General features: G+C 35.3%; 20 protein-coding genes across 26 annotated transcripts; 11 read left to right on the plus strand and 9 right to left on the minus strand.

Moving 5' to 3' along the window:
• The first annotated feature begins 3,497 nt into the window (after window positions 1-3,497).
• Window positions 3,498-46,737, plus strand: LOC142983814 (uncharacterized). 2 transcript variants are annotated; one of them, XM_076130914.1, is made up of 3 exons: window positions 3,498-3,727; window positions 44,313-45,060; window positions 45,463-46,737. In XM_076130914.1, the coding sequence occupies exons 2-3, from the start codon at window positions 44,313-44,315 to the stop codon at window positions 45,672-45,674; spliced, it is 960 nt and encodes a 319-aa protein (XP_075987029.1). In that variant the 5' UTR covers window positions 3,498-3,727; the 3' UTR covers window positions 45,675-46,737. The 2 variants fall into 2 exon arrangements, with proteins under 2 accessions (XP_075987029.1, XP_075987020.1); XM_076130905.1 differs by lacking the exon at window positions 3,498-3,727 and adding an exon at window positions 36,921-37,075.
• Window positions 46,738-46,863: 126 nt separating this feature from the next.
• Window positions 46,864-58,907, plus strand: LOC142983804 (putative maleylacetoacetate isomerase 1). Its single transcript, XM_076130880.1, has 5 exons — window positions 46,864-47,103; window positions 48,943-49,129; window positions 55,282-55,400; window positions 57,993-58,210; window positions 58,735-58,907. Exons 1-5 carry the CDS (start codon window positions 47,098-47,100, stop codon window positions 58,844-58,846), a joined length of 642 nt encoding a protein of 213 aa, XP_075986995.1. The 5' UTR covers window positions 46,864-47,097; the 3' UTR covers window positions 58,847-58,907.
• A 5,811-nt stretch (window positions 58,908-64,718) lies between these two features.
• Window positions 64,719-77,285, plus strand: LOC142983807 (uncharacterized). The gene is made up of 32 exons (XM_076130893.1): window positions 64,719-64,957; window positions 65,349-65,573; window positions 66,455-66,614; window positions 67,467-67,629; window positions 67,819-68,182; window positions 68,255-68,367; window positions 68,495-68,635; window positions 68,954-69,151; window positions 69,239-69,313; window positions 69,417-69,527; window positions 69,610-69,870; window positions 69,955-70,152; window positions 70,447-70,563; window positions 70,668-70,758; window positions 70,853-70,950; window positions 71,035-71,196; window positions 71,319-71,363; window positions 71,452-71,658; window positions 72,061-72,312; window positions 72,458-72,638; window positions 72,745-72,887; window positions 72,971-73,187; window positions 73,311-73,471; window positions 73,589-73,858; window positions 73,935-74,096; window positions 74,240-74,455; window positions 74,536-74,800; window positions 75,156-75,305; window positions 75,520-75,677; window positions 76,117-76,232; window positions 76,442-76,544; window positions 77,044-77,285. Exons 1-32 carry the CDS (start codon window positions 64,888-64,890, stop codon window positions 77,179-77,181), a joined length of 5,331 nt encoding a protein of 1,776 aa, XP_075987008.1. The 5' UTR covers window positions 64,719-64,887; the 3' UTR covers window positions 77,182-77,285.
• A 210-nt stretch (window positions 77,286-77,495) lies between these two features.
• On the minus strand, window positions 77,496-84,532 carry LOC142983824 (uncharacterized). Its single transcript, XM_076130927.1, has 6 exons — window positions 84,272-84,532; window positions 82,533-83,865; window positions 82,086-82,254; window positions 81,453-81,715; window positions 80,930-81,113; window positions 77,496-80,484 (listed from the first exon to the last, which is right to left on the minus strand). The coding sequence occupies exons 1-6, from the start codon at window positions 84,335-84,337 to the stop codon at window positions 79,275-79,277; spliced, it is 3,225 nt and encodes a 1,074-aa protein (XP_075987042.1). The 5' UTR covers window positions 84,338-84,532; the 3' UTR covers window positions 77,496-79,274.
• An 809-nt stretch (window positions 84,533-85,341) lies between these two features.
• Window positions 85,342-89,673, plus strand: UbcE2M (NEDD8-conjugating enzyme UbcE2M). The gene is made up of 4 exons (XM_076130957.1): window positions 85,342-85,656; window positions 85,936-86,069; window positions 87,382-87,549; window positions 89,469-89,673. Exons 1-4 carry the CDS (start codon window positions 85,548-85,550, stop codon window positions 89,607-89,609), a joined length of 552 nt encoding a protein of 183 aa, XP_075987072.1. The 5' UTR covers window positions 85,342-85,547; the 3' UTR covers window positions 89,610-89,673.
• Window positions 89,674-90,295: 622 nt separating this feature from the next.
• On the plus strand, window positions 90,296-125,229 carry LOC142983829 (uncharacterized). Its single transcript, XM_076130941.1, has 7 exons — window positions 90,296-91,106; window positions 118,361-118,476; window positions 119,872-120,006; window positions 120,568-120,721; window positions 121,588-121,805; window positions 122,721-122,834; window positions 123,036-125,229. The coding sequence occupies exons 1-7, from the start codon at window positions 91,037-91,039 to the stop codon at window positions 123,264-123,266; spliced, it is 1,038 nt and encodes a 345-aa protein (XP_075987056.1). The 5' UTR covers window positions 90,296-91,036; the 3' UTR covers window positions 123,267-125,229.
• Window positions 125,230-138,583: 13,354 nt separating this feature from the next.
• On the plus strand, window positions 138,584-140,271 carry LOC142983859 (uncharacterized). Its single transcript, XM_076131014.1, has 4 exons — window positions 138,584-138,800; window positions 138,934-139,160; window positions 139,270-139,417; window positions 139,523-140,271. The coding sequence occupies exons 1-4, from the start codon at window positions 138,672-138,674 to the stop codon at window positions 140,237-140,239; spliced, it is 1,221 nt and encodes a 406-aa protein (XP_075987129.1). The 5' UTR covers window positions 138,584-138,671; the 3' UTR covers window positions 140,240-140,271.
• Window positions 140,272-140,480: 209 nt separating this feature from the next.
• On the minus strand, window positions 140,481-153,907 carry LOC142983836 (putative nucleoporin Nup54). Its single transcript, XM_076130971.1, has 13 exons — window positions 153,692-153,907; window positions 153,507-153,605; window positions 153,295-153,393; window positions 152,893-153,158; window positions 152,463-152,607; window positions 150,013-150,169; window positions 149,638-149,746; window positions 149,134-149,317; window positions 148,779-148,867; window positions 147,450-147,617; window positions 146,828-146,947; window positions 141,570-141,657; window positions 140,481-141,042 (listed from the first exon to the last, which is right to left on the minus strand). Exons 1-13 carry the CDS (start codon window positions 153,753-153,755, stop codon window positions 140,909-140,911), a joined length of 1,722 nt encoding a protein of 573 aa, XP_075987086.1. The 5' UTR covers window positions 153,756-153,907; the 3' UTR covers window positions 140,481-140,908.
• A 1,434-nt stretch (window positions 153,908-155,341) lies between these two features.
• mbf1 (multiprotein bridging factor 1) lies at window positions 155,342-156,155 on the minus strand. The gene has a single exon (XM_076131059.1). The coding sequence runs from the start codon at window positions 156,043-156,045 to the stop codon at window positions 155,605-155,607; it is 441 nt and encodes a 146-aa protein (XP_075987174.1). The 5' UTR covers window positions 156,046-156,155; the 3' UTR covers window positions 155,342-155,604.
• Window positions 156,156-156,692: 537 nt separating this feature from the next.
• On the plus strand, window positions 156,693-161,321 carry LOC142983868 (cyclic GMP-AMP synthase-like receptor). 3 transcript variants are annotated; one of them, XM_076131047.1, is made up of 4 exons: window positions 156,693-156,999; window positions 157,194-157,358; window positions 157,479-157,613; window positions 160,129-160,267. In XM_076131047.1, the coding sequence occupies exons 1-3, from the start codon at window positions 156,849-156,851 to the stop codon at window positions 157,607-157,609; spliced, it is 447 nt and encodes a 148-aa protein (XP_075987162.1). In that variant the 5' UTR covers window positions 156,693-156,848; the 3' UTR covers window positions 157,610-157,613; window positions 160,129-160,267. The 3 variants fall into 3 exon arrangements, with proteins under 3 accessions (XP_075987162.1, XP_075987152.1, XP_075987142.1); XM_076131037.1 differs by lacking the exon at window positions 160,129-160,267 and adding an exon at window positions 157,883-158,179; XM_076131027.1 differs by lacking the exons at window positions 156,693-156,999; window positions 157,194-157,358 and having other exon boundaries at window positions 157,480-157,613; window positions 160,129-161,321.
• Window positions 161,322-162,073: 752 nt separating this feature from the next.
• On the plus strand, window positions 162,074-168,461 carry LOC142983844 (transcription factor Clamp-like). Of its 3 annotated transcripts, none has more exons than XM_076130984.1 (11): window positions 162,074-162,227; window positions 162,564-162,774; window positions 163,242-163,554; window positions 163,899-164,024; window positions 164,716-164,862; window positions 165,179-165,313; window positions 165,663-165,966; window positions 166,103-166,193; window positions 166,616-166,692; window positions 167,215-167,372; window positions 167,492-168,461. In XM_076130984.1, exons 2-11 carry the CDS (start codon window positions 162,625-162,627, stop codon window positions 167,632-167,634), a joined length of 1,644 nt encoding a protein of 547 aa, XP_075987099.1. In that variant the 5' UTR covers window positions 162,074-162,227; window positions 162,564-162,624; the 3' UTR covers window positions 167,635-168,461. The 3 variants fall into 3 exon arrangements, with proteins under 3 accessions (XP_075987099.1, XP_075987117.1, XP_075987108.1); XM_076131002.1 differs by lacking the exon at window positions 162,074-162,227 and adding an exon at window positions 162,240-162,337; XM_076130993.1 differs by lacking the exon at window positions 162,074-162,227 and having other exon boundaries at window positions 162,344-162,774.
• Window positions 168,462-169,410: 949 nt separating this feature from the next.
• awd (nucleoside diphosphate kinase) lies at window positions 169,411-170,089 on the minus strand. Its single transcript, XM_076131069.1, has one exon. The coding sequence runs from the start codon at window positions 170,058-170,060 to the stop codon at window positions 169,530-169,532; it is 531 nt and encodes a 176-aa protein (XP_075987184.1). The 5' UTR covers window positions 170,061-170,089; the 3' UTR covers window positions 169,411-169,529.
• A 1,181-nt stretch (window positions 170,090-171,270) lies between these two features.
• Window positions 171,271-172,258, minus strand: LOC142983896 (DNA-3-methyladenine glycosylase 1-like). The gene has a single exon (XM_076131082.1). The coding sequence runs from the start codon at window positions 171,911-171,913 to the stop codon at window positions 171,335-171,337; it is 579 nt and encodes a 192-aa protein (XP_075987197.1). The 5' UTR covers window positions 171,914-172,258; the 3' UTR covers window positions 171,271-171,334.
• Window positions 172,259-172,584: 326 nt separating this feature from the next.
• LOC142983914 (uncharacterized) lies at window positions 172,585-174,552 on the minus strand. The gene is made up of 4 exons (XM_076131118.1): window positions 174,340-174,552; window positions 173,865-174,018; window positions 173,058-173,779; window positions 172,585-172,952 (listed from the first exon to the last, which is right to left on the minus strand). The coding sequence occupies exons 1-4, from the start codon at window positions 174,385-174,387 to the stop codon at window positions 172,704-172,706; spliced, it is 1,173 nt and encodes a 390-aa protein (XP_075987233.1). The 5' UTR covers window positions 174,388-174,552; the 3' UTR covers window positions 172,585-172,703.
• Window positions 174,553-177,480: 2,928 nt separating this feature from the next.
• On the plus strand, window positions 177,481-179,007 carry LOC142983921 (anaphase-promoting complex subunit 15B-like). Its single transcript, XM_076131131.1, has 3 exons — window positions 177,481-177,691; window positions 177,834-177,930; window positions 178,307-179,007. Exons 1-3 carry the CDS (start codon window positions 177,572-177,574, stop codon window positions 178,480-178,482), a joined length of 393 nt encoding a protein of 130 aa, XP_075987246.1. The 5' UTR covers window positions 177,481-177,571; the 3' UTR covers window positions 178,483-179,007.
• On the minus strand, window positions 178,999-183,904 carry LOC142983904 (uncharacterized). Of its 2 annotated transcripts, none has more exons than XM_076131095.1 (7): window positions 183,696-183,904; window positions 183,346-183,509; window positions 182,765-182,860; window positions 180,532-180,992; window positions 180,311-180,445; window positions 179,812-180,063; window positions 178,999-179,221 (listed from the first exon to the last, which is right to left on the minus strand). In XM_076131095.1, exons 1-7 carry the CDS (start codon window positions 183,717-183,719, stop codon window positions 179,088-179,090), a joined length of 1,266 nt encoding a protein of 421 aa, XP_075987210.1. In that variant the 5' UTR covers window positions 183,720-183,904; the 3' UTR covers window positions 178,999-179,087. The 2 variants fall into 2 exon arrangements, with proteins under 2 accessions (XP_075987210.1, XP_075987219.1); XM_076131104.1 differs by having other exon boundaries at window positions 180,532-180,938; window positions 183,696-183,902.
• A 656-nt stretch (window positions 183,905-184,560) lies between these two features.
• On the minus strand, window positions 184,561-185,592 carry LOC142986356 (kallikrein-8-like). The gene has a single exon (XM_076134818.1). It carries the CDS (start codon window positions 185,590-185,592, stop codon window positions 184,561-184,563), a length of 1,032 nt encoding a protein of 343 aa, XP_075990933.1.
• Window positions 185,593-186,618: 1,026 nt separating this feature from the next.
• On the plus strand, window positions 186,619-196,780 carry LOC142983927 (ATP-binding cassette sub-family F member 1). Its single transcript, XM_076131137.1, has 17 exons — window positions 186,619-186,980; window positions 187,139-187,252; window positions 187,331-187,432; window positions 187,560-187,685; window positions 187,809-187,913; window positions 188,164-188,273; window positions 188,464-188,541; window positions 188,877-189,063; window positions 189,398-189,685; window positions 190,293-190,518; window positions 190,949-191,032; window positions 191,393-191,630; window positions 192,043-192,220; window positions 192,686-192,864; window positions 193,217-193,450; window positions 193,819-193,977; window positions 194,421-196,780. Exons 1-17 carry the CDS (start codon window positions 186,740-186,742, stop codon window positions 194,520-194,522), a joined length of 2,751 nt encoding a protein of 916 aa, XP_075987252.1. The 5' UTR covers window positions 186,619-186,739; the 3' UTR covers window positions 194,523-196,780.
• A 10,258-nt stretch (window positions 196,781-207,038) lies between these two features.
• LOC142983939 (dynein axonemal light chain 1-like) lies at window positions 207,039-209,399 on the minus strand. The gene is made up of 4 exons (XM_076131159.1): window positions 209,029-209,399; window positions 208,436-208,547; window positions 207,677-207,823; window positions 207,039-207,212 (listed from the first exon to the last, which is right to left on the minus strand). Exons 1-4 carry the CDS (start codon window positions 209,181-209,183, stop codon window positions 207,069-207,071), a joined length of 558 nt encoding a protein of 185 aa, XP_075987274.1. The 5' UTR covers window positions 209,184-209,399; the 3' UTR covers window positions 207,039-207,068.
• A 1,723-nt stretch (window positions 209,400-211,122) lies between these two features.
• On the plus strand, window positions 211,123-218,368 carry LOC142983930 (ATP-dependent DNA helicase DDX31). The gene is made up of 13 exons (XM_076131146.1): window positions 211,123-211,258; window positions 211,329-211,861; window positions 212,216-212,384; window positions 212,664-212,821; window positions 212,991-213,273; window positions 213,476-213,719; window positions 213,819-214,366; window positions 214,437-214,619; window positions 215,885-215,973; window positions 216,337-216,438; window positions 216,911-217,062; window positions 217,599-217,818; window positions 218,170-218,368. The coding sequence occupies exons 1-13, from the start codon at window positions 211,217-211,219 to the stop codon at window positions 218,303-218,305; spliced, it is 2,859 nt and encodes a 952-aa protein (XP_075987261.1). The 5' UTR covers window positions 211,123-211,216; the 3' UTR covers window positions 218,306-218,368.
• The last annotated feature ends 37,115 nt before the right edge of the window (window positions 218,369-255,483 follow it).

Here is a 255,483-nt window from a genome sequence, read left to right on the forward strand (position 1 = left end):
ATAAATGGACTATCTAACACTGAAAGAATTTTTCAAATCGGACCAGTAGTTCCTGAGATTAGCGCGTTCAAACAAACAAGCAAACAAACAAACTCTTCAGCTTTATAATATTAGTATAGATTTACTGTTGAGAAAAACCAAACATTACAAAATATAAATAATGAAAATGACTAGATTTAAAGAACTAATAGGTTGACACAGTTAATCATCCTAATCAAATTGTTAAGAAGTTTCAGAGCTCTATCAAAGACGTCGAACAAACGATATGCAAACAAGTGCTAATGATATTATACCTTTAAGAGATACGCCTCTTTCTTTTCTTTTACATTTCATTGACTGTGTATTTATTTAAAAGGTTTGAATAAATGCGAATGTATCGCAATAACCTTCAATACTATAATCAACGCACGACGCAGTTTGGTGACTATTTTACATTTTCAGTAAATGAATTTTGTTCTCCATTGGTGAAGGAAAACATCGCGATGAAATCTTGTATATCTAGAAAATGTTTAACACATTTGTTAAGGGGATGGTATGTCCCCACTCGCACTTAACCAGTATCGTGGACTCAAAGCCTAACCTCTGCCTTGATCGGGGGAAGAGCCTTGTACAGTAATTGTGGGACAGTAATTAAGTTAATGACTAAAAAAAGTTAAAGTAAGTAGGTAAGTAACTTGCGGGCCAAGCGAGAACTATAATGATCATTGATTCACCTTAAAGTATGTCTTATCTAGTTATAAAGTTATTGCAATTATGGCTTTACCAATTGCCTCACTAGCAAAAACCTCACTAAGTTTAATATCACCTCGAAGCACTGTGTACAAAACACTCAATATTGTCTTTTATAATACGTCTGTTCTTTTCATACTGAAGTCCGTTATTACAATACATATTGCTAAACAGTCGTTTCTTTTGAGTCTACTCATTTATTCCGTAAGACATTTTTTGTTTGCCTTCGGACCCCTATCTCGCCATTGTGAGAAAAAATGAGAAATTTATTTCAATAGGCCTTGATCGCTTAATAAGATGTATCTTCCTGCGAACCTATTATGTGATAAAGGAAAAAACCGAAAGAAAGAACAAAGATAATATCCACGTAAATTAAATAGGTATTTATAACATAAATTTGTAATTTGTTTATGTTCTTAAACTGTGAAACTTGACTGATTGTCTATCTATTTCTGATAAACTCACGACAGGAATAATCTTATGCCACACTATTTTATCCGTGCATCAAATAACCAAAACACCGAAAGCCAAGTGTCCAATAGTTCCTTAAGACATTTTTAAAAAATATTATTAATTTTGTCAATTTCAAGTTCAGCGTCATACATAGAAAGACATGAATAAAAGAAAACGATACATTTATTTTGAGAAAATTGCTGTTCTATTGCTAGCTGTTCACTATTACAAGAAAAGTGGTAACAGACAGTCACAACGTCGCGCGTCGTGAATAAATAAGACCATTGACACGAGAGAGAACAAGAAGTTATTTATTTGTAAGATTGCTTATTCTCGTACTGTCTCAGATATTATTCGATTTGAATAAATCAAAGCGGTTGTTATATGAAAACGCTTACGGTTCTATATTTCGAGAGACTCTCGCTTGAATGATTTCCGATGTATCATTGGTGAACATCAGAGCGCTCACTACTGCGGCGTAATCGAAGCAGCTGCGCGGAAAATTACACCTTCACTCGTTAAACAAGTTAATGCGAAGGCTTCGACGATGTGGGAAGCCTCATTGATAAAGTCAAACAATGTAATTGAATGTTTGTTCTGGAAAGTTTAGGACAATTCGTTCCGATGTGTAACAATGTTACCAAGTTGTGTTGCAGTTACTCAACTTCGCCACGAGTTACAACTTTTAAACAAATTAATGTAGCCACTTTTATAATACTTGTAAGTACTGTTGTACACACGCTATTCGCTGGTCATTTATATGAAACGTACAAATAAACATTATAACATTTATAACTACCATATTTATAGTCGCCATAGAGTTAATATCGCACAATAAAGGAGAAATAAATTACCCTTATATTGCGGAATCGTCCCTAATTTATTAGTGCAGAGTACCGCAAAGCCAAAACTGCGAGAAAATATACAAGTTTGTTTATCGTTGTATAAACAAAACAATATTTACTGCGTGTTCTGCAAATAAGTTTCCGAACATAATAATATTAGCAGGCTAAAGCAGTTGTTATGTTTCATCCATAGAAAAGCACAGTAAAAGAAGTTTCCTAAGTATACCTATTTCCAAGTAAAAAATTGCAAGTGCATTACAATACTTTGCTGTGATACCAAGATAATACTTGTGTTTGTTACAATACATTTTTCGTTGAATATTATTGCAAATGGAACCTCTCTCAAATTCGACTGTGGAATATCTTCACACATGTTATTAACTATTATCCCAGCTCCGAAATCTGTTGTAAGTTACAAGAATAAACTTCACTTTTTAAAGAAAAAGTAGAAATACTTTTATATATTTATATTTTTGTTCGCTACACTTCATAAACTACGCAAGGTAATGGTTATGTGTTGTTTTTTTCTAGAATAAAAAGTAACAGCTTTTACAACGAAAAAATTAACAGTACATTTGAGGTATAAAGAGAAAAGTAAGAGACGCCGTGGGGAGTTCCCGTGGCGCAAAGCCTTAAAATAATTAAGTACTTAACTCTTTTATATTTGCGAATTGCGAATTATTTTTTTTGAGAAAAGAAGTCCTTCGAGTTTTATCATAAGCCTTCTTTCCGCGAAGTGCCATCTAAGAGGTAGTAGGCCTCAATTATCATCATTATAAGTGATTGACAGTACTCCGCAGACACCTACACCAGTGGAAAATCTCTACACTTTCTAAAGATAAATATTTGTTTCCAAAATATGACACGTGAAAGTTGAAAGGTAGCGCCGCTGTGACCGACCCTTCGAATTATATTTAGCGCGTCGATAAATTACGATCTTAACTTAGAATTATTAATACTCATCATGTTCTTTACAAGTTTCTAGGGAACGCTTACACACTACATTACTACATTCGGTAAACACCTACACGTAATGCGTAGGCACGAAGCGCTACGTAAAAATAAACTACACACTTAATGTTACTTAGTCATGAATTATGTGTGATCATTTCTTAAAGTAGCGTTGTTATCAGCCGTTCAAAATATTACTAAATGGTATAACAACATTTGCTTGATTTTTTATTCAAAAGAGATAAATTTGTAACTGGCACTTTGTAGGGGAACGAAAAAATACCATTAAGTTGCATGTGTAATTACTACTTTATTGCCGCCGTCCTTTTCATTTAATATATTTTACCCAAAATAAATTACTTAATTAAAACTTACATTAAACTATACTCAAACTATCAAACAATAGCGTTAATCGGTAGCAAGTTGTCGAAAACTGCGTACAAAGTTTTGGTGCAAGTTGTATGGGCGGGCGGCAGCGCTGCGAGGCGCACTGGGCGGGCGGCAGAGAGTCGCGCGCCGCCGCCGGGGCCGCACACAGCGTCACCACCACCATGCGATCGCACAAATGTACAACTAACCGAAAAACTTATTAAAACAACCTACTATTGTTCTAGCAACTATCGTGAGCCTGCGAAGCAATAACATCTTATTCCACTCTTAGAATAAAAAGTTTATACTAGTTTAAAAGTATTAACAACAGTATTTATGTGTTAGTTGTCGATAGATGTTGTGCTTATAACTGCTTAAAGGTAAGTGTTTTATTCAGTTTTAACTTTTTTTTAAGTGATTTAATTTATTATACAGTACTACGGAAAAATAAGTAGCTACACGTATGTCTAAAAAATTTTGGCGGATTCAAGCGCACTTGTAGTTGTCTAAACATTTTGCTTATAAAATATAATTATTTTTTAATAATAAATACCTTAAAAATAAGTTTCAAAAATATATTAAAATACGTGAAAAATATTGCAACGAGAAAAAAAAGCTTTACTACAAATTATTGCAACTTGTCATTAAATAATTTAAACTAAAAGCTTGAAAAAGTATGGTTAAAAAATCCTTATTAAAATATTCTAATGTTATTTTTTATACCCAACTTCACTCTAAGAACAACTGGGCTTAAAAATACTGCGCATACCCGTAGGCTGTATGAAATGAACCCAAAGAGTTAATCCACCCCGAAACCTGATGAGATAACGTTTCACAATATTTTCATGCGACACAGACAAGAAAAATAACTTTAACAATAATTAATTCCGCTTTTTTTATGCTTCTGTTTCTACATTTTTAACTCCAAGCCTGATTTTTATGTTATTATTTATATAAATAAAAATTTTATCACCGAATGTTCGCACATAACTTTTGAACAACTAAACTAATTGGATACTTAATTTTATTTTAATATAATTACTTTTAACGGTCGGGACAAGGTTTGTATGATATCGATGTGATCAAAATTCCCACGGGAAAGAAATTAATGGGATATAATTGTACAATACCCGGACGAAGTCTAGCCAGTCGGCTTGTATAGTTATATACTTGTATAAACTCATACAAAAGGTTGTTATTGTTAGTTATTTTATCTATATTAATCAGTGGTTCCCAACCAGTGGTCCGCGGACCAACTCTTGCGAAATTAAGTGGTCCGTGGAAGCAAAAATTTGGTCCGTGAATGATTTAAAAATTTTAAATTTTTAGGATGAGTGTTGCTCTTTATTTTTTATATACTTACATACTGGTCCCTGCTAACAAGAATAATAGAATAGTGGTCCCGGACTAAGAAAAGGTTGGGAACCGCTGATATAAATGATGCGACTACACGCCTACACGTCACATATGCACCCTTTACCCATGTTTAATCGGTAAACGTTAACTTTTTGACATTCGATACATCATTCCCGCGCTAATGGTCCTACGTCGATTTCACTCAATGGATGTACTTACAATAAATCTTACCACTTTTTTCGAACATTCTTCTTTAATAGACTCTAATAATATATGTGCATATGTTTGACAATATTTTCTAGGACTAGAAGAAAATTGATAACTTTCTAACTTACTACTTAAACTTCTTCTTAAACTAAATAGAAGGCTTCTTAAAACTTTTCTTCGCGGATCGAAAACTTTTTTCGTGTATTTTGTATGAGGTTCAATTGGTTGTGGAGATTACAAACATTTTAAGTATCGTGTGAGTGAAGTAGCACTTACAGAAAGTTATTAACATATTTATTTAATTTAGCGAACCCATTCGGATTCGCGCTTCTTCTCATTTATACATGGTTTACATAAATTTACTTACCTGAGTAAATACAGTAATAATAATTTGCAATTAGTTAGACGTTAGCGTCAACGGTCAAGCTTGCTACTTGGTTATTAGTTTGCCTTTTCCTCATTAGCACTTCGAAGTTTGGTATGTTTCGAACCAATGCTATATAGTCGCTACTTTATATAATAGTACCTACAGATTATACCAAAAATAAAAAACAAACTTAGTATGTGGCCGAAAACAAAATTGGTAGGTAAATATCATAAATCAAAATTAATTGCCTAATTTTTTTATTATTACACTTCTTATAACAATACTGAACCTACTGAAAGATAGAGATAGTTTACTGGTGGAATGTCATGTGCAGCATCTTTCAAAAATCCTGAGCATCCAAAATGCATAACATAAACCAAAATTCATAATTCTATAATTGTACTTTATTGTTGCGTTAAAGATTAGACAAATCTTGCATTGATTTTTGTAAACATTACGTAAATTCTAGACTACTACTAAATTATAAATTGTCAAAAAGTCATAATTTATTACGTTTCATTCAAACAATACTTGAGTCATTAGATTAATAACAACATTTTATGTGAAAATTAACTCCACCGCAATTTAAATGGAAACACCTACCTGAAATTAGTTTTTCAACTATTTCATAGATTTATTTAACAAGCGTAGCCTAGTTGACATAAATAAACCAACTATCTATTCACTCCATGATATAAAACATGCAGAACTTAGTCCTTGAACGACATTTTTATAGGACACCGAAATTAGTTCAATTTCGGAAAGCGCCAGGCGAGGATAATCATAATAAAACATAGTTGCGCGTAAATACTAAGTTGCAAGTTGTTACCTATTTACCGAAAGAACCGTTCCAGTTGAGGCTTGATCCGTATAATAATTAAATGGTGTCAAGGCTCACGACAACATTCAGCTGGCGCCGATCAGACCGCTCCACATTTATTGGTTTGGAAAATGACACTCCTTACGAGAAACTTTCTGTAATCAAACTAAAGAGATTCCAGTAAACCGTAGCAATTTTTCTATATCACTGTTAAAATGAGTCAATCTAAAATAAAATGAAAAGTTATTTACAAAACACTTACATTTCGAATTCACCCCTCGATCGGTAAACGGTCTGTTAAAATAAACAATTTTCTCTGCGTTTATCTTATGTCCAAAAGATAAATTCGAGTTAAGCGTGTATCCGTCGCGGATATTGAATTTTCAGGTAACTTGAACTTTATCACTGAAAATAAACACATTTGTACACTACTTAGTCTCACTGTGATAAATAAAAGTAAACTTTAAAGTACTTTTACATGTAGGTAGATATCTTGGGGTTTGACCTTTGCGAAGAGTATCTCACTGACTCCAGAAAACACTGTCCCAAAAAGCATAAATTTCCCTCTAAGAATATTCAATCTCCGAAGTAAAAAATAAATCAAAGATGAAATTTGACTGAAGCAAATACCTGCGTATGTTACTTATATGTTTGACGCTCGAAATTCTCAAAGTATTTTTACCTGATCTCGGTTAAGGCGATAAAATGGAATGTCACCTGTGAGCCGTTATGATCTCAGTCGAAGATATTGAAGAGTAAACACCGAACCTTGAACTAAGTCACTACAAAGTTGTGTAATCTTTTATATTTGACTGAGCATAACAGAGTTTTGTTGTCTTGATGTAGTGTATAATGAGCTCAAAATTAAAAAGATATATATATTTTTAGCTCCACGTAAAGTAATGATGGATATTGTCAGCATATGACCTCGCTCGATACAATTCGATCGAAACGTCGGGTAAACAAATAAGGTATCGTAACCTTTAATTTTTCGACTGCGTTTAATACCCGTTACATTATAATAATAGGATGGATATACTTCCGTGTAAATAAGGGTGTAAAATCAATAATTAAAAGTACATTTTGATAATTTCATAGAAAGGATAGTTATCTAAATTTGGCCTGATTACTTGAACTTTAAGCTCTGAAGTTATCCGTATACGTGTGAGCTCATTAAGTCAACATTCATTTATTGACGTTGCCGAACTTTGCCAGTCGTTTATTTATGTGTCTTTCAAATGAAACTAACAAACTAAGTAAAACATAATGCACAAATATAGAACGATTCAATAGTCAATAAAACTAAATAGTTCAACAGAATCGAAATATGATTTAAATATAATAAATTCTCGTAATTCATTTGTATGTTTACACACCTAAGTGCTCACAAAATAAAATACAATTTATAAATTTCGGCTCCATGTTTGCTGGTACGAATATTAAAGGAATGAGAGATGGGGGAGTTAATATTAATCATTCTTTGAAGTCACATGCAAGCGTACAAACATACCTATCTTTATATATTTCACGGCATCGTCGGCATCCTTAGTATTTCAAAGGTAAAGACGGACGAAAATCTTTACAGCGTTCGTCTTATGGGGCAGAAATCACGATATAATATGATCTATTATACCTCCGCAATATTTCATTGTGTATTTCATTAATCTTAGTAACATACGTTGTAAATAGGTAGGGTTCATAAATGGGGTCAGTATCGGTGCAAGTTTTGTGGGAATACCGCTGCCATGCCGTTTATCATTTAGGAAAACATTAATCAAAGTCTTATGAAATATGAAAACAAGAATGTTTGCCTGCGTAGTTCCCCGTGGCCGTGCCTACTTCCTGAAATAATGTTACATTAAGTTTATTATCAAACTAATGCATCCACAAAAGACTACTAGACTACAAACGTCTCACGATTGTTAACTAAATATCAGTAGAAATGAGTAAATTTCATCGCGTTACGGAATTAAATATTTTCCTCCGAAAATTATAAATTTTTATGAAGATAAGTAGTGAGGCGCCGGGTCATTTAATTTTCATAACCAATCAGCTAATCAAGTTAAGCCGCGTGTCGTCTCCGTGAACACCTGTTAATTGAACCGAATTGCTCCATCTCTTCTACTTTGAAACGGAAACTTTTTCAGTAACATTTCTAAAGAACGAGAAGAACAGTTGCAACTTTTACTGTCTCGAATTACCTTCGACGACTTTATTTGTTGATGCGCGGACTTACTTCCTGATCTTATCGTGAAGAAATCCATCTCACGATTTTCTACTACTATCGACTATCGAGAATCGGCGACCTTACGAAAAGTTTTGCATTAAAATCTGATCAGCGCCTCTTGCGGGAGCCGTAGAAACTATTTTTGTAGTACATTAATAAAATTTTTAATGGTAAACTGTCGAACCTTAATATAATAGTACCGACTGTAGGAAATCGCGCTGCAGCACTTTGTTTAGAAGAGTTTATTAACATGAAACCAATGTTCAAAGCAACATTTTGGTAAATATACCGCAATGTGAAAATATTTTCCGAACAGTTGAATTTAATTAAACGTAAAAAACTTCTGTCCAATGGGTAAGGTGTCTGGTTGTCTGTCACTGTGAGTGCTCCGTTATTCCGGCACTCTTCTGAACCGACGTCTGATTGGCACAAAGGTTAATCGTTTGACCTAAACCACATCGACATTGGTGTGTTTTAGAAATATTCAAACGACTCTTTGAAAAAATTATAACCCTGGAAAACTTCTAGGTACTTCTAACTAATATAAAATACATTAGATTTATGTAAGTAATTCTATTTAAACAAATAGACTTTGGGAAAGTAATCCTAAACTAAATCTGATAAAACAAAAACATATTCGCAACAAGATTTACATCAAGGAAAATATTTTACCATATATTTAATAGTTGTTGTTTGTTGTTATTTGTTTGCAAACAAGTTTTTCTCTGAAAACTTCTACCTAAACGGTTTTTAACCGCACCTGTAAAATACAATTTCGTCGAATCCAATATTCAAACTCTGAACAATTCTGAGTCAATTAATCGAAGAGTAAACCCGTTTACCGTTTTTAGGTAGAGATGTTCTATAATACCGAAAATACCTGCGCTGACACGAAATCTGTGGAAGCTCGTCGCCGCATACTTGACCACAAATTTATTGACGAGTTTTCAAGGATGATTGGCGCAGCCATTCAATTCGATATGCTCTTAAACTTTGGTCGCACAGTCACGGATCTGCGTGTGCCATATATGAGTGCCGGTACGCAGCACCCTGCTCTCAAAATGAAATTGGGAATCGCAAACTGAATGTCGTATTCGCAGCATTGAAATTGAGTTAGATATGAAATTTAATTTGTCAAGTTAGAGTGGATTTATCACGTATGTTTATCGTACGTAGAATAAGTTTAATCGTGTTTTTAGATTAGTTGTTAAATTGACGATTAACGAAACTGTTGGCACCGCGGGGCGGGAATTAACAAACTTTCAAACTGTTTAATTTTGTGCGTATGGATTTCATTTAATAAAGTTTTACTGCTAATGTTTATTTTCTAGTATGTAAGTATGTATTGTATGTACGTAGTGCGTAATGTTTAACGATTAAAGACCGGTCATTGGACTTTTGATATTCGTATTTTTAGATATCGGTAAAATTAACAAACCTTCAACCTACATGGCTCTATACTAACTCAAAAATAAATCAGTAATTGAGCAGCATTCGGGATTGGCAGGTCCGTTACTTTATTTTAGTGATATAATTCTAATTTATGAATAAAAAAGTAAAATATCTTGGGATTTCGATACTAAAAACAACCTGTGGCAGTCGGAATAATATCTAACCGCACAAACTTGGGGCCAAGCAATTGTGTGCGCAGTTGCGTTTTGGTATCCCAATTAGACTAAAAATTTCAATGACCTCCTTGAGACTAATTATTTTTTTTATTCTGCCTAGAGGTAGGTTGCAAATTTTGTAATTTTTTTATGCCTAATTTAATACGTTCGTAGTTTCTGAAAATATTCGACGATACAGGAATTACAATCGGGATTACCTACATTACCTTCATTACCACCATATAATTGGCTCCAAATGGATTTCTTTGCCAAAGCTTAAGTCTAAGCTATTAAACCACTTTTCCGTTCGAACAACACAAAATAAAAATACGCAGCGAAAAGCCCTGATAAATTAAAAGATAAGTTAGGAATTCCCTCTCTATAAAGACAGTCGGGCATCGACAAAAAATGCATTAACCTTTCATCCAAATACCACAGAGTATAAATATATGTATAAAGACAAAGGCTAATGAATAAAAGTGAGATCAATTTGTAGACGGTCATTAGTGTTCAACCCTCTCTAATAACTGGTGTTGGAATTTCCGGAGGATTCCTTAGGCTGGATCTCATTTAGCGAGTGACGCCGAAGGGGGCCGTGGCATTTGCTTGACGCTTCATTTTACAGCTCGAGGCAATTTCACGCACCTAACGAGGTGTTACAACAAATTCTAACTTGCGCCATTACAACGTTATTTCAGTTATTAAAGTTTTGTTTTTAGTATTTTTCTGGTGTTTACGAGATGGTGTTTTGTGTTTTTGTATCGTTTGTCGTTCTATTGAGATATAAAACTTAGACAATTCAAATATAGTGATATGTAGCAGCTAAAATTTACCACGCTATTTTATATCGTCAATTAAAACATTTGGGAAACAGTTATTTTCAATTTGTTCTAAGTTTACAAAAACTGCATCACAAAAGTTTAGTCTGATTTTTTATCAATATGGCTCAGTCAATGTACTTTTAAAACCAGCTACATATTATTTCTAAAGAACGATACCAGTTCTTAACAGCAGCCTTTATAAAAAGGCGCGAGTGTACCAAATTATCCCAATATAACTGGAGTGCGGAGTGAGGAAAGACAATTGTAATTCCCACGTAAAATACCCAAGTCGTGTGACTAGGCTGAACCCTTCAAACGTCTTCGACATAAAAGACAACACAGTGGCCTTTATCCGCGCAAATTGTGCCTTCTTTATGAAACCATTAACTTACATCATTCAAAGCTTTTATGTTTTGTCATACAAGTTTTTTGCTCAATAATGATGCTCATATTTTTGGGTGTTGGATAAAATTGAGAAACGATATTAAATTCGTTTAATACCTACTCTTGTCAGGTGTGATAGTCCACTACCTTTTTTATTTTATAATAGAAAATTCTTAGAGATTCCTTTTAGTGGTTTCTTGTCTGTAGACTGTGCTTGTAATTATTGCAGAAATACGTTAGGGGATGCTACCTCTGGAGCTACATTCCATCCCATCATTCCTTTCCAAATGAAACTCCAGCTAATCCTCATATTTGTTATAAAGAAGGCACCTTCGTATTATTGCATACATTCCACGCTCGCACTAAAATCTTAAAAATTTAATTTCGACACAAAATGTTGATGTGACGAAGTTTTCACATTTTTAAGTTAATAGCTGAATTCTTACGCAAATGAAAAATGTGTCATAGGTAAATTATGTTATAGATATAAGTTGGTACCTCCCACGCAAGTGGTCGCAGATTCGAACCCGAGGCAACACACCAATGACTTTTCGAAGTTATGTGTGTATTACACATAATTATCACTTGTTCCAACGGTGAAGAAAAACATCGTGATGCAACCTTGCATGCCTGAAAGTTCTTTAGAACAGTTCTTGAAGGTATGCAAAGTCCCCAACCCGCAATTCGCCAGCGTGGTGGACTCAAGGCCTAACCCCTCCCTCTTTACGAGAGGAGACCCTTGCCCAGCAGTGGGACATTAATGGGTTAATTTTTTTATATTTTACATTAGTGTGTTTTTAAATTACCTAGTTTTATTTATAGGCAGTAAATGACAAGCTAAAACGATCTGTATCTCTTTAACAGGCACATGCAACTATTATATCGATTCTATTATTGCGGCATTCGTTTCATACAATATTGATTACTATTGAAATTGTAGGCCATGGCTGACCATAATATTAGGATAGTTGCAGAACTAGACAGCTGGTCAAATTAAAGTAAATAAATAAACTACCTTCTGATAATGTTATTGCCAACATTATTGGATTAATACGAACTTTATATTATGCTTCTTGCGTCTTATCTAACTCATCAATCAAACATTATTTAATTAATTATTTATAATCATTCTATACCAGTCCTTTTTATCCGTAGGTACTTTGACGAAATGAAATCCCAGCTTTTGATTTATTTATTACAACCCGTCTCTTTACGTGTAAGTACAGCTTATAACACGAAATAAACATACATATTTATGCAACGGAAAACATCAGCGCTATAAGAATAAATGGGAACAGAAACAATTAACCCAGATATCTTTAGATACCCCACAGATATCCCAAGACCTTGCCAACTTCCACCACAAACACCTAGTACTTACGAACAAGCTGAACACATGACCTCGGCCCATTTGACACCATTACAACATAATGAAAACAACAACATATTAAGACGGCTACTTCATGTTTATCTTACGTCACCCTGTAGTATCATTTAGTAAATTATAAAAAAACTATTGACAACAAATTATAATATACTAGCTTCTGAAAACATATCCGGGGTAAAAGTATATCTATACTAATATTATAAAGCTGAACTGTTACAAAACGGGGAAAAATTTCGCCCATTCTCTCTTATGTGACGCAAGCGAAGTTGCGCGAGTCAGATAGTCAGAAATAAGCTTATCGGTAAACAAAATGTTACTAAAATCCGTTTAGTAGTTTTTTTCCGTGAAACAAATATTATCTATCCTCACAAATTTTCACATTTATATTATAAGCAGGATTGACTCTACGACGGAGTCGCTTAAAAAATCGTTTATATGAGTCATATTCTATTTAATATGAACTGAAGTCAGAAAGTAAATTTATTTTACATTATGTTTACCTTAGTATTGTATTCAATAATAGTTTGAATACGAATCGTCAAATACATTTTATGTAAACTAGAAAGTACTACTAGAGTTTAATTAATGAATTTGGCAATTTATTCTCAGATGAATACAACAGGCGTTCTTAATCATACAGATTATTAAATTTAGATTTATTCGCACGCTTAGGACATTTCAATTAAATAATAAATAACATTTGGCACGGCACTATAAGTAAACATTATTGAAAATGGCTTTCGAACGTAGAAATAGAAAGCGAGAGTAAATTGTACAAGGGAATATTCATGAATTGTCAGGTCACTGAATAAACATAGGTTAGCTGTCGTCACATGTGGTAGCATATGCTGGGGATGTTGTTGGGTTCCTTCATGACATCTCACGCAATTTATGGTGAACCCTTTACTTCACATTCATTTGTACGAGTCACACGCAGGCGTGCTTTGATTACTGTTTGTACCCGCCCACCTGGACATGCCATAACTTGTTTTACGACGCTTCATTCATTGTTATTAAACTTTGTTCTAACTTTACTACACTGAAGACCGGTATTTCCTTTATGAAGTCACTTCATCTGTGCAATTGTTACATATTCTTTTATATAATCTGTTGAAATGCCATTTATTTATTATTGACACAAGAATATTTATAAGTTAAAAAGATATTTAAACTAAATGATACTTACAAAATATTAATTAAAAAGAAAGGGAGAGTGGGCTATGCGCCGATGTACTTCTTAGCATCGCTGTCTACTGGGAACATTCCTAGAATGCTGGCAGCATTGCCACATTGTATGAAACGCCATAGATTTTTGTCAAATTAAGTTACCTGGAGAAACAATCTGGTTATATCTATCTAAATATTTTAAATAAAAAATGAAAGGCAGTCCTTTCAATGTTAGGATAACGTAGACCCAGCGTTATTGTCCTAAAACCCTTTAAATTGCTTGCATACCAACCCGCGGAACTGGTAATGTTTCTCTAAAGTGGCTATAAGCTGGCCCTCTAACTCATTAGGACCGCAACCCTTATTGTCAATTTGGGGGTAGGTTTATCTTGCAAGGTTTAGAAATGGATTTTAGAGTGAAAAGCTTAACTTAATGTTAACAGTCATTATCTAGTGAGGTTCAATGAGAAATATGATGTGAGTTAAAGGTAGCAATTATATATAAGATCGTCATGCTATATAGGGTAGTTGACTAGATAGATTCACGGAAAAATATTTAACTTTTAATTTACCCGTAAAAGATTTCAGAAACGCTTATGCCTAGCTAGGCCTATTTAAAAATACAACATTGTGATGTCATTATGTCGTATTTTTTATACTTAAGTGTGTTTTTAACATTTCATAAATAGCAGCTGATTGATAGTCTAATAGGTACCCACTGCGTATCTCGTTGCTAAAAGTGTTTATCAAAACATAAATTAGTGTAAGTAATTAATATTATTATGTGTTATATATGCAGCGATGACAAATAGCTATACCTTCGTAAGTTTCATCTTTCATCACTTGTTTCATGTTCATACTAAAACCATACGATGTAGTTATTCGATATGAATTCATTTTAAGTTGTAATAAATAAGAGCGAACGGCAGGAACACCCACGCAGAGAGATACAAGGATTCCTTTACAATGTTATTGTGGTAATAGAGTCGTAACGAACCATTTTCCAATATCATCTCAGATGGTAGTTTAGTTAGTATTTCTTCTTAGAACTCGATAGATAAATATTATAAATATTTATTATATTTTTTTTATAAATATTATTGGACAACTCACACACGGTCATTTGATTCCAAACTAAGCAGAGCTTGTACTATGGTAACCAAATAACTGATAAACATACTTATATACTTCTAAATACATACTTATATAGATACATTAACATCCAGGCTCAGAACAAATACTCGTGCTCATCACACAAAGATTTTGTCCTGGGTGGGATTCGAACCCACCACACGCGGCGCTACGGTTGTTGCGGTGAGGCGACCGCTTAAACCACTACGTACGCGCCAAACGTGCAGTGGTTTAAGCTTATATGTTAAACATTCAGAAAATTCTCTACAGTCAGTACTAACAATGATTGAAAATTTGACATTTAAAATGTATTGATCAATTAGTTCCTACGTCACTCGCTAGGAGCGCTGATTTCATACTTTTCTTGTTAGCTAGCCGGGACTCCTCTGACATAGAAACAATGCATTTAAATAATGACATAGAAAATATAGAACACTCTTTTCGTACATCTGTGGTTAAGTAAGTATAATATTTTCGACTGACGGCTGAATGCTGTAACGTCAGTCAACTTGAAGAGGCGCTTAGCAATATTTTTGTTAGAAAAATACACGGTAAAATTATGTGATAATGATTTTAGTGTTACCTTTGAGATGCGAATCTGCATTTAGCCCTTACTCCGTGTGTTCGTTCGTTGATAGCAAAAAGAATGTATTAAGTAATAAGACACAAATGACATAAACTCAAATGGGCCAAAAAGATTTATTGATTGCAATAAAAAGTATTTATAAAGTCCAATTGAATACTTTGTTTCTTCAATGCAATCAACCGATCTGAAAGCTGAGTGCAGCCCACAGATAATGCGGCTATTTATCGTCAAGTAAAGGGAACGGTCATAGTTGTTGAACAGGCAACCGATTCATAATGAAACAATGTCTTACTTTTAATCAAAATATGCGGTAATAGAGTTATTATGGAATTTAATTTACAGTAGCTATAAGCTATAATTAATTGAAATATTTTTTGTCAACATTAATTTTATTAAATTGGCGTACCATCGATGTCAAAAAGTTTTTATTTTCTAGAATAGATGAAAATATATTGACTTCATATTGTACTTAACTCAATACGTAGTAGACTAATCCATAATACTGTGGCAAGCGTGTGATTAGCTAATGATTAGTAAAATTTAGGTTTTAATACAAAATTTAAAGTCAGTATTTAAAAGTAACTCTTTAACCAACTCTCTTTGAAGTCGTAAAATGAATAGATACATTTAGTAAACAGCCGTAAAATAAATCCTTTAGCAGATTACACTCTCACTAGTTACTCCAAATGTGTCTTTAATACAAACTGAACAAACTGACTCAGATTACATCTAATCTCCTTGTTTAATGCAGATTAATTGCATTTGCCAACAGTCCTTGTTTTCTCATCAAAAGCCTTAAAGTTTTCATTTAAATGTACATCAATTTTGTGAGTTTAATAGAAATTCTCGAATGTCTTGTACATATTTCTTTTTAAAGAATTAAAAAGTAATTAAGTTCAACACCTGTGCTCTCAGCAACAATTATTATTAGCCCTTAAATGTAAAATGACAGAGACAAAGAAAAATCGTATGATTCAATTATTACCTAAGTTGGCTCTCTGTTCACGACTATAATGAAATCTTAGTCGACACGAGACTTTTACGCGATTGCTCTTTGATTTATTCTTATTAAATTATTTTAATTGATACAATTCCAAGATTTTTATTCTCGAATCAGCTTAATTAATTAACTCGCAAGCTGTCTTTGCGTGTCTGCAACTTATTGATTTACGATAACAATTCAATTAACGTCAAATACTTTACAATTTACTCGAGTGCTTGATTACATTTTAAATACGACTTTCGGCAAGTAGTTATAGTTCGGCTTGACTAGGCTTAGTTTCTTTAGGAGTTGAGTCGAAATCCATGCCAGTTAAAGGCAATCACATATAGTAGTATTCTACTGAAATAAAAATCTGCTACATACGAACGCTTTCTGTAACACTATTAGTCTATTACTCTACTAGTTTCAGTTCCGAAATCTGCGCGCTATGCTTTTGGTAGAGGGAACAGAGCAATCTAATTACGATTAGTTGCTCATCAAAGAGAATGAGGTATCTCTCGAGCCCCGCTTTTATCGTACGACATATTCCTCTATTTACCTAGAGGTGAATGCTATCGTGTATACTAATGCGTCATTTATTCGCGTCACCACTATTCACGCGCCACTTTCTCACTTCATTAGGGGCGGTCTATCATTCCTCGGACATTGTCTGATGTGCGATCAAAAGAACGATATTTCCGAATAATGCATTGTCCTCGTATCGACTAACCTTATAATAGTCTCCGTGATATGTCAGAAATACGTAGAAACATAGGTATGTGATACGAATAGTTTTTGTCATTTCTATCGAAAAGCATAATTGCTTTGTTTGGTGCTTTTTTTTCTATCATACTTAGCGGCCACATAACAATAATGAAAACAATCGTACAGAACAAACCATTTTTGATACACATTTTTGTTTATTCCCAGCTCAGCGTCAGTTGCGTTTGTCGAGATAGTAATATCTATAGCTATCTATGCTTTAGAATTCTTCGAGCAAAATTGAACTGGAACAAAGTAATTTTGCATTGTCATGCCAATCTTATAGAACAAGAGAAATACCTCTTTGTTATGCGAAAGCAATAAAATAAATGTAGTTGCATTTAAACTAGTGTTTCAGAAATAAGAGCTACGATATTGCTGAGTGAAAGATATGATTGTTTTAAAGAGAGCACAGTGCGACGGTCGGGAGAAGGCTCGACGCGCCCACAAATAGGTTAGATTGTGCGATGAGATTTGCAAAGCTGATTTAGTGCAAGATTGCGCCTAACTGCATTTGTAGAGATGATGCTCTGATGTCGCGCGGCTATTTATATTTTTATATTATGAAATGTTTTATGACGACATCGAAATATTGGTTTCCGATGGCCAGGTTTTTATTGAGTTGACTTAACAAAGTGCACCTTTTACTGGACAAAGGACTTGTTTATTTTATTTAACAATAATTTATAGATGCACATTTTTATTGGCGCAGCGTACATTATTACTAACTCCTTGGTAGTTCGGTAAAAAATGATTGTGACACACCAACCGATACGCAAGTAAATCAATTCTACAACATAACAAACGTAACATTTGGACCACAATAGCTGAAGGTTATCGACTGAACAAGAATGGTTTCATTCAATAATAGATTACCACCGGCATTACCCTCCCGACACTTCGATTACATGTTTTGTGTAAAAGCCAAGTGATTTTCGACGTCCTACTGGCACACATCGGACCACATCACATACGATTCTTTGGGAAATTATCTGAGAACCGGGTCGAGTCGATCGGACCCGATAACCTATCAAGTCGAAGCCCTTTATGTTGAATTTCGACATTCGAACCCATTTTGAAGGATTTATGGTGATGAATTTTAGCGATCAAAAGGTTATGTAGCATCAGTGGGCTATCATAATACTTTTTACGGTTATGTCGTATGTGAGAGAAAAATCTACCAACATATTTACAAAAGAATTGTTGCCCAACAAACTACATGTCTATACCTAGCAGCACGCTTGGGTATGAACTTATGAATTTTATTGCGGAACTACAATATGAAACACCTGTTGAATACTTCACGAAATGCTGTCGCGTGCACTATAGTGGTACATAAAATTCCATTGGTTAAACGTACGGAAATTCAACCAATAACTTGTTCGAAAACTTTTGGCGCTACCTGAAAAGATTTCAAACAATTTAAACAGAACTATTTAGTAGGAGTTCGTGTTAATAGCCGAGACAAGTATTTGACATACAATGTCCATGAATGTTAACTAGTGTAGCATGCACAAAGTGTAAAATTCCCCTACACTCAATCGATAACTTGCCGGGGCATTAAATTTTTACAGTTGGCCGCGTCGCTGCCCATCGGCACCCGAGTTTTATTGATTTGACATTAGATACCCCATGAATGAACTATTTCATAAGATACTCTTAATTATGTTCTTACATATCATCAATTTATGATTATAGTTAGAATACTTAGCAGTCACATCATTCCGCCCGTGTCCACGGTCGATGTAATTCGATGGAAACATCGGGTAATCAAATAAGGTATCCTAACCTTTAATTTTCAATCGCGCTTAAGACCCGCTACATTCTAATATTAGATCATTATATTTTCTGCAATTTCGCTATATTTTAATAAAGGTAAATGTATATATTTTATTGTAATGCGGGTTTTTCGTAATATTGTGGTGTATAAAGACGCAACGTGATATTATCAGGTTTTCCCCTTAGATCCCGCTAAGAATAGATCACCCTTTTATGGATATTATAAGAAGACGTAGGCGACCATTGACATATTTTATCGTCAAGTAATATTTTTGTAATATGCATGATTTATTTAAGATCTAAGATAATAATATGTTTTTAAGACAGTTACGGAAGCTACAATAGTGAACCAAATAGGAGGTTACTACTGCTTTAGTTTACTTTCATAACAAATATTAGTTGTAATTTTATTCAATGTTGGCTTATATTTCATTTCGCTGTACTGGAGCTCTTAGCAATACTTTGTGTGTAAATGACGTCAATTTCGTCATGTACTCAAGTGGAGCGACTGCCTCTGAGAGCCGAAAATGGTCCTATATATTATGTTCAGGAAATGTACGCTACTTCATAAGCTCATTGCTTTACTGTAAAGTGTAAACCGATTATGCAGTTTGTGAAAGAATATAAAATCACGCCTTGTTCCCTCAGGAGTAGGCAGAAATCGCCACTTGGCACGATCTTTACAAACTTCTCTTGCATCATTCACGTCATAAAGGATTTTTATACACATTTAAATCTACATAATTAATAACTTCCTGATTCTAACAACTTAGGGGAGAGTATTGTGTGCGAGGTGGATGTATACTTTAGAATTTAGAACATCAGTGATTCAGACTTATAGAGCTGACGGTGGCCTGTTTAATATGGCTACTTTATTTTAGAAATACACAGTTTATTCATTATTGTCTAGACAAATTGTTCATATCAAGGCTCTACTAAGTTGTAGAAATAAATACTAATCTAAGATCACCACCCTCCAATTCCACGTAAATCCTATAATATTGAGTAAAGAAAGTCGGTAACGAAAGATTACAATTTAGCTTAACAGTGATTTGTAGATCACGTTGATTTGATAGGTTTATGTATTTAATACTGGTTGATTTCGATAATTCAATCATTTCGTTTAAATTGAAGATTATAAAATGCTGATCTGCTATAACGTTACATAGGCTCTCGTTATTTGATTACGATATCTTTTTACCGTTTGAAGAAGAATGAATAAAATTAATCATTATTTAAAAATCAAGCCGATTGACGTTATAGTATAATAGGTTTTGCCGGCGACTTCATCCGCGTGAATAGACTTCACCTGGTCAAAAGTATCGTATTCAAATTATAAGCTGTCAGTGTAGCAAGTTTTAATAAAATCCGCCCAGCAGTTTTGCTTGAAAGAGTAACAAACATTCGACAAACTTACAAACTTTCGCATTTATAATAGTAGTAGTACTTATATGTTACATCATGTAAAAATATGTGTTTACAATATTAAGAATCTACATATTTATTAACACTATATGAAATGGTAAATATGTCAATTTGCATAGTACAGTGAACATTTTCATATGATTTGGTGCCACCCCGCGTCAACGTCAAGGCAGCTTTCACTCCGACCTCACAACATTGTTTCATAAATTAAAGTAATTATTCAAAAACCTTCCCACATATCTGAATAATTAAAACCGTATGTCAACCGAAGACAAACAATAACAGAACAATCCCTATAATGCTACGTTTTAGATTACATTTTATAAAATCATTTCGGGACCTTCATGTAAAGTGATGTATAGAAACAATATTAAATATTTAAGTTTACTTATTTGGAATAAAGCTCATACGTATTTAATAATATACAATAGGACATTTAATTTGTATTGGTTTTAGCCTTGCATCCTGGAGCGCAATTTTCTTTAAACGATTTCCTACCACTACTGTCAATCGACAACATACTAGCCAGCGAGATAGTTTTAATGAAAAATAATTAATTAGCGCCTCTAACGGACGCCGTAAAAACTACTGTCAAACGCTCGATAGTACCGAAGAAAGGAAATTGCGCTATAGAAGCAAAAGTTATAAAAAACAATTTTAAATAAACCTTTAAAAAATTAAGATTACTGGATATACAAATTAAAGTACAATATACTCGTACTTAGTATAAGTTATAATGTGACTTTGTACTTAATTATCCTACTGCTAAATGTTTCTGATAATAACAAAAGTGTAGGCGTAAAGCAAGTGCTCGGAATGTGGGGAATAGAACGTGAAATGTCGTATTGAGTAATTGCGTGTATGTTTATTTAATCTCATCACAGCCGATGTCAGATAAGATGGCTAGTAGAGATAAACCTCGAGACACGTTAGCCATGTTAATCAATGATAATACATAGAAATCAGTTGAAATTTTGTTCTAATACACGAGTTTTGGCCATTTTCCATAAAATTAATGTAGTAATAGCGAAAAACCTACTAAACTACTAACGAGTAAATAGTCTAAAGTATCAACGCCAATCAAAATAGGGCTTAAGTAAAGCATAAAGTTGTTTATCTTTGAAAGCAATACGAAAGGTGACGCTTTATGTATCAGCCACTGTTGCCTATATTAAATCGACGAAATATCTACAAACATAATAATAAATAAAGTAAAATGTTCTCTGATTTCATCTCAAAACATGCCTTATCTTTACTTGTCAAACGTTTTGCTTCAGTTATGGAGGCGTTTAATTTAATACCCCGTGGAATTGAGTTACGCAGTTAAAATACGTCGACGAACTGCGAACTCTCCACTCTGTAACAGAGATGTAATATTCCAAATTATCTAAGACGCTTTACGATTGTAAAAATGTATATTACGTAGTTACATACGAACTCACACGTATTGTATAATTATAATTTCTAACCGTGGTCATAAACCAACAACCATACGAAAATAGGATTCGTTTATTTACAAATGCTAACGTATTTTCCGTAAATCCGAGACAATATAATTATAGTATCACGATTTATTATCACGACCTACGTCAACAGAGGGGTGATTTCCTACTACAATCAACTTACTACGACGACTACGATTTTTTGCAATAACTATCGCAAAAAAATGTATGAAATCTAGCGCGATTCTTTACCACTATCTCATATCTCAGATATCAGCGCCTCTAGCGGGCTCCGTCGGAACTATTTTGGCAGTACATTTCAAATGTCAAACTCTTGTTACGATAGTGCCTACCTAATATAGAGAATAACGCAAGTACTCCGTGTAACACTAGCGATCACAGTTCGCGTCACAATCGTGCACTTCGTTAAATTATCTCGATCGCTGACTCGCCGCTCACTCGGTCTCAATTCGCGAAGTAATCTGTTACTTCCACGCGACGAACACGATTTATTTAACGCCATATTTACGATGCCTGACTTCTTACGTTCAGTAATGAATTTCGTTGATTAAGTACCGGTTTCACCACATCTAAATCTACCAGTCAGCTTATCAGACGGAGTTTTATAAGTTGTATTCATACAGTTGCTGTAACTTTATTTAGCAGATAGGTTATGTGACTCTAAATATAAACTGTTAAACTGGCCTTAGGACTCTAGAATATCAACATAATCGATTATTTTTTTCCATCTTGATTGTAAACCGCTTTAACTCTACCTCCATAATCGAATTCAAAGTGTTATGTTGACAATCATCTGCTAACTGATTAGTGCAGTCACTAACTTCTAGTTCGCTCGTGTAATAAAAAATAAGAAATTAAATACGACATATACTTCTAATTAATTTCATATTTTGTACGTTACATGTGTGCAATTTACTATTCAAATGAACCAATTTAATGCAAAATCTCTACATCACGTGAACTCCACACGAATGTCAGAAGTAAATTCTCCTGCAATCTTGCTTAAATCCCGTGTGTCAAATAACTCTACAGGCGAAATGACTACTGAAACTAAATCTCCTTGTTAATAAGTTGAAGAGATACGAGTCTTAAAGTATTACGAAGTGTTACACAAGTTGAAACAAGATGGTCTTCGTCTGTCTCGTCCGAGGAAGGGTGGTTTAAGACATTCGACTCGAGTTCATTGACATGCATAGAATAATATCCAAGTTGTGCATTCGACCGAAACTTTTGATGCCTTCGTATTGAATATTATTTGAAGATCTGAATCATGAAGCCGAAAGTTTGGGTTCAAAACAGTTGTTTTCGTAATTTATCCTTCTTAGGGCGTATAAAACTATTTCAAAAGCTGATTTATCATATATCTCGCTTCACCTATTCCTACACATAAAGAAGAATGCCTAAAAAAACCCAGGCCCGGTGCAAACTGAGACAAGAAATAAATGAGAGAAACAAATAAATAAGTAATGAAATGCCACCACCATCGGAAACGGTGGCTAAATGTAGGAAATTGTTATTTGTCTTTGGCAGGAACTATAGTAAAAGTGACTCATAATCATCCGTGGTCATCCCTGTTTAGTGCCTTGTCCAGGACATTAACATTATCCTCTAATTCTCACTCCGAAATGCTGATATATGATATTTATGTAAGTACATCGTCTTATCAAATTTCTGGTAACCGCTATTGCATTCCGTTTGGGCAGTCTCAGCATTTAGTCGTCCATACTTGCGGTTTGTTATATTAATAACCACATTCTAAGATACCTAGTATGACCATATAATTCATTAGTTTGAATTCCACGAAGCACCTTACGCGGGAGATAAATGGATACATTTTCCAAACTGAAATGATATTCCTTAAGAACTGAGAAATAAATATCTTGAACGTACAGAATACAAAGTATATTTTAAAATTGAAATATATCGTTGAATTATTGAACTTGCTATGAACTACTGAAATATTATTTTAAGTGAAATTTATTAGTAAAAGACTTAAAAACCTTAGTAATAATAATTTCGTTCTTATATTTGGCATCATGATCTAAAAATATCAACTTCAAACATGCTTTATCCAGCATGATCAAAACAGACCTATTATAATATTTCACGTTTCATCAAATCTAGAGAAATTGGGTACGTTAACAACCTGCATATTTGTATACAAGATTACATCCCTGTTAAAAGCATAAAGATAACCTTCCGTGACCCTCCTATTGAGACGGTACTCGGTAGATGCCGGTCCGAAACATTTAACTTCAACGGCGACTACGAAGGCTAAAAAGTTTTTGAAACGGTTTCGTCGAGTGGGGAAATATAATCTGTGTGAACGTTTTCATTTGAAACTAACATAAAAGCACACGTTTAATGTATATTGGAATACTATAGTGTAGTAATATAGTGGTCGCAGGCTGACTTCGCTACTACTAACTAACTTCGCTTGCATCACATAAGAGAGAATGGGTCAAAATTTTCCCCATATTTGTAACTTTTTTTAACGGTACTCAGTTCCTATTAGTGGTAGCGTGATGTTATGAGCCTATAGCCTTCTTCAATAAATGGGCTATCTAACACTGAAAGAATTTTTCAAATCGGCCTAGTACTTCCTGAGATTAGCGCGTTCAAACAAACAAGCTAACAAACTTTTCAGTTTTATAATATTAGTATAGATTAAACATGCAATGCGAGAGTCTAAATGTTATAAAAGCACACGTAGCGCTTTGTGCCTAAATGTGCTAACATACGGTTATGAAGTAGATACTAGGTACTACAAGGTAAGTAGGTCATTCCAAACATATGTCGTGAACACAATGCAGCCTGAAGCCAGTCAGTCAGCCGTAATGAATGGGAGGATCTATCTCTACAGTAACAAATGACTTGATTAGCCCATAAATAATGAACGTAATTAGCACTCTAGCAGGCCTGCCAGAAATTGTAATTTACTACCTGCTTATTTAATTTGAAGGTATTCTGTTTTTCTATTTTATGAATCTTTGTTTTGTTTGCGAAAATTTGTAGGCTTATAACAAAAATGTTTTATTATGGGTTGAATCCTGCAGTTCACAGGTTTTTAGCAAAATGTTGAATTTTAACACAATTTTTATTGTAAGATTTATAATTATATACCTAGTCCGTAGTGTTGTCAGTTAGGTACTGAGTTAACTGACTAAAATGAAATTATCAAAGGTTCCACATTCATGCCAAACTTACCTTCAAATCATAACTTTGAGCACACTAGCTCCACTTGCTAGTTATGTTATATATTTATTACTTTTAATTTCGACCCCTCATAACCTCTATGGCTCTATATAGGTACAATTGTTATCAGTTATGCATTAAGGACAGAGTAGCGATCGACCTTTTTGTCCAAATACATCGATAACGAATTCATTACAATTATTTACCCACGTATCATTGGCCATGTTTACCCAAATAAAAAGTCCGTAGGTACTCAATATTCGCGTGAACGGACAACTCTATAGTCCATATCACTTGTTTACTTTTATCTGAAACGTTACTCGAGGGCTAATGACCCGTAACCTGACCCTTTTGTCCAAGGACGCAGGTTTTTACAATGTTACACTCAACATTGGTTCACCTCCGTTTCACGACAGTTACAAAGCCTTCCACGGTTTCCTCTTTCAATAAAATGCATGTGCTATTTCGTTGCCAACTCTTATGAGTTTTCTCTTACACGTGTATTTTTCCGTCGTGTTACTTAATAAACATACTTGTACAAAACTAACTTGCTACTTCCGTCGACCTATAAATAAATGTTTTCATTTCACTCCTCGGTATGTAGGTACTGCTTATTTTGTACATTAACGTCACATTTCATTTAAATATATTGAAGTTATCAGGAGCGCGGATAAGTAATTGAATTTCATCGTATCACGTATTGGTCGGCCCCTCCAATAATGTTAATTAGGCTACTTAATAACTTTTGCGTTTCAATTATGTATTTTAATTCGTTGGGGGCTTTTCAAATAAATTCAATATTTTCTGCCACGAAATTCGTAACCACCCCTGGGATGCTTTATCGCAAAGTTTTTTTATTGAATCGGATACAAGGATCTATTTTTAGATATGCTAAACCAAGTTATAAAGTTAAATATAACTTACAAAACTTCAACAGACATAAAACTATTACTGAACTTTTTGTACCCTCGTCGTGTGGCCAGACGACGAAGACCCCTGACATTTGAAACGTTTCAAAGCTCTACAAACAATATCACATCTCATACGAGCCTTATATCGAATGGTCTTGATTGAATAATGTTTTCTAAGTAAGTAGATTTTAAACACTATTGAGTTACTTCGCCTAAAAGGATTCCGGCCCGTGCGACCTTTTGGTGATACCGTAGACGGGTACATCACACCAAGTAATTACTTATAGACACGGCTACTTGGGCATAAAAGGGTCTGCATGATGCGTCTAGATTTTCTTACATTACTGCTCATTGTCTACTGAGAACTATCTGCAATTGTTTTGCCTAACACGTGAATTGATAGTAACCTAGTACAAAGACATTTGGGACTATTATTCTCCTAAATTTTATTATTTGATTGCTGATTACGCTAATGTGGTTTATTTCTGCAGAACAATTTTCAATGCGAAGATTATAAACTTACTTTTTGCAACGGGACAGTTTCTTAGAACTGGCTCGTCAACACATTTTTTCCAAAATATAATTGTAACACAAAAACCCAAATTACACAAAAGAAAAATACAATTGGATAAACGTTTTATGAAAAGGATGAGGAAAATCGGGGATTACAAATTCCATTGTGGAGATAAAAAAGAATTAATCTATTGAGGGGATTCGATAGATTATGATAATAGGAATTACGAACATCAAAATGGACTTGACGTAAAAATGCGAATCAAGTCGATTATGGCGGATTGGCTCAAATCTTTAAATTAAGTTGATCCAGACTCAAGCAAGCGTACGAAGTGGGGATCACGGGTCTTTGCTTACATAATCCACATGCTTATACGATTCACTTTGTAGTCAAACATGAGTTATGATAAGTTATGCTCGACTTCATTGATGTCTAAATCTTGTGCCGCAAATATTATAGTACGAATGACTGGCACAAAGAAATTTTGGATATAATGAAAATGACGAAACAATAATCTTAAAAAAAATCCTATTGCAAAAAAAAAATATCTAGGTTTGTAATAAGACAAACCACTTCTAAGTTTCGTTGGTATTTCTTAGAAAATAACAATCATCACAGACACAAAAATAAAAACAGATTGCGATTCAAATCTGCAATCGCACGGACTCAAGTTAAAGTTGTAATCAACATCGAACGTAAGCTGCAGCTTTCAGTGAGCTTGCTACAATTGTTTCACTACTGAATATTACTGTGCACCTAATAACAAAGGAATTATATTATTTATTATACACTGGTGTGAGATACCAGTAATATAGTGTACTACATGTTATTACTGCAACGAATTTCTTTGTGTGACAAGCTTGTTGCTAAAATTAAGTATTAAAAAATAGACACTTTAAAGGTGAGTATAGACTACAACATTTTCTGGAGCATTTCTGTGTAATGTAACGTTCTTACGAATGATACAATACAGGCAAAAGCTCAGTTTGCAAAGCATTTCCATGTAATGTAACGTTCCTGCAAATGCTCGGCGTTATGTTACGGGTAAATGCTCACAGTGTCCCTCTCCCTCCGCGTCACCCCGCAACCGCGCATCGCCCGCACTCGTGGCTCGACGAAATGTTACACCGATACGCTCGACGAAATGTTACACCAATATGCTCGTTGGTTTGTAACAAGAGGCCTGCGTGCTCGACGTTTAGTTCGTAGTCTATACTCACCTTTAGGTACAGTCGAGTCTTAAACACAAAAAAATTAATAAAAGTTGAAATTGAAATATAGTGTTAACTGCGACTGTCAAGTTACGAGTATAACATGAAATCGGGCTAAACATTACCAAAGCTACCTTTAACAATAAAGAGACATATCCATCCAACAAAAGAAAAATAAATAAACTCGAACAAACTCCGCAATCGTAGTTCACAACGAAAAACATCAAAGCTTGGGGATGATTGATGAAAGTGCGAAGATAACGTCACGCGAAACATAAGTAGGGTGGTAGGAGCAGTGGAGGACTGTATCCCATCTGGCCCGGTGACTTGGCCCGGCACCGGGCCACATGGGAAAAAAAAGTTTTAACTGGCCCGGTGCTATGTATACCGGGCCAGTTGACACAAATCGAGTGCCATCGTCCCCGGTAAGGGGAGAATAGAGGATACGCCTCGTAATTTGTGAAATACTAACTACATGCATCTATGAAAGGGATTGAACTTATAAATCAAACTGTTTAGAATAAAATAATCAGATTTTATTGTGAATGACCCGATATCAACTTGTGTCATAAATCTCAACCTAAAATAGACTATTATAAGTAGTTTTTTTTTTAATTTAAACATAATAACAATATTTTTATAATACCTAATATTAAACAACGAAGTCAAAAGTAGATGTTTTTAAATTTGAACATAATAACAATGTTTTTATAATAATACTAATCAACGAAGCCAAAAGTAGATCTTTTTGAATTTGAATATAATAACAATATTTTGACTTCGTTGATTAATATTAGGAGGCATTAAAAAAATATTGTTATTATATTCAAATTCAAATAGATCTACATTTGGCTTCGTTAATTGATATTATTATAAAAATATTGTTATTATGTTTATATTAAAAAAAAAACTACTTATAATAGTCTATTTTAGGTTGAGATTTATGACACAAGTTGATATCGCGTCATTCACAATAAAATCTGATTATTTTATTCTAAACAGTTTGATTTATAAGTTCAATCCCTTTCATAGATGCATGTAGTTAGTATTTCACAAATTACGAGGCGTATCCTCTATTCTCCCCTTACCGGGGACGATGGCACTCGATTTGTGTCAACTGGCCCGGTATACATAGCACCGGGCCAGTTAAAACTTTTTTTTCCCATGTGGCCCGGTGCCGGGCCAAGTCACCGGGCCAGATGGGATACAGTCCAGTGGAGCACACTCGGGACCGCGACTCCGCGACACGTATGTAGATTGAACGGAAATCGTTTTAGTATAATCTCGAATTTCCATCACAATACCCAGTAAAACCTTCCCCTCGAATACCAAGGATTTTATGACACGAATCCCACAACTGCGTAGTTGTACCGCAAAATTTAAGTAGGTTAATAAGTTTCAGCAGATTTGCTTACGACGACGTCACCTTGGGAAGCTACGTGAAGGTGATTTTCCTTTCGAGATTATGGGCTTGATCGTCTGCAGGATTTTAGGCATCACTTTTCCAATGTTTAATACTGATATGACGAGAACCATTTTGGTTTTTCGCTACCGTTGTATCATTTGCGTCAATCGCAAGTACTGTGAAATCGCAACTTCTTTAAGGAACTAACGTACACTTCAAATGCGCATCTTAGTATAATATTACCACAATTTCCTACACCCTCACTCAGTTAAATCCGTCAAACCCCGACTTTCCGTTCGGGTTTGGGTATCTTCTGAAGATTTCCCCTTTCATCGCGAAAGGGTAATAAGTTCATTGAGATGCAATGCCTTTCACGTATTATGATATTTTTTCTTCTAGAAAATGAGACTGAAATACAAATATTTCTATTGAAATGTATTGTATGTATTTAAAATAAGATATCGGCCGTGCAATAACATAGCATGGCAGGTTTTAATGGACAAATGTATTTCATAAAATGTATTTTGGGCACGTTTCTCGTCAACAGCGGTGCGGGCGAATTCTACGATATCCAGTAGAATTATTTTTTGTGTATTTTTAATTGTAAATAATTTGTTTTACTTTTATTCTTATATAGATAAATTTCTTGCATAAAGTTTCAAAAAATAAATAGCATTTGGTACAATTATCACCTCATAACTGCAATTTACAATTATAATATATTATTACAGGGAAGTCATACTATTGGTTATAATAACATCAATATTAATTAAGAGCCCGAGTATAAAATCTATGCTTACAAACGAAAAATTATTACTTGCAATAACTTCCCAGTATCCAAAATGAACTTAATCATAGTGTAGGTACCAACATAATAAAAATGTTTTAAATGTTCTATATTACGCACAGTCACGCGTTTACAAAGCAGACCACAGACTACTATCGTATCTGTACCAGACAGCCTGCTTTATGTGAACATGTACGACACAAACTTTCACAAAAGCTGTCTTTCCAATGATGTTTTTATACGCAAAATAGTTTATTGAAAAAAGTTGAAATCCTCGAACCTAATTTGACCCAACCTAAACTAATATTAGGGTGCAATTGTGTGACTCTCCAACCTTTAATAACTTGGGTCCCAAAGTTATTGTTGTAATAAATTCAAATCCTATGTGCCTACCTACAAAAAGTTTTGGACAAAATACATATTTGTGATATTACATAAATACTTTCAAGATATGATGATGCTCTTCGACCGATTTTGGCCATAGCTACCACTTCAACTCCTAATATTGCTTAAGCTTATGCGCCCTAAGATAACTCATATAGCCGATTAACTATTATTATTCTTATTTCGAGATACACTGCTTACCCATACATACATGTTTTTAATGATACCTACTTAATAGCAAATCATTAACAGAATGTTCTGTAAATACATCAATGACATTAATATAAAGGCAGGATTTAAATCAGATACTGAATCAAATACAGCTGAAACTTTAATAAAAAGTATTTGAAACTGACCGCAAGACAGGCCACATCGTCTTGGGTATTTTTTGTTATTAAGCTATTATCAGAAATAGCACATAATAGCTCCTGCCCGAGACTTCGCCCATGTGCATATACATAAACTACACGATAAACTCCAATGCGTTAATTCAAGTCAACTCAAACGACTTTTGTAAAATACTAAATAACAGCAACTGATCCAAGGCCTCGCTGTTTTTAATAATATTCAAGCGATAAAATATTTTGTTCAGAAAAAGTGAGACGTATTACAAGTAATAACAAACTGCAGACGCGTGGCTCTGAATGAATGAAGTTTATTTTATCGCCGCCGCGTCGGTAAAACTACAACACAATACTGAGTGGTCTCTATTGACATTATTACTACTTTTTGCGTTTTAATTGCTGCAGCTATAATGTTTCAGTGCAATGAAATTGCCGTGAGAAATCTACATTCGATTTCGAAATGTTTAAGTAGAATTTTTGGGTATTTTTTCGCTCGACATGCATAAATAAGATCACGCCTTGTTCTCATAGGGGTAGACAGAGACCAAATAACACCACTTGGTACGATCCTTACAAACTTCTCACGAAGCAATCATTATTATCCAGGAACGCCGGTAACGAGTACTACTCATCTTTATGCAAGACATCGATATGATCTGTGTATGTCTTTTTAGTTAATCTTTATATTTTTTAATTACTTATTGTCTAATTCACGCTGTCAAAATCCGCCAAATAATTAGTGAATTACAAAACTTGCTGCACTGTAAAACATTCTTACAAACTTCCTTAGCTTCATTTTCATCCATACATCTTGTTATACCGCCGATAATAAACCACATAGAGGAAACAATACCATATTTACCGTAGATTTGTTGACTCACGGAAGCAGGGGTCAAGACCGTTCAGGAATAGTTGGCCTAGTTCCTGAAATATATTATACATATTACCTACTATTGATAGTTAATTAATAACCATAGTTAGTGAAGCATAATTATTAGTTGTGAGTATACTGCATAAACGGTTCTAATAAACAATACGATATCGAGACTAATATTGCCATTGTGATACTATCTTACGAATAAAACGGTCTTCTTCTTATCGAATGGTTAGTGGTCAACCTAGTGCCAAAGTTGTTTAAGCGGTCCGAAGGCCTTTGACTCTTAATTGGCAATCGGGACCGACTTTTTACGTGCTATCCGAAGCACGAAGACGCCCAGTTCAAATACCACTATGCGGTCACCCATCTCTGGAATGACTGCACCAATGTGTGCTTAAGCCACAGCTCGTTTAACGACCGGAGAGTGCAACCGGCTATGGGCGCCTTAAAACGGTACAAATATTATAACATCAATGCAAAGGACCATGCAAAAAAATGTATGGGCAGTGTCCCATCCCATCAACAGACATGGGACAAGTTTCAATATCATTATTACGTCCCATGAAAAGTCAACTGTACCAATTTTTAGTTCGGAATTCGACGGGGGTTTTTTCTTTAAAAAGACTTTTGACAAAAATAAAGTATTTTTATTTTAAAATAAAAAATTACATTTTAGTCGATAATTACAAAAAGCAATTGTTCAACTAGACATTTTAAGTATTAATAACACAAAAACAATGGAGAATGTTACCTAATTTTGATTTTTAGCACTTCATATTCTCGTTTAAAAATAAAAAATACTGGTGAAAGAATTACTTCGATACGTCAATTAGTTTTCGATTTATAAGTAAAACAAGTTGTAACCGCACGACGCTAGCTCTCAGTGACGGTGTGACGTCACTCTACACTTGCTCAGTCTGGCTCACACAGTCCGCTTGCGGTCGCGCGCTCGGTGCGTTGAAATTATTCCTAAATACTTTTAAAAATGTTCAATTCAAATACTAGCAAATCATATGTTGTGTCTAAATAAATTTAATATTATGTAGGTAAGTACAATGTACATAAGTAATAATAAATAACTTCATCTCATAATGAAACAATTTCTAACCGGATTGATCGCGAGTTTATTGATTTTACTGTGGGAGGAAAAATGTAAAATCGATAAGTATGCGATTATTTCGGTTAAAAACTGTTTCATTATAATATGCAGTGATCGTAAATATCTAACATTATTACTTATTATACCTATGTATAATATACTAGAAGCCGCCCACGACTTCGTCCGCATGGAAACCCTTCCCGCGTAAATCCCGATACTTCGGGAACTCGAGGATAAAAAGTAGTCTATGTGTTATTCTGGGTCTTCAGCTATATATCAAATTTCATCGTAATCGGTTCAGTCAAATTTGCGTGAAAGAGTAACAAACATCCATACATACTTACATACCTACATACGTACATACATACATACGTACATACATACATACATATACAAACATACGTACATACATACATACATACGTACGTACGTACACACATACGTACATAAATACATACTTTGTGTATGTATTACTTATGTACTTATGTATGTACATATGTACATTCTCACAAACTTTCAAATTTATAATATTAAGTAGGATTTCGGAAGCAACAAAACCTCTATTTGTTTCACAAATAATTCGCAACCATTATTCCATTTATTTTAGGTAGATTATCCGATTGCCCTTTTTAAAATCCTTTATCCATTTTATTAATCGAATAGTATTAACTATTATTATAAGTTATTTTATACATAAGCGGACGAAAACACAACAAAATACTACGCAAGCTATTACATCTACAACAACGATTGGCGACTTAATACTAAGCGGGACGCGGCCAACGCGGCGCGGTAATGTAGTATGACGTCACAGCCGCTCACGCGGCTGTTAGCGGGACTCGATATTTTTCGAAACTTTGAATGCTTATAAAATCAAAACTATTCGGTATTTTTGACTGAAACAAAAACTAGTTTATATGTATACATACAGGCTATACTGTGTCAAAATTTCAAGCGATTTGGCATACCTAGTAACATTCTCCATTGTGCAAGTAGATACTAAGGGCTCTTTCAATTTAGCCGTATCGTGTCGGACCGCAGCAGTGCCGAAACGGTGCGTTTGTCGTACGGTGCACGGACGGTCATTTGTTTTCATACAAATCGCACGGTGCCGCAACAGTGCGGTGTCGGTACCGAGAACGCACGACGACAGGACGGCAACGTCGCAAGCTCCACGTGTTCATTTCGCTGTTGAATAGTGCGGTGACTAAACGTGACAGCTAATTTCATTGAATTTTCATGTTTATTATTTGCTTAAAATGGATGGAATTATAAATGAAATTGAATTATTGAGTAATTCGTAGAAACATTCTCTTGACATTCTTAAGTAATTTAAAAATTTGCTTGGGTCTTGTTTTAACCTAGGATAAAGAATATGGAAATCACCAACATTACATGTTAATGAAAACATCGGTAGTGTTCTTTTACGGGCGCGGCGTTTTTGTTTCTGTTTGATATTTTTTAACAGGAGCACCAACAGTAATGTTTCTTCGTCAGAGTCCATGGCTACACTGCTGTCACATGAATTTAAAACAACACTAACATACAAACGCACGGCAGTCAGATACGCTTTCAATTTAGGCGTTTGGTGTCGGACGGCTAACGTACCGCAGCGGTACGGCATCGGGCTATAACCAGCGGCACGGTTAACGTGCGGCAGCCGTACGACACGAAACGTCTAAATTGAAAGAGCCCTTAATAACAACAGAACTATTATCCAGACAAAAATAACGTTATATTATTCATCTATTATTATAGTCGATAACATTGCCGCTGGTAGATTAAAGTCGATATGTCGACCTTTGCCCATATGCCATATAATTGATATTATATGGGCACATCTTCCAACCGTACGCGCCCCTGTTAGGCATGTGCAATACCACTGTTCAATAGCACGTCTGCCAGTTTCACTTCGGTTTATTAATATGTAACAATAATAAACGCGCGATCTAATTAAGGAGACATTATCTTCTCGAATATTATACCTTGGCAAATCAGTTAGCTGGTTTTCTCGAAATAATTCAATATAAAAAATTCCATTCCGAATATGTTCCGCACAGTAGGATGGTAAAGTACGTCTTACGGCTGTTCGTCTCGAGTTTTTTTTAGTTAAATAGTACATTTTTAATTCAGTTCTTAATACTTAATAAAACTGTATAAGTATAACATATTTTTTTTTATCGCACGATAACCCCATATCCTACAGTGATATCGCCATAGTAAAAAATAATCATAATGTCGAGATGTATTTAATGAGATATGTTTGGCATCTGTTGATGATATGGGACGATTTTTTGCATAGTCCTTTGAACAATAAAATCACACCTTCATTTCAGTTTGCTGAAAATAAACAACAAAAATCCTTCGATGAAAGTTTAATTAAACCACTTTGGACCATTACTCCCAACACTGCAGTTCTAATATGAAGTCGACGTATAATTATAGACAAAAGTCATTTGAAACCTGCCGTAGAGCAGACGAATACGAAGCAAATTGTTCCAACAGAATAAAATAAACCCGACTGCAACACGAAACACAAAGGTTTTAAACAATTAACCCAACAAAAAGTCACACTTTATTTTAAATCTACGCTGGTGTAAAATGTCATTGAATTAACCTCGCCTACCTGAGGCGTTGAACTGCACCGATATATGATAGATGTGCCTCCATTATTAATAGATATCTAATTTATAGAAATCTTTTACACCTTCGTTAAATATTAATTTATTGTATTTGTGATGACCCCTAACACACACATTTCTAGAACTAAACTAGGTTTAAGAATAAGTGAAAGTATTTATTAATATTTAAGTTTATTGTTTTCTAAATGAATAGTGTCATTATCATGGTTTCTTTGGGGCAAGACCTTGAGTCCACCACGCTGGCCAAATGGTGGTTAAGGACGTTGCATGCCCTCAAAAAATATATTAAACAAATTTAAGGCATACAAGGTTTTATTAGGATGTTTTCAATATGCATCCAGTGAGACTGGAAGCCGACTCCAGGATAGTTGAAAAAAAAAAGTTGAAAATGGCTGGGCTGATAAATAATTTCCGCAAAAAAATACAAAATTTTCAAACACTTATTCAATTTGCTCAATCCAAGATCTTGTCCTTAATAGTGGCATTCACAGTTGTCTTGATTGACAGCAACCCTCAACGTTCTACGTGTCTTTTAAAATAAGCAATTAGCTGAAATACCGCTAAACGTCCACTCAGTGGGACACTTATCATGATCGTAAACTGACCGGTGAGTGCACTGTCTATACAGCTTTCATTTCTTCCTCTCTTGTGAAGAGTGTATCAGACAGACACAGCTTTGGTGCAATCCCCTTATAAAACTAGTGATCTGTCATCAAAGGAGACCACGTAAAGCCAACAATTCATCGTAATACTAAATACAATTAATCGTTAACGAGAGCAGATAGTGTAGGACTATTGAAAACTCAGAATAGATAAACTTCTATGAAATAGTATTCAACTTACAAACTTTACTTTATAATAGCCTTCAATAGAGCTGCTAATACCTACTTACTCGTGATTGGTGAAAAGTTCTACACCAGAGAAGTAATTAAGCCGTGAGAGGAAAATCCCACCCCTGCTTAAAGACATACGTCGAAGCGAACAGTTATTACAAATTTTCGTATTAAATGCTAAAAACTCCCGGAATTTTGTAACAGTTGGCAAATTGAGACGTCTCTCACTTAGTAGGTAAAACTTTTTACGATTGTTCTCCAATCAAAGCAAAGAGGCTAAGAAGTCCGAAGTCCAACCAATTTGTGTTGAAACTGTATTTATTGCTACTTACCGTGACATTTGAAAGTAAGCATCAAAGTTGGCTTATTCCGGATTAACCAAATTGTTATAATTCACAAGATCTATTTAACTTGATCTTTACAATTTGCCCTCGTTCCTTTCATTCCGCATATTTAAAATTGTATTGTTGTATTCATTCAGATCAATTATTGTTAGAACCAACATTTTGACTCTATGCTCGTAAGTACATAGGAGTGTTCCATAAAGAAAACATGGTCATAGTTATGCTTTACAATAAGCAGTAGACACATATAAAGATGTCTACCAAATAATACACATATATTTTTCTATAGCGCATTCAAGAAACTATTTCTTACCGATATTGTTTTCTATCAAACGTAAGTCTTGCACAGCTGACTGTTAGTTTTTGCCGTTTCAAATGAGAAAGCAATAAAATACGAAGTATTTACGATCGCTCACAAGCTTTTAAGTACAGTCTCGAGTCCCTACCGCCACCGCCGTCGTATCGAAGTGTGCATTTATTGTCGAGTCCTCTAGATATGGATTGTTATACTCTGTAAAAGGATAGGGAAAACCGACGAAGGGAAAATTGTCGCCACATCAAACATTTTCTGTTTAAAAAGCTTTCACATCGTATCAAGTTTAATGGTATATTATATTTAAGTCTACGCACGTATTTTTCGTTACCACACTCTGAACATACTTGTTGATGTTTTCATACGTTTTCTGTGACTGTTCTTAAGATAGTTTACACGTAAGCTATAGAACCTTTTTTCAAAAATTCAGCTTTAACATATATTTTTAAATAAATTAAAATTAAATTATTACATTTTTATAAATAACTCCTCCTTTTTATGTAAATTCTTGTCGCATAAAACAACCTTCTAACCTTTTCGTATGATATGCAAAAATATTTAAAAACGCTTTTGGATCAGTACATTTTCTTCTCATATAGTCGCTATCTAACCCAGTCTGACAGTATTTAAACCAAAGTTAAAAGCAACATTACATCTATCGGTGGACACTTGGACAGTACAGGACAATGACTGGGGTTATATGATTAATGATAATCTGTTGATTGCTCTCTGTCTCTCACTCGTACAAAGGCGTGATTTATTAGGCCAACGAAAATATTACATGCTTTGATTGATTTGTCTCGACTTTAAAATCCATTAACTTAATAAAATACAGTGTCAAAACAACGCATAATGCAGTAAAACTGCGCAAAATAACTCGATACGTGTCATAAAAACGTGATTTCTTATATTCTATACTATCCTATCGTTAGCATACTGAGTAAATTAATTGATTAAGAAAATGTTTTATGCACATAAGGTCGACATAAGCCCAGGGCAATAGTGAATTTCCCCAAAAATAATGTGTCAGTGGCGACTCGATACTTTCGAAATATGTTTAACAAAAACACCCACTTTTGAGCTACGGCGTCCTTAAAAGGCTGTCCCGTAAATTATTCCACGTATTAAAATGCAGCGGAAAATCGTTTCTGGCTGAATAAACACACGTTTAAGCGCAATGATCACTCAAGCGAGCAGGCTTTGCGGGTAAACCTTAAACGTTACGTACGCGAACATATTGTTTAATTATATCGGATTTTAATCACGTAGTTTTGATTTTAAGTATCTTTGTGATTCTATTCCCTTCTAAATATAATGGAAGACATTTTTCACTTCTACTACGCCATATAAAAAATATTTCCGGATAAGAATTTAAAGAGTTGAAGTGTCTACTTTGTGAAAACAACTGTAATTCGAAGTACTTACATACATTCGTTTAACAGTTTTTAATTACAAAATGACTAAAATTATCATTAATTTCTTCTTTAATTTATTTTTACTTATATAAAATGATACCTTTTTCCCATAGGGGTAGACAGAGACCAAAGAACGCCACTTGGTACGATCCTTACAATCTTCCCTTGCCCCATTTATATCCAAACATTTTGAAAAGACCCGATAACTACGCGTCTTACCCTTTCACAAAACATCGACATTGATCTTTTTATTTTTTTAATTACACAAAATCCGCCAAATAATTTTAGTGAATTCGAAACTTGCTTCAAAGTATAACATGTCTAATAGATGTCTTATTTCATTAACACATTCTCCGGATTAGGGTGTTAAAATTAGAATTCCTGAATCGAGAAGACCTTTGAACCATAACACGTTGGTTTAAATCATTTTTACATGTTAAGGGAAATATGATATGAACGGGCTTTTACCATTAGTGCGCTTGAAAAATATAATTTAAAACATTAGTTATATTTGTTACAGATAAATAACAAAATGTTTATTTGTTTTGCACGACTGCTGCAGAGAGCAGTAGCTCGATTTATAATAAAGTATGTCAAGTTATACTTACTGCGGATGTCCAAATGTTCGTTACTCTTTCAATGAAAAACGATCATTTTTTTTATGAAATTTGACTACTAGGATACTTTTTAATGTAAATACCCAATGAATCCTAAACCTCTACACTCAAGTAACCATTTGAAATATTTACATAATTTCACATATTCTTAGTTGATACAAACATTGATTTTAGACTAGAAATATAATTATCATTACTAAGAACGAACTACCCAAACGATATATTCTACCTAATACAGTACTGCTACTATATCGAGAAAGTCAAAGCCTTCTTGTTCTAGATGTTTTTCCTTACCAATCTGAACCCTTTCAGGGCTTGTAACATAATAAACCCTTCATAATACAATAATTATGCTTCAATGGCTTTTCAAAATCGATTCAACATTAGTCATATGTACGATGTATACCTGTAGATTACATTATCCCTTTCACCTAACGGGTTCAGTCCAGAACGGATTGCGTTGGAAAAATGAAGGGAAATAGACGTGAATGCCAGTAATTATCTGTTCTGTACCGTTATTAGTGGTCTTGAAGGTAACGCTTAGAATTGACCAAATGACCGGTGTTAGTTTCGAAAGATTGTAAAGACCTGTGATTCTTTCAATCGGTGAAGTTGCCGTAGCATTTATGTTGTTTCGTATTTACTGTCGTTCTTTGGGGAGCCTTCCGATTTCGGTCCACTATCAATAACCGGCTAGTTTTCGGCATATTCTGTTTGAAAATCTGATCAGTGCTTCTTATAGGTGGTGTAGGAATGACTTTGCTGTGCATTTTAAAGGTCAAACTCTCGATACTCCATAGTAGGGACTGTAATCGCGCTACTTCAATTTGTCTTGTTTATGCAGGGTATACCGACTTGTTAAAAGTTACTACGATTTTTTGGGACACAATTACTAACGCTTAAAAATAGACAAAAGCTACATATCAGTCATCGAGTAACTTCAGAAGAAAGAACATTATAAGAAGAAATAATTCGCAAACAACTATTCTATTCAAATGTTCTAAATAAATTGCTAGACATTTAAGATAAATCAAACAACGATTCAATCGTTCATTACAAATTGCATTCGATTTATATTTATAGCAAAAATCAATGAACACTTTAATGATTCATTTAATTTTGATAGTATTTTAGAACCTATTGAGTTGTTTGATCAAAGGGTGCTAAATTTACAGTAACAGATAGAGTGAACTGTAGCATTAATGATTGTGCTATGAATGGACGAGGATCAGACGCTACAGGCGATACAGATTATGAGAGGAAACAATATTATGTTCGCACGAGAGCGTCTTGTATTGAACCTAAAGGTTTAGAAAGGATTACAGGTGCTTTGGTGTTTGTACACATTGTTAGCCTGAGATCGGTGACCACTCTGTTAGTTCAAATACTAAGTCTACATCTTAAGTCATAAGATACTTTGACTCTGTTCTAAATACTATAGCAGGTACCTCGTGACTTTGTTAACAAGTAGATAGATGGACCATGGATTTTAATCAACGTTTAATTATAATTTCCTCGTGAGCATTGACATCAGTCAAAGATTTAAAATGAAGTATACTTAAGACTCGCGTCGATGTAGCGCCATTATAAGGAAACTTCGTAACCACTAAGCTTGCTGTTTATTGTCTAGGGCTTTTATTTAACACATAAAATGATCTACACCCCATTAAATCCAATCAAATCTGTTCCCTTAACAGTTTCTTTGATTACACTAAATTAGAAAACATCATCAAAATCTAGTTCAATAGAATAACGAATAAATATTTATAAGATGGAATGCAAACTATTGAGCCTAAGCATTGTGAGATTCAGCCGAGGTATTTACATAAAGACAAATAGAATTAATTTAGTTTGAATAGGAGTTCGGAATGAAGTCAGTCTGTCGCGCCTTGCATTCCATATCTAAGCAATTCAGACGTCTTCTTACATTCCTGTCACAGGTACAAATAAATATGATTAATTTATTTCATCAACACCTTGAAATAATTTTCTACCTTTTCAATGAATGGAACTTTCTTAAAGACTCGACGGCAAACTTAAATCTAGCTCTAGAAATTAACCTATGTTTTGATACTATTAGCATCGATCTACAAAGGGGCGTTTAGATCAACAAAAATATTGAAATAAATGATAATTAGTGTCGAAAGCAAAATTCTAAACTGAAATAGGGCGATTTTTGTCCCAAAACGGTAGGTAATAGAATAATACCTAGGTACTAGTAGTGCTTAGAGATGTCGCAGTAGCTTCATAGCATATACATACTATATGAATTTGTGTGATGAAATAAGTCAGTTTTATATAAGACCACTCACAACGGCAGGTGTTTGTGACTTACTAGCACACAGCTACTGCAAAATCTTTGTGATATTTTTATTGTATACGAAAAAGAAGCTTCCAAATACAGAACAGATCTCTAAAAATAAGAAAATAAAGTCGGGACACACATACCAAAGTACTTTAAACTTTTAACGCAAAGATTTCAATGTTCAAAATGTCTCCAAAGAATTCTTTAAAGGGTTTCACTTTATTTCGTGCCTAACGCGAAATCGGTAATATAAGATATGTAAAGCGTATTGAGAAGGGTAAGAAATCTTATCACATGATAGTGCGATAGGCCTGAGGATTGAATCCCTTGAGGCCAACCTTTAGATAAAAGCGCGCAAAAAAATTGCAACTGCCAATATCTATTTTATTTTAAATCGTGACATAGTGTAGAGGACTTTTTATAACATGGTATAAAAATGATTACACTGTATTGCTACTGCAAAAATTATATGTTCATACACTGTATAAATTATTAGTTCTGTGTAATAATTATATGAGTTAACAAAAGAGTGACGAATTGTTGACATCATTATCGATTACCTAGCAACGTATCAATAAAAAGTACCCACGACTTTCCTAGAATTACGTTTATTTTTCCTCAAAAATAATAACGCCATATTGAATTACTAATTCATGTTTTGTTCAAAACACCATACTACAGAGAAAGTTGAATCATAGAAGGTCGTGAGTGCCATAAAAATTTAATTCATGTGGACAATAAAGGTACCGATATAACGAAATGTAGTCGATTAATAATTCCTCGTAAAAAAATTGAGTCGTAACGCCTGAACTTTTGTAGATAATGTATTTTAAATGATTACGTTGTTACGGATAAATGAATGAATCATAGTATGGGGTGAAATACAATGGTTTTGTTTCCAGTAACTTTCAAGTAAATTATAGGCTTTTGTGTTACGATTCACTTAGGTACATGTGTACAAACACGAAACGACAGTGCCAGGTGGCAGCCGGTACGATGTGCCGAGGTAAATTAATTTTTAAACCAGATTCTGACTCATGCACACTTTGAATTTGAAGCCATTAAACTTTTATGAAACACCTCGCGAAACGAAGCACCTTAGCTATTACTTTATTTTGTTTAAAAATACATTATCTTTTCGGATATCAGTCGTTTCATTTTTGAAGGGACGTCAGACATGTTTTATGTGTTGTTAAAGGTACTGTATTATTTTCAAACTCTTCATATTTAACCCACGACTGTTCTGACTTTTTTTTTTAAATTATGTTTTCCCTATAAACATGAAGCATTTTGTGTTAGACGTTGATGCCCCGATTCATCAGACTAATAGTCGTCATTGGCGATCAGTAGGTATTTTGTGAATGCAGAAATTTACAATAATAAATATAGGTACATATAAGATATATGTTACTGTAAAAGCCCGAACTGTGGTAAATCCTAAGATTTTCCGGTAAAACCTAAGATGTACCAACTCGCAATGGTAAAAGTCCGAACAATTCTTTTATTTCGTATGGTAAAACCTTTGAGAGTTGGTAAATCTTAGGTTTTACCGGAAAATCTTCGGATTTACCACAGTTCGGTATTTTACAGTAACATATACTTATATATTAAAATTAGACGGGAAATCTGTTAAATGGTGGTAAAAAATCAACCTAACTCATAGTTTTTTAGCCTTAGCGTAAAAAGTAAATTGAACGAGCTTGGTTCAAGTTACATTAATTTTTTAAGGCTGTTTCAGCAAACTCAACACTTTAGTCATCCACAGATGCATTTTATGAATATAACCTTTAAATGTTATGAGGCTGAATCAGCTCGACGTTTTTGAGTAAAATGTCTAAATCCATAACAAATCATCTTCAGCTTTAGAAGAAAATGTCACTCGATTTAAAAATGAAGGAATACTTTTGAAGAAAAGTTAATTGAAATACATTATTAAATTTACTGCTTAAGGAAATCGTTTAAGCGCAAAATCTGTTTACTTAAATGAGTACGCATTCCATTTTAATCCCGTGGCTTTATTAGGCTGACTGCGGGTAAAAGTAAACAGAAGGAAAAATACTATAATATGAGTAAAAATTCATGCAATTTTTTTTTTCTAAAATAGTCGTTTCACAGACATGTACTAATTCGTTCCTTTTTCAATATTTTTTCCGGATGAATTACTTCGTAATAAATACGTTGTCATATAAACTGTTCTACATCAAAGTGAATTTGGGAAATTTTTGTTCTACAAACAAATATAGAACAGTGAATCTGGAAAAGCCTTTCTATGTTATAAAGATCTATCTTGTTAGAGCAAGCGAAAAAGTTATATTCACTTCCAAATTCGATCTGACAAAAACTTTCCTCTTATTTTCTATACTTGACTGTTGAACACGATTATTTACATTGAACTATCCATTAATATCGTTAACAACATTTAGAGCTGAATATTTAGTCGGTCCAATAGTCGATACTATTAATACTTTCCTTAACGTCTCCCCAAGGTTAAGTGACTGAAGTATGGCCGTTAATTACGAGCGGTTCCACCGGTCATTAATAACCTTTATTGCTTCTTTATACCGACGCCAACTGTCTGCGTGAAAGATCCCCATGTAAATGGCATTCGGTAACTCGTGACTTCCAAGTATCTTATTTGCTAAGACATCTACCCACGTTTAAAGACGTTACCACGCTCCATTGGTATCCATTCGTTTCTAATTAAATTTTGTTCAGTGTTAAGTTGTGTAGGCGGAGGATATAATGAGCAGTTTTAGTGTAACTTAGCAATGTGTAAAGGTTTTAGCAGTATTTTAGATAGTGCTGTTATAAGTATGTTGTAAATAGGTTTTGTAATAGGCATTTTAAGGTAAAATGCGTGTTCGCGTTAATTCCCGTATCCCATTATATATTGGGTTTTGTAATAGTTTTTTTTAAATAATATCCAATTCCTTTCTACCAACTAGTAGAGACAAAGCTACATAAATTAATATCTCGCATACGACTAGTAAATTAAACCTCATTGAATCTTGAACTTTTCAGACTATGACGTTTGTATGTATGACATATTGTCTAGGGAATGCGAACAAAGATATGCAAATCACGACTCTTGTGAATGTTTGTCCCAGCGCGCTTCGAAGGAGTGTCTTGTTTGAAATCTTTGAATATTCTCGATTAGTCAGATGAAAAGGATTGATATTAGAAAATTAATTAATAAATGCAGAGTGACGGTGACATCATAAGAATTTAACTTATAATTTGTTCGTTAACTCTCGACTGCATATTAGACATGACATAATACGATGATCTTTTGTTACAGATGGGCCAATCTCTCATCCCCGTGCTGCTCCTCGCGACAGTGGCGCTCTCCTCGAGCAATGTACTTCCAATGTCCGTGAACCAACTCAACAGAGAAACACTCGGCTTAGACAGCCAATATAATGACAATATATTTAGTAATAGATACCAAACAAGAAATGTTCTCGACGAAATATACAAATTGTACGTCGGACGAGATAACAAACCGGCATTGAGTAAATTACAAGCGATGTACGCGGATCCGGACAATAATCGAGACGATGATATTTTGAGTATATTTAATAAGAACGACAATTATAACGGCGAAGGTTTTCGAAAAGAGCAATGGCATAACTATCCAAGACAATTAGACCGTCTTCACCAGTCATACGAACAGAATAATGAAAAGAGGAACTTTGAGCCCGACCCTAGCAAAGAACGATACCCCGATGAAGTCGCACCTGATGACAATGATATAAATGACGTAACCAACGAATTCCACGAAGACGCCAACACTGGTACTAACAACGTTTACGACGCAGTCATATCTGCTAACCCCTTACTAATACTTAAAATACGTTTAGCGTGCTTGAATAAAGATTTTGAGAATGCAAATGCCAACTACGCTAATCTTTTGACTTCCGAACTAGATTCTAATAACCTGAGAGAAGATGAAAAGAATGATCGATTCAGGAACGATAACCCCGCCGTGAATGTTATAAAAGTGAAAAGGGAAGGCATTTCAAGTACGCAAGATAATCAACTACCAGGTTGGTTTTAAACATTTTAAAAGTTGAATATTCAATTTTTTTTAACACTTAATTTTTTAAATAATATTTCCTCGAAAACTCAGTCGCTAGAGTGTTAGAATAAGGATTAAGGTCATAGATCTTATGTAAAAAAAAACATTTAAATATTATAAATATTACACACTACACTTTATTGAGCCGCATTCTGTCACGTCCAAAGGTTCTATACCTCCATTGTAAGGTAAAATTCCTTGTACACAATAGTGTTTTGTCAATTCGTCTCCCGCATCGTGCACCGACACAAAAAGTCACACATATCATGAAGAAGATTCTTTATTAGACGTTCCACTATTGTGAGTAAACCGAAGAATCTGGCGCTTCACTGAATAAAAAGTTTATTGATTGTATGTTTCATATTTGCAGAGAATTCTTCTGAAAACAAGGCGGTGAGCAAACGGATCTTTTCATTGTGGAGTCGCCTGCAGAGTCTGAACCACAAAGGTCACGAGCTGCAACACCGGCGACATCTACACGCGTTCTACGGTCTTCCTGACTCAGACGGTGGCGGGACTCTCACCGCGGAGACCAGAGCGACCCTCATGCGACCACCCGGCTCACCGTTACGATGGGGATGAATATACTAGAAATGTTTAAAAGCTTTTTAATTTACATTTATTTGCATCGTTACGTGTTAAAATAATAAATGAAGACATGATATAAAATATAATTTTGGGAAGGGTTTTGGAATTAGTCTAAAGTGTCTGATGATCATCGCAGTAGCAAACGCTTATGAGAAAGTACTTAAATATGTATTATGTATCTGGAGCTTACGTTTGTGTTGGCTCCAAATCAATCATCTACGAATTCCTTATAAAATGTTCGGTCCATTTGTTTCAACGTGCTCATAGTCTAGCTATTACCATTAGTAAGACTTAGCGCTGAATGTCTTAACATAAAACGTTAACATCACATGGTGAATTGTAAATCTTGGGCTTTCTGCAAGTTTGGAAATGTACTCTGGCACAATAAATGCCACAATATTTTATCATTAAATTCGTTTCCAAAGAAACGATCTCATGATTTATAATTCACTCTGTATAATATTATTATAGTGTTATGACAAGTGGTGTGTATTAAAGCAATAACTTTGAGTATACTCAGTTTTTCAATGTTACGAAATAAAAGTATTACGAAATGATTTTTAAGTAGATCTAGAGATAAAATATAGCTCGCAAAACAAATATTATAATTTTATGAAAAATTCAATGATACTGTTTTTCTATCAGAACGATAAGTAGGTATTATTTAATTGTAAAGGATGCTGAATAGTACAATAAAATGACCAACACATTGCTATCATTTTAGATGGTTGTCTGGTATTTACAACAAATATTTGTATTGACTGTTTTACATTATAAAACAAGTATTACAATAAGTGTTTTAATGTAATGGATATTATTATATTAAGTAATTGACTGTGGACAAATACTTTATTGTCAAATGCTTGATTTCAATGCTTAATGTCTTCTGAAATATACTTATTTGTTAATAATCCATAGAATATATTATATTACTTCCACGTCTAATGTGTCTATAAGGTTTTAAAACAAAAAGTATTTGAATAATATTATAATAGTGATAATGAAATAATTACGTATATTGCCATTATATATGTAAATAAATAAAATGTATATCAGCTTTCATTTTTTATTTCAGCCCAGTGTTATCTTGAATTTCCCGCCAAGTAATTACATATACAAATAGCGACATCTTGTTGATAAAATGTGAACTATGTTATGTTGAATCGAAAGATCAAGAATGATAACAACATTCTACAAGTTACCGAAAGCGAAGACTTAAAGAAGAATAAAAGAGTCTTTACCTAAACAAATTAATACTAAATATCTAGTTACAACAAAAAATAAGTCGTAATAGGTTCCTAAAGTTGTGCGATTTTATACACTGTGCAATAACCGGCTGTCAAAAAAACTACCTACTTGACATTTGATAAATCTTATCAATGGAAAGTTTGTAAATAACGTGATCAAAACACTCGTCATGGTGGTAAGTAAACTATTTAATCGTCATATTACTATAATCCGATCTCCTTGGTTATTTGTTTATATTGTCTTTGAATAGGTCTCCTTCTTAAATGAATAACTAAGGTTACGTTCTAAATTCTAAAATACAGTCTTAATCTATCCAAATGGAAGAACCGGTTACCTGAATGATATTGGTATAAACTATATTTACATAATAATATAGGTATTTATTCCAACAATATCGATGTTTTCTTAGTACCTACTTAACCTCAAAATATTTAGAAGAGTCTTAAATTTCTCAAATTAAATAATTATCTACTCAAAGCCACAGAATACTTACTATAATCATAAAATCATTAACTAAAAAAATCTAATTTAACAACAAAATAGGAAAAAACATGGATCTAAATAAGCTACTTCAGCAAAAACGCTTACCAAGAATCATGAGTAAAATTTAACCATTTCTCGTGTTTCCCCATGCGATGTGATGGTCTCATTCTCAAACTAAAAGACCATGAATCTACCGTAACCGGCCGTTTACTTTTCAATTATACATCCTTAATGGGCTCTTTTTTTGTAATTCTATGGGTTACATTTCAGTCAAGTCAACACTAAATTATTGAAGGATGTTAGTGGTAGATATAATATAGTAAACGTCTCATAAAACCTTTTTTTACCTATACGTATTTTACAACGAAAAGTTTGTATATGAGATAAAGGAATGCTGTTGGCTGAAAATACAAATACGAATACGTTAGGTGTTCTCTTTTCAAACGCAAATAAGAATGTACAAAAAAATAAACAAGTGATTTCCAAACGGAGATTATTTAGTCCCACATCTCAGTTTAGTTATAAAACGTTCATTGTTTTCAATTGTTTTACGAAATAAAGGATTGAAACAATATCCTTTAACAAGTTATTCAGAAATCTTGTTTGAGTTTTATAAATTCCGAAATGTTGGAGTCTGTATTTTGATTTTCAGTTTCAATGAAATTGATTGAGAGTTGATTGTAAGGTACGCTAACAAAATTATTATATCGATTTTTGTAAAATTTAAAAACACACTTTTAACCAAGTTTAGGAATTAAAGAATTAAAAATATATTGCAACTCTTGGTCCTTTTCTTTAAACCTTTGGACATTATTATCAAATAGAATCGAAAAAGGCCGGCCTTAGAATATAGTGTCTAAACACATAATAGACATTCAATCTAGTCTAGATCGCGATTGGAGATGAAAATCAATGTTTGCGATCCAAAATGATTGTGTATCAAGTTGATGGACAGACTGATACAGATCACAAAATAACTAGATATTTTCAAGTCTCAAATCAAAATTGTGAATCGATTGTTTTCTTATACATTTGTAGTAAGTACTCCACAAAACAATTTTAGTCTATTTTGTCGTAGATTAGAAGTAAATCGTTAAAGAAAGAAGTATGATAAAACCTTTCTTCTAATTGGTAATAATCTCCAGGCAGTGAATATAGCTGTTAGGTCTCTTACTTCTATAAAAGATGTTCCAAGCAGGCACAACATTGCATTGGCACGTTTCTTCGTAAATAGCATTGACTAAACAAACGCTCCGTGCCAAAAAACTTCTCACTGTAAAATCACCAGTAAGTAGGTATACTTAGTCTGATAACTTATAAGAGAGCCTCGGCGGGCACGATTTATCTAGATTATATTATTATGAATAATTTTGTGTGTTGACAAAATAAGGTAGCTGTATCCAACATGCCACCGTCAAAGCTGCAACTGATGGTCATTGATGTTCTAAATTTACCATATCTTCGTCAGCCGCAATCCTTGCATACAGGTACTAAATTGTTGTATTATAGATCTGTCTGAATATGCTCTAAGGTAGAAAAAGGTGCGGTCCTCTATGCCTACTGGATGTCATCGTGCTCCTGGCGCGTACGTGCAGCCCTGACTTTGAAGAAGATCCCATTCGAAGAACGTTCCGTTGATATAGTGAAGGCAAGGAACCAGTTGACTGAAGAGTACCGCTCCATCAACCCTGCACAGAAAGTTCCCGCGCTTTGCATAGGTAAGTTTTTGCGTAATGGATAATAGAACTTGTTTAAGCCTGTGGCCTTTTAATTTACTTACAGTTAAAAAACCATAAAGAAACTCACATCCAATTGATTTGTTATGCTATGCTTGTTTTCAAAATTGTACTTCAATATTGTACCAGAATAAGACTTCTTTTCTCTCCTACTTTCTGACTAAAGTATACTTAATTATAGATCCTTTTAGTGATAAATATACTTTTCAAATTATCACGTAACTGGTCCTCTATGCACTGACTAGGGTTAACTAGAGTATGTAAATAATAATCACGCAACATCATAGAACAATCATTCCTCAATGCTAGCACAATTCGTGGGGACAATGCTCGCTAATGACGTCAACATCAATTCATCGTGTCAAGCACCTAATAATGACTCTCGTACACTCGAACATCGCTTAACTATAACATATGATATACACAATTAGATACTGTGCTTATGTAACTCTTAAGATTGTTTAGTCCATACACAATAGTGTATTAAATTGCACACGTAACCTACCTATCTAGGATAGTTTATCAGTCATTTAAAAGGTTTAGAGCTAACAGTATACTTGATCAACATCATAGACGAAAAATAAATCGTTGTATTATACAAGGTGATATTTCAACAGATGATTATAAAATTGACAGAATTCCTAACCGAACCTACATACACAGTATTAAACCGGCCGTTAAGCTGATTATAACATGACTATCGACTAGCTATCTGAAGTAAATCGACGTCGACTTCCCGTCTAGTCTAATACAAGTTCATCTGTATCGAGATTATCATCATTTCCAGACGTTCGCGTTAATCGATTTATAAACACCTATAAAGTAAACAAGAATATTCCTTGCAATAACAATCCAAGTTCTAAAAAGTACTTGTTTGAAACAGCAAATAGTTCGGTTTGATGCTAATCGACTATGAAAAACATCGATTGACAATCGATTGTAACAAATCAATTAGCGACTATTTACACTAAAACAAAGTACGTTTCTATTGATTCGTTAAAAATTAACCGCTACAAATGAAGCTTTGATTTCGTGCGAGCTAGTTCTTATAAAATGAAAGCACAATACAACCATATAAACAACAAGGAGTTGATTTCAAAGTTTACTTTCATAAGGACAGTATTCAAATGTACAAGTTTCACTGAGAGTTTGTGTACGCTACGAGCCTTTAGAAAATCAACATTGTGTACTGCAACTATTCTTCTTAACTTAAAATATCTTCAAGCAAACTGTAAGAATTTCAAAGTTGGGTTATACTGCATTTCTTTTTAATATAAAGATATGTATTATTTTTAAAGAAATGTTCATCTTTCTAGTTTCCTACATTATTATGCCATGTCTTTGATTAGGGTAAAAAACTCTCAGCTGTTTGTCACACGAACAGCATACTTATGTCAGTCGTTTTCGTAAATATATCTGTGGGTTGATTGTGCCCACAATATCCCAAAAGGACCAAAAGGTAATTTCCCTTAGGCCAAAGAAATAATAAGTCATTTCTGCGAAAAGATTCCTCCATAGCATTTGATTAAATACTGACCTTGATGTATTGGTGTAAGTTATTTACATATTTAGTGACGTTTAGCATGCTTAAATGCTTGAAATTTTTAAATAAAAACTAAGGAAATAAATAATCACATCAAAACGCGCCACTGGGGCTTGTCATTCACATCCAAGCGTTATTTTCCCGTAATTTAATTTAATTTGTTGTCGCTTTTTTGCTTCATTACTTGTGCAAGTATACAAAGAAGAGGCAATGATATGAGGTTATTATGCCAACACGTCATATATGTTCACGCGTCGATAAAAGCCCCTAATACACCAATATCCGTCTGCCAAAAAGGAAATGGGAGGGAAATATTCGGCTTTTTGATGCTTCCATACGTGATGGTGGATTTAAATTTTACAAATTGTTCTTTCGGGAATAATCTTAAATACTTTATATGAAATCTCGGTAATACGGAAATAAAAACGTTTTACGAGGCCTGTGTTATTTTTACATTGTCGCTTTGAAGGTGAACGCACCCTCGGTACTTACAGGGAATTATACGTATTTGGTAAATATTTACAAGGGCATTTACCAGTATGGTAAGCTATGTGCTATTTATAAAAAAGAAATAGATTTGAAGACCTTAACTATCCCCATCCATGTATTTTATTATGTGCCTGATATACCCACCTAACTAGTGATTAAAATACGCAACTCGTAACATCGTATAAGCTGTTTGACAATCTTGTTATACAAGTTCAGCCATGTTAACCCCACGTGCTAGTAAGTCGAGATAGGGTTCGATTACCATTTTCTAATAGCTTCTGAATTAAGGTATAATCCGAAGATATAATGCCCAAGTTAATATTCCATGGAACTTTCATAGAACCTAGTTCGAAAGTTCTAACAACTGACTTCGTAGTAATCGCTTCAGCAACACATTAAAGTTTCAATAAGAAGTTTGCATAGGCATCAAACAATTTGGATACCAACATATGCAGGTACCAATTTAAAGGTTCTATAGATAATTCGTCTACTACGTGTACCTATAACGTATAACAAAAAATGTTAATTTGGATTTACCCAAAAGACTACTTTTTTCAGTGCTCATCAAATCAATTGAATCGATGACAGATCGAATTTTGTCATCTTACAAACACGTGTAACAGCGAAACTGAAATCTTACAACGACTTCTAGCAACACGTACCTACATTATGACCTCAACTCAAATAGTCAACAAAGATATTAACGGCACTAAATATTCGTGCGTCCGCGACTCAACGCCTACCAATAAATCAATCCAATCAAACGTGTCCAAACTATCAAGGAGGTTATTTATCAAACATTAGGTCGACGAGTGTTCCTCATCTGTTTGAGTATCGTGCATATTTAGTTCAATATTCGCTGATGTCACCGTCGAAGCGCGACAATAGCCCCTCGGCCCGCTCGAGTGCACTCCGGCTGCGCTAATAACCATGTCATTAACACGCTTTATTACCCACACTCGATCAACCAAATCAGTACTCGGGCTTGTCGATTTCCATTTTAGAAATGAAGTTGCTGTTTAGAATTCCAAGTGTCCTATATCTACGTACTTAATAATACACCTAGCATAAACTTGTTTATTTAACCCAATGGTTAGTCAACCACTAAGTCCGCCTATGCACCACTAAATAGAGTATACTTAAGATTACTACGTGAAAAGTGGAACAGGTGTATCTATTTGCACTTACAGTTTTGGACTGTATTACAATATGCTTTACCGAATAAAACTTTTCAACCTGGACCCTGCTGTGCCCTGATACATTCAAAAAATAATTTAAAAATAAAAATTTATAAATACGTACGTATTGTATAAAAAAAAGTGCGTACATAGGCCATAGGAACGATAATAAGGAAATAAAAACCAAAACAGTCGTTAAAAATATCGAAGACCACAAACAGTTAAGAACTGAAATCCATGTCTAAATTACATTGAAACTGAAGGACTTACGTTGAACTTAAAACTAATTGAGACAATAAGACTACGGGCGCCTGTCTCGCGGATAATTTGCTAAGTCACAGTTATTAATAGAATTGGACGGATTACTAGGACTCTCACAACTATAACAAAAGTACTATTGCGAACTATATGCTTTATTAAAAACTTTTTTCTTTGAAGACTTTTATTTAATCGCCGCGGCGTCGTTCAGCAGATACCAGCTTAAAGTAATAAACTAGAATTTTACAACTCGCCTGATAGCTAAATCTATGAAGACATAAAAAGCTTCTTACTTTCAATATTCCTCCCGCCACTGGACATAAAACCATAAAGCTAATATTGATAAATGCAGTATCAAGTTAATGTTCTTAACCCGGACCCATAACAGAACATTAGCAGTTAATGTACACAACCCTATAATTTGCTATCTCGGGTATAAAAGATCCGTTAGTGCGCATAAAACCGTTTAGCAAAGATCACAGACTAAGATAGTGGGTTACGTTTACATCTATCTGTAATATTCAGGCTTTGTTAACTTTTGTGATTATGATCAATGGATTAGTAATTACATTTGGAGTACGAATGTTAAAGGCTATGTGTGAATATCATTTTGAATTAACGAAGCGATCATTATTCTGCTACAATTTATGTTATGTATGTTACGGTTCTCTGTTTTTATTAATGTGTATCTTTGCCTACATGTTCTGTTTATTTTTTGTATTCTTCATCGTAGTATAAATTATCGAGATCATTTAAAAAGGCGCTCTTAAAGTGGTTAATAGTAACATCAAATGGTAAGGAGGACTTACAAAATATTATTGAATACCTATCAACCTACAGTACCTAATTGAACAAAATAATATATAAAGGTAATTATGATGATGAAAAAAACAAAAACCAGGTTATGTTACGCTTTACACAAACTTTTTCAAAGCGAAGAAAAACATATCGTAGAGCGTCGTAGCGGCTGCGGTCTACGAGTCAGAGGTGGTGATACCAAAGGCGGGTGTGTCAAAATCGTATAAAAAATTAAGATTATTATTTCAAATTGCAAATTAGAGTTTCAAATAAATTATAGGTTTCATTAATGCGATTAAGAGATGACATGTTTAAACAAAAAGCGTGTGTTAGTCAAACTGAATAAAATTATTATATAATACGTAGTTTTTGTTTTGGAAGACTTACATTTCGCGACGTTGAACGTTCAACAGTGATATTAAAAATTCAACTAGAGTAGTCTGAGTAGCGTCGTGGCAGTTCGTGCTACAATCAAACATCATTTGCCTAGCTCCGCTCACTCGACCGTTTGTTCAAGTGGACCGGTCAATAACTCCGCAAATAGCTATTTAATGAATGTGTCGCCATTTAATGACATCGCACACAGAAAAAGTGTCACTGAATTGGTAACTATTTGGGTCATTGTATCTTGCACAGAACATCTACTAAATACTTATAATAGGCGCGTATGAACAATGTCATCAACCATTGAGTATAACAACATAAATTGCACGAGATTGCAAAATATTTTCATGATCAAAGCAATTATTTTAACAGTTTTATTAACTGGAATAAATTGGGAGCAATTCGTAGTTGATTAAATTTAGTACCTTTGTGTTATTGAGTGTTTTGCATGTGAATAATTCGCAATAAGATTTGAATAGATGCTGTTTACAGCGCGGTGGTAATGCAAATGAAGATATCTACGAAATCCAATCCACTCCGCATAATATTCCATTAGCAATATTTGGTATAAATAAAATATAATAGCAGTACATATTGGTTCATCAAAAAAACTTACGTAAAGAAAGACATACGAAGTATTACTTATAGATATCTATGAGTAGTAATCTATAAGTAAATAATATATAGCGACCCCAAAAAGTCAGCATCGTGTGATAAGTCCCAGTTTATAAACTAGCGTGGGCACTAATATTGACAGTGACTATAAACAGGTGCTTTCGGTACGATGATCAAAGCATTCACTATAGAAAACAAAAGCCCAAAGTCACCGGAAAAAAGTTATTAACACTACACGTTAAGGTTCAAATTTTGATACGTAAATAATTTACCATTTGACAAGCTTATTTGCTGAAACTTTCCGCCTCGAGAAATTTGTGTAGTTCGCTTAATTTACCTGCAAATCAAATACGAGATGAATTAAGTGAATTATTTGTGACTATTCAAGGGATAGTTTCGTTAGAAAAGGATCATTGATTTGTAAAAGTTGTTAACAAATTAAAATGACTGTATTCTCACAACGGAATCAATCAATTGGTCCTTGAATCAAATCAAATTGAAACAGAGTGTATAATTATCGTGATTGGCTGTTTTTGTCTAAACTTGGTGTAATTGTATTGTACTAGCTACTTGAGTCCATCAATTGATTTAAATGTCTTACACAATTTGTCACAATCGATTGATGAACAATCGATCTCAATCCTACGTGACAGTTGGTATCGATATTTTGTTAGTATACTATTTAAGAATTATTGCCTGTTTGGTCGATTCAATACTAGCAAGCTTTGCAACAAACAATAGGAGTACTGTCTATGAAAAGGCACTAAACAGGTTAAGAGTTCGTGGTTATTAATTTATTAAGGACATATAGTACGTTGCAAGGTAATTAATAGTGTCTGTTAATGACTTATGATATGAATTGTGTGCAGATGATGCGGTGCTCGTGGAGTCGATGGCCATCATCCAGTACTTGGAGGAGACCCGCCCCGCGCCGTCCCTGACACCAAACACTCCACTGTTGAGAGCTCGTATGAGGGAAATATGCGAGGTACTACTGAATATTATAATAATATTTGAAAAACTTATGGACAGGTGAAAGGAAATCATATCCTTTTTTGTTTCTTTTTCTTTTATATATACACCCGCTCTAGTAATGGGTTTTGTGACTCGGGGACTTTTACGAAACAACTATTTATGGATCGCACAAATAATTGTCCCGGGTGGAAATCGAACCCACGACCTCCCGACGCAATGTTGATGGCGTGGCGACTACCTTAACCACTGTGTCACGAAGGCGGTCAATAACAATAGTAATATTAATCTATAAACTACGAATTAGTTGATAAATTGAGCTGTTACTTATTAGAACTAAGGTACCCGCGGGTATTAAGGCCTAGCTAAGGGAGATTTGTAATAAAATGAAGAATATCCAATATAATCAACCAGTTTTTATAATAATCAGTCATGTACTTATATTACTACCGACTTTAAACAAAAAATAGCTTCTAAAGCTTAAAACTAAAACATTATACCACTTTTAAAAAAACGCTGTCTTTAGGCCTTATTATAATAGGGTAGGGTAAAAAGGCCTATACTATAAACTATTCAAAAATCAAATTAAACTAAGTAAATTAGTATTCTTGACATCAATAATCATTAACATACGGCAATAGAAAGCATAGTAGTCTTAATAAATTAAATAAATTGTCCTTATTCGCATCCATCAGGACATTGAAAATCATCAGTATATCCTGCAGTCAAACCGACACATTCTTCGTGGTACCACTTGGAGCATCGCGAACATTGCCTCATTGCATCATCCATTCTATCTTCTTTGCAGGCATGACCGTACCGATATTTTTTTTTTGTGATTTATTTTTGTCAGATCGCCTTCTGACCACAATGCTCGTTTGGGAGGCATCGTGACTGTAAGCACTGAAAACAATAATAAATAAATTGAAAATATAAACTACGTATATACTACCCACTAACAAACATTTTAAAAACACGCTTTTACTTATATAGCAGTTAAAAAAATAGGAGTATAATAAGGCCTATAGTAAAATTTTATAGGCCTTAATATCCGCCAACTACCTATTTACAGAAAAAGAATAATAATATTATTTTTATAACTACAAGTCTCTTAAAACGGTAATCTAAGGACAAGCATACGTTAATTAATAAGCGAACAGTCAATACAGGTTTGTAAATATGATATTTTCTAAACAACTTACGTTTTACTGGAGTAATTTTTTATAATTCGTGCTGCTGAACCGCACTTCTGAATGATTTCGACGATATTTGCGGGGGGAGAAGTGCAAGAGTGTGTCCGCCACTTTGCAGCGACTCGTATACGCTCTGAGCTTGTGTGACTGTAATCTTGATCGTCTACTACTGTATTTCGTACGTTTTTTGTTATTTAGGCCTTATTACCCGACAGGCCTTAATACCCGCAGGTACCTTACTTACGATAAGTAAGTTAAAAGAAAAATGACGATAGTTCTCAGAAGTCAGAGGCAAGAACAAAAACGATACAACTACGAACCTGTTATAAATAAATGGTGCGCCTAACACATTCTTTGAAAATTAATCGCATTTAATATTGTTTTACGTCAATCATTTCAACTAAACGCCTACATGAGATATTTTCCTAGAAAATATAGTCCGTAAACCGAGGGGAACAGAACAGCATCAATTTGTACCAACTTGCATCTTTGTTGATGTCACTTGACATTTTAATGCAGCTGACGTCATAGTTTTCGGAAAATGTAGATGCACCACATACTTTCGTAACATTAAGATTAGTATCTTTACTAATCTCTGATTCACTCAATTCTCCAGTAGATTTATCAGTAGCTCGATTCTCTACCACTATCGACTACCGGCAACCAGCTATAGAGACATTTTGCTCGAAAATCTGATCAGCGCCTCTAGCGGGCGTCGTAGAAACTATTTTTGCAGTACATTTTAAATGTCAAACTCTCGATACTCGAAAGTACCGACTGTACAGAATCGCGCTACAGTTGTTTTGCATTTATTTACATTTCGCCTTGCATTTGAACATTACATGTTATGAACATACACCTACAGGCTGAGGCATGGCAAAGATCATAAATCTTAACTTTACTTGGGTCCTGTCAAAACATAACCTAATAATAAAAAGGGCTAACGACTAAACTTTCGCAATTTGTCGTGAGCATTTGAAAATTAAAACGAACGTTTTATTTACAGCTGTGTCACTACTCAACGTTTATCTTACCTCTAAAAATTAATGTGTGGATTTTATTACAAACATGCTACGTTATGAAATATGAGTACACAATTTACTTGATTTAATATACTTTATCAGTTATCACAAAATATTTATACCAAAATGTATTAATGCAGATATATGTATAACTCTGTAACATATTATATTTACACTACTATACTGTTTTAAATTTACAATATGATGTATTGAAGAAAATTAATAGCGTAGTTTATTTTGAAATAAATAACAATAATTAATTTTATGCGTTTTCTTTATATGAGTTTAAACACTATTAAATAGATTAACTACCGCTAAATGTACCTCAGAAACCAAAGGTAAGTGAATTAATAATAATGAGCCTATAATTACTTATTTTTCTTTTTCTCACAGACTGTGGTGGCCGGCATCCAGCCTTTACAGAACGTTGGTCTGAAATCACACTTTGAAACAGAGGATCAGTTTCAAAAGTTTACCAGATACTGGTCTGAACGTGGACTAAAGACTTTAGACGATTTGCTTCGAAAGTCTGCTGGTAAATACTGTGTTGGCGATCAGATTACAATTGCAGACATCTGTCTTGTGCCCCAAGTGTTCAACGCCATTTCGAGGTAAGTACATAATATGATATGTATGTATCAGAATATTATTTTGTACCTGCTACAATTTATTGCAGTGGAGCTTATTTTAACGATTACCTACTTAAATCATGAAAACAAATTACCTACACGCAAATCTTTGAATAGGAGAAGTTCATTAAACTTCAAGATATGAAGATGCATATCGTACATCCAGTCAGATTAATAAGTCTAATGTTCATCTAAATAAATGTTTTACGTGTAAAATAGGTACTCCTTTCAAATAGAGTTAAGAATGTGGATAAAATGCAAAACTATGACTCATATTGATTATCAACTGAACCCAAAATGTAGCCTCAATAAAAAATTAAAATATTTTACTATGATGTAAAGTTATGAAGGCTTGACAAATCTGTTTGTATTTCATTTCTTTTCTTGACACAAAGTTTAATCTAGCAACACATGGCGTTTAACTTTTGAACATTTAATTTAAGTCTTCGATAAAACTTGAAAACATAATTTTAAAGATTGCATTCTAAATTTTTATTGTTTTTCAGATACTCCTTGGATGTCACAAAGTTCCCGACTGTGTCAAAATTATACGAGACTTTGTTAACAGAGAGAGTTTTCCAGGAAACTCACCCTAAAAGTGTAAGGGCGAAAAAGTGAAGAAAATGAATTTGTAAACATGCATACTTTGTTATTTAATATTACACATTTTATAACTCAATCTAAAAGTTTTTTATTTCTTCATTCTTACCCTCGTCTAAGCGCACCATCACCGTCACTTCATGTCACGTCGTTTTCATGGTTCGAACATTATAGCTATAATATTTGATGTTTAATCGTTTCTATTGAATAGCGCCCAATATTAAATAAGTAGAATTTTTAAAGAGGCCCGTTTTGTGCCCCAAAGTTTTATACATAAATAATCAATTAAACTTGATAATATTACACACAGAGCTCTTACAGACATGTTTTACTACAACATAAAATTATTTCAGCTAGGTATATAGTTTTATCTATAATCTTTAAGTATGTCAAGGTTGCCCTAGTTAGAGCTTGAACACAGGGCAAAGTCGGCCCTAAAATGTTTGATGATATAATTGAATCGAACGCGTTCATTGTAACGGCCGAATGCGAGAAACATTGTTGTAAGTTATTGGTACTAAACATAAATTTGTATCATACCAAATTAATTCTGAATGTTAAGATAGGTCTAACCACTATTGAAATAATATAAACCAAGAGATGATCTTAAACTTCTTGGGAGTATCCTAAGATTATAAATTGAAATCCTAGTCTACGATATTACATTTTCTTTTTCTAAAACTGTTGACTCAAGAACCTACATACTCAAGCCTATGTTGAATACAGTTGTAAGCTGATAACGCAAACACAAAAGCTATCTCACCGATGTTAATCCTACTTAACAACTAAGTTTACTTTGCTTAGAAAAATAAGGTAAACCGAGACCTGTAAATAACATCAGTGCACTCAACAAACATGATCGAGAACGTCGTAACAGTACTAATTTGATTCTTACAGATTCTACAGTTAAGAAGACATTATGTTTTGTGATTCTCTACTACTATCGACTATCGACAACCGGCTAGCTATCGAGAAATTTGGTATGATAATCTGAACAGCGCCTGTAGTGCGGGTCGTAGGAACTATTTTTGCAGGAAATTTTAAGTGTCAAACTTTCGATACTCGACAATCCTGACTATAGAGAATCACGCCTCTGTACAACTATCGAGTATCGACAACCGGCTAGCTATCGAGAAATGTTGTATGAAATTCGGGAACAATTTTTCCAATAGATTTTAAATGTGAAACACTCGTTACTCGATAGTACCGACTGTAGAGAATCGCGCTACTCTATGCGCCGTACTATCACAAATACTCGAATTAAGACTACTTCTGCATATTTAGGTCACAGCTGCATAGACATAAAATATATAGACTAATGGTATATAATACTCGCGCGAAATTTGCAATTTTAAGAAGACGTTTTACAATGTTATTATGTATGGGACTAGTATTATGTCATAACAACTAATGTGCACAGTTTTATGATGCACTAAATATATGCCTATATCTATGTACCTACCAGTCTTAAATTATAAATACGTTTCACATACTCTATTGTATAAATACTACCTTAGGTACTATCAATTTCCCAGCACCTAAAGAAACACATAAATTGGATTTCAATTAATATTTGTCCTCTAAAGGACTCATCCCGTCGTAACATTAGCAACAGCTTTTAATTAGCATAAAGGGATCAGATTATGTTCATTCATCTTTTATCAAAAACAACATTTGAGGTCTCATGAAAATAATAATGTACTTTTTTGTGCACAAATAAAAAAAAATCGTGTTTTTTGCTTTGGAGCAATTGATCCAAGGACATAATTTAATAGGTACAGGTAAACAATATCAATAACCTAATAATTGTAACTTTTACAGTTATGTTTGTTTTCTTTGTAGATATATCTAGAAACATGAGCATATTTTATAAGAATGATGTTTCGTTTTTTATAGTGTTTATCTAGGATTTTTTCTTCATCAAAATTTTATTTTAATAACTTAAATATAAAAAAGTATTTGTTTAATAATGCACTTTATATTATTGAATACAAGTGCATGAACTGGAAAGCTATTGAATAGAAAAACAAATCCATATTTCTACTTACGAAAATTGTTCATATTAAAATTCAATTCGTGTTGTAAGTGGTAATGTATTGGAATAAATAATAGACATATTGATATAATAGGTATTAGTGAGTGGTCACGCACGATGGTCAGCTGTATTCGGAGGTCCTCGCTCCGGCAACCCTGCGATCCTCAATGATACTTAGGCCCTTTACTACGCGATTATTGCGAAGCTAGTCACATTCCTGCATTGATTTGAGTACATTCGATCTAAAAGCATACAAATAATTAATGCGATTTTAAATTTGCACTTTGAATGTGTGATTTAAAGAATCGACATTAATGAAATATGAAACTGGCAGATGATAAGTTTGGTATAGAAATTGAAACATATTTTAGTTCAACTAAACAAAACCAAGGATGTGTCAAGAAACAAAAGTTAAGTAAACAAAAAACAAATTACAAAACAGGACTGTGTCTGCATACCATATTCTTCTAAACCTAAAGTTACTCTTTACTATTGTAAACAAGCTCAATACATAAACAGGCACAAGGTAGACGCGTAATTCTAAAAAAACGAACATGAAACATGCCTGACGATGTAGAGCTCGTTATAGACCGGAAGGCTTTTCTCCGCACTGCCTGGGACACTATGTACTGATAAAATATTCTAAAAGCAAAAATGCCTGTATGTAGGAGCCTGTACTTATATGCCAGAGCTGTAAGCATTATATTTTAGTAAGAAAAGTTTAGAAAAAACAAACTACTTGTCTTCGAATTGTACATACATGAAATCACGCCTGCTTTACGTCACTTGGTATGATCCTCACACACTTTTTTTGCTTCAGTCATACAGGACCGCTGGTTACGAGTACTACGCACCTGATCTTGTTGCAAGACATCACCCATATGATCTGTGTATGTATTGTCTTTCTAGGACGTCCCCTCCCGGCGTTTCCATTTACGTCCACATAGTATTTTTTTCGTTATTCTACATTTATTCATTCATAGGCGTTCAATAGATACAATTTTATTAATGGGGCTGTCAAAAACCACGTAAACATATAGTGATATAGGAACGTTCTACATCAAACACTGGCAGGCCTTACAAATATAATCGCTCCACACGCTTTGCCAAAGCAAAACTACACTGAACATGATACAAAGCTATCTGTCAATAAAAAGCTTTCCCAATGGGAAATGTTCCGCTAATCGCATAAACCTTGCCACGTGGGACTAACACAAAAAAGAACTGCTAAAATTGAATGTATTTTTATAATCGTGCACACTTACCTGCTTTGTGTATTTGCTGGCTATTAATCTAATATTCAACCATATTTAAATACAAAATTAAACAGTTGGACAATATCTTTTCCTATTTAGATATAATTTATTTAACTTACATATTATTCTCATCACACCTCTTTTTCATGAAGGTAGACTAAAGAATGCCATTTTCTACGATCCCACAAACTTATTTTGCTTCTTTCAAAGGAGAATGCTCAAAATGTATGGGAAAAAAACCCAGGCCGTACACAAACGGTGTGTAACTCAGAATTTTAGTGATACTGAGTGATTCAATTCCAGATATTCGCCTCTATCAAATTCGATGGCTAAATACTATTTTTTGCTATTTAAAAGGTGAATTTAAAAAATAAATATTTTTCAAACATTCATCACAATGATTATTTTTTGAATAATATAATTGTATCGAAACCGCACTACGGGCGCCAGCTAGTAGTGTGGGCGGGTATGTCTTTTTTATATTCATGATAAAAAATATTGAAAATACATTAAAAACCCCTACTGAAAAGTAATAGCAATATAATATGTTTAGCCATTGAATTTGATAAAGGTAAATATCTGGAATTAATTACACAGAATCACTCATTTCTCCCATTGCTCCCATGCTAGATTGAGAGCGAAAAAAAAACATAGAAGGTGCCAGCTGCATTTCTTCCCGTGCATACTGCAAAAGTCAGTAGAGGGGTGGAAGGGTTTGGTGCTTCATAGGCTATAGGCTAGCAATCTACCACCATGACAACACTTTTCTACCTTATAATAGCCCTCCAATTATTGTCTGCCAACCCGCATTAGACCAGTGTGGTGGACTAAGGCCTGATCCCCCTCTTTGTTAAGAGGGGAGGCTCGTGCCCCTCGGTGGGGACATATATGACCTGGTGATGATGACTCATTTTTCAAAAATATATTTTTTAATATTTTTAATTTGTAACTCAGTTACATACCTATATTAAAAATGTGTGACTCAAAAAAGATTAAACATTTATATAGGTAACTTATTTAGTAGTAGTAGTAGTAGTTTTGTACTACTCAGTTACATACCTATATTAGAAAATATAAAAATATATTGAAAACCCCTACTGAAAAGTTATAGTAATAGTATGTTCAGCCATCGAATTTGATAGAGGTAAACATTGGGAATTCAATTACACAGTATAACTAATTTTTTGAGTTACATAACTTTTGTGTACAGCCTGGGTTTTTTTTGAGCATTCTCCTTTCATGTAACATCCTGTAGTATACCTAATGTATTCTCACAAAAAAGTTTCTGTGCTTCATAAAGTATCTATGTTAAAATTTTTTACCGTGCCTCGGAGAGCACGTAAAGCCGTCGGTCCTGCGCCTGACCTCTCACTGGTCGTGTCGGTTATCCGTCCCACCAAACTATGAGAGTGATGGAATAGAGAGTGTACCTGTGTATTGTGCACACACTTGGACACTATAAACAAAGTCCTGCACAGATGGCCAGTTTCAATGAAACTGACCGCCGTAGCCGTATATCGGCTAGGAGGACATTATTATGTTAAAATAATATAACGATAAATTGTTACACCTACTGGGATTCAAACTTATTGCCGAGAAGAGACAGAAGTTTGTTAGAAGTTTCTTGACAAAATAATGACGACATAAGTATCTAATACACCAACGCATAGATGCGTCGTAATGAGATAAACTTTGTATATTTTCGCCGTAGTCCCAGAAACAACGTTATTTTACATTGCTAAAAAAACATTATTTTGTAGTAACAGCGATAAAAATGAATATTTAAAATAATGTTTTATATAAGTAATGGAAAATCTAGTACGTTTGAACTATGTGATATATTATGTCGAATATAAATTAAGTATTTGTTCGTAAAATTTATATCAATGTATCGATAAAACGCTTTGTATAAAAAGGCAATTTCAATAAATTTATTGCCGTAGACACAACAATAGGCAACGTAATATAAGCTGTGATGGCTTAGCGACATCATTTGGCTTGTACGCAAGGGTTTCAGTTCGAATTCTGTGTGAGGACTCAGGAGCTGTTTTTCATTGGAATTTACTGCTCGTGTTCACACATTTAAAAAGTATTATTTACATCTGTAAGTACTATGAAACACCGTACCAAATGTTACTAAATAAAGACCGTTTGAACAGACTAGAAACTATGGTTTATAATAACGAATAAGTATAATGAATTGTTTGATTTAAAAAGTTGAACAACCCGTGAAATATTTCTAGAGACAATAAAAATGAATCTCTATTAGATGCTAGACCGCTACAAAACGACGAATTGAATTTAATCGATGGTAGCAGAAGACACCAACATTTTAAAACTACAAATAACAAAAAAGTTTATCTCAAAAATGTTTAATTTCAATAAATAATGCCCACATTTCTAAATGTCGTACACTGGAAATAGAAAAAATCTAGTATCAATTTACATAAATTGACTGTTAAAATGAATCATGAACGATTACGCACTCGTTCCAAATAAATAACTAGGAATCAAGTTGACGATCTCTGGCGCTTCATTGATGTTCATTATTTTGACACCAATGCAATAAAGATGGCAAGCGATGTGATATGGTGTTGCGATGTGAAGTGGCAGTATCTTTCCTGCCGTCGCTGGCACGCCGGCTTGTCATGCCTGTCCCACGAGGACGGCCAGAGGCTGCCCATCAGCCGCTTACATACCCTTAACGCGCCCACCGGGATGGGACCGAATGTAAATAAAAACCACCTAACATATTTATTCGGGCCGCAATGGCTCCACAGACAAAAGGACTATTTCTCCTTTTATTGTTTTGCGCACTCAGCGGGGGCAATGGGGACGGTGAGTAAATATTATTCGTTTAAATACTTTTTGTTTTATGCGATGGCTGATAATGCATGTTCTACATCTACGCAATTCTGAGCTAGAAATTAAGAAGAAAATAAGAAAACGCGCTGAAAAACAGTCGTACGGGGACCTTTAAAAGAACTATTTGCAAGCTGGTAGAATTAAGTGTGAAATAGAACATATCGATTTTATGCGACTGCGGGGTATCGTTGATTCTCTGAAATAATGGCCAACCGAGTTGTGGAAAATACTTTTTTACGTCTTTTGTTTACTACTCTCATCTCAAATTTTACATTTCAACTATCACGGCTTATACTCATTTATATTTTAAAGTCTTTGTACCTACATTCAAAAACTGTGGTGTAAGTATATGTTATTATTTCAGACAAAACCGAATTTTTCGACGTTCTATCGGTGGTGCGCGACGTGGTGGACCTCCCTGACGGTGTGACGCGGAGTCCAGGGCGGTGTCAGTCGCCACTGCTGGCTGAAGAGCAGTACACCGGCTATACCCTCAATGAAAATGCCACGCTCCATCAACTGGCCGCTGGAATGTTCTACAACACCTTTCCAGAAGACTTCTCTATTATGGCCGTAGTGCGACTACCAGGTATTTTTTTAACAATTTTCTTTAATCAATCATCCCCATTATTATACCTCGTTTTAAGATATTTCGTATATTTTCAGATTTTTATGTTGTTAGTTGTATATGTTACTGTAAAAGCCCGGACTGTGGTAAATCCTAAGATTTTCCGGTAAAACCTAAGATTTACCAACTCTCAATGGTAAAAGTCCGAACAATTATTTTATTTCGAACTTTTATTAACCCCTATTCACTTGGTAATTCTTAGGATATACCTCAAGAGCAGGTAAATGTAGCTAATATAAAATAATTAAATAGTTATAAAGAAAGGAGTTTTCGGCAAACCGACATGGATAGGTTAGGTTAGAAGGCTGAGGTGGGAGCGAGCGAAGCGAAGCTCCCACCTCAGCCTTCGTGGTTATTTTTTTTTAAACCACCCAGAAGGAGGAGCCCCGCGAAGCGGGGCTCCGGCGGCATCTTCAAACTCTCATTATAACTATGTTACGGGATATAATTATATCCCTAGCAATATCATTATGCTACGGCTCAGACACATTATAATATGACTTTATCAACTTTTACCGTGTCATCATGTAAATCCTAAGATTTGCCAATTAAATGGTGGTAAAAGTTCGAAATAAAAGAACGTTCGGACTTTTACCATTGAGAGTTGGTAAATCTTAGGTTTTACCGGAAAATCTTAGGATTTACCACAGTTCGGGCTTTTACAGTAACATATATAAACATTTTAAGTGATCCTCAAGTTTACTTAAGTTGCTTATAATTCAGTTGCAAAAAAGGCACACATTTTTTAATTTAAGTTTACTATCATTGATGGTAAGAATTTAAACCTATTTATCACAAGTAAAGAAATAGACAAATATGCACATACGCAATTATTTCTCCAGGGACAGAACAAAACCCTCTATTCATCTTATACTCGGATGCTGGCGACGAACAGCTGCAGCTGGTGGTGGGCAACTTGATAGAGTTGTACTACGAAGACACCCGCGGCGACCCGTCAGATCATGAGCTACTGACATACCGGGTCGATATCGCTGACGGAAGGTAAGAAAAAATTGTCGAATAAAGTAATTATATAACACACATTAAGCAAAGTACTACTTCATCAGTAAACTTCATAATTGTTTGAATGTCATCATCATATTATTACGTGTATCAGTGAAAGACAAAAAATATTGAAATTCTCTTGATACGTTATTCTTTAGTACTTTACGAAAAAGGTTCTACATTTTTTCTGTGTGTCTCAAATGCGGCAGAACCAAACAAAAAAAATGTTCATATATTTCTCAATTAAATAAACGGTCAAATAACAGTACGGTTTATAAAGACAATAAATAATAAATACTCTTTAACATTTATTATCTTTCGAGTCGTAAAAAAATGTCATGTGTGAAAAGAAAGGCGTATTAACTTTTTCAGATACCTAATTAGCAGCAAAAACGTCTTTGTGTTCTGTAATGTAAAAACTTTGCCGTTCTGATGGACCTCAGTGCAATTACTCACTGTTGTGTCTAGCGAACCTAGTTGAGCTAGGCAGCATTAAATAGATAATGGTTGTAGAAAACATTTACTTCTATTATAAGTACTTTTGTATAGGCGCATTTCCAATGTCACAATTACAAATACAAAAACCCGTTTGTTTAATATGCTGAAAATTTAAAATAGCTGAAGGAAGAGACAATCCAATAAGACATCTAGTCGCTTATATTTGGACGGGTTTTACTTAAGAAAATCAGTTCAATTGCCATGAGACTATACATAATATTGATGCATTTTGAAATTTATTATACCCACTATCAAACTAAGTATTTATAGGTATATTTTTTTTCTTTTTTTTTTCAGCCTTTGTATATAAAGCAAAATATTCCCTAGAGTCATTGATTCTTTCGCCAACAGGTGGCATCGTATAGCAATCAGCATAAAAGGCGATTCAGCAACGCTCTTAGTGGACTGTGAAATACAAGAGACACTGCCTTTGGACCGCAAGCCGGGAAGTACATTCAACCTGGCAGGAGCTATCGTCGTAGGCTCCCAAGTTACACCTGATCAGTATTACGAAGTAAGTATGGGACGCGCTACCAAAATGAAATTCTTTTTCTACTTTATTATAAGCCGCCTACCCTTAAGGTAGTATTAAAAGTAAAGTTTAAAGAATTTAGAACTGCACCGTTTTATATAATTACTAAAAGCAATCTAAAATGTATGAGTGGAGATATGAGCGAATATATAAAATCGAATATGTTTTCAGGGCGAAATTGAGCTTCTCCAATTCTCGAACAGACCAGACACTGCTTACGACATGTGCAACTCCATCGCACCTGATTGTCCTCCCGGAGTACCCTACGACATACCTGCCTTACGACGTGAACCAGAGATCCAGCCTATCATTTACACAGAGCACATTGAAACCACCCAACATCCAAACTTAGGCACATTAACTGAAGAAGAAATGCGAAGAAGATACGGAAGCTTTAGCAGAAATAGATTTTTCAATGTAAATGATTCTGATAGTCTTTGGCCTAGGCCTGTGCTCACTACAGCCGCTCCAACTTGGCAGGTGGCTCCTAATTCGTTCCCTGTTGCTAATCAATTCGCACCCTCCACCGACTCTGGTAAGTAACACATGCAGTTTCAATACTCAAATCAATAAAGGAATAAGTTTCAAAAGCCATCCATTTTTCCAGATGAGAACAGCATTTTCGGAGCATTCACGGATGTTAATGAATTCATACCTGAATCACCAGCTCCAGCTCTTGCAGAGAACAATCCAGTTGAACCTGATCAGACAACACCAAGAGTGAGTCAATCATTTTTTGATATTTTTTTCATAATCTTAATTAGAGGGCTCTTAATACCGAGATAGACTTTTAAACCCTTTCTTTTTTTATATTTTTTTTATAAAATGTCCTTTTGTTATGGTGCAGTCTAAGCGAGGGGATGATGAGGTTCCGGATGCGCCGACCACGGTGCTAACCGTTACAGAGACACCATTCACAACAATTGGCGTTATGACGGTCACTGAGGACGAGTCAGATTGGCTCACCCACCCACCGGACGTTGGTCAAGTAAGATACCATTTTAAATACTTTTTATAATATTTTCTTTTGTTTTCGGGAAAGCTTTTATTTCACAGCCTTTTAGAAAAGAAATAAGCATTGCGGTATATTTTCTTTTTTGCTTGATTTTGGTTCGAGTGCAATTTAAAGCTTCATGTGCCAAATTCGCTTTTACTGCTTTTCTGATTGAGACGATCTCATTACTCTTTTAAGTACTAATAAAAATAAAATGTTCGATCAACTTTATACGTTGGTGAATCAATTTAAAAGATTAAAGCCGAGTATATTTTTTTATTAGGTTTATTGAACTGTTTACTCGTTTTTTAGGGCAACTCATCATCTGAGTACGATCCAGAGAAGGAATACTACGACTATGGGAATCCTGGAAGTTATTTTGGCCCTCGTGGTTACCCTGGGCCTCCAGGACCTCAGGGACCTAGAGGACCTAAAGGAGAGCCAGGGAAACATGGTGCAGAAGGTTTACAAGGATTCCCGGGAGCACCAGGAAACGTTTTCGTGATTCCTGTAAGCATTTTTAGTTATTTTCAAACAAACTTGTCGAACAAAATACTTTGTTGATTTTATTATACATTCATGTTTTGAAATTTGCAGCTACATCAATCAGGGAACGATAAAGGCCCCGACGCTCAATCCGAAGCTCTGCGACAAATGTTCACCCAACACATGGTATGACCCGAAAAATTTTATTTGAATAATACACTATTTGTTTCTAGGAACTGAACTTTGGTAAAATAACGAGTGTCCAATAATAACCAAAAAATATTTACAGGCTGCCATGCGTGGAGCAGAAGGTCCAATGGGTTTAACAGGACCACCTGGCCCTGAAGGCGAAGTTGGGCCCGAGGGATCAAAAGGAGAACAGGGAGACCAGGGAGAACCGGTAAGTGTAGACGACATCACATTCTAGAAAATACATTTACTTCGTTAATATAGTTGTTAATAAATGTTTTGTATTTATGTAGGGTCCTCCAGGCCCAAGAGGAATACAAGGGCCACCAGGCAGATTAGGACGCAGAGGACATGCAGGGAGAGATGGAGAACGAGGGTCAACCGGTGCCGCTGGACCAAAAGGAGAGCAAGGCTATCCCGGTTTAATGGGAATACCTGGTGACAAAGGTGAAAGAGGAAGCCCAGGTCTTCAGGGTGAGCCGGGAGCGCCTGGACAAGATGGACCGCCCGGTGACGATGGCCCAAGCGGACCACCAGGAATTCCCGGGGAACTGGTAATTTTAACTATATAAGTTATTCGAATAGATTCGTAATAAACAAATAATACGGATTAAAAACGATTTTTGTTTGTTCTTTAGGGTCCTAGAGGTTTTATGGGGCCACGAGGTTTCCCAGGACTTATTGGTTATCCCGGAATACCGGGACTTGAAGGACCACAGGGAGCAAAAGGTGCATCTGGTCAACCGGGAGTACCGGGCCCACCGGGACAGCCTGGAAGTATGGGCTCTCCTGGATCGACAGGACCACAAGGGCCTATAGGAGCGCCGGGAATACAGGTAGAACATAATTTAGTAGAAGCCTTATTTTTGTTTTGAGTATTTTAGTGCTATACTCAGGCTGCTACAAACATGTGAACTACGTGATATTTAAAAGAATCATAGGAATGTGACAAAATGTGTAAGTTCGAGCTATAGACTCCGATAGAATGACATGACTTAGTTCGCACGTTTAAAAAGGCCCGAGTATAGTCTATACTTTACAATGGAAATAAAAAAATAAACCTGAAAATAGATGGTATTAGTTGTAGATAGAGAAGAAACGATTTATTAAATACGCTGTCCTTTTCTCAGGGTCCTCAAGGAAAACCAGGAATATCAGGACTACCCGGGCCGGAGGGTTCCCCAGGAACACCCGGCAATCCTGGTCAACAGGGCTCACCGGGAGACGTTGGCCCGCAAGGCCCGCAGGTAACTATTTATTGACCAACATTTGATCAATATTTACATTTCGTATATCATTTCTGTAAAGTTATTAAATGTTATTTTTATACTACGAAATGTCTCTATTGCAGGGCATGTTAGGGTTTCCTGGAAGCAGAGGTTTGAAGGGAGACGAAGGACCTAGAGGACTCCCTGGCGACAAAGGCGATAAAGGAATAAGAGGTACATATATTTTTACACAATAGGTTATCTATCCTAAAATATGTAGTTCATGTAATTTTCTTGTATTTTAACTAACACTTAATTTTTAACACAGGCATCGAAGGAGAAAAAGGTGAAATGGGACCAAAAGGCGAAAGAGGACTATCGGGAGAGCCAGGACCACCCGGAATAGAAGGGCCTGAAGGACCAAAGGTAAAACATGAAACACTTTGTTAGAAACAACCATTGATATAATTATACTGCTATGTGAATATTAATGGTATCTTCTTTTTTAAGGGAGTGGAAGGGCCTAGAGGAGAAACTGGTCCTGGAGGTCCAGCTGGTGAAAAGGGGGCTACTGGACCCCAAGGACCGCAGGGGTACCCAGGCAGTCAAGGTGATAAGGGCGACAAAGGTGCCTCTGGCAGACGTGGACGGCGAGGCGCAAAGGGCACAATGGTAAAGATAATTCAGTTGCTATTGAACATTTGAATAAACCTATATGAGTTTTAAATTAATTTATGTAACAGGGCAGAGTATATTCTTGCATATACCTAAATAAAAATCTTTTAATTTTATAGGGGTTAGCTGGTTCAGCTGGAGATAGAGGTGAAACAGGACCGAGGGTAAGCATTACCAAAAATTCAAATATATTATTAATACTTATCAAACTTATTGACAAAAAGTACATTATAATTTCTATTAATCATTCAGGGATACAGAGGACCTCGTGGTCGTCGTGGTTCAGATGGTCCACCAGGACCCAAAGGTGATACAGGTCAGCCCGGACCACCAGGGTCTGTAGGAGAAAGGGGGCCACAAGGCTTGGAAGGTGTCCGTGGATTCCCAGGCGCTATGGGACCTCCAGGATCTGATGGAAAACCAGGACTGCCAGGCCCTCCTGGCGAACGAGGACCTACCGTAAGACATACTGATGACTTATTTAATTGTGAATGAGAAACTTTTAAGTGAGACAAATAGTATAAGAAATTACCTATATACCAGACTAGCTGACCCGCGCAACTTCGCTTGCGACACATAAGAGAGAATGGGTCATAATTTTCTCCGCTTTCGTTACATTTTTCGTTGCTTCTCCGCTCCTAATGGCCGTAGCGTGATGTTATATAGCCTAAAGCCTTCCACGATAAATGGTCTTTTCAACAAAATAATATTTTTTCAATTCGAACCAGCAGTTCCTGAGATTAGCGCGTTCAAACAAACAAACTATTCAGTTTTATAATATTGGTATAGATAATTGGATAATACCGATTTTGTTTTAAGAAATAATAATCATGATATATTGTCCCATTCTTTATTATTCAGGGAGGACCTGGGACGCCTGGACAAGTCGGGCCATCGGGCCAAATGGGACCTCAAGGTGCAACTGGCGAGCCTGGTCCGCCTGGGCCGCCAGGAGCGTCTGGAATACCTGGGACCCCAGGCGAAGTCGGCACACCGGGAGAGGTCGGGAAAGAAGGCCCACCAGGACCACCAGGCCCTGAGGGAAAACCAGGGCCCGTGGGATCTGCAGGCCCTCCAGGTCATAATGGAGAACCTGGGCTACCAGGACCAGCTGTAAGTTATCCTCGAAATTTCACTTAAATATATTTTTATTGATGCCTTCAAGGGGTAGTTCTTCCTTTCGTCAATTACGGCACATATCTAATAATATATGAAATCAATAGATTGGAGGTTAAACTAAGATAATATTCCTTGACAGGGAATACCTGGATCTAAAGGAGACATGGGTCCACCTGGACCGGCTGGTATAAGAGGAGACAAAGGTGAACAAGGCGAATCAGGCAACGAAGGACCACAAGGGCCACAAGGTCGGGAAGGTCCTCGAGGAGGTCCAGGACCTGGAGGTCAGAAGGGTGAAATTGGTGAACCGGGGCCAGTAGGTAAGCAACGTATTAAGGACTTATTAGTTCGGAATAAAAAAGCATTAATTAACATCATCGAGTAACTAAATAAGCAATGGTGATTCAAACCATACCATGTTTTAAGGTCCCATCGGTCGTGACGGTCTGCCTGGACCGAGAGGACTGGCGGGTGCTCCTGGTCCCGTTGGACCTCCTGGTGAAGACGGAGACAAGGGAGAAGCTGGGCCACCTGGAGAAAAGGGCTTTAAAGGTGCTATGGGAGAACAGGTAAGTTCATAATGATGGCGTAGTCTACAAAAGATGCCTTAGGACGTAATTTGATTCTACATTAAAAATCCTCTTTCTTTTAGGGTCCACCGGGATCCCCTGGTATCCAAGGACTGCGAGGCGAAGCGGGACCAATAGGTTTAACCGGTGACAAAGGACCTCAGGGTGAAATAGGACCTCCTGGCTCGCCAGGCGCTGATGGAGTTCGAGGCCCAGCTGGACCCCCAGGTCCCACTGGCCCTCAAGGTCAAAAAGGAGAACATGGGCCAAAAGGAGACATGGGCGATAATGGACCTATGGGTATGTATATGATAACCAAGGTTTTTAGTAGTATCTGCAATACATCGAACAAGTTACAGATATAAAACTTAACGATGTTTGAGTAAAGTATTATCAGTGAGCTCATAAAATTTGTGTTTGTAGGAGCTATGGGGCCAGCTGGTCCAAGTGGACCGCCAGGACGGCGAGGACCCAAAGGTGTTCAAGGTGAGCCCGGACCTCGAGGTGCAGAAGGAGAACAAGGCGATGTAGGAAGCCCTGGAGCGCCAGGCCCTCCGGGAACTCAAGGCCCCGAAGGAAAATTGGTAAATACAAAATAATATCTATAAACTCTTCAATGGAAATGTTCACAAACACAAAGATTGGTGTTTTTTGTTAAAATGTGGTATCACTTTGTAACGATCTTTATTGTTACTTTTCAGGGTCCCAGAGGTCCAGTTGGGCCGAAGGGCGACGATGGACCGCCAGGTTTGCAAGGCGAAACTGGAGCGAAAGGTCCACCTGGTCCAGAAGGTCCTAAAGGAGATGCGGGGCCTGCAGGCTTTCCTGGTGAACGAGGAGAAACTGGCCCACAAGGCATTAAGGGTGAACCGGGAGCTGACGGTCCTGAAGGAAGCGTTGGACCACCAGGACCTACCGGACCAGTCGGACCTCCTGGCAAACCTGGTGAAACTGGAATGCCTGGCAATCCTGTAAGAAACTAAAGATTACAAATTAAATTATTTAATTAACATTACAATAACGTTAACGTACGTTTAAAATTTTCAGGGTTCGGAAGGAGCAGCAGGTCTACAAGGTAGCCCTGGTATCACTGGGGATAAAGGTGACGTTGGTCCCAAGGGACCCCCCGGGGAACCGGGAGCTAATGGACCAGCGGGCCCTCCGGGACCGGAGGGACAGCGAGGAATACGAGGCGCACCCGGACCTATAGTTAGTATTTGCACTTTGTACCTACTCTTTAAACTTTGTTGACAATATAACATTCTTATCTTCAAAATAAAAAGGCCTTCCTAAACTATTTTAGACAGTAAAAAAGTAAAAGACATTAATCAGAGAACATTTTCTACTTTTAGGGTGAAGTCGGAGCACCTGGTATAATAGGTCCATCTGGACCCCCTGGAAAACCAGGACCAACTGGTTCTCAAGGTATCAAAGGTGAAAAAGGCAACCAAGGACCTAAAGGACATATCGGAGACACTGGCACTATGGGTTTGAAGGGTGATCAAGGTGAAGTAGGCAAACAAGGTTCTCCGGGGCCTGGAGGACCACCGGGGCCTAAAGGAGACATGGTAATTGTTACTACTTAGAAAATGAACTATCTCTTAATGAAAGGTATTGTGTGTTAATATCAAAAATGTCAACTTTACAGGGTCCTAACGGTCCGATAGGGCTAAAAGGTGACACAGGCCCAGCTGGTATCGCTGGACCGGAAGGACAACTTGGCCCCAAAGGGTCTCCTGGACCAGAAGGTAGACCAGGTCTCCCAGGCCCACCTGGTGCTCCTGGTCCGCCTGGACCTCCGGCGCCGGCGCCACAAATACCTCCAGAATTGTTTACATCTTACACACGTCGACGTCGTAGTGCAGACGTGCAATCCATGACAGAATCTGTGACAGAAGATAACTTTGAAGAAGGTACTACCTTGTGACCTACTATAAGCTTTCTCTCAACTACTTAGTAGACAGACAAAAAATTTATTAAAAAACCTATAATTATTTTGATAAATCTGACACTGTACTAATTCGTTGGACCATAAGGGCATTGGTACACAATGCTACGCATATCTACAAAACTTAGTGACTTTAGAAGCCATGAACTTTGTACATTCGTCCCGCCACAGGATTTGTATGGCAACAGCCGGTTAAAGCCTAAAATAATTGAGTATCGGAGACTTGCGTAGCCCTGTAAACGAACGACCTAACTCTAATACACCTATTCTCTTCATCTTTCTTGAATGACATTGTAGTACATTTGCTATTTTTCTTACAGAGGAAGAAATTGAATGGGTGAAAGAAATCATGACGGGTGTGCTTCAAGCACGAGCCACTTTAGAAGCAGCTAAAAGACCACGCGGCTCAAGATCTAACCCAGCCCTTTCATGTCGAGATCTCAGAACTACGCATGTGAATCTGACTGACGGTAACTACCACTTACCTATTGATGCAACTCAGAAGTTAAGAAAAACAGAATCAACAAACCTTTGTTTATTTAGGTATTGATGTATCATGAGCCTGATGTTTTAAATACATCTACGCACAAATATATTAATTAATTAAGGGAGAGAATTCACTTTTAAGTATACATATAGAATAATACGTAGCATAGGTATACTTCATATTAATCTTTTTTCCAGGATACTATTGGATAGACGCACGAGGTGGTGTGGGCGGCGGGCGACCTATAAGAGTGTACTGCAAAGGGCAGAGCACCTGCGTGTATCCTGATGATAGAGAGCCCGCTGTGTTCACCGCCAGCGCACATAAGTTCTCACAACTTGACGACGGCTATAAGGTAACGTGGTGGTACCTACCATAAGCTTCACATCAATAATATAATGAAAGCTTAAGTAACAGTACTTTAATAAAAATTTATTCCTTTCACTGCCTCTGTGGGTTATGTACTTATGCGTAAATGGTTGTTTACATTTACGCATAAGTACATAACCCACAGAGGATGTTGATAAAAAATTCTCGGTTTCGATTCCGGCTCAGGCAAACTCCTATTGGGCTTTCCTAATTATATTATAATAATCTTAATAGTAGCCCAAAGTATGGTTACATTCCTGGCATATGGCAGTTGACTCTCCCCTCCCGGACATGAGAGCATTGTAAAATGCTCAATCTTGGTGTATATCGTATGCCTACATAACAAGCATGATGTGTGATGAATAAAAAAATATTTTACTCTACCTACTTGCGATGCAATACAATCAACTAACATACAATTTTAGCTAACATACGACGGTGAAGGAAATGGCGCCATACAGCTAAGATTCCTCAGGCTGCTGTCAAATGGAGCGAGGCAGAACTTCACATACTCATGTGTCAACACTAAAGTTCTTCAGAGGTAAACTAATTTAGTTCCTTTAAATTAGGCAGACATTTTAATATTATAACTTTTAAACTTTCACATTGGATGTGGGGAAAACGGGAATTAACGTCAGGCATTCCGAGGTTAAATGCGTGATTGCGTTAATTCCCGTATCCATTGTATTATAGACTTGATAATAGATTTTTTTATTAAAATCAAAATTACAAAATTACATATTTTTTCAGGTCGGACATACCAGCAGATTTGACCAGGCTGAACCATATAAAACTATTTGGTTACAATTCTGCTGAATTCAGGGAGCCACAAATAGTTCTGGATGAATGCAAGGTACATATTACAAGACAAACACACTTCACTATCTCAATCCACTCACCAACTTTCTATTTACGTTCTGTCTTAACTCTCAACTAGGAATTGACTAGAGAAAGATACATTCCCGATTTAATAGTGAATCTAATTTGAGAAGAGTTTTGGGCTTTTCAATTTGGTCTACCAATAGCTTTTTGCTCTATCTACGATTATTGTCATTGTAATTTAAACTGCCTCTCTGCCGCGGTCGGTAGTGTATACGACTGATCTTGAAGTCTCGGGCTCGATTCCCGGGTCGGACCAAGTGCTATTGATCTTTTGTAATTAATATTAGAATCAATCTTCAATAAACCCGGAGTTTGGTAAATTGCCCAATATTGGCTGGCCCTCGCTATATCGGACTAACATTATTAACCGCGAAATGTGGATTGATTTCGTACACCTACACCTAAGCTTTCTGGTATAACAGACATGATATTGTTATTATGTATGTTTATATGTAATTTTTAAATTACAGGAAGGAACAGGCAAAATAGTGTTGGAAATAAAGACATCGCGAACAGAACGTCTACCAATAAGCGACTTCCAGCCTTTATCATTCGCGGATGGCGAGCATGAGTTCTCCTTCGCCCCCGGCCCCGTCTGCTTTACATGACATTTCATATAAATAATACCATATCTGTAAATAAGGACACATTTAACATTATGTACTTAAGTAAGGACCATTGTAAATATTGTAAATATATGTTGTGACGACTTTGTTGCTTTTATTTATCTTCGTAAAAAGTTTCTACCTCTTTTTTCCTTGAGCAGCTTAGATTGGGTAGCTACATCCTCCAACTGAATATTGATATTAAGGTTTCAATAGCAGCTAAATAAATACAGTGAGAGAACGATGCAATCGGTTAAGACATAATGTAGCAAGATCCAGATAATACTTTTGGAAAATAAATTCTAAATAATGTAGGACATCGGAGTAATACTTACTAGAAAAGGTACAAAAAAGTCATAAAACATATTGACAGCTATTTATTATTATTATCATGTTGTGTAATTTATAGTTGTTACCATAAAACGATCGATTTCAATAACCAATCGTCGGCAAGAGATTAGATACAGCAGTACGCAAACTTCTTTACAAGAGTTAATTGTATACCTGTATCCATATAATTTAACTGCAGCTATTGTTTATCGACGATATGTTATAGAAACCTGTCGTTATGCAATAAAAACCTAAGGCGGCGGTTCGTGCCAAGGCAGAGACGAGAGACCGGGACATGTGACCGCGACTGGAGACTGTGACTGTAATTGTAGGTATTTAGGTTTCTTTTGTATTTTTTTTATTAAAAAAGACAACTTCCAAACTAAGAATTGCTCTTGTGTCGCGGGGACTTTCACAAACATACAAACAACGCACACAAAGTACAACCAGACCCGAAGCAATTATTTTTGGAACGCATAAATAATTATTCCGTGTGGGAATCGAACCCGGTCGTGGGTATTTCCCGTCGAAATAATAGGGGCGTGGCGACCTAATCCACTCCGCGAGGTAACGTCTCGGTCTGTCTCCCGTCTTTGTCTCCCTTGCAAACAGTTTCATATACATTACCTAAAAGCAATTAACGGTCGCTGTCTCATGTCTTGGTTTCCTGTCTCTATATCAGCGCGAACCGCTTCCTTTAATCACGAGATCTAACTTATATATAAATTACAAGACTAAAATAATAACGAATCAATACAATCTTTGTATAACGTTGTACGTCACATAAGAAGGATATAGGTACAACTGCTTTGAAGCGAATGCAAAATGATCCATATTACTTGTATAACTTACAACGGTCTATTTATTGGATAAAGCTATTGTGGCCTATATTGTACAAGCGTCAACGTATACGACCTCATTGGCGATGAAACGACTAATTTAATAAAAAAATATGACATGAATATTTTAATTATAGAAATAACTAGCGTCCCGCGCCGAGTTTGCTTAACATACATACTATTATAATGTCCATATATTTATAATTTTATTCGATTCAAATAGTCTTTTTCAAAAAAGTAAACGGCTATGTAGACTATCTACTACACATAAACACACACATTTCTCGCTTTTTTTGTAAATTAATAGTTAAGATAGTACAAATTATAATTATCTAACAACATAATATAATATTTGACATCCGTCCTACGCACACTGCCGCAAATTAAACACGCGGTTAGACATTAAAGTTTGAAATTGGGTCTTGAGTAAAGAAAACAAAGACCCATAGTATTTTAAATCCCTCATCATTGAGTCAATATAAATCATGGAACTATTTACTAAATTAGTAGTTCTCATTACCAATTTTGTCGTACCCTTTGACTCTTCATACAATAATCTTGCGATTATACCCTTAAACAAGATATTACTTCGATGACTTGTATGTATAAGATCTTAACAAGATAGACACCTCTGATACATAGTACACTTCGTATACATAGTAGCCATCAAATATTTATAAAAAACTATATAACTATATGCTTTAAATTATAATGTTTATCTATTATATACAGGTCTACATAAAATAAACTTACATATTTAAAACATACTATTACAAATAATATTTTACTTAAATAATGAGCTCCATCACAAGTAATCAAAGGCGACAATTCTATAGATAAGAATTACATATTATCTTTGAGAGCTATTCACACAAGTATAAAATAGAGTCACAAACTTCAGTCCTTTACAAATCTATTGTAATTAAGTTACGATTTAATGGAAATTGATGATTCTGAATCATTACCTGTTGGCGAGAATAATCTCTCTAATTGTTCTTCAACATCATCATGTTCCACGTCCATTGTTTCAACAGATTTATTTGATTTCTCACTACAAACTTCACCATTGCTTTTAGTTGAACTTTCGTTACATTCGGTACTTTTCGAACTATCCAAGTTTTCTTTTGCTTGATTTTCTATTACAGGCACTTCATCAGTATTGACTTTTGTTGTAATTGTTTCGTCCGAAGTTGCCGATTTCGGCTGTTCCTGTGTTCGGATATCGGTACTACTTGTGCCTCCGATACAAGTCTCATCAATAGAAATAAGATCGTCTCTCAAATTAACACACGGGGCATCTTGACTATCGCCGTCATCCTCCTCTGATGATGCTAGCAGTATATTCTCTACAGCTTCATTGTATTCATCATTATTTGTATGAGTAGCCTGCACTGAGCCTGCCTTACTAGATTCTGCTGTAATGGCACTTTCATCAACAGGGACAGCTGATTCATTCAATGTATTGTCCTCACTTATCAGCTGCACACTATCTGTATTTGACACTTGCGTATTAATCATGATTTCATCTTCATTTTCTGAATAACTCGAATTTTCTATACTAATAACATCGCTTAACTCTTTGCTTTGCTCTTTATTGTCGCCAGATTCTAAGGAGTCAGAAATATCTATTGCACTTTCGGAATCAGATGTATCAACAGTGGATGAATGTTCCTCGTTTTCAGAGTGCAATTTTTGTAATAAGTGGAGTTCGTCAATATCTGATCGTAGTTCATTGCTGTCGTCACTGAGTATGTATGTTTCTGTCTCATTAGGGATTGTTTTATCATCATTGGGAGATTCATCAACATTCATTTTATTGTCTTCTTCTGTCTTATTCTCCGAGTCTTTATTTTCTGTATTTTCTTTATTTACATCTTCAGCTTGTACTTCTTCAGGGGTCTGAGTGATACTTTCAATAGCCTCGTCTTTATTTGATGGTTGGTTTTCTTTTTCATCTGTCTTTTTGGCTTTTTCTTGTATCAATCTCTTGAGTCTCTCTTTTCTTTTCTCAGTATTCTCTAAAGATCCACTTTCTTCATTAACATCTTCTTCTTCACTTTCAATAGGTGACTCTTCTGCTTCCTTGTCGCCTATTTCCTCCGCTTCTAATTTTAATTGATTTTGTCTATCTGCAAATCTGAAAAAAACACATAAGAATCAATACTTTTAATAATGAATTATATTGTACTAGAGGCTGCCCGCGACTTCGTCCGTGTGGAACCCCTTCCCGTGTAAATCCCAAAGCCTCGGGAACGCCGGGATAAAAAGTAGCTTATGTGTTATTCTGGATCTTCAGCTACCTACATACCAAATTTCATCGTAATCGATTCAATAGTATTTGCGTGAAAGAGTAACAAACATTCATACATACACACTCACAAACTTTCGCATTTATAGTATTAGTAGGATAGTAGGATTGTTTCAGTTTTATTATTTCAGGTATAACAATGTCTCACTCATATAGATGCCTTGTCCGTGATAAGTAGACCAAGAGATATACGTAATTTTAAGTTCAGTCTTAAAATTCACTACTCTTATTTTCGATATATTTTTGTAAAACTAAATAAAAAACATATGCATACTTATTAAAGATTTCAGTCTCTTTTTGTGCTGCAATTCTTTGATTTTCCATGAGTTTTTTCTTCAAGTCATCGTTATTCTCAGCGGGATCGACGTCCACAGCTATTCTTGAGGCTGCCAGCCTCCACTCGTTCTCTTGTCGTCGGCGTTGTAATTTCTTACCACATCTAGTGAACAGATCGCGAGCTGCAGACATAAAATACATATTAAAATTAACACTCATTTATGACTATTTTATTCACAGATTTTCAGCTTTTAATAAACTGTTATTGTCATATTGTCACTGTATCATCATATATGCGTAACAGCATGCTTGTTTTACGCGAAAGTATAGGCAGAGAAGTATGACATACTGGTTTGTAACATTTACAATGCTAGTCCCTTAAATAGAGTCACGCCTATTAACGTATTCTAGGTATGTAACAAAATGACAGGTTACTGTTGAATATATTCTAATATAAATAAAACAATTTTTTTTTTTTTAATTCCGTAAAAGCATGGAAAACAAACTTATCTATTACTAACCTTCTTCCATAATATCAGCCTCATTAAAACCCAGCTTGTCTTCGTCATTCGCTTGTCTCACGCATCTGAGAACATCGTGAAAGTCTGGGAAAGGTAGTGGTGTGCCAATCGGAACCTTCTTATTGATCCATTTTTCTAATCGTTTCGCAGGTCCCGACGGTCGACCCGGTCGGGCGTCCAAGAGGATACGGGGCTCTGATGGCATCTTTGTATTGGACATTTGGCAAAACTTTGCATAAACGCGTACCATACGTTCTTTGTACCTGAAATCATTTATGGAATAATGCTTTAGTTTAACTGAAATGAGAAATATAATCATGTGAAATGTAGAATACTAAATACATATAACTGGTCAAAATAACGCTCAGGCTACATGGAACAAAACAAATGATTATCCTTTGAATCAATAGGTGTAAGGTCCTCCCAACACAAATTCGCTGTTGACACCCAGTTTCATATTAAACACCTAACTGTGCAGGACGTAGTTTAGTGACTTATCATGGAACAAACGATAATACTTTTCTAAACAATACAATTTCAAGCAGCTGAGGTCTTAGGATTGGAGCACATCATTTGCAAAGTTTGTAAATGCCATTAATATTATTACACTGTTCAATATAATTTTGTAGTTACCTTTCAGTCAATAAATATACGGAGTCATCGTCATCATCAAAGTCAACTTCCTGTTCTTCAAGCTTCTGGATGGCTCTGTGCAGTTTCTTTATTGTCTTCTCTAGCTTACGGATCTGTCTTTGGCGTTTTGAATCATATTCACTCTCCTCGTCATATATTTGCATGGGTTCTAAAAATCATTTGAATCTATATAAATAAAAATGAATCAACAAATTGTATACATGCACATAACTTTTCAACAATTAAACCAAATTGGATATTTTTTTTAATATGATTGTAACTGTTGGGACAAGGTTTGTATGGGATCAAAGGGATCAAAATTCTTATGGGAATGGAATCAACAGGATACAATTGTGCTATACCCAGACAAAGATGGGCCAGTCCACTAGAAACCATACATAATAATAATACATACATTTTGTTAAAACATAAAGATTAATATCTCACCTTCATTTTTAATCTCCTTGACTACAGGTTGTGCTTTGCATAACTTCCGCTGTAAGTTCAGTTCATCAACAATATCTTTTATGTACAAATACATCTTTTCAGGACTTGCCTTCATTGAAAGTATTTTACTTGACACCATGTCAGTGAACTCTTCAGATTCTGTATATTCCTTCGGTACTTGTCTATAATATCCCTTAATTTTCTTTTCAACAATCTTCTTCATATCATCAGAATTTTCTAACTGGAAACACAGATCTATAAAACTTTGATATACAGGATGAAACTCACTCGGACTACTTTGAACTTCAATTGTGTTTTCTTTGGAGGGTGTAGTATTACATTTTTCTTGAATATTTGTCTGTGTCATTCCACTTTCTGAACTTATACTTTCATCATCAATGTTCACTACAGTATCACCAGCTGTGTGACAAATATCATTACTGATACCAATTTGAAGAGGGTCTATTTCTATTTCAACAGTTTTTCTGTTATCAAATTCCTTAGGATACTTTAATTTCTTTTTACTGTGTGGGACACTACCAGCACCCCTTTTCTTCTCATTATCGCTAAAACTTCCTTTCCTCTTCTTGCTAGTCTGAGATTTGGCAGGACTGTCATCTATTGTGATAGCTAGTTCGGCACCCACCTCATGGGTGCTTTTACTTGATACTGGTTTGACAGGACTATCCTCAATAGTAATTTCAATAAATTTAGGTGCTTCAGGCTCTTTATTGTTTTCTTCTTCAGGAGTAGGAGTGTCTGTCTGCTCTTCAGGTCGTAAGTACCACTGAGGGCCAGATTTATGTGGAGGAGCATCATCATCATCTAACTGTACTGTTAAGACTTCACCTACAGGATTATTTCTTTGGTTTATTTGTTGTTTACTCTTTACATTCAATAAAACTACTGGTCTGTTTGATACAGTTTTCTTTACTGTGATGCTCGGTGGTAAATTAAGTGCTGCTGCGTTTTGTATCCTTATGGGGTTTTTTAAAAGACCCGGAGGAGCTTTGTTTGTAATTATATTTCTAGGAGACACTACTTTGAAGTATTTAATGTTACTGTTAGAAGGTTTATTCTGAATTAACACAGGTTTTTGTTGGCCACTAAATGGATTTACACCCAATCTTGGTTTTGATACAAGATCAGAGGGTTTGCCATTAAGCTTTTTTATGCTTCCCATTAGTTGTTTTGTGTTGGATACTGTTTTTACAGTAATTGGTTTCATTTCTAATCCTTTAGGAAATGAAGATGGTTTTACTTTAGTGGGTTTTATTGTAACATCATGATATTTTCTTGGAATGCAGACCATTGCATTAGGTAGTGGTTTACTCTGGAAAAGAAATGCAAAACATTAATAGACGAGAATCAAACAAATATTCTGATAGCAACGAAACACATATAAAAAGTCTCTACAAAAATAAAATTATCTGTTAAGCCATGATCAAACAAGATAATGTTATAACAACATGAATGGAAAAAAGCTCAATTTTATAATAATATTAACACTGAATTATGATTATTTTGTACCAACTGTTTGATTGATTTGCACATTTTATTGATTAATTACAAGTTACAATAAGTAACAAGTGTAGTTAAAAATAATTTAGTAAAATCAGATCTAGGTAAGCAAATAACACTGATATTTAAAATCTAAAAAGATCATTGAATCATGTCGATCATTTTGTAAAACAATATTATGATATATCGATAGTTGGCGTTCTTTTAAATCTGGATACCTTTTTGGGCGCCGGTTCTGTCTCCTCGTCCGAAGACCCCAATTCAATAACATCCTCACTTGACATCTTGTAGATTATTGTTAGCACATACGGCAGGTGAATGATTTATGTTTCACATCAAGAACCAGTGGCATCTCATTTTCGGCTCGATTTGTAGTAATAATGAAACCAATAAGTTTGATTATTGGTACATATTTGATTACAAAAAGCAAGCCACGGCCAAGACAACACGAAAAGCACAAAATCTGTCTGTTTGACCAATGTTTGGTTGACTTTGACAGTTCAGTTCAGAATATTCAGATTAGATCTAGACAAGTGTTGTTACTTAAAAATTACAAAAAATAATATTCTCGATAATATTAACGATTCCAAGTACGATAATAGATAGGTAGGTACCTGGCGGGCATAATTATATGAATTATAAACATATGCTACCCAGCAAATGGTTACTAGCAATATTCTAAGGTTTAAATCCACCAACAAATTATCAAACTTGCTCGATCTCTATCGAACATTCTTCTGATTTACACGTAGGTGCTTAGTTTTTTAAAAAGGAAAGGAGCTTTTCAGAGTACCTATGCAACCATAGATTTCTAATAAAGGCTAACGTGATGCGGCAATTGAACTCCAAGAAATTTAATTTAAAATCAATCACAGTTAGAATTTTTTTATTTTGGGTAATATGACTAACATTATTTATTTTGTTGAATATCAATCCACTAAATGCTTAGCTTACACAATAATTGAAACCACATTGAAATTATTATTGACCATTGCGGGATTAGACTGTTGGAGATAAATAATTAAATGTAGAATGTACAAACAAACAACAAGTTTGGCAACAAGTCATCCATCAAAACATTAAAGATTAAGATTTTTTGGTTAGAGACATAAATAAAATATTAATCTCCAACATTCAAAGGTATTATTGCACTTTTAACAATTTTATTTCGTAATTGTGAAGAAGTATATCTTTAAATTAAAATTTTCTGAAAGTATAGCAGTATTTTAGTCCTGTCATTACAACTGGAAGCAAAAATGATTGTTGTCTACGTATTGGAAATGTCACTGATGTAGGTGCATCGCGGGCCGTGATTGGTTAAAATCTACAGAATTTATTTATTTTATTTAAGTTTGCCAATAAAATAATAGGGGTTATCAATTTATTTACAAATTGCAATAAAGCTAGATTGAAGTTTCGTACAAAAAATTAAGCTGTCAAAATAGATCGTGGTTTTATTTCTAATAATTTCTATTTTATCGATTAGTTAGGACAATGATTAAACTTTTTTCATTAAAACAACAAAAGAAAGATGAGGAAGGCTCAGCAAGAGCAGGAGGTTCACAGAAAAAGGCATCAGCCGCTCAATTGCGGATTACAAAAGGTAAAGTATTGAAAATAGAACAATAATTTACGCGTTGTGTATTCACTGTTATTGTAATTGTGTGGTTAAGAATCAGGGAACTCTTCAAGTCATCTTTGAGAAGCACTCGGGAGACTTGACATTGCGATAAATTGCTGTGGGTAGGTAACTACGTGTACGCTCAGGGAGATAAAATACAGATTCCACTATCTCATTCTCCCACGAAATTGTAACTATATTTAGTTTACTTAGTATGTCTTACATTATTTGCTAGTCATCACTTGGTATGTGTTATTTCAGATTTGAATGAACTGAATTTGCCCAAGACTTGCAGTACAGAATTTCCAGATCCAGATGATTTACTTAATTTCAAACTAATCATATGCCCTGATGAAGGATTCTATAGAGGAGGCAGATTTGTATTTAGTTTTAAGGTAAATATGCAAACAATTAAATTAGAACACTTGTTTAACATTAGGCACTATTTATGTTCAGATTCATACCATTTGGTGAAATTGGAATGAATAAACAAACACACCATTTGCAATATTGATATGAATCAGAATGGTTCTTTCCAATTCTATCTTATTACTTGTTATTGCAAATGCACATGACAAGTTTGAAGATGTAGTCTTCTGATGATTTAGAGTAAGCCATGTTAAACTCTCCTGAACCAATTTCCAAGGGAACAATTAATGAAAATGTAGGTTGAAATCAAAGTATTAGTAATATTAACTAATCTTGGGACGAATTGTTGCATAGATCACCTTCTAGAATGAAAGTTTTAGGCCCTACATCCACCAAATGGTTTAAGTGCCAGTTGAAAATGCAATAAGATGCATAATATGCATATTGAACCACTTTACCTATATTATATAGTAAATATATCCAGTCTTTGATAGAAACCGTGATATTCATTTACAATAGTGGGGTTAGAGTTTTGCAGCCACTATGCATAAACATCTATTGTACTTACTACTTACAAAAGCACTCATTAGGATGAGTCATAATGACATATTTAGTTATCATATCTCATCTACTCTATCACTGTTATAAACCAGTTATGAAAGGTGCTTGTTGATCATATATTATACAAGTATTTTATATGTATAGATCACTTAATATGATAATTGATTAGTTGAAAATCATCAGTCTTGATAATATACCATAACTATAAGATATACTTTTTAACACCCTAATGTCAGGAACTACTGGTTTGATAAAAAAATATCTCTTTTCTTTCTAAAAACTATAGGTAGTAATGCTGATAACTATGGTTCATGTAAGCAAAATTTCATGCAGCTGCTTGGCATTTATATTGCAAGAAATTCCATACAACCTTTAAAGAACTAAGTAAACCTGATTAATCAGTTATCAATCAACAATAATGTAAACCAGCAAGCATTTTTAGGGTATATTCTGGGAATATACCATTTATAGTTTGTTATAAACAAGTCAGCCCACTTCCACTTAGTGCTTAACTGTTGACGTACCACACACAATATTTGCTTTTCATACCAATATTTGGCATTATTAAAGCATATACTATAGTCTATGGCAACTAATACATAAAAGGGCAGGTTAATCATTAAAAAATATCTAACATATTTCGTCTTTCTATATGTATATTCATCTGCTATAAGGTGATCAATTAAGCAGGTATTGTTTTCCCATACAAAATTAGTGATTTACAAAAATGTGTTTGTTGTATAGTGATCATTGTAACAAAATGTGCTTGGTTTTTAGGTAGGACCAAACTATCCCCATGAGCCGCCCAAGGTGAAGTGTGAAACAGCCGTATACCATCCTAACATAGACCTGGAAGGCAATGTGTGCCTCAACATTCTGAGGGAAGACTGGAAACCTGTGCTCACCGTCAACTCTATAGTTTATGGACTACAGTATTTATTCTTGGTAAGAAAACGTGATTGTGTTATATTGTATACTGTTGGTACATTGTATACAAACAAGGTCCTGGGTTTGATTCCCAGACTGGACAAAGGGCTATTGAAAAAAAAATCTGCTATTGGTCTTGGTAAAAGTAGTCTAGATTTTGATAACATGTATGGTACGTAGCAGGTAAGGCTAGCACCCCCATTCCATGAGACTTACATTGTTAATTTCAAAACATGTGTGTATTTCATACATCTCTGCCTGCACTTTTGGGTCTAACAAGTGTGTTGTTATGTATGTATTGTGTAGTAAATTTATCAAAATAGGTATGTATTTAGGAGTATGTTTATCACCTGGTTACCATAGTACAAGTTCTGCTTTGCTTGGAATCAGGTGACTGTGTGAAAGATGTCCAATGATATTAATTTATTTATTAAATGTCATTCAATTTGCAGTACTAAAGGTTTCATACCTTATTAGTCTCTGGTCTGAGTGCTAGAGTAATTGATTGCTTTTCACAAAGTTCAATTACCAAAGTTTAATTAACTTTAGGAATTTTTGTATTAAAATATTCTCAATAGTAGCCATTTGCAAACCTTACCACCAAACTCTAAACTTGGAAATTGGGGATGTGCTTTGCAAATGGCAACTGTTCAGTTCAACTTGTAGTATATTATTTTGGTTATAGAAATACTGTTCTTACTTAGGTATTCTTATTACAATCTATTTATGAGCTATGAGTAATAAATCATTAAGGTAAACATAATGAACATCAGTATTCTTGTGAGTCATATGAAATAACTTGTCTTAAATAATGATCTGAACAACTAATTAAGTCACCATAATCTTTACATAACACATGATGTCTTATGTAGAAACTATTTTATGTAGTTAAAACAATAGTTTAATTATTAACAAACAAATAAAATAAATTATTTCGTCAGTAAGCATGATTTAAGTGGCTATTGTGAAATCAATTACAACGTATATTTAGCTGGTGACTCATCAAATAAGTGTTTACACAATGGTTGTATAAAACTGACAAAGTATTAGCTAATTAAGTACCTGATATAACTTAATTTATTTTCTTATCTATTGTTCTAATGGTAGAGAAAATGAAATCTTGCTATTTTCTTACTCTGACGTTGGTGTACGTCGGTTGAGCGTACGAACGACGCTACAACACTGTTGCGTCAACGCATCGTAAAAATGACGTCACACAGCAATTCAAAGCAAGATTCATAGCGTCGTAGATGTTAGCGGTCGTAGGAGGCAGGGAAAACTAATACGTGATTCTGTGACCTATGGGAATCTTACTTTCCATCCATTATATAATTTCTTTATTTAGTGCTGATAATGTTTTGCCTAACCAAGGCTTGATAGTAGTACATACATGATATCACGCCTTTTCCCGTTGGGAGGTAGGACAAAAGAACACCACTTAGTACTCTTACAAACTTCCCTTGTCGTAATGTAGCACATAATATTTATTTGTTATCAGGCTTACTTTTGTCAAGGCATTATAAAGGAATACGATCCCCAGGATTGTTCTTATACAGTACCTACCTTAATTACGGTTCATAGATATAATTATAGATATAATATAATATAAATAATCAATTTACATGAAATTATGTTATTAATCTGGTTAGGCTACTTGATGACCACTATTTTTTGTTATACAGTTTTGGCACCCTGTATAAACTGTGTGATTGCCCTATATTTTTCGTAAGAAATGCAGAGCGATTACAATTGAATAATTTAAACTAATTTATGGCCGCGTGGTTTGTTGTGGTTGTGGTGAAAATGTATTCAGTGGACTAGTTCTGAAAGCGAAACAGACACCAGACAGACATTCATTGCCGTACTTACAAATAAGTATGGCTTGGATGTCGTATTTACCCTTTATGTGCTTAAGTAATAAATCGTTTGTGTTATAGGAACCAAATCCCGAGGACCCTCTAAACAAAGAGGCAGCAGACGAGCTCCAGAGCAACAGGCGGTTGTTCGAACAACACGTGCAGAGGGCGATGCGGGGCGGCTACGTCGGCTCCTCCTACTTCGAGAGATGCCTCAAATGAACGCCACACCACACTGTAAATTAATGCTACGAACCCTATATAAATAAAACAATCTCACTTTAAATGCATTTCCTTATTTATTACGATTAAATATATTATTATAACGTGTTCATTGTTCATAGCTCGGTACGGTGGTCAATGTTATTTATAAGTGTAGCATTCAATATTTTTTTATATATTTTTTTAAGCTTTCCTATTTTGTTGTAGGCTGAAGAATAGCATACTAGTTTAAAAAAATACGGCGCCATAGGATCAAAGATAAAATAAAATAATGTTTTGAAAGTCCTATTATTTAGTTTAATACTCACGTAAAGCGGTAGATGGCGCTAACTGTATAATTTGTGCTCACGGTTAACGGCGTTGTGCTGATAGAGAGATGCATGTTTTTTCTATTTTAGTTATTTTAGAATTCTACCTATGATTTCTTATGATTTTTCGTTTATTAGCTATACACAAATATTATGCGTCACCAATGTGAATGACTGTACCAACATGAAATAAAGTATGTTTGTATAATTTAGTATGTTATTTGTGAACCTTATGTTTCATAGCATAACGTCGGGTTTAGTGTAAACCGGCTGCAAGACAAATGGTCGACCCGCGTTTACTAGCAGACGAGTGAATGGCACATGGGACGAGGTTAGAGTCGGTCGGTACAACGGCGCCAACACAGGGCAACGGCGCCGAGCGGTGGCACAAGCGAAGTGACGCGAAGTGAGCCACGATCAAGGGCCGGCCGCGTGAGTCAGTGTAGTGAGCAGTGCTCGAGCGCCGCCAGTGCTACTCTGAACGCCGAGCGGTTCGCGCACAACCATCGCCACAATACGCTTTCTCCACACGGCAGCGTGCTCAAGGCAGAGCTGTTTCGACACGCCACTCGGTTGCGAAAGTCTGCGCGATGATATACAAGTGAGAGCCGACATCGGACGCCAGGGTAACGCTCATCGCACACGGTGAGCCAGTTTATTCGACGAGAGACATTCGAAACTCGCCAGCTGTGAGGGACGGGGGGCGCGCGACGCCGTCGGTTCGTACACGCGGGAGCAACCTTTACACATAGTGACTTACTGTGAGAGAAGCAACGGAAACCAATTTTTAATGTGTCAAGTCAGTATAGCTTATTGCTGCTACGTCAGATCGCTGAACGCCTCGAGCAAGAACTACAAGGTTATGCAAATGAGTTCTGAACGCTTCTATACCAGGGGTAATCAAAAGACCATTCATAACTTCAATAAACTTTAACGTTTAGGTTTCTACCTTACGGTGTACTAAGTGCTTATCTATCGTTTCTCTACCTTAAATTATCTTTCGGTGTCGCGTTCGCTAATTGCTAATTACTGCGGGAGTCGAGTGATAAGAAGTCGTGAGTGTTGTCTGAACGAGCGACCGTCGTGTGGTAATCAGAGCGGCTGCATCAAGCAACGACAATGGCGGCCCCTCAGGAGGAGAGCCTGCTCTCGCGCTGCGAAATCCCCATCATCGACCTGGCGCATATAGGTAAGCAACAGAACCACTTGACCGCTCATAACATCTTTACATAAACACCGCTCCACTGATCAGCGAAAGTCCTGTACGCGACTGTACATTCACTTGACAAACTTTGCGCAGTTATCGCTTGTCGTTGTTGCATAATTACAGTAATCATTCTGTGATAGGTAGGTAATAGGTATCATTATAATTTCAATGAGTTTGTCATTCTTTTTATTCTATATTAGTATAGATATCGACTTTGAATCGTGAGTAAAGATCAAAGTTTTTGTTAATAACACCACATCCAGGTAGAATGACAGTTGGGCTGAAAGTTTTTAATAAAAGTTGTTCCGTCAGACTAAAACGAAAAGTATAAAGCGACTACCTGGCCCTTCGCTATAATAGAGAACCCTCCGGAGATCGCGTGTCTGCCGACAGCCGACCGACAGCTGTGCATCGATGTTTTATTTGTTGTCATTAAACAATCTCGGCATCCCGCTCTCATGTGGGTTCAAAGACCGGACTCCCTGAACCGTTCATCGCAGTTCATCCGTCTAATTTTGAAATAAATAAAAACTTTCATCATTTATGTTTATATAGGTAGGCTACATTGTTTAAACAACAGGTAATACGATCCTACCTGTTACGATATGATTAACATATACCTAAATGTTAAGCAAAACAAAGGAAGCACTTACCGAAATGATGAATAAGAGGGAAGGTGCCCTACATTGATTTGTATATGAGGCACGCTACAGCGTGAATCAACTGAAAGAATCGAATCATAAAGTAACTATATTAAAGTAAAACCCAAATGTTTGACTCAGACTTATATTGAAACCTTATACTAAACTTGTTCCAACGCAAAATGCACTTATCACTAAGATTAGGATAAAGATTAATTTGTCTTTAAGTCCAGTATAATATGCAACGAAGTACTTTCACGCAAGCAAGTTATGCCATCAATAATACTGAAATATGTACAGAAAGATATGAACTAGTCAATCAATTAGTTCCTAGCCAACTAATTGTGCTATAAAACATAATGCATGGAATCCCCGGTTGTTATATTGAAACACGAACACGTCGGAAACTAAGTCTAAACGGGGCAGACATAAAAAAAGGAACCTTTGCAATGTGGGGGCAACGGCCGATCGGCCCTTTGTAGCTTCAACCGAGCCGTGCCACCACACTCTATCAATGTGTACTCCAGTACACGCACGCATCATTTACCTAACTACTCAAATAATTATTTTAGATTTGCATGCAGCTGGAATATATAAGTTCAGTTACATGGGCAGCTTATTTTTCATGTAATTGATAGAGCAAAGCTATATATAGTCTTGAAGAGATTTGAAAGTAGGCAGAATAGATAGACAAGACTATGTACCTAATTCTTTTGTGCAAAATTTAAGTGTAATGTAAATTAAAAACATCCAGCCTGTGACTCTATATGGTGATATATTAATCTTGTCAAATCTGAATGTGAATAAACCAATAAAATCAGCCAGCACTCTTCATTGTTGAGGTAACAATGACTTACTCACAACATAGGACGTTATAAGTAGAATACTTATTTATGTTTGTTATATCTTAAAGTACATAGGTACAACTTAAATGGGCTCACAACTTTTACGTTACAAAGAATATGATCCTTTGTAACATAAAAGATTCTCGATTTTCTATTGGTTTTTGTTAAAGACTATGAAGCTAAGTAACAAAAATCAACGAATGTATCACTGTCGTCATTTATGAAGGTTGGAACTAAACGATAAGATAATAATATATGACCACAGTCGTATTGCAAAATATGTACTAGTATCAAAAATCCAAACTTATTGATAAGATAGTCAAGCAACTAAATAACTTTTGTGTGTGCGTAAAAGAATTGCGATATAATTCATATTTTATCTAAATTGTTTACGCGTTTTTATCAAAGTCAAAAATATTAGTCTTTAAACAATAATAAATTACGTATTGATACACGTATAACAATAAAAGTAGCAGGGGTAGATAACATGGAATCTAATCTGCCCTTTCCGCTATTATAGGCATATCTCATATAAGTATAAAAGATTTTCATCATACCTAGTGTATACTTGTGTACGTCATCAAATTTTATATTCAATTGCATTATTGCCACGTTCTAAATAGTATTTCAGTGGGTTAATACATGCAAATTATTATTTACATCGCGTTCTAGTCGTAGTCATTGTAGTGTTAATTGGATTGTCACATTTGATCCTAGCTCTCGACCACTGACCTACATTTGAGTTCATTCATCACTTGCTCATTTGACGGCTCGTTTCACAAAAAATATACATGTTTGTTTTTTTCAGTACGTTGTACTGGGGTGACTATATCGGGCGGGAAACGATGACTAATGTTTGTGATGTATCAGACAGACAGCTCGTAAATCTCTAGTACATTCCGAAGTAAATAAACTACGTTTATCCTGATGGTAGTATAACATACATTCCTACACATGAAATGTATTGGCCAATGTATCAGTGCATTTGCAAAGCCTTTCTGAAGTATTTTACTAATAAAACAACATGATGTCGACTAGACAACTGTTGAAGGTTTCCAAAGGGTGATGCGACAATGCACTCTATAAAAAATAAATGACTAACATTTCCTACGTTTATTAATATTTTCCTGTCGTGTTAATTGCTATGAATTAAAGATTTTCCATCCGCATTGTGTGTACAAGATAATAGTTTATTGCATTCATCTCAGGTGTTTTTCACGTGGGACTTGTGAGCTTCATATACAAGATTGTTGCGTATAATAAGGTTTATTATACAGTTAGCTACGAACAAAGTCCAGTTATAAAATAATGCGACACTGTACCTCTGTTACTAACGTATAATGTGAGTATAATTCTTACTGCATTAATTAATGTTTTAATACTGCGCACTATCTGCTATACATTTAATCACATGTGATTAAAAAGCTTTCTCTATTTTATCGGCAACTCTACTCTCTCCGCCCGTTCGTATCAGAAATCCCTTAAATGTTCCTATTCTTTACATTATCTGTTGCTCTTTAACGCACAACTGCATCCTACGTATACCAAATTTTAATGCATCCATCGTCTCTAGTTTTCAAAATACTGGCCTATTGTTCGAGGTTGAGTTGCCTAACATGATGTAGATTGCCAATTTAAAGCATTCTGTGTCAAGCTTTTTTATCTCACAGTTAATTTGACCCGACGTTATTTTAGAACTTAGAGACACGTGGCTCCTTTTGTACCTACTTCTACACAGACTGACATGTGCTTATTCTTTGTGATTTCTGTATGATTATTGTGGTATTTCTACGTTTTATTGCTCAGCACATAGGGCCAACATGATTTAAGATAACATTTAACAAATATAATTGTCGTTTTTCATTTAGCAATCGCTTAGATTTCTCAAATAAATGGCATTGAGAGTTTCCCTACCCGCGTGTACCGTGTCTCACACGATTTCCTAGACGATATTACGTCAGGGCTTACTGTTTTACTATTTATACAACACTTGAAATGATACGTCAAACGAGCTAAATCTGTTTGTCTAGCCCTCCATACTAAAATAATGCGATTTCGCAGAAACAGTAGAAAGTGCCCTCATACGAAGTGAAATTGTATCAATGATTTATCACTTGTGAAACTGCAATTTGGTACTGCAATAAGTGATAAACTGTTTTTAAAGCCGCAATTGGTATACAGTAGGTATCGATATGGTTGCTGTGTGGAAAATGATGAATAAATGCAAGTAATTATTACAATAACCGAGTACCAGAGATAAGTGTAATGACGAAGAAGCAACGAGAGATGCTATCTGACAGCTGTGTGAACGTGCAGCTGTGCGCTGAGCATGAGACACACGAGTGCACGACGAGGCGACGAAGCGACATCACTATCACGCGCAACATGCGCAACACGTAGCACGCTTAGCACGTCTGACGTTATCCTGAACCGGGTGCGACGCGCCTCCGTCACTCGAAAACCGTAATAATGTGCCGCTACTTCCTCGAATTTGTTGAACTCGTTTATATTTCTTTTTATCTTTTGGTAACATGTTGCAAATGTTCCAACTCGGTTACTCGGCCATCGCTGTTCACTTGATGCCGACGTGTTTGCAACCTAAACACTTTTTAATAACATATAGGTATGAAAACCAATTCATTGTCAATCAAATTACCCGGCTAACTAGTTATTAACGAACATAATTTATAAACTATTAATAGGTAGGTACCTCTCGGAAACTAAATGGTACCTATACTTAGTACCTATACCTAGTATAGTATAAACAAGTAAGTACCAATGTATCCATTTACTTGTCTGACGTGATACAATTTTCATGGCTATTATTGACTGACTCTTTGTAACTAATTGCGCTATAATAACGACAATATAATAGGTGTAGCCTAGCCATGTATCCATATTCACAATATGCCAGCACTTATTATAAAATGTTTAACAATATAATTTTCCTGTTATCAGTATAATGTTGTTAGTTTGTTAGATACGAGGAAGTAAAAACTAATAGCACTTGACATGGTTATAATCTCGCCATACAATTTTATGCATAATTTAAAGTTGATGATGGAAAATTCACTCAGGTAATACCATAGGAGGAAGCGGAAAATAAGAGGTGTTAGTGTCCCTCACAATCTCCATCATTCAATATGATTTATAAAGAGTAAAATTTTGTAGACTCTAGAATCTTATCAATTTTCCTAAAAATCGTTAAGAGTACTGCCTACCTACCTATATTGTTTATCTGTAAGTGCGTACCAAATTTCATCTAAATATTTCCGATTGAATAACTCAGATAAAGTAGCTGATAACAAACCGAATGCAGAAACCCGTAAAACACAATAACTGATTACTTTTCAAATTCATTCTAACAAAGTATTCATTCGAATGTAACTGAATATTTCTTACTCAACCTTTGTTTATGGCGTGTCGAAAGCATCCCAAAACAAAAGAACATGCTTAAAATAAATTGTGAAAAGTATTTAATAAACAGTTACGTGTTAAATACTTTATCACGAAGCTGTATCATTTCAACTTGAGATATATAAATAAACAAATCTTTGCGTAGGTTTTTGAACCACAAAATATAGATCACCTTCACGGTTAGAATACAACATCAACGACGTGCATAACATAACATATTTTGTGCTTTGTTACAAGCATTAAAAATAATCCTTTAGTAAAGTAAACAATATACCTAACAACTCTTAATAAAATATAATCCTTTATTTACATTGAGGACTTTCTGTCCGTGACGCGACATTGAGACTTCATTGAATTAAACAAACTAGTTTTGTTAAACATGTCCGATTCTAGTTTGGAAAAATTGCGTTAAAATTCTCTGTAATCAAATTCGAATCCATAATTTATCAGTTGATACTCAGACTGTTGCGCAGTTGATAAAAGAAAAATCCAACGGAATTTGCGTTGTTTTGAATTTTAACGTTCAAGTTTTAGCGATATAATTTAAGTCTCCCACGAGGCCTCTAGCACACCATGTACGGATTGTGTTAACACCCAAGTCATTAGTTGTTGAACAAGTGCGTGTGCAGAAAATTCGAATCGGCCATGTCAAGCGTCGAGCAAGGCGCCATTGTCCTCGACTAAAATGCTGTACATCCTAATGACGCGCGGTGGCCATTGTTTACAGCGCCAACACCTTGCCATCTGTGTACACGAAATTCGCTGCGAATATTTGCATGTACACATTACACGCGTTTGTCAATCGATGATACGTCACTACTAGGGAATGCAATCCCGACTCGAGATCGTCAACTCGAGATCCCTCGCGATCAGAAATATCAATCCCGCGGGATCCCGAGATTTTCGGGATCCCGTCTAGTTAGTAAAAATAATACAATTCGAACGGCTTGTTTAATGTAATATGTGTGTGATAGTGTGGTGAATGCAATAAATTATTATTTGAAAGAAAATAAAAGCCTTATTTTTGAATATTACTAACAACGTAACATAATTAACAGGTGTAATAACATGAACATAATCAAAAAAGTAGGTGTAGCTCCAGGAGATCAAAATAAAAAGTAATCACATGGCATTTTGAAAGTAGCCTCTTAAAATACAAAGTGTATCAATAGTACGAGCTTCTAATCGGCATCTTAAGTCTATTGCAATGTAGCCAACTGCTGAAAATGCCCTCTCCGGCAATCCCGAACGGGATCTCGTCATATTATGCTTCGGGATTGATCCCGAAAAAATACACGGGATCTCGCGAGATCGGGATCCCGCGAGATCGGGATTGCATTCACTAGTCACTACAGAGTAAACACGTTGTTATTCATATCGATCATACCATAACTACGATTTAAATAATGTATAGTATTAAAAAAATAAGCGGGCCACTATCTCGTTAGGAAACGGAGACGGAAGCAGTATAGTGAGCTAGTGAAACTAGAAATCGCCGTTGACAAAACAGGAAAACTTCGAAAGCTTGACTAGGTACAGTTTCCTCGTTTTAGAATTGTCTACGAATAGAGTGCTTAATCCGAGCTTGTCGAAGAATCTCGAATAATTAATCATTAAAGTCGAGTACTTGCTTGTTAGAACACCTAAAGTTTTTCAGTCCCATCAAGTGTCTGTTCTGCTAAATATCAGACCACCTCATAAGTTTAAGAGGCGGCGAATAAAGCGAATCTTCTGAAAATTAAGGTCGTACGTCAATCATTCTTATCATGCATTTGATTCGCTGATTCGATTCATGTCAAGTATATGCACCATGCACTTTCTGTTGTTGGTATTGGTTCAATGTGATTTATGAGTGGTTTATTGAGCCGGCACGTGTATCAGCAACGTGTCCACATGAACATATATGTTCCCAACGACATAAATCAAGATCTAACAAGCACTAGATTCCGCGCAATGAACTGTAGCTGTAGAACATTCTGTTAGATGTATTTCTCGAAAGCCTATGCAGTTATGCATATAAACTCGTTGCGCGGTGAGAACGTTTAATTTTTAGACGAGAAAACTTACGTAAGAAAAATATACTTATTCAGATGTTTTTAAATGAATGATAAAATATAAAAATATTCTCATTATTAATACTCAGTACCTGTCACGAACATGACTGGCTAGAATCTCTGATGGTAAACAATAAATTATACTAAGTTGAATTGACTGAATAGACACGCAACGACACACTTTATGCTTTGTAAACTATGTTAATACAAATAATCCTGCCATTTAGATAACTAACAAGATAAGGTTGTGTTCGCTGAAGCAACTGAATGAGGACGTTAATCTTTCTAAGTTCTGCAATAACGTTAAAAGCGACAAACGATTATTTGATTTACTCAGTTACACATTTTACAAGTTAAGACAGAATCAGTGGCACAATAGAATAGTTCTTGTTCTAGAGTGCAAAAGATCATTTCTTTCCGCTATTAATTGAAAAAAAAAATCACTTAGTAAAACTAATCAATATTGTAATTTTCTTTTTCTCACATAACATGTGAATACAATTTTTCCATAACTAACCCTATTGTTTTTTCTTTTTCAATTAAAACAAGTCATTGGTTAAGGAAACTGCGATAACTAGAAACATTAGAAATCAAACAAACGGGTATATTTCTCACCGGTCTTTGTCACTATGTCTGAATGAGGCGACGTAAGTCTTGTCGTGCCGTTAGAGAAACCGCTTGTCCGTGTACTGTGCCAAAATCCTATTCAATGCAATCGTATAATTATAATACGTATACAATAACTGTATATTAAATGTGGGTGCTAAAGCACTGCTACTAGCTAGATTGAAACCAAGTGACAATAGAAACTCCATTCTCTGTATATTTTTTCAACAAGGACTTACATCTTGTATGTTTTCAAAAGAAATGAGGTCTATTGTAGAATAATCTAGGTAAGCCGACAATGATGACGAAATGGTCGCTTAGCTCATCAATCTACTTCTCCTTTTTCTAAGTTGTCAAATCTATTTGTTTTGAAAACATTCAAACGTTTCTTCTGAATGTATTTGATTGTATCTAGCCTTTTAAGAGGATTTAAAAACTAAAAATATTAACACAAATGTCAAACAATCAATGCTTTGATTTATAACTAAACACAAGTTCTTGCGTAATAAAAATCTAGTTAATGTTAATTGCTCATACATAATTCTACGTCGAAGGCTATTTTTTGCTATCGCTTGGTATTACCGCGTATTTGATCAGACGTCAAGATTCCATGAACTACAAGTTCTAATAAGTAGGTGTGTAGTGATTATTATTCTGGTTTTTACTAGTTCTTATTTTGATACAAAATAATATAGAGTCTTTAATCTGAGCGATAATAGCTCTACACTCTTAAAATTTAGTCCCTCTGCTGTAGTCTTCTTCCCCTATGTATTAAGGACCAACAGGAAAACTGTTACGACTCTTATTGTTTATGCTTCTATCCTCTTACTCAACTCAGTTCAAAGTTAACTTCTTTACTTTTCTAGTTCATATTAAGTATGAGCACTTAAGCAGTCATGCTATACGTACATAACGCATACTTCTATTTCAGCTTACAATAGACATTCAATTATAGCACAAACAACATTTATTTTTACAACAAAATACAAAAAACTACACAATAAATCGCAAATAGCTCTAGCAAAGTGTAGTTTAAGCAAACTCACTCAGTCAAATGGGCTGTATTTCACTTACCCAAACAATAGAAGTCTGAAAATAGTTATTGCCTTAAATAAATACAACGGGTATTTGGAATGCAACGGTGAACGGCACTTCATAAATAGATTTCACTTTCTATCCTTGTCGTGTTACCTTGGTGTCTTTTTACAACAATAAAACAAAAGTTAATCATTTTCAAAATGGCGGCTAGGGTTCCGAGAAGTCACGATTCTGAAGTTTGCTTTGTCTCCTCACGGGACGGCAACTACGACACATATGCATAAAGATGCATAAATACCTCAAAATAAAATATTATTTTATGAAAATTGAATATGTAAACTGACCGGTATAATGTCATCGTTTTGAACTGATCATTTAATAACTGGATTCATCCGTTCCCAGAAAGATGCTCTACATTCAACAACGTGTGTCACAATATTCAGTGAAAAACCAAATAAATATTTTAAATCCTTCGGTCTCAAATTAACACACCTGAACAATCAGCAAACCAAACAAGATGATGCAAATTAGAAAGTTTTAAATACCCATCCTTTCTGTTTTGTTAAGTCGCGACGGTACGGTGCAATACGAAAAGAATCCTCAAAGAAAAAGTAAGAATTTTAAGAAAAAGTACAAGAGACTCGTGTCTTGCATATCAAACAATAGCCTGAATCGAGTAATTAAGAGAAACGCCTGTGAAAAACAAAATGTTGAGTAAAAGTGGTTGAACTGGTAGTGTGACCAACCAGCACTAATATTAGCATACAATTTGCAAACGACTTAAGAGCTTGTGTTGAAATGTCATTCAGAGTAAAACAGAGTGGACTCTAAGCAGGAACCCTTGTTGTACTACTTAATGTAAAATACATCACGCGGGAAGCTAAAATGAGTAAATGGCGGCATGACGGCAGTGCTGTGTGTGTACACCTATTGTGTGCAAACCTTCATGCCAGCTAATAGTAAGAAGGAACTTACTCATTCTAATTGAAATCAGTTTCATTGTCATTTAGCATTAATTGAAAACGTTTACAATTACTATTGAATACCTCTACGACATCTTTTGTTGTAATTCCATTTCTAGTCTGTGGACAGTCATGATTTGTCAATGGTTTATGTAATTTGTTATTGCGATGCATGTTACTAATCTATACTAATATACTATAATGATTATGTTTATTCTCTCAATTGCATACGTCATATGAACGACCAGAATCAGATTACTGCAATCAAAAGTGTTGTTATATTTTTACTCCGGTCAATTTAGACATTTGACCCACGACAAATTCAGGGGAAGCTGAAAATTCTTAAAATTGTTTAAATTATAATTATAAACATTGTCTTAAAAGTCCCAACCGATCCCATGTAAGGAAAAAATTTTAGCGGGGTAATAAGGTCCAAAAAATGAGTTTTTCGCGATTTTCTTGAAAACGGTAAGTTTTATCGCAAAATTACCTCAGACATAATTTGTAGATCAGGGAATTTCCTATAAAAAAGGTATCAATAATTTTTTCCCTAAAAGCCACCGCTTCTGAGATATAACGATGCAAAACCTCTGGAAAAGGATTATGTATTGAGAACCATTCCAAAAGTTTTCGTAAGTCTTTAGCATCTTTTTTTACTCGTGAATCACTTGCATCAACATGCTGCTCGGTCGTATCCATCCTAACATTAGCCAGATCTTCTAATTTTTCACAAACTGTATTCATTGCATGCATACTATAAACCCATTTACTTATGACACTCTGTTTTGTGCTTCTTCCTCGAGCAATACCTCCATCTGTCTTCATAGCTTTCATCATAGACTGCTCAATTACCATGTCCGTTGAAGTGCCACAGCTTAATTTGTCTGAACGTCTCACAGTGAAGAATCCTTCTGAAAATTTTTTATAGACTTCAGGATCTATGAAATTCTCTAATTGTAGCATATCCTGCAAGTATAGGTGTGCAGACTTAGCATACAGAAAATGTCCAGACGCGTGAAAGTAAGGAAGCATTTCTTTGACGCAGTTTAAATGAGCTTTCCAATCCCCCATACGTTCAGCTCTTAAAAACTCTTTAAGAATTGAAACCATATAAAAATATTGAATCCAAAGTTTCGCTGTTGGTCCTCGTTCCTCATAATCCTTAAGTTTTTGATTCAGTTTATTAAGTAAAGCTCCAGATATTTCATCATTTTCAATATCATTGTATGAAAAAATTTTATGTACTATATTTTCGATATTAATTATTAAATCAGCATCCATGATGTCATCGATTTCAACTTCTTTTAATATTATAATTGCTAAAGCAAGTTGAAGTAGTGTATGAGTGTATTATGACGCTCGCAATTTTTTGCATCGTTATATCTCAGAAGCGGTGGCTTTTAGGGAAAAAATTATTGATACCTTTTTTATAGGAAATTCCCTGATCTACAAATTATGTCTGGGGTAATTTTGCGATAAAACTTACCGTTTTCAAGAAAATCGCGAAAAACTCATTTTTTGGACCTTATTACCCCGCTAAAATTTTTTCCTTACATGGGATCGGTTGGGACTTTTAAGACAATGTTTATAATTATAATTTAAACAATTTTAAGAATTTTCAGCTTCCCCTGAATTTGTCGTGGGTTTACTGATTTTTTGGTCTAATTTGACCGGACTATTTATACTTTGATTTCAAAATCACCTTAAAACAAAAAATTCGCAGTTTATCTTTCCTATAAAGTTGATAAGTACGTGGGATTTGCGACCGATAATATCCACAAACAATACATAGATAATGTATCAGTAATCCAATAACGAAAATGTTCTCCTAGTGCTTTTTAATACTGATAAAATTGTAGTCGTATGAAAAATATAATAAAATTCATTCATCGTTGTTCATTGGTGTTTAAATTTCTTTATATCCTTTAAATATGTAAAGTAAATTATCTTTCATTTTTGTTACAGGTAAGAGCACTTCATAAGCGTATAAGTAGATATGTACTCTTCAAGAAATGCAGTAAGGTAAGACTAGAGATATGCAAGTCTGTAAGAACATATTATAAGATACTCGGTTACATATCCACTCATATTTTACGTATGTGGATGACAAAGGCACGTGTAAACGTATCGACTTACGCTACTACAAACGTAAACACTAGTACGTTTTGGCAACATTTATGAATGGATATAAATACACGCCGCTATCTGCCATAAATAATTCCAGGCTATTTCTGAAAACTAAGCGCTTTCACTTTTCTATATCGTATCTACTTTCGCCTTCGTTTAATATATTTTAAACATTTAGGATACAATTCTATTTATATTATCTACCCTGATATTGCCAGTGGCAGGTCATTAGGGTCTACTTCAAAAGGTTTTCTGACTTTATAACATAGATGCAGAGATTGTAGAGTTTACTTATATTTTACACATATATGATAAAGAGGAAATAGACGACTTACAACACGTTATCAGTGAGTATGAGGTAATCCACCGTTATTTAGAATTTGTAAGTAAATAGAGAAGCGTCGTCGGTCCGAAGTCCGAAACAATTTTGTGTGTAAAATAGTCACCGTAGCGTACAGAATAGTACAGTAACTACATAATATAGTGCCATAATTTAAACGAAAATACTTTAAGTCCATTGAAATGTAAAATTTTTTAGGCCTTAGCTTGGTTTTCAAACCACGCAATTTTATTTTTTTTATGTGTAGAACGGTTCAGTAGAAGCTTAAGTTCAAGTTTGTCCTTCCCTTGTCCTAAGTACCCGACCTCTTTTTCCAAGATGGCGTTCGGGCGACCTTTATGATGGACAATAGGTGCATGGAACAATGTTTCTAAGTATGTAGTTACGTGTTACGCAGGTCATTAAAATCATTATCTAATCGTTACATAAGCCCCTAAGGCATTTCACTCCGATATTAAATATAACTTCTTGAAACGTTTGTATGAGTTATATTGATTTAAATAGGCGTTGTTTGGATATAAATATATTGAGAGTTTAGAATTATTTATTTATTTTTGCCCGAAATTGGTTAAGAGAGGATAAAGCAACTCTATATCGATCTATAAACAGCAATACCAAAACAAAATATTGATTTATTGCATTTTTATTATGCACCAACCTGTTGTATTACAAAAGATCGATTTCTAAATTAGCATGATTACCAAACGCGAAATATTTTTTTGTCCAAAATGGCCGCCTTGTACAAGTTTGCACGAAGTGAAGGCTTAGTGTGAATCCTGATTCGCATGTCAAGGCAAAATACGCACTAAATGGCACCTCAGCATTCTCACCGACTCACTAACATGTTAGTGCACTGGGAATTCCGCAACATTAACACGGAAAATGAACCAACTGCATGATTATTACTACTACATACTGGCAAATGACGCTAACAAACTATTTTTATGGCCACTGAACATAATATATTGCATTACTTGCATCACACAAAGCCTCACAACTAATACTTTTCAGTTGTAATGCCTGACGTCATCAAACTATCTAATAATTACCGCAAAATGCGTTAATTACGCCTTAAAAACTTCCTGCTGCATTCTTTATTACGTTAGCATTATTTTTATCTTGGTCATTAAAATAAAAATGAATGTACATTTCCAAAACATTAATACGTGTGTTGCTAATGGTCTATCTAATAAGAGAAGCAGTTGAGATTATGATGACGTTTTCGTAAAAACCAGATTGAGGTTGCATACGCAGACATTTTTTTGTGACCACAAACAAAGTTGTTTATATTTTGCTTGATATTTGTGTGAGAAGTAGGTATACAAATAGGTGTAAGAAGTTCTTAGTAAACCCTGGGGCCGGTCTGAGGAAAACTTTAAGGAAAATCCATGATTAAATAAATTAGAAGTAGGTAGGTGGGATTTAACATTTTCCGATCAACACGTAAATGTATTACTGTGTTTCAAACATTCTGTACGCCTCCATTATGCAGTAGAAACGGATGGCAGCACATGAGATAATAACTGTTCGTGTAATACTTGATGCTCGTGACACGCGTATGACATAATAGCGTGCTATGTTGACATGTATACTAACAATACTTTGTTATTACCCATATTTATGTATGGACAGAGCAATAGTTTTTCTTTATTTTAGAAAACCTGTTACTTAATACCGCTTTTTAAACTGACCATTCTAGTATAATGAGTACCTAAATAGAATACTTAAAACTTAGTCTTTTCGGTTAGCGTAAACAAGAGCTAATTGCGTTTGACCAGCAAATTTAACAATTATTGTAGTGGGTATACATGTCACCTTTTCAACTTTCAATTCTTTGCAATAAATATCGTCATTATAATACCACCACTTCTACATGCATTTTTGACACCGAGAAAAAAACACTTTTGTTTCTGATTGGTTTGTTATAATATTACATTGAAAATTGAACCGAAATCGATATAGGTCAATGTGCTTTTACGTTAGGGGGAAACAGCTACCCAATCGTTCAGGTACGACGAATTTATAATTTTTGTACGCAATGGTACGCACAAATATGTATAATGTGCCAACTGCCATGCATATTATGGTTGGTACATATTATAATGTAGTCGGTTTCCCCCTATGCAAACTACTAAAATTTTACCTGTAGTTGTACTGCTTTGATACTAAGAAACAATTAAAATGTATGGTAGAGTCAATAATATTCTTCTACAAGAAAAAGTTCGGAACATGTCAAAAAACTCAGAATAATATAACCACTTTAACCAGCATACTTTTATATCTAATTAAAGTACTTGCTATTAAAAGGAGTTCATATATGCAGGTTTTAAATAAAGAGCTGTTTCGACGCACTGGCCGTTATATTATTATCTGTACATTCTGTACAATTGCCGCCTATTGTTGGCATAAAAAGTTAATAACGCAAGATGTTCGATATTCCCACGGTTCACTCAACATCAGTTAGCTAGGAAATAAATAACAAAAGTAGCTTGCAAAGAGGTAGGATTAGTCTCATACGAACTAGATTTTTATAAAGTACTTAGTCAATGTAATAACAAAGGGTAAATCGTTTAAACGATTTTAAAATAGAAGTTGCTTGGTACAAATTATATTCTTATAACGCTACTTTTAGAAAAAATCTAATCGAATGCTATTTTTATATTAGGTACGATATTCTCAGAATTTGTACATTTATAACCAGTTTTTTTATGCAAAAAACTGTTTGTTAATATTAAAAAATACATGACAATAATAAGTGAACAAGTTTGCAAATATAAACGTCGCCGTACAAACAAGACTTGTGGAGTCAAACGTGACCACCGCTCACACGCACCTGGTATTAGACAAGCATTATTAAAATAAAAAATCCTACATAAAGTACCTAGTAATAACAAGTATTGAAGTATTTCCTAGAAATCCCCACTAATATTATTAATGCGAATGTTGCTCTGTCTGTATCAACTTTAGGTCTAAATCATTGAACCGATTTCGAAAAAAGGTTATACAAAGATAAATTAGAGACGCGAAAATGGACCTAGTATTTATGGGGTAATAATTTATGCGGATAATAAGCTATGAATATATCTAGAGTCTAAGCGGACGGAGTTACAGGCAAGAGCCTAGGAAGTAGTAACCAATATAACATAATCATAAAAAGGTGTTTTTGTTCGTTTCTAATCATATTTCTTACAAGTGTCTATTTAAATATCTCGTTGAACGGTTGAACGAGCACGTTTTAAATGTTTTATTTTTACCCTTTAGACAGTTTTTATTGAGATTTCACGTGTATGACGCAGACTGTTGTATCTAAGACAATAGCGTGGTGGATAGATTTCTTTTGTACTTCCTACTTCATTAATAGACGTCTATTCATAGCTAGAACGGGCTAGAGCTTAAAAAATCTACTGAAGAAACTATGAAGTTAATTCTTGTCTATTCCATTTCCTTTGCAGAGTTTGTGGCTCAATGCAACCAGCTGTCATAATCTGTATTCGAAAAAGAAAAAAAAACTAAATAATTTAATACACAGACACGAATGTTTTTTTCTGTAGAATTCTTTGATAGTTTAAACTTGAATTGGCAAAGCCTCTACTTACATATTTTGTATTAACCTTCACTTCGCCTAATGATAACCTCGGAAATATTGTTATCACTTGTACTTACTTATTAATTAAAACAAAATAAAAACAACTATCAAACCTCAATTCTGTTAGTGAGGAAATAAAACCAACTCTTGAAATAAAGATCGTTCTAGATCGTATCTAAGGTACCCGCGGGTATTAAGGCCTAGCTAAGGGAGATTTGTAATAAAATGAAGAATATCCAATATAATCAACCAGTTTTTATAATAATCAGTTATGTACTTATATTACTACCGAGTTTAAACAAAAAATAGCTTCTAAAGCTTAAAACTAAAACATTATATCACTTTTAAAAAAACGCTGTCTTTAGGCCTTATTATAATAGGGTAGGGTAAAAAGGCCTATACTATAAACTATTCAAAAATCAACTTAAACTAAGTAAATTAGTATTCTTTACATCAATAATCATTAACATAAGGCAATAGAAAGCATAGTAGTCTTAATAAATTAAATAAATTGTCCTTATTCGCATCCATCAGGACATTGAAAATCATCAGTATATTCTGCAGTCAAACCGACACATTCTTCGTGGTACCACTTGAAGCATCGCGAACATTGCCTCATTGCATCATCCATTCTATCTTCTTTGCAGGCATGACCGTACCGATATTTTTTTTTGTGATTTATTTTTGTCAGATCGCCTTCTGACCACAATGCTCGTTTGGGAGGCATCGTGAATGTAAGCACTGAAAACAATAATAAATAAATTGAAAATATAAACTACGTATATACTACCCACTAACAAACATTTTAAAAACACGCTCCTACTTATATAGCAGTTAAAAAAATAGGAGTATAATAAGGCCTATTGTAAAATTTTATAGGCCTTAATATCCGCCAACCACCTATTTACAGAAAATAATAATAATATAATTTTTATAACTACAAGTCTCTTAAAACGGTAATCTAAGGACAAGCATACGTTAATTAATAAGCGGACAGTCAATACAGGTTTGTAAATATGATATTTTCTAAACAACTTACGTTTTACTGGAGTCAATTTTTATAATTCGTGCTGCTGAACCGCACTTCTGAATGATTTCGACGATATTTGCGGGGGGAGAAGTGCAAGAGTGCGTCCGCCACTTTGCAGCGACTCGTATACGCTCTGAGCTTGTGTGACTGTAATCTTGATCGTCTACTACTGTATTTCGTACGTTTTTTGTTATTTAGGCCTTATTACCCGACAGGCCTTAATACCCGCAGGTACCTTACAATATAAAGTGGTATCAACAAATATCGAAGTAAACAATAATCAGTAATCGATTCTTGTCATCTTAATCCTGCAATAAATCAACAAAAGTCGCTCTTATCTCAAACTTAAAAAGAAATCAAAACATTTTTGTTGGAAAACAAGAAGTTTTTTTCACATTCAGTTGTTCACCGATAAGAATTAGCATTCACGTTGATAGAGGCACGTGTGACTACGTCGTAAATGGCCACCACTGTAAACATTCTTCTTGATATGCTAACGTTTACGCATAACTAGTGAATTAATTTTCATACAATGTCACACATTATAATACCGTAATAGTTGCCATAGCAACATAGTCAACATCTTATCGACAAAACGTACGCTCATCAATGAGAGGGTCTATGTTTCAAATGTGCATACTATCTCTTTCAGAGACTGCCTATAAAAGAGACAGACAAACTTGTAATACATATTATTATGAACTCTGCACTAAGATTCGAAAGTAAAGATATTTTTAAAGTACTAGTTTACCATTATTTGCACGTAATGCGAATAACCATCCTATTAGACATGACAATCATGTGTTCACATGATAAATATCATGCTGTGCCTCACATACAGTTAATGGTGTACTTCACAAAATTAATTACACATTCCCAAGCTTGTTTACGATTGTAAGCTGTGTACATACTAAGTAACTAAGTAAAACCTGAACTGGAAAAACTAGAAAATATGATCATGTGATTGAAAACATTTATATCCTGTTTGTTTTTAGTTATACGTAACACCTGAGGCAATCTCGGCGAGTGACTCTTTGACTTTATCTATTGCCTCGTTTCAAGATACCTCTACGAACAGATTCCGAGAAATCTGATACTCTGGCACATCATCGTAACTTGGCAAATATTAGCTATAATATTTACACACTGACTGGTTGTGATTCTTAGATAGAAAGTACGTCAGAGATACAGGATAGTTCTTTTGTCTGAAATTGATTCTTAACAAACTAGTCTCGATAAGTTGCGAAAGTAAATCGTGTGAAAAAAGTTCGCATCTCTATCCCCCGGTTTCTGGAGTTCATTACGCGGTAGTTTATCTATTCAATTGTGTTTTTTGTGTATGACATTTTATCATTTTATTTGTATTGTTTACTATCCATCCATAAAACTTCGACGTTATAGACATGTAAATATTTATTTTTTAATGTTGATGGCCCGTTGTTTACATTATCTCAGTAAAGATGTTATCGTACAGCTACTCCTCACTCTTTAATGTTAAAGTTTTAGTATGCGCTACATAGAGATGAAAGTTGCCTATTTACTTCTACAATAACAATATAAAGTAGGCCCGAAAAATATAAAAAAAAACACCAAAGTAGGTTTTGACAGAAACATGATACCTAGTTCCAATTAGAAAGTAATTCAGAAATGGCGGTCACACTCAAAACCCAGATCGTTTAATACATTTAGCGTGTCAAATAAATGTGTACAACAAACATAGAGTAGTGAGTGACCTCAATGCTCATTCCCACCATAAGAGCGGCTCGTAATTGGCACGCTGATCCTTATCGGTCAATTACTAGGATTACCGCACGAGTACGCACCACTTTAATAAAGAACCATTTTATTTTTATACTATGTACCCTTTTATGAGCCCCGCATGATATTGCACGACCTACAGGATACAAGCGAGGCATGAGTCACGCATTTCTATTTGTATGCTTGACTTTTTAATGTCATTAACACTCGTAGGTTAATCCTGAACAGTTAAAACTGCGCTGAATAAAATGTGACATCTTATTAGATGTTAGAACAGTAAAATGTGAAGCACCTTGTGACAACATTATTCTATTTGCTTTAGATAACCGAGCTAAGATAACCGACATTTTTATATCCAATTTTCACGATGACAATGACAATTTCCGGGACGTTTTCAAACGACTTATATTTTAAATTTTCGTATTAAAAACGCAGTTTTTGTTTTATTTGGGTAACCTTACTGCACCTTTGTGTCAGCCTTGTTAGTTATCTGAACATTGTATTTAGTATATCCATAAAGATACAATGATTCTGTTAATGAAGATGTGTCATGTGACTTGTGGCAATTGACTTAATGTTTGAAGCGCACTTGACACTTTCCCGTGCAATTTATAAATACCAATTGAGGGAAATTGACTGATAGAGCTCTTAGGCGCCAGACATATTCCCACAGTTTGCATCTTTAAAACATTGCAGACTGTAGTACATATTTAAACTGCTTAATGCACGCATATTATGCAGGTTATACTAATGTATCGTATCGTGTGTGCGGGGTTCGATTTCCAATTAAAATATTGTTTAATGAGCTCTAGTGCGATTAGTTTTCATGATTTGAAAAGACTTTATAGGAATAATGATTAAAGCAAGAACAAGTTTTCATACTATTAACCATGGGATCAACTGGTTTAATGAGGAAATTCAAATCAAAACGGTATCTGTTATCCACAAACACCAATCAATGTATTAATGACAGCAAATGTAAAATTAGTTAGATGATAAACGCTAATTAGTTTATTCAAACTGGTTTATTTCTACGTTATCCCTTGCGTCAAACAGAATGACGTCATTATACAACTTCTGGGTAATACGGATATATTCAATTGCACATCATGTTCTAATCACAACCCACGCAATGTCAAAACTATAGTAAACACCATTTCACGTTTTCCTCGTACTTCTGAAAACCCAATTCGTCAAGTTAAAGAAAATAGAATCGTTATCTGTTTGTGGAATGTTACCATTACCTACTCCCAGTAATTTGATCCCATTAAAGTGCAATGGCCATTCAAAGCAGGCAGACAGTGTGTTAACCGCAAAGTTAACCTAAATAATAACTTCGTTTGAATGTTAACTGTATGCACTTATACCTATGTAGTTATTGTGAGAGTTTGTATGGCATGACTCACTAATGACGAATTGACCTGAAGTCATTACTTATAATAAATGTTGCAAACTGAAAACTTTACCTTAAATTGTGGTCTTTTGTAAAGTGGAGTTAGTTAGCCAAATAATTATTGGTAATATACGAACTTAGACTAATTTGAAAACACAATTAGTCATTGAAGAATAAGGAGGTCAATCGTTGGATGTTTCAAGGAAGTAAATAAATACATTTTGAACCAGTTTCACAGTTTATGAATAAGTACCAGTTAACTTATCTGCTAAATAAATAAAGCGACAGCACATGACACAGATAAGTTATCCAATACATATTTAGAAGTTGTAATACCTTAATGGATCAAGCAAAAAATGAGGTCTTCGATAATGAGCAGGAAAAAAGGAAAATTAGGGAATCTAATGCCATTAAATTATATTTCCGCATAAAATGGCTAACAAAATACATATTTTCGTATAATTTATTAAAAAATATCATCGAAGTCAAATCTGTGATCTTTCTCTTACGCCATAATTCACATGTGATCTTTTACTTGCGCCATATTTCAAACTCGAGTCGCATTCTACAAAAGCTTTATTATCATCGTATCAGGCACAGACCACATCGGCATACAGCCTTTACTGGCCATCACGTTTTTATTGTTTGATCATTCATAGACGTCACTGACCTACTCGCTTACTCATAATAAAACCCGATGCAAATCTTTTAAGGCTTCTGAACTAGTTTCCTTATTACAGTCTCTAGTTTTTTTCATCAGACGTCGACTTTTGGTAAACGATTCTAATTGCGTGGTTTGAAGCGTGCGGAGAGGCCTTATTTTTAACTGATTGCTGAATCTGTAGTAGTGTTGTAAATTAATTGCAATGAATATAGACTTTTCTGTTCGTTTTTTTTTTTATTGCTGAGTAGACGTAGAAAAATAGAGACATTTTTCTTTATGTCTGTTTGTAGTCTGTACCTATCTATTAAATAATAAAACTAAAACTTGTTTGTTAAAAGGTGTTTTATTTTTGCTAATTAATTATAAGAAAGCATTTATTAAGGAATATAAACGTACGGAGTAACTAATAGCCATTAAAATACCTAGAGACATTTTAAAGAGTGGAAAATGTAGAGTCCAAACTTGTCCGATATAAAAAATAAAAAATACCTATTGGGAAAATCTAACACATTTCTTGTTTAAAAAATATAGTAAGCAAAGATAAGTACACAGTTAAAGCAACTACGGGAGACCTACTAACCTAACCTAACCTACAATGCTAAGACGGAGGATTTCGACACACCACGCGGATATCGCATGGTTCAAACGATATTAGCCATGGCACGCTAGTTTGTCCTTATTTATAAATAAAGATTTATTAACAATGTCTTTTCAACAATGAGAATTCTTTTAACGCTAAGTAATATACTGATGTAGTTCTAAGTAAAGGCTATTTCAAAACAAAGTTAATTGTTTTTAAAATGACAAGCCTTAATTAAAAATAAATCGTCGTTTAAATTTGTGATGAGAATGATGTCATTTTTTGTTATTTTTTGCATTCGGCAATTACACGCAGCTTGACGTTATAAAAAGCTATTTAGCGTTACTGTTTAATATTAAACATGAAAACAATAGCATGCTTTAATATAACAGGCAACGTATTCTGCGTTTTATTTGCGAGAAAATTCAACCTCATTATTTCATTGTTGAAGGACAAAATATTCCTATGGAATTCACACAATACGTTCATACGTAGAAGAGATAATAGAAGTAAATAATAAATACATACATTGTGTAATTACAAAGATATCTCAATTCAGATACTTCTAACTTTTTAATTTAAACGAAAAAGTCTTTATCGCTATTTGCTGCCTCCTGAATAGTAGTTTCGGGTCTGGATGTGCTTTGCGTCCGTTGTTTGTATGTTTGTAAAAATCCCCGCAGCACAAAAGCAATTCTTAGTGCGGGAGTTCTCTTTGATAAAAAGTAGAATAAGTTTATTTATATCGTTAAAACGTAGCACATTAATTTGGAGTAACACACTTCCGCGAGTCTTTGTTCAGAATGCTTGAAACACGTCATACTAACATTAGGCCGGAGATCTTTTGTTATGTAGCAATCATAATACATAGGTTACTTTGTGTAGTTGCACTTTGGCCGGTATTATGCAATCATTTATTACCTATATCTATACTGATATTATAAAGCTGAAGAGTTTGCTTGTTTGTTGAACGCGCTAATAGCCGCAGAAACTACTAGTCCGATTTGAAAAATTGTTTCAGTGTTAGATAGCCCAGTTATCAAGGAAGGCTATAGGCTATATATCATCACGCTACGACCACTAGGAGCAGAGTACCAGTAAAAAATGTTACAAAACGGGGAAAATTTTGACCCATTCTCTTTTATGTGAGGCAAGCGAAGTTCCGCGAGTCAGCTAGTATATTTTATTTCTTACTAATAAATTGCATCGTTACACTTTGTATGCTGACTCAAATAACATCAAGTATCAAGTTTAAAATTACATATCAATATGTCATAATACACATATTTATATGATGTAATATTTCACAAGTATCATATAACAAGACTGTAAGCAATTAACAAACAATAACAATAATATATTGGCCTGATTATTGTATTGAGTTAAACTATCGACATTTTTCTAGAATTCACATACATAAATATGACAATAACAATTTTTTGCCTGATATGCATACATCCAAACATAATATGACGTCTATTACACAATTGTGTACGATATAAACTCGCGTTTCGCTATTAACAATCTTAGTCCCATGAAAAACGGGGCGAGCCTGTTGTCATATACCGGACACGTCACCAAACTCCGGATTTCTATAGTAGAACTATGCCAAACTTGGGAATCGAACCCGGGATCTCGTGGTCAGCAGTCGGATACACAACTATCGGGCTACAGAGGCAGACCTTAATATGCGGATGGAATAAATTTTGGAAGTCATTTTGAAAATGTACGTTTTAATTACGTTGTACTCTTAATAAAGCAAAGGACGAATGGTGCAGTCTAATGTACTGCAATGAGGGTCACAGTCAAAGTCAAAATAAGCACTTAGCAATTACATTCTGAACTAATTGGGCCAAAGTAAATGATTCAAGTATCTGTTTGATATACGGAACGGGAATTAACTCGGCCATACATTTTAATTTAATTCTCGTTTCGTATCATTTCGTGTTAATCATAAGTATCTGAGAACAGGAAGATTAACTATATAATCATAGATGGCTACTAGAGCATAATTTCATTAATTTTAATGCTTCTGCATCTGCATATTTATAACAAGGGTGCATACTTACTTTCCATTATTTTGTTTAGAATGTGTTCCAAAAAATTAAAGCTTTGACAATACTGCTTCGCAGAATGTTCACCTAACTGTACTTTGAATATACTTACTTAACAATAAAAGTTTATACATTATTTTAATATGCACGGAATATATCACATATGTATATTTGGCCAGTGTAGTGGACTTAAGGATAATCGTCCCCCGTTTGGGAGGGAACCCTTGTCCAGCAGTGAGGCAGTATAAAAAATAACTCAGAAACCTGTTGACTCCGGATTTTAAACAAAGGATACGTCATGCATGTCAGAAACATCATAAAATGCACTTAAATAACACTGCAGGTAATAAATACCTCCGACATTGTTTTACGTTTGTGCTAAAATTTGTAATTTATTTGAAAGACCCCGTAAAAATCCTCTCTGGTTTATACTTGTTTCATGCAAATTTTATAATTTAAGTGTACAATGCGCTCTTTCGGACATTTAATTTTAAAGCATAATTTATTCTCCTGGTTTTTGAAAAAGTGCATTTTACAATCACAATTAGGAACTTAACCTGTCATAATATAATACAGTTACAAGTTCTCACGTAGATTACAACATAACTTCAAACGAATTTTGAGTGTCTTGGCATTATTGCTATAAAATACAAATATTTAGATTACCATGTACTTAACCTTCGTGAAGCCTATTTTGAACATCCTTATTAGACTGGGCTCTGTTCCCAACAACTTAACAAGTCCATCAACTTACAACAAATGCACGTATGGTAGATCAAATCGTCCCTCCTCGTGCAAAAGTCACTGTGTAAAAGGGTTTTTTTGATGTTGATGCAGTTTTAATTGTTGTTGTAGTTAAGCTATTGAATCAATTCTTTAAGTGCTCTTATTCAATTTCGTTACCATAAATGACTCGAGGATTTCGGCTATTTTCTGAAAGAAACAGTTTTTTGTGTTTCCTGTAAATTGGGTGTGTGAATACCACATAGAGAATTTTGCTCACGCAGTCACTAAATAATAGTTTTGCGTATTCATATTCTCCTACGCGATTATAAATTCTCTCTACGCCATGATATGCTTGTGTAATGCCTATAACAAATCGCCTACATATTCTGTACGCAATTGTACAAACTATCCGATCTATTTATTACAGTTACTAGTTAGAAAGGTTTACAATGTTGTACACTGTGACATAGTACTGCATCGATAATGTCTTATTTCTATGTAATTTATTGTTATTGATTATGTGCTAAGAGGAATGACCTCAATCTATGAAAGATTATGCTGTAAATATAATAATATATCTGAAGAATAAAAGTTATAGAAGTGAAAAGACTATCAAAACTATTTAACAAGCTTTTGAAAAAAAACTGAGCTGAAGAAGGATAATGAGCTAAATGCAATAGAATATTGTCTGAACATAAAAATAAGTTACAAGCTTTGTTTCAATATGGTTGCTGAGAAGTCGACAAATACGAAAACGACTTTAAAATATTTTTTTATATAAGTAGGTATGTATTTTATTTAATACATAAGTAGAGGCGGAATTAGGACTATAGCCATGATCGCCTCGAAGCTAGACAAAAAAAGTTACAAGCAAGATGCTATAAAATTCTATTAAAAAATAATAGTGACTTATTAAATGTGCAATAAAGGGCAGCATCAGACTACCGTTCATATAAACTGCACCAATACCTGAAACGAGTGAGCGTCTGAAATCGATACAGTCATGAATACTTTATCGCAACATCACAAGGATACAAGCACGTAGGAAATCAGTGTAGAGTTACTAGCAACTTGATATTCTTGAGAAGCCGTTGTTACACGAGACTTAGCGCTATGTTGTCATGGGGCCGTTTAAATAACACGTAATTCTGTATTCTTTAGACATTTTGTACTGCAATCTAGAATATAAAGAGACCTGAATACTTCACAGCTGATGAACTGGATTGTCGTTATGTACACCTACTGCTAAGATATGATGCGAACAATTTAAATTTTATTACATAAAAGAAGATTCTCGTTGATAATGTAATTAAATTCAACAGCCAACGTGTGCACGTAATAAAATAACCGGTTAACTGAAACAAGCTTGCTCGTCGTCTACTACTCGCCTTGTAAATTATTTATTTAAACAAAACGTAGAAGAATGGAATCGCCAATCCAGTCACCTTGACCCTTGCCAGATAATAATATGTGATATGTCGATGTTAGCGTCGCCGCGTCGATATACGCCATCAAAAACCGTACTCCCGATAACGTGATAATAAACGCGCTGGGAATTTATTAATTTCATAATAACGCCTTTTGTTATAAAAGGAAATTGAGTTATTTGATTTCATTTTTATTATATCACGGATTTAGCTTATAATTTGCTTGAATAGTGAAAAAATCCCGATCACCTTTTATGACATGTTTAAACATATAAATCAAGACGATACTGTACTTATCAATTGGATATATTTACTAATAATTAATACTTAACTTTGCCATAAATATCTTAGCCGTTAACCCGATATCTTGTGTTTATTTATAAGTATTGTAACATATTTCATAGTGCGTTTGCCCCACGCGACGCCGAGCGCGTATCAAATGTGGGCCGAGTCCCAGTTACTATGAAAATAAACCGTATTATGTAACGCAATATCACATTTATTGCTACCATGACACATATCACTGAAGATTAATATTTGGTTATGAGATTTTTACGAAATCCACATTTGCTGTACAGTTCATTACTGCATGCATTTATACGTCATGACTTTGTACAGATCATCTTTTATTGTTCTATAATAAAACGTGATTCAAAGAGGAAATTACAAAGAAAATTGAAAGGTAAATATGAATCATTGCGGACTATTATCATTATGATAAGATGATGAATAGATACTTAAAGTGAAGTGAAGTCTCCATAATTTAAATAATGAGTTCTAGAACAGATGCATGTACGTTATCTGTTTCAAAAACAAGTATTGTGAAATGTATTGAATACGAAATGCTACTCAGAGATTGCGAGGGACGTGGTTGTGACGTCACTAGCCGTTAACGGTCAGATTATATGAAATGTGCGGCTGACGGTTATTCGACCGAGACATCGTTATTGGCCAATATTATTGTCCGTTTTTTACCTCAACCTCAGATTAACTTTATATTTTTTCTTACGTTTCTTCCCCCAATAATAAATTAACTATCCTCGTCATTATTGCTTGCTGCGGCGTAAATACATGATTTAGTTATCTCGCTTCTTCCCATCGTAAAAATGGATAACCTGAATGTACGGCTAAGGAATTAATTCTTTAAATATGACCACGTCTTCTGGAAAAATATTGCGTCTATGCTGAGGTCAGTGTCCTGCCCAAGGCCCGTTTTTAGATCTGCCTAGTCATTTAGCAACGACTTCTTCATTTGCCTATCGACATGCTAATTAAACCAGTTTAACCGAAGACATGCTAAAAGTTGATATCAAGAATCTGCGTTTTAACGGATTTGTGCGCTTCAAAAGCAAATGCCCGCATTTTCGAAGCCTGTATCGAACAAAATGTGCCAGGGAATATAGCACTGGCAGAACGGTGTCACGGCCAGACCTTCAGCTAACTCGGAATGTATGTACAGACAGCCGTATATTTTATTCATGTTGCACAAGACGAGGTGAACCGCTATTTTACATGCAACATCTTTCAGGTCAACGTATACTTAAATATAATTCCGTGTATTATACGAAACAAAACAAACGATAATCGTAGTACTTACATAGGATTACCACGTACTATTACGTATTGGTTTGTCAATACGTGTAAAGTAATTAATTTAGTTGTAAAGTGACCTATTTTGTTCAGATAGTGAACTTAAGAGTAATAGTGCAACCAGTACGAGTAAATAGAGTATTTTCCAATAGTAATATTGTGCAATTGTGCACTAAGTTGGGAAAACATACTTCTATTACGACTTTATGCAGAGGCAATCATAATACGCAGTAACGATACAAACGAGACTCATCATGTAGTCTTCTTAGTATTTAGCATTATTCAAATGACGCAGATTCATTTTCTGTATAAAAAAATAACGATTCCATTAGCTCGACTGCCTAATAAAATCCTCAAATTCAAATAAAAATACTTAAAAGCATGTTGTTTTGTTCCAGGTACAGATGTGTGCCCTATGAAATCCGTGCTGAGACGCATTGGACAGCAGCTGTTCACGGCGCTCAGCACCAAAGGGCTCGCGGTGCTGGTCAACCACGGCATTGCCGACGAGAAGGTAACATCTCAATACTTCAATACTTTTTGCCTCTCCTAACGCAAAATACTTCGTTTACCTGTTTAACTTTACCCCCGCTATGTTTCAAATATCTTTTATTACACAGTTAATTGGTCATTACCTTTTCATTCATTTTCTTTTAAACCTCTTCAGTTGTTTTTTTTCGCTTAATATCTTTATTTTTCTTGTTTCCTACACCAATCACTTTTAATTAAAATGTTCTCCTTTGCGAAGACTATAACCGTTTCTTAATAAGTACAACCACTGAACGAGGATGTCAGTTAAGAACGGAATTAAAGATAAGTTCCCCTATATTGAGACGCCATAAAACACAGTGATGGCAGCCTTAACATAATCCTTGAATTTGTCACCGCACTGATTACGACCAACCATTCACAAAAGGAAACATTTGAGGAAGGAAGAATTGCTACATGAACAGTTGAACACATTACGCGCATGGTCATGGTTTTACCATTTATTCTCGTAATAATAACCTGCCATATATAATTTATATCTGTAGATTGTAAAATAGCTGTAGTGTGTGTACGCCTCCAAACTTTAAATGTATGTTTAGTTCATAAGATCATTCATTGTTAAACGTATACTACCATAGGTCAGTTGTCATCTATAAAGCCTCTACCGCGTCCTATAATATGTATGACATAGCATTTATGTGTAGGTACTTATTGTTATAAAACTTCGAGGACATTAGAAAATTATCATTAGCAGGAATTATACAATAGTGTTATCGTATCTTAAAAATACTTAAGAAGTAGGTTTTCCCCTTCACATTTATAACAATAAATTAATCAAGCAGGTAATAAATCGATTAGAAAAGTATAATGGTATACTCTATTAATAAAACACTTCGATCGGCCAAAGAACTGATAAGTTTGTACCGGAAGATTTAGTAGGGCAATTATTTCATATTTAAACAAACCAAACTGATAAATTGACATCTAAAGCATAGTCTTAAGAAAAACTAACACGCAGTATAACACTGTGAAGGTAAATATACACAGTATAAAGATGTTTGAGACAAATCTTAGCTTACTTTGTATTTACAAGGAATATGACAATATCTTATCATTAGATCTAGACAAGTTGACATACCGAATTGATCAAGGCTGCTTGAGAGAGATCTTTGCTTTAAACCAAGGCATTGAGATTTGAGAACAAGTTAAAACGTTTTCAAGCAAAACTACATTCTAAGGTCACGAAAAACAAAAGAATGGTGACATTTAAATGTGAAGAGCCTTTGTAATTGTTATGACAATTATAATAATAACCAAAGACATTATACCTTTAGAATTCGACGCAATATTTGCCAAGAATCTTCACAGAGGGTAATATATTCAAGTGTTAATGTAATTTCTTGTTTTGTTTATATTTCAGCTCAAGGCAGTGTACGCTGACCTGGACAACTTCTGTGCGTTACCAGAGGGCTGCCAAGCGCAGTACCTGCGGAACCCCGTCAGTAACCATGGTTACGTTCGTCCAGGAATGGAACAATTCGACACCACTACAAAAGTAAGCTTCCTACCTTCACAAGTTATCCAAAACGACAAATTATCTCTAAATTATTCTTTGCTGATTTTCCTCAAACTGATAGTAGAGGGATCTCCCCGAAGTTGCATTTATATTACTTTTTTATTGAAACACTTTTCCTCTTATGATGTCACATTTCTTCGAATATGAATGCAAAAGTATATGGTAATGGAATTATTTCAGACAGTGTTTGAATAGTTTGAATTCCTTTACTACTACTATACTATCTAGAATTGATCAATTCTATATGTTCGATGCATTTACGCTGTTGCCAGATTTTTAAGAGGATTAGGTTCATCCTTTATTTCTGTTTTACCGACGCTGCATATTTTTGATTCTTTCACTGTGCCTTAAATCATAATACGATACACGCTACAGTTTTTAGAAAACATCAGCAACAAGTTTGAAAACAACTGCCAAAATGCCATCTAATATGCTAATTGATTTATACAGAAATTGCAAAACTGGGCATTAATATCATTAACGATAAAAACGTCATTTCGTTACATCTTAATTCCCAACAATGACTAATTTTTGTTGTAGGAATTGCGTCACTCGTTCAACATCACCACGCTGTCTGCCTCGTCGATGCCTGCGCAGGAGGAAGTGCCGGAGTTCACCAAGCACGCTGTCCCTCTCGCCCAGGACCTCACCAACCTCTCTCGAGTAGTACTGCAAGCTCTGGCTTATGCTATCGGTCAGTATTCTTATGCTCTTCAAATAATGCTTTGAAGAAGAAATCATCTATTAATGGGTTCGTTTATCATACGGAAAAGCCTACGACAGCCTATAATTTTTATAATTATTGCGAAAAATAGGAGTACATAACTACAAAAGTTTAACTTTCATGGACGACACGGCCAACGGGTTCCTCACTACTTTGTCGCATATTGAAACTTGTGAAACCAATAAAATACTCATACAAGTATAAAATACCCCGGAATAAGGTAAAATGGAACCTTAACTCGATCTTGGTCAATTAGCAGTAACGCATTTATACAAATTTATAGTGATTGTGAAGCATTTAACGATATCTCTCGATGTAAAGATGCAGTTCTTATTTAATTTATTTGCTGTTTTCTTAAAGCAAAATGTGTTATTCGCGGAAGTATGTGACTTCAATATTGACTTCCCAACCTTCATTTTATTTATGTTTACGCATCACTTATGAAGTTTAGACCGTGGATTACTAAAAGCTAAGTAAGCAATGCCATAATGACAACAAAAACAGTGCAAATATGTAGTTTCCTGGTTTTTTAAATGAACTTTGTAAATATGATTTGCTAAACAATAAAATACTTAGAAAAGTTAGAACACGAATTTTATGTACTTTCCGAAATCGGTTTCTTGACATTCATTTTGAGTAATGATTAGAACTTATGGTCGACTGGCTTATGTCCGAGAGTTTGTCCACGGGACAAAATTTCCGAGGGTAAAATCATTCTATCTGTGTACCAAATATCATCAAAATCTATTTAGCAATATAGGCGTGACTGAGTAACAAACATACCACCATCATTCGTAATTTCACTCACATTTTAACTCCTTTAAATTATATTTCAGGCGTCGCTCCCACGGCGTTACTGGCGTGTCACTCAGGCATGCTGCAAGCCGAGGGTCGCAACCCCTCCACGATGCGTCTGCTGTACTACCCGCCCGTGCCGCCTGAAGACGAGGGTCCCTGCTGCCAGTCCGATGCCGTCCATTACACGAGGTGCGGCGCTCACGCCGATTATGGCACCTTCACTCTCTTGGCACAGGATTCTGAAGGTGGACTTGAGGTGAGAACAGCATACATATACATTTACTGTATGGTTTATTGTAGATAGTCGATTTTAACGTGGACCTATATACAGGACCTCGACCATGCTAGGTGCAGTCGGCACAATATGTTTACTTCTTCCACTCTATCGGCCATCAACTCCGTATTCACCGCTTTTCGTGGTGACTTGTGATTTTAAAGAACGATCTTAAAGTTTTAATTCAAATTCTTTTTGTTCTTCTTCTGGAGTGAATGCATTGGCTTTCTGAAAAATATTTGAAGTAGCAAGCTGTTACAAAAAGGGTTTAAGCTCTTTAAATATTATCCTTTTATCTGTTATATTATATTCATATCATTGCTTTAGGCCTACATTCCATTGCTGGAATGCAACGGGAATAGCCTACGCGGGTCATAATTTAAATCTGAAACTCGGAAAACTTGTTATGATATATATTTAGATATGTACCTACAGGTCATATTGCTATAAATAATCACGAGTCCTGTAATGAGTTAAAAATGACTGTCATTTGTCAATTTGTCGTCATCAGAATGATTTAGTAGTTACCTACTATACTTACAAGTGATTTAGTATTATTATGGCATAATAGTGTCTGAAAAACGTTTTATGAGGACATAACTGCACATAATGTGCGTCATTTTAATATATTATTATTGGTGTATTGGTGCCGACCACCCACTTTACTGATCTCGTTTAATATTTATCTAGTTACTTTACAAACATGATGTGCAAACACGCTGAAACTGTATCTTGTTGGTAACCTCGATTTTATTTTCACTTAGTATATGCGATTGAAACCGTAGACTTACTGACGACGTGATGATCGACCGTCTATATAGTACTCTAGTATGAGTAATAATGTGTTAAAGTAATGATGTATCATCTAAGTATGTCATGTATGTGTTTTATTTCCAGGTGAAGTTGAACGGTAGCGAGAAGTGGCAGAAAGTGGGCCACCTCCCCGGCGCTATTCTGGTTCAGTCTGGAGAGTTCCTCGCCGCCTGGACCACCAACCTTCTTCCCGCTCTCGTTAGTATCATTTATTAAAATACTCTTTAGATCAGCTATTGCTGTTTTCATGATAATTAATGTTACTTATTGATTGAATATCCTAAAAAAATTGGCCATCATATAATAACGTGTGTGGAAATACCAATACTATCATAGTTTTTCTTAAACATGTGTCCAGTAAGAAAAACATAGTGAGTAAACGATGTATGTATTGCGCAGGTGCACCGCGTGGTGGTGCCATCGGGCGCGTACGCTCGGGCCCGCGCCCGTCACTGCGTGGCGTTCTTCTGCCACCCCGACGTGGGTGCCGAGCTGCCCGTGCTGCCGCGCCGCGCCGTGGCCGCGCCGCCGCCGCCCACCTTCACGCCGCACACGCACCTCACGCTGCACCACCGCCTGCTCAACGCCGCGCATCACCTGCAGAAGCGCTTCCGCGAGACCTACGCGTGACTAGCGCCGCGCGCCCGCGCCCCCGACAAGCACGCACTCAGGCATATACACTAAGCTTGGAGCTTTACTGTCTCTACTCTAACGACGGGCGTAGACGTGCAAGTAATTATACGTTATTTGGGATCGATAATTTTCGCGTGAACTTTACGAAGTAGAAATATCCTCGAGACACGAGTTCGCGTACTTACTTGCATGTCTGCCGCCCGTTTATTGAGTGTTAACATAAGTTGACAGAACGACACAACCTTTTCGCACCATCATCTGTAAGCTGCATCATCAGAAGAGATCTAGTAAAAATTAAACGTGAAAGTGCAGTGATAAAGTGTACAGCAAACTATACATTGCACCCAAATTGACTCTTATTTTGGTTGAAAGCAATATTGTTTAGACATATTTTGGTAATTTGGACTATAAAAATTGCAAAATGTTTTTCGCCTTAATGCGCTTCTAATTTTACACGGCTTACAGCAACGAACTTTCCAATGCACGCTTACACCACCCTCTGTAAATTTTGTGTACGACTGTTGGTTAAAGAAAAGTGTATGTTAACGAATGAAGAATGGATAAGAAGACAGTATTGCTCTTTGTTTACGATCTACGAAATTGTGTATTAAAATAACATCATTCTGAATAGGCATGCAGCAAATAATTCCGCATTTACATGACGGTGCGTGATGACCTAGCTTATATAAAACAGATTACACTTTACATAAGGTAACAGTGAATCCCAACATGACTATAGTAGGTACGTAGGAAAATTGACATAAATGTAATATAATTTGCCAATTTAAAACTTATTTGTATAGCGGGCTAATTGTCTCTTGCCAATTGGAAGAACAACGACTTACATCGTTTCTAAAGACTTAATAATTCATTCCCGTCAATGCATTTTAGCATTACAATGTGTCGTTTCATCTTAGTAGAAAATGTATCCTCTTAAGCTTTTTGCCAGTTTGTATTAGTGTATTTTATATTGTTTGATTCGATGATTAACTTGAGATATGAAACTACCAAAAACATCTGTAGGCGATGCGACTTACGGTATTTCCGGCTGTTCTTTTAGGTTTTTTGATACTGACATTTAGCTTTAAATTAATTAGTCGGGAAACCCGTAAATTGCATTTTTAAAATCCCAATTGGTTAATTATAACGGTCAAATAATATTATTATTAGCAATTAGCAACGTGGAGTCAAATACTTATAGTATTCTGCTTCTTATATATCTTTGTAATCGTGTTCTTGCTATAACATTTTATAATTAAGTATAAATTTTATAGTTTTTTTTTTCTATTTATTATACACTGTCTGTTTTCACGACTACTTATTGCATTTTATTAAGTAAATCGTGTGATAACTTTGTAGCTCAATTTTATGTCTGTACTTAAGTATACGATATTGTGTTCGAACATCGAAATTATAAAAATAATTGAATAAATAGATAATTTGTGTCTAGTTTAAAGGTGACAATTTCAGTACTTAAAACCCCAGTTACATTGATACTTAAATGTTACTTAATTGAGTATTTTGTGCAGGTATTATTAATGTCTTTAAAGTTTGTGTGTCCCGATAATATAAGTGAAATAAATACAGTAGTTAATGCATTTTTACACGCCTTGCTGCAGCGCGTTTGTATCTTTGTAATTTAGCGTTAAATGGGTACAAAAATAATTGACAAATACACCTACTTGAATTGCAAATAAATACAACATAACAATAATAAATAATTAGTGAATGTGTTAAATGTCTAAATATCTTAAACATAAGTAGGTAATAAAAGTGTTATTTTGACAATTTTGATAAACTGTTTGAGAAAGATTTGTAAAAGAGATTGTTTGAAGAACTTTGTAAAACCGTACATTACCTCTGTCGCCATGTTCCTGTCGGCTATGACGGTTGACACGAAATATGTTTTAAAAAGATAGTGAATAAAGCTGATTGATGATTAAGGTAAACAAATATTAAATTTTTGTTTTTATTTTCCCTTCACTATCCCATTACATACTGGCTTTAACACTGCTGAGAAATTGCTTTTGTATCGAGTATATTGGTCAGTCTGTCTACGAATCTACGAAGATCTACGAAAATCTACGAAGCCACCAGATGAAGAGCACAATAGGTGCTAATGAATGAGACCTCTTTGGAAAATTCAATACCACACCGGTTTATAAGTTATTTGCTCGAGATTCCTCCGTAAATTGATGCGAGCACATCACTAGTCACGAGCATTGCCCGTAGACTAGATAGAAGAACTCTCAAGATTGCAAGATTTCTTAACGCATCTTCCAACGTTAATCATATGATATACGTACATCAAACGCTAAAATGTTTTTGTTAGTACCCTATTTTTTTGGTAAGCAAGACTGAAATTGCAAGCCAAAGATGGGCTTGTTAGAGTTTCTTATAGGAAACAGCTCCTTTTATTACAGTTTAAATTTATTAATATACACTCAGCGGCAGAAAAAGTGGCCCAAGCGCTTATCCTGAATTTGTAAACAAATTAAGTAATATATGAAAGATATATTGTTGTAAGTAGTTGCGAAGTGATCTGTTTAGTGTTATAAAGTGTTTAATTTGAGATTAATTTAAGTGACGGATGACTTTTTCTAACAATGTGTGTTAGAACTGAATTCGGTGATGATTCGAGAGGTCAGTTGAATTCTGTATTTTGAAATATTGCTGCACGGAAACGATTTTTTTTATGATTTTTATTGATTACTGGTCTATTTAGATTTTAGAAAAGATTTGAAGATGCCACTTACTGCTGAACAAGTGGCTTAGGTGGTCTTGTTGTCCGATCAGGGCCATTGCCATTGAGAGGTGGCTGCATTTTTCAATGTATCGCGTACCACTTTAAGGTCTGCGATTAGGAGGTATCGTGAGACTGGTCTCTACACGCGGCGACCAGGAAGTGGACGAACACGATGTACATCCGCAAGAGATGACCGATTTGTTAACCTCGAGGTGCTGAGAAACAGCTTTCCGACAGCGTTTGAGATTCACTAGAGGCTTCAAGCGGCACGCGGAGTCATTCTTAGTGAACGGAAGATAAGGCAAAGGATAAGAGAACGTAATTTACGGGCAGGAAGACCAGCCCGAGTACCAGAACTCGAGAGACACCATCAAGTTGCGCGATTACGATTTGCTCGTAAACATGTGAATTGGTCCATCGAGCAATGGAGCAAGTTCTTGTTTACCTATGAGTGCTGAATAGCATTAAGAGCACCAAATGGTCGTGAGAGAGTGTACAAACGCCACTAAGAACGGTTTCTTCCCAACACAACACGTCAGACGGTCAGTTACAAAGGTGGGTCTGTTATGGTGTGGGGAGGTGTATGTTTGGAGGCACGTACGGAGCTTGTCATCGTAGATCAGAGCCTAACAGCAGCCAAGTACATTGAAGAAATCCTCCAAGACCATGTTGTACCACTTATGGATTTCATTGGTCGGGAGGATTAACTCTAATGCAGTTTAATGCACGCGCTCGTAGCGCCCGCGTTGTGGAGTCGTACCTTGCTGATATCGGGATTCAAAAACTGGCTTAGCCTGCTCGCAGCCCAGACATCAGCCCCGTAGAACATGTCTGACACATGCTAAAAGACAGTGTACGTGCACTGCCCAACCCACCAGAATCACTTGGTGAGCTAAGATCCGCTCTAGTCAGAGTGTGGGATAAAATTATTCAAGAAGTAATTAAAACATCCTCCAAAGCATGCCAGAACGCATGCAGGTCACCATAAATGCTAGAGAAGTTAACACGCGGTATAAACTTGATTTTTTCTTTGGTGCAGAATTAGATTTTTGCGAAAACTTTTAATAAACGATTACGAAAAAACCTGTATTTTTTAATTTTTCCCATTTTTGATAAAAAAATTACGACTATTTAGTGTAAATTATAACTAAACTTGTGTATAAACTGTTTAACTAATAGTTATAGCCAAAATAATAACCATGTGTTGTTATGATAAAAAGTTTTATCGTAGTTTCACTTTGGGCCACTTTTTCTGCCGCTGAGTGTATAATACTTATTATAAACAAAAATAACATGATTATGCTAGCAAATGAAAAGTTGCTCTTCGAAAATATTAGCTCGAAAAAATATATGCGTTGTGAAAAGCACGCAAAATACATAGCAACGTGACAAAGTTGTTTTATATTACATGCTGATGCTCTGCTAATATACCAAAATTCTCAATCAAACCTAAATACCTACTTATCTTCTTGATAACATATTGGGCCGGCCATGCCGCGGCTATTAGTCTTTGATGATTCATGAGAAAACACGCTGAATACATCATATCATCACGCCTATAACGTATGGTTACAGACGAAGCAGTTTCCTAATACCTACCTTATCTCTGTTATCTCTAGAAAGAATTTTAAGATTAACTAGGTACTTTACCTGTTGTCAAAATAATGTAGAGTCTGAAACCTTTTTCGTAGCAAACTTAATTCAACGCATGGTCAGTACTGAAATTAGTTACAGTCGGTACCTACTATCCAATAACGAAAGAGGGTAAGACATTTAAAATGTATGGCAATAATAGTTTCTACGGCACCCACTAGAGGCGCTGATCCGATTTTCATACAATTTTTTTCTGCAATGCGATATTTATCCAGAAGTGTAAAATCCGGCCCTAGTCATTGGAAAGATATTTTTTTAGTTACGCTAGCCCTATTTAGGCATGTTTAACAGACGGACTGTTACAAATACATGCACAGAACACTAAATTCTACCAGATCAATCTGCTTCACGATCGTATCCATGTGGGAATTGAACCAATGATTTCCGCGCAATGGTCGCGATTGGTCTGATGATCACGCATTCATGTTTCATATTGTTATACCTAGGTAGGATTATAGTTAGCAGTTAGACGCCCTACGTAGCGCGGAAGTGCCTCGGCAGTGTACGATGCGACTGCCGCGCAAGAGGTATCGGGTTCCAAATGTTTTTTTCTGAGATTGTTAAGATCTATTCAGAGATTGCATTAGTTGGAAGTTAAGGATAGAGAGTGTACCTATTGTGCACACACTTGTACACTATAAACATAGTCCTGCACCATTGGCATTTTCATTGAAACTGACCGCCATAGGCGGATTTCGACTAGGACATCAATAGGTCGCCGCATATTACGGTGGCTCTTCTTACCCATGGTAGAATTGTTGGAATTACGACTTAATTCTTACCAACTTTTCGTAACCAAGCAATTTACTTATTCTTATACATAAGTGTAAACGTATTAGCAAACCAAAGCGCCTATCAGAATTATCATTGTCTCATATAGTTTTACAATGTTGCTGAAAGTCTACTGACAACCACGCGAATGAAACTCGTAAATACAGGCGTTTACATAAAGTATATAATATCTGCGATGGCTACCATAGCTAGAAGTAAGACATCTGTTTATGAAACTTAAGTAAGTCCAAAAAAAATTATATCAAAAATATATGAAACTCGTATGCCGATCGAGAGATTTATCTACTTACTCCAGTTGCTAATATGAAGACGGTACAAAGGTGTCCAGAAGCCACCAGAACAGGATGGAAGGTCAATATGTAAGTACATAGATAACGGTCCAGAAAGTAACATACTTTTTTGTTTAAATTATTGGTTTTTCTCGGCTCCCAATAATATGTTTATCTGTTTTGTATTATATTATATTATTATCGATAAAAGATCTTGTTTATACTATTGCTAATTAAACTTTGTTTTGACTAAATAATTTAATTACTACTTAGTCGACCGTATATAACCGCGATGTTGGCAACTGACTGTCGAAAATATACCTACCTTTTTATGATAAGGTCCACAGAAAACTAATGATTGTGTTACTAAGTAAATAATTAACCTACATAAATAGCACTAGGTAAGTGATAAAGTCTACCTCATTATTAAGACCAACGCGGAAATTAATAATCAAATCGAATAATACATTAAGGGCCTGTGTTTGAGGCATAAAACAAGTTGCATTTTAGTTTACAGAATTAACCGAGCCGTAGGTCATAATTATTATATGTATTTACTTACTCTCAAAACTTTCTTCGTAAGATTAGGTCGGTGCCTACACAACAATTCGACCCTTATCTTAATGAATCGACCACCTCAAGAGAGTATAAAGATTATCGAACTAAGTAACGTCATTAGCCACCGGTGGCAAACACGAAGGTGGCAGATGGACATACACCCTACATGTATTATAGAAGACGGTCATCTATCTAATTATATACTTATATATAAAACTCAAAGGTGACTGACTGAGTGACTGACATAGTAATCTATCAATCCTTTGGACGGATCGGGCTGAAATTTGCCATGCAGGTAGATGTTATGACGTAGGCATCCACTTAGAAAGGAATTTGATATACTCCACCGCTAAGGGAATAAAATAGGGGATGAAAGTTTGTATGAAAATTCTATCCTAAGTCACAAACCACGTGGATGAAATCGCGAGCAAAAGCTAGTTCATTAATTACACGTCTTCGAACAGACAAGACTAGGACTGCCCACATTAATGTCCTTATTAATATAATTTGGAACACGAATCGCCACCGAGGTATTTAGATAAGTATGGGTGTTTTTATTGAATAGCAGAATTTCCAAATCCAGTGTATGATTTTGCGTTTTTCGTTACGATTACGCAGTTACTTAGCTATGACTTTTACATAGTTTTATCTTTTTACTGTCTAGTCCATTCATGATAAGTTTTTTTCTTGTCATCACGACTGCATGTGATGTATGTAGTAACAGCTACTTATGTAAGTATGTATGGACACAGGCTGATCTATCAAACGATAAATTTGATACCTATCGATTGTATCTTATCCCGATTGGATTAAATTCAAGTAGGATCTCATATTACAGCCTACATTACAGGATTCTTTTTATCATACAAATCGAAAATTGCTCTCTTGTTAGAAAATCAAGTCACTCCAAAACTTTGATGAATATTAAATCCTTAACTGTAAAATTTGGATAAGGTTCAACACGTTACAATACAAAATTTGCTAAATCTTTAAGATACCTAATTGAATGTCCTGTCAATTGGTAATCAAGTAAGAGAATAAGGGACCTAAAATGCTATTAACTCTACCTATGTTTTCGAAAATGTTTGGTTTAGTTTTGTTACTGTGTACTTACACAATTGGGCACCACTAAGCCACTAAGTTAGGTACTAAACTACCACTAAGGAACAATAAACCTATTGGCTTTTTACCATTCCAAAAAAATCATAGGTAAATACACAGTAGGCAGGCAGGTACAACCTTATCCAATATCCACAAAATTATCGATGTAGGTAGGTACCTAGTTGTATTCATTTTCCTTGGCGTATTTCAAATAAGATCCATACCTTAAAGAAAACTCTGTTGGGGGGGCAAGCACAGTAACACACTCCCGTCGTACGTCATACGTATGACTATTTTAATTTCGCCGCGGCATAATCGAGGCGGCTATTTTCGAGTTTTTATTTTGGCGTAGTTCGCGTGTGGTCGAAGCCGCCATGCTCTTTTGGCGGGAAAAGTCACAGTGGTCGTCGGTAGCCGCCGGTGCAGCCGCAGACTTGACGGTGAAACTCCATTTATTGAAGAAAAAATATGGTGAGTCTTCTTCAGTTTTATTAACCCTATAAACGTCATTCAAGGATCCCTTTGTCAACGCGATTTTGTCCAGCGAATAGGTACCTACCGTAGATTTTGTTTCAGACAATTACTTTGTATTTGATAATCATTTACTGGAGGACCATCACCACCAGTAAGAATAAGTTTTCGACCACGTACTTACCACTAAATAAGTTAAGTGCCTAATTGAACCATCGATCACGACCAAAACCTGATCCTCTCTCAAAAGATATTATTTTTTGAGAGAGGATCAAGTTTTGGCTTTATCTTTAAGATAAAAAAAAACATATTTCTCTATAACACAATGAGTCTAAATGAAAAAGTAGAACTCTAAGAACTTAAGAAGGAGAGTTAAGATATATTTTGAGAGAGGATCTTATCCGTGATCGATGATTCATCTAGGTAAGTAACTTTAATGTTAAATACGTGATTGAAAACTGATTCTTACTGGTGGTGATGGTCGTCCAGTAAATAATTATCAAATACAAAGTAACTATGACCTACATGCATAGATATCAGAGAGAGAGAGAGATATCAATACGCATCAACGGTCCATAGTACTCCATAGTTAAGTATATATTAAGCTAGGTTATTACAAAATGTCTTTGTCTGTGGAGAAGCTTTTGATGATGGCACTTGAGGAAAAGCCTATTGGTTGATATAATCTGAAGCATTTTCCCTTGAGTGTACAACCCATAGATAAAACGGTATGTGGAACCCTTGCATACATCTAATAATACTTAGTAGCAACATAATTATTATCTAAAGTATCAACATCATTGTCTACCGATTAGAAAGACGGCTTTAAAAGCATTCCGTGTAACAATATAACTTGTGCCTGCAGGTACTGCACCTATTAACTTAATTAATTATGAGTTATTTGACTCTTTAATAGACCTTACTTATGTAGCGTTACGTATTTGGTACTAAACACAAAAACTTTCTAAATTAATAAAACGTGAATGACTCATCGAACACATCGTTTGCTAAATTGAAAATTCATTGTATATTTTGTCGTGGTTTTTGGTGTTTACTAGTAAAATCTGATGGAGATTCAGATTATAAGAAAGATCGAAAAAGAAACTCTTAGATACTGACAAGGATATTAATAAAACATTGTATTACTCTATAAATAATAAAATGCTTGTAGTCTGATAGGGAATGCTTAGATATGTCGCAAAACGTGAGCAAAATCTGATTTCACACGCGCCGATAGCGTGGACTTGTCACATTCACACCTTACAGACTGTGGATTAGACATCTTATCGTTATCGGTATCGACAAGTGCTAACCACCGAGATTGGTGTCTGTGTTTTACGTGAAATGTCCCTCGTCATGGTAATCCGTACGACATTGCACACGGAATGCCTGCTTGAGCATCCATCCACAAATTACGCAATGTTATGAAAACCATTTTTTTATCATTGGATTATTCGTAATCAGATTCCCACATTAATTACTGCAATATTATCTATATTGTATCTTGTTAAACAGTATCATCCTTGTCAAACAACCGTCTAAAGCCAAATGTAACATGAAGAATTAAAGAGGTTTTAATTAATTGTTGTTGCGAATGCCAACGTAAAAACTTCTAGACCTTACAGAAAGTTTCGTTTTACACTTATTCAAGTAATCTTGAGAGAATGTTCACTTACTCAAAATTATCGAAGTGTTTTAAGACATTGCTTTTTTTATACGTCTTACTACGAAATGCGCATTCAACCATGTTATGCAAACAATTCGGATAAGGAAAGTTGTAAGCATCCAGATAATTTACAGGTGACATGACGAACGTTAAATGCCACTACAAAAAAAAACAATAGCTAAAGGTTATTTAAATTCCCGACACTTCATCGCTAGCGTTGTTTATTTCAATCGACTCTACCACCTGCCGTAGAACCAAGCTAGAGTTCTAGGATAGGTATACCGAGATTTTGGTGCTGGACGAATAATGTCTCTTCTTACTCTTATCATATTATGCTGCCTATGAAAGTAGCGATAACTTCTTTACCATGGGACAATGCGCCCCGATGTCACCAATGATTCATTTTTTCTATAGAAAGCTTTTACTACGTGAAGATACTGCCATCGCGCAGTGACCATTGGTCTTTTTGAGGTCTTTTGAAACGTTGCTTAAGAGTTATTTGCGATAACTATTAAAATAGTAAAACAAAGTTAAATTAATTTAAGGTTAAACTAGCTCTACCTATGTACATATAGTTACATACGAACATTTCAGGGCCTAAAATAATCAATACTTCGCTAATATACTCAATGCGGGTGAATTACGCGACCGTCTACACCTAACATGCAGTAGCAATAACACTAGGTATAGTTTACCCTAAGTATTTTATCGCCATTACATCGTACCGCATTAAACTAGTATAAGAATATATAACCAGTAGAGATTTCATGTAATTTATTTCATCATACGGTTCAATTATCTCTTCGTGATACATAAACAAACCTCGAGTGTAAAATTCATACGAGGAAAACATATTTCACTCAATTTAAGGAAAAAATGTAATTTGCATATTTCAAAATTACAGTAAAAGTACACTATAAGTAGTTACAAGTATTTATTTAACCTTTTACTGTCCTACTGCAGAGCAAGAGTCTTCTCCCAAATGAGGGAGGGGTTAGGCTTGAGTCTTCCACGCTGGCCAAGTGCGGGTTGGGGAGTACAAGTGGTTAAAGTAAATGTCCTAGGTAGAGATATTTTTAGCACAAACTTTTTAGGTACCTGTTTTATGTAAGTTACAACCAAACAAAGAGCATTGCATTATGATTGCATTCTGTAGTATTATAAGATTAGAAGTACTATGGTTTGTCAAATTGTTTGATAGAAGCGGTAAGTAACCACACCGGAATGTCTATGTTAATCATAACATTTATTTCTATAATATTCTGACTTGCAATGTCATAGTTTGCACACTACTTATTTGGTAGATAAGTAGATATCCAGTACATTCGCGGCTCTCATGATATTGTAATGACTTTTAATTTTAATAACTTATCGAATAACTGCTTTGTTTATGTTTCGAATTGACGTTTTTCCCTATTTACTTTATATACCAATCAGTTTTGAGACATACATTTAAGTTACATTAAGTATAACCAAAGATGGTCCCAATAACATATCGTTGAATGTCGACAGATAGGGGTAGAACTAAATTAACCTACAGTTTGCACTGCTAAGTTAGTATTACTTACCCCCGGTTTCTGAGGTACATTTAGGGGTGGTTTATCTCTTCAATAGCGCTTAAACTCATATATAAAACGCTACTGAATAGATAAGCTACCGCTAAATGTAGGTACTCAGAAACCGGGGGTTAGTAGTTGTCTTGTATTGTATGTTTGTATATTATTTGTTAAGATCCCGGGACATGAGTTTTCAATGACAAAATGGCTTTTTATTTACACTTTTTTATTTATTAAAACCAATTAGGTTTAACTATGCCTACATAGTAAACCTAATTGGTTTTCCATCTCATCCTCATCTACTCTCGCAAGATCAGTCTCTACGAAAACGTCTGGCATTATCACATTGAATTATATTAGGTAAATATATAATAATAAACTATATCTGTTTATTTTATTGGATTGATGATGAAATACATTTAGCAGAATGTTTGTGGACGTGAGTGATAACACTGAACCGCTGCGATCCGGTTCGGGCGAACTGTCCGCCTGCCCCCGGCGGACTTTGCGATACCGTACATATAAACAAGTCTACTTTGACGACACGTGAACGATATTGCTAGTACTTTCAAACAAAATAAGCACACTGTTATACATACCTACGAGGCTGTGAAAGATTTCATTACTTTTCATACCATTATTTCAGTAGTTCAGGACTTTGCGTCGATGTAACGAATAAGAATGGTAACTGGAAAGGTAGAAACACAGACCATTGAATATCAACCGTTCCATGAAAGTAGATATTGTGCAATGTGTTTGTCATTTTCTATATTTTATAAATTCCCTTTAATTACTTCTTTGTAACAATTAAGACAACTGAAATAAAATTTCGGACTACTTACGTATTTTTATTGGCTCTAAAATTAATGAAGTGTTTGAGATTTTTTAAGCATGGCTAATATTTTTGGTTCTCATCAAACCTCGGGAAAGTCAATTTAGCCAATTCTGCAATATTACGTCATATTCTTTTATCGTTTTAGAAGGCAATAACTTTATTCATAGGCCAGCAGACAATAAAATTGTGACCGTTTAAGGTAGGTATTCCAACTTCCGAATATTTATAATTATCAACAAAAATAACTGTAGACTTTGAACGACCTACAATATTTTTCCTGATAATAAAATAAAACAACCTAGACTCAATAAAAATGAAATTCCCGCATTATGATGTGCTAAAAATAAAGTTTCATTAACGCTGTATAACGCGGTAATTAATCAAGTAAACAATAGGTACACTCGGTAATAACGTGGCACATATTTTTATGAAGTCCTTCATAAACTTTATTGTTGATACAAAGAGCTAGCGTTGAAGACGACAGGCGGTGATAAGCGAACCGGCTGTAACCAGCGCGGGCGCCGCGCGCCGGCCGCAGGGGGCCGAGCCGACCGCACACACGCCCGCCACCACTGCGTACACACTAAACGAGCACACGCACACCCTCACACAACACAACTGATAACATTATCACTCGTTTGAACAAGTATTCAATGACGCACAGTTTTGCAGCATGTTTGCTCACAGTGTTAACCAAGAATTAGGTGCTTTGTCACGCTGTTCATGGGTGGAAGGGTTATATAGCCTTGGGATAATGCAATGGTAAACTCGTAGATCCCTAGATTACTCAGTAAGAACAATATGTTTTGGATTTACATAACTCGAAACATACCTATCATTATTTTTAAAACGGTACGAAATAAAACCTGCTATTAATATTGCACAATGTAATGCAATCATGTCGACCATAGAACACCAAGGGTAATGACAATTGCTTTCTTCCAATAACATAATCGCCGAAAATCAGTCTGTATCTTATCACGCTAATGATATGATGGATAGAAAGAACCCTAATGAAGATCACGAGTCCAAAAGTCGAACATTGGCGATCTCACGTGAAACTGAATGTTGGGTGAAATTCAGCAAGGTGATACCGCTATCAGAAACTAGATAGATCCGTCTGAGAGAAGTGATAACAATTCGGAAGTAGTGCTCGTATATCAGACGTACAACGCGTCTATGCTGTAATGCTCCTGATAAACGCAGTCTATTCATTGAACATTTTTATGCTTCCAGGATGCTGTCCCTTTGTATCCCTACGATATTCCGTATCCTTATTGGAAAGTATATGGATCTATTAAAAGAGACAAAAAATATATAATATTTTTTTTATTATTGTCACAAAATTGGTAAAGCGACAACCGTTTTTAAAATGCAGGCATTACAAAATACTGCATGAAACTAAAGGCACACTCTTTCTATAACAACCGGAACTCGAGGATAAATACGCAATTCTCTAATACAGGAAGCAATGTTATTATGTTAACCCGGAGATTTAAATTTATAAATTCCTACAAATAAGGAAGTAATGGTTATTTAGAATCAGAGTGCATAAACACGCATCGTAATTTTCCAACAAGAAAATTAGTTATTTATAATAGAAATTGCGTGGTTAGAAATACTTTAAAAGCTTTGTTATTTTCAAAATCAGTAACAATTATACAGACTTGGACTGATCACACAAAACTATATTTGATAACCCACCTAATTATCCCTAAGTGGTGTACCTACCAAAGATACCTGTACTATTTTTAAAAATCATTATGAAATCGATGGTTAAGTAGATACGACAGTTTACAAGTCTAGTACAAATTGCGGCGTAGTTAAGATTTTATCGGTGAACATTGATATTTTATCTGTCTACTGTCCTATAGATCCGTGTTGGAAAGCCTCGGGTTTTATGACGGTCGTCTGGCTCGATAAACATGAACGCAGGGGATTCGCGCCTAATCCGTGCGGAAAAATCATTTGTTTCAACTCGTGGCCTCAGTTATACAATTTTTTACTGTGCATCTGTCAAAGTCAAATTGCACTATGCGTACAGTATGTACCTAGCTACAAATACGGCTGTCTTTTAGCAGTTTTCCAACCAATCACTTCTAACGTCGGCATCCCACTAAATATGGATGGATCTTCGTACAAGATTATACCTTACCTACCTTACCTTAAATCTACTAACACAAATTTTAAGCAAGTAGGTAGAGACACGTGCTAATAGCAAAACTTCAAAACTCAAAACTTATCAATAAATAAAGCCTTGGTAATAACTGGCTTCAGCTTTTAGCCACTATTTAATTGCCTGATAGAATACCAGTAATCCTTCCGATTTAATGTTTTTAAATCTGCCTTGTAATGTTGTGTTGTTATTAGATATGACAGACAAAATAATTCGTTATCATTACGATTTGACAGATACAATCATACAATCAAAGCGCGTTTATTGCGGAGGTACAACGAATACCAATGTTAATTGTATCAAATATACAGCAGAAGTAAAAATTTTTTTTTTTCTATGAAGCATGCTTGTGTCAAGAATACAAGCAAACAACATAAAGTATTTAAGATGCGTCACGTTTACACCATTAGTCATTTCTTAATCCAGAAAAAACAAGATCTTGAAATATACTTATCTTAGTTTCTTACAACTCATTGTCTCTTGTAAATTATATAAATCTACTGCAATAACAAGCCATTTATCTGTTTACAGAAAGTTGAATGTCTTAGTTTACGACACATGTAAATATGGGCACAATTCTTAACGAAATTACCTACTTAGATCAGCAATTAATTCGATATTTTACTTTTTTGCATAGTTTTTTGGAAATTTCAGGACTAAATCAGAACCAATAAAATTAGAAAGATAATTGGTGGAAACTGTTTTTATTTGGGAAATCAGAATCATCGTTTTTTTTAGTTCGTGTCTCATTGAATAAAAGCAGCCAATAAATAATTATAATATCGTACTTATATCCATAAAGTGTAAATTGCGGTCCGTTTTCCATGCAACGTGATTATCTAATAGCCTCAATGGATATATTAAATAACCAGTTATATTCAGTACCTCAAATGGTCTATTTATAGACTTCACTCTAACTACAACATCGGGTTGTTGACACTTCAATTACGAACAGACAGATAGACCCTAACCGTTAGGAAAACTATTTAAAAAGTCTCCACTTTCACCAAATACTCTTAACTCTATGCCTCATAAAGTACAATAGATACGTGATAGTGTCCACGACACAAACGCTTTGTTCTTGAAACAACAGTCTTGAAGGCGATTAGTGATGAGCTCGTCAATAAGAACCAGTAAGAGGTCGCTTCACACCGACACCGCGATATCAGTCACCTATTGAACCGGGGCCTATCGTACCGGTAATAACTGGACAGTAGCCGCGGCAGGCGGCTTCTGATAACGCTCCTACATACACATGACGCGACGTTAGTTCTATCTTACTCACTAGTTACGCCAAACTAAGCCTTATTTAATCAAATTTTCAAAAGAATACTAACTAGAAATCCACGTTAAGGTAATATAGAGAATTTCGCCTATCACGTAGCACTAACGAGACATGACGAAAAAATATGGATGGAGGTAGCGTGTTCGCGGGGGACTCGTCCTCTTATCAGCGCGTTGTCAGTCGTAGACGTTTTATAAGTAAGCGGCGCGGCCGCCTGCCATCATTGTCCGTAGCGACCGCGCGGTGACCACAACCAACTTGATTGTTAGTTTACTTTGTGATACAAGTGCCACGATGTTAGTGTTTCCGGCTTGGAAGTCGGATATCCCCAGGGATGGGTGCAGGGTACCTAGATGGATGCCCGCCGAGAGATTCGCACCTTATTTCGCCAGACCTGTAGTGTTGCCGCCACATCCACCTCAGGTGCGATTTGTTTTAGTACTCAGTGGTCAAAATAAAAACTTTCAGAAGTGCTAATTTCTCCAATTAGTAAGAGAAAAAAATAGTAGCAGGTATATTTTAGTATATTTTTTCTAATAAATGAATTTACTTTTAGTTGGAAGACGAGGACTCGTCAGGTGGATCATCTCCTGAACGCAACACAAATGAGACGTCAGACAACTTGGAGGGTGTATGCGGGTGGCGCGGGTGCGGCGCGCGTTTTCAAAACGTAGCGCGCTTGTCCGCGCACGTCGCGCGCACGCACGCGCTCGCACACAGAGACGGACTCTTCTACTGCGGCTGGAAGAGTTGCACCAGACCACAGAAAGGATTCAATGCACGGTAAGCATCATATTTATACAGAATAATTATCACTAATTCACTTACTTACTTATGTATTATCTAAAATATTGGTTCGACAATCCATTAATGTATATTATTTTTTCAACAGATACAAAATGCTGGTGCATGTTCGAACACACACAAATGAGCGTCCACACACCTGCAACCAGTGCCAAAAAAGTTTCTCTAGAGCTGAAAACTTGAAGATACATCTCAGATCACATTCTGGAGAAAAACCCTACGTCTGCCCTTATGAGGTAAATATTGCTGAAATAAATTTTCAGAAAAAATATATTTCCCCAAAATGTACAAAAGACTTCGCTTGAAAAATTCGATTACTTATGACTTTGTTTTGTTATCAGGGTTGTGGCAAAGCATACTCAAACTCGAGCGACAGATTCAAGCACACAAGGACACACGCGGTCGAAAAGCCATACTGCTGCAAAGTTCCCGGCTGCAACAAACGTTACACCGACCCATCGAGTTTGAGGAAGCACGTCAAGACTTACAAACACTACACCACAGAGCAGACTACGAGGCGAGAGTCCTCGGAGGAACACAGCCCTGACACATACTCACCGTCCAAAGACTACATAAGGGTACCTTCTCCCCTTCACCCATACAACCCACCTACCAGCTCTCTATCACCGAGGCAAACATACGCGCCTATCTTATCAGAAACCTCCGTCCCGACGTCTATGTCGTACGCACCGATCGTTGACCAAGTTACCTATATACGATCTCTAGAACCTATGTATCCAGTCCGGATACCCACAAATGAAATGTCTTATATGGAGTACACGCAAATGTACGAACATGCGTATAGAAGTTACTACTCCAACACCATGAGCTACCCTACTCTGGGATCCAGTATTAGTGACAAAGTATTCACATACGAGGAACAACCTCGAATTGATGACGTCACACTCAAAAGTGCAGAAGAAAGTCCAAAAATGTACTCCCCGGTTGAGGAGGAGATGCCTTTGAACCTAATATGCACAAAACGACGTGAATACAAACCTATTGAAGAACTAGTCAGGCGCACAGACTTGCCTTTAGATTTAAGCACAAAGAGTTAGTATTTATTGATATAATAAAATATTTAAACCAATGTTCTGTTTAATTATTTAACCCAATGATTTCCACTTTTGTAGTGCAACTCATGTACAAAGCACAGGTACAAACACTTTAATTAATATTTGCTTATGTTTGTATTGTTCATCGTATTCAGCACATCCTTATCACAATGCTAACATTGTAGGTACGTGACAGACAAGCAAGGCGGATTACTTCCTTATCTGATGACAAAATAAAACTCACTGCGTTTAAAATAACCCACTCGTTACACATTATAATTAACGAATTAATATCAACATAATAGGAAAAAACAAGCTATGGAATATTTCAAGCGACCGGATAGATCTGGTTCCCGGTAATAAGAGATAACTCGATTTGGGTGACATATTAATTTTAATACAAAAATAACACTAATCAGTATAATTAATACATTCGAGTAAACATGCTTGATATTACCGACATATAATCTTGTTTTAGCAATTACAACATTAAGAAAAATACTCTTTATGTCAATCGAATGTTTATTTTTTATTTGATTGGACCATGCAATTATTATCAAAAACGTCTTTACGTAACGAAAAATCATGAAAAAAAATTATATTAAATTGAAACAATATTCGCGGGAACATTATACAAATATAGAAGACTTATAGAAATAGATGTGTTAGACGCTAGGCTCGTACAAGGCGGGCCATTCCCTCTGCGATAGTGTTAAGCGCGTCGAGGTCCTTGCGCGCAGTATCCAGCAAGTGAGCCATGCCTTTCTGCTGCAGAGAGAGGAACTGTTTCACATCCTCTTGCGCACCTGTTATACGAAAAACTTAATTACTTCTCTCGTCTATATAATGTAGTTCTCGTAACTAGAACTGTCAACACAAATGATAATTATAAAACAATGTCAATCTGTTACATAATTTTGTTTGTAATCTAATGAAACAAATTTATCTGTCTGCAAGATTGTATTGTAATGTTTGCATTCTAGTGCATTAGATAAAGTTTCATCCAATTAATCAAGTTAGCTAGTTTAATGTATTCATCAGTGACAATACTAAGGTAGATCCTTGAAATATTTTTCATAAATATTGGTATTATGTCTTCAGGCTCGAGAAATTTATCAAATTCAAGGATTTATGACCACTGAAAAGTCCTGGGATAATTCTCGAAGCTCGATTCTGTGTCACATTTCCAGACAAAACGACTGTCCGAACAACCTAATACTTATTTCAGTTACCAGAAATGCAAAGTAAACAATTGATGACATGAGGAAAATCTCTGTACATAAGAAATGAATGTTTTCCACGTAGAAATGTAGATAGTGGTGTTTGTACGTACCGGGGTCAAGGTGATAGCGCTCGTGGGGCGCTCCTGCGCTCGCGCTGCGCTGCAGACGCACGGCACATAACAGCTCATTCAGCCGACCCTGTACAACAAAATAAACAACAATCTTTAATATACAAACATTTTTAAATTTAACTCTAGATTTAATTGTCAAAAAGAATTGAAAAATTTCTAACACGATACAACTAATCTCTTATTAATATTGCACAACGGTCCGCCTTGATTTCTACCGTGTTGGACAAAGTTCAATTTCGTTTATCGTACACAAAATACCATTCAAATCTTAAAATAAATTGTCAAATATGTACCTACAGTGATTCCGAAAGATACTTCTTCATATAAGTACACAAACATTCAAGATTCGATAAGAAGAAAATAAGAAAAAATATAGAAAAACATACTGCCTGCTCATTAGGGAAATACCGAGTGCATAATTGCACAGTTACAGCATATGATTGCATCATTTATCCTTACGATAACATTATAAGGTTTGTCACAAATTCACAACATATAAGCTAGAACATTAGTCATTAGTAAACTGTCAATCAGCGTAGCCTTTCTTCCAACTATATTGGCGTCGATTTCCAGTCTCAGCTGAACACCAGCATTTTTTTTTAAATGGAGCGATTGCCTGTCGGACCTCATCATTAATTATTGGTAAGAAGCAAAACGCTTCAACTAGATAATACCTAGATATATTATGGAATGTCCTGGTTTTCGTACAGGATATGAAGTAGAATAGAGATCTAGGTAATACTTTGAGCACTAATAGGTAACACCTGTTTCAGTCCAATTATATTATTAATACCTCGATTTTGTAGATTATCTTTAACCGATAACGACTGAGATCCGAACTTAGTATACCTACTAAATATAAATAAATTTGATGTCTATCTATACATTCTGTCTCATATTATTTATAGGGATAAGTTAGTCTGACACTATTTGTTGATTTTAAAAATGTCTGTTTTTCTCAAAATTCTTTTTTTTTATGTATTTTACGTAAGGAAGCTTATCTGTGTTACCTTTTCAGGAGGAGTAATACTGGCCTGGCAGAAATTAGGTAAGGCGTTTGATCCCGAAAAACTAAGTAGCTTCAACTATTATGTATTGATTGGAATTACATTTTTCATCATTATTAGTTTGGTATTATTTTGATCACTTGAAAATGTAATCCGATTTAGTCCTTGCCTTTTCATTTTCGAAAACAAGACACGTCCATTAGTATCTAATCTATCTAATGGTATATTTTCCAAAAATAACTCTACTTAGATGTTGCATAACATAACAAAAGTTGTGCAATATCACCATATCAGTTAAACGTCAAATGTAGGTATAGATATAGATGCCTAGACTTACCTTAAAGTCAATAGCAAAGTACAATGTAACCCATGTATCTATGTACTTAGATCATGTTATTATTATTTGTTATATAAATAAACTGCAGTTGTAACACAGACACGTGGAATATTTTGTTGCTATCATAAACAACTCACTGTTATGTTTGACTATGATTATGATAATAGATAGGCATCATAATGTTACAGTGGCGTGTACCTATTTGAAAAAAAAAACTTTTTTTTTTAATTCCATTAAGTTTTTGATCTGTCAATATTTTTTTTTGCTACACAACATTAAATAAAAATTAACATGGAAATTAAATAAAAATTAACGTTTTGATTAATAAAGGTACAATACAAGAAGAATACCATCATAGTGCACGACTTTAAGATGCTTTAGCAACGACATTGACTTATTGCCTTCAAATAAAAGTACCTACGAGAATAATAATTAACGTGTGCATATTATGATAATAATAATTAGTGTAATCTAGTCTGTAGATCATTACTTCATGACTTTTCAATGTTTGTAAACTAGTTTCAGCCTGATACGATGATAAGACCGCTTTATGTCCCATGTGTGGCAATCTGGCAAACACATAACATATCACCGAATTGACGTAAACGCACTGATAATAATGCTGCAAAATTGCATTATGTAATTGTTTTTTATCGTATCAGGAAAATAACAAACAGACAAACAGTCAGTCGTTGAGTATACATTCTGACCACACTTTTGTAATTTTTTTGGAACATATTTATTTATTTATATCTTTTTTTACTCTTTAAAATACTTCCGAAACGTAAAGCACACACTTAAAATTAATTTCATTCCTAAAAAAATATTCATCAATTAAAGCAACTGTTTTGTTACATGACTTCCCGCCTTTGAAAAACATGTTTATAAAAAAAAAGTTATTAAAAAGTTTTATCAATAAATCTTCTCGAACCCAATATTATGCTGCAACTTTACACTGTTTGTACTATTCTCTCACAGTAACGATACGGCAAAGTCAAGTCATTTATACGTACAAATATTATTTCAGCTAATTAAATATTGTGCGATGACTTTCATAGATGCGTAAATACATGATAAATGATTTTTTTCCTTTACGTCACTAAGTAAATATTATATTTCACATTAGACTAGCAGTCGGTCTAGAAAGAATGAGTGCACGCGAAATATGCAAACAATAAAATGCCCTTCTGAAAAATAAACAATGCTTGCGGTTTACGGTACTGATGAGTAATTATTGTTATAAGTAAAAAACGTAGGTACATAAAAGAAAACACGAATTCACGACGTACTACTTTCTTTAATCAGTTTTATTAATTTTGACGCAAATTAAAATATTTACAACGCATAAATATGACAAAAACAGTAAGCCACGAACAGCCACGTGAATTGATAAATTAATGAAAAACACTAATAAGCGTTTTTTGTAACCAAATGAATGTTACTAAAAAGTAAGAAAACTCACGGTTTAGTAACATTCTTGCATGTAGTGTTTAATCGTTTTCGACGCCCAATAATCTCCTACTATATAAAATTTAACCCATAGTCAAACTGCTGGGCGCGGGTCTCCTCCCGGAGTGAAAGAGGGGTTAGGCCTTGAGTCCACCACGCTGCCCAAGTGCGGGTTTGGGACTTTGCATACCTTCAAGAACTGTTCCAAAGAACTCTCAGGGTTGAATCATGATGTTTTCCTACATCTTCAAGTGATAATTTTGTCTACCTCCTACTATTAAACACGGGTGTAAGCTTAATGCTGTGTGTGGCCAACAGTTATAGTGTATGCCGTCCTCGTGTACTGAATCACTGCGTTAATATGAAAATAACTTTTATCCGAGCAAAGCAAACAAAACGTTTTGAATTATCTCCACGCTTGTTTGCTCATTGTCTCTCTCCTCAGACGGTCTCTATGTAAGTAAACAAGTGTAGTATGTGTACTATGAGAATGTTTTTGAGGCCTACTAAAATATACCTACCTATTTTATTTCGTGCTTAGTTATAGCGAAGTAGTTTATAAACTTCATAAGATTTTTTCTTAACTAGTTCATAAACTTCATAAGGTTTTTTAACTAATTTATAAACTTCATAAGTTTAGTTAATAGAGATTCTCAGCGCATGAAAGATAGTGGAAAGTGCATTAAAGTGATTACTTAGGAGTAGATTATCTAGTTATTGTCTCGTTTCTTTTATATATCTAATCTACCTACTTATTAGTCTTGCCTTCCAATCTATCATCCTCCACCATTTATAGATATTATTTCAAAGCAAAGAATACATTAAGAATTATTGTACGCGTCACTCTCGATCACGCATAACGGCCGCATGTACACGAAACTACAAGTACGTCAAATCATAAATAGACATCACTGATGATCTCAACGATATCATGCGTTTGCCTCACACTAAAAATCCTTAGCCCACAATCAAACAAATATAAATAAACGTAATATCAGATACTCACTTATGATAAAAATGTGCATATCATAAGTTTCACTCGCTTCCTGCATGATTATCAAACCAATCGTTTTTGTATCCAAAGTAACATTTCAATCCGGATCCGGCTAGTTTCGGAACAATACGATGAATTAACTTTCATAAAGATAAGGTGAATTTAGATAAGAAGTTTTAATGTAATAATCGTTTTATTGTTTAAAGATTCGGTGCAGTTCATTGGTTCTAGCATGCTCCTCTTTCGTGTTTCCTGATTTCGTCATAAAACATGACATGACTTCGCGACACTATTCCTAGTTAAAAGACTGACCTCGATATTAAGAAAAAAAAAACACTCTCATGTTTGAAATAACGATGTCTACACCCACTCTTGATTAAAAAATTACAATTGCAAATTTAATTTATGAGTCCTATATTATGCTATTCTTAGGTTCAAACTTTCATCTCGGAGAAATGCTTAGAGACTCCATAGAGGCTGCGAGAAAAAATCATATCGTCATCCAAAACAAGGTATTTGTTCGCAGGTGTTAATTAATAGTTTTATCAGTGTAACAGTGATATGTATACCTGTTATAACACATGTCTGGCGTCTGGAGATAACGTGATAATGCTGATAAGCGAGCACGCGTAGGGCGAGTGGGACGAGACATTTCGGCAGACAAGGTCGCATGGATATCACTACTAATGCCGTTGCACTACTTGATAAGCTTAGAGTGATCCCATAGATAACGTATTAGTTTCTAACGACAGAACATAGAAGATTTCCCGCCATAATAATACTTTCTTTAATTACAACGAATCTATACTAATATTATAAAGCTGAAGAGTTTGTTTGTTTGATTGTTTGTTTGTTTGAACGCGCTAATCTCAGGAACTACTGATCCGATTTGAAAATTTCTTTCAGTGTCAGATAGCATATTTGTTGAGGAAGTCTATAGGCTATATATCATCACGCTACGAAAAATAGGAGCGGAGTAGTAACGAGAAATGTTACAAAAACGGGGAAAATTATGACTTCTCCTCTCATGTGACGCAAGCGAAGTTGCGCGGGTCAGCTAGTTGATGATAAATATCATTGTAATTTATTTACAGTAGATTACGTAATGCTTTAAAGATAATTACGGAATTCCCCTACATCATTCGTAAGGTACATTGTATACAGTGCTTATGGTCAATTTGAAGCATATAATTGCAGCGTGCAAGTTTATCTTTAATGGCTTTGATGAGTAGGTCTTTCCACAAATTTCCGATCATCTAATATATAAAATTTTCGTGTGCTTGAGCGATTCTCGGGAAATTTTGTGAGGATATTGATTAGGTCTGAGAATCGGCCAACATATATGTTTCATACGCATACGTGACAAGGGATGCCATCCCCAACATTAAAAAAAATGACAAAACAACGTTTGCCGAGTCAGCTAGTAAGATATGAAATGCGTGAAACTTACATTGTAGAGTGGTGGAGCAGCGAGCTGTGACGTCATTTCATGTAAGCGCGCTCTCGCCGCCTCCTCCTCGGGACTCAGGGCGGCTCCTACGCGACCGACCACTTCTTGACGAGACACCACCTGAATATAAGGATACCATTTGAAATGTTATGTTATATTCATGAAAGCTTTATATTTCTTTTCTTTTTTGACTATGGCACTAAGAATTGCTCTCGTGTCGCGGGGGCTTTTACAAACATATAAACAACGAACACAAAGTACAACCAGATCCGAAATAAATATCTGTAGATGCAACAAATAATCGCTCCGTGTAAGAATCGAACCCACGACCTACCGACGCATTGGTAGTGACGTGGCAACCACCATAACCACTGCGCCAAGGATGTTGTCAATCCATCAAAAGAGAGAAAAACAGTGTTAATAGAAAAATAATAATTTACCCCTGGTTTCTGAGGAACATTTAACGGTAGTATATCTATTCAATAGCGCCTAAGCTCATATGCATATACAGACAGTTACAATAGATAAACTAACGCAAAGTTTGTCTTAGAAACTGGGGCATTGGAGCTGCAACTTCTACTCTAAATATAAGTGGGCTATGGTGTAGGGTGTAGTACCGCACCTGTAGCAGCGTGTGTCGCAGCGCGTGCAGGCGCGCGGCGAGGTGCGCCAGGCGCGCGCTGGCGGCGGCGCGGCGCGTGCGCAGCGTGGCCAGCTCGCCCGCCGCGCGCGTCAGCCACTGCGCCTGCAGCCGCGCCTGCTCCGCCTGGCACCCGCTGCGGAACTTTATCTACAGGACACAAAACACAAAAACTTCTACTTCCTGTTTGGATAGTTTATAATTAACAGGACGCACATCGAACGAACTATTTTATATCAGCGAAACCATGACCTGCGATCGAGAATCGTGGTTAGCTCGTGCTTCGCGTGGCACGTTTTTCACCGACCGGCTACTAAGCGCGATCTAGCCCCAAGCGATCCAGCATCACAGGATCGTAGTGCATTGGATCGTTGGGTGTGCATTTAGCTATTAATATTGTTAAAATGAAACAAGGCCTTGATTCATGGCGGTGGCAAAGACCGGTGTAACATATTTAAAACGACCAAATGAAAAGTAAATAATAAACTATCGTACCTGGTATTGCTGCCAATACTCTGAAAAATCATTCATGAAACATCGTCTGTGAACGCACACAACAACTTACGTAAGTTACGAACGACGAAATGACGAAAGCGTACAGTATTCGGTGAGCGCTGATCACACACGGATTTGATTATTACGAAAGATTTTGATCTATACCATCCATACTCAGGTAAACAGTATTTACTGTTCTTTAAATTCTGACACATTTTATATTTAAGATTTGTAAAAAAAATATGATAAGGAAACGTCTCCATGGACAGCATATTAATAAGTAAACAACATAGCATATTAGTAACATTACATTTAAAAGTGCCCAGTTAGCTTTTATAAAGGAGATCGGCAGATTTCGTACAGCTTAAAATGGGTGTTGTTTCGTTACAGAATTTGTACCACTTATTAAGGGGAATAAGTCACTTATTTTTATTTGGGAGTATTATTTTTGGAAGTCCGGATTAATTAATAATTAAGGTAAAAAGATTTGATTAATTAAATAATAATTTTTGGTCTATGGCTTATATTTGTTGCCAACTAAAGAAAAAGAAAATCTCATGAGACGTCACTGTTAGTCTGACGTCTACGCATCCGCTAATTTGCTGTTGTTTTGACTGCATCTGAGCAATTTACACATACATTAGTTTAGGACATAACTTTTACCTCCCAACTTTTAAGACTATAAGAATTTTAAAACAAGCTTGTCTATCATATTATCTACCAATTAAAACAAAAAGTAAACCTAAACATGACATGTTATAAGCTGTACGAATTCTTCATACAAACCTGCCGTTCGCCTTTAACTCGTTAATTTACCTCAGAGAATCCAATCATAGGAACAGGAATGTAGTTCTCAGGATCGGGATTGTCAGCTTGTGCTTGTTTCCATAGGCGCATATCCATTCCTGCGAGAAAATATGTCCGTAAGAAAAAGCATGTACAGTAATCTAAGTCCAGTGGCACACTTATTTTATACAACTAATTTAAACAGAAGTCAGAAAGCAAGCAGTTATTTTATTGTAACTAAAAGGTCTTATATCAACATGAACATTCTTGGGGGTATATAAAATAATCTATGCATCACCCCAAGGTAGGCTGGCAGAAAATGCCCCTGGCATTAAGTTGGCCTTTAAACAATATTGTATAGGTATTAAAAAATATATAAACGTACCGGGCGGCGGGGTCTGTAGATACTGCGCTAACATTTGTGGGGAGGGTGACGTGACGGCCGACACTGATGTACAGCCAGCGCCGGAGAGCGCAGTACGCGCCGCGCCCGCGTTCAGGAACGCAGCCAGCTCCGACGCGGACACGTGAGAGTTGCCTGCACCTTTGTCCACCACGTATATTACCACCTAGGAAAAAGAAATATATAAAATAGTCTATACATCTATGGAATTATTAGGTGAATCGGTCAAAGCAACAGGCATCATCCAAACTTAATTTTTTAATAACAGTCTTCAATTCAACATAACTATGTGCAATTTCCCCCTGACTTCAATCTGTTCTATATTGTAGTTAATTACGAAAGTCGATTTGACGTCGCTCCGTCCATTAAAAAAACTATTTTTTTTTAAAACACATTCAGTAAAATTCAACAAATAGGAAATGGTGGCTTACTACTTTGCAATTTATTTTTGTCTATATGTGAATTGATTTTTTTTAGAAAACGTACCTGGCTCTTGGTCTCCGAAATAGCTTTGACAGAATCAATTGTAACAGCTAGATTTGGCTTATTCCCCAATAAACCATGCAGTGATGTTTGCAGAACTTGTTGATTAGTTCTATAAAGAAAGATGAAACAGTTTATTTATCATTTTATTTACTAAAAATAAGGCATGATTTCATTTGGATAGATATGTGTCAGTTTTCCATCACACTGGGATATTAGAGTTATGGACTACTGTATCACTATCGGACACTATAAACAAAGTCCTGCACATTTGACTGGTTTCAATGAAACTGGCCACTGTATCCAAATATCATCTAGAAGGATATTAATCTAAATTCCAGAACTACGAAAAAAAAATCATGCGAAAAAAAGACTTACTTGATATCCTGTTCTGCCTTGTTGAACATCATAGCGACATGACCATCTTTATCATCACGCCCACCCAGCCTTGAGTAGCCAACTGCTTTGAATCTACACAGTGGGTTCTGTTCATTCAACTCTAATGGGGGAGCATTACGGTTGTAGTATGCCTGGCCTGCAAAATATAATAAAAATAATAATTAAGATTTATATCACCATTTAGACTAAAGACACATTTGTGTTACATACAGTAACACAGTAATGCTATACCCAAACGCTTTTTGGAATGTAAGTCCAATAGATATATTATTATATTCCATAAAAGAGAAAGGCAGCTTAGACATGATCACAGTGCACAGTGTGTTATAAACCCCATTTTTGTTTCGTCGTCTTTTTATTGAATTAATCGATAGAGTATACCATTCTGAGGATTAGAGTAAAACTCCGGGCTCGCTAAGACTTGTACTTTTTTCGTTATTCATTGTCAAAGTTCCGGAATATCCGACTATTGAAAAATGGAAAAAAATTAATTACAATTTAACGGAAGTACTTATTCCAGAATTTATTTATTCTATCGAAAGAAGATATAATAGCCGACCATTCCACCAATTCCTGAAGCTTTAGCATGAACAGGTCGAGAGATATGATTTTTTTTCTCATTTTTCGTTTTTATTTTTTTATTCATCTAAACCACCGTAGTAGGTGGTCATTCCTACATCAAAAAATTGCTAATACTTTCTTTTATTTGCAGTATTAGTTCTAAAACCTAACTCGCTGGTTTCCAGGAGATATTTGAAAGTTTAGTAATATCCGAAATATCCGCACATAGGGCTGCCACTTCAATCAAAATTTAATAAATTAATTTTTATAAAGTTTTAGCTTTTATATCACGACCATAACAAGATATCATAATTTTGTGGCTTAAAATGGCAAAGATTGGGTAATTTTATAAAGGAAATTAAAAAACAAATTAAGAAATTGGTATGATGTTGATTGATACATTTATTTGGAATCTGTCTATAAATTCTAACTCAAAAGACTCAACTTATAGTAAATGAAAGAAAATCCTTTCCGATATCTCATAAGTATACCTATAAATCAACATTCAACATAAGTACTATTACAACATTGTGTTTTTTTTTTCAAAATATTTTTAGTTAATTTATTTAATTTTACAATTACTTTTTAAATGAATTTCATATTATTTTTTTATTTACAACTACTTTTTTTTAAATCATTTTTTTTTGTAATTTTTGTGGTATAACAATTTTAAGAATAATTTTTAATGTATTTTATATATCTACATGAATTATATTCCTATCTATAATTTTAAATCAAATTTTATCATGTATGTACATCAATTGTGTCGATTTTTTATTTAAAAAATACGATAAAATTATATTCGTCAACAATTTATTTATTATAATTTATACACATATTATGTAATTATATTTGTAGAATTTTTTTCTAAAAAGCAAAATCAATGGTTGTTCCATCTGGAGTTGGAACAATTTTAGGGGACTGAGCGCCAGTTAACCTTAATACCGTAACCGTACTCTGCACTTCAACAACCTCAGTAAGGCGTGACTGAGGTACGTCGTGCAGAACTACGGCCGGGGGCTTGCCTTACCTTTTTTTTTAAATAAAGGTTTATAATCTTATATAATTTTCGGATACTCGAAAGTGACAACCCTAAGTAAAATTTAAAATTTTAAATATCTCCTGGAAACCAACGAGTTAGGTTTTAGAACTAATACTGCAAATAAAAGAAAGTATTAGCAATTTTTTGATGTAGGAATGACCACCTACTACGGTGGTTTAGATGAATAAAAAAATAAAAACGAAAAATGAGAAAAAAAAACATATCTCTCGACCTGTTCATGCTAAAGCTTCAGGAATTGGTGGAATGGTCGGCTATTATATCTTCTTTCGATAGAATAAATAAATTCTGAAATAAGTACTTCCGTTAAATTGTAATTATTTTTTTTCCGTTTTTCAATAGTCGGATATTCCGGAACTTTGACAATGAATAACGAAAAAAGTACAAGTCTTAGCGAGCCCGGAGTTTTACTCTAATCCTCAGAATGGTATACTCTATCGATTAATTCAATAAAAAGACGACGAAACAAAAATGGGGTTTATAACACACTGTGCAGTGTGTTGTAATAATAATATAAAATTAATAAGTTTGATTTACTCTCTGGATAAAGATACTAAGCCAGAAACTGAAAGCCGCTCAGATTGTAAATGCAAGGAATAAAATAGAAGGAAGTGTGTGCCAATTAAGCCGTGCCAATTTTGTATAGGGAAAGCGTCTAGCCCTTTGCTATTTGTGGCTGCGCGTGCAAGACCGCGTAAGAGCACTTTGTAAATACCGACTAACAGCAAAACGCATAAAATTAAAATAACGTGCCTGCCAGCTCTAGCCTTAGAGTCAATATCAGATATTATCAAGAAATTAATCTCACCAGTTCCCCACTTGGCTTGTATAAGGTTCCATTTGGCAAGGACCTGGTCTCGTTCATCTCCAAATACACAGCAATTAAAGACGGCTGCAACAAGAGCCTCGTGTGCTGAAGATGGACCTTGCTGTTGAGGTTGCTGCTGCTGTTGCTAGCGAATAAGAATTAATATTTCTAAATGTCTGACAATTGTGAGCTTAAAATAATATGCAAAATGGGTATTGAGGTATCAAAAGATCTGGGGGGCTATAGTGTACCTCAACATCAACTTTAAAGCCACTATGCTGTACATGGTTTTCTTCCTTAGATTGTAGTTATTAACACGTTATGTCAAAGCTGTGTACTGAATTATGGCTATCCATTTGACGTACACTAGTTGTCAAGTTAGATATGTGATATGCATAATGTAAATGTGTATTAAACGAAAAAAAAATACCTGTGGTTGGCCAAACTGTGGTGCTGTTCCAAGGCCAGTTCCAAGACCAGTCCCAAAACCACCAAAACCAGTGGCTGGTTTGGCACCAAATCCTGCTCCAAACCCACCCCCAGCACCAAATGTGTTTCCAAGAGTCCCAGTGTTGGTCCCAAATGTTGGCGCAGCACTGCCAAATGTTGTAGTCCCTGTACCAAATGTTGAAGTTCCTGTCCCAAAGGTTGGGTTGGCACCAAATGTGTTAGTGCCAAGGAGACCTCCACCAAAGTCTGGAAAAGATAGATATTAAGAATTAAGTTGTTGCTTTTTACTGCCTGTGAGTATGCACACTTTTTGGTTCACTATCAGAATGAAACTATCTGTGTATGTAACAGGAAATTGAAATATTCATTATTATAAACTTACTTAGGGCAGGTTTTGCAGGAGTTGTTCCAAAGGCTCCCCCACCAAATAATGAGGGCGCTGTAGAAGCTGGTGCTGCCCCAAGTCCACCGAAAGGAGTTGCTGAAAACATAAAGTTATAGATTTCATATCCTAATACTGAATGATGATTGTTTTGATATGAAAAAATCAGACAGTATAGATCACGGGTCTACTATATACGGGTATAATAATACCTGTACTTGTTGCTGGAGCCCCAAACGTGCCAAACCCTGTGGACGGAGTGGTCGTCGTACCAAATGTATTAGCTGTTGAAGACCCAAAGGAAAAGGTCGCTGAAATAAATTAAACAATAAAATTATCAAAATACAAGATAACAATATTGAACCAAGATTTAAAGCAACAAGATGTAAGAACTTACGTTTGGCAGCAGCTCCAAAAGCCGAACCTTGGGTATTGGTATTAGCCCCAAAAGCAAAAGTCATTTTAAATTATACTGGAACGCACAACAAAAGTATATAAGTAAGTAACGAGTGGTGAATAAATAAAAACCAAAAATAAGACGATGTTGAAAAATTCTAAAGGTTATATTTTAACGAATACAATCGCCTTCAAGTAAACAATCAGAAATTTTGACTTTGACATTGTTGACAGCGACATGAACGTATTTTCTTTTTAATCAAACAGCTCTAGAATTCGGAACATTGTTTTTTAAGCGACACACTTGTAACTTCTGGGATACCTAATTTTAATATTTCTGTAACGTATAGAGATAACGACACAATAACGGGGACCATACACACACAAAAAATCATATGATTCGTATTTCGCTACTTATAATATGAGTAGTCAATTATAATTATTAATGTAAGGAACCACACGCACAAACAAAAATATATGTTCACCCCTGTTATACCACAAGGTGTAGGCATAAGCGTAGTCATGAAAAACATCAATTGTGGGACTGCCATCCACAGAGACCGTTACCAAGCTCTGGGCTACTATTAAGAAAACATGTAACAATAAACAACTCAGTAGCATTTTGCCTGACCCGGTAATCCAACCCGGAATCTAGTCCGTGTTTATGTTACCGCTCAGATCGCAACAGTAGCCAAAGAAGTCCGATTTTCCATTTACTGAAGAACTCGTTGTTGCTGATATTGTAGTGAAAATATTCACGTGCGTAGATGGACTAAAACTTCGTTTCCATGTTTTTTTAAGTTAGTCTAACTGGCACTCATCTATTTAGTGGTAGCTTAAATATTTTAATATAATGTGCATCCGTTGCTTTGGGTTTGAGTCAAAAATAGTCAAAATGTAAGGGTTGTTTTTACTAGTGTCCAAAGACCTGCGTAGATGACATATTTTAATAAAACTGATACAGGTATGAAGATAAGAGGGCGATATTATTATTATGCACCAGTAAAACTTAAAAATAGACTGAGGATCATCTAGAATCAGTTTCATGATAACATTGAGAATGGTCGAAACCTTATCCTAACTACCTTTATATTGATAAAAAAAAATTAAGGGCACCAAGGCATAAGATATGATGTTAATTTGGTGTTCATGAAGCAATAGCGAAATACTAATCATCTTAATTACTGCCAGTATATTACCCTCTGCATTGTATATTTCTTATCAAATTGATTAAGTACATTGGTAGGTTTCGATAACACAAACCAATTATAATAAAAATTGGTATTTATGGGTTGTTCTAACTATAAAAATCGAAAAAGCCGGAAGTATGTTTATTTACAATGATTAAAAGATTGTTCTACTGCTAAATAAAAAAAGACTCAAGTGTCACTATTGTTTTTGACATATAAATATAACCTCATATTGGTCTACTGCATATTGGCTTTGATTGCACAATAATAACACGTGCACTTGAATTCGATTACTACAATAAGATAGCTGAATATCCAATCATGATATGCAGAATGAATACATGAAATACTATATTTATATCAAGAATTTGGTATGCTATTGTTAGACACAATAAACGCCACTTTCCGACACATTGTATTTTTAGTATACTCCATAAAATTGAATGGAATAAAAGAACAGGTAATCATAAATAGCTATTTTATTGCATATCACATCACCTTTCCACCACTGTCTTCAAATTCAATGTGAACTGAACATTTTTCCTTGGTGGTAACACATCACAGATGGAACATTCCAGAGGAAAATAAATGCTTACATCATTTTACTTTGTTAGTTTTCGTAAGTATACAATAATAAGAACACATTCAACAGCAAAAAATGAGATAGAATTACAATTATGCAATAAACAAATCGGAGTTTAGTCTTCGCCTCCCAGGGAATCCGTTATTTCTTTCCTCCAGGAGGCTGTAGTGGTTGGCCTCTTTCTTTTCCTCGTAGTTTTATTCCAATTGCCCTTTCGATTTTACCGAGTACAATGTTGTTTGGTATTCCACGACCGGCTTCGTAATCGTTTACAATTTGAGGTTTTTCGCATATTTTAGTTGCCAAGTCTTTTTGACTCATGCCTTTAGCTTGTCTTCCTTGCATTATGAGTTTTCCCAAATCAAGAGAAACTTTCTCATGACGCAATTCTTCAGTCTCTCTATCAAGTTTTGCTGTGTTTTTAGTGGTAACGTGTTGTTTGTTGGTTCCAGCACCAAATTTTTGTTGAGTTTCAACTGGTAAACCTTGACGGCGTGCTGCATTTACAGCTTGTTCAGTCTTTAAAGCTGATGCTTTTGGTGGCTTTTTACGAAGGATCGTGACTGTATCCCAGTCAGACATTTTAACGCAGATAAAAATATACCACTGGTTTCACAAGTTATCTGAATCTACAAAAATTTTTCTGCTTGCTTCGTGCGTGTCGGGCTATGGTTGCTGCTCCCGTCCTATGATTAGAGTTGTTTTTTCTTAATCGACTTCATTGTCTATTATTGTTCTAACTCGCTTCGCAAAATCGACTAAATTAATTAAAAAAATCTTGTAATTAAATTGATTCAGCGAGCAGATCATTCTTAAATTTTATTTGTTTTCCGTAAATCACAAAACAATTTTGCTACATCGTCATAAACGGTTATCAAATCAGCTCATAAAGATTTGAAAGTTGTAACGAACGGCGAAAGCTGTTGTACTTTGATAGCCCGATTGGTAGAACATTTAACCGGACGTTCACTGCACTTGGTATAATTTTTGTTTGGTTTCCAAAACACCTGCTTGTTGTAACTTATGTTCAATTCTTTGGCGATACTTTTACGAACTTATTACCTATATATTGTTTTTATAAAATTAGTCTAATCTTTCTAAATTCTTATATCCAAACTTTTTTATACAGGTACATATTTTAGTAGGTTTCTCTCGTTATGAATAGAATAGTTTTTTTTTCAATCTATAACCTTGTCGTGTATTGCAAGCACTATTCGTAGCACTATCAAGTAGCAAAGTCAACATTGTCAAATGTCAATAATGTCAACTTGCAAAGCAACACATGATATTATAGAAAATAATAAATAAAGTACAATCTACCCTGCGAACAGCACATAAAACATATTTATGTTGCACAGTCAAGTGCATTTGTATTTTAAAGAAACATGAGTAATGACATAAGCGACTCTGAAGAAGAAATACTAGTGTATGCCGAATTCGAAGATACAGTGAATATTGAAAAATTTCGATCAGTCCATGTTCTCGGAATAAATGAACAAAGTCCTATTATTCAGATGGATGATACCTTTTTCACAGGTTGATGTTGCTTTCATTCAATACACGAAATTATTTAATATTAAGTAATAAATTATTATTTAATTATGTATAACTATACCAATTCTTATTAACAAGCTTATTTCACCACAACAGTTTATTTACATTACATTTAAAAAAGGAGGAAAAATATGATTTTATAATGTTATTTGATTGATTATTTGCTTATATTTCAGGTAAGTTTGAACAGCCATTAGGAACATATTTGTTTTTTGAAGAAGATCCAGATCCAAAAACTGAGGACCCATTATTTGATAAATTGGCTGAAAAAAACTTAAAATATACATGTAAAACTAAGAAGTATTTGAATATGGAACATGCATATGTTACACCAAAAGAAGGTTATTATGGAATGCTTACTAATATTTTCTAATAGATGTAAATTATAATTCTTTCATATTTGGAACAAACATAATGAATCCTTGCTTTAAAAATGTGTCTGAGTCTGTTTTTCTGTACAGGTCATTTAGTTCAAAATCCGAAACAAGAAAACACAGACGATATTGAAGTAGAAAATTTTAAATCTGTCCAGGAAGCACTTGAGAAGTTTAAGACTCATTTTGAATCAGATCCAAAGTTTGCTTCAGATTAATAAGGTGAGGAGGTTTTTAATTATTTTTTACACTAGCTCTTTTCCATGGCCATGATTCCTTTAAGGCTATTGTTCAAGAAGTGACCTTTTACATTCTTGGGGTATAATCAAGCACTGTCAAGCTTTTCTTCTTTCTTCTCTGTTTTGCAATGTACCCACTTTTTCTGGCATTGTAATGTTTTCCTGATAGTTAACCTTCCATTAACTTAGTACTCATTATTCACGATTTTTCCAGGTTTAGACCCTCATTATTTATTTATTGAATTGTTACAGTATAATAAAAATAAAAATGGAAGATTCAAGTTCATTTTCCTGTTTATCTGACTTGGTGAATCATCACCTTGCAAATGCATGCAAAACACACCAAAAAGTTAATACAAAATCATTTAAGCCTCCTTTATTAAATGTTCAAAGAGCTCTGGGAGATGTTGGAGAAATGTTGAAAGTGCCTGATACTAATTTAAGTATGAGTGAACTCCCCATTAATGAAGTCCTGGCAATACAATTAAACAATATGCTCAAAACAAAAGAGAGTGGCAGTCAACAACTTAAGGAAATTGAGAAAACCATGCAAAAAGTAACTCTTCATGAGTCTACTTTCATGATTGACTTAATACCAGCTATACAACTTTCTAAATCATTGCCAGCTGAAAACGATAGACAGATAGAAATACCTGTGGATACCGTAGATGAAATAAAAAAGGTTGAGGATGATTCGAATTTAGAAAAAATATCCAACTTAGCAATAGTAGGCGAAGAATTACCTCCACTGTTACCTATAAAAACAGACATGAGGTATACACTTAAACATAAAATAGGGAAATGCTCCCCGTTTGGTAAAGTGCTTTGTGCTCGCTATAGACCTGTGGCTGCACCATATATAAAGACAAACATACCCATAAATAATATCAAAGTATTTGACTTCGCTACCCCATCTCCAGATGACATCATTATTAAACAGCAAAGAAAACCAGTCAGAAACATGAATGTGAATAATTTCTATATTGTTGAATAAGATTAAACTTTTTCATGTACTTGTTATTATTAAAATAGATCATATATTTTGCCACTCTGGTTTTCATGAAACAATCCATATAAGGCACCCCATCCTTATAACTATTAAACTTTTGCGTTGCATATAATATAATAGGATACGGGAATTAACGCGAATACGCATTTTACTTTGGAATGCCTAACATTTCGGCGCAAGTTACACTCGCCGTGGTCGCCGGCTGACTGGTTAACCCCCAGCCTTTGTTTTTATCAACAACTACACGGTATTCATATATCTAGCTACTAAAATATTTAATAAACTTTGATGTTTTGAATGCCACTTATCCGCCCGTGTACGACATTGCCTGGACAGACGTAATTTTGAAAATTTCTTTGATCCTGGATAGTCTATATCATGTTTATTTTGGTTGTAAACATCTGCTAGATCTAGTTACATGTTTCACAGATAATGATTTAGATCTAATAATAAAAGACCAAGTAACCAAAAATATGAATATTTGGTAAAGAGTCGTTTAACAATCTTCTTAAAAATCTTCTTAAAAAGACAACTCCCGCACTAAGAATTGCTCTTGTGTCGCGGGGACTTTTACAAACATACAAACAACGGACACAGAGCACAACCAGACCCGAAACAATTATTTGTGGATCGCACAAATAATTGCTCCGTGTGGGAATCGAACCCACGACCTCCCGATGCAGTGGTTTCGGCGTGGTGACCTAATATTACCTATCTATTATTTAATTATTATTATTATTAGCGCCGGTATTTTAGTATTCTTTCTTAGATTGATACGTGTCTATACCTAAATAATTGGACCAATATTATTATCAGACTAACATTATCCCACGCATTCATTAGTTAGAGTAAATACCTACAACCTTATCAATTGGGTACTTGACAACAGTCAAAACGAGCGTATTTTCGTTGGTATAAAATAAGTGCCTATTAAAATGTCTTTGTCTAAAATAAATACAATTTAATCATTATTTACCATTTAGTCTGAAAAAAATGGATGAACCTTTTATGAGTAGGTACAAGCTTAATTATTTTTCGTTAACCCAGTCAAGTACTCACTTTGCATTCAGCACTTTATATACAAAGACATCTAATTTCCTTATTCCCCATGACTTAATATTTCCTGTAGCAACATTGTGTCACCAATGCGGGACTTCACCTAGTCAAAAATGTACTTATACTATAGTACGTACTCGATATAGGTACTACATAAATGTAGTTCTGTTAATACTGTGCGTCAAATACTATGTTAACGGTCGCCTGCGCACAAGTGTGTAGAAGTTGGATCAAGAAATAAGCAAGTTTTAAACGAAAAATTATTAGGTTTGTAACCTCCTAAAGACCATTTTATTTAGTTTTGTGGGTGACATAGTGTGGGTTTTGATCTTTGCATGCCCGCTCTCAAGAAATGTGATCATGTTTTTCTTCATTGTTAGAGCTGAGCATATTATGAGTGTTAATAGTGTTATGTTATTCTTATTTGTTTCAGGAATATGGCTAACAAAAGAAAAGAAGGAAAAGCTGTAAAAGTGAAAACATTAGAACAAATTCTGCAAGTCATAAATAAAAGATACGTGCGAATTAAGAAGCAAGAGAAGAAAAATAACAATATTGTGCTTTACACGGTATTAGAAGAACTTTTAAAAATTATGCGAAAATGTGATAATTTGTTTGACAGTATGAAACCAAAAGTAGAGTATTTGGGTAGCTATTTCGACGGTCTGCGTGTGGGACAACCAACCGAATATGATCTTAATGTCATTCTAACTGTACACGTTAATTATAATAAAATTATGTTGGAGTCTCAAAAACATGCATACACAAGTATAAAAATGCCTGAAGAATTTCGTAGATTATCGAAAATGCCCGTGACAGCTATGAAAGGATTTGATAAAACTGAGTTCTGGTGCAACTCGGATCATCGTTTATCAGTTCCTAATTTTCGAGCCTGGATGCAGGGCGTGGTCGATGCAGCATTATACCAACTACCAGAAGAAGATGGAAAAAGAATTTTAAAGGTTAAAGACAAGATTTTTAAATTAAATTTTAAGATGTCGGGTCCAGCAAACACTATAACTATTCACTTAGACGATAGTTACGTTATTGACGTTGATCTAGTGCCGACCTTACGTTTTGAACTGCCCAAAATACCGCTACGTACACAGATTGACTTTGAAAAAGTGAAAAAGACTAATGTGCCCTATTATTTCGCTGTTCCAAAACCAAGTGATGATGATTTTAGTTGGAGATTGGCGTTTCCTTACCAAGAACGATATTATACAGACAATAAGAATAACTTGAAGAGTACCCTTAAACTTCTTAAATTATTTAGAGATGTTCAGGAATTTGACAAACTAGCAAGTTATTTTATAAAAACGTTGTTTTTGTGGGAGATCGTAGAAACGGATGAGAAATTTTGGAAAAAGAAGTCCCTTACATTTTTACTACTGCATATGTTGGGTAAATTGAGAGACAATTTAGCAGTTGCAACTATTAAAAATTTTTGGTGCCCTGATCATAATCTTCTAGAAAAGATTAAACCAGAAACCTGTAAAAATTGGTCTAACCGAATATCTAACATTATCAGTGACATAGAACGAAATCAATTCCGAGATCCAAGTACAGTAAATAAATATTTCTCAAAACAAACAAATAACTGATAAGTATAAATATATTATTGATTTGTACTTTATTATTATTTAATAAAAAAATAATGACACAGTTTTTTTATTTTTATTTTAAATAATAAGTGTGCAATTGTTGTTAATTTTAATAAGGGTTTCTAAAGGATCATTGCGTACTTTATGTTTACCTACACTCAACAAGAGACTACTCAGTCCAACCTCACCTACCGTGATCAGCAGGTTACCGGTTGCATTGCATAACATGGATTTATTTCATACATATCTGCCTACACCTTCGGCTTTAGTATGTGTGATTTTATTCAGGTATGTGTGAACATAAATTCTTATTGGTATTTATTGATCCCTGTGGGAAACGAACCCAATCGCAGCGATATCGGCCCTGTATGGTGATGGCGAACACTCTAAGCCACTACGCAACCGAGATGCGTTGCATCGTAATAGTTTATAGCTTTGGTATATACATTAGGTTCTATCAATCGGGCGATCGAAGCACAATAACCCTCGACATCGCTCCTAGAAATTATTTTCAACAGGACGCAAAATTTAATATTTCTGTTCGGTTTAGGTTAGTACTTTTAATCAAAATATTTATTCAGCTAATCCGTTTCTTCTCTTAATTCAATGTAAATACTTCATGATTATTCGCAGCATATAGCGGTTTGTTATACACAACTAGAATGCGATATTAACATAGTGAGGCTTATGTAGCCCGTACTCATTAAAGTTAATAACAATTATTTTTCTGATATGGCAACTTTATAGAAAATAGCCCGCCCTCCAAACGGCCGCCATTTTATTTGTATTGTATCGCCATTTCATTTCAATCGTGAGATGGAGAATTGGACAAGAAAGTGAGACAGAAATAAAATATTCTGCTTCCTTTTGAAATTAAAATAAAGTATTTCCAGGGTATTTGGAGGAAATATTTAAAACTTGAAAACAGGTCAGCAACGTTGATTAACTTCCTGTCGTTATTGATGTGCCTTTCAATTTCTATCGTGACCGCGTCTCACCTCTTGTTGGAGTACAATGGCGTCCGTTTACTCGTAGCGCGTATGGATATTCCGTCATCCTTTTCTTGCATATATCGACTATTCAGGAGACACTGCCTTCTTAAACGAATGATCTTTTTATGAGTAGAGTAGACTGATAAGAAATATTTCCCGTTACCTTCGCACTTTGTGTTTTGAGTTTCTCTTTCACGTACAATTAGCCGCGCTTTTAGTGATATATTAGAAATGTTCTCAAATGTGTTTAATTTATGTGATTTATGTTTTAGCAAATATAGACAATGCTTATGTGAAAGGATTATTGTGATGAAGTGATAATTATTATACGCTATGTTTACGACAAACGCCGTTCAAACCGGCACAGTGCCGACGCTGCAGTATCAAGAGCATCCAACTCAGAAGTCGCAGGGGAAAAATATTGAAAACGTTCAACAAAAGAATGCTCAACAGACGCAACAAACACAGCAACAACAACAACAGGTACGTACCTACAGCAACATTAAAATAAAATGATCACGATCTTTTCGGGACACCTGGCTAAAGCTAATGATCGACTAGTGTCGACTACATTGTAAACTGTAAAAGTATCATCAAACAAGAACAGCATAGTTTTGTCACAATAATGACTATAGTTAATAGTTAACTTATAACTTACTGAGTAAAATCAAAACCAGTTAGTTTTTAGCATGTTGACCTGACTATCTATTGTGTAAAAGTTTAACTGGAAATCATTCAGCATTTTCTTCAGAACTTTGGTCTAGTCTGATTGCTACTGAATTAAAACGTGAAATATAGTTGTCATGCTAGTAATTAGATATTTTTGGGTCAGATAAATATTGCTGACATGCCCATGGAAACAAAGAGGTTTACTAATGTTAAAGATTTGTAAAATAATGTGAATATTTCAAAAAGTTACATGACTGACAGTAACTTATTTAATTTTTCAGGAGTTTCCTACATTTTGTTACACCACCAATGTGAATATGATAGGCAAGATTGGCACAACTGCAGCCAGTGGGACAGGTGGTGTTGCCGGAGGAGTAAACATAACCCAACTGACTACAAGTGATGACAAGACTTGTTACATAGCTCAACCATTCTCCTATGCAAACTATGCATTGGTCAATCAAATGCAAATTGCACCTAATGGAATACAAAATACTATATCAAATATTAGTTTCAAATGTGACGTCTGTGGTCTCATGTTTGGACATTTAACTCTACTTAATGCTCATAAAAGAATACATGCACAGGATACAGGTAAATTAAAGAATTTTTAACAGTATTTTATTTAATGGATTCTGTCCAATGATCAATTACATTTTTATCTCTAATATACTTATACCTGCCTAAATAACTACTGTAAAATTTGCAATACTTGATAAAGACTATTAAATAATCAATTTATAAGACCTTAACAAATAAGACTTTTATAAAACTCCGTAAGCAATAAATGATTTGATTATTTACTCATAGTTTACTTCAGTAACTGTTGTTATAATAAAAGTTGTTTAAAATCACATTTAGTGGTAATTAAAAGCTTGAACAATAATCTTAAAATATTTTCGGTACTTATTACTTTATACCATGTATTTTGGTTTCAGAGAACAACATCACTGTAGTAGCCACTGGTGTGAGCACAGGGAATGATGTTGCCATGCCTCCTCACATTCAGATACTCTCATCTGATCCAAGTGAACAGCAACAACATCATGTACAAATACAAGACAGTAAGTATGCAGGAAAAAAGTAAATGATCATGTCAATAGGCATTTTTATTATTGACTTTTTGTGTGGCAACTGGCATGTCAGAAATGGCGATTGCTGACAGTGGCATAGCTATGTTAATAATATGTTGGGGAAAAAGTCTTTTCGCATTATAGTAGGTATGAAGTTGTAATAAAATCTCTTTGTCTTCAAAGTCACTAATGAGTAGAAGGTTCATTTCAGTGAGCTCGTGAGGTACCCAAATATCAAGCTTTTTTGTGTAGAGAAAAGATTTTATAACAAGTTCATACATACTATAATGCGAAAAGACTTTTTCTCAGACCTAATATTATGGAAAGGCAGTGCAGTGTACTGCCTGTAGTGGCCTTCTAGCTCAAATGGGCCTCCTGATCAACAAACCATATTTTTTCATCATATCATGTATTTTAGGGGGCCTTAGTTTCTGCACAATGACATCAAACAACCTAGCTACTCTACTGTGATAGCATTACCTATTTATTGCACTGGATATAGTGGGTTCGATTCCGATTCCAAAATAATTATTAATTGATGTATCTTATATACCCTATAACAAGTGCCTCTTGCCACAAGAATTGTTAATAAAGATTACTTCTTTCGCTACTGATTAAACATGAACCTTTTTAACTAAAAACTGAATGTCATATAATTAATTGTTACCTCTTCTTTCCACAGCAAAGCCAGTTATATTAGACAAAATCCAGAAATGTATTACCTGTGGTGGCCCTATTGCCAACAACCCCAAGAGAAAGGGACCTAAGCTAATAAGATGTGAAAATTGTATTGCACAGGATTCTGTAGATCAGCAGAGAAATAATCAATGTAAGATTTTTTTTATATTTAATAGCTTTTTTAGACATATTTATTGCATCAAAATAACAGTGAACAATGATTTAACATATTATTATTTGTCCTATCAAAAAATAATCTACTTAGTAACTATATTATTTTCTATAGTATTGTCCTAAATTCCTTGTATAAGAAACTAAAACGTGGATGTGTTTTATCCACTTTTACCTGTATGTTTAGGTATAACATGAATGATGTTTAGAAATATGTACTTTTCTACCCCACCTAAGATTTTTTTGTGAAACACCACAAAGGTTCGACATTAAACTTTTTTACTGTTATGTTTTAGTGAATGCGACACATGTGTTTGTGGCGTCAGAAGAAAACCTTAAGTTTGAAGTCAGTGAAGTTAGGAGTGTGCAGCCATCAAGTGATCCACTTTCTACCACCCAGACAAATCAACAAAATCAACAGCAAAAACCTTGTGAGTACTGTTTCACAATACATTATTTTTAAAGTAACCTGGCATATTACTGCCTTAATCACAAGATCCCAGACTATTCCTAACTCTGAAGAAAACATCACCCTCGCTATAGCCTAAAGTGTATAATCATAATTATGAAAACCATCCAATCGTTTTTGCTATGTACTGGAATTGTTACTGAACTCTGGGATACTGGAAAATATTCAAATAGGAGTTTGAATAACACATTCTATTGAGGTTTTTAATATCTAAATTGTTAAAGCATAACTAAAAAAAATATAGCAGCTTAATTTTGACTTAAAACTGCCTCTATTTCCAAGGTACCTATTACAGTGCATATTTATTCTAGTACCTGGACATCATCCTGTGAAGAGGAGAAACTTAGCATCAGTAACAAAATGTCAGAACTGCAATGGTTCGGGTATAATATTTGTAGGAGGCAATAAGAATAAGTTAAATCAATCAAATATGGATAAACCATTCCACTGCAATATTTGCGGCGGATCCTTTGCAAGATACTCGTCGTTATGGTCGCATAAGAAGTTGCATTCGGGTGAAAAGAATTTTAAATGCGGTATTTGTGGGATCGCATTTGCTAAGGCTGTTTATCTTAAAAATCACTCAAGAATACATACTGGGGAAAAACCGTACAGGTACGTAAATAGCAACTTTTGTTTTTAATTCTACTTATAATATTGTAAAGCTGAAAGTTCAGATTCCAGAACCTGTTATTTGGTGGCTTACATACAATTAGAATGTAGGTATGTGATCGTTTTTATGTTTTCCCAGATGCAACACATGTGGTATGCAGTTCTCCCAGTCACCACATTTGAAAAATCATGAAAGAACACATTCAGGAGAGAAACCATATGTTTGTGAGGTAAGTTAAAAATGTATGAAATATATTCAAACAGTAATTTTTATCAAAATAATTAATATTTAAAATCAGATTTCCTCAACATTGAAAACACAAACCATTTTTTAAAATTAATTAAAGCCTCATAACATAGCTGGCCAAAACAAAAGTAAAGTAACTGAAAAATACAATTGAAGCTCGCCTCAGCTTATGTTTTCTAGGATGAGGGCAATAGGGTAGCTGACAGGACTTAATTAGCATTAGATAAATTTCTGATGAATATTATGATATGAAGAGCTTATTCAATGTAGTCAAAAGTGAAACACGAGAAACAATACATTTGTGGAATTACATTTTGTTTGTATTAAGTAATTGTAACAGTTAGTGAAGGCAACAGATACGGTCATAGATAAGTGCATAAAACTACACACATGTTTGTTGTGCAGGTATGTGACAAAGGCTTCGCTAGACACGCGACTTTATGGAATCATCGGCGCATTCACACGGGAGAGAAGCCGTACAAGTAAGTGCATATAATACCTACTTACCTACTTTGCTAGAACTGATCCAATAGTACGTTTGAAAGTCAGAGGGAAGACAGCGAGAGACATCCTAGTGCAAATGTATAGATCATGGCTCATACAATCAAGATTTAGATATATATGTTATTTGAAAATTTCGGGCAATGTACCAATGGCTTTTAATATCTTTAGTTTATCTTCTTCTTAATAAAAGCAGTTGGTAAAACCAACATTTAAAATTCTAATATAAATACAAATCTGTGATATTGGAGTAAATTATTTCATGTACTGATTTAATACAATTTTGATGTACTCAGATCATAATCTTATCGAGCTTATTTAGTTCATTTCATTGGTTATCTCTCGGAATCACGATGGGTACATATTTTTTTTATGTGTACAATTATTAATTAGTTTTCTAATTATCCTTGTCAACTTCTGAAACAGGAGAAAAAGGAGAAGAGCATCATAATAAACCAGTACCACTTATTTATAAATATAAAACATACTTATACGTAATGCAGGTGCGAGACATGTGGATCGGCGTTTAGTCAAGCGGCTCACCTCAAGAACCACGCTAAAGTGCATTCTGGAGAGAAGCCATTCAAATGCGACATATGTACCGCCGCGTTTGCAGACCGATTCGCGCTCAAGAGACATCGAGGGATTCATGACAAATATGGTACGATTATAATACATACGTAGATTGTTTTAATTAAAGTAAAAAGTTGTCGGTTGCTTTAAGTGTAAAATAAGAAAACAGGTTAAAAGACGAAATCATTTATTGAACATTTTTTACAGGTCAAACGGCGCCTTTACCTTCGAGAATACAGCAGAACCAGCAAGAACTACAACAGCAACAACAAACGCAACAACAAAGTACTGAGCAACAGAGCACACAGCCCGCCGTTGAGGTGGAACACCACACTGAACAAACACTCTGAGCCTAACAGCTCTTTTGTGTTACTTGATGACCCCACCCTGTTTCATAATTTTATATAACCTAGGCGAATATCCATGTCAACGCTCAAGAGACTGTAAATATTCTTCCAGACGGACGAATATATTGTGATAATGAAAGCCCAATTAATTAAAATCATCCTATTGACATAGAATAACTAGAGCGGCTCCATGAAACATATTCTTCCACACTTATTCTTCGTTGAACGCCGAGCAAGAAGGGAATGCAACTTGACACTTGAAATGATGGCATAAATGACTTATTTATTTATGTGTTTACTTAGAACATGAGTTCATTAATGTGATATAGGTTTGAAAAAAGGCATTCCTTTTTCTTGGTATATAATTGGGATATTGTTGTTTTAAGTGGTTATTTTTAGCCTATTTGTGAAAATTATGGGCTGTGGATAAAATAACCAGTTTTATTTGTTCTGTATTTCCTGTTATACAAGTTAATACATTTGTAAATAAATAAATCAGGTGCGTCACTTGAAGCCTATGTGATTTAGTATTTTAGCATATCGAATAGTATGTCAATGAAGTTTTGTTATATGATGTGGATGGGATGAACTTACCAATATTAGAAGCAATAATTTATCTAGGTAAATGGTTTTCTGCAATACAATATTATGTAATAACTATTATACAAATCTGCCTACTTTTTATTTTTATTTAGACGCTAGTTATGTATTGATATTGTAGTAAGTACAGCTCATCCAGAAGCGATCGCATCACAATGATGCGTTTTGTAAGTTACAACTGGAATTTTTAATTATAAAATATTAAATAGTAAAATTTTGTCTAGAATGGTTTTTTTTGTTTTATTTTAGTTAACCTTCGTCTAAATTGGTGATGAAACATCTGACGTACCTCCATATTTAATTGAATGAAGCTAAATATGGATTTATTAGCTCAAAACAGATAATAAATGTTATTGTTTACTTAAACCCGAGATTACGTTACGCAATATTTTGCTAATAACGCTAATTAATATAATACGAAGCTGTCGGAGTTAGATGAAGAGATATGAGTGCAAAGGGTAAGGTTAAAGATATAGTTCATTGTCAAAGTCAGAGTGTACGCCGATATATTATTTTTCTTTCTTGTCCATCAGGGTGGGATTGAGTCCTTCTGTCCTGGTCCTGTGGTTTCAAGTCTAGGTCAAATAACATTGCAGAGACCAATTATGTCATAGAATACCTTTAATAATTATTTAATTATACCTACCAGTTATTATTGTCTTGTCATGTCTATATAAAGCCTGTTTATTGCAAGCTAATCAACTGAGGATGCAGGTTTTAGCTATCATGATCTTATGTATTAATTAAGTAAAAAAAATATGAAATCCTAAATCTAACCAAATGCAGGCAGGTAGTTGAATGGATTTTAATGTGATTAATTCAAACCTACCAGTGACGAAAACAGAAACCGGATATGGTCAAAGGACCGGTGCTACTATACAACACGGAACGATCTGAAAACCGTTACCGGCTTTTTGAATCTGCTTTATACAATTATTTTAGTGCAGCATGAAAATTACTTTTTTTAGAGCCATCGATATTACTAATAGCAAATACATTTCAGTTTAAAATCGAATGTTTATCGTGAGGAGAGCTAAGCGAGATTATAAAACGGAATCACAACGATTAACGTCATCATAATTTTAATAAGCCTGTCAATGTAACTATGATAAGATTGACGTTAGCAAGAACTACAATTTTCTTTAATTTTTCGGTACATCACAAATAAAAGGCAGCCAGTAAATAATTAAACTTTTATTAAGTGTGTAGCAGATATTATATCACGGAATAACTTAAAAAAAACATAACCTAACACGTGGTGAAAGGTTATATTACAACTTAAACGCTAGGGCTACAATTTACTCGTAAATCCAGTTTTCGGCAGCTGGGGTCCATCCAACAACTTCTTTCTCGGTAAACCACAAGCCGATTTCCTTGTTGGCTGATTCGACACTGTCGGAGCCGTGGATGATGTTGCGGCCAACTTGAATGCAGAGATCACCACGGATGGTGCCAGGTTGAGAGTCAGCGGGGTTTGTAGCGCCAAGCATTTGACGGCCGGTCTTTACCACGTTGAGGCCTTCCCATACCATAGGTACTACTGGCCCAGAGCTCATGTACTTAACTAGACCGGGGAAGAAGGGCTTGGATGACAGGTCGCTGTAGTGTTTCTGCAGCAATTCTTCGGATGGCCAGACGAATTTTAGGGCGACCAGCTTGAAGCCTTTCTTCTCAAAACGCTCGATGATGTTACCGACAAGTCCACGTTGGACACCGTCGGGCTTAACCATGATGAAAGTTCTTTCACGTTGTTCCGCCATTATTATTTTTACTAACGTGAAACCGGCGCGTCTGAGATGTATTAAAAGGTAGAGCAAAGTGGCAATCATACGAAAAAGAAGGTTATTCGTATCACGTCACAACCTCGTCACGAATTCGTCCACAGATCTATACAAATTGTAAATGTACAGATGTATGTCAGTGATTCTTTACATAACGCGATTAGGGTTATTTTAGTAGCTCACTCTATACAAGGATATCAAGGGAAATTATAAATATAAATTGTCAAAAGGATTATCAATAGTATTCATCTATGAACATTTTGGAATTAAAAGCCCTTAAAAATATTTTTACCTTGATAAATGTAAAAACCTAATCGCATGTTGGTTTTTTATAAGACCCGTTGCACGGCACTAAGCGTAAGCGGGGCATTCAATATCCGATGTGGCTCGACGATCATTGACAATAAAATTGGTGATGAATTCGTAAGATTTGAGATGCACTTCGTAGGTGATTTTGAAAAAAAAAACGATCAGTCCGGGTTAATTACAGCGAAATGTATATATTTTCATTATCAGGATGATTTAGTGCCGAAGATCTTAGTAAGTTATGTTAAACCATTCTTCGTCATGATTGTTTAAGGCGTAACCATAAGAAACCAAGATTCTGGGGCCAGAACATATTCTCTTATAATTACCAAAATGTATTTGTATGCATTGTATATTTGTGTTAGTATAATATATTTTCATCGTATACTCACTAGATTAATACGTGGGTATATTTGCCGGAGGCTTTTTTTTTATTTATCATGCTATTGAAGATGCAAACGGATTAATTTATATAAAACCTCAATCGACATAATCCGACAACTTAGCAGAGAGAGAACCTTTTATGCAAGGCGGTGAGGATTTATCAAACGTAGAGGTCATTCACCCGCAGATTTGAGTGGCAACAGTTGCCTGATTGATTGCTGTCTTCTACTCTCAATTTATTATGCTCTCGATAAATCGCACTTTCCAAGACGTAGAGTCTTGGGAAGTTGTCGGACTATATTATCAGTCAGTATAATTGTCATCCAGTTAAGTTTTAATATAAAATATCCCCTAGACTACAAAATGTCGCTCTTTGGGCTCAAGGATATTATGAGTGTGATTGAAACATTTAAATAAGCGTTAGCTATATACCCAAGGAGACTTCCCGCATCTGAGTTATGTCTATTAGATAGGAACTTACCATTAGAAATTTGAATTCATATTGTTATTGACTGAAACTTGCATAGGTTCGTAAATCTGCGTTTCTATGGTCAAGAGGGCGGTGGCTAGTTGTAGGGTAGATAAATATTAAACATCTTTTGAGTTATTTAAAACTTTTTTTTTATAATGAATTACGATAGGACTCCAGATTTGCAAATACAGCTGTTAATATGATCATTCACCAGACCGCATGCTTGCATAAATGCGTAACAAATAGTCGCACCAACATATTTGAAACCCCTTTTCTTTAATGCTTTCGATAGTGCGATAGACGTACTTGTTTCAGACGGAATTTCTGCGTTAGAATTCCAGTTATTAATTACAGGTGTGTGATTTACGAAACTCCATATGAAATTAGAAAAATCTTCTCCATTCTCCTCCATTTGTACAAAACATTTAGCATTATTTTTTATTGCTTCTATTTTTCCTTTATGCCTGACGATTCCTGCTTCATTGATGAGTTTTCGCATGTTCTCTTCCGTTAGCTTTGCTATTTTATGTGGATTGAATTTACAAAAGTGTTTCCTATAATTCTCTCTTTTTTTCAGTATTGTTAACCACGACAATCCAGCTTGTTGTCCTTCTAAGCACAACATTTCAAATAAATTAAAATTGTCGTATTCTGGTTTACCCCATTCTTCATCATGGTATTTTATATAAAGTGGGTCGTCTGTTAACCATCCACATCTCGTGTTTTCGTTGTTTGACATTTAGATTTAAAAACCGCCGCCGATATCTCAACGTTAGACTTTTCACACGTAGATACTTAGGTATAGATAACTTCAAATCACTGAGGTTCTCTAATTTGTAACAAGTACATATATGAGGTAAGAAACAGAAAGCTAGTACTAATATCAAATATGCTTAAACTTAGTGATTTTAGTACGAATAAATAATTTACTAACCCGAATTAACTCATAATCACAGCTTTAGCACCGGCAAGTTTTAAGCAACAAAGGACAGATTGGGCGAGGCAAACTTCTGAACCCAACATTCTAACCACAGATTAAAATAGAAGGTAGCCAGTAAAAAAATATTCTTTTATTTCCCTAATATTCAATAGGTAGGTAAACCTAATCCTAATCTAAACAATTTTATGTAGATATTTTTTAATATTAGAGTCATGTATCTCCAATACATTTGCAATCAAATTAGTAATTTATCTGTATACAAATAAAGTACCTACTGTTTATTTGTTTTAATAGGTCAGCCATAAAATAACGTAGGTATAGTCGGAATAGAGAAATTATTCATTTTCATTACCCCTTTTGAGTCAGATTCAGATTTTTGACACGCAATGCAGCAGCAAAAATGGTGATTGAGGTGATGAATGATGATGTTAAGCCGTTTACAATAGAAGGTAATATTTATACTAGATTTAAATTGTGTTAAACAGGTTTAATTCTTGTTTTTTGTTTTATAAGGTAATTACGTTTTTAACTAACTTATCATTAAATGTGTGTAAGTAAATTTTAAAGAAAATCTAAACTTTATATAATTTTAATCATACAAGCTAGGTTTATTTAAGTTAAGGTATCCTGTACATATTAGCCACTTAGGACCTCCGTAAATACGGGCCAGTTTAGATTGGTGATTACATCTGTGTGGTTTCATGTACCTTCTTGACTGCGCTCCAGACACAAGACTATCAAGAAGTCCTATGTGTTCATTACTAAGTCTCCCTTCTGATATTTGTTGCAAGAGTGGAAGATATTCTGGATTGGCGAGTTCATTTGATATTCTCATCATCTGCAACATTCGAAACATAAGTTTATTCGACGGTATTCAAACCCTCACCCTGAGATACCTAATTCAGTTTCATAAATCGCGGTTCCTACAAATGTTTTTACTTACCACTAGTCGGAGCTGAGTATCTGATAAAGGCGTTGCTATTGGACCCAATAACATGACACTACTATTTTTGCTCAGGCTGTCTGGATCCACTGATATGAGTGCGTCTTCCTCGTTTCCACTACTTTTTATTTCATCATTTATTATTAAAAACATGTGTTCAGTTGGCATCGTAATTTGTGAATATCTGAGCTCCGGATTATAATTTTTGGAAGTAACAGCTGCAGGCATTATATCTCCCAACAACGGCTTTAATTTTTTCTTTTCGTCTTTGGTTTTATCATCACGTTTCAATGGTTTATTTCGTTTACAACACAGTGATTTTAATTGTGCAACAAGAACATCAAACATGAGTTCCTTTTTCTCGTCATCGTCTTCAGCTCTGTTCTCTGGTTCTTGCTCTGCAGGTCGACTGTATAATAAGTTATTAATTTTTTGAACAGCTGCGTACTGCACATCTGCCGTTTTTGAGGACGCAAACGGATCAACTTCCTTATTTTCTAATCTAAAAAATGCATTCTGTTGTGGTGGTGCACCTTTTTCAGATACTGCTGGATTGTTTGATCCTAAATCCGATATGGGATTAAAATTTTGAGGAAATTTATCATTGGTGGTAATTTTTACTAAATCTTTTACATTGTATTCATTCTTGTTGGGCTGCTCACTGAGAAGCTTTACAAGTTCGTCATCAGACAGTTTAGAGAGCAAATAAGTAGCGTCATTATCTGAAAAATAAATGTGAAGAATGTCATGTTAAACACAATCCTCATAAATACTAGATTACACACCAAGCACTGTTTATTTACCCACCAACATTTTTTACGATCGAAGGTTTTGGTAGTTCTGAATCTCTCGGTATGTATCCTTTAGCAATTATAAAATCTGTTACGCCACGTTCTGCATTGCCAGTTGCTGATAAAAGAGAATCTTTGTTCAATAACGACATGGAAACTGCGTCTTGAATCTGCAAATTGATTTGAGAAATATTAAATAGCCTAAAGAAATTATAAATAAATATGTGTGTAACTAAAATTATATTTAAAGTGCTTATGAAGGTATACTAAACTAGGGGCAGTCGTTATATTTTATGTAAACCATCAAATGGTTTTGGAGTAATTAGGAGCTTATTTCCACGTAGCGGAAAATAAACAGACGTAATCGAATCTAAGCTATTATTATTTGGCTTTACAATTCGTGGTTTTAAAGATAATATTAAAAAAATCTAGAGGTCAAGAGAATTGGTGAACACAGAGGTAAGAGAAGCAGATCAGTAATTATGACATACCCACTGTAAAAATATAAAAAATAGGCAACCACTGAAATACGGAAACATGTTCCTTACAAAGTAAATGATGCTTCAATGAAAAATTTAATTTAATGGCTGAATGCTCAATAGCTTCTTTCATATAAAAAATAGTTGCCTATCATGATTGATGTTTACAGAATTAACAATGCACAAGCGCTCGTTAAACAGTTTACGACCACGATAACAAGATTCAGCCAAGTTAAATTTTTCCAAGCGTATCAATAATCAAGTTATGATTATCTAGTTGGGTATTCGTTTTATTTGTTAGGTATAGATTGGTTTTTGAGGCATGTACGCTAAGTTTTTTTCTCGCAGAATAATTAATGGTAATTATTAAAATTAATAATGCTGGTTACCTATTAAAATAAAATAATTATCTTTTTTTTAAATTTAGCAGTTAAAGCACCGGAGTAGAATAGGTACCTATATGATTAGGTACTATTAAGTGTTATTTAGTGTGTTTATTCATTGCTTAGATTTTAAGATTCATTTTCAATTTAAAATTATAAGCTTTACGTCTTGTATTCGCACTTATAATAACTTACAATATTTTTAGTTTTAAATAGTGATTTCTAATTACGAGTTTTATCAGCGCTATTGGTAGGTTGGTTAAAACTGTTACTTAGATTAATTTTACTACATTATTTTAATTTCGTGCATCAATGAAATGTAAAAGAAACTATTTTAGAATAGGTACTGTTGTAATGTAGAGCCGCCTGTAACGGTTGGGATACCTATCAAAGTAGGTATCAAGTATTTTAAAATACACCATCTGCACCCAGTCACTGATTATTTAGGTATTTATTATTAAACTAGCTGTGCCCGCGACTTCGTTCGCGTGGAATAGTGACTATGAGCAGCGTTTTTTTTTAAATATAGGTATACTTATTATTTATTTAAAACCTACTTTACTGTAATGCTTCTCTATATACAATATTGGACGTATGGCCATCGGGGGTGAAAGTATACAGGCTGCTGGGATTGCTAACACGGGACAGAGCCACATACAATTGACCGTGCGAAAAACAGCTGATCACTGATCTGACAGATACACCCACAACTTTTAGAGTCTGACCTTGAGCTTTATTAATTGTCATGGCGAAACATAGGCAAGACATGAATTCTTCTTCCCCGATATTAGCACATAAATACAGCGTCAAACGAAAAGAAAAGAGCACAAGGACAAAAAGCAGTCGGAGTGAAAATGTGGATTCGTTTGAGTCCATTCCCAGCTTTGTACAATCTGAACAATTTGAGAAAATGTCTGGAGAACAACCTAGTAAACTAAACAGAAAAAATTTGACTTACTGAATTTAATTTGGAATTTAAAGAATATTTTTATATCAGAAAAAACTGTAGACGAAAAGATTCAGTTGGCATTTAGAGTTATTTGTGACGAATGTAAATATTTTCTTAGGAGTATGTTTAACAGTGGAGAGGTCGTTGGACAGCTGTTTAATCTTTTTAATAGATAAGTTAGATATTTTACAGTGAAATTCACAAAGTTTAAGGCCTAAGTTAGTTGATTTTGAAACATTGTTGTTTAGAGGCAAAAGTTTTATAATAATTTAAATTTGAATTGTTTAGACATAGGAATGTTTAGCAATTTTTTAGTTTATCCAGCCAGTGAGGTGAAATGTGTTTATAAATTTATATTTTATAGTTTTAAGAAAATAACTGTGTCATTTTTTTTGTTTTTGTTGTGATGGGGCTGACTTAAGCTCATAGAGTTAAAAGCCCTCAATAAATAAAGATTATAAAAAAAAAACTTTTAGAGTCTGACCTTGAGCTTTATTAATTGTCATGGCGACACATAGGCTCACTGGAAACTGAATTCGTTTAAAACTAAACGGAAAATTGTTTGGGATGAGAGGAATCCGAGGAATAAAAACACTATCACCTTTTCCGCACCCTGTTAAAATCTAAGCTGAACCGCGATTCCTAAACCGATAATTTTTATTTAACTTCCCTATAAAGATATTTATTATTAAATTAAAAGATATTTATTATTAAATTAAAATAAAATTATTATAAAGTTTCAGTAAATTCTACTAACAGAGAAAAAAAGTAGTTATTCATAATAGAATTAACTCTGACTAATAATATAAACGCGAAACTTTGTATAGACGCATATTTGTTAGTCTTTCTCGCAAAAACTACTGAACGGATGTGGATGAAATTTGGCAAACAGTTAGTTTAGGCTTGGAAATAACGACACTTACCTATGTTACTTTTTACCGCGGGATAACATCTCAGACCCACGGGAAACTGGAAGGAATCTGTTCGACATTATTCTTAAAATTCAACAGCTTACAAACTACCTTCAGCCGTAAAAGAACAATGTTTTTTCATTCCCATGGGAGTACTATGATTTCCCTCGGTAAATTATTCTTATAGTTTATGATATCAGCCTAAACTAACTTAAGTAGAAAGAATTTAGATGAGCCCTTTTAATTTTTTTCCCATGGTAATCCAGTCAATTCCAAGGTAATAAGTAGCTATAACATATTCTATTAATGATTGTAATGTAATTTACCTATCTAGTAACAATGATCGGCGTCGTTCGTTGACCGGAACAGGCGTTAAAAAAACAATAAACTACCGATTCCCATGGGAAATGGATGTTTTCCCGCGGTAAAAAGTAGTCTTTACGTTGCGCCAGGCTCTAAAATATGTCGGTACAAAATTTCAACCAAATCCGTCAAATAGTTGCGGAGATTAATGGTGCCTATGTATAAGCATAGAATAGTGTTCGACGTGATTCTTTAATTTGACATAACTTTTTTATTTATGAACCGATTGACATGAAACAAACACTAAAACATAACTGAAGCACGCCACAATATATTCGTGAAAACCGCATCCAACTCGGATCAGCCGTTTCTGAGATTAGCGTGAGCAGACAAACAGACAAAAAAAAAGTTAATTACATTTTTGGGACCGACATCGACATAACAATAACCCCTGCTATTTTTTTTATTTTTATTTTCAATGTACAGACAGCACTTTTCTACAATTTTATTATATGTATAGATTAGCGGACGGCCATAAAGTTGCATTTAAAAAGTAACTGTCGTGGCTGTCATCTACGATCAATCAAAATAATGTCAATGTGACAGCTGTTTGTTGTTATATCGGTGCGAGCGTTGTATATTTTATTTTATATTCTCTTATTTGAGTTGAAACCACGTATAATAATCAATAAATTAAGATGAATATTCCATTTCCTATGTTAACTCCACGCCTAGCGGATTCTACGTGGTTCAATGCCGATAGTCCCTGTGACGAGGAGACAGAATTGACTGCTATGGAGCAAGCAAACCAACATTGGGTATAAAAATACTTTGCTTTAATAAAAAACACAAGTCACAATTTATCATAGTATTTACTACATTATTTTTATTCGTTTGATCATAGTGTGTAATTGTCTTTCAATGTTAATTCACAAATGGTTTCACATTTCTGTTTTCTAGTTGAACTCTATCGGCCAGCAGTACATGAAGCGTGCTCCTCTAGGAAAAGCCGACCCTGAGCCAATGGAGGAAGAAGCTGACACAGACGAAGAAGAAGGTTAGTGTGAGATCTGCCACTTGGCCTATAAAGTACTAAACAGTTTACACTTTCATGACCATTGATTTTCTGTTGGGTAAGGTAGTCTATTCAGGAACAAGTTTGGCTGTAAATGTTAAAACAATATTATGTATTTACTATCATTCATTCCACCTTAATAAAAGTAAGCTAACAGTTTGTTTTGCCGTATTTTGTTAATTTTGTTTTTTGTCTAATAAATGCTATAACACTCTAATATTACTACTTTTACAGTCTTTATGATATCCTGAACCATTCTTAAAATGCAAATACAACCTTTTAACAGTCACACTGATGAAATACTAGACGCATGTATTAATTAAATGGAGACTTAATAACATAAGCTTTACTTTTACAGGTAATGATGAATCTGACGAGTCTGAAGAGTCCCATGATGAGGATGAGGAGGAAGACGTCCCTGCCTCATACTCGCCATCCCGTAACAACAATGAACTAGAGCCTGACAGTTTAGATGACCTCAATGACGGAGCTGATCTCAATGCCTCTGACCAAAGTGCTTTGTGGCCGTTATAACAATTCATTGTTACTTTAGAGGAATAATAGTGCTAAAATAATTTTGTGTCTGAAGTAGTCAGATGATAAGGATACCCTCTCTGCGAAGCTGTCATTGGTCAAGAGTATTATCATATTCTATGGGACACTGCATAGAGAATCTGTGGTGTATTGTAAATTAGTCTATGTAATACACAGCTAACTGTTCACTCGATCCACATATGTGACCAAATCAGTAGGGCAGGGAGGATAGCTTAAGAAGTTCGTTTCAATATAATTTGTATCTCTATTTACTGAAAAGGTGTACAGCAAACTTTTAAGACCTTAGTTCCATGAATTTTCGTCAAAATCCAGAATTACCACTCGAATGTTAGGAACAAATGACGCCGGCAAGTCGCGTAATCGTAACATGCCGCCGGCACTGTGTGTAGGAGCCCTAATAATCGCCGTTAGATGGCACCCACAAAATATGATCAGAACAAAGTAAGTCTAGGAAAATCTTATTCTTACCTGTATATAGTGAAATAAAATAATCAGTAAACAATTCATTGGGTTTTCTTTTTAAAACTTAAAGTACATAAATATATTAACAATCACAATGTAAACATAATTTAAATTAATACTGATTAAAATGCAGTGGTCACATCAATAATGATATCCACAACTCTTGTAAGTAATGGCCGCATGTTTTCAGGAGGTACTGCTGTCTTCCACTTCTTAGCCAGGCACTTTTCGATGAAGTCATGGGTTGTTTTCTTGTCTGTGGAAAAAAAAATTGCATTCAAATTTATGTTCTGATAACATAAAAACGAAAGACTGTGTTTGTTACACTCTCCTGTTGTTCATAATATATTATGTTAATAAACTTTAGCATATACACATGTATGTATAATTAAAGGCTTAAGAAAATCCATTGTGCAGGTGAAAAAGGGATTAAAAATTTCAAGGACAATCAGGTTGCATGTATTGATCATTAAATGAATGAGCCTCCGCTGAGTTACTAAGTCATGGTTGATTGATTGTACTTAAGTGAAAATTTTATTATAAATGTATATTATACTAGACTAAGAGGCCGCCCGCGACTTCGTCCGCGTGGAATCCCTTCCCGTGTAAATCTCCATCCCTCGGGAACTTCGGGATAAAAAGTACCCTATGTGTTATTCTGGGTCTTAGGCTTCGTACATACCAAATTTTATCGAAATCGGTTGTGTAGTATTTGCGTGAAAGAGTAATAATAAACATCCATACATACATAAATACATAAATGTGTACATGTGTACATTCTCACAAACTTTCGCATTTGTAATATTAGTAGGATTGACCACCTAAAAATAATGAAGTAATGCTTACCCGTCGTACTAGAACAGTTAGCTAAATTCAATGTAAAGAAAATAGCACTTCTCTTTACTAGTGGTTCATATTCATCACAGTAGTAGTGGAAGGCCATTGCTAGCTCTGAAGGAATGCTGTCGACCTCCTTGACAAGCAGCACACCAGTTTTATCAACGTCATCTCTGTACCGACTGATGAGTTCACCGTGCTCTTGCATGTCCAAGCTTGAGCTGGTCACTACTGTATGCTTCATGGAAGACAAGTTGTTACCTAGAAAAAGAGAAGTATTTTCTTAATTTTGATTAACATCGCAAATATAAGCCTAATAATTTAATGCTTAATCTATCCAATGTATAACACTAGTGCTTTCTATCAGTTCATTGTTACGTTGCTTTTTATAACCGATATCATGCCGTAATCGAAATCAATCGAATATGATGGTAGATTTAAAATTTATTGCCCTTAATATTATTCAAACTTTTCTCCTGGTTATAAAATATAATTAAAATATTCTTACGTAAATATCTCGCAGCAGTGTATGCAACTTCGTTTATAAACTTTTCGAATTGCGTGAGATTGAAATTATTGGTATCAGTGTTGTAAACAAACATGAATGAACCCGCATCCATTCTTGAAAATATTGTTGATATACCTGAAAACAATGTAACGAATATTGTACAATACAGTCTTAACAAAGTTTAGACATACGCAATAAACATTAATTAAGTAGTATCTCACCTGATTTAAGTTTTAAAATGGAGTTCTGATCAATATTATATTTTTCTTGCAAATTATTCATGTTATTCTCAAACAAAACTTCATCATAATTCACTGTTTGTGTTGATTTATCCTTATTATTGTTCTGTAGATACTGCGTTACTTGGGGGTACTTAATATATAATGCAGCTAAGATTGCTATTACTATCGTGAGCAAAAGATACGTAGACATGTTAGACCCTGATTGTTGTTTGTTACGAGCTGGAAGCCCTGAAATGGATGACTTTCGTCGGTACGGAGGTGTTTGAAAGTGATCAGAGTTATTGAACTGGTTACTTCTGTTCACTTGACTATGGAGACTGTCTTCAAGCCTCGACTTCGACAATGATGCTGCTGAATAGTTCGGCTCTTCAAGATCTGAATCATCACTGTAATACAAATACGATGGCAGAGTTGATGGTAAAGATTTCGAAAGCACATTGCTGCAATAAAACAGATAAAGACAACTCACATTTTTAGACACACACACACACAAAAAACAAATTGATATACTAATATGAATGCAAGCCATTTATGATAGATGAGTATTAAATTTAAAAGTATGAGTTACTTTATCATGGTTTTTGTTATGTGTTCTCTATCTATCTACATTTTTAAAACGGTTTAGTAGATAAAGGACTTATTCGCAAAACGCCTTACCCCTAAAAAGAGGACCTAATCGTCCAATGGCTTATTCTTATAAAGGCTAATTCGCAAAATGACCTATTCTTAAAAAGACCTATTCGCAAAATGGCTTATTCTTATAAAGACTAATTCGCAAAATGACCTATTCTTAAAAAGACCTATTCGCGAAATGACCTCTTTTTACCAGTTGCCTATTTTTAATTTTTTAATTTTTTATTTTAAATAAATTAATTTATTAATTAATTAATTTATTTATTTTTTAATTTTTTTTTATATTGTAAATAATTATTGTGATTTTATTTAATTATTGTTAAAATAGAGGAAAAGCAGTAGGTTTTTGATTATCATTCATATTTTGATATTTTTGACCTTTTTAATAAATAATAAATATGATTATGTATTCCATTTCTTTAAATATTTACTCTTTATACATACTTAGACTATGGATTATGCCTACATCCTGAAATTATGTTTCATGTTCGGGAATAGGGAATTTTACGAATAGGGTATTTCACGAATAGGGTATTTCACGAATAGGATATTTCACGAATAGGGTATTTTACGAATAGAGTATTTTACGAACATGGTATTTCACGAAAAGGGTGTTTTACGAATAGGGTATCTCACGAATAGGCCCAAAAACGACTGCAAGTCATTTTGCGAATAAGTCCTTTATCTACTAAACCTTTAAAACCTTATTCATTAATACAAGTGAAGTTAGTAGAAGTATAAGATAGAATTCAGCAGTAAGAACTGACATTATAGATTTAATACCGATATAAGTTAGATTTCGGAGTCTGTCACAGTTTTACTAATAATGAGATTGTCTACTATCATCTGTGGAATCCTATCTTTGTAAAGCCTTTATTAGTTTGTTAAAAGACAAAACACATTTGAGCAGATTGTTACCAATAAAGTGCAGTCAGTTAATAACACAAGCTCACAAACATTAAAATAATTAAATAGTTCAGGCAAAAATAAATATTTCGGAAGGTTACATTGTCATTTTATCACGGAACTTTGTAGTAAAAAGATTCACACATGCACACACACACCTCAGCCAAAAGTGTTGCACAATGTCTACTGAGCCCAATCACCATTAGATGCTCTTTTGGCCTGTAATATTTAAGTAGCCTCTTTCTATGAGGACACCCTGCCACACCTCGAACTACAATAATGCTGAATTTTGCACAATACAATTCTATGCATCTAAAAACCAAAATCTTTGTGTCTAAACAATTATAAACTGTCAAAATATTGCACTGTAACATTATTGTGCAATTAAATGTGTCCACACTATCACACTTAAGTGTTACTTTTTTCTTAAAGGAAGAACTCAGATATAACTTTTTACCTGAATTTGAATGCAAACTGGCCTTAAATATGTATTCACTACCAATAACACTGCAGAGTAAAGTGTGCTACGTTATTGATATAGCTTGAGGTGACCTTAGGACCATACTATATTATTCCACCACTTTTTCAAAATTAAATAAACTAATTAAATAACTAATGAGTGATAAGCTGGTGAGTGACTAAGGCAATTCTTAAAGTATGTGGTATGACATACGAGTTTTCTGTGGTTTCCTCTTCCTGCGAGTATGAGTTTGTTCTAATTATCTTTTTCCTTCTAGTAGGCAGTGGACTGGTTTGTCGAGCCATTTTGCTGGAAATTAAATAATATTCTTAGAAGTACACATGTTATTTATAGCACTCATAGTCAATTGATTTATTTAATTTTTTTTATGTATATGTGTCAATAATGACTAATGACGTCAGTTTATGCAATAAATGTGTAATAAAATTATTTTTATTTATAAATTTTAAAGAAATAATTCAAATAAGTGATGTTAGGTGCTAAATTTGTGACACAGTGTCAGTTCATTTCACAGTCTGGAACCAACATTTTAATAATTTCTGAACAATGTTTTGGCTTAGAACAAAAGAACATATCAAGGCACCAATATTTAGAAATAGAACAATATCCTTCCAGTCACAGTTCTTACAGACAATACTAATACGATAAATGCAAACGTTTGGAAGTGTTTGGCATGATGTCAAAACCACTGAACACATTTGATGACACACATAACTTGTTTAATCTGATGAAAACCAAAGCATGAAAAGTCTCAAGTAGGTAAATAACCTTACCTCATGACATTATCCACCTGGTCCTCTCCAGGGTCATTATTGGCTGGTGTGTTACCTCTAATATTTCTTTCATTAGACTTGTTCAATCCGTACCGCCCCATATCCTCCTCTCTGTAACTATGGATGCTTTTTCTGGCAGACGGTGTGATGGAAGCCCCCCTTTTCTGAATAATCATCAACGTTTTAAAAACATTGTTGAGACATGTTGCAGTTAAGCATATAAATAATATGCGTTTTAATACAAATTGTGTTATAATACAAATGTTAACTACATTTTAATTACATCAACCTAATTAATATATTATTGTCTCAGAAAAACTAAAACAAAAAGCTGCATCTTATTATCTTACCCCCTCTTGGAAATCACTATTCATTTATTCAGTTTTCACTTTCACGTATAGTTAATTATAAAGACATTTTTTGGTTTAAAATCTGCAGAAACGAAAAGTTTTCGTAAAGAAATATGTAAACTCGTGTTTTCAGTTTTTCAACACAGTTAGCTGTATTTTCATTGAATTTTCGTGACACTTAATGACAGATAATAAAAAACATTAAGTGTCAATAACAATAGCTGTAGTCAATTGTCAATGTCAAAACTTATTTGACAGCAGTGAAGCAAACAGACTAGGTAGGTATATAACACGCTGTTAAAAAAAATGTAAATATTTAATGGCTATGTACCGTCCAACCATCTAATCTCACATCAACAAAAAAATAGGGTTACAAATCCGCGCAAGCATCTTTGCTGCTTTGTTACCCGTGTTCAAAACCAAGCATAGTGAAACATTACCTATACTATACAATATAGTAAATCTAAAATCAAAGAGCAATGAAAATTGTTGTTACGGAAAACAGCATCATGGTTTTTCCCCCGGAATAGAGTTTCTCATCCTAATTTTATTAAAAACTGGTTTAGCTGTTTTTATGTAATAGACCAACAGGCAACCGAATACTCGATCACATATGGACTAAAAGCAGTATACAAATATATGAACAGTTCCTTTCCAAACCTACGAGTTCGGTTGATTAAAGCGTCTCGTCACCATTAGGTTTGTACCCATAAGGTTGGAAGGAAGTATAAAAACAAAGTCTAAATTTTGAATCTCATAAGTCATAACAGTACGTATCGTGAATTAAAAGAATGCTTTATCAAAACTATATATTTTATTAAAAGCTCACAACGAATTTACAAAGTTTATGAGATAGCTGGATGTTTTAATATAAACTCAAAGGCGGCAGTAAGGCCAACAAAATGGAAAAAGGATAAACAATAAACCGTGACTTAGCTCCAGACGACGTCATTTTATGGGGTTCAGCTCTTTTTTTTACCTCTGGCTGAAAAGGATATACCGCAAGAGCTACTGGTTCTTGGTCTTCATTCTTTTTTAGTTTTTCGTCCAACCATGCCTTGAAAACATAGGTAGGCATTATGTCTACCATCCTTTTGTTCACGGCGTATGTGCCAGACATTTCTTTAGTACATTCGTTTTGACCTCTTAAGATGACACCTATGAGTTCGTTATCAAATACTACAGGACCACCGGCGTCTTTGAAACATGTTAATACTTTTGTCTCCACACAGTCAAAATATCCTCCCACAACTTCTGCTACTTCAACAACGTAACGAATTTCCAGGCCAATATATTGCAGTTCCTTGACATGACCAATCTCGCTATTTAATCCAAATCCAATTGCTTCTACGTCCGTGACGACACGAGGGTTTGTGAAGTTACTCAGCTTGATTTTACTTGCAATACTGTTGTTGTGTTTTTCTGTATACACAATACCTATATCTTTAGAAGGTTCGCCTGCGGCAAAAGTTGGAAACCTTTCAGTTTTTATGACATGTAGAGAAACAGCCGAATCGTCCTTTTTATCGGTGGTAGTATTCAAGAGAACGTAACTTAATGGTTGTTGAGTACACGTTGCAGTAGTCAGTATTATTCCATTGGAGACTACGCAGCCAGCACACAAATATTCATTTTGCTGAGACATTATGGCGACCATGAACGGGAACTGATTATGTTTTGCACATCGTATTTCATGCATCTGACTGTTTTGTCTCCTGGCACATGTGGCGTTGTTAGCAGAATCATTTTCCACGGGGATGTCGAGGGATTCATCTTTGGACTCATAACTTGTTTCACCGGTATCGTCTCTATTGTCGTCTATACTCTTCTTTACATTTTCACCCGCACTTGTGGCTATAAATCCGAAAACAAATATAACAGTAACTATGAAATTCATTAAAACAAATTGAGTCTTCATCATAAAATAAATATCACATAATAATTCTTCTAAGATGAAAATTCTTGTTCTTTTTTCGTTTCTATCAAACAGTTTTGTTTTTAATTTATAGCAGGTAAGTATTTTTTTATACTGCCAGTAAAAGAAGATTTTGTATGAAATCTCCTTCGTTGCTACATTAGTAATAAAATGAAAAGATTTGCTCTCGAATTTATCTGGTAGGCCAGTCCAGCCGATCCAGTTCACGTAATTGGAACTTAAAGATATGGGATCAAGTATTCTCTTTTGTTTTAAATCATCCACAGTACTATTTAAACCAGATACAGAAGAAAACGTGGATCACGTCGAAATTAAGTGATGTCAAAACATTAGTTGTTTAAACGGATATAATGTTAACAAAACAAAGCTAGATTTTGATCTGGCACTGCTATCCATCGCTCTAGTTTACCTGCTCATCACCACTATGGACCTGACCTTTAGTATTAAGAGTACCGTAAAACGGGGTGAATAGAATTCGCGGTGTGAATAGAAAAAAAATCAGGAAAGTTTTCAAGGCTAATGTTTAAGTACGTACCTATGTAAAATGTTCTCTATGTTCGGTGCGTTTCAAATTATGCCTAAACCTATTGTGTATTAAGGAACTCATTCAGCACTAACAAGTTAAATGTTATTCATCATCATCATCATCATCATCTCAGCCGGAAATCGTCCACTGTTGGACAAAGGCCTCCCCCATCGAGCGCCAATAGGACCGGTCCTGGGCCGCCCTCATCCATCGGACTCCGGCAACCCTTACCGGGTCGTCGTTTAAATGTAATTACCAAGTGGTAGTTAGAACTCAAGGAATTAAATTTCTGTGTGTAAGTTGTTCAATTGTATTTATTTCATTTGAATATACAGCTAATAAATTATGGGTTGAAGCACGGGGTTGAAGTATCCCAAACCGCAACAGAGCTAAAATGGTAACCCTACGAAATCTGACAGCAGCTTTCAAAATATCTGTCAAATAAAAATGTCATGTCAAAGCAATACGAAAGCAATTTCAGTATGTTCGTCACTTGTGTAAACTTGTGTAATTCGTAATTTTTGTGAGTTGGCTCAATAGTTATTTCGGCATTTTTGTTAACGTCATTAAGAAAAAGGAAAAATGTCTAAAAGGAAAGGCAACAAGAAAAATCAAGATTTAAACGATGATTTCGAAGAGAAAAAGACTGTAACAAACGATACACCTGAGGTAACCTCTAAAAGTAAAGCAAAAGGGAAAAAGAAAGGCAAAGGAAATGCTGGAGATTGGAGCGATAGCGATGAAGGAGAGTTACCGAAGAAAGTTCAAGTATCGGACGAAGAAGACATCCCTAAGCCTGCAGCCAAAAAATCACAAAAGAAAGGTGCACATATGTTTTTAAAAAGTTGTGAATTAGTAGTTCAAGTCAGATTGTTACGTTATTAAGATAACTGAACGCGTATTGAGTGGCGATAAAATTACCTGTTAGTGATCCTTAATAATTGCTATAGTAATGTAATTTATTATTTTTATATGTTATAGGCAAAAATAAAAAGAAGGGTCATGAGTCTGATGATGATGACATGGATGAAAATAAGTCAGTCAGTAGTAGTACTGCAGCAAAACCAGCAGCTAAGTCTAATAAAAAGAAAAAAGGTAAGCTCTCAAAAATGTTTCTACAAATTTTAATCTCTCTTTGGAAATGATTTATTTTTATTTTTGGTGTTTTTAAAGGCAAAGGCAAAAAAGATGAAGACTGGTCTTCTGAAGGTAGTGATGTGGAACTCAAGGAGGTTTCAGAAGAAGAAATTGCAAAACCTGTTAGTAAAAAGAAAGGTAAGCTATATGCAAATTTATTGACACACATTAAATCAGCACTTTTTTAAATGTTGAACTGCTAGTAAGTAGCCCCCAATTATTGTCTGTAGAAGATTAATAAATCATCTAATAATTTGTGTTTCAGGAAAAAATAAAAAGAAAAATATAGAAGTGGAATCATCAGAGGATGAAGATGATGATATCAAGTCACAAGTGAGCAATGTATCAAGCAATCAGCCTAAACCAGCCAGTAATACAAAGAATAAAAAAGGTATCCTTTTTTTACTTTTAAACCTTTTATTGGCACTAAACTTCTTTTTCTTTTACATTCGATTTTTTCTCATTATTATGCCAATACTTTGCAAATTCATAGAGCAACTGTTATTCTTATTAGGCAAAGGAAAGAAAGATGACTGGCCAGATGAGGAGAGTGACAAAGAATTAAACATGGAAGTTTCTGAAGAGGAAGAAGTAGCTATTCCAGTAGTTAAAAGTAAAGGTAAGAGTATATAAGGATGAGATCTAAATAATGTGCCAAATGTCATATTTTAATGTGACAGTTGGCAGCTATAAAGGAACTAAGACAATAACAGTGCATATTGGATTATTATATAATGTGCATCTGTTTAAATTTGTTCTAACATTTAACACAACTTCCATATTCCTTTTATAATGGCTGCAGCAAAACGTAAGAATTTTTTTCAATTACAATTGTTGTTCTGTTTAAAATTAAATATGTTTTCATGCAGGTAAAGCTAAAAAGAAGAATAATATGGATGATATAGAGGCAGAGTTAAAGAAATTTGAAATTAAGGATGAACCAGAACCAGAGGAGGAGAAACCAGTTGCAAAAAGCAAGGTAATTAGCCTGGTGACTTATGATATATTTAATATGCCTGCCTAATTAAATAATTAGTATTATTTTGTCTACCACAATTCCACTCACCTTAAATGATTTGTTTTAGTCCTCATTGGAACAGCAAGAGTGTTATCCACATATTATTATAACTTAAAGAGTATTAGTCTTTGATTTAATTTTTTTTTTCTAGGATAAAAAGAAGGCAAAGGTTGAACCAGTTGAACCTGAAGCTTCTCCCGATGAAGCTCCTGCGGAGACTGAAGATACGGTAATCTATTGTGACTTCTTTTATAAGTTATTATTAGATAAATAACAGGCCATGTCTTAGCAACTTTATAAAGAGTAACAAGCATATTTAGACTGTTTCATTTTAGGATGTTTTTTCATGTACATAAAGTTAATTTTTCAATTAATATCTTGTTTTGTAGCAGATGTGAAATTTGTAGAAAAAAACAGAATATCACGCATTTACCCATAGGAGACGGCAGAGACCCAAAAAAGCCACTTTTATGATCTCTTTAAACTTTCTTTGATTCATTCAGTTCAGTCTTGTCATACACTATGTGAACGTTTTTTCAAAATATCCTCTATAAATATTTTTAGGTACCTGAGATTGTAGAAAAGGAGAAAGAAGAGCCGGTGGAAAAGAAACTCAGTCACAAAGAGAAGAAAAAGTTGAAGAAACAGCAGGAGTATGAGAAGCAAGTGGAAATGCTGACCAAGAAGGGAGGTCAGGGGCATAGCGAGCTTGACGCTAACTTCACTGTCAGCCAGGCACAGAAAACTGCTGGTAAGTAGCCCCCACTTTTAGATATGATTATATTATGATATCTATACAAGAACCTTGATTTTCTTGTGGTTTATTCTATCCAGTTTCTGTATTACCAGAATGAAAATCTATATTTATTTTCATACTCTTGATTCCTTGTGGTCGAAATGTCGCCCTCAATTTAATTTGCTTCCAATATTTTATAATAAAATTTTTACTCAATACAAAACTATTGCTTTTTACAAAGTTATTGCATTTATCTATGTTAATAAATAACCAACACAGCTTCTCATATCTTCAACTAACATCTGTGAAATAACTGGCAACAATCCTAACATTTTTTTATATATTTCAGGTCAAATGGCAGCCTTAGAGAATGCAGTAGACATCAAAGTAGAAAACTTTTCAATTAGCGCGAAAGGCAAAGACTTGTTCGTGAATGCTAATCTTTTGATCGCTAACGGTCGTAGATATGGTTTGGTTGGACCGAACGGTCACGGAAAGACTACGCTGTTGAGGCATTTAGCACAACGCGCCTTCCCTCTCCCTCCTCATATAGATATCTTGTTGTGTGAGCAAGAGGTCACTGCCAGTGATATGAGTGCCGTTGATACTTTATTAGAAGCTGATGTGAAGAGAACTGGTGAGTATTTGTATTCAGAACATACTTTGTTTGTGATTTTCAATGAACTTTCTAAAAGTGTTATGTAAATTGAGAGTTTGGAAAGTTTTGAGCCTTAACATTAAGTGTTTTAATTCATGTTTAAGTCTGAAGTATATTTATGACTAGCGGACCCGCGCAACTTCGCTTGCGTCACCTAAGAGAATGAGTCAAAAGTTTCCCCGTTGTTGTAACATTTTTCGTTGCTACTCCGCTCCTGATGACCGTAGCGTAATGTTATAAAGCCTATAGCCTTCCTCAATAAATAGGCTATCTAACACTGAAAGAATTTTTCAAATCGGACCGGTAGTTCCCGAGATAAGCGTGTTCAAACAAACAAACAAACAAACAATCAAACAAACTCTTCAGCTTTATAATATTAGTATTAGTATTAGTATTAGTATAGATACTACTAATTACATTACATTTTACAATCGACCAAAGTCTCTGCATTACGTGACAATTAAGACATTTTTGGTTTCACTGCCTCTTAAGTCAGCTAGGCAAGTAGACTTTTAGAGATTTTTAACTATCTACACGTAGTAAAACTTATTGTCTGTTGGTACTAATAAAATTGCATTTTTTATAGAACTGCTGAACGAGTGTAAAGCACTAGAAGCTGAAATAGAAAAAGGCAGTCTGGCTAAGCAGGAGCGTTTGAATGAAGTTTATGCGGAGTTGAAGGCTATCGGCGCGGACAGCGCGGAGCCACGCGCTCGCAGGATCCTCGCCGGTCTCGGGTTCAGCCGCGAAATGCAAGACAGGGCCACTAAGAACTTCTCCGGTGGTTGGCGTATGAGAGTCTCGCTTGCTAGGTAATATTCTTTATGTTTTTTTAACCTGTTACTGTCCCACTGCTGGGCAAGGGTCTCCTCTCGAATTAGGGAGAGGTATATATTTAATAATAGGTTAGTTGGTTTCTATAGTCAACAACTTTGTAGAGAGCCTTGGCATCGACGATTTATCTAAATTATAATGAATACCACTGTGTATTTCCAATATAAAGTAGATGTATTTGTCAGACCATTGTCAGCTGCAAAAGTGGTTGTATGTGGGATCACACAAATGTTTACTCTGCTCGGGAATGGAACCTACAATCTCCAGACATAATGGTAATGGCACCGTGATCGAATTAAACAACGCGTGATTCACTTAGTTTAGTTACAAAATAGCTTGTTTTGAATAATGTTTCATATATTTTCCTTATTGACTGCTAATATAATATTGAATTTTGTTTGTTCACAGAGCTTTATACATTGAGCCGACTCTCTTGATGCTTGACGAGCCTACCAACCATTTAGATCTGAACGCCGTCATTTGGTTAGACAAGTAAGTAAGGATTTTGTGACTACATACTCGTATTATATTATTTTATAATTTTCATTCACATGTGTCGTACATTATACTAATAATTAAAAATAATTTTGCTAGAGATGACCGATAGATTGCTATCTTTTGATTATAACGTCAAAATTATCCATCTCTAACTGATTTCGTTAGGAATTGCTAACTAATGTTTAAATGAGAGATTGTCTTTAGTAAGTAAACACAAAATAAGGGATAGATATATCATTGAAAAAGGTCGTGAATGGCTTCCATCCGGATATTGACCTCGATAACTATGCCTTACTCTATCTATCTCTAGTGACATATTATTATGTCATTTTCAATACCAAAATACCTTTTCAGTTACCTCCAAGGCTGGAAGAAAACTTTACTAGTAGTGTCCCACGACCAGTCGTTCTTGGACAACGTATGCAATGAGATCATTCACCTCGACACGCAGAAGTTGTACTACTACAAGGGCAACTACTCTATGTTCAAGAAGATGTACGCGCAGAAGAGAAAGGAGATGATTAAGGAGTATGAGAAGCAAGAGAAGAGGTTGAAGGACTTGAAGGCGCATGGACAGTCCAAGAAACAAGCTGTAAGTTGACGGTTTGTCCTTAAATAGTACAGGCTTTCCACCCTCGACTTTGTCCGCGTGGTATTTCCGAAAATCCTCTCTTTGTGATCCCTTACACTTTCTAAGGAACGTAGGTACATGCCAAATTGCAGCGTCTTACGTTCGGTAGTTACGGCTGTCCATTTGATTGTCTGTCTAATATTACCCTACTAATAATATTATAAATGCGAAAGTTTGTGTGGATAAATGTGTGTGTGTAAGTTTGTTTATCTTTCACGAAAAAACTAATCAACAGATTTTAAGGAAATTTGATACACATATAGTTTTTAACTTGGACTAATACATAGAATACTTTTATGCCGGAATTGTTTTTCACGCAGCCGATTTCGCGGGCAGAAGAAGTTATAACGAATGCTATATTTTGGTATAACAGGAGAAGAAGCAGAAGGAAGCGTTGACCCGCAAGCAGGAGAAGAACCGCAGCAAGGCGCAGCGGGAGGACGAGGATGCCGCGGCGCCCACCGCGCTGCTGCAGCGGCCCAAGGAGTACATCGTCAAGTTCTCCTTCCCCGACCCGCCGCCGCTGCAACCACCTATTCTTGGATTACACAGTATGTATATGTGACTTTTGTAGCAGAAAATAGCAGAAACGAGACTAATTTGGTAATATTAATGTTAAGCAAACAGACTGTTCTGAACTTTGAGGAACTCAAGAGGGAGTTGTCAAGGGTTCTTGAAATTATTTACCTCTCATTTTCTGGCTTCATAGTTTGGCATATAGGAGTTTACGCGCCAAAATCGTCGACCTAACAATACAATATGTTGACTACTTGCTGTCAGCAAACCTTTATTTCACAGGCGATGACTTAAGTCTTTATGAGAATTTAAATAGCGAAGTGAGTTTGTGAGCGTATTTATTTTATTTATTACCATCTGTCATAATAGGTATCGTGTATGTAATACAGCCTAGAGTGTTGAATTGCTGCAACAAATTCGCCAGTCGTTATTCGTAACTCTATCGGTTCAATTTCTTCTCTAACATAAGCCAAAGTAGCTCAAAAGTAATCTTATTTCAGATGTGGACTTCCATTTCCCTGGTCAAAAGCCATTGTTCAGAGGTGTTGACTTCGGTATAGACTTGAACTCACGTATCGCCATCGTGGGACCCAACGGTGTGGGCAAGTCTACGTTCCTCAAGCTACTGGTCGGTGACCTTAGCCCCATTAAGGGAGAACTTATTAGGAATCATAGACTGGTAAGTTGGAAAATAGTTGAAAAAATAAAGCTTTAGTTCGTAATTACAAACGAGATAAAGTAGCAAGATTTGTGTCTAAGTGTACGTGCACGTTCACCCCGTTACACGCAAAATATGCACATGCTGGCGACTGTTCAAATTATTATATTCATTGAACATAATTTTCTATTGACGTTACAGAGTTTTACAAAGGTTAACGTATTTATAATGTCCATAAATATGCAACTTAAAAATGACAGTTTCAAAATAACAACTACAATAAAAGCGCTTCCTTATGCGGTACTCATTCCAACGCCGTTTATAAAATAGGTATAATCTTTACCAAATGTATGATTAAAATTTTATATTTTAGCGGATAGGTCGTTTCGACCAGCACTCAGGCGAGCACCTGACAGCCGAAGAAACGCCTGCAGAATACCTACAGCGATTATTCGGGCTGCAGTATGAGAAAGCTAGGAAAGCTCTGGGCACGTTCGGGCTGGCGAGTCACGCGCACACCATCAAGATGATGGACCTGAGTGGAGGACAGAAGGCTAGGGTTGCTCTCGCTGAACTGACGCTCATGGCTCCCGATGTCGTTATATTGGTATGTTGATTCATAGATTTTACTGAAAAATATAAGTGTTTTTTTCAGATGAGGTAGTTATCGTACTTGTCAGTGTTTTGAGACATTAAGAATCTTTTGTTATTACTGATTCTACTTTTCAAGTTTATTATAATATCTTGATTCCCAATTTCACATTTTACAAATCCTTACGGTCCGTTTCGATTCCGACGCAGTGGATAGCTTAGACTTCAATATTGATATGGCTACATAGTTTCGGGAGGTAGATCTAACAGACCACTGGTATCTGCCCCTTATACTTATCATTACCTGACTGGCTTCTAAACATGCAAAACGAACTCTTTAAACTTAGATATCAAAAATCATATTATTATGTAATGTGTGTGTAGGATGAACCGACGAACAACTTGGACATCGAGAGTATCGACGCGTTGGCCGACGCCATCAACGACTACAAGGGCGGCGTCATCATCGTGTCTCACGACGAGCGGCTCATCCGAGAGACGGACTGCGCGCTCTATGTTATTGAAGATCAGACTATTAATGAGGTACAAACGTTTATACTGCTTTATGCACGGAAACTAGCTAATACTAATGGGTTTATTGTATGTTTAAGTGAAAAATTAATGAAAATTTGGTCTGTAGCGCGGCGATATAACTAATAAACTACAACCGGCACATCGTCGTTGCACGTGCTAAAGATGCTATGTATCAACATTTATCTCCATGCTAGACCAAATGTACATGGGATTGTCAATATGGTTGTCTTCAATAATCTACAGCATTGCCGCTAAAACGAATTCTGAACTTAGTGCCAATATTCTTGTAATATGTCTAATCACGTTTGGGTCTTCCATATTTACGTCAACATTGTTATATCACGTATGTGTACGTGCACGTATACGCAGCATTTTAGAATTGTATTTTAATCGACAAGTATTGTTCGCCTGCAATAACTATATGTGATAATAATATGGCAATGTTTTCTCAGGTCGATGGAGACTTCGATGACTACCGTAAGGAACTCCTCGAGAGTCTCGGCGAGACGATCAACTCGCCGTCCATCATCGCCAACGCGGCCGTACTACAGTAAACAGAACACATCAGATGTACTATTTGTTAAAATTGTTTATTTTACTCACTTTACTTGTTATTCGTGGCTTTAATCATCTTTGTTACTAAGAATTGCTGTTTTCTTCCATGTTAACTCGTACGCGTGTGTAATCTCTTAGGCTTGCTACACACATATTCGCTTCGACAATATTTTTCTAACCACAAAATCGACTCGAAGCAATTACTACTTTGTTTGGCTTGTGCCGACTAGGTTCATCTACACATATTCGAGATTGCCGCCCGGCTACGCCGATTAATGCCGAACTGAATATCTGTGTAGCAAGTCTCAGTAATTGTCGTTAAATTATATGTCAATGTATTTTAGCGTATACGTGTATATCCGTGCACGCTTTTCTTGACAGGTGTTATAAACGAAACATTAATATCAGCTTTTAAAGATCACTTTCATTGGCAATACGGTTATAGGATGATCAATTACCGATGTGATACATGAATACGACTATTAAAAGCACTTTGAGAATCGTAGAAGTGTCGAATGAAATGACTATCCAGTGTTTTGAACATACGTCGGAATAATACACAGTTTCCTTTGGATATCACCTGTAGTATAGAGAGGATTCAGTCATAGAATGTGATTTTAAACATGTACATAATTGTTTGATCAAATATATTATTTAATACTAGGATGCACAAAAGGTCTTATGCGCGTTGAATATTTTAAAGGCCACGATACCTTTATAACAGCCAAACGTTTCGATCGAAGAGCACCTTAGTATTATGTGTATAAGCCGCGATTATTTTCAAAACGTTAATGTTGTACTTATCAAATAATAAATAATTTTGACAAATATTACAACTTTCAGTATTGTTGAAGCATATAATCATCACAAACATTATATGCCGTTGTTACATTTGAAATATAATCCGATTATTTTTACTGCAAATTCACGTAAGTGCCTCATCAAATGTGCACTTATCGATATAGCAACACAAGTATAGCAATAATATAATGCCTTTATCCCACAAGTTAATAAAATAGTACTAGGTGTGTCTGTCGCCAAACAATTTGAACAGAAGTAGGTTTACAGGAAAATAATCTGAAAAAAAGACCCTAAACTGTCTCCGTGGCGCAGTGATTAAGGTCATCACGCCGCTACCATTGCGTCGGGAGGTCGTGGGTTCGATTCCCATACGGAACAATTATTTGTGCAATCCACAAATACTTGTTTCGGGTCTAATTGTACTTTGTGTCAGTTGTTTGTATGTTTATAAAATCCCCGCGACACAAGAGCAATTCTCAGTGTGGGTCTTGTATTTTTTAAGAAAAAAGAAATAAAAAGCAGAGGAACGCTAACCAACCGGGCGATTGAATCGCAGTAGTCATTGTCGTTGCGTACTATAATTACTTCCAAGCGGATCTAAAAGTCTTTCATTATGATGACACGAAACTCTTCAAGTTGTTTGGTGATATCTATAAAATATGATACTAGCCTTTGCATCACTGAAAATAGAAAAAAAAGTCGTCCAATTGCTCATATATTTCTACTGAAGAATATAATAGTGTGTAATGTAGGGTTTCATGACGGGTGTCTTCCAATAGTTACAGTCAGCGTCAGAAAAATGTGTGAACCGTCACATTTTCAATTGTATTTTTTAGATGAAAATATAAATTTAAATATTGCTATTATTCATCAAACAATACTCAGTCATTGTAAAATTAATATGAAGTTAATATGCAGCAGTAATTTCACTATTTTCATTGATAAAATTGCCTTTAAAAATGTGACAGCGTATACATATTTTTGACGTTAGATGTACGCAATTAGTAATTTTGTTCTTGATAACACATATCCCAAAATTTACTTCATTTAGTTACCTTAGCCCAGTTTCACCACAGGTGGAGTTTATATGTTATCTGTCAGTTTATCTGTCGGACAGGTTATCATTTTGATTATTCATAAGCCCCTTACCCAGTATGCAACCACAAGGGCGGTTACACACTTGCGGTTACATACTGTAACCGCGCGGCTTACCGCTAGTGCGTAAGGTGAAATAAGCCCTTAAAATATTTGGAACAAAATTAACACTGGAATCTTCACTAAGTCATGAAATAAAAGTAATTCGGATGTATTGAAAATCGTTATTTTAATTTGTGAATAAGTTTGTCGAATAGTCATTCAGTGTCGGGCAGTGCCCGCACATTATTGAAATTTTAGCGTAAAATGTTTAACATATTTATATACAATTAAAATTAATAAATTTTGTTACAAAATGTAAGTTTTCTTTGATTTTTTCTTTCCTTTTTTCCCCTCACCAGTTGGGTCGTCACAGTCAGTCAATCGTGATAAACATGATCAAAAGTAGTGAAAACCCCAAATCTGAAGATTCTGTTTTTCTTAGTTACTTAGTAACATACACAAAAACGTTAAATTTTTAACTTACTACAAAACAAGCAAAAGAGTACATCGTTTTTTTTTTGGTCGTCACGTATCGATGATTACATAGTCACCAGGGTTTCAACTGGAAGACAATTCTGTTACCTAACAACATGGATAGTAGAGACCACTGGAAATAAGTAAACTGTGAACCCACCACACAGAATATTTCTACCACCATTCTCCGAAATGACCACATCACACTTAAGTGCTGTGATGTGGTGATAGCATCACAGCACTAAGGTGTGGTGTGGTCCAGTGCTGCAGTGTCATCTCCTTACTAACGCCACCCGCGTGTTCGATACCCTTATTTTTGAGACGTCATGTTAATTATATCAAGTGCTGACTCGGTCTAAAGAGCGCTGGTGCGGTGAACTCCCACAAAATGATTAAATATTGTATTACCCAAGCAGGTTCCATTTAATAATCTATGTAGACTTATGTAGGACCTACCTAAAGTACTTAAAACAAATTAGGTTCTTCATGCAATATTCCTGGAGCTGAAAATATTCCTGCCACAAGTAGGATTATACAAATTAATACTTTTATCTAACAATCTCAGTTCATTTCCCCGGCGCAAGTTTTTTCCTCAATTTACCCGCAGCCTTTCGCCCCTCCATTATAAACTTCTCAGCTTCATTAGAGGATTTAAAACGCAAATTTCCTTTTCGATTGTAACTTTTTTCCACTTCTTGAAAGAAACCTTCTTTTAAAGTTGAAAGAAAATTAGTATCCTCCCCTTTGAGGGGCAGGAGCGTATTTTAAGAGGTTCATTTGGATACCCAACTTAATCTGCTAGAATAATAATGTTTCCGTCCATGCATTTTTGTCCAATTCGGTGCCTTTTACATTTTAGGAAAACCATATTATCAACCCGGAAACTTAAAAGAATTACTAACACACCTACAGACTCTTCGTATGATTAAGCTGTAATATCAGCACATACTTCTGGCCACTTTAATAAGTAAAAGCAAATATCTATATATGTATGTCTAATATTACATTACGAAAAGTACAACCACAAACAGATTTCCTCTCCACACTAAACGCATTGCTGCGAATTATCCACTAATAAGCTAACAATGAGAGGCTTATCATCACCGCAAGAGCCTATTACTGTCTAGAGAGCATTCCCGCCCCTCCTTACGACGTCGGAACCCCTGTTACCTTGTCACACTAACTATACCAAGTATAAAGCTAACAATACGAGGGAACGAGAGTATATTTCTACTGCGACAAGGTTGTTACATCTCTGAACAGAATAATTTCATACAATGTGTACACAATAGAAACGATTATACTCTCCCCCGCGACATGATTTTATTTGTGCAGTTATTGCGTCGCCGAAAAGATATTTAAATTTCATTAGGTTTGTTTTACACTTAATTTGTGAGGGGAGTGTTGTATTGTATCATAGGGGTGGAGCCCCGTTATTGCTACATTCGAATTGCCCTCTGAGTATTTCGACGACGATTTGAATTTAAGTAGATACATGAATCAGATAGTCACCCTATTACAACGTTATCTAGCTACTGATCACTTTTAAGCTGAAGATTAGTGCGTTAACAACTGGCATGGAAGTTTCGAATATCATCGGTAGAGCGTGGAACGAGTGTTTAAAAAGTATAAAAGTAAGTTCCTGCATTCATAATTGTTTTAATGATAGAATTATTTTGTTGTGTTACCACTTGTCGAGGTACATAGTGAGTATGTAGGTACTTACTATGTAGTTACCAGTAGTGGTCTAAGTGGGGATATTTCGCAGACGCAGACTCCATTAGTGGTGTTCGCCGGACTGTCACAATCATTTTTCTTTCCCGCCGCCGCTAATTCTCAGCCGCGCTTCGCTGGGCATGTACTCCGATAAATATGTTTTGATCTTTTATCATATTTTAAACACATGCTTTGCAAAGTGCTTGTGCTGATTTTTATTAATCTCACGTAGTTTTGATTGTTCGTCATAATATAAAACAGAATTAGATCATGTTCATAACTATTGGCCTAGCCCATCCATAAAAGTAAGGTTTAAAGAAATAGACAGACTAGACTCTACCTTAAATACATTTTGTGAAATTATTAGCTACAAACTTTATAGGTAACACACTCTTTAATTTAGACTATTTGTACAAGTGATTGTGAAGCTATAGATTGACAATCACAAATTTATCAACGCATGTAGATTAATTTAGGCATGTTTTTAAACGCGAGCATAATTTAAACCTCACAGACAGACTACGCATGACAGAACCTCTTTCTATTGTTTGCTTCTTGAAACAAGAACTTATTAACACATTATCGATATTATCCTACATACTTATAAAAGGCATCAAACTGGTTAACTTTAAAAATGTATGAGTTGACATACATAATGTATGAGCTAGTATCAAGAGCGTTTCGCCGATGCTCTCGTCGGGGAGGCTGATATCGACTTTTATTACTCTGGAGGGGTTGGTCATTAGCGGGATAAAGCGGCCGCCACCTGATAAAGTGCGTTTTGTTGCTCACTTGCTTATTTCTCTGTTCTATAAAGCTCAATGTATTTTTAGGGTTGAACTTTTTACCCTTGAGTTAGGTCAAAACGTAATTTATTAAGCTTGACGCAGATTTTAGCAGAAATATACATTTTTGGTTTTCGGATCGCGAATGAGAGAATACGTATTGAAAACTGATTTCCAGATATGTTGGTTAAGCAAAATGTTACGTAGATTTAAATTGGAGAGAATTAAAAATTAAGCAAATTCTCTGTTCTGTGTTAGATAATCCTAAATAACCATTTAAGACAGATAAAAAACTGATCCTTGTTAACAAAAGTCGCTGAACATCTCCTGAAGGCTTCAAAAAAAAAATTACAGGTACGTTTGTAAAGATTGAAATTTACCTAAAACTTGAGAACACCCTAATCATGTTCTAACATCCAAGTAGATATAATGTTCTTGCGACCATCTCTTAAACGTTAATATAACGATTTTCCTTTAATTACGATCCAAAACAAAGTGATATTATTTCAGTACAAGTGATATCATTCCGTATGTGAATTTAGTAATAAATGAACAATAGTGGTGGAGCGATTATTAACACTTTACCCGTTCCTCCCCGCTCGTACGAGCATGATTGATGAGTCTATGCTTCCCGTTCGTACCAATGACTAATAGAGTGTCGCGCTCACGATGTTCGTGCCGGGACCTACTACCGAATTTCTCATAATACCACGTTATTATTTCAATGGGCACGTGTCAAACGTGGTTCTAATTGCAATTATTCATTACCTTATTTCGTCGTTTTATTTCTATTACATGGCGACCGCCGATTGTTTTTCTTTGAAAGAAAATTTGTTTTCTGTCAGCACGTGAATGTCAACTTTTGTAGAGTGGGTGTGTCATTACTTATTCGATTACCCGTTATCATTTTATATTTTGGGGTTGACAATAGAGACGACTAAACCCACGTTAAAATATTATCAAAAATAATCGTTGGCTCTGGCTGTAATAAGTACTTCCTAGCTTTACTATTAAAAAATCTTTGCACAATAATATGGTATCAGTCCGGATATATTATGTTTCTTCAGATTTTTACCAAGATAGGATATGTTCTACGAGGACACTATCTATATTTAATGGAGTTTTATATTGTCGTAGAGAGAGTTTTTAAATGTTAGAGAGGTAATTCCTACTTAGAATTCTAATACGGAAATTTATTTCCAGAATAAGTATTACGGATGTCGCTGTATAGATAAGAATGTTCATATTTTCGTAAGTAGATAAGTTTTTCCAGTGGTTCTATGAAAATGCGAAGGTAAGCAAACTTTACAACTCAAAATGTTTTGACTATTTTTGGAAAACTTTTTTATGAGGCCAGTTGTTTTTGTAGCAATAGCGTATTACGTAGTAGTGAGCTTCACCCCTGTGTGCTGCGGGGCGCAAAATCCCGGGTCGAGGCAATAAACGCGATTAGACAAACATTTCCTGACGCGCGCCACTTTTTCCAAAACTTAGCAAATAAATCAGATCGGTGGTGCGTCGCAGTTTTCTCCTCGTCTTGCCAAATTTATGTACCGATCGGCCCTTTCGTATGGAGATGTGGCTCGCTATTTACATATAAATACCTCGATTATTTGAATTATTCAATCGAGAGGGGGCGGCGCTGACAAATCACTTCCTAAGAGACGGTACAAGTCGGTGGGCTCGAGATCAGTTGACGCGTGTAGGATACATGGCCGTACACAGCGCCCTATAAGTTTTTATGAGGCCTACTTAACATTCTTGGATTTAGTTAGTATGACTTAACTGAGTTGATCAATTCAATTTATCGACTTCTACGTCGTCGGCACATGTAGAATGGTTTTCTTGATGTTTTTGTTAGAGTTGATGTCGTTGGCAAACATATCACGTCAACATCAGTAGGTATTTATTTGTTTGTCGTATGAAATCTTTTACGTCCTTAATAAGTTATGCAGCGGCTAACTTTTTCTTATTTTCGTCAATTTTCTTCGCTGTAAAACTGTCGTAATAATATTCAAGTATTTATTCAGGAATATTCTAGAGAAAGAAAAGAGAAACTTCAAAATTACCGTTTAGACTGAATTTAATATTTAAGTTAGCGCAGAAGTAACAATAAAAACGTAAAATCGCGTTGCAGATACCTACTGTTGCTTATTTATTTAGGTTGTAAAGGGTAAAATAAAAAAAGAATAGTTAACTAGTAGCTGGGTGTAGTTTTCCCGCAGTTTTATGTTCTCTCACGTGCCATTTAGCCGGGGAAATAGAAGTTTTTGTATGGAAATCGGACGCACTAAACCCCGGGCCCCGGGTGCGCTCCGCCTATTGTCGCTATGTAACAGCCTCATAAAAGTTTATCATTCGCGTGTAAAACAAATTTCCATGTATTTTTTGCAAGCCTCGTTGTATTGGGCAACTGTATAAATAGAAAGTTTAAAACTAGTTGAATTATTATTTTTTTGTGCCACGATGTAGAGTCACACACACACTGAAAAAAAAACAAAACTAGGTACACGATAAAATATTAATGATACAAAAATACTTTTATTGATTTTAGAAATCAGATCATCTGTGATCTGTTTCTGCCGGCGTTTAATCAATAAGCTTTTTGTAAAGTTTATCTCGTAATTCTACACCACTTCAATACCAAATACTTTACAACACATACTTTACCCTTGTTAACGCGACGCCTGATAAGAATCAGTACGTTAAAATCCCTTGTTAGGTGCTCTTGTTACTGTATTTATATTGCTAATCGGGTTATTGTCTCGTTGGAACATTAGTAGCTGAATGCACTGGTCGAGTGTAGTGCGGGCAGCCGTTACATCAGATAAAAGCATTTGATATGCTAATAGTAGTGGCAAATGTTCGCGTAATGAGCGTGCGACGGTTTAGCGCCTCGATGTACCGTGCTTTGTACAGGAGGCTTTTATGTTTACACTTCTACGAAGTCATTTTATGTGGTTAGGTTAAGTGTTTGTGTAGAAACTCAACTTAAAAATTTAAACTCCATGTGGGATACCTACTCGTAGTATAGTTTTATTTTATTCGACACGATTTTAAGAAATCCAATGTTTTTTTCTTTAACAAAGAAAAAATGGGTAAACTTATATCTATTTTGCCTTTGCCGTGAAGTTTACTAGTTAGACAAAGTGTCTAACAGTCGGAGGTCCTCAACACGCGTGTTTTAAATCTGATGCCATTGTTTGATTGATATAATCTGTACAAAGCTGAAATTTTAAACGCTCTTCATATGATGAATGAACACTTTGTATAGGTCTAAAATTCACGGATTAAGATGATATCAGAGTATTTGTCGCATGTGGTATTGCCGCGGTCGCTCGCACCATCGTTTGATCAACAGTTAACGTCTAGTGCGGCGTAATGCGCTCTTTGTCCATACACCGTGTTATTTTAGCATTTAGCACATATTATTGTATTTTTGTTTGTAAGGCGTGTGCTAACAAGAATACTTTACTACACTGATCGTCATTTACTCACCAAGGTAAGGTACTATTAAATTAATTCTGATGGGTATTCAAAAACTAAGTTACTTTATTTGCCTAAACGCAAAGAAAGAAGGCCGGCTAAAAAGTTCCATCAATAAATAATGGGCTCTTACTACAAACAAATAGGTATTTGAAATCACTTCCGATCGCTTTGGCTACTGATCGCGATCAAATCTCTCCGGCTACTTTTCCACCCTCTCTGTACAGCAAATCGCATTTACGACGTTTCAACATCGCTAACATGTTAAAACAGAACTAATGGACATTCGCTCCAGTCTCAGGCCGCAGGAGACGAATAATACAAGTAAAATGGTCCCATCTCCACGCTTCATTAATTTTATTGCCCCGAGGCGCTCCCGGCTCAAGTCGGAACGCCGCGCCGTGCGCCGCTGGCGAAAACACGCCATTATTCTATGCTGCCAGTGACTTAAATTAAATAAACACAAACCATTATGCGTATATCGGAGTGCACTCACTTTTCTTTTGTCTATGCGACAACTGTCAACATTTTGGCGGGTAATCTTTTACATCATGTAGATGTAGTACGGGTAACAATGAAGCTGAACACTAATGTAATGGAGATATTAGCACGAAACCGTGGCGGAATAATTCAGACATGGTTTTTTGTGTGCGCGCGACACAATAGGATTATTCTCCATTGATCATTGCTTATTATAAGTAGTTGTGGAGGGTGCGTAACATGAAAACTAAATTTGGTTTATCGGCTATTATGGAAAGTAGGTGTTAATGCTGTAGGAAAATTTATGATACGATCGTGACTTCTATAGTTAACGCTACGGTTCATGGTTATAAAGCTTATATCCGTGTTTGTATTATAATATTTAAAGAGTTAAGGTTCGTACGATGTTAATATATAGGTATAAAGCAATTGGTAGATATCCGTTTATGTAAGAATCTAATCTACTTACATTATGACTTAATAAACATCGCTGTAGATACCTACAAAATGTACGGATATTCTTTCTTCAATAACAACAAAGAACTGTTGCACAAACAAAAGGTAATGAGGGGTAAGTGGGGGTTATCTGGCCGTAAACTGTTAGGCCGCGAGTCGGCGGAGCGCGTCGAAGGCGCAGGCTCGGAGGAGGAGGCAAAAGCTCTTACAATGCCCTCAACTACTAATGTTTACTCAACTCCGAGTGCGACAAAGGGCCGGAACTATTGTTTGTTGGAAAAGCTTTATTTTGCTACCCTCGACGCTTGCCGCGACAATAGGTTACCCAACTTAAAAATATATTATCTCACTCAACGTTGGAATAGTATGAACATGCTTGGAATATCTCGAAGACTTATTATAACTATTACACATTTTCATTTCGTTTTTCAGCAGTCTTAGATTACATGTAAACTGGTTATCGAATAAATTACACAATTATTTAGATAACGTATTACCTAAGTAACACGATAACACGATACAAAGTATTTTCCACTAGAGAAAGACATCGTTACAAGCAACATAAATAAAACCTAACACTTGCATTCAATTAATAAAATATACCTATTATTTTATTAATTATAATATTATACTAAAATTTAAATTAATTTCACCACCACATCCCTATTATTCCATTTCCGGCCAAAACAGGGGCGCTGGAGAGTTGAAAATTATCCTTTTCACGAACGACCTTAAGCATAATAGAGAAAGCACTTAAGCCATTTTCTCCGCCTTTGAGTGGCGTAAGCGCGACCGTTTGCTGGGGCTACATCTCGTGAGCTAGAAAATCAGCCATTATAGTCGAATATAGCCAGTTTCATGTGTTCTCCAGTACAGGGCTGGCGACTGGGGGCGGGTTGACGGCCAACGTTTTAACCTAATGCGGCTATTGGGCGGCGCTAACAGCAATTAGGCTACATGCGAGCAAATGGATTGTGCATTACCGAGGACATGGATTGATTTATTGGCTAATACAAGAACGTGAACCCGATATTCACTAAGTACATTGGTTAATACGATCGCCGCAAAATTCTATATCGAAATACAGTAGGTTGTATTTCCGACCAGCTGGGACGATACAGTCATTACCGGCATGAATATCAGTCAATCGAATGAACTATTAAATGCGATCAGTAGCGTGACCTAAAGTCGATTGCTTGCCAATAAACTATAAGCTACTCTCGTACAAAATTAATAGCTTTTCAGAAACGATATGAGTTAAACTTTCAATAACTGAAATGAAAACTCATTTCCCGCAACTGGAAAACTCTGATGTCACGCGATTGAATAGCTTATTTTGTGAGTGTATTTGGATTTTCTTTTTTTTATACAAGTGGAATATTTTCATATATTGGATCCACATGATCTTATATTAAATTCATGTCCCTTAGAATCACTGCTCTTTATATCGACGTCATGTTTTTTGATATTCCTTCACGTAAAAGATCACATCTGTTAGTGGCCGAGCATCTAGGTACCGACCTATGAATAATAAATGTGTCGAGCTGGCCGATTGGGGAAATTGAATTTTATAGTTCGTAACACATTGGAGGACAGATGTCACAAAATGGCTGCTCGCCGGCGGCTACGTGCCGCGTAATCGAAATGTCAAATAGAAATCAAAATTAGGTCGATTGTAGTGTTAATAATTAAATAATGACGGGCTAGATGGCGGTCGCCGGCATTTGTACGCATTAACGAGGGACTACACTTCATTTATAATGCGTAGGGAAGGTGCGAGCTACATTTTGATTAACAAAGTTACTTCTGTTTGGATGGACAATTATCGGTCCATTACGCTGAGTACACAACGACCGGTTTCCATTAAATTATAGAACGCTATTCAAATGTTATTTACTCCCTACTGCTATATTTGGTTCACTTTCACGTGTTAAATATACTTTATGAAGAAAGGTATCTAATATCTATAATTATTATTTAATACATTAAGCAAGCAATTACGGAATCAAATTTCGATATACATATAATAAAAGCATTGATATCTTTATAAATCAAACCACGCAATCTTAAACTAAATCAATTTCTCGTAGCAATTTCGTAGCACACGTAGCATTCGTAGCACTTAAAATTTAAACAGAATTTAGAAAATACGAAGTGTATAATTAAAGTACAACAGTATCGTATAACAATACCGAATTCAATTTGCCTTACTGCTGATATATTGTCGTTAATTGATTTCCCCTCAGCGCCTCGCTCCCTACGCGTTCTGAGTTAGATAAATTCGTGCTATCCGTTTACATCATTAAATTTTATTAGTGGCAACACAATAGCGGGGCCATCCGCGCATCTACCGAGAGAGGGACTTTTCCGCCGGCAATGGCGACCCCGGCCAATTCGTATTTCCTTTTGGCGCGAATTAAGCAGGCTATTAAGTTGGCTGTGAGACGTATGACGAATCATAAAGCCGCTCGGACAATGGCGACGCATTCAGATGAAGATTTGGAATTGGAGTTTTTCTTCATTGCAATCGATTTCCGTAGGAATTGTGAAAAAGTAATAACATTAAAGGCTACGATGTTTTTAGGGGTTTTAAATAAATGCCAGTAGGTACTTCAGTTTTTTAATTTTACTTTATTGATTATAAGCCATGTTAGTTGGTATATCAATTACCATTACGACTGGATATCAATATACGGGCTAGATTTATCTACGAATGAGTCAATTTATCGCTTCACGGAGTCAGTTGAATTACTCTGTAATCTTCAATCTGTCTATCGCAATCATTATTCGATTAATGGAATTCAATCTTAACGCTGTCATGTTTTAGTTGCGTCACCTAATAGATAGATGGCGTGTGCAGCAGTTATTAGTGTTGCCAGAGTCATAATCTGTCATAAATGTCAAGCAAGCGAGGCGATGCGACGAGGCTATTATTTCGAATATTATCGTCATTTCAATTCGTAGGCTAAATAAGTGGCCCTCTATCAACCATTGTTACGGAAAGTGTCACGCAATCAAAATTCCTTTATAGAAAATTAAATTTTGAGGGATTCGAAGTTTAACTAAAGGTCACGGATGTTGATTTATGATCATTTAAAATAATTAAAGAAATTTCGGTAAAATATGCTTGAATCTGTTATATTTTCCGCCAACAATGACGGGGGTTAATAAGTGTAATAATAAAATTAATGAAATATCCTACTTAATTATTTAGTCTCTAATAAGTGGTACACCGTCGAGCTTGGTGATTTGCTGCAGACGATTGGCGGCTTGAGTGCGCCAGGTGTCGATGTCAGCTTGAGCTTCCATAATCGGGTTCCCGATGAAAACCAAATCTCTTAGAGCGGGACATTCCTGCAAGCATACCCAGTACATATTTTAATTTTAGTCACTTTTGACCAGTTGGTCAGTAAAACAGATACCTACGTCCATTTATTTTTCTTTTAATATTCAGTAAGTCGTAATCGTGATGGATTCAGCAGTAGATAAGAATGATTACTATAAGTAAACAATGGTTAGATGACTTGAATTTGCGTGATTAACGAAAGATGATTAGAGAAGACATGGTCGAGTTTGGTCAATACCTGCGTAATATTTACTCAACCGGGATCGAGCCTTACATTTCCTGACTAACACTCTTACTTACCCAATTGCAGTAAATATTGTAATGATATAAAAGACTATGTGTGACACGATTTATGGATGTGAATGAGGCAAGGGAACTTTGTGAGGAACGTACCAATTGGCGTTATCTAGTCTCTATCCGCCCTATCCGCCGAAAAAAGGCGTGATATTATGTATGTACATAAAAGACTAACCTGCAATCGATTAAACTCCACCCATTCTTTAATTAAATTGTTAGACATGTATAAAACCTCCAATCTCTTTAAGCTTCCCACTCCTTTCAGCTTGTCTATAGGATTGTAACTGATCCACAACTGTTCTAGCGTTTCAGCCACGGTTTCCTGAAAATAAGAATCTTAAGTTTGGCTGTCTGTTCGTACTAGAAACGCCGTTTTCATTTTAGCTTAGGTACACTATGTACAAATAAGTTATATGCAATTTGGTGAACATTAAAAAAGGTTAAGAACGTTCCATTAGGTGCCTAGTCGATTATAGAAACAAGAATAAAATAAAAAGTCACACAATTACATTTCTAATTATTTTTAACACACAGATGTATTTATAAAACGATGTTCCTTGAAACCACTGATTCGTAGGCCAGACTAATCAAATAACAGTTAGTAATTTCCCCCTCAGGGTGATGTATTAAAACAATAGTATATTTCTTATACCTAGCTGACCCGCGCAACTTCGTTTGCATCACATAAGAGAGAATGGGTCATAATTTTCCCCGTTTTTGTAACATTTTTTTCTGTTACTCTGCCCCTATTAGTCGTAGCGTGATTATAAAACCTAAAGCCTTCCTCGATAAGTGGTCTATTCAACACAAAAATTATTTATTAATTCGAACCAGTAGTTCCAGAGATTAGCGTGTTCAAACAAACAAATAAACTCATCAGTTTTATTATATTAGTATAGATGTAATAAGATATAATATAATCAAGTAGACCTACCACGCCAGCCAATGATTTAATGTTATTTCGTCCCACTGACAATATCTTAAGGTTTCTCATTCCTGCGATGCCGGCTATTTTGTCGATCGTGTTAGATGACAGACTTAGTTTCCTGAAAAGTGAAAATGATGACTTATTGAATGATAATTATGTCACGCAATGAAATAAGAGGGAAGTTTAGTAGGAACCTACTGTCTAAACTTATGTCTTAAACATTTTGCATACGTATTATTACGCCTATTATACCCAAAGGTGTATGAAGTTCATCCGCGTTTCACCATTAACTATCTTAGTATCATTTAATAGGGAGCGAGCTTTTTCCCATATACCGGGCACGTTATTAACCTCCAGACTACTATTGAGAATAATGTAATCTAACGAAACCTTTAAAAGGACCAATAGCACGTTTTCCTATCTGTGACCGAATAATCGAATCTGGGACCTCGTGGTCAGCAGTCGGATGCACAACTAACCGCGCTACGGAGGCAGTAGATAAACATTTTGTTAATCTTTTCACGCAGTCGCAGCCGCGGGCAGAAGCATAGATAAGTACTTACTAAAAAGAGTCACAATGTTATGAAAGTATAACTCACTCGCAGGCAACAAGAGTGGAGAGCGCTCCGTCCATCTTTTCGATGGGAGGCCACTGAAACTGCAGCTCTATCACAGTGGCTTCTGCGGCACTCTCGTTCCTCTCCTTCTCCCACCGGGCTATGGCTTCCTTGCAAGTCGTGGGTTTTAATGCCATTACAAATGATATTAGATACAGTAAAATAAGAGCAATTATCACAGACTAGTGCCGGCTAGTGGAGCCTTTCGAGTCAAAGTTACTGTAAGTGAAGTGTTGAAAAGTATTGATTTTTACTATAAAATCGACGGTTTAAAATATATATTATCAATATTATTTATTTATTTACAAACAAATACTGAGCAAGTAAACACTGACATGTCAAGTATTGTCAAGTGACTTTTGTTTTTGTTTCTAAAAATAAAATATAGGAATGTTGGTATTAAGATAATTCACTGCAAAGAGGTTGCTGCAAAGGCCAGTTTCACGACTCAGTTTCGGTTTGCATATCTAACAGATAAAGTGACGTCATTTGTAGTGTAGTAACCTATCTAGATTATAATTCGTGAATTTATGTATTTCCAAAATAAAGTAGCTTGGGTACCTAATGAATCTTGTACATCTCCGACAGCCGTGAACCACGCATGCAAGACTCTTGACTAAGCAAAGCTTCATAATACTGTAGCTATGTAACTATCTTAAATTGAAAGCACGACACATAATTTTTCATGTTTAATCTTCACTTTTTTTGCACACATAATAATATAACGAAATCTTAACATAAATATAAGTAAATATTTATAGTAAGTACGTATATATGAGAAGGGTGCAGGGCAGGGGTCGTGGGTCGTCCCGGTTGGACGCCAGTAATCACGTCGCGCCCTCACACCTCCCTTAGCCCTTAGTCCCTCACAGTATTTTCCCTGTGTGCCCAAAGCGTTCGCTTGCTGAATTTCAAGTGTACGGATTTAGCGGCCGTTTCTCTCTTCAATAGAGGCAAAACAAATATAAACGGCTATGTATAGCTGTAGGTATTGTGTTTGGTTTAAGCGGGTTTATTATAGCGTATTTCTTCTTGTACACAAGCTATGGATATCGAATTCTTACTTATGTTATGAATTGAATCATAAACTATCGTACCGTGGGTCTGTAATAGGTAGGCATATAATGGTACGCATTTACTTATCTACTATCACACAAACTATAGGTTTAATGGTCAAATATCTACCGCACATAAGAACTTGATTACTATTTAGTAATTATCATTTAAAAGAAAACAAAGCCCAATTAGTTGAAACTAAAATAAACACGATTAACAAACATTATTTGATGTTTAAACTGCACCCCATAATCCACATTGATATCCAATGAAAAGGCAGCCTCTTAACATGGGTTTTTAAATTACAAATATTTGTTCCACCCCATAGAAGTCATAAGAATATTTTGGCGCCACGCGCCGTGTTGGCTCAGGCACGTGATCAAAACATAATTCGCATTGACGAAAATGCACGCCGCACGTGCTTATAAGTACTCTGCTTACAAAATACTTTCACACGTTTAATAAAGGGGCCATCTAATCCTACCTAAGATATATAGAATATTCCCTGTGGTCCTTGTGGTAAAATTATAGGAACTAGATCTCACTGTAGAATCGGTTAAAATACACATTTACCTACATGCTAACATCAGTTTTTCATCACCGTGTCGCTACGGATCCGAACAACATTTTGGTTTGACCAAATATTCGAACCCGCGATCTCTGCGCGGTAGTGCAACTTGTGCAAGTATTATAAGAGTGTATGACAAAGTTCGCCCTCTTGCACAAGAGGGTGAATTATGTCACTGAGACCATTATTATAAACGGCTAATTAGTTAAGGTTTTTTCATTCCCTTTACATATACAACAAGCGTCTAATTTTATTTCAAAAATATGTTTCTGATCATTTTGACTGGTTTACATAAAACTTCAAATTATAATTTGTAACCATATTCTTATTTTATGTGAATAAGTTAAAAATATTATAGAATATATTAAATAATACATAGATCTCCTATTTTTGAACGATTTCTTTGACTTCATTTGCAGCTTGCAAGTTTAAAGTTTCCGAACGTGTGACAGTTCACGTCAGAAATAACCACAACAAATGTGCGCACTTAACCTCAAAAGTCAAACAAGTGTTGAAGAAAGGTAAATAATCAGTGAAAGTGTGATAATGGATGACTTACAATTGAATATATCTACGGTGCCTAAGAAGGTAAGTACTTCTATCAGTAAATATTGTTAAAATTATACTTCTAGGCATTTATGTGCTTTGTTTATATCAGGATAAGAAGAAATGTAAAGCACCTCAAAATAACGCGTCAGAGTACAAGTTTGTATCTAATGCTAAGTTTACTGGGAAGACAGTAGCTAGAAAACGCCCTCAAAACCTAGCGCAACAGAATATTTCTGTTATCAATAATGCTCATGGCCCACCGAAGAAAGTACAAAAAGTATCGAAGAATGAAGACGAATCTGACGATTTGGCGGCAAAATTGAGGGACCTTAGTGAGAATAAAGGGAAGTTTAAAGGGAAGAACTATCAGGATCTCAGTGACAACTTACAACTGAAACAAAAACCTAGGAGTGGAGGCTGGATATCGTCTTTATTCAAAAACAATCCTCAAGTGCCCCGCATGGGCCAGAGAGCTATCAAACCAATAGTTGAGAAAGTGTTTGCTGGTCAGACATTCTCAGACCTTGACATACATCCGCACAGTGTAGCGAATCTGCAGCAGAACTTAGGCTTGAAAGAACTTATGACAGTTCAACAAAATGCCGTACCGGTTATATTGCAAGGACGAGATGTACTTATTAGGTAACATAATTCTTCTTGCATGTTGTTCTTACTGTTATAATTAGTAAGTGTGTTTAAAATCAATAAAAATACTTTAAATAATTTTAATAAACAAAATAACTTTGAATATCTTGAAATGGATTTGTCTAGCATGATTGAAATTACAGAAATATTTAATATTCTATATTAAAAGTCTTTTCGTGAGTGCTAAATTAATTCAATTCGTAATCAGAGTATTTTTTTTTATTCATTAAATGTTATCTGTGTGTAACTGACCTTTAGTAACATAGTGCAACTCTGTAAAGATTAAGCTTCCGGTCAGTGTAAAATTTCAAAATAATCTTATGTCAACTTGATTTTTTCCCATTAACTAAGGTCACAGACTGGTTCAGGCAAAACCTTGGCATATGCTCTACCTATAATAGAAGGTTTGCAAGCAATAAGGCCTAAAGTAAACCGACATGATGGAATCAGAGTGGTTGTGGTGGTGCCCACGAGAGAGCTTGCTGTACAAACTTATGAGTTGTTTGTTAAACTTGTGAAGGTATGTATGGCTTATATTGTCTATTTTGAACATCAAAATATTTATTTGAGAAGTGATTGGGGAATTGTTCTTTTTAATAACTGTATACCATACAGTGTAGTTAAAATATTTACTCATCACTTCAAAATACATTTTGTATGTCCATTTATAGGGTTCCGTAGAAAAATGGAAAACAATGTACTTTTATTTATATTTTTAGTATTGTCTATGAGTCATCTAAATTTGAATAACACAATAGACTGCTTCTAAGTTATATATTAATCTGAGACTTCATTTTAGCCATTTCATTGGATTGTGCCGGGCTTATTAAGTGGAGGACAGAAAAGAAAGGCAGAGAAGGCAAGGCTTAGAAAAGGATTAAGCATATTAGTAGGCACACCAGGTCGAATTAATGATCATTTGAGGCACACTCAATCATTGAACTTTGCTAAAACAGGGTAAGTAATATCACAATTTATATTTTAATTTAAAAAAAATTATGGGCTTATTTTCTTTCAATGTGGTAGAGCCATCAAATTGAGTTTTATTAATTATTACTAGGTTTCTCTTCATCAAGAAACAACAACTGTCTTTCACATTATGTATTCTTATTCCTGTTAATTGTAGATGTGTAGTATTAGATGAGGCTGATCGCCTATTAGACATGGGCTACGAAAAAGACGTAGCAGCTATAGTGAAAGCCATAGAGGATCACAAAAAAGCGGCAACGTACGATCCAATGGCTCTTGTCAAACAAAATATAGTTAAGAAGATACCTGCTGAAGATGAAGTCAAAGAAACTGAACCAAATGATGATGCTGGAGAGACAACTGACAAGAAACACCACTTGACTGAAGTATTCTTGTCCAAAGAAAATCAAACTATTTTGCTATCAGCTACATTGACCAAGGTAAGAATCATATAATAATTTAAATATTCAGGGCCAGTTTCACAGTTTTTAAAAGTGTCAGATTGCCTATCTGCTAAATAAGTCTATCTGATTGATATTTTGTGGTGAAACCTTAATAGTTTTAAAGTAACTGGGCTTGACCATGTATAATATGTACAAATAAGTTTCGTAGAGTTTTGTAATGTTGAGTTTAAATTTCTAGGCAGTAGAAAACTTGGCAGGTATAACCCTGGTTAACCCAGTGTTTGTAGACACCTCTGAAGGGAAAGCCGTTATTGCCGATTCGCTTAAAGCTAACCAATCTGATGAAAGTCCCAAAAAAGAGGTTAAGAATAAACCTGAAGTTAAAGCACCTGAAAAACCTAAAGCACCTGAAAAACCAAAGCCTCCTGTGGTTGAGGAGGTAGTAGAAGAAGAAGTAGAAGCAACAACAGAAGTTAAAAGAGGTAAGTCTTGTAACATCGCAGTATCACAAACCACAGCTTTTAGTTATGTACGTATGCATGTACGTACCTAAGTATTTCACGAACTTTTTTATTGTCTAGGTTTAAAAGCCTTCACTGGTCTTAATCATCCGGATCTATTCAAGAAAGAGGACGCGAAACCAGCAACTACTACAAAGGTTGAGGTCCAAAACAATGTCGAAGAAGACAGCGACAGTGATTCCGATTACGAATATTTCAAAGTTCAGAAACAACTGGCTGCTAAGAATCCACCAGTTGAAAAAGATTCTGATGATGACGACGATGACGAAGAAGAAACAAAACCAGCTCCAGTTGTCAATACTTTCGCTGAAGCCGTAAAAACAGCAGTCGGGGAGGACGAACTAGTGTTACCATCAACAGTGAATCAAACCTTCATGATAGTTCCAATGAAATTAAGACTGGTAACACTATGCTCTCTCATCGTCGAACACTGCGTCATGAACAAAAAAGGCGGCAAAATGATAGTGTTTATGGCAACACTAGAAATGGTTGATTACCATTCGGAGTTGATAGAATCTGTGTTAACGGGCAAGGAAGTAAAAGTTAAAAGGAAAAAAGTTGATAAAGGGAAAGCTAAGAAAAGAAAAGCTGACGATGAAAATGATGAGGTAAATATAAGGTGGAATAGTTTATGATTAATAAATAAAACTTGTTCTACAGTTAACTTATCTTTTTAAGGATGATGGATCATCATCAGATGATGCTGAAGACTTCCAAGTAGACTACGAAGAGCCCTCCGAAGGTGGATTGATTCCAGTTGATATAGAAATGTTCAGTCTCCATGGTTCCATGCCACACGAGACAAGAATGGAGGTCTTCAAACAATTCCGCGCAGCAAAGAGTGGTGTTCTTATTTGTACCGTGAGTTTGTTCAGCTTTTTAATAACAATTTTGTGTGAACTTGCAAGTGTTAGTTTAGTTTAAGTTTTTGCTGCAACATAATTCTGCGAAGATCTTTCTATCATATAGTTCATTACGATGTGAACATTTGAACAATCATCTCTCGAATATTTTTAAACGTGTTTATACGCTCTCAATAGATTTTCAATTTATTATGATCGAAAAACGTGCTACCAGATTAATCATCTCATTCTTAGTGTATAGCCGCGGTACGTTGGGAGCTTTGTCGTCGGCGCGGTGCCTATTAGCTGGTCATTCATCTAGCCTCTCTGTCGGCTCCCATGCCGCCGTCACAATACGCGTCGATTATGTACAATTATATGTGTTTATTGCATCTATCATCGCCGACACGTACATTACCGATACGGTAGGATTCTAATTACATTTTCATTGTGTAAAACCATCCATTTGAACTTGTATCGTGATAGGATTTATTATATTCCGTTGTCGGTCTCGGCTCCTATGACTTGTTTGTTGCGAATGAAATTCCAGTAATGAAGGTGTCTTACGCTTTGTTTCGTATCTTTTTTGCTGTTAGTTGTACGTAGTTTTTATATCAATGATAATCTACTTCTTTTTACGACTTCGTGCCCTTTGCTAGTTTTTACCGTCGTGTACTAAACGCAATAATTTATGTTCGACAAGACGTAGCAAAAAATTAAACGTGTTGATATTGCCCCCGCTTTGGACATTGCAATTAAAAGGTTTTGCTAGATTTCTGAGAAAATACTTTACGAATGAAAATCGTTTGTAATTTTTTACGGTCGGTCAGTGGTGGTAGCGAAGCGTAAAATAATTTTCTAATAGCGTAATTAGCCTCGACGAATACGTAGTTGTTGTGTTTTTAATTGCATTAATGCGGGCACAGTGCGGTGTGTGCGGTGTATGGAGGGATACAAGAGAGATAATGACACGAGGTGAGATGGTATCGGGTTTAATCTCGGTCGCAGCGGGCGGTGGCTACCGCGGCAAGCTCACTCGCTTACGCGCCGCCAAGCTTCCGCACCTCGTGCTCGATATACTCGGTTTCTTTATAACCCTGAATAGATTAGATTTCATATTTGCGCACTTATTAATCATAAAATACATTCCAAAACAACTTCTTTGAACAATTTATTCTTAACCATTGCGCTACCTAGCTCAGAATTCTACATAGATTGGATGATTGTTGCATGCTTTATGATATATTTGGGGTTGCACTTCTTATGTTGAGCGTTTATTGGCAGGATGTGGCAGCTCGAGGCATAGATGTACCGCGAGTGGACCTGGTGTTGCAATACTGCGCGCCAGCTTCCGCCACAGATTATGTGCACAGGTAATTTGATGGCCCACTTGGCTTCGCAATTACTCTATTATTAAAAGTTTAAAGTAATATTATCTTTTATACACATTTTTTACATCCTAGCATTTTTCGGGCCTATTCATAATAGTCTTGTAAAGGTTTTATTTAAAAATTGCTGCTGAATCATTTAATTCTTAATCTCGAAATGTTGAATGTTGTTATAAAATGTGTGATGCTTTCAAATTATATCATAGTAAAATAAAAGTTACTTGTTTAATGTTTCTATTTTTCGCTTCCCCTTCTATAACAGTAATAAAGATCCTATATCATGTTTTAAATCAATTCTAGCTAAATCCCAGATAGAAAATTATATTATTTGTATGTTGTGGGATACAGGGTAGGTCGTACAGGTCGTGCGGCGCAAGTAGGTGCCGCCGTGTTGTTCCTACTGCCGAGTGAAGCACAGTTCATCAGACATCTGGAACAAAAGCGAATAAGGTACGTTTTATATCAACTGCTGAATATGCTTTTAATTAGCGATCATAAGGCGTTCTCCAGTTATTAAAATTAAGTACACCTCTGAAGAAATTATAAGCTATATTAAAAGGTAATAGAGGACTAACATACTTAGTGAATTAAAATTATATTTATTGTCTTGAAAAAGGCATAATATTGAGTATTTACAACAAATTCAGTATTAAAAAATGAAGTTAGTTACTCAACTAAATAAATAAAATAAATCACTGATATATACCTATGTATACGCATAACTTTTGAACAACTAAACTAAATTGGATAATTATTTTTTAATACTATTATGTTTGTAAATTGTAATTGTGGTTACAAGATTTGTATGGGATTGATGTGATCAACATTTTTTTTTATATAAAACTAGGCTGTACTATACAATTAGTAACCTCCAAAAAGGTCTAAATATAAGTAATTGTTACACGTAATACTCTGATGATAGACTCCGTCAGTCCGACGAGTCGCGAGTGTTGGAGGCGCTGCGGACAGTGGCGCCGGGGGCCACGACGGCGCAGCGAGCCGCCGTGGCCGTGCAGGCCCGCCTCGAGAAAACTGCACACACTAATAAAGACTGGCTTCTTAGAGCTAGCAGAGGTATGTTTAGGAAACTTTAGCATTTAGGTATATTTAAAAGCCTTTAGTCTACTTGCAGTGTATGTATGTACATATGTTAGTTTTTGCGGCAAAGATTGCAAGTTAAATTAGCGGCATGTCCTATTGTCCTACTGACTTGAAACTTTGCATGGTGGTCAGGTTCCGATGACAAACAATTGTTATTCCATCGTGGGTCAGTTCTAACTTTTCCTCTCAGGGCATAATAAAAGCTTTTTTAAGAAAATAATTTTTTTTTGTATGTATTCAAAGTAAGGTCGACCTTACTTTGTTTTACTATGTACTAACTCAATATAGCTTGCATTTCAATTATCTTAATAATTCACGCTAGTTTTTCTCAAAGATGAAGAGAACACAAAAACCTATTTTCAGAATTGATATTCGCTCTTTTGTCTGATGTTCACTTTTGCAACAATACACGAGTGTTTAAACAGGCGATTTAATGTAATTTCTTAAACAAAACAAAAAAAAATAATTATTATAATATATTTCTTTACGCCAAATTTATTTTCCATTAGCATACACATCGTGGGTTCGTTTCTACTCGGGCTACCCTCGCGACGTGCGCGAGTACTTGGACTCCAAACAGCTTCACTTGGGCCACGCGGCTAAGGCCTTCGCCTTGAGAGACGCACCCGCCACCCTGGCGAGGAGAGTCAAGTCCAACCCGACTAATAAGAAAGACAGACCGAGTAACAGACTCACTGTACATGAGGACGAAGAGAAAAATCGACCTGGGTAAGTGGAATTTATTGAAGGTGAACATAGATTAAAGCATTCTCTCAAGATTTCGTGTTTAATGTTACATTGTTATCAATGAAATAATACAGGTATGTAAAAGCTTAGTTTCCATAACATTTCCCTGTAATGTAACGTTCCCGCGAATGGTCGCGAATGGTCCTATGGTCGTATCTTCGCAGTTAAAATCGATGTTGAAATGTTTGTAATATTTCTGCAGTCGCTGTGGCGTAAAACTATCAAGTCAGACGATGTGTTATTCTTGTTATGATGATTCAGTTGTATGGATAGAGTTTTTATATTCATCGTTGTTCAATTGCCTTGAGTAAAGTCGTTATTTTTTCTTCCTAGGTTCCCAAAAGTTAAAATTGGTTCGTTTGGTGGTCGTCAAATAAACAAGCAAAGTTCGATGCACACTGCCAGCGAATACGATAGCGGTCTACCTCCTCTCGAACATTCACAACCCAAGAAAAAGAAGAATAAATAATATCAGTCATTCGATTTAATGTTATAAAAGACCTCTGTAAATAAAAGCCGTATATATTCAAGATACCTATGTAGTTTCATTCGAACACCGTAATTGATCAACATTTTTGTTTTATTTATTCCTCAAAAGGTAACAAATGAGAGATGGAGCTCGTCCAAAATTCTAATCGCGAGTCGGCTAGAGTTAATGGAAGCCGCCCGATGTGATGGCTACCGTTTTCATATTTCTGACTCACGAGTGACTCGAATGAAAAATGATTTTAAACCATTACCGTGCCCCGTCCGGCCTTTTGATATTTAAATTTTTTTCAAGCGGCCGTCATTATCGTGGAATGATTTGCGAATTTCGCCCCAACTCGCGGTTTTTGTCAGAGTCTGAACGAGTTTTTTGTCGCTCTCATTTACCATGTTTTTATTGCTGCATAATGACAAATTAAAAGAGTATTGTGAGGCTCTTTCATGCCGCATTCTCTGGCCTTTTCAAGGTTGAAGGGCTTTTCTTTTCTGTGGTGGCTCGAATGACTCAATCGTGGGGCATTCATCTTGAAATTATGTTCAGTGATGTTTGAGTCATAAAACATTTAGCTAGAATCAATTAACACCACAAAAGGGCTGTTAAAATTGAGAAATCTACCAATTCGCGTGTCTAATACTTCGTTTCCTTGTCATAAATATTATTATTTATGATAAGGAAACGATATAAACATTAAAAATTAAATAACGATGCAAGTGTCCGCTACCAAAATTAATAAAATAATATACAACTTCCAATCATTCATATCCGAAATTGAACGGCACAATCGTGAATCCAAACCAAGTTTTCACAATAAAGTGTATGTAATGTAACGTTTTGTGTAGTATAGTTGTGTGGCGCGGCTTCGCGCGTCATTAACCGCCACATTTGCATGGCGGCCGGCGCCAAAGCTCGTGAAAATGCCTTTTCATTAGCATCAGCTCTACTGAAAAATTGTTCTGGCAGCCATTCGTTGTGTGTGATATGGAGTCAAATGAATTATCTATAAATGCTTATAATTAGGACGCCGCTTTTGGTTGTTTTGTATTTCGTAAATTCATTGTGTGTTATGTGTTTTGTTCGTTTTGTTGTCATTAACATTAAAATTGTCATTCATCTGAGATACTTTTCAAGAGTACCTAAGTAAGTTGATTCCGAATAAGGTTTGTGTTGTAATTAGCCAAATAAGGCACATTTCTTACGTAACTAGTAGACTATAACGATCGTAGCGTCTTAACGATTGTTACATGTCCAAAGACGCAATCAAGAGTAGCTAATCTAAATGGCCACGCTATAGCTAATAACATTATCGAATCATAATTCGTGTCGAGTGCGTGTGCTATGTGATTGATGTGCGGGGAAATGTATCAGATTTAATAAATTTATGCCGACAGTTGTAGCTGCTTTCACGGCGAAGAATTCTATTGAAAGAGGCGAGTCAATTCGGTAGTACAATGAGGGCCAAGCTTGGTGGCCCGCGACTTACTGTTGTTGCTCCGATGTTACTGACTTCGTATACTGCCTTTACTTCTTGAAGCTCATGGAGGCATTCGCGTCTTCTCTGTCTGTAGGGCTCTAGAAACGACGTATCTATTAACGCAGTAAAGTCTAGATGATTTTATTTTGACCAAATTAGCATAATAAATTTAATTATCTTCGGAGAAACGAAATGTATTACAATAATACAATTGCAATACTTATGGTACAACGTTCCATTATTTCAGCAATTAATTAATTTCAAACGTATGTTGTCGCATGTCGCGGTGTATGGCTGTAGTGTGTATCAAGTCTACATCGTAGCAGTTGGTCTATGGAGGGCGGCGGAGAGTCAAACGCGCCGCGTCACGACCCACCGAATTATGGGCACAAAGCGCCGTTGATACCGAATATTCCATATAAATATTGAGCTAATCGCCCTTTCAATGAAGCGGCCCGCTTTTTTATTAATAATTGATCGCAGAGCGGCGAGTCATGCGCCTGTATTGTGTCGACGAACATATTTTTTGCTTCAGCCCAACTCATTAATGAGGCGACCGAGTCGGGCACATGACGCCCGCGCCGAAGGGCGTGCTCCTGTGAAACTTGCACTCAAATAATGCTCGATCAGCTCAGGAAACACGTTGATATGGAACTAATTTTTGTTTGTGCAACCGATTAGTAATCAATATTTTAGGCTATGGTCCCTTTATGGTTAAATATGGCAAAAAAGGTACAATATTTTGTAATGGGCGAATTTTAAGTTTAACACAACTTGTATTGGTCGTAGAGAGAGACTAAGTTCGATTTATAAAAATCGTTTTAGGAAAATTGTCAAGAAGCCTTTTCATTAGCGTAGAGTCAGAACTGGAAGTTCTAAGATGTACCTTTTACTATTAAGGAAACTAAAAAAAATACTTACTAAACTCCTAAAACACTGATTTCATGACATTATAGTATGAATGTTGACACATTATTTAAGTCGAAAGTATCTAATTATAGCGGTATTTAAATAAGGAAGTTGTCCTTAATACCAAATACACTTATAACAAGCTATGATATTACACTCATGTATTGCCTAATCGGCTTGTGAACTCTTAGAGAATTAGTATAATCTCATTATTCTGTGTTTTTACAATGTTTACTAGTGTGTCGTCACTTTCATTGGACATAATAAGTGCTCAGTTCCGTTTATTCCACTTATTTAATTAAACATTCTCACACGTTTCATAAATACAATAACTTTTAATTTTTAAGTATTATGAGTGCACCGCTTACAGGCAGTTAGGTTAACAGTAACAGCGGCGTGGGAAGTCGGCTAAAAGCTTGCGCTCACCACACTTTGTGACAATCTAGGACATCTCTTATATTGTTTGAAATCATATGATACATATACAACTAACCAGATTAAGGCAGCTTATATTCGGATGACTGACGTCCTTAATGGATATATGAATGTCGAGATTTATACTTTAGGCTCTTTTTCCCATACATTCGTTAAATCGAACGCTGCAAATTGCTTGATCAACTATCAGACAAAGATAGGTAAGTTAGCTTAAGCATTTGATAAATGGTGTGTCACAAAGCAGAAAGGTCACACACCCATCAAAAGCGTATATGTCTTGTTTATTAATTAAATTACAACTACTAACATGTGTTCAATTATTGCAATCAAGCGGATAGTAGTTGACAGATAGCATCGTCAACAAGACTAAGTGAAGTCGGCGACCACTACTTTTTATTTTCTGTCAACTCGCACGGATCGATAAACAGGTATGATATGCTTTATTTTTCTTTCACAACTGATTAACATATAGCAAGAAAATAGTGCAATTACTTCTTATATATTTGCATATTACAATGAACTGGTCATACGTAGATATGTAGATACTAAACAGGGCGACGCTACTTAGTAACTGGTTATTGAATTGCTCATTACGAACGCATTGGATATTCAAATAGGTGCGTAAAATGCGTATAAAGGAAAACTGTTAGTGTTTTATTATATCCGTGCTGTTGTTGCAGATACTTCCGCCGTTTGATTGACTTTGTCGACTTATAAACATATTAATACTGAATGTAGGTTCTAATCGAGGATATAACTGCCTAAGCAAGCAAATATCGTAGCTAATCGCTGAAATAGAAGTAAACTAACTAAGACATAATGTAAATATGTAATGTGTTGAAGGGATGGTTGAATAATTTGGAAAGTTACCGCCTTTAGACCTAATGAAGCGAACGAATTGCGTAGTTGTAGTTAAATAAAACTAAATGTCTATGAAAGATATCGCCCAGCAAAATTAAGTAACAATATATATTTTCCATAGAGTCAGTTAGTCATTGGCTCATGGACACCAGTGCAGGGGCACAATGTCATTGTTCGCGAGATGTTGCCATCTGATTATCGTTATTGTTTCAAACCGGGAAACAGCTTACATTCACTCCATTTAATATAATTGAGTGAATGAGAAACGTTATCAATTATAATTGTTACGACGCATACTTTTAGTAGAAACTCATTTAAAAGCGTTTTTCGTAGAACTCGTCGTTGTCTGTGCAAAAACATCAGTTTCCAAAAGAAACTGTTAAAATAAATGTTGAAACATGTAATGGATAGATTGTTTGATTGATTGTTATAAATGTGCCTTTAATGTACGGAAACACTGACATTTTATTAATAATTTACGATGTTCAATGAGCGATAATTAGGTTTAGAATTTAAAAAGTTATAATTGAACATGGATGCCCGCTTGTACCCACTTTCGAATAAAAAAAACAGCGGATGATAGCAAACAGATCGTGCAAAATAAGTTTTTAATGTACGTTTAAACAATGAATAATAAAATAGCAATTGTAACGCGAAGCAATATCGGTGTAGATGCGTAGTAGCTAATGACGTGGAAACCGAGTCGGACAAGCACTCGCGAAAAAACGAGAATAGGCTACAGTCACTTTGTATAACACTGAATAATAGCAAGAAACAACCGTTTTACTAGAAATAATCACAGTGTAGGTGGCAAAAACAAGCTATTAATGGTTCTCGAGCCGGACCCCACTTGTTACTATTCATGAGTAAATTAACGGCGATGCTCTCACACAAACGAACGCTAAACACATTACCAGAGGGGAAAACGTGTCGTAAAAACTGATCATATTGTGATTGCTGTTAATGTTAAATCGCATTACTTCGCTTGTAGGATGAAGGACAATCACGTCTTTAGATTGGACCGGCCGGGGCGCTTTTTGTGCTGTTAATACTTAGTAAAATTAATTGTTGGCGGTTTTAGAATCCTATGAAGTGTTGCAGAAGCCAAAGGGTGTTTTATGAAACGATTTCACCTGGGCAGTGGGCTCTGGGCGTGTAACCTGAGACTTGAGAGCGCTGTATCAGTTGAGCGGAGCCTGCGGTCGCACGACGATACAAAATACTTCGAAATTGCGCGTGCGCATAACCCGTGGCACACACATACTTGCGCGACATGTAAGCTAATAGTTGTATGTGTGCGTAGGTAACATTGTAACGATTGGTATTTTAAATATAAGTAGCCTTAGATTAATAAATTATAAATCTGTATTTGTGTGGTATGCGGTAGTTAGTCTAAGTAAGAGGTTTAAATAAAGCACTTAGAAAACAATTATAACACTCACACATTCGTTTTGTCCATACAGTATGAGTAGGTACTGAAAACATAACTTTTTTGGGTACTCTACCATCAAACATTCCAAAATCCATACCTAAAAAAATATTGAATTTTTTTAAGGTGTGCCTCTACTTTTCATGAAGCAGTAGCTTGCAACATTTTCAATCAAAACAAACAACTGTCAATAAAACGAATTTAAAAATATAAAGCTTAATCGCTGTTTCCAATCCCGTTATCGATCAAGTGTACGTAACGATGTTGTGGTCATATCTGTCAGTAGTCGCATACCGTGGCTCCAGTGTATTGCTGGGCTGGCTTACACGTGTGTTAGTAGCTAGTGTAGCCAGTGTAGCCACACACTGTATCAATTTACCCGTCACTGATACATTAACCAATAGTTTAACTTGATCATATCGATTTACAATTGCCCTGTTAATGTAGCTTCACTTTTTAACATTGTTTTTATTGATTGTGTTTTGTTGCATTGTATGCGAAACTTTTCTTCGGAATTGTTTTTCTTAGAATGTTGTTTGATCCACACATGGGCCTATGATGAATGTTTTTTTCTTCGTGATAAACAGAAAATATGTGTGCAGAAATGTAGCCTCTACAATTTTACAGACATGTCTATGCTCATTAGGTATTACTACCTACTATTACTTATCTACTGTCTAAATAGTATTTGTAATAAATACCTTCTACTTTAGATCACATTTTGATTTACTGCAAATACGTCCAAATTTACCAATTTTTAAATCTAAGTTACTTAAAAGTTACTAACACACTTAATTACTTGCATAACAACTTACATCTTTAACGTCTCCCCACCTCAAATTTGCATTAACCTTAAAAAAAGTTGCACAAAATCGAACTCTGTACCAGCATGTGATATAATCAACCACTGAGTATAATATTGTAGCAGCAGTTGATCAGTGTTTAGTCGAGATTACGTCCGTTTACCAAGCGAGCCGCGGCGACCGCAGCCGAACAGTGAACACACACACTCACACGCACGGCACTACTTGATATACAGCCTGCGTTTCCACGCAAATTATGAAAAGAGCCTTTATGAGGCTTTCTTTGAACATACTGAGATTAGTCGTCGTGGTAAACGTAGTTTTACAGTTTGATAAAGCTTTCAATCAGAATTTATAAGTATAGTTTTCTAGGTTTTCTAAGTATAAAAATACATCTTTTCATGAAATTCACAAAAATTGTCATACTTTGGAATACAGTATTCTTTGTTTTTTATATTAAAATTTCCATTGCCTATTGTGTACCTATTTTGTATATTGTCTGATGTAAAATCTGCCGTTTGTGAAATGAAATGTCGATTTTTTTATATGACGGCTATCAAAAAGTGACCAAAAAATCGACATTTTATATATGGTATAAATCATTATTTTCACTCTCCTTATATTTACAGTCTGAAAGCATAAAACACACTATTGCATTTGAATTAAATTCAGGCGAATACAATTATTTTATATCCTAAGGTTTAATTTTATACTTTAAGATAAGAATTAATCAAATAACCAAAGGCACATTAGAAGCATACAACATATGACAGGTAACTTACCAAACGAAAACAAATCAGTATCAAAACTTTCCATTCAAATTGACTGCTTATTCACGATGTAATCGAGTGGCTGAAGTCTAGTATAAATAAATTGTGGTCAGCGTTGTCCGTACAGATGGTTCATGTTTAATAGAGTATATGAACATGATATGGTAGTATTAGCCACTGGTCCCTCGACTCACTGACTCGACGGCCATGCTACTGACTGACGGCTGCCTACAGCTCGAATACCACTAGTTCTCACTTAAATGACTTCGTTTTAATTGGGGCTAATAAGCTGTACATGTATTTTATAATGATCTGTACACACGTGTTATGTATTTGCAAAGTGAAATGTAAAAAACCTGTGTTTCGAATTTTGATAGAGGTATTATTGCAAGATTGACATTAGGTATACATCTATACCATATTTTTTTTATTTACGCCATTGTTGTTAAAAGTTATTATCTTGACTTATTAACTCGTTCGAATTACGTACTACCTTTATAGTTACTTTATAGTTATTCTCATGTAGTTGTGGTACACTGTGGTCTTATGTATTCAAATTTTGTTTCCATAGGACACTATTTAATATATACGTGTAATATATACGTATAGTAAGATGTGTGGTATGTATTCAATCCAATATGATTTTATCGTATTTCAGCTTCATCGGGTCTCTACTTAAATATGTTAGTAAATGTTGCACGTTATTAAGGTAGGTATATTTTATTTTCTGCAAAACACACCCATTGTATATAAATTGATGCGTCAATATGCGCAATATTGAGTTTTATACATACTTATATAAAAAATCTCAATTGTTTTCTGTTTATGTATGTTAAGCACGAACGAAGCAACTGTTACACCACCTTACAAGAACTGACTACATACTATCTAAACAAATCTAAAGAAAAGCATTTCCTTGTGCAATTAACTGAAAAAACAAAATGGCTTCCTGTAAGCAATAAAAATCTTCGATGGATGCGGTGATGCAGACTTATCCATCCATTAACAATGAAGTAATGAGTCTAATGGAAGATTTATTCAAATTATAATAGTAATCGGATACAACCGGTGGACTGATATCGTCTGTTCGTCACATATGAGCATGGGGCATGACGTGTTTCTCGCGCCAATGCTCTTCGACAAGTTTAAATGAACGAAAAATCTGACCATAAACACACCTCGATACGTTCGATACATGATACCCAGAAGTGGTTTTTTTTGCTGACATTGATAGCCATTTTGCAAAATGAGTCATATTATATCCAGTAGGTATGGTTTAACCTTTTAAGTACACAATTAATTAACAGGGATTGGTTCTTTACCATTGGAAAATAGTTTTGAATCCAGCAGGCTGTGACGAACTGGAGGTGTAGGTCTATCAGAAGCCAGCAAGAAAAGCTACCACGGCTAGATGGCTGTACCTCATGATCTGACTGTATGACATATTGGATTTTTATTTCTATAAGGATGGATTTAAAAGTGGATTTTATTCTTTGGTAAGTAAGTAGGTACTTCATATTCAGAGCCTGGACAGTAATAATGAAAGTATTGGGTTTTCTGAGTTTTCTCCTGTCTATCCTTATGAAGTGCTAACTGGCTGGTTGCACACTCAATTAATTGCCTAGGAAGTTTTTCTGATGTGTAATGTGCCTACTGACGGTTATGAATGATCCTAATTAACTAGCTATTAATCAATTAATTATAAGATTGCTTTGTTATAAGCGTGGTACATGTAATTGGCGATAATTTTCTCACAGTGCATTCTCGAAGGATTGTTAGCCTCGGTGTGCACGAGCGAGTAACTCGATCAGCTGAGAGCGGCGCAGGCGCATCGGACCGAACGACACCGTCTTCCTATTCCTACTTCTCACTTTACACCCGGTAAACGGAGTTTGACCAAAACATAATCAGTGTTATTTGACACGGTGTTACGTAGTAATGGTATTAGATTTAGTGGATAAACATTTCATTATTTAAAGATCAAGGCGACTTGTTTTGTTACAGTAGACTGATTGTATTTAGTTTTTAACTTTTGTTGATGTAGAGCGCCAGGTTATGATTCTGATTTAGATTCATCAACATAAAAATATTTACAAATTAGGTACTATTATTATATACAAAATCAAAAACAAAAAAAGGTTTCATCAACTGATCGTATGCTTCACTATTACTTTATTTAGCACCTTAATTGATCGTCAACCGTGCGAACAACATGGTTTTTCCCGCCCTGCTTAAGAAGCTTCATCATCTAGCCAAACTTTTGCCTTACAACTGCCATGCCTTTAAGTTATGTACTCTAACAACGTCTTTTGTAGCTGCCTTGTTTTAACAGGATATTTGGTAAACTCTCTATTACTTATACCAAAATAATAAATACATCCATTCGTAGGTAGTCTGTACATGTTCATTAAATATTTGTATCATAATTGTACAAAAAGCGTCGTTTACATAACGTAAAATGTGAAGGTGTACATGAAAATTGAATATGCATATATCAACGAGTTTTACTTCAAAATGTCCGTGTACTCAATGTTTGTCGGGCTAAAGTCAATAAAATGAACGCTTTCATTTACAAGATTTGTAAACATAAAAGGGTAAATTTACATTTTGATATTCGCAAGTGCTTCGGGGACTAAAGTGGCGTTCTCTCCCTAAAATTTTAAAACATCCATTTGCATATGCTTTGAGTACATAAACGACACTTTCTAAAGCACTTTCAACAGTTGAGGTGGAAGGAGGGGGGAGTGGCCCGCCTTTAGGGGGGAGGGGTCATATTAACGTTTTAATCCGTACAAACTGACTGATAATACAGACGTTCTCTGGCTGTGAGAATTCGTAAATAATGAAAAGTAACTTTCAACTTTTTCATAAACAAAATGTTGTCTCATCATAATTATTATCATCCTCACCAGATATGTTACAAATGACAGCTATGTGTAACTAAAATTACATCGAAGTAAATAATTTGGTTGAAAACGTTTGGCAATCGATCCTGAATTGATTCTAATACTTTCCCCATCCATGGACCTGGGGTAGCTAAAAGAATATGGTTTCACAGCCTACCTAAAGATCTGCGAACGTATAGTCTGATGATACAGAGTTCTTTGAATCATAAAGAACATATTTTACTTTACTTATAAAACATTTTTCGCAATACCCAGAAGACCTTTATACACTAAAACTCTAAAACGTCAATTTGCATATGTTTAAGCTGTTATCTGAAATCGGCACGAATGAGGAGTGCGGGGTGAAGCGTGACGGAAGAGTAGACTAGCGGGGTGGCAGCGAGGGGGGGGAGGGGTAATCAGCGTAATGCCAATCATGCAAATGCCGAGATCCAACTGAAAGCCTCAACCGGCTTGTTTCAGGAGTTAAAATGGAGATCCACTTAGCGGGCTACGCAGCTCACATACGCAATTGATGGCGCCGCCAAAGATTATGCCAGTTGTAGAGGTGCTTTCGAATTCGAGATATATCTCTCTTTTTGGGAAAAAACAAACTACAGAATTACTTTTAGCATTGCTAATTTTAGTTGTTTAAATGTAGGTTAACATTTAGCATGAATTGTGAGAATATTGTTTCTACAAACACGTCGTGATCAAATGAAAAATAATTCCATCAATGAAATGTGGAAAAACTAAACTAGCTAAGCTTACGCTATAGTTTACGATAGTGAAATATTAAGTTAAAATAAAAAAAGTAAAGTAAACTGAAATAGCCAGTTTAAGGTTGAAAGTCGGGCTAATAATAAATTTCAATGTTTTTCGCGTTTAAAGTAGGCAATATCACATCTGTAGCTTAATCTATATGAAACCCGCGAAACGAAAACAACGTAGCTCGCTCCTAACGAATTTAAACGCCGGCTTAAACTGAGCTGTATGCTCGCTAATTGAGGATTTGTAACACGAACTCGCATGTTTTGCTTTGACGAAATTTACTACTCCACTCTGCTTTTAAAGATGTACTACGAATGATTGGTAATTGTAAATGATTAGCTGTGTAGTGTAGTGTAGCTGTGTAGTGTAGTTGGGATAAGAGATGTTTATTCTGATTGTCTTGAAAATCTCTATGAAATTAATAAATGGTAAAATAAAATGATATTTTATTAAAAGTTGAGCAACAAACTTTTGCCTGAAGTCAACATTTTCGTAACATTTTTTTTCGGCTTGAAATAGCTTACTATTCTTCTACTTCACCACTTGAAAGTGCTTGTTAGGAATTGGAAAAAGAATAAACGCCCAAATCACGTCCGTCGAATAAATAATAATAATAAGCAAAGGAAAACTCTTTGGAAACGTCAAAACATTCGTCAAAAATAAAACATCTCGCCTCTTTAATATTAAAATACAATCGTCATCGTGTAAAGCATCTACAAACAGTTGCTAAAATATCAATTCACTTTCATTTACACTTTAATCAGGACGCTTCGTTTTATTCTCAAATATTCTCCATTAAAGGGTGCTAAAAGCAACATGGCCGCTTTTCGCGCGCTTCCCGTTTACATTTCGTATTCAGAACGTGGAATCAGAGAAGAGCGAGCGTGGGTTTAATGTTGTCACTTTTAAATATTAAAATTAGATTATTGTATCGCGACAGAAGTGTCGCAAATTGATTCTAACTACTTTATCGCTGGATCGAGGTGCCGGCGCCTAATAGTTTTAGCATTAATACCGGAATATTCCTTTACTATGCAACCAGAATAGTGTTTTGATAATTTTTTGGACTTAGGAATGAATATTATAGGCTATGAACAAAAAGTTAACATAATCCTCTGACCAAAGAGCGCACGTGTAATATAATTATCAAGTAAATCCTCACATACATTTGTTGGTACTTTTAAAGTAGAGCACAATTTTGAAGAAACAATGCCTTCCCATACTAAAACGTCAAACGTTGACATACATTACCACGTGTTTAAGTCAAATTGTAATCAATAGCAATAATAACTGTTATAATATAGATATTTACACGAAGAACGTATCGCAACAGCTTGTAAAAGCAGTGAAAAGCTACGAATTATATAAATTAACATATCAAACGCGCCTTCGTTACTCGCTACACCACCCTACCATGGGCTACTGCGGCCGAACAATCTTGATACCAAATTAAAAACTTTAAAACATGACAGATTTAAAATATATAGATACCAGCTTGTTTTTTTTAAATATTGGCAACGAGAACCCCCAACAAAAGGATATGTCCGACCTCTTATGGATACTTAAACTAAGTGCAGTAAAAGACTTGATTCTAAAATAGGTACCTTTCTTTCTAAACGGTAACCTACATTTCCATATTTTATAAAAGATCTTTGTTTCGAGATAATAGTCACTCATAGTTAGAAAACTGCAGTGATCTCATAATAAAACGTGTTTATTTTACTAATTACAGTTTTCCGCGCCATTCTTGTCTTAAAGACTTCCAATTAAAAATTAAAAAAGTTTATTATGCGAAAAGTCTTATAGCTATTGTTTTGTCCTTTTTATATGTTGTAAAATCCCACATCGTAAAAAATGTTAATGTCATTAGTAAGATTAGTTTTGTTAGATAATTGTTTATTATGACACTTGAGAATAAAATACGAAAAAGAGATTAACAAAAATGTGTAGGTTTTGGGTACATTTTATGAAGTCGATAATTTTGTTCTTATTTAGAACGGTTTAAGGGAAAATGATCAACGAAATACATAATTTATCAACATAAATACAATATTATTCTTGTAGATCTATCTATATATTTAAATGGAGTCAGATCTGCAGTCATTGCTTTTGATACACTAAACACTTTACCTTTATAATGTCTAGTCAAGCAAAGACATTCACAAATCATTGCAGTACATGGAACTCGTTGTAAAAAGCAATTCCGAAAATATAAAGTACCAAGAAGGTCTGCGCTATATAGTAAGTAGCAACGTTGCATTCGCAGAAATAAATGACATTTTAAATTGGAACGAGTGTAAGTGCAACCCGGGGCGCTCACTGCCAACTAACACCTGAATTATTTACCCAACTACGGGTTGTGAGTGTAAACCTTATCTTATGTACGCTTTACTGTATGCTTACTAAATTACACGTCTATGCTCTGTATATGGTTTTGTTTACGAGTCCTAATTTCATTTTTTTTGAGGTTTGTAACAAAGACTTATAACTGCAAAGTAGTGTTATGAGTAGTAGTTAAGTTAACTCAATATCAGATACATTTTCAAAATATTTTGTCACTTATAAAGTAAGATATTACAATAACACGATGATAAATATTCAGCATCACGTAAGTATAAATAAACAAACGTGTTTATACATAAATGAATACGATTTGTCCTATGTAAATCATCGGGCAGGCGTAGGTAAAACAGTTTGAGGCAAACCATAGGCCCATCTAATATGAAATATGGATGAACAGAGAGCACGAGCCGGGGGTGTGTCCCGGCGCCACCTCGAGGCTTTCGTTAAACGGTTGCTAAACGTTTGGGCGGCCCGCCCTACCGACGTCGCTACGACATAGTCACTCTCAACATCAATCACGTCATATAACCCTTATTCTTATACCCATAAGGTTCATAATAAACTCGTTGTAAGCTAATGGAACCTTGACAAAGTAAAAATGCATTAATGTGTCTACGTATAGTTTAAACGGTTGACTCTACCTATTGGTGTAGGGCGTTCCTGCTTTCCCTTTTATACCTACTGTTTTGAAGTGATTGCGCTTTATGTACACAGTTTTCGTCGTTGTCTTGAAAGTAAATGAAGGGGAATTGGAGACGTACCTATAGCGTTCTTAGAATATAAATTTAAAATGTAAAATGACTTTATTGACACTGAGGCTAATAGCATCATGCTTTGATCCAGTCGTAGTGATAGATGCAATGTCCTTTTGAGATTAATGTGTTATAAAAAGTATACAAACCACAATTATAAATACACTGTCCGTTAAACCAATTAATACTTATCTACAAGGGGAGTTAGAGCAAGGATTAAAGAGTATTATCCTATGAGGTTGTCGCCCCCGGTAAAAAGTAGCCTATGATCTTTTCTCTTAAATACTATATATCACTCTTCCAAATTGCATCGAAATCCTTTCAGCCGTTTACCGCGCGTAAAACATGTGGACTAACCTAAAAAGAAATACTTTCACTCTTAAGGCTAACTTAGTATCTACCTATTACTATTAATTCGTCATAGCACATAGTCAAATCATTTATTAATATATCATTCATTAAATTAGCCGATATTTGCATTTCTCAACAGCTTACAAATCCGTTCAGTCCACACAATTAACGTGGACGTATTAAACCTAGGCATTCATTATTGATCGTAGAGCAGACAATGTGCGGCCATCTGAAAGCCGCTTATTGAGTGACTCCGGCCTGTAGTCCGCCGGATAAATGTCCTCCTCCCCCGAGCGATTAATGGCCTCTCGGAAAAAGTACGTGGAATACAGAGACGGCACTGGAGGCTAGAATAAAACGAAACAGATTTAGTTCCTTAAGGCACTAGTTTAAACGATACATTGCGATGTGATAGATTTTTAAAAAAAGATGATAAAAAAAGCGTTCTAAGAGATACCTAATCTGTCCGCCTAGAAGAAAACTTAATTAACGTATGAAGAAGGGCTAACGTAAGAAAAGCTCAGCATTGATTGATAAACATAAATGAAACTTTGATTTTCTTCTATGTGTTCTTATGGCTCTCGATATCAGTATTTTTAAACTGCCAATATCTTATAAGAGTATCTTCCACTAATATAAATACGTAGATTTTAAGTATAGTTAATAGATTTATAACACATGATCTAGTTCCATGTAACTAGAATGCTAGTCTTTGCTGAATATTAAGTGACAATATTACTTATTCCCGCCGTTTGGCCGGGATCCAGAATTAGTGATCAATGGAATGTGGAAAAACAGCCCAGAATGAACTAAACGGAAGAGTTAGACAGACTTACTAAAATCCTATATACCTGTTTTTGTTTTGTTTGTCGTATGGTTAGTGGTCAACCTAGTGTCAAAGTTGTTCAAGCCGCCCAAGAGGCCTTTGACGTGGCTTAACGACTGTTATCTTGGTAGACAACAACCGGGACCGACTTTTAACGTGCCCTCCGAAGCACGGAGACGCCCAGTTCAAATACCACTATGCGGTCACCCATCTATGGAATGACCGCGCCAAGGTTTGCTTTACCCACAGATCGTTTACCGACCGGTGAGCGCAACTGGCTATGGGCGCCTCAAATATACCTAACTATAACTATCTTTAAAAAAACTCTCGCACCAAGAATTGCTCTTGTGTAGCGGGGACTTTTACAATCATATAAATAACGATCACTTAGTACCACCAGACCCGAAAAAACTATTTGTAGATTGCACAAAAATTTGTTCAGTGTGGGAATCGAACCTACGACCGCTCGACGCACTGGTAGAGGACGGAAATGACTCTTAATTTTAGTAATCTTATGAGAGTAAGTTTCAAAAACAATTTCAATATGTCTACTTCTGTAGATGTCTTGTGAGTTTAAGAAAATTGTCTTCTTATATGAGTCGTATAAGAAATCAAATGATCAAAATTCAGATTATTACTTTTCCTATCAGACATGAATTAAAAATCAGCAAAATGGAGTAAATACCTCACGATCATTAATCCTTGTGTAATAAGTATTGAGTACATATCGTAAAACGTTTAAATTTTGAAAACTAACCAGTATATAAAACTCGCGCTGATTTATTATTAACTACTAGAAAAATCAATATGGCGACTTTATGAAAACAATCGATTCCCGCAATGTCATTTCAAACGCGAAAAACATTCTACACATATTTGAGCGAATTTAAACAAACACTGTCTACATTTGCCCTGTAATTTTTACCCTAAGTGTTAGTAAACAAATAGCAATTTTGTAACGAAAAGCTACATTTGTTTTGAACACAGTGCAAGCGAGTAGCCTCCCAACTACGCCCCTGTTATTTTCCGCCCTGTACTCTGCCCTGACTAGATACGACTTTTTGCATTAGTCAGAAGTGCACCACTGTTTTAAAGTGTGTTCGTTCAACGATTTATAAAGAAAATACTGTTTTATTTCGTTGCTACAAAGTTTTTATGCTTTCAATACCTATATTTTCATTTCGTTGCATTAGTTTTCGTGATTTCAAAAGATAGCAACTCTTTTTAAGATGTACAAACTGATTTTGAAAATCAGAAACAGAGTCGGTTAAAAGTTCAAACTATTTAAGTTTCTTAACAAACAGGTATATTTAATAGTTAAGTTGTGTTTAGGATTAACTCCTATCTTTCTACGCTTCAATGAACGTTTTTAGTAATAAGAAAAACTTAATAGAAAATTGACTCTCAGCAATTGGCATGTGTTAAACCAGAGTAAAGGTCAATGAACTGTGTTCTCCCTCAGACGTTCATATACCGACATGACCGAATATTTGACATATTTTTCTGTTCAAAATTCTACATTTATCAAAATTAAAATCGTAATATTCATATTTGTGCTCATGATCAAAGGTTGTGCGCTTCTGTGGCGTCGATTTTTTGCACGCCTAGTTAATAAGCGTCTACTGGCTCGTGAAATATTACAAATTGCGTCCCCACCCCTCCCCGCACCTCTTTGCACCCCCCTCCACTTTTACACTGCCTTTTTCATGCCACTACACCGGGGGCACTCGATCACCAAGTGTTAAATTAATATATTATGAATGTGCATACGTACTTCGGTATTGGCATAAGTACTGTTTCAATGACTTTATTGACTTTTGAATTTTGCTCTTTGTACACAAAAAGTTAACGTTAAATATAAAAACTCTACATGATAGAACTTATAACAAATGCTTTATTAAAATGGAAAGATAATTTAAGCTTGACCAGCAAATAAAATATTGCTTTTTCCAAGCGACTCTATCTTCCTGAAAGTTCATTTTCTCAGTTGTTCATTATCTTTAAATCATTCGTAATTGTTTTCAAAAGTATAAATTAACCCCTACAGTACATAGTTCAATTAAAATTCTGACAAAGTTCCGCCTTAATAAGCAGCAAGTAATCTCAAAACTACATCTATGTAATGCAATAACGACAATGTTATTACAAATTTCCTTTTGACTAATTTGTCTGGTTGCCTTCGGTTGCTCGTATTATTGATAATTGAATCATTACAAAATCAGTTAAGTCTTATAACCAATCAATTTCCTTAAAGGATATAACTTTATAAAAGCGGCTGTGGCTCCAGGAATTGGGAAAGTGAATTAAGCGCCCCACAAACTGGTTATATCAATCATAAACTTATTCGATTAATTACGTTTTGCGGAGTTAATAGCGACATCTAATATCGGCCGTAGTGATGTGATTACCGAACTATATCGATAATAATGTCGAAGTATGTGAAATTCGATTAACATCGTTACGAATTTCCTTTTAGCTGATATAATTTGTAATTAGGTTACTGACAAGCAATAAAGTAAATTTGGTTCTATTTGATAGCTAAGTAGCTATAGCTACAGATATACTTTTCAGGCCGAAACCTTTAACATAAGAAAATTAGCATTGATTAACTAAGTAATTCAATCAAACATCTTTAAAAAACAATCTTATAAGAACTATTAATTTCATACATGATTAAAAAATAAAAGCTTAGTATTCACGACGAGAACTTTTAAATAATTAAAGAAAGAAATCGATCATGCAATAATCTTTACATTCCGTTAGTTTCTAGGTATCCAGGCACGAGTGGAATGTAGAATACAGTTTCAATTGTTTTACGGTTGATTGAACAATTTCTTATTCTAGCATCTATTACTGTCTACTTATTATTAAACAGGCATCATTCTGAGTATTGTAGGAATCGTCGACAAAGTCCGGGAGCGTCACTATTCGGCCCATTTCGGCGGTGTCATTAGGCAGGCTGTGTTAATGATTAATGCGGCGCCGGGCTCACACGTACCCCTCCTCTCTCCACTTCAGCACACTTCACCCCTTAACTCTCCGCCGGTTCCTCGTCGCGAATAAAACTCAAACCGACACTTAATCGAGCTACCCCTTTTGACGGAGAGGCTCGGAGAGCGCTGTCCTTTACCTTACTTTTATTTGCCAATGGATCTCGCTCGGCGGGTCGTGACTAGCCACGCCACTGGAAACCGTGATCCAAGGATTGCTCAGGAATTGGCCGAGCACGATTTTTGTATTGCAATAAGCGATCGCCGATGTACGGGCGACCATGCGTAATACTGCTTAATAGCGAGATTCGATTTAAAACAATGCTTTTAATCCGAACAAAAAAACTGTGTTCCTGAACACATTTGCAAGAACATTAACGTTTATATATGTATCTACGGTTAATACATATCGGATAAATAGCATGCTCACTTAACAACAACTTATGCAGCTTGCACTTTTTGTTCTTACATTTTAATTTTGCAATCATCTGCGCTGGCGCGTATCTCGCAAGCAATTATTCGTAACAACTCGCTCGGACGTCGTATAGGTGTTCGGAGGACGAATTAAAAGGATAAGAGAGCCGAAGCAAGGTAGCAGGCAATTAGTCGCAGCGGATGATGGATGACGCCCTTCGCCGATACTCGTGATGGACACAAAACGACCAGTGAGACCCACGTAACTCATTATACGCCGATGATAACGCGCGGTATAAAGTTGTAGTTAGATACGGAATATTCGATGATTACCCCGCGCCCCTCCGCACCCCGCCCCGCCGACGTCCCGCGCCAGATTACATTTTTAAAAGGAAGTCACAGTATACTTTTTGTTTGTTCTCTCCCTTTGTGGAGTTGTTGTTGTGTAATGGTCTTTTAATTTGGTTAGTGTAATAAATAGTTTCATCTAGTTCCTCGTGTTTTATTTTTGATTTTGGAGATGTCACAATAATTGTGTGAGTCGTTGTTGTTTTACGCTTGATGATAGTTTTGTTTTTGTGCACGTATTGATTGTTTTCGCATAAGGAAGTATGGTCATTAGTACTGGATAAATGTTCTGCTTCATAAGTCGCGGTAATATATGAGCTTCGTGGTGATTACAACGGCATTTCATTTTTCATGCGGATTAAACATTGCGATATCATGTTAATTTCAAGGAAGTAGGTATCGCAGTCAATGCCATACAGTCACACTAAATAGTAGTTAGCAGAGCTGTTATGTTGCTAATTATTTATTTATAATATGTTTACACGCTGGTTATTAAAAGTAAAAAATATTACGAAGAAACTTAAGACTTTGGAGATTGAAACGTTCATGCAAAATAATACATTCTTATTTTTATAACTCTTCTAGATTGGCTGGTGATTTCAATAAGAACGTAAGAAGGTAGGTACATATTTCTTGGGGATTCAATATTGTTAATTATTTCTAAACTTTACTAAAATATGTATGCACTAATAAACCTAAGGGCCGCATATGCCTGAATATACTTGTAGCGCAATTCCCTACCACTATCGACTATCGGCAACCGGCTAGTTATTGAGAAATGTTCTATGAAAACATGATCAGCGGGTGCTATAGGCGCTATTTGTCCAGTACATTTTAAATGCCTGATTCTCGATACTCGTTAGTATCGAGTGTGCAGAGTCGTGCTAGAGAAACACAATTCTCTGTCTGCAAGCGTTTGAAATTATAAATCATGAAAAAATAATGGTTCTTCAATTCAGTTCTTACAAAAACCGGCAGGGACGCTGATCAGATTCTCATTACAAAAAAAATGTCGATAGCTCGAGAGTCGATAGCATTAGCCGATTATGACAGCCGGTATTAGCGGAAAATCAATCCTCAGTTCGCATAATACAAATTCTAAACGAATTTGTGTCATGTAAAATCATACTTACTGTATCTCGATTTCACCACTATCGACTACCGAAGACCCGCTAGCTATCCAGAAATGTTGTATGAAAAAATGATCAGCGCCTCTAACGGACGTTCTCGGAACTATTTTGGCTGTGAATTTTAAATGTCAAACTTTCGATACTCGACAGTACCGAGTGTAGAGAATCGCGCTACTGGTTTTGAAGATATACAAGAAAGAAAGCCTCAGATTTGACATACATTATCACGTTATACATGAACATAAGCGTTGACAAACGACGAGGCGTCGATTCGCGCTGGTTGATCGCGTAAGTGCGGTAAACGCGAGGGGGGTGGAAGGGAAGGGCGTCATCCGACATGGTGCAGTAAGACAGAGGACCATTACAGCCCATTACAGCGGCCGCAGGTGTCTCCACATTAGGCACGCTACTGTGACAGTCGTAGCAACAAACCAGTGGTGACGAACTTTGAATGTTAGAAAATCGGTAATACTTTTTCGGGATTGAAAATATTAATTTGGTTGACGTACTTGATTATATCGACTGCTATATCAGTCAGAACTTATTTGTAAAACACTTTTATTTCAAGATATCACAACCGTGTTTTCATTATTGAATTTCAGGATTATACACTTTCTCTTATTTCACGAAAGCTAAGAAAAACGCTTCTAGTGGTAAAAAGCTTCATAAAAGTCTCAAAAATAAAAACAAATAGCGACCAGAGAGCAAGGGAGATGCTTTTCACCTATTTATTATGTAGGATTCTCTCAGCCATTTATGCCTCTAGTTATATTTTCCTTAGGCTGTCTAACTACCATTCAAAGTTTGCTATCAACTCTATGGCGGAATTAAGCTGCTTACTTTTCAATCCTGGCGTGTAGTATTAACGCCGAAGTATTCATTTATAACCAGTTAGAGTCCTTGGGCTGGTGATTCTTCAGTGATTGTGGAGTTGTGAGAGTGTGTTCTTGGTGCAAAGAGGTGGTCTTGTGCTACTGCTTGTATACTGTGGATTACCGGAGACTTAGCTTTAAAACGAAACTGTTACATAGGTGTCCTAGTATCGGTTCTATTATAGTATTTTAATATCAAAATAATATTAGCCTTCGAAAAGCAAGAATATCTTTAAAAAACCATGATTCTAATAAAAAGATTAATTTGTCCTATTATCTTTATGTATAGCGATTAAATAAGTGTTTTAAAAAAATCTTTCGGGTTCCAGTGCATTTGATTCGACAACAAACTGAAAAATATATGCTAAACAAAAAATGTTAATGTATGTAATGTCACTGTACATAAACTTATACATTCAATTAACAAAGCTCACTCATTAAACAACCCAAATTTAAAAGACAACATTAACACCTATCGATTTTACTACAACTTAAATCCGACTCCAAATAAACTAAAAGTAAAGCTCTCAAACGGGCATTATTTGACGGCTAACATCAAGAGCAACACGTAATAAAAATGCTACTAGTCGCTACCGTCGGTAGAGTGGTAGAGTATTAGTGGTAGAGTCACATCTCTACATTTCTTATGTGGAAATGATGCGTAGATAACCGATGCGTTACGACTTGCCCACCGGTTACGCGCCCACTCCGGAAAATGACCCGTCTCTACGTACTTGGCACCTAAGAGCAGGGCTGCTGTCATCTCTACATTAGAATATAAAAAAGAGCATCTTATTGAGGTTTAAAATTATGTTAGTTTTGGGATAAACAAATTGATACTAAACTATAATTATTCACCTTTATGGATATTGGAGGTGATTTTATAAGTACAAATCCCGGTTCAAATTGAATCGAAGTATCGTCTTAAAGATTCAGAAACATGAGTTCACTTATCCTACAGCATTTACTGTATAATTTAGCTGAGGTAATGTAATGTTTAACTGCCTCCGTGGCGCAGTGGTTTAGGTCACCACGCCGATACCACTGCATCGGGAGGTCGTGGGTTCGATTCCCACACGGAGCAATTATTTGTGCGACCCACAAATAATTGTTTCGGGTCTGGTTGTGATTTGTGTCCGTTGTTTGTATGTTTGTAAAAGTCCCCGCGACACAAGAGCAATTCTTAGTGCGGGAGTTGTCAAAAAAAAAAATTAGAACGAAATTTAGAACGAATGTAACGGTATAGCAGTCGTATAAACAGTGTTGCCAACCCTATCCTAACTTTACATATAATATGTAAAATACGATTATTTACACTATAACGTGTTTTAACGTTTCCCATAAAAATATAGAGAATTATAATGAAGCAATTATCTTTTGTTTGTTTAATCACTGCTAGTTAAATTAATTCAACAGTTTCTCTTGTAATTAAACTAGTTTGTTTATTGCATTCACTTCATTTCTATGTTGATTACGTTTGCTTAGGCTGCCTGGCTTGTCGAATTAACTGTTATTAATTTTGAAATATGTTTTAGTGTAATGGGTTAAAGCCGGTCTACTTAAGGTTATTTTTTTAAGTGAAACTTACTTTGAAGTTTAAACTTAGCGGATAACATAGTATTAAGTGAAAATATAAATATTTTTTCTTCGAACAAATTTATCGGAAAAATGAGACGTCTTCCCTGAAATATTAAAATTCTGACACCTTCGTTAAAAATTAAAATTTCTGATACATCGATTCATACGTGAGACTCTCCCTTAAATCATTGTATTGCTCAATACTTTTAATCACAATTTCTTCTTTATCCTATCAGAGATCATAAACAGAATGTAACGCGTGTTTTTCAAGAATAAAATTCTTGTAAAATCCGCCTACACACGTGTTTTAAAGATTGAACTGGGGTTATAAACCACGTCGGACCACTAAATGTCCATTTAATCAGTTGTTTCGTTTTAAATTAATAGTAAATAGTTCAATAAGTTGTGTCGATAAGGTGAACAGGCGTCCATTATCTGTTCCCATAAACTTCCAATGGCGCATTTATCACGTTTACACATTTAATTGTCTGTAAGTTCAACCTTATTCGTCACCTAATGATAGCGCCTTCGATATTTATTGGTTTGAGAATAAAAAGGCTCTTAACAAGACTCGCTGGTATTAAAGTATTAGTGATAATATATTATTATTCAATTTAATTTTACAGTTTTTGTCATAGGATATACTTATTTTTTATGACGTGTGTAAAGTTCATGTATAAATATTAATGCATTCAATAAACAAATAATTTCAATAAAGTTACAATTAACTTTTAATTAAGTTCTATTATTCTTCTTCAAACAGCACAACTGTGTACCAAGTAACATTATAAATAAGTTGACATTACCGCCGTTAGTTGTTCCAAGAAATATGCAGGCATGCGATTGCTATTATTAATTTAAACTTTTTCTACAACTGCATTACTTATCCACTTATAGAGAACCTGCAAGGTGAAGGTCGTCGGATAAGCTCAGTAATAAGTAGCTACTCTATATTTATTTGATCTCATTACTCTTCGGAGCTAGTTGACAAGGGGTCCGTAATGTCTCGCAACACGCACAAACACCACAATGAAGCTTGTGACATGCGAATTACTTCTTACGCCATTTGTTTTGGTCTCATTACTCCGTTCCTGAACGAAAGATTCAGAACGAAAGCCGCCATTTGTCATTTTATACGAATTAACGTCACACTTTCACCGAATTTGCTGGTGGTTTTGTAACACGACGTTTTGATTGCCCTGTCGCCGAAATTACTGTTATTCTTTTATTTATAAGTATTAATATCGTCGTAGTAATGACACAAAATTGCTATATATATAATTTGATTACAAGCAACAAAGTGACGTTAATGTATGAAAAATTGTACGCAGCACCAGCTGTACTTGTCTCACTTGTCTATTCTTGACACATTGACTCTATAACCCTTCTTTGTCTATGCGCAATGTAGTAGTTATCTTCAATAGGTGTTAAGCAATTAATATTGATTACTGTACACTCTGTACACCTTTCATTTACAGCGACGTACACGCAGATACTTAACACTTTTATTTAGTTAGCCAGGGCGACTGCGAAGGTGAAATTACTGTTGAAACTTGATCAGAGCCAAACGTTGTACTTAGTGAAGTAGTAAATTGATAAAAGAGAGAAAAACTGTCTAGATTTAACATAATTCACACTTGTTATCTGGTCCCGGGCTGAGTGCACAAGGCGGTCGGGCTCGGGCCCGATACCACACGATATAGGCATTTACACCGAGCGCCGACACACGCACACGTAGCGCTACGTACACCGTGCTCCGTGCACTCGTACACTTGCGTACGCTCGTACAGTACGTAGGTACGTACGCGAACAGTCGGAGGGTAGATTGTGTTCTGCGGTAAAGCGATAATTCAGCTCAATCTATGTCGTGAGCGCTCGCGCTTTGTTTTATCCGCTGGCTTCTGTGCGCCTTTATTTAGAAAATTGATGAGAAATGGTTTCCATTACGATCTACCGCCTTATAAAAGATATTGCTACGCCGGATTCGCTGTACGTTTGTTCCGAGGGAAAGGAAATGAACGCAAATTTGTTTTCGTGATTGCGAGCTTTGGAACGAATATCGAATTGATATCGATATCATTTTCTTGCGCAATCGTATTTCTCATTAGATATTTATGTGTGACCCCGTGAGAGCCCTTCGCTTCCTCCACGATCGCCTTCGGTTATAGAATAATAGATGTAAGTATCCAATGCACATTGTACTTATCGAATGTTGCGGGTACATTTTCTCATGTAAGTGGCAATTTTTTATTTTAAACAAAGATTATGTATTACTGTACAATGTGGCCGGTATGTTTGTATTCAACGGTAATACTGTCATTACTTCTGAGTGTGTGAACTCAATTAACGCCAATACCGCGCTATAACTAAATAACAGGCAAATTCCAGCGACTAGCGGCCACTAACTATGATAGAGCTCTAAACAGCGTCCGTTTGAACGTGCACCGCTTCCAATTTGCGTGTGTTCGCATCTCACCACGGACAATCGCTCGCAAATTGGCCGGCCACTGATTGCCCGCCGACGTTTATCAATATTGCAGCTACCATTTCCACCGGAGCGTCGCGCCGCTATCATGTCATGGATTGAGTAATTGTACAGGGAAACACGCGACAGATGAAATATTAACCGCACGTAACACTGCTCTCTCTTTTGTTATTGATAATTAAACTAATCATAAGCTCACAAAAGAACGCGCATCATTAATTAAGTCGGTCTGTTTTACAAACGGTATTCACCAATAACCGTGACCTGTTATAATCAATAATTACAATAACATAATGTAGACGCGGAACTAATGATTCAGTTCCTAGTTTGTGTGTCGTCGGGAGAGTGTGTGCTCAGCGGGCCGCCGCCGCCGCGCCGCCGCCGCATCAGTGCACCGCCGCGAACAATGCCGGGGTCATCTGCTACAATAGCGTTACGTTTATCGACGTGTCGAAAACGAGCATTCAAAGTCGATACCGAAAAAAATATCGATTTCCGTAAATAAGTGAGTGTGGCACATTTATAATAATGATGAATGGAGCCATCGGTTGTTGTATCGCGTCGATATTGCGTATCGAATCGCGCAACCGCTCGAACGCCACTCGACTACTACATTCATTGAGTGCTAATTGAAAAGGAATATCATCATACCACATCCTGCTATAAATCTAATATAAATTGGGGCGTACTTGGATTCCTATACATTTTATTCGCATTTACTGTTATAAATCAACGTTCTATTCTTGGGGTGTCTAATAAATCGTTAGGTGGATGCGAAGATTTATTGAAAAATTGAATAGGCGAATTCTAATCGGAGCTAGAGCTTTAACGTTCGCTGACGATTGTTTTTAGAGTTTCGTTGTGGTAATGGTAATTCTGTTGGTTCACGATTCAGTATTTATTTTGCTAGATATTGTTTCACATTTAAGTAGTCGATTATGGTTGAGGATTGCGACAGTGAGTGCATGGCATGCGGCATGCGGCACGACCGCGGCGCGCCAAATGTCGCGCAACCCTTGAGCGTGTCCGATCGACTCATCGAATCGTTCTATGACCAATGTTCGTGTTTTGGTAAACTATTGTGATGATCTGGCACTAATGGGTCGTGAACAAATGAGGTGGCATGTATAGCCGTTAAAATGAATTGGAATAGACTGTCAATGTTGTCACCATTGTTTGTCTATTACAATAGATTTCAAGCATTTCGCAATATTGCGTATTCATTATTTATCAGTTATCCACACAATACGCTGAACTCTATTCAGTTTAGGCCGAAATTCAAATGCAAGTCACTATTAACTTATATTTTTGCAAACCACTTTCTCTAAGCTCAGAGTAATGTTTATGGCGGAAAGCGTCGGTAGCTTTTATTAACATGATCGGTAATAACTAAAAAAATAAGACCTTTAAAGCTAACAACCTCGTTGCATGTCGTGATACAGCTTATAACTTCAAGGCTGGCTGCACTTCCTCATAAAAAGGAACGTAGACAAACGAATCATTTTAGATCTATTAAAAAAAGTATCAATTATAAAAAAGCTCGTAATTGTCAAACGAGAAAGTCGCGGCGTTCAACGGGCCGTGGAACAGCTGTTGCGTGGAGCGCAGGCGCACGACGAGCGCGGACAAAAGGACCCACAACAAATGCACTTCCAATTCGCATCGCCACTAATTACGTAATTATGGGGGAGGAGAAAAAAAACCGAATGGCGAGCATTCCCGGCGCCCCGCGCCGCTCGACACATTAGCTCACGACATTTCTTCATCGGCGTATTTTTTTTTCTGCAAATTGAAAGTCATGCATGAGGGTTTAAAATATGAGTTTGACGACTAAAATGCTTAATTACGTAACAAAATAATTACATAGCGCACGTTGGAGCTATGTTAGCGGCTAGTTCATTAGCTCTATCTATTTGTCTGAGCGCATGCCGGCCGGAATAGCAAGTGCGCATCAACTTTGAAACCGTTCATTTTCTTTTTTGCTGGTGTTCTTACAAAGTTGTGTTAAAGTAACATGTGTAAAATTAAATGTAGTTACATTTCGATAGAAACTTATAGTTTTCAAGAAAGTACACAAATCTACTTAAAGCCAATGACAATTTTTCATTTTAAAGCGCCATTAAGATTAATTATATATTTTCATCAAAAAAGGTTAAATTACTCATTAATTCGTCTTGTTTCTCTAATTAGTGGTAATGAATACGACAATAAGCGGTTGCTTATTTCTAAAACTTATTTATTAGATGGACTATTGTTTTATCTTTGTTCACAGCTTGGTGTAAGTATAAACCTGTGTAGGCCTGAATTACACACAGTTATGTAACATTATTGTAGAAAACAATGTACTTGATTCTGAAGGAAAGCATGATACCATCGTTTTGAGTTCACATTTATTGTTGTCCAAAATTTTGAAAAGAGCCATTAAAATAAGTAATAGCTTCAACGTTTTTTCTTATAATTACCCAAAACGATATTTTCAAAAGTAAACCAAAATAAAAATGTGGAACATTCGAATTTTATCATAAACGTTATTACTTTTTTACATTATAATGTTAGCAACAAAAGTTAATTGTTGTTGTTATCGTTCAATCGACGAATAGCTAATTAGTTAAACACACATGCACATTTACCGCATGTTGGGAGGGCACACATGCGCAAGACCGCATGTCGGTACAACACACATGCGCAGCTCTCAATGTTCGCTGGTCACTAGTGCACTGTGTTGTGTCGTGTCGTAATATTTATACTTGCACCTAATTCATTATACTAACTAGAATAAATTAGGTTTTGCGTTTAGTCTAATGTGAATAGTCGTTTTATTTATTAACACATAAATTAGAAATTTAATTTAATTACAGTTTTGTTTATAATTTTTACAGTTGTTAGCAGTTTGGTGAACAATTTAGAAAGGACTTTCTAACTGTTCATATGAGAAAGATAAACATTACCGAAATATAATGGTATTAAAACCAAATATATTCAACAATCTTAATTAGTACACATCTCTACACAAACACACACTAAAGACCTAACCAAGAGGCTACATTACAAAGATTCTACTAACACAGCAACATAACAGTCAATCACTATCAATCACAGAACACAGTGTCAAATTATCACTTAGCTGGAAAACCTATGCGGCATAGTACGGGGAGTCAGTTGGTGTGTGTGTGTTGACGCACACAGGTGGACACGGTGCCCGTCACCTGACACCGTCGGAACCGGCCGCTTCCGCCGGACGCAGCAATTAGTGACACACACCACACACAAGCACGCACTCCATAGCACCTCTGGCTAAGATGTTTAGTACTAGACTAAACGGTTTGGTGAATAGCCTGTTAGGTGACTGCACTTGTAGTGCGGAATATTGAAACTACTTTGATACAGGTGGCCTGCTATTCTCAACGTTGCTGTTCCGATTTTTAAGACTTTTTTCTTCTATACATATACCTATGTTATGCTATGTTTTGTTGTTTTGTAATTTACCACATTTATGCAGATTAAAAAGTTTCTGTTCAATACATGATTGAGAGTTGTTCTGAGTAGTCGTGGTACGATTTAGCGTCGACAAATCGACACTATTTAAATTTTACTTAGGTACCAATTTTGGCAAAAAATATTTTAAGGAAAGTCCAACTTATTTAGTGAACTCACTATTTTACATACCCTTGTTACTGCAATGCAAAAAATCTATATCGATATCAATTCGCAACATCGCATGTCAGCGTGGCCTGAAATTAAAATCACAGAACTGTACAAAACTAACAACGTAATTGCGGGACATGTTTATTCCAATCACGAGCTAATCGTTCGAATTAGCCGCTATAAATGCCAATAGATGGACAAAAAACTTCAATGAATATCAACTAAAGTAATTTGATTGTATATTTTAGTTTTTGTAAACGTTTTACGTTTGTAACTTGAGGTTAATTCTTGCAACTGTAATTTCAACAGTTTCGTTGAAAACGCTAATTGCAATTATCGATTGAATACAAATAAACTTGTCATGAAATTTTTGAAACACATTAGGTAAATGTCTGAAAAGTCTTTCAAGTGCGTGGTGTCGTGGCTTCGTTGCTTTTTTTATCATGGATAAATTGGAGTAAGTTCTAGCTCGATGTTGCCGATATTTTATATGTGTTTTTCATGAAAGTATTTAGCATACTTAGGTGGTGGTTAGATACATTCATAAGAACGATTTTCATTAAGATTCATTATATATTCTAATGTATTTCTAAATAAATACGAAGTATTTTAGTATTATTGCTTGACTAACTTGTTAAAATTCATCCATGAAAGTCTAAATAAATAGAAAACAAGAAATCGGTTGAAAATATACAACTCGAGTTAGTCACTAAAAGTCTATATCACATTTGACAGGTGTCCGAAAAGGGGACGCAAGTTGAAGCGGGGGACAAGGCTGACCTTAAAATATATTTCCAAAAGTTATTTGATCGTATTTACAAGTTTTACTTAAAAGCCCTCTCGGACAAGAAGTAACGAAGCTTAAAATCCAAGCTCATTATTCATAATTTGGATGCGTTAAAGTGAAGTCCAAATTAAACCTGTTTGTATGGTAATTAAACCGCCTTTTATGGTAGACCATTGTTCTTGTTAATTTTTTTATCGATTAATATACGTTATAATAAGTTTATGAGTAAGCGCTTTTATATTTGACAGCTTATTTCGATGTTTTTGAGCGAAACGTGCAGTTGAAAAACTTTTAGCGCGTTCAATGTGTTTCAGACTTTTATGTTGACTTCATGCTATTGGTATTGAACAATGTGTTTTTTTTTGTTCTGGAAATATATTATCAAACAATTCATTGAAGATTTGATTAGTTATCGTGAAGAATTAATACAATATCGTGCTCAGACTTACTTAAGTCTTATTGATTTATCATACACAATTAATTACAGAAACACTTTGTGGCAATTAACTGCTATTTCAGCAGAACTGTTAGGCAGTATTCAATTACTAAAAGGCAATTAAATGACTTTAAAATTGTCGACCAGAGAGAATTGTAATTCACATAAAGGTATAACAGACGTGAGTGGCAAATGAGCAGTTTAAAAACGGTGATAAAATCCGTAGGGGCTTTGGTCCGGCGTCGGCGAGTGTGGGGTGCGGTGGGGTGTGGTGGTGCAGGGAGGGGGAGTGAAGTGGGGTGGCAGATAACATCGCGATTACGCGCTACAAAACGGCCGATATCGCGCGCTCATTACCAACACAGGTTAGCCGCATAATGGATATTTACAGACCATCTCGCTTTTATATCGGCAGCTAGTCGCGCCCTGCGACTTCTACTGTGCTGCTTTGATAATTTTATGCAATGTTTTTAACCGATTGCTTTTGATTATTGAGTTACAAAAGCTCAGTACAGCTTGCATTTCAAAGCTCAATTCAAGTTATAGCTTAGTTTGTCGAATTTCAGACAGATAAATAATTCAGTAATGACATTAAGCCTTATTTTGACTAAAAAAACTAAGAAAATGACACAATACAATAACTAAAATTTTGTGCAGGTAAAGTTAAGCCTCTAGGTGACTGGTACTAAGTTTTTAATAACCTCACTATTAAGGTCTAGAGGTTAAGGCTAGGACTACTACTTAGTAAGTAATTATTAACTTCGTAGACATACACAATTACACATGAGTTACAACTTACATACTTAACAGTAACTTAGTCATACATTTCTTGAGTTAACTTTAAAACAAATATTGTCAATTCGAACTCTGCCTGACACGTTGAAATAAGTGTAAATTGTGGGATAGGAAGTCATGATTACCTGTAACCCACATTTTATTGTTATGCTATTAGAGATGATTTAGTATCATAACAATAAAATGTCAAACAAACGAGTCACAGCGGCGCGGCGGGGGCAGCTAACCGCGAAACGTCCATTTCATTTCCATAATTTCACAAAATGGCAGATTAAAATTCAAAAACCGCGCTGACAATCGCGGCTGCGGCAGAACAATACGATACGCCGTGTTTCCCGCGCATTATCCACTTTGCTTGTCAAAAACGTTGCGCGCGCGCATCACCCCACGCGGCACATAGACAATCATAATAATAAAAGGCCTTAAATGCTACGGGTATTGTATATAAACGTAACGCAACTAATTGGACTTATAATAACTTGTGTTACCGACCCACAGGCTTAACTGTTTATTAAAATTGCATAATAGCGTAAGTATAGGAACAGGTAAATATCGCTGTCCGATCGTGTTCGTGGTACAAATAATACGCAACGAATCAATCGATACAAAGAAATTAATAACAAAAAAAGTGCATACAAAGCGTGCGGCGAGTTATCGCGACAACAGAGCGCGGCGCGACTAAAATGAAACGACTAATTACCCAGTGGTCGCGCGATACCATCTCGGATCGCCGCCACCCGCGCCGAGCCCGCGCCGCTCGCCTGCACTCGCTACCCACTACTATGTGCCCTGCGATAGTTTAAAACACAACACTTTGTTAATCATTTTGATTGAAATGAAAGGAAACGCAGACTGATAATTAAAAAAACAATGTACGCCATAAAAGGTAATCATACAAACATGAACTTTAAATAGATAACTATGCATGCATCCTGTGAATTAAACTCATTTATTACATTGTATTTACATACGTATCCACATTTATGCCTACAGTACTAATTCTTCGTTTTAAATTGTTCTCAAGTAAAATTATAGCGTTCACAAGTCAGCAGTTGTTGAAAAGAAATGGTAATGAAAAACAACGTTAGTTGTTACTACTGTTATTAAAAACGGTACGCACAGCGTTACGCACATTTGTAATTAATAACGAATTAGTATAACAGTGCTTTATAATGCCTAATATTTTATTATTCATAGTGATTTTATTCGTGTTACAAACGCGGTGGCGGATCGTTTACGGCGCGACTAAACGGTGGGGTTAATTACGAGGCGATCGTATCGCGCGTGTAAAGTAAAAATCGCTCCGCTTTGCTATTCAAATCGCGACGTTTGCGCAATTACGTATCTTAATGGCGAGATATCATTAACCGGAGCGCTCCTGTGCCACTTACTCGACCGTTGCGTGCAAATAAAATTACTTTATAATCAATTAATCCTATTTATAATTGCGTACGTATAAACTATTTGCTACTAGATTAGCTGTTAGTGCAGGGTTGTGTCTATTTCTCCAAGTAATAGTACTATTTGTAGAGTAGTTTCCTTTTCATAATTATAGAAATGTTTTAACTGAAAGCCGTTTGTAATGACGATTAATGGTGTTGGTAGAAACTTGTCTTATGAAGTAGGTACACTAGGTACATTGCATACGAAAAATAAGAGTGATAAGGCTTACAGTTCAGTATGTTAGGAAGCTTGCCGAAAGGAGAACAATCTGGTAATAAGCGAATAATGCAATTTAGCTGAGCTTCTTTAGCGTACGCGTACGATATTATGCGGACAAAGAAAGTTCTTTAAAAAGACAACTCCCGCACTAAGAATTGCTCTTGTGTCGCGGGGACTTTTACAAACATACAAACAACGGACACAAAGCACAACCAGACCCGAAGCAATTATTTGTGGATCGCACAAATAATTGCTCCGTGTGGGAATCGAACCCACGACCTCCCGTTGCAGTGGTATCGGCGTGGCGACCTAAACCACTGCGCCACGGAGGAAGTCTGTTGTTTGACGGTTTAGCGTAACAGTTTTCAATTGTTACGTCAATCTACATTTGGTATGTACAAAAGGAGAGCCGACTGGATCTACGAACCACCCAAAATGCTCAAGCTATGTATTGTTATTTATAAATAATGTTTAAATATAAATGTTTACATATTTATAATAGGCACTCTTTACTTGATTCCAACGAAAAATCCAAATTGTGACGTCTCTATCTCATATTCTATTAAATTCTGTACGAAAACGTATTTACGACTGGTACTCGAGTATCCTATTAGTCGATTTCTGTTAAAAGTTTCATGTAATTGTTCAAGAACGTGTCAATAATAAATAAAACGGTTACAAGTAATGTTATCATTAGTGTTCGTGAACGCATACACATTTCTACACTTTTTTCTGTACCGTAGAGACAGGTGTTGTTGCATTTGAATGCATTAATTCCGCATGATTATTGGCAGCAATAATTGTTAGTCGATCGCGCGGTGGTGCATCCATTCGGAAAAAACTAATGTAAAATGTTTCGCAATTAGACATTTGTAGCACTATTCCTGCAGTCATTACACATTTTTTGCTAAGTTAATAAAATTTTATGACTATCTTTATTTTTTTTGTAGTTAAATGAGTCCAAATCGATGTTACTTTTTAGTATTTCTTGGAAAATTGAAAAGGGTTATTTAGTTTCATTAATAAGCTTTGGGACTTGAGACTGAATTTATCACATGATTAAACTTGCTTTGTAGAATACTAAAGTGCATAAGGACTAAAGACTTTCAGATGGTTCAAAATTTAATTTGATTTTAAAAGTTAATTTATCTCAACGTTTTCTCAACATCGTTCTCACAAGCTCCAAGTTCCTCCTTGTCCACCAAAAGGTAGGTAGATTGAGGGACAGAACAGAACGTTACATTTAGTTTAGCATATTGTTTTCTTATACAATGCGAACCTGATTCTTGAGCTAAAGTTACATGTACAAACAACAGTCATAGGGAATTCACTAACAGCACATCCCTGCAGTACATCCTGCGTAATTTAGAGTGGACATTTCGCTCGTTGTGTGAACAATACATTAAGTGCATACAATATGAACGGCTCAACTGTTTTAATTGCGCCCATTAGCTGCGTTTACGTTACCGACCTGATTAATATGCTAATGTACATTCATATTTTAATATCCCTATGCGAGGGCCCGGTATCACTTTCACAAATCGTTCGCTCTTTGTGTCATATTTTATAGATTTTACTGCGTCGTCCGTTTTTTGATTTGAACCGTTATTCGCGAATGTGTTACTTTGTTTAGTGAATTAGGAACTTTTCTGCACAAGTGCTTTTTGTAAGTTTATTCCAATAACAAATTTAAGGAGACTAGAGTTAGGATTATATCGATTCTATAGTTTGTAGCTTGTGGGCTCAAATGTAGATCTGGTTTCTTCAGTCCATTATGGTTAGTAATTTAACTGTCTGATAATCAAAATAAGTGTGAATGTGTCAATTCCAATTGTGGTCCATATTATCTTAGAGCAGCAATGTAATATTTTCCTCCTAATGAAAACTTATGCTGTGTTGTTGCACTCTTTCGGTTTCAGAGTCACCAATTACTTAAGGTTTAACCTGTGGAAATACTACAAAATCATACTTTGGATGACCAAACGTTGTTGAGTTTAAATAATTTTGTTCACTGATCAACGACAAAAATAGAGAATAAAAAGCAAACGAAATTACTTTAACAAAATACATGTTCAACAGCAAAAGCCCAGTATTTTTTCAAAGCAAACAAAGCAACAATATATTAATTTTCTTTACATGATCAACATCAGTTGCCGCCGCTAACATTCGTGGTATCGGCCGCGGTATATTGTTTTCCTGTTATAATTAAAATGTCGCAGCCCTTTATCAAGTCGATCGTACAGTTACAGTGGACTAATGCCGTGTATTAGTATGGCCAGTTGATATCTGTTTGACTTATTCAAAGATAAGGACGTGACACGGCTATGTGTAAACAATTTTAAGGTCATGTATTCGTAATTGCAGTTTTGGTTTTGTATAGATGATTTTTTTATGAAAGCTTTAGTTACATTAAATAATATTGTTTAACGAATGTGTAAATGAAACATTACAATGTATTTTCACTGGTATATATTTTTTCCACCATAAAACGAGGTCGTTGGCTGATACTCCTGCCTTTCAAAGCCTGAGTTATCTGAAACAGATGTACCTAATTCGAATAATGATGATGGTTTACAATATATATATAGCAGCTTAGCCTTTCTTCCAAGCTATGTTGGAGTCGGCTTCCAGTCTCACCGGATGCAGCTGAATGTTTTTTGTTGTTTTACATGGAGCGACTGCCTATCTGACCTCCGCAACCCAGTTACCTGGGATAACACGATACCCTTCGGTAAGACTGGTTGTCAGACTTTCAAGCTTCTGACTACTGTTAACGACTGTCAAAGATCTTCGAAATTGACAGCCGGGACCCACAATTTAACGTGCCTTCCGAAACACGGAGGAACTCGATATGTATAAGATGGTCACCCATCCACAAATCAACCTCGGCAAGCATGGCTTAACCTCAGAGATCGATCCGCGCGACTGTTGTTAAATATTTCTTCTAAATTCAGTGCATCAGCCATTCCAAAACAGTATTGTAGGCAAGGCATTCATTTACGCATCAATTTACAGCTTTCTACATTAAAAAAGATTTACGGTTTCGTTTTGTGATTCTAGAACATAAATTGCGAAGTATATAGGTGTGAATCATTTGTAAAAAATAATATTCTATACATGTATATGGTCGGACAAAAAGCCTAAAATCGGTTGTAGTAATGAGTGGCGGTGCGGTGGACGGAAGCAGATACACATCTACAAGGCTCGGGGCTAGCGGGCGCGGGGCTCGTTGCCCATTGATTTACTGCTAAACACTCGTTAAATGCTTTAATGTTCAACGTTCAATATACTACGCTAATTGTTTATCGCCTTTTCTATGTTTTATTTTACTATTTTATTTTTTTATTCCATGTAATATTGCGTGAAAGTGTATAGAGAATATGAGAACAATCTGAAGTCATGAAAAGTTTTATCCAGAAAATCTGACAACGTGAAGCTTGACGGAGGAAAATAAGTTATTCTGAAACGAAAATATTGTTAAAAGCTTTTAAGGCTCAACAAAATGACAAAACTAAAAGTTTGATCAGTTTTAAAAAATCTACATTGAAACATTCTCAGTAACATACACGAATCATAAAATTCATGATTGCAAAAAAAAAGTTTTAGGTTATTTAATAACTGTGTTACCGAACACTGTAAATTGGCTAGCTACTCGTGTACATACACGTAACTAGGCCGATTCGGACATGACGAATAAATCTTTTAAAAACTATCCAAGTACCCACTCATTATCGCTCATTACACGAACAGTTAACGATCGCAATGGATCTTAAGTGAAACGCATTTTGCTTTGTTAACCGTGCACTCACCAAAGCGCAGGAAACATTACTAGGTGAGCAGCAATAAAATGTTAAATATTACGCGAATTGAGGAAGCATAAGACATAACTCACTCAATTAAACAATCTTTTAACGGTACAACAATGCAATCCGAGGAAGTCGTTTAAGTAAACTGACCATATCTTTGTGTTTTTTACCAAGTTCTTATACCCACTCATAACAGATCCGTTCTACCATAGATACGGACCACAGATAAAGGGATAACTTAAATGCCTATTAACTTTAATGTTTTATTACATGACAGTTTTGTGCGAGCACAGCAATGTATTTTAATTAAAATAAAAATGTTACCCAAAATTAATTTTAAGTACGTAATTTTCTTAGTTTTTGTATGTTGTTAATGTTATCAGTTTCACACATTTAGTTTTGGGTATGTAAGTTAATAATAGTTGAATTCGTTAGATTGTATGATAAGAGCTGTTACATGATTTGACTAGGTTACATTTTACTGTCATTATCTACCCTTAATTGATCGCTAATGGTTACGGTCACTGATTCACACAAGACATAACGTTTCAACTTCGTATAAAGAAACACTTTGAAAGCTCTTTGACCTAGAATCTAATGTAAATGCTCTTGTCTTGATCAAAAAGAGTCTAGTGTGATTTTAAGTAACCGTTTGAGATTTTCTTAACTATTTAGTTTGACACTAAATAGGTTGTCTACTAAACTGAACGTTATTTCTGATATCGTGTACAAAAAGTCGTTAAAAGCGTGAAAAAATTGAGCATTCAACTGATATCATCTAGTCTAAAAGGTTCGTGTCGTCAATTTAACACAGTGATTTCATGTTTTTAGTTAGGTATTGATTTCAATCGGAAAATATTCATTTCACTACAACTGACAGCAAAAACCATTCGTGTCTGTTGTGATTAAACATCGTTTAAACAGCATAAATATTAATAGTGCACGAGTGGCTATCGGCTAGCGTGATAGCCACCAGTCTTGTTTTTATATAACGCCTTGTTCCTGCGTAAATATGTGTAATAAATATAGTTTGCATTTATACCCTGTTATTATATCAGTTTAGATTTTTTGTTGTAAACGATTATGTAAAACAGTTGTTTAAGTAAACAGTAAAAGTTGATGATTAACTGTATATGTGCTCGTAGGCTTAGGTCGGTGTTCATGATTAATGTTCGAGATTAACTGCCTCGCTCAACTGTTAAAAAGTGTGGCTACCGAGGTGCGTCATAAGTTGCACAGGCATCGTGAACATTATCAATATATCCCGGAGTCAGTGCGCCTGCACTAGTGGCCCTCGATGTTATCACTTGAATACTTTATGATGTAGATCGTCGAATAAAACATGTTTGTGTTTTTAAGTCGAGCATAGCTCAGTTGACCACTGCGTTACCCCGACGCGTTGAAACACGCAATGGTTTGTAGAGGCGATTCTAGAAAACGGTCGTTTTGCGATTAGATCTGTGCAGGAGGCAAGCGTGGTGGTGCGGCGTGTGGGGGTACACAGGGTGTTGTTAATTGCTCCGTTTTGTGAACACGGCCGGTGGCGTGCCCTGTGGGCAATCAGCGGCCTCTGACTGATTGCTTTTTAAATAGGTTTTATGCCCCG

Source organism: Anticarsia gemmatalis, chromosome 2, assembly GCF_050436995.1.
Source record: "Anticarsia gemmatalis isolate Benzon Research Colony breed Stoneville strain chromosome 2, ilAntGemm2 primary, whole genome shotgun sequence".
NCBI classification, from domain to species: Eukaryota; Metazoa; Arthropoda; class Insecta; order Lepidoptera; family Erebidae; genus Anticarsia; species Anticarsia gemmatalis.

Coding starts and splice junctions, on each gene's coding strand:
- LOC142983824 (XM_076130927.1), bottom strand. CDS start 84,337: ATGTCAAGTGAGGATGTTATTGAATTGGGGTCTTCGGACGAGGAGACA. Junction 82,255..82,532: donor CAAGGAGATTAAAAATGAAG/GTGAGATATTAA, acceptor AATGATTTTTAG/AACCCATGCAAATATATGAC. Junction 81,716..82,085: donor GTATATTTATTGACTGAAAG/GTAACTACAAAA, acceptor AAATGATTTCAG/GTACAAAGAACGTATGGTAC.
- LOC142983927 (XM_076131137.1), top strand. CDS start 186,740: ATGTCTAAAAGGAAAGGCAACAAGAAAAATCAAGATTTAAACGATGAT. Junction 187,686..187,808: donor TAATACAAAGAATAAAAAAG/GTATCCTTTTTT, acceptor TATTCTTATTAG/GCAAAGGAAAGAAAGATGAC. Junction 191,631..192,042: donor GACAGTCCAAGAAACAAGCT/GTAAGTTGACGG, acceptor TTGGTATAACAG/GAGAAGAAGCAGAAGGAAGC.
- LOC142983914 (XM_076131118.1), bottom strand. CDS start 174,387: ATGTTTCCGTATTTCAGTGGTTGCCTATTTTTTATATTTTTACAGTGG. Junction 174,019..174,339: donor TTTTTATATTTTTACAGTGG/GTATGTCATAAT, acceptor ATCAATTTGCAG/ATTCAAGACGCAGTTTCCAT. Junction 173,780..173,864: donor TTCGATCGTAAAAAATGTTG/GTGGGTAAATAA, acceptor TTTATTTTTCAG/ATAATGACGCTACTTATTTG.
- LOC142983904 (XM_076131095.1), bottom strand. CDS start 183,719: ATGAATAGTGATTTCCAAGAGGGG. Junction 180,993..182,764: donor GAGGAAACCACAGAAAACTC/GTATGTCATACC, acceptor GTTTTATTGCAG/CAATGTGCTTTCGAAATCTT. Junction 179,222..179,811: donor TAACTGTTCTAGTACGACGG/GTAAGCATTACT, acceptor TTTTTTCCACAG/ACAAGAAAACAACCCATGAC.
- LOC142983807 (XM_076130893.1), top strand. CDS start 64,888: ATGGCTCCACAGACAAAAGGACTATTTCTCCTTTTATTGTTTTGCGCA. Junction 65,574..66,454: donor GGCCGTAGTGCGACTACCAG/GTATTTTTTTAA, acceptor TTATTTCTCCAG/GGACAGAACAAAACCCTCTA. Junction 74,801..75,155: donor AGAAGATAACTTTGAAGAAG/GTACTACCTTGT, acceptor TTTTTCTTACAG/AGGAAGAAATTGAATGGGTG.
- LOC142983829 (XM_076130941.1), top strand. CDS start 91,037: ATGGCGGCCCCTCAGGAGGAGAGCCTGCTCTCGCGCTGCGAAATCCCC. Junction 91,107..118,360: donor CATCGACCTGGCGCATATAG/GTAAGCAACAGA, acceptor GTTTTGTTCCAG/GTACAGATGTGTGCCCTATG. Junction 118,477..119,871: donor ACGGCATTGCCGACGAGAAG/GTAACATCTCAA, acceptor TTTATATTTCAG/CTCAAGGCAGTGTACGCTGA.
- LOC142986356 (XM_076134818.1), bottom strand. CDS start 185,592: ATGAATTTCATAGTTACTGTTATATTTGTTTTCGGATTTATAGCCACA.
- LOC142983930 (XM_076131146.1), top strand. CDS start 211,217: ATGGATGACTTACAATTGAATATATCTACGGTGCCTAAGAAG. Junction 211,259..211,328: donor TATCTACGGTGCCTAAGAAG/GTAAGTACTTCT, acceptor TGTTTATATCAG/GATAAGAAGAAATGTAAAGC. Junction 217,819..218,169: donor GAAGAGAAAAATCGACCTGG/GTAAGTGGAATT, acceptor TTTTCTTCCTAG/GTTCCCAAAAGTTAAAATTG.
- mbf1 (XM_076131059.1), bottom strand. CDS start 156,045: ATGTCTGACTGGGATACAGTCACGATCCTTCGTAAAAAGCCACCAAAA.
- awd (XM_076131069.1), bottom strand. CDS start 170,060: ATGATTGCCACTTTGCTCTACCTTTTAATACATCTCAGACGCGCCGGT.
- LOC142983844 (XM_076130984.1), top strand. CDS start 162,625: ATGTTTACGACAAACGCCGTTCAAACCGGCACAGTGCCGACGCTGCAG. Junction 163,555..163,898: donor AATACATGCACAGGATACAG/GTAAATTAAAGA, acceptor TTTTGGTTTCAG/AGAACAACATCACTGTAGTA. Junction 167,373..167,491: donor AGGGATTCATGACAAATATG/GTACGATTATAA, acceptor CATTTTTTACAG/GTCAAACGGCGCCTTTACCT.
- LOC142983939 (XM_076131159.1), bottom strand. CDS start 209,183: ATGGCATTAAAACCCACGACTTGCAAGGAAGCCATAGCCCGGTGGGAG. Junction 208,548..209,028: donor TCCACTCTTGTTGCCTGCGA/GTGAGTTATACT, acceptor TTCACTTTTCAG/GAAACTAAGTCTGTCATCTA. Junction 207,824..208,435: donor TTAAATCATTGGCTGGCGTG/GTAGGTCTACTT, acceptor TCTTATTTTCAG/GAAACCGTGGCTGAAACGCT.
- LOC142983868 (XM_076131027.1), top strand. CDS start 160,133: ATGGCTAACAAAAGAAAAGAAGGAAAAGCTGTAAAAGTGAAAACATTA.
- UbcE2M (XM_076130957.1), top strand. CDS start 85,548: ATGATTAAACTTTTTTCATTAAAACAACAAAAGAAAGATGAGGAAGGC. Junction 85,657..85,935: donor TCAATTGCGGATTACAAAAG/GTAAAGTATTGA, acceptor GTGTTATTTCAG/ATTTGAATGAACTGAATTTG. Junction 87,550..89,468: donor GACTACAGTATTTATTCTTG/GTAAGAAAACGT, acceptor TTTGTGTTATAG/GAACCAAATCCCGAGGACCC.
- LOC142983814 (XM_076130914.1), top strand. CDS start 44,313: ATGGGCCAATCTCTCATCCCCGTGCTGCTCCTCGCGACAGTGGCGCTC. Junction 45,061..45,462: donor GCAAGATAATCAACTACCAG/GTTGGTTTTAAA, acceptor TCATATTTGCAG/AGAATTCTTCTGAAAACAAG.
- LOC142983921 (XM_076131131.1), top strand. CDS start 177,572: ATGAATATTCCATTTCCTATGTTAACTCCACGCCTAGCGGATTCTACG. Junction 177,692..177,833: donor AGCAAGCAAACCAACATTGG/GTATAAAAATAC, acceptor TCTGTTTTCTAG/TTGAACTCTATCGGCCAGCA. Junction 177,931..178,306: donor TGACACAGACGAAGAAGAAG/GTTAGTGTGAGA, acceptor TTACTTTTACAG/GTAATGATGAATCTGACGAG.
- LOC142983896 (XM_076131082.1), bottom strand. CDS start 171,913: ATGTCAAACAACGAAAACACGAGATGTGGATGGTTAACAGACGACCCA.
- LOC142983804 (XM_076130880.1), top strand. Junction 55,401..57,992: donor GTATGAGGGAAATATGCGAG/GTACTACTGAAT, acceptor TTTTTCTCACAG/ACTGTGGTGGCCGGCATCCA. Junction 58,211..58,734: donor GTGTTCAACGCCATTTCGAG/GTAAGTACATAA, acceptor ATTGTTTTTCAG/ATACTCCTTGGATGTCACAA.
- LOC142983859 (XM_076131014.1), top strand. CDS start 138,672: ATGTTAGTGTTTCCGGCTTGGAAGTCGGATATCCCCAGGGATGGGTGC. Junction 138,801..138,933: donor TGCCGCCACATCCACCTCAG/GTGCGATTTGTT, acceptor ATTTACTTTTAG/TTGGAAGACGAGGACTCGTC. Junction 139,418..139,522: donor CCTACGTCTGCCCTTATGAG/GTAAATATTGCT, acceptor TTTTGTTATCAG/GGTTGTGGCAAAGCATACTC.
- LOC142983836 (XM_076130971.1), bottom strand. CDS start 153,755: ATGACTTTTGCTTTTGGGGCTAATACCAATACCCAAGGTTCGGCTTTT. Junction 150,170..152,462: donor ACAAGCCAAGTGGGGAACTG/GTGAGATTAATT, acceptor TATATTTTGCAG/GCCAGGCATACTACAACCGT. Junction 149,747..150,012: donor AAGGCAGAACAGGATATCAA/GTAAGTCTTTTT, acceptor CTTTCTTTATAG/AACTAATCAACAAGTTCTGC.